Source organism: Silurus meridionalis, chromosome 23 (assembly GCF_014805685.1).
Source record: "Silurus meridionalis isolate SWU-2019-XX chromosome 23, ASM1480568v1, whole genome shotgun sequence".
NCBI classification, from domain to species: domain Eukaryota; kingdom Metazoa; phylum Chordata; class Actinopteri; order Siluriformes; family Siluridae; genus Silurus; species Silurus meridionalis.
In genome coordinates, this window is record NC_060906.1 from 17,083,972 (window position 1) to 17,370,796 (window position 286,825).

Sequence of the window (286,825 nt, forward strand, 5' to 3'; positions counted from 1 at the left end):
TCAAAAGAGTTGCATCCTAATGTCCTTTCTTTTATGGTATCAATTTATCCAAATTGATTTTTCCAATTAAGGAAATCATTATTTGAAAATGGCTTCAGGGCAAAAAAAGAAGATTGAATTTGCTTTGTTTAGTATGTACTGTTTCTACAAAGTCAATTCCATGTTATCTTTGCCTCCCGGTAATACTTTCATTACATTCTTGATAGATTGTTTTGTGAAACAGATTTTTGAGCCAGAAATGTTATTTATATAGACATTTGGTCAAGGACTTTCATATCTTGTAAAGGTTACTGTTTTTCTGAAATTGTACACCATTTCCCTGAAATACAGCAAATTTTTAGGTAGCGAAGGGGAGACACAGATAGCTACACATAAGCCAGTTGTTTCTGGATCCCTCTGCTGTGGAGTTAAGAATGATGAGGCTTTAATTCAATCCTAACTGCCGAGGGAGCTGACTTCATCTCAGTAGGGAGCGTCTGCTCTGCTAATGGAGTCAATGGCTATTGACAGAAACAGCTGACAGCAGCAAGGCACCCTGCAAGAAGTTGCTCTATGCTGCAATATGCATTTATATGGTCAAGGAGCCACTCATCAATTCACCAAGCTCCAACTCTAAATTACCACATACACACCCATGCACACATTCAGTCATTGGATTTAGCATAAAGTGAGCTAATGATATACTATGTTGTCTATAAGTTGAACTACATATATAATATGTACAAATATATACATCATTTGTTGTATAACCTGCAGAGGAAGCTATGTGTCCACTCAGGAAGTGTATATCCATGAAGTGTATATCCAAAAGTCTGTTCTGTGATCCAAACAGTGTGAGTGTGTCACTAGAACCTGGACACCTTTAGTATGCAGAGTTGATTATCAACTGCCGTTATAAAAATAAATCCCCCCCCCCACACACACACACCTCGCAGGACTCACTTCGACATCACAATCCTTGGAAAATCAAATTATAGGACCATTAATTTGTCTAGGTAATCCAGCCTGTCAGCTGCATTGGAGAAGCAATCTCTGAAGACTGCGTTCATCAAGTGCGTGATGCCAGTAGAAGTGAAGCATTATCTAATTAGCATGAGAGGAGTGGAGCTGGGACTTGCATGTGAATGTTATCACTCTCTGACATCCAAAATGAGAAGAAATATCAAGCTTTACATTTTCAGACTGACCATTAAGAAAATGCTTGTGCTTTATCACACAATTTCATGCAGAGCCTCTTTCCTCAGCAATCTCATCTCAATACTTATGGTGCCATGTGGTAAAGATACATTTTACTTTCATCTATCTATCTATCTATCTATCTATCTATCTATCTATCTATCTATCTATCTATCTATCTATCTATCTATCTATCTATCTATCTATCTATCTTTAGATTAAACCTTTAGCCATTTATTATGCACAAACTCAGTCAGATGTAAAATTTCATCTTCATCCATCCTTCCATCCATCCATCCATCCATCCATCCATCCATCCATCCATCTGTCTAGCTATCTATGATGATATCATGTAAATCTTTCAAATAATATTCTAATAATACATGTACAATAATTTCTTAACTAATAGCTTCTTATCATGTTTCTTTTAACCATTTGTAACATACCACATATAGTTCTGTGTCCCAAGTATCATAAATCAGCAGTAGAATTATATGTGATATGTTACAAATGGTAAAATTATTGTATATGTATTATTAGAATACCCAAGTCCCAAGTATCATAAATCGCAAGCAGTCGAACTAAAAATAACGAAAATACATATTTTATTTTTCCCTTAGAAACTGAATACACAGTGAAGACTGTAGATTTTAGCCTTGATTGCTGCTTCTAGATAAAGCTAAATATAAAATGTAATATTATTTTTCCTCCTGATTGGGTTTGTGCCTGACAAAGAGCTGAAAGCTTAATTAGCCATCAATAATGATAGCTTATTGGTTTGGCTAAAAAAAGACTGAACGACTGCAGAGTGCTTCTGCTCAGTCTCTGCTTTATAAAACTAAGTCTAATATTTTCCTGTATCAGCCACTAATCAGACTGTTGTCAACATACATATTTACTGCAAATAATTATTTTTTATTATTCTTCATTATCCTTTTGCATTCTCCATTTCTTTTGATATCTGGCTTAATGCTTTGACACCACATTCTCAAATAATATGTGACAGTTCTTTCACAGTGTGTGATGTCTTAAATCCACTAGGCTGTTTCTCTTTCAGTGCCATGACAGTTAGCTAAGATAAAACCTAAACATTGCAGAACACAATCAAATGAAAACATGGCATAACCTCCAATAATTCCATACTCACCTGTGTTATATAATTTATTGTTTTTATTTTCTCTTGCAGTTTTTTTTAATTCACAGCATATTTCTTTCACACAATAAGCCCATTCTTCCTCTTCTTGCCCAGGTGGTAAAGTGCTCACAAGTGCTCTTCCTGAGCCCTTTATTAAAGCCTACAGTGAAAAACTTGGCAGCACTCTCCTACCAAAAAATATTGTGAATGTGAGCCATCAGTCTCACATTTAGCATCAGTCTCAGTGAATGAGTTTTTCAAGAGCAGACAGCAAATGAAAATACAGATAACGATCTTCAAATAACATGAGACCTACAGTGTCTTCTGGTATTCATTTTGCTTATCGTTAAGTTGCACAAGTCTTGTAAATATGCTTTATTAAACTAAGTATGATAAATTATTGTCTATGATTTTTATGGAACTATTGTGTGTAGTATTTCACTATAGCCCGTAGGATATTGTGCAATTTATGTGACGGTGCAAAGATTAACAAACTGACGAATTTCATTCATCTGCAGATGGAAAATGAAGTCTAGGTTTGCACAGGTCATAACAATGAAGCCAATTCATTCTTATTATTCATTCATATTCCCTCCCTGTCAGTATCACTGAATAACAAAACTATTTATTTAATACAAGCAAACTCTCAAAAGCACACTTTTCTCGTGTCACCACAGTGAGGACCTAAGCTGGACCAAGTTCAATGTAAGAAAAAGCTTCCACTGTTTAATTAATGAGCTATACCCATCCTCAACTTTATCGTTTTCATTGTTTTTTGTAACATTGTTTTTTTTTAGAGAACAAACATTCTTTAAATCCAAGCTCTTTCTCAGTCTTGCAATATTGCTGGGTTAAGTAAAAGAGTTTTTCCAAGAGGCTGTATAACAGGATTGAGCAATTTAGATGGAATTTTTTGTATGCCATAACTCACCCTTTATACTTTAAAGACCTTTAGGGTTTATGGTGTCACCTCTACTAGGCCCTCATAACAATTAACATTATTACATAACACATGACATTAAAATATTAATTTTATTTATTTATTTATTTCAAAGCAAGCTAATGCCTGTTCTGATAGAACTCCTAAAGCTGATATAATGTCTACATCAGGTGACATACAGTATTGTTGTGTTCATTTCTGGGTTGGAACACCATGACTATTGTCTCTACAAGAATTTCTAAAAATGGCTTCTCTGCATGGCTCTTAGTGATAGCATCTGGTATCACTAAGAAACTGGTGAATAGCCCAATTACACCGTGACGATTTTGACAGTGACAATAATTTCACATTAACAGGACATTTTTGTCATGTCCTCATCGTACCTTGTGTCTAATCATAAAATGTTTCCTGTGTCTCATTGATTATTACAATGCACTAAGGTTTTAAAACTCCACCTAAGGCTTACTGCTTAAAGTAAGCTGAACTGTATTAAAAAGCTGTAACTTGTCCATTTGTGCATAAAATAAAAACATGAACAAAAACATACATTTAATACGAATTACAACACAATGTAATTTGTAAACATTCCCTTAATTTTGCATCTAAACCTGTTCATCCATTTTATTTAAATGGCATGTTGAACCACCACCATCACCACCAACAACAACAAGAACAACATCTGTCTGGTCACTTCCTTGTTTTTATTCCTGACTCAGCTTCATTCTTTCTTTCACTGGCAGTGAAAAAAAATTTTGATTCAATTCTAGTTCAGTGTTCTAAAATGTACATCAATTGCTTGATTCACATTATCGAAATATACATCATCCTTTTAGCTTCCTGTGCATGACCATCAGCCTTAATATATCCACCATAAAAAGAACATCGGTAATTTAAATCCTTTTCTACTTTTCATTGTTTCTGTATATTATCATCTGAGTTGAAACTATGTTGGTAAATTGTCTCTTGTTATAATGCTACATCTTATCATGAATAAATAGGGGAGAAACTTTGCCTGTTTGCAATTTTTATCCCCAACTTTTAATGGGGTTGCAACTAATGCAACTCCAATGCAATAATACTATGGAAAACCTGCAGGGATCTTAATTCAAGAAATATCAGGCATCCTCTTAGATATGAAATACATTCTAGTGCTAAACTGTTGCATAAACCAGCTCTGAATATGGAAAATTTCTCAATGCAAATACGTGCATAACCTTTGACTTTACGTTTCAACAATTCTGAATATATCACATAGTACTTTACTGTGCATTTTCTGTATAGTCTTAAATATTCAAATTAGCAATTGATTACCACCAGTTTTCCACCAGCAGTCTTCAACTGCATTTTTCACAAACATTGCCAATGGTTCAATAAAACATAAGCTCCACTTCTTTATCTCCTCAAAACACTAAATATTCAGTTTAAAAATCTTTGATACTTTTAAACTGATTTTACAATTAGAAAGCAGTATCTATGGAAAGGTTTATATTTTTGGGCATCTATTCTGTGGGCATTCATCTCTGGTAGTCCTGTGTAAGTCAGCAATGGAGAGGAAAGTGTGTGGGTACACAGAAACCTGAAAACGGCATGCGCCTTTCAGCAAACCTTATCATCAATCAGCTAAGTGAGCTCTGGTCTGCATCGGCATCCCATCACACCATGGGGAATTACAGGAGTGCAAGAGGTGCAATTAACCATTCTCTGGAGCATGTAGAGAATGACAGCCAATTGGCTACTAGGACCACACACGTCTCTCCTATCAGCTTCTTCAGGCTTTAATTGGCCAGGATCGGCTGTTTGCTTGGAAATGCTATTGAAGTTTTGATGGATTACTCGCTGGGGAATGGTGGTAAAGTTTACAGTACAGACAGAAGGTGAATTTGTAAGCAGGAGGTTGACTTGATAGTTTGAGTGCAGTGTGAGTGCAGAAAATCTCTGGTGTACTGTAAAGTAATTTTGGTATTCATTTTAGCTGATTGCTTTATCATTGATCATCAAGTGAAAAGGGTGCATTTGTTATACTGCCAACAACAGATACAACAATATGAAAACTTCAGGTGACTTCAGTTAATGTTATATATAAATTGATTTGTAGTGGCTAGGTACCTCATACAAGAATGTAATTGCTATTTATATTAGAATAATTACATTCATTAGAGGCCAAGCACAGAAGATGAGTAAACATGTCATAGTGATTGTATGATTTCTACTTCTATTACTGATCTCCTGCTTTTCTGTCTTAAACTGTCATCCTATAGATGGATTACTGTTGCAATCACCATTAACTGGTTGTTAGAATTTGACCGATAGAACCCACCAAAAGAGGTGGGTCTATTAATGTAAATCAGCACACTTTACATAGTAAGTTAGGGTTTGTATGCTATTCTTTTAACCTGGAACTTGGCCAGGTAAAAAAATGAATCAAAACAAATGTTGTCTGTTCTTAATAGATCCCAGTATTGTGATGTAAAACCAGACTGAAATCAACTTAAAAGTGCTACGGTGCCGAATAACAGGAATACTAAAAGAAGTGAAGTGTCTCTTCCATACCACACACTGATGGTTTTGGTGAAGTCTAGTCTTCCAGTGTCAGTACAGCTGGGGACAAAAAGTGCTTGCCCCCCTTAATTGTTGATTGTAGATATAAATACATTTAAATAAATGTGTTTACTGTTTTGAATAAGCACTATAAAAATCCAACATTTAATACTTGACTAAAATGTACTCACATAATCGGGGCCAGTTGAAGACATTTGGAGGCTTTAGGCAAAATTTATATCGCAGTCGCCCAGCCTCCTTCCCTTCAGAATAAAAAAAACCCTTGAATTTAAACAAAAATATAAAAATGTATTTACACAAAACCTGTTTTAATTTTTTTTTTCATCAGTACTTTCATATATAATAATGTCATAAAATGTCAGTAAAATGTGTTTTTCATCCGGCTGAATATGCACATAACTGCCCCCTCCTACTGAAGCAATGTAAACTACCATGCAGAATGAATAGTTCACTTTAATTGTATCTGTATTCTCTATTCTGTATTGGGCAATTGCCTTTTCTGTTTATAGCAGGGGTGTTCAGACCTTTTCAGTTTCCGAGCCACTTTCAAAATTCCAAAATGATCTAACTTTATTACTATGAGAGACAAAATGAGAAAGAAAAAATCCAGAAAATCACATTGTCTGATTTTTGAAGAATTTATTTACAAATTATGGTGGAAAATATTTGGTCAATAAAAAAAGTTCATCTCAATACTTTGTTATATACCCTTTGTTGGCAATGACAGAGATCAAACGTTTTCTGTAAGTCTCCACAAGGTTTTTACACACTGTTGCTGGTAGTTTGGCCCATTCCTTCATGCAGATCTCCTCTAGAGCAGTGATGTTATAGGCCTGTCGCTGGGCAACACGGATTTTCAACTCTCTCCAAAGATTTTCGATGGGGTTGAGATCTGGAGACTGGCTAGGCCACTCCAGGACCTTGAAATGCTTCTTATGAAGCCACTCAGCATTCTTTCTCCTCCAAACACAAGTTGAGTTTTTATCAAAAAGGTCTATTTTGGTTTCATCTGACAATATGACATTCTCCCAATCCTCCTCTGGATCATCCAAATGCTCTCTAGCAAACTTCAGACTGGCCCAGACATGTACTGTCTTAAGCTGGGGGACAGGTCTGGCACTGCAGGAATTGAGTCCATGGCGGCGTAGTGTGTTACTGATGGTAGCCTTTGTTACTTTGGGCCCAGCTCTCTGCAGGTCATTCACTAGGTCCCCCCCGTGTGGTTCTGGGATTTATGCTCACCGTTCTTGTGATCCTTTTGACCCCATGGGGTGAGATCTTGCCTGGAACCCCTGATCGAGGGAGATTATTAGTGGTCTTGTATGTCTTCCATTTTCTAATAATTGCTCCCACAGTTGATTTCTTCACACCAAGCTGCTTATCTATTGCAGATTCAGTCTTCCCAGCCTGGTGCAGGTCTACAATTTTGTTTCTGGATGTCCTTTGACAGCTCTTTGCTCTTGCCCATAGTGGAGTTTGGAGTCTGACTGTTAGAGGTTGTGGACAGGTGTCTTTTATACTGATAACGAGTTCAGAGGAGCCTCTTAAAGAAGAAGTTACAGGTCTGTAAGAGCCAGAAACCTGTTTTTTTTGTAGGTGACCAAATACTTATTTTCCACCATAATTTGCAAATAAATTCTTTAAAAATCAGACAATGGAATTTTCGGGATTTCTTTTCCTCATTTATATATATATATATATATATATATAGAGAGAGAGAGAGAGAGTAAACTTTATATATGTTAGTGTACCTTCCATAACTGAACCCTTATAGTACAATACAATTCAATGGCTGAATGTCAGGGTTGCCGGCACAGTAGCTGCTGGTAACCAGCCTCAATCTGCCCATTCAAATGATCATTAGCCATGGTGGAACAGTATTAGAATGTAGTAATGTTCATTATAATTTTCAGTGCATGCGTGGTGAACAGTATTCTAGAAGATATTAGATATCAGACTTTTTTTGTAATAGCACGTGATCTACCTATACTTCCTCTCCTATCTACAGGTCGATTGTGATCGATGTATTGAGCATCCTGGCCTACAGCTAGTGCTGGCCCTGCACATAGCTGAAAATTGTAAAATATATTCAAACTTAAATGTAAAATATTAGACATTTTTAGTTATTAAAGGAAAATTCTATTCCAGTATTAATCTAGTTAACCACATTGACAAAAAACACTTTTTTGCTGACTTAAAGCTAATGGGTACTACTGAATTCAAATTGTTCTAGAGAAATAACATGCTATGAATAATTACAAAATATAAACTTAGGTAGATGAGATCAAATAAGATGCTGTTCATAGCTTTGGGGACTGTTTAATTTCTCAACTTATATAAATAAACAAGACTCCATTGGGACTGTTTGTGAACTAAGCTGTATGGGATGCATGCTAATGCTGCATTCGACTTTCTTATTAGTGGTAAATTGCAGTTCAGAATGATGTTTTAGTAACAAGTTTGTCTGCTAACTGTAATGAGAGATGCATATATCCCTCCTGGAACGGTGAGCTGCATAGTCAATGTTATCGATTTAACTAGTGAATATAAGCATGTATATATATGTTGATTGATCTAAAACAAATATTTGCATAGACAGCTTAAATTATTCAAAGGTAAGAAGTGTTGATTATTCTACAATAGCGAGTAGGCATTTCATGATGAGGGCCTGAGTTCTTTGTCTTTTGGAATTACCACATTCCAAAGTCGCTACATTCTGATGCAGTAAAAATATTATGCTTTTTGCAAGTAATTCCACCAAAGACATGTAGTCACATCCACAAGTTAGACTTCCTTATCAGTATATTAAGTGAGATTAATGATATTCTAATGTCTGTCTATGAATCACTGTTTGCTGCTGCAGATGCAATTAGCATAATAACGCTGAGCTCTGATGGTTGAGCCTTCACAGAAACGATAGGTGATGTTTCAGGTCATTAAGAGCTGTTATTCTCAGCGCCAGGAACATCCTTTAGTCTTTTTCCTATTTACAGGTTCCTTGATGAGTCAGTGTTGAAACTTATAGATAGTTACAGCAGATAAAGTTGTATGTAGGTAACTGTAATATTGTATGACTGGGATAATGAGACTGGATCTTTAAGACTGACATTTCTTAATGTACTTGTGTACAGGAAACACATTGTCACTGTCACTTTCGGCACCTTCGCTTGGAACCTGCTGGTAATTGCCTATTGATGTTAATTATATCTATTTGCTGCTAGGTGAACTTACATCAGACACTCTTGTTCCATGCAAACTGCCTCTGGTCAATAATATTTGTTATGCTACTCATTATAAGAACTGGCAGACAGTAACCTCATTTGTGAAAAATATTGATCCTATGCATGTGCCTTTACCTAATCCTCCTTTAGAATGAATTGACTGAACATCCCCATTGTGGATATTGCCATACATCTCCAAAAAAATTAAATAATAAAATAACGTCGATTAGAGATAATATTTTACCTCATGCTGTAGCCACTGTACACACCCACTCCAGTAAACTGCATGGAAAGCAGAAGAAAACTAGCTGAAATCATATCTGGCTGTTTTTTGAAATGCATGGAGAATGGATTAATAAATTATAAACATTACTTGACAGCTGCACAGTCTGCATATTAAAGAAGAATAATCTTACAAAGCAGGAAAAATAGCATACTACATTTTTTTAAGTGGCAAGATTGGGAACAAATTAAGAAAAATGAAAGTGTTAAACGTTTTTTTATAAAATAGAAAGATTTGGCTCCAAATTCTGATGACGTTTTTTTAATTCTTAATATGCACACAATTGTGACTGCACCACAATGATTGAATTCTGTATAAATGTGCCAGGTCTTAAAATAAATTTACTTACAATTAAGGCATTGTTCTGTCCATTCTTGCCTAGTAAACAGGTGGTGGCCTTAGGGGGCCAGTGCCACCCCTGATGTAAGCTTGGTCATCCCTCTGGCCTCCCTTCTGGTTCATGGCACTCTGAGAACAATGACTCTTGACTTTTTTTAACTGTTCAAACTTATGATGCACTAGTATACACTGCTTAGCTATTTTTTTTATTATGTTACCACTTAAACATTAGCGCAGATGTTTACATTGAGTCTCGTGCAATTTTTGATGTATGTTTGCTTAAACTGTAGAGAGCATTAAAATTAAAATAGGAAGGTATATTTTACATATGGACTGCTCTATAGTGACATCATAGAATCTGAGATGAGCTCAAGTACTTATGTATTCAATCACTGCCCACCAGTTAAATTCTGTAGAATTTACACAATTTATGTCTGTAGAATTTGATTTTGGTAAATATGTCAGTTGTGATTATTATCATTATTTGTTTATTTATTTATTTGTTTGTTTTTTGGCCATCCAAATGAAATCAGTCGGTCTTACCTGGCCGCCTCTTAAAAAAGTATTTTATACGTTTTATTTATAAAACACATAGCTGGGTTCCCTGCTGGTCTAGTGGTTAGGATGCGGCGCACCCGCTCTCACCGCCGCAGCCCAGGTTTGAATTCCGGTCAGTGGAACCAACCCCCGCCATTAGGGTTGCACAAGCCAGTGCACTCTTAGTGCCGTTCCCAAGCTGGGATAAATAGGGAGGGTTGCGTTCGGAAGGGCGTCCAGCGTAAACCATGTGCCAAATCGAACATGTGGATCACGATTACAGGTGATCTACTGTGGTGACCCCTAATAGGAGAAGCCGAAAGAAAGTATTTATAAAATGTATAGCTTATTACTTATAGTATAACTTAATAATATAACATGAAAAAATTCTAAACTTCTAGATCAGTTAATCGCCTTCCTTTTTTTCAGGCTAAATATACAGATGTGAAATTCAGAATTGAGAATTTGATCCAACTAATAAAAGAGAAAGAAAAATTTGCTGTAGATTGACAGCCAAATCACAAGATCATGCCAGATCACAAATGTTAAATAAATTATTTAGGTACCCTCAAGATGTTCATTTCATTATTTGATTTGGGACACATTCTTTTTTATCTTGGGTACTTTTTAAGTTGGATTGTAGGCAATTTAAGATGCGGTATTGACTATAGCTTGGTGGCTGAATAGCAGTTCTGTGGGTTGAAATGTCTCGATGATGAGAATGGTCAGAGAAGAATAACTAGGCTGGAAATAGCTGACAGGAAATGTACAGTAACTCAAACATTCTTTACAATCACGGTAAGCATAAAAAGCTCTTGAAACAGAGTTTCTGGCATGAAGTCGTGATTTTATATGAAATTTTAAGAGCAAAGTTGCAAAGTCCAAGGCATTTTTACTGTTTTTAGTACAAGCTTCTATTTTATTCACAAATACTTATTTCGAATTATGCAAATGTTCAACAGAGTAAATAGTATTCATTTTAATTATTTAGGAATAGTTAGTTTTAAATGGTGTCCTTGATTTGGTTTTAAATAACTTGGAGTAAAAACTTGCTGGTGAAACACTTCCATCTTGTAATAATTATTGCATGCAGCTGTTTTTTTCAGAACAGTAGTGTTTGCTTGCTCTAACTAAAGTGGTTCCCTTTCAGGAACTCGAGCTGCGTCAGAACGCTTTGGGTCGCGTTCCAAAGCGTTCCGACGCAGCGTTTCGTTCCCTAAGGGAACTAGGTTTACATACGTAACCTAGACACGATATGCAAGAACTCTACATGCTCCATTGCTCAGGTGCTTTTTGAAAGGCAATTTGTATAAGTATGTGTAAGGGGTCAAAGGTAAATTATGAAGAGGGGCAGAAGTCACTTTACTAGTGGGCACTACAATAATATCATCCAATTTTACATTTAATTCATTTGAACACTTTAAATTGTCACTGCAAAAGAAGTGGAGATGATTGGCTGTGGTCAGCATGTAAATATGTAGCACACAGCTGCACAGTAATTACTGTAAAAGCAAACAAGTCTGTAAATGAGCCATTTTCCTTTCTAAGCTGTACCTGAGCAGTGACAGAGCTCAGCTACACTCTGAAAAGAACACAACATTAGATTTAATTTTGCCATCATCTTTTCTGCTTTTTACTTTAAAATATATGCCATTATAAAAGCCTTGTTATGTACCTAGTCTCATTGTGCATGGATATCTTTCCTTAATAGATTTATTTAGATGAATATAGAAATACAAAAATGTTTTTTTGAAATTTAGATTTACACATTTTTTTTTTATCTAATCTTTTTTTATCTACTTAGGAATGATCTCTAAGCCATATGCTCCTTCTCTAGCTCATTAAACTTTATACCACATAGACACTACTGTCCTTGGTTTTCAACAGTCATTCATTACCTAAAGGACATTGCTGTAGCCAAATGTCCTCTCTGTCCCTGTTCTTTTACTATATCATCACAATACTGGTAATATTAGAGAATATAAATTGGAGATAAGGGATTCAGATAAAGCATAGCAAGCAAAACTTGCTATGCCTCATATAACCTTGTTGTCATGACCACATTCTGCATATCCTCAAAAGGTACTGCTATCATTTGAAAAGAAAATATTCAACTGATGAATAGGCTTCATTCATTCACAGGGAAATTGAAAAGTCCTGTGTTAAGCAGTGTGCAATGCATATTTAAGCAGGCATCACTTGTTCGCTGCAAGGCCCGCCATCTCCATGCTGTGTTTGTTCACTTATTTACTTAAAAGCAGTTGTGTTCTTTGGGAAGATTAATGCATGAAAATAGTTGTTTTTTTTTGCACAGGGATCACCTAAATGCGCATATGTAATTGAAGGAAAAATATTTAGAATTAGTCATGTATAGAAAATGCTGTAGTTTAGAATTCAGAAAACATTTATTGTTCTTTGACTGTTGAGACTGTAGTACATTTCTAATTTCTAATCAAATTTTATTAATACAAAAGGCCTGTGTGTGTGTGTGTGTGTGTGTGTGTGTGTGTGTGTGTGTGTGTGTGTGTGTGTGTGTGTGTGTGTATTGAAGTAAATGGACAAACTAAATTGACACAAGTTCTCTAATATGTTAATTTATTTTTGTCTTGAATTATTTTAATGTAGGGTCAGATTTCTGGACAACTGTTGCTTGCTACAAAGTTTGAGTTAATTTGAATATTTAAACCTAATTAAATGTATATAAATGTTTAATACCTGAATATTATGATGTTATGAATATTATAATATTATGAATATTTCATAAACTTATTCTAGGTTCCTACATAAATGTAAGCAAATTTGTGACATCAGCTTCAGTGACATCAGAAACATAAGCTTTAAAATTAGTGGAGCTAATGGCAGCACAAAGCTGCTGTAATTACTGCTAAAAGGGGCAATGCAGATTAAGAAGCTTCTGAAATTTATAGAAAATATTTCAAACTTAGATTAATAATGATAATTATATTTTAACACTTTCTTGATAATTCTTTACAAATATAGTAGTCTCCATTGTGTACTAGCCAAGCGATATTTGTTTACCATTTTTTTTTTAAGATTTGTAATTTATTTCACCATAAAAAAAGAACACACATAATTTCACTCCAATTTCAGAAAATCTGAAATAAATGCCTCAATTATGGATGTAACTCTACATATATCTGTAGTGCTTCAAATATCTGCACCTGTACAGTAGCTGTATTTAGATTTAAGCCCAAAGTGGTCATGGGATTATCTTTTTTTTTTTTTTTCGTTTAAATGAATGCAAGGAAAAATAAATGAAAGTAGAAATGCCAGCACTGTCAGCAGTTCAGCTCTGACAGTTCATAATTGGTTTCAGCTAATGATGAATACTTTCCAGATCTTACTTCCAGTTATTTTTGTTTCTTCCTGTCTAAGATGTTCTATGATTTCAGTTGTGTTTCCCAAAATATCACCAAAATAGCAGACTAATTTAAAGGCAGTTACTAAAGATTAAGGACTGATTTAGATATATTGTGCATCCATGGGCTTTTTAAAGTTCTTTGAGCTCCATGTTCAAACAAGAACTTTTTCATGAAAGTAAAAATAGCCTTTTTTCTTATTTTATTTTATGGGCTATGTCCCAGATGCACATCTTCATCAGATGCCTTCTGAAACTTCAGTCAAACACTTTTATTCATATTTGATTACCAGACTAGACTTTATTTCTAATTGACAAAGGTACTTTTAAAAAAATAATTCCAGATATGATAAATTATGTTAATATTAACTGTCCCAGAGGTGGAAAGTAAAGGTATACAATTGCTGAATATAATTTATATATGGTTTGAGCATCAGATATGTTAAAGTTACATATGTCCACTTATCTAACCATGAGTCCTGACTCTACTTCTGTCTTTTCCTCTGAGAGAATAGTTAATAAACTATGTTTTGGAATTAGTTACTGTGCTTTTGTGTGTTTGTGTGTCTCGTTTTTTCAAGCGTTTCAAAGGGGATGCAATGGGGTTACAATTATTATTTCACCTGAAGATTGACAGTAATATAAAGAATAACTAACACTTCATATTATTGTTATAAAGAAAGAAAAATTGGTTAAACCACCTTTGTCCAAATGTACACCAAACTTTTAATTACAACAAATTGTAATTTTTTTAAGCCATTTTCTGTTCCAGGATCTTTAAGTGGCATCCACCATAGCACAGTTGCCCCTATATCCTGTGATTATTCTGTTAATTAATGCGTATGATTGCTAGTTTTTAACACATTGACTTTGTGTCTTGCTGTTGACTAAACATACAGAAAGTCCACATTGCCATTTAATATTTTAATTTCAATTTGATTACTTTGTAATATAAAGCATGCCATAATGGATGCATCATGTAACATAATGTAACAAAAAAATTGTTATGATCATCTTCCAGTGACATAATTATTTGTGTGTGTGTGTGTGTGTGTGTGTGTGTGTGTGTGTGTGTGTGTGTGTGCGGCTGTTTGAGTGTTTTTACACGATTTTGATTTAGTTTTTACACTTGTATTTCTTTTTAGCTATTTCTTTTTGATTGAGCTTGTTAGTAATAGTTTTGATAACGTTATAGTTTTCTTGTGGGAATCAGCCAAATGACCCCATAAGATATACATTTTTCCTATTTTACTTTTTCGTATTCATTTGGTCCCCACCAAGACATAAAAACACACACATACAAATGGCTGGCAAACAGTGTTGGTTGCAGTAAAGACGGAGCTATAATTATGACTCTCTTCGCTCAGAGCTTCAGCTTGTCTGCATTCCTCTGGGATTCACTTAAGATTTTCCACGTTAGATTCTGGTTAGGGTCTCCACTCTCAGCTTCAGAGGTTAGCACTGCAACACGTCTGGGTGAGGACAAAGAAAAAAGGAATTTTGCTTTAAACCAGGGCTCATTAGACACTACAAGCAAGCAGAATCATTTCAAATAAATAGATTTGTGTAGGCTTAGTAGTATGAGCATATCTGCCATGCACTTTGAGGTGTCAAAGCAAATGCTAGTGTTTTTGTATACCAGGATGTTGCCAAAAAGGCAATAACAATGAGCTCATATCCAGCAGAAAAAGATTAGTTTGAAGAATGCCAGTTAAATATTAGCTGACTTTCCATCTCTCTTAGTATTCTCAGAAGCAAGCCTGTATATTTCTTTAAAATCCTGAAGACGTTGCATTGCTGAAGTCCTGTTTTAAAGGCCAGGGTTATCTGTAGATTTGAAGAGACTCGAAACCAATACGATCAATAACAACACATCTCTGACTTTTCCTAAAACATGTATCTATTTGAGGCGATACAGCAGTGCGGCATTGATAATTCTACCACAAATAAACATATATCTGTCAAGCATTGCTTTCTAAATATGCTCAGAAACAACCATTTTAAAACAGTAGTATTTACATTTACTACACATTAGCATTATTGTTACAACAAGGCATTAATTTCAGCCATTAACAACACATTAGCCTCGGCACATTTCCTGGCTGCGAGCTTCTGAAATTAGAGAAGAGCTGACACATAAATACAAATACTCACACTCGTTACAAAAAAGAAAGCTTTCATGAAAGCCATTAGATTGCAATTGACTGGAATCGGCTGGAGGGATCCAGGAAATGGATTGTCTGAATATAATGTAGAAATTAACCAGAGACTCTGAATCATGCTACCTGAGTCATGCCACCTATTACTATGTTTTTTGTGCTCTTATTGTTCATCAGTAGCCAAAGGAATCATCAAGAGACTCCTAATAAAAGTCTAGATGGTGCTACATTAGTGCTCTTTTGGGCGCCAAGAATTTAAATGAATGGCAGCATAGTTACTCATGTTTTGCGCAATCCATATTTTTCCACCCAAAAAGCATGGAAATTGTTTGCCATGTCTGAAATTAAACTTGTTGTGCCAAACTTTAACACTAACACTGTGTAAGGACTCTTGCCTTAATGGATAATGTGACAAGAGCACAAGAGCATTGGAGAGTATCTAATGTTTGGTATCCAAATAGTAGGGGCATAACCCTCTCTTTTTCGATATCTGTCTAATGTTCCAAATATCTGTATTTATATCCAACATCTAACCCAAACTCTTCTTAACAAGCATTAATAAACCCAGAATAGGACATGTTTTTATCTGTATTTATATCTATTTATACCAGCTGTGTTTAAATATGTGATGCAAACTGGCTGGAAGGTATGTGTGGAATGAACTGTAGAATGCATAGGTATTTTCTAACCCAAGTTCATACACAATCTCGCTCTCTCTTATAATTATTAATTTATTAAAATTCATTCAGAATTTTTATTTATCTTAATGTGTATGATTTAGAGCAGGCAGAATTCTGACCGCTTTAACTGGTCAGTGCTGCATGATTATGATAAAAGAAAGGTGATTTACAGCTAGAGATGCTTTGCAAGTTAATAATGGATGTTGTGTAGGCATAGACCCACAACACGGGGCAGGCTGCATTAAAATCATATATGCCTAGCTGTTTATTACTGTGAAAGTGTTCCTTAGACTGTACGTTTAAACTAGTAATGTGGTTTCATCTTTATTGATTAGAAACTACGTTTACTTATCTAATTTCTGTTTTATAATGCCATATAATTATTAGAGAACTGGATCAAATTGTGAGAGGAAAAAAACATTTTATCCGCCAATATATAGACAAGCATTGGAACACCTGACCTTTCCTGCCATATGTGGTTCTTCTTCTGGTGGTACACAATTGAAAAGGATGTCATTGGATGTGGTAAAATAAAAAACTTCCTTCACCCAAACCTGTTCCAGCATGGCAATGCCCTTGTGCACAATGTAAGCTTGATGTAGATATAGTTTACATGGTTTGGAGAGGAAGATCTTTAGTGGCCTGCTATAGAGCTCTGATCTTAACCCTACTAAACACCTTTGCCATACTCATGACCAGGTGTCCAAACGTTTGGCAATATTGTGTATATAGACAGCCTAAATGTATGAAAATATGTATGCATTTAAAATATCAGCTTAATCTTAATAATCAGCTTATTGGCAATAATCAGTTATTGATATATGGTAAAAATATTTGCAGGACTGCTCTTACATTTTCAGGCATATTTCATAGCAGGCCTATTTATCATAACTACAAGTGAGCAAATAGAAACTAAATATATAATCCTGGGTCTAAAAATCACTGGCCCTAAAAACACTTCTGCCCCTAATATACTTCTGGCCCTAAAAAACCCAAAATGGCAAAATATAAAAATTTAAATAGGCTTAACAACAAATAATTTGTCAGAAATGTTGTGTGGAAGGACATGATTGCAGGACAATGAATGATGTATTAAAACACAGAATATCCAAACTTGAAAGCACAGAAAACAAACAGTGCGAAAACTTATGTGCACTTAGAAATCCTTGATGGTCCATGGTCCCTGATAGAGTAGTTCTGCTCAGCAGTGGAAAGATGACGTGAGAAGAAGGCACGTGGATGGAGATGGTTGTCCTTGACTCCTCTTTGTCCGAACGTCCTTTGTCCTTTGTCCGAAGCATGAACTTCTACAATGAATTGCCGGGACGGGTCGAGCAGATTAAGGTTTGGGGCAGAAGTGAATTGGGTCTTGAGTATTTAAAAGGCTAGTTCAGCCACTCAGTTTTAGGGAAACAGCTGAGTGGATGTGAGTTGGTGCAGGGGATTCGTGATGAAACCAAACTCCCGGATAAACTTCTGTTTAAATTAAGCAAAACCTAGTAATTTCTGCAGTTGTCTCTGGTCGCGGTCACTTCTTGACGGCATATACCCGGGCAGGATCTAACCGCATACTCCCAGCAGCCAAGATGAAGCCCAGAAAGGATGTGCTAGACCAGGGGTCGGCAACCCGCGGCTCCGGAGCCGCATGCGGCTCTTTCATTCCTCTTCTGCGGCTCCCTATTGCTTTGGAAAATAAATAATGAGTATTTAATTAAAATGTATTTTATTTTAGTTCGTTAGTTTTTAAAATGTAATTCTAAATTTGAAGATTTTGGTGATCTTGTAAAATCTAAATAAAACGTGTTAAAATTTTTGTCGCTCTTCATATGCGTCACAACCGCTAATGTGCGACACCCACCGGCACGCGACTTCTTAAACTTTGGTTGACGGCACACAGAAGAGGACGGCATTTTTGGTTTGCTGCCGTGGATAATTTATGTTCATGCTCTTTTCATAAATACAAGAAGGACTCAAATAGACATTGAGTATTTTACTTGAAAGTAACCTTCAACCCAATGTCTTTTTTTAAGGAGTTCAAAATTTTTTTGTTGCATGCAGAAATGTAATTTCATTCTCTCTGCTGTTCATTGATTTCATAAATGCAACACATTATGGTTTGATTATACATAGCATAAAGGCAAAAAACGTTACATGTAGTGTTATTTCAATTTAAATGTCAAAAGGGTTTTGTGGCTCCCAGTGTTTTCTTTTCTGTGGGAAACAGGTCCAAATGGCTCTTTGTGTGGTGAAGGTTGCCGACCCCTGTGCTAGACACATGAAATTCGCACTTCTCTTAATTAACATATAACTGGTTTTAAAGCAGATGAGTGAGAACCGCACACACGTGCAGACGGTGTTCCTGGAGAGATCAGGAAAAAATTAATATTTTACCAAGTTAGATAAACACAAAGCGCGGAGCATGTCCCAAAGGACGTCATTAACCAGGGCCTGGAATAACACTGGAGCATTAGTAAGTTCTGCAGGGGTGCCATCTTCCATTACTCCCCTTACCAGATACGAACAAAGTGGTATGCATTGCGAAGGTCCAGTTTGGTAAAACCAAAAAAAAAAAACCCTGAAGGAGCTCAAAAGCTGAGGACATCAGTGGCAGGTGGTATCGATTCTTGACAGTGATGGCATTAAAGCTACAATAGTCAATGCAGGGGCGGAGGCTCTTAACCTTTTTTTTTGACAAAAAAAAGAAACTTGCCTCAGCTGGGGGGGAGGAAGAGTGGATAATCTCAGAGGCTAGTTAATCCCGGATATAAATAGACCTTGCCTCTGCAACCATGAAAATCTAAACATGGACGGTTCTTGGGGTGATAGGATGAGGAGAAAGAATAGCCATTCCCGATGGTACTCAGCAGTGGAAACAAGGAGAGGCTTGGTGCGATGGGTGACTCTTTATCAAGAAATTCAGTATCCACCCCAGAGTCAACAAACACCGCCAGCTCATGGCTGTGACCCTGAACTTCAATCTGGCCTTAAACAGAGGTTGGGCTGGGAGCCCTTGGCCTGGCATTGGACCCTGTTCCGTGTTTAGTGCAGAGACCTCTCTTTTTCTGGGCAGGTAGCCGCCATGTGCCCCGCCTTGATACAATACAGGAAGAGTCCTAGAGAACAGCGTCTCTCCTTTTTCAAGTTAAGGAGAGGTGGCAGCGGGCTATCTCCATGGGTTGGGGTAGTGGGGTTGGTGGGGCTATAGAGGAATGGGGCAAGACCAGGGCTGGGCTGCCAGGGTCGCAGATGTCCTCCTTTCTTGAAAAACTTGACCATCCGCCGGTCGACCTGGGTAGCCATCTTGCACTTCCAATCTGCTGTAGCCCACCGTTTAGCCTTGCCTGAAAGCAGGGAAATTGCATATTCAACCCTGGTGCGTTCATCTGGGAAAGGCTACGGCTTTCTTGCAGCTCAACATAAATGACTGCCTCTCAACAGGTTGCCTCATGAAGCACTCTGGGGCCGGGAGATAGACCTCATACTAAGGCGTGGGTGCTGGGGTAAATGCCGGTAAAGGTGGTGTTGGGGCTTTAGCGAATGGTGTCAGGGCTTGGGTGGTGGGTGCCTGAGCGGCAGGGCCGAATCCTGTCACTGGCGCTCTTGGGAGGCGGCGATCTGGACCAGGGAGGTCAGATGAGCCTGGAGGTCGTACACTGGGTCCATGTCTGGCCAGATTGTAATGTCAGAAATGATGTGTGGAAGGACCCAATTGCAGGATGCCGAAGGATGTATTATAAAGGCAGGCAAAACACAGAATATCCAAACTTGAAAGCACAAAAACAAACAGTCCGAAAACTAAAAGGCACTTAACCAGAAAGTCCGAGGGTAAAAGAGAGAACCAAGTGAATGGCCAACCTAAATGCCGATAGAGAAGGCATTCCTGCGAATAGTCTAAGTTCTGAGATCCGACAAGAAAAAATGAGGGCTGGAAGCAGCAGCTGCTCAAATAAGCAGGAAGCCGATGAGGCAATCTGGCAGGGAATGCAAGGAATCTCTTTATACTGCAACAATGAGCAATAATTTAATAAATACATAAAATACGTTAGTATGGGGTAGCTTTTTCACTTTGATTTCTTTAAATGCCTAACTCTCATTACTTTTTACAGAAAGAAGAGTCAGCGTTTATTCCGTGTTGAAGGCTTCAAACAGTTGCTGAGTATTTGACATTTTCTGATCAATGATTTGTGGTTAAGACTATTAAAAATTCCATATTTGCAATTTTGTTTTGTTTTTTTTTCCCTTGAAAATTCATCATGTAGTATAAATAAGACAATTTCTCATATATTTTAACAGGTCTGCCATGTTTTAATATATAGATGCCCTTTTCTATATTTCTTATAAAAACAATACCTTTGTTTTAATTGCAGATTTCTTTGATTAATGAAAACAAGTGCCTTCTTCATTATTGTCTTTACAAAAGCACATTAACATTATTGCTTAATCTGTAAATAATTCCAGAATTTTTTACTTTACCCCATTTCAATATTTTGCAATAATATTCGCTGATGCTGATGTGAGTACACAGCTGCTCAGGATAAGATAGGGGGCTCTGGAAGACTATCTCTTTTTTCTCTCTCTCCTTTGAGGCGACCCTGCCTGCCATGATAGAGTAGCCAGAATGAAAGATTTCCAAACCTATCTGTTAAACTTAATTTACATTTCATTTGTAGACCTGAAAGAATCTTCACTGAATACTAATAACTTTGGTGTGCAATGTTAAACCATAACACTGAAAATTAAATTAGGTTTAATATAATTAGATTAAACTGAAAACTTTTGCTATACCTACAGGAGCTATATGGTTTAGATAGAATATTCCTTAAATGTAATATACAAAATAATATCTTCATTGAGCTCTTTTTTGTATTTACTGTATTTTAACTATATTCCAAACATTATGAACCATGCATTTCTGGGTAAAATTTATCTTTCAGTGAATCTAATTAACACCATACAATAATCTGTGGGCCAGCTATAATGTAGGCGGCTCATAAAAAAGAAGCACTGTTATGCAAATTTTGGCTAAAAGTACCATTTTTTATGCAGCTGCTGTGCAAACAGAACTTTTCTCCTTGATTATATTTCAGGAGCATTGCTTAAATTTAGAATACTTCATTGCATTCTGTTATTGTTTTTGACAGGTCTTTTTTTTTGGCTGAGCTCAGTTCAAAAAAATTACAGCATCTGCAGAAAGAGAATGAATTATTACAATGCAAATGAATTCGACTCATTCAGGCAGGTTTATACAGGTTCAGGTACAGTATTTATGAATATCATGTAAAACATTCAAAGAGGTATAAAATGTATATATCAGAGGGTTTGTGCACAGTAGAATACAAGCCGAGTAATTCCTACTGAACTACTGAGTACAATTTGTACTTGTACAAATTGCTTGTACTATTCTGAAATGTTTGTTAGCGACATGATCCTTCATGTACTACACAATTGCTCTAAAAAGGACAATTGTACATCTGCACATTCATGCAATTATCCAATCAGGAAATCATGTAGCATCATTGCAAAGCATACAAGCATGCAGGTGCAGGCCAAGCACTTCAAATCTTACCTCAGTGACTGACTCTGGCATGGTTATTGGTTTGAACAGTTCAGAAACTGGAATTGAAATTTTTAGGCGCAACAGTAACTACAATTTAGACAGAATAGTGACAGAACAACAACAAATCATCTCTATTGACTGGCACTGACTATGGTGAGCAGAAAAGCATCTTAGAATTGTTAGAAAGTCAAACACTGATTGATGGGCTATAACATGGGCTTAACCCCTGTCAGCCAAGGACAGTAAACTAAGGCTAGGTTTCCTTAAAACTATTAGGACTAGTCAAAATCTTTCCCATTACCTTACATGTTTGAATGTTCTGCATCTCAACCAGATATAAAGTTCTAGGATTAAAATTTTAACTAAAACAGATTGGAATACTTTTTTTTTAATGTGATTATATTTTACTGTTTCTAGAACTTTACATCTGGTTGAGATTTTATATATATATAAAATCTCCCTGTACAAATTTTCCACATGGGAAATGAGTTCTCACAGAGTATCAGTATCAGCCATATCAGTGGAAGTCATGTGAGGTAAAAGCCACTCATGGCATTTGAACATGAGCTTCATTGCTGTCTTTTCACTTGACTGATCTCTGTCTGCTCCTATATCATTGGGGAAATATTCATTGATCGCTTCAGTCACTTCTGTTTTCTTACCTAAATTTCTTGTTAATGAGTTTTATATTTTGACCTACCTTAAAAAAATGTATGTGTATGTACTATATGTATATAAATCTGTGTTCTCATATGCGCTATTGAGATATATAGATGGATAGATATATACATATACATCTGTATATGTTGTGTGTCTAAATAAATAAATTGTAAGCGCTATTTTGCAGAACCAGAATGTTGTAAAATATTAAACCCCAGGAGCTCTTCCAACTTTGTACTGCCTATAAACCTGAATTTTATTCCACCATATCACAACATATTCGGTCTCAAACTTAATCTACTGTTAATGTTGCAGGCTTAGAATTTTGTATTTTGGTGATGAAGGTATATACTACACAGTGATTATTTGGAAGTGTCACATGGCAAAGTTATGGGGCCTTTTGTCTTCTTTTTGCTTTACCCCACACGTTAAAAACAAATCTCTCAGGGATTGTTAACTTGATTAAAATCTATCACCTCATTCCACGGTTCACTGATTCATTTACAGTTTCTTCATGAAGCAGATTAGAACTTGGACAAGACACATTTTCCCAACCAGCTACTTTTCTCTAGCTGTCATAGTTACAGCCATGGGCCATATCCCTTCATTGTAATGCAGTGCTGTGCCTATTTTCACCTTAGTAACATTAGAATATTGCCAGTAAAGCCCTAGGCATGAATTTGGGATTTAGTTAAAATGTTAAAAGACCTCTATCTTGGAAATGAAAAATGTCTGATTGAACATTTCTGGGAAAAAAGACTGGACCTTTTCTACCTTTTTAGGATCTTCTATATTTTATAATGAGAGTACCTTAGCATGTACAAACCATTTGCCTACAAACCAGGCATGTGTGTGTGTGTGTGTGTGTGTGTGTGTGTGTGTGTGGTGTGTGTGTGTGTGTGTGTGTGTGTGTGTGTGTGTGTGTGTGTGGTGGGTGGGTGTGCGTGACACCAGTGTATATGACTTCTTATAAATTTGAGACCACTAGCACTCACTCCACCTGCACAATCTTAGTGGCTGCCCTACTTCTCTCTGGAATAAATTGTTTGGCCAGTGAACTCATTACAAATGATCTGTAATTGTTCGAAACAAGTAAAGCACTGACCCCTTTGTCGCCTTTTCCAGTGCATTTCTTTGTTGTGCCATCCATACAAAAAAAGGGGGGGGGGGGAGAGAAAAAACACAGGTATTCCTGAAGAGAAAAGGTAATTGCACAGAGTGCTTTGAGGCTGTGTTTCAGGGCTGTGTCATTCCAATTTGAACAACTCCCTGGTGAGAGTGAACAAAGACTCTCTTGTTGTACAGATAGAAGTTCAAAGTAATCATTCGCCCCAAATGCCACATTTGTGCAGTGATGTCGACAGTAGACATAGAGGAACAGGAAGCTTCGCACTAAAAACGAGGCAGGCTAATGTTCGTTATTTTAGCATTGGCAGCTCAAAAAACTCCCTCCTACACTTCGACACAGCGGGACTTCTTCTATGGGATTGCCTAAGAATTAAAGTGAGACTTTTTTTTAATTACAGTCCCTAATTAAAAATAATACATTGTAATATAAACACAACATATACCTCCTGTATGGAATTTTCAGTAAATAACCTAGCAATCCATATAATTGTAGTTCCCTATAGCTTCATGTGTCACTTTTACAGCTGTGACATACAGTATGAAAAAAAGCTTGAATAGATATAGGCCTGCTATGTATTTCTATGACTGTCTGAGAGCACAGAACAGGACTGAAGAAGTTAATCTGTGTTAGACAGATGGAGCTTTAACTCTGATCCTCCCTCATGCAGAGCTGCTTCTGTCTATATAGGATGGATTGCTGTAAAGGACAATACGAGAGTGAATGATCAGAGACAGACAGATGGGAGTTTTAATTCTTAAACTAGCTGAATGGTATTTACTCTAATACAGTGCATACACGCTCATTTAATAAGTGTCATGAGCATATCTTGGATGGGAGAGAGAGAGAGAGAGAGAGAGAGAGAGAGAGAGAGAGAGACAGAGAGAGAGAGAGAGACATTAACATAACGATTACTTAACAATACAAGGGACATAGGACAAGTGACTCTTTTTCTATCTCTGTGTTTGTATTAAATAACCATATGATGATCATTAGAATTAGAATTCAATATTTTTTATACAATTAGGTGTAAAACAAACACATAAGCACATTGAATTTATAATAATAATAATAATAATAATAATAATAATAATAATAATACAACTCATATGGTTATCATTTGTTAATTGAAAACAATACAGACAAAAATTAGGTGCATCTGTCCACATTAAACTGCACAACCGTCAAAAGGGGGCGCTGTTTTACCCATTAGGCAGAATTGGTTCTACAGTACTTATGATTTTTTATTTTTCTGAATGAGCACATTTTGATAATCAGATAAAAAAATACTTTTTTTTTATTAAAGTGTTTGTGTATTTATAAAGAGAAAAGTCGATGAGAAACTTCCATTTGCAGAAAATGTTTCCATTACCAGGAAATGTTTATATCATTATTATAACTATTTTAGGCTTTCATGGTATGGATGTGAAATTATATAAACGGTTTAGCCTGTTATGAAACAGTGATCTCATGTGTTTATATTTTTATATTTATTGTTTTTTCCCCTCTCAGTCGTGTTGTCTGTGTGTATCCTGTTCTCGTTGTGAATGCTGTAATAACTGTGCGACGTGTTCTGAATGCGTTTGATTGGTTTACGGCTGTCGGAGCTGATGCCAGGGTCACGAAGATCAAACCTTCAGTGATTTTGGTTGTTTCAGGTTTTACGCTCCAATTTCCACCCCCTTCGTGCCCAAGCTACGTTTCTTACGGTTCCTTCCGCGTGCACGCGCGTGCGTGTGTGTAGGGTAGTGTGTAGTCTAGCACGCGTGTAGTCTTCCATACTGATGAGAGGAGCCGCGGGTGTCGCGCGCGCGCGCTCCCGTTGACGTAGCGAAGAAAAGCGCGGCCGCGTGCATCGCACCGGCGCTCCGTTTCCATAGCGCGCGCGCGCGCTGTCTTGCGCAATGTGACGGAGAGATTCTTGTGACGGTCCGCACGGGGCCAGGAGTCGGTGTCGCGTCGCGGATTGCTGCTACTGTTGCTAGGAACCCTAACCGGGAAAGGGGGAAATATGACTTATTTCTGCTCCGCTCGTTTCGCGCGGTGTTGCACGCGCGCCGCTGAGAAATAAAGCGCGGTGCGCGCGCCCGTCGGTCCGTCGCGTCGCGTCACGAGCCGAGCCGTGTTCGTCATCCGCGCGTCGGGAGGAAAAAGCCGCTCTCCGGATTTGTGAGCGCGAGAAGGCACGAGCTACAGTGATCGGCGAAAGAGAGAGAGAGAGAGAGAGAGAAGGAGAGGGCGGGGGTCCGAGCTTCAGGTAGACAGAAGGACGGAGAGAGACAGGACAGACGGACAGACAGAGTCAAATCCGCGGCCAAAAGGAGTAAATACCGCTGGCGACTTACAGCCACAACTCCCGCGGTCGGCACGCTCGCGCCGTGGCGTGCGTGGGAATCGGACGCTTTCCGCCCTTTTACGACGCTGAACCGGGTACAGCTTGTGCATCAGCTGGCATCACGGAGGATCGATGCTATAGCCTCTCTCTACATCATCCCTCTTCTCCGTTATACCACATCCGCCGTTCATGTGAGGGCTGCTTTTGGGTCACATGTTCTAAACCTCCCCAAAAAAAATCGGACCGATTTAATTGTATTATTTTTTGAGACCGAGCCGGAAATCCGGGCGCCTTTGATCGCGGTTCGATAAGATCCGTTTCGGAGCGCGAGATCAATCGGCGCGTGCGGGGCTCGGTGCGGCTGCTTGTGTGAATGAACCCCTACCTTCCTCCTCTCTCCACCGGGAAACACTTTCTCTCCTGTTCACTTCAGATATGAGGAGAGGCGAGTGAAGATGGATGGGATTATCAGCATTTTGGGGCTTGTTACGCTGATCCTGGACGGCATTTCCGCTCAGGGGGTGTACGGTAAGTCAATCGGCTTGAACGTGACCTTGGACAAACAATCAACAACAATAATTAGGACATTACCGTCTCTTCCGCGTGCGGTACATCTATAGGTGATGACAGCTTTCTGTTTTGCGTGAGAAATGCTGATTCACGTGATATTTGGACACAGGTCATCGACGTGCATTGATTTACCATCCGAAAGGATCAATCAGATAATAATAAATGCAAACTATTGGCTGATTGACGCTCATTATGTGTGTTTTATTGACTGAACGTTTTGTCAATACAGGCCATAAATAAAGTATTGGCTCCCTCAGAATATGAACATTGGCCTGTTTTTCAGCATCACTCCATAGAAGTCATACTTTCGTTATTATTGTTACTCTTAATTTTTTTTATTAAGCCTGAAGATTAGCTCTGTAATATGTGCATTTAAGAGTAAAGTGAAATGTCAGAACTAGTGGCCTTCTGGAGTGCACTGATAATGCAACTAGTGTCATTCTGGTGGTACATGTGTGAGTCCTTGCACGGGGAGCTGAGTGAGTCTTGCATTCGTATGAATCATAATGGGCACTGTGCAAATGTCATAGGGGGGAAAAGCAGCGTTCGCTCAGAGCCAGTGTTGCTTGGGGCAGCTTGTGGCAGATCCGGTCAGACTATAGGTCATGCTCGCAGTGGCTACAGAACGATTCAACATCTCAACCACATCAGTTCACAGTATCAGTGTTGCAGCATGCTTCAATGAGGTTCTGTTGAACCATGAGCGAGGACTTTAACCCCAAGTGCAGGAACGGATATGTCCAAATGAGATGGACTTTGGTTCAGTATAAAATTCTATAAGAACAAAGGAGTCGGTGTGGAATTGAATTTGAGTGGGTATTATTATTATTGGAGTTATTACAGACCGGATTAGCCAGAGCTACTGTATAGTGGGTTTGGACTCTTAGGCTAACTATTATGTTATCAATCATATGTGATAACGCGCAAGAGGCCTACTAAGCAATGGTGGAGCCATTGTAATAGGAGATTGCATGAGAGCTGAGTGGCCAATTCATTATTGCCAAGGTGTACCACTTATGGAGCAGAAGCAATTCATTTAAATGAGACTGAGGTATGGGATCTGCTGATAAAATGTAATTGAACTCATTTCATTGGCCCAAAGACAGAGTGTTTTATAGGTGTTGTAATTATCGCCCATTGTTGGACAGAAAATGGTTAAGTTAGCTTTCTTAATAGACTGGAAATTGACTCCAAATTGGACCATTCAGTATTGAGTAAAGCTTATTATTTTGACCAAATAGATGTTTTTGTTATTCTGTTGCAGTTACTGATGGCTTATTCAAACAAGAGAGCATCAAAGAAATGGTTGGAGGCCATGAAAAGCACAACAGATCAACCCCTCTGGTTACATGTTTATGTTTGACACATTAAAATCAATTTAGGTGCAAAATTCCTGTTGTGTTTCCGTCTTTTGCTGTATACGTCGAATAAAATTCAGTCGTTGTTGCGGTTATGCAGTAACAGTTTCAGAATTTTAGCTCATATTAGGTTGCACCAATAACTTTAAGTGTGAAGTGTAGTTAATTTCCGTGCTCATTTTGTAGAAAAAAAATAAATAAATAAATCGACAAAGATTTCTCATTGCAAATTGAACACTACAAAGACACTGTAGTTTTGTAACTCGGCTTTAATGAAAAGCATAAATCAAGGCACTGTTGCATGTGAATGAAAAATAAAACTGCAGAAACACGATTGGTTCTCAACGTTTGTTTTTCACTTTTGGTACATGGCCCATTCTTATCTTAAACTTAGTTACAGATTTTTTTTCTTTTTTATTTTTTTTTGCCATTAGAATTAAACGTATGTCATTTCTGTGTTACTGCACTTTGATAAATCCAGTACAGTGCCAGGTGAATTTTCAGTAATATAAAGGTTCAGAGGGAAGGACACGTCCCCTGTTCTCCTGTTCATTCATGTAATCATCCAGTCAGCCCAACAATTTACAGCATCACAATGCATAAAATCACACAGATCCATGCCTTGAGGTGGATGAGCTTCAACAGCAGAAAACCACATCAGATTGTATTACTGTCAGGCAAGAACAGGAATCAGATGCCACGGTGAAATATGAGGAACTAAAACATTAAACACTGCCAGTTTTTTGTTGCTTTTTCTTTCATGCAGGTGAGTAAGTAGTCACTCCACAGGACAATAAAAAAAGACCACATTCATTACTTCGAGCACACAATGCTGAGTAAGGCATTTAGAGCAATAACTGCCTGGTCAGGGTCGATGTGGTTTCAATTATGTGTCTAATTTTTCATATTTTGGGATAAAGTACCAACTAAATTCATTAGAAACTATTGTGGGCAGGTGCAAATACAAAAAAAAACTGTTCAAGCTCAAACCATCCTGTGTATTTGAGGAATTCACAGGCAGTGTCTCTTCATTTATTATATGTATATGAAGGTATACGCATATGAATATTGGAAGACTGACTTATACACTGATCAGGCGTAACACTATCACATTATAACATTATGAGGGGTGAGTGAATAACACTGATTATCTCTTCATCATGGCACCTGTTTGTGAGTGGGATATAGTAGGCAGCAAGTAAACATTTGGTCCTCAAAGTTGATGTCGCCCTTGCAAGGTTTGACGAGGGCCAAATTGTGATGTTTAGACGACTGGGTCAGAGCATCTCCAAAACTGCAGCTCTGGTGGGATGTTCCCGGTCTGCAGTGGTCAGTATCTATCAAAAGTGCTCCAAGGAAGGAACAGTGGTGAATCAGCGACTGTGGTGGCCGAGGCTCATTGATGCACTTGTATGGTCCGATTCAACAGACAAGCTTCTGTAACTCATATTGCTGAAGAAGTTAAAGCTGTTAATGCTCGACGGGTCAAGACTGTTTTGGCAGCAAAAGTAGGTGGTCATAATGTTCCGTCTGATAGGTGTATAAACCTCAACTGATTTTAATGCTTATTAATTTAAATCACACAGAAATGTTCAGACCTGTAACATAGATTATAAGAAATAGAAAATCTGAAGTAAAAATTGACAAAATGGCGCTCAGAAGCTGAGGCAGTGCTAAAGGTAAAAATGGAATCACTTGAAGAGTTAGCACATGCTGAGCTTCTGTATGATTATTATAAAAAAAAAAAAGGGATGTAAGCTTTTTTTTAATAGGTTTTGTTTGCCTCTTCTTTTTAAATCCCGGGTAACACTTCAGAGCCAGCATTAATTCAACCAACAAATAGATACTGTGCTATTCCTGTGCATGTCCAAGTTTTGTCCATGCTTGGATTGCTTGCTACTGGCATGTTTCAATGAGTGGTAAGTGACCGATGCAGTGTGTCTCAACCTACAATGAGCCGTATCCTCCCTGCTGTGCTGCATGCCTGAATAAACCAGAGCACAATCCTCCTTCAAAGTCTGAGGATGTGGTTACTACGAGTAACCACACTCTGTGAAGCAAAAGTTTCTGGTGCAAATGGGAGAAATCGAGCCATCCATTTATTTTACACAGAAGGCTTCATTTTCCTTTTTTTCCCTGACATTTTTGTTTTAAACTTGGAACTAATTTCCCATATAGTAGCTGCAATGTCCTTCACCTCTCCAAGAAGATTGTCCTGCATTGCTGAAACAGTACAGAACATGAATTGTGGTTTCTCTCCATATTTTAGTGCCATGAGTGGTTTTGCTGCCAAATAATAATTTTTTTTATTCTCATTCCCGTCTCTGCCTCTGAGAAATGTCAGTTCACTATTCATTTTTTGCTTTCTGCTCTGTTAGTTTTACCTTCTATTACTTCTATTCACCCCCCCTTAAGCTGTCACTTAATGCAAATCAGCTGTGCTGTGCAGACGCCTGGTAATTTACCTGTGATTGGCATTCATCAACATACGTGTGCAAGTATGAAAAAAGAAATTTCCAGAATGCTTGTATTTCAAGAGGACAATTTTGGTTCAAATTTGGCTTGTGCAAACAAACACACACAACATATAACATTTGACCCATAAGACTACTAAAAAAATGATTAAAAGGGCGCAGTGTTGGCGTTTCTACCTCTGGCTTTTTCGATCCAGTGTTTCATGAACCATCGTGGTGTCGTGGAAAGAAGCCAAACCACAAAAAAAAAAAACAGCAATATTTCTGGATTAGACAAAACACAGGAAATATAAAAATGAATACAGATATGGATTGAGATATATAGACATTTATATATAAACAGATACTTCATGTTTTTAGCTCTTGATAAACATAAAAATGAGCTGTGCAAACCTGAGCATTACTCGCTAACCATTTAAATACTGTTTAGATATAAATAGTCTGTGGCACCTAAAAGAGCAATTTATACTCTTTTATAAACAACAATGTATTCCAGTGGACTGTCGTCTTCATTGGTGATGGCTGGTCATGGTCTTATTCGCAACTGTAGTCGCAAAATACGTGTATAATGAGAGTGTAAGGGTGTTTTCACACCTAGTTCGTTTGAGCCCTCCAAACGCTCTCGGAGCGGTTCAGTGTGTATATGTGAACAAACCAAGTGATCTCAGACCCCTTAAAAGGACCCAGAAGCGAACCGTACTCAAACCACCTCCGGAGGTGGTCTGAGTACGGTTCGTTTGTGGGTCCGTTTGTGGTTCGATTTGTTTGTGACATGTGAAAGCAATGTGGTCCCGGTCCGCTTTGCATTTCATTTCGCCAAATGTCCCTGGAGGCTTGCCATACCTGCAGCCGTGTTCCGTCACTGCTGAAACACAAAACTTTTTGACATGGCAGGTCGCGGAGTCGTGTGGTCTTATGAAGAGAGCTGTGTACTTATTGATATTTGTAAAGAGGATGGCAAACGCCAACTATTCACAATACATAAAAACATAAAAGTATTTCTTCTGTTTTCTCAAAAACTGAAGGAAAGGGGCTACAACAGAACAGCACCACAATGTCACGTACAAGTGAAAAAACTACGACAGAAGTACATAAACACACGTGATAAAATTTCACACAATTCTGGGTTCTGAGTTCTTATGAGGTTGAGGTGTGAACACGAAAGGGTCTGAGATCACTTCAATACTGAAGAGGACCAAAAAGAGAACTGGGTTCTCTTTTGAGTCTTTTTTATTGTGAACACGAAAGGGACTGAGTTCACATTCACTTTCTGGTTCACTTTAAGTGAACTGGGTTTGGTTCTTTTAAAACGAACTAGGTGTGAAAACACCCTAAGTATTAGGAGCACCCTTGTCAGACTGTAAATGTAGCATGAATTTACACAAGCTGACTACTATTGCAGCACTTTACAGTAAGACACAACTGGCTCGGAATCAAAACTCTTCTAAAGTATTGATAGTTAAAGCATTAATAGGAAAAGCAAATTTTATGCCGGTTTCATCCGATTCTTCTGTCATTAGGTTATGTCACTGCTCCTCTGCTCAGTCTCTTGCCTTCTCCTCATGGGTCACCGCACCAGATTATCACACACACATACAAGTGAATACAGCTAGATTGCAGCCCCTAGCTGATTTAATATGCCATTACATAAATGATTGTTGTTTCTGGTTACCCTCCTATCCGAAGCCTGACTACGCTTACAACATTCATTTGGTAATTTTCTGTGTTTTTATGTTACAATTTAGCCTGGCCTTTCTGTCCTACTTGAGGCCAGCTGCACAACATAAACACATTTTAGGCAGATTTTTCGATCACTAATGCTAATGAGTTTGGACAGGAATTGGCAAATAACACGATTTCGAGCCATAAAGATATTTCTTTTTTGCTCGAAACAGCCTTTGTTACCTGTGAATAGCTTGTGTGTAGAAGCATTTATGCAAGCATTATTTGAATTCAATTGAAAAAGCTGGAAAAGAAAAGAATTTTTGATTTCAGATAAGTCGTAGAAAAGCAGTTCCAATGAATAATCGTTTAGAAAAAGGCAGGACATTCACAATGTTCTTTACATAGCTCAATAAGCCTGCAAAATTGGGTGCTTATTTAATGTATTCTTTGTTTCACCTAAACAGTTATCAGCTCTTTACACTCACACAGTGTGGTTTTAGGCTATGAGCTTGCATTTTTATTTTGTACTGGATTGAGCTATTGCTAATACATCAGATCTAGCTCAAGAACAGCTTGCGATTTAGCTTTTCAAATGGATCAGAGGGTCTGCCGTACTGGAGCAGAGATCTGCAGTAATTAGAGCTTACAGTGAAGGCACTACCCTATAGTTTTAGCTTCAGATGATCCACCTACACTTTTCTGGCCTCATGCTTGAGGATCTTTAAGGTTGCTATTAGTTTGAAATGTTCATGTATATACACATGTATGTACTAATTTCTATAAGAAATTATGTCAAACTTTTAGGCACCACTATGTATTGAGCATGCTGAATGTATGTATAAATAGATTGCTTGTTAAGTAATAAACATAAATGTTGTAGGGCAATGTAGATCATTTGTATAAATTATGTAGATAAAAAAGCTTTGTCAGCTATAAGGTTTATACTGGAAGAAATAATGTAACACTGCCATACAATGAGCAAGATATAGTTACTAGCACCACCATGTGACTAGCATGCTAACTGAAAGTATAAATAAAATGCACAATCACAATCTTGGAAATGGAGATAATATAGCTTTGTCAGCTAGGGGTTTTCAATGTTGTCAGCTGGAACCATTATTTGTGCACTTTCCACCGTTTTTATTAGGCACTCTACATGGTTCGCATGCTTTTGCTAAGAATGCAGTTTAAAGTGCAGACTGAAGGAAATGTGTGTACTGTATAAAAGGAACCAGCTTTTGACTACAATCTGGACACTAATGGCCGTTTTACGCAAACTTCCTTCAGAGCAGGCTTTCTAAATTATTGGAACAATACACTGGAGGGAGGATAGAAATATCTGAAGGTTTAACTACCCCTGCAGCAAATGTCCAGCAGTGTTGAATAAGAATAGAGGGGTTAAGTATTAAAGGCAGCGTAATGCTGCTGCTATGACGAGATAAAGCTTTAGAGGAGCGGTTATCTAAGTATCATTGCTACAGGAGTGAAGTTATTAACAGAGTTTTTACATTTTAAAACAATTAGTTTAACCTATACAGTACTGAATATAGCATATTGTGGGGGTTTTTTTGAGACAAGGCTCTCATAGATCTTTATATTAAACACTACATTGAGGAAGCTGCATAATATAGTATGCTAGGGCTTGCATTTTAGCTTGAGAAAAACAGCAATAATTGCATCATCATATCTCCCAAAATTTAATGTGTATAACAATTTTTGGCTTCCGGGCAAATAAAATGCTAACAATGCGTGGTGAACAAAAAACGTCTAGAATGTGATGAATGAGAGCACAGTGTGAAGACCACAAACATATCTATACATTTGCTTCGACATCACCCCTTTTTTTCTTGCTTGGTTAGAATGAAGATGAAAGCATGAAGGAAGCCAGGCAAAGCAAAGTCTCTCTGCTGCATTCAGACAGCATTTCCTGGCTGAATCAGTCTGGGCGATTAGAAAGTACATAGCTGCAGAAATGAGACGCTACTTGATATTGCAAAATGCAGGATTGAAAAATCTAGTGCTACGTTGCATTACCTGACTGTCAAAACAACTACCTAACACCAGAACGGGGCTGCTGACAAGGCTCATTGATGCACGTGGGGAGCGAAGGCTGGCCCGTGTGGTCTGATCCAACAGACGAGCTCCTGTACCTCAAATTGCTGAAAAAGTTAATGCTGTTAATGCTCGATGGGTCAGGACTGTTTTGGCAGCAAAAGGGGACCAACACAATTTTAGGCAGCTTGGCACAATGTTATGCCTGATCGCTGGCCATAAAGTTGTGGAGGTGTGTACTGTATGTTATGGGCTTCTTCTGCTCATCTACCTCAATGATTGATGTATGCTGGGATGCTTTTCTTCTCAGCATGGTGGCATGTGTGGGTATTTGAGTAACCAGATGCTTCCTGGCAGTTAAATGAAAAAACAAACAAACAAAAAAAAATTCTTCTGACCTCACATGCCGTTTCCACTCACAGTGCCTCATTGCACATGATGTTTTTTGTTTATAGCACCATTCTGTGTGTACCACTTGCTATATTGCTGAGGGATTGCTGTGTGTAACAGTTCAAGCTGTACTTTCTTATATATATATAAATAATGATTTCAAAATAGCTTGAATTTTTAAGATATTTATTGTCGTTCTCAGATAACACAAAAATCTGCCACATCCTGCATCTCTGTTAAAGCATGAGGCTTTTTGTTTTCAAAACAAAAACAAAATTCATGCTATCACCTGTTTCTACTTGCCGTTCACCACCCTACCCTCTTGTTCAATGGGCCTCCTGCTGTTCCAGATACAGTATGTTGCTGGTTGCTGTGTTAGGATTTTCTTTTCAGAGAGACTTCTGACAAACTATGACCCAGCCTCGCAGACCGTGCATGCAAACACTGCAGCAGAAAGATAATAACGAACACCACAGTTTAAACGTGTTGGTCAAGAAAGAGAGAAGAGGTGGATTTATTTCTTCCTTTGTTTTTGTGTTTTCTTTCTTCGTTATTTTAAAGGTGACAGGAACTTTCTGTTCCTATTAGCACTGCAAATCCTTACCATTCCCTTTCCCTCCCTTCATCGGTTACTTCTAAACTCAACTCAGCTTCTTGGATATCTTTTCATGAGCTGCTTCAGATGCTGGACTTCTAAGCTATGCAAATGTATTCGACGGGTGAAACTAAAGCAGCCTTTGTTGCTTTCCAGAGCCTCCTCCAGAGTCCTTCATCAATTCCCTTGGATTGAGACCCTCACATTTCCTACAGTAATGAGAAGAAACGAAAGACTAAAATGATTTCGCCTGCTTGAACTTTACCGAGAAGTCTACGGAAGCACGTAGACCTATTCTAAAGACTGATCAGGGTTCTTTTGCTCATGGCTGAGTCAGATGGCTTTGTCTTGATTATGTGGACATTTCTGTGGAGGATTTATGTGGAAATTACTCGGTAATGAATATGAGCTTTATGTGGCTTGCTGCTACTTAATCGTGTAATGAGGATTTTATTCCAAAATATTTCTCATAAATATTTCAGAAAATAAAGTCTTTGTTTCAGCTTGATTGATGTTAGGGGCTTTCTGCAAGATGAGGGTGTGTGATGTGCTGGTTTATTTGAAGATTAGGGCCCACAGTGCACTGGATAGGATCAATGGACACATCTTGTCGCTAAGATCAATAAGGTGACAAAAGTCTTTGGTACTCTGTGTGTGCTGTCATCTACCAAAATCTGCCAGCATTGACCTTCTTTTGTTATTGAACTGAACAAGAGGAAAATTGGAAAAATCCTGCTGTGTCAAATCAGCACTAAAATAAACAATCAAGGTGTTCAGCACCACACTGGTGTTTCACTCGTCCTTTATTGCACATTTACAAAATGACACGTTGGCTCTTTGGTCGTTCGGGATTTTCATAACATATGACCATTAAGTACATTTCCAGGTTTTATTGAATGCATTGCTTTTGCTTATTAACACTCCCAAGGCTTTAGAAAAATGGTCCACGATCCACTGTGATGTTTGTAGGTGGCCTCCCGTTGATTAAGATTGTGCTGATGACACGGCTGAGCGAGCGTTTGGCATGAGACTCATTGGCAGTCTCACGCTACTCTTCCGTTGTGTGGCTCCCACACATCCTACACATCCATTCCATGTGCAGCTCCTGTCTGAAGTGATGTCTGTTGTCATGGAGACAAAATCCACAGCACCCTCCTACTCAGACCCCAACTTCCTTGTTTTTTCCTGCTCTTTACATGCCAGGGAATAAATCGCTGAAAAGAATGCGAAGTGATTGCAACCCGAGAGTCCTCATCACCCCACGCAAGCATTGCGCAAGAGAGTTAGAAGAGGCTTTGCAGGAAAAAGAACCAAAAAAACAATAATAATCTCCCAGGCAACTCGAAGGGGCTACTTATCTCGCTAGCAATCAGGCTTTTAAGCAGCTCTGACAAGCACAGAGCAAAACTGAGCCAAGCGTGTTGACGGTGATGCCTTGGAACGCCTCAAATGTCGATGATAAACAGCTGATGACTGGGGGGGCGCAAACATATCTCTCCTTTTACTCGCACTACTGTCTCTCATACTTCCGTTCTCCTCCTCGCTCTTCTGCACCGGGGAGTCAGACAGCAACCAGCATGGCATTGTTGCTTCCTGCCTTTCACTCTGGAGAAAAATCTGTGTTTCGGCTTGTATGTAGGCCAGGCGAGACGAACAGACACAATTTAATGGGTTTTGTGCAAGAATCCGTAGTCTGGTACATCAAATAAACGTACGCAGATTCATCAAGGCATGGAAGAGACTCCATTAGTGCATATGTGACAGCGTGATTATGCATGTGATTAAACTCCCAAGCACTTGCAAGCTCTTTAAGGCCATCAAACGTCAGATTCATTGGGTGGAAGAAGCACAGAGTAATTGGACTCAGTAGGCAAACAACAAGACGGAGTTACAACTCGCATTAGAAACTTTACTGATGAACAACTGTATCATGAGAGCAGTGATAGTACTGATTGCAGTTACAGTTTCCAAATAATGCTTTGGGTTTTTTTTATCTGGGGAAAATAAATGCCCAAATGTTTGCCCACCTGACAATCACACCCATGTATATTTGTTAAACATCCCGATTCATCTTTGGCCCCGTTTTGCTACTATAATGAGCTCCACTCTTCTGGGAAGGCTTTCCACTAGATGGAGAATGACTATGGAGATTTGTGCTCATTCAGCCACAAGAGCTTTAGTGAGGTCAGGTAAAGGGGCCTGGGGTGGATTTTAAGTCCTGCCCTGGTATACTATGTCTATTGTCATGCTGGCACTATTTTGGGCCTCTTAGCTTCAGTGAAATGCTAGAATGACACATCCTCTTAAATTGTTTAACTATGTAACACCAGTTTGGGGAAGAACCAACCATGGGTGTGATGTCAGGTGTCTACAAATGTTTGGTGTATGGTGGGCTCGTTTTATTTAACATCTATTTCTCTAGAATCTGGTATGCATTATACACAACCAAGACATTCATCCTCGATATTCAAGGATATTACTTACTGTCATGGATAATGCCTAATAAATTAATTATCACAAAGCAGGAATATAAGATTATAGACAGCTCATGTAGTATTAGCAGCAGAAATTATGAGAACCCCCATGATTAAATTTTGATAGATTAAAATGGATTGCTTATGCCTCTTGATGCATCTCATTTTTAAAATTTTTTCTACTTCTATCATCGGTATGAGCATACATTTCTTCCCCCAAGTAATGACGTGCGTAATGAATTTTTTCTTCTTCCATAAATATTTCTTATGCCTGTCAGAATGAGTTTTATTGCTCAAACCAGATTTCAATAATATTTAATCAGCCAACTAAAAAAAAGAAATGTTTGGATAGATTTCAAATAAATGCGTTTATTTTTTTCTTGTTTGTTTGTTTTTTTACTGCAGTTTTTTATATAATAGATAATTTTATATAACTAGTAACCAAGTATAGAAATGTAAGTTATTTAGATCATGTTCTTATAATAAAAAAATAATTTTAGATAATAAAAATTTTAGCCTCTCTCTCTCTCTCTCTCTCTCTCTCTCTCAATTACTCTCAAGGATTTCACATTTACCACAGGGTAGCCACAATAAGTAAACTCATCTACTCCAGTGTCCTCATTCTTGACATTCTCGGGACCTTTTGCTCCACATTTCCTTATACTTAGCTAGTAGGAGGGGAATGGCAGTGCTGGGTAATATTATGTGACCCTGCTGCTTAAAACCAATTATTCCCTACTAAATCGCCACAGTTAATCTACCATATCCACTTAGAAACTTCATTTAACATTATAGATTATTTAGTAACTACATGAAAGCATGCAGCTGTCACTATGGCGCAGCAGGTAGTGCTGATTCCTCACAGTCTGAGCTTCAGTTACTGTCTACTTAGTTATGCATATTGTGCCCTTCTCTACATAGAATTCCTCTTTTTACTCTTGTTCATCTTCCCCTACCATTTGCTTCAACCCTCCAGCAATATAAATTATATTACTAATTTCCCTATCGAAAATTGAATGGAAATTGGAAATTAATGACAATATTCAGCATATAGCCACCATCTCGAAATGCAAATACAAAAACTACAAATGTTTTGTGAAAACATATCAGTTATACATCTCAGTAATAAATAGTACAACACATTGGAATTTTATATTTGTATGGAAAGGAATATAATTTAATATACTGTAATATGATATTCAATTCCCAGGATACTTGACATTTGAAATTAGATTAATGAAATCTGCAAGGTATGGGGAAAATACTATTATCATTTTAACAAAAGAAAAGCAACTGCTGCATATTTTCTTCAGTACTTCCTGAATATAACTAGGTTTGTATAATTCAGATCAATCAGACTGTACATTCAGGCTTTCCCCTTAAACTTTTTTAATGATTGTATGAAATGAAGTATTTATTACAATGTATAGAACTGAAATATCTTTCATAGCAGGAATCTTTAAAAACATTTATTTCACAGTGCTCCACCAATAGCGTATTGCTCAAAAAGTGTTGATATGTTTTCTATATCTGCACAGCTGTGACATTAGTAATGGTGGAAAGTCAAGTCATACATTTATATTAATGCACTTGTTTTACTTGCCTACAAAAATCGTTTAATAGACTCAATCTAAATCTTTCAATTAACATTTGTGGATTTATTCTTCAAATCTATAGCCACAAATTTGAAAGCATAAACCATACATATATATATATATATATATATATATATATATATATATATATATATATATATATATATATATATATACAGTACAGACCAAAAGTTTGGACACACCTTCTCATTCAAAGAGTTTTCTTTATTTTCATGACTATGAAAATTGTAGATTCACACTGAAGGCATCAAAACTATGAATTAACACATGTGGAATTATATATGGAATTATATACATAACAAAAAAGTGTGAAACAACTGAAAAATGTCATATTCTAGGTTCTTCAAAGTAGCCACCTTTTGCTTTGATTACTGCTTTGCACACTCTTGGCATTCTCTTGATGAGCTTCAAGAGGTAGTCACCTGAAATGGTCTTCCCACAGTCTTGAAGGAGTTCCCCGAGAGATGCTTGGCACTTGTTGGCCCTTTTGCCTTCACTCTGCAGTCCAGCTCACCCCTAAACCATCTCTGGGTTCAGGTCCGGTGACTGTGGAGGCCAGGTCATCTGGCGCAGCACCCCATCACTCTCCTTCTTGGTCAAATAGCCCTTGATGCCTTCAGTGTGACCCTAAGTTTTAGGACACTTGACATTTCCAGCCATTTGTGGTTGTTCCCGTAACTGTTACTGACCTCACCTCAGTTGAACACCTTTAGGATGATTTGGAATGCTGACTGCACCGCATGCCTTCTCATATTACATCAGTACCTGACTTTAGTAATGCCCTTGTGGCTGAATGAGCACAAATCTCCACAAGCACACTCCAAAATCTAGTGGAACACCTAGGTGGTTAATTGTGGAATGAGATGTTTTTAAGAAGCACATACAGATCTTATGGTCAGGTGTTCACAAACGTTTGTTCATAGAGTGTATATATAGCAATTTCTCTTCATTGTTCCAGCATGACTCTACCCTGTGCGCAAAGTAAATTTAATGAAGATATCCTGACCTCAACACAACTGAGCATCAGCCTCCTTAGACAACAGCAGTTTCTTGACCTCACAGTGCTCTTGTGCCTGAATGACCGCAGATCTCCACCTCAAAATATAGTGGAAAGCCTTCCAAAAATTGTGGGGGATATAATTAAAAGTGAAAGGAGACTAAATCCAAAATAGGATGTATAGGTGTGTAGGTTAGGTGTCCACAAACCTTTGGCAAACTAGTATACTGTATAATTGTTATAATAATTAACGTTCTTGGAGGAAGACTTGGTACTTTATCATGTATGAGACATATGTATTCACAATGAAAGGTCTACCACTTAAACCTGCTTAAACATAATGCACAGAACAGGATTGTTCCACAGCATTAAATGTAAGATATTTTTCTGAGAATGTAAAATTGTAGTTAATAGCAAAATGCTCTATAACAGAAAAAAAATTCTGCTGTTATTGGAAAATAATCAACTGCACTATGGGCTCTAACACACCATGTTGCTTTGATTAGATTCTGTAAACCATAGATATAACTGTATACTCCAAATTTTTTACCTTTAATTTCACATACACAATGAAATTTCAGATACAAATATTCCCTAAATGGTCACAGTGTCAGTGAACTTAATGCTTTCTGCAATCTGTGAGAAAATCACAAAAGTGGGATGGTTAATAAAATTACTAAAATCTAGAAAAAGATTTTACTTTAAATGCAAAAGCAATTTGAGACAAAAGATGATTGTAATTTGGCTTTTTTTTCTTCTTCTTTCGGCTGCTTCCATTAGGGGACGCTACAGCGGATCATCCGTCTCCATACTACTCTGTCCTCTACATCTGCCTCTTTCAACCCAACTACTTGCATGTCTTCCCTCACCACATCCATAAACTTTATTTTTGGTCTTCCTCTTTTTTCCTTCCTGGTGGCTCCAACCTCAGCATTCTCCTACCAATATACCCCATGTCCCTACTCTAAACATGTCAAAACCATCTCAATCAATCTGGCCTCTCATGCGCTGTCCCTTTAATAAAATTGTTTCTAATCCTGTCCATCCTCGTCACTCCCAATAAAAATCTCAGCATCTCAGCATAGAACATAGTCCACCTGTGCACACCTTCCTCCACTCTTGCTCCTCCTTCTTTTTAAAATCCTAAAAAAGCCATACCTACCCATCACCTCCTCATCACCTCTGTGCCCTTAACCAACAAGGCCATTTAATACTGCCCCAATCATCAATCGTTTTTCCCCAGGTACACCATCTACCACTTCATCTAACCCACCCCAGAATTTGTCCACCTTTTCCATCTCACAACCCACTTGCAGAGCATACGCACTGATGACATTTATCATCACCCCTTTAAATTCCAGCTTCACGTTTATAACCCTTTTAAAAACTCTCTTCACCTCCACTAAACTCTTCCTTCAGGATCACCCCTACACCATTTCTCTTTCCATCCACACCATGAAAGAACAGTTTAAAGCCACCTCTAATGTTCCTGGCCTTACTCCCTTTTCCACTTGGTCTCCTGAACACACAACATTTCTACCTTTCTCCTCTCCATCATATCAGCTACCTCTCTCCCTTTACCAGTCATAGTACCAACATTTAAAGTAGCAACCCAAACCTCCACTCTCCTACACTTTTCCTTTTCTTGCCGTCTCCTCCTTCAGCCAACAGTAGCCCAATTCCCACCGGTACCCTGTTGGCTAACGATACCTGTGGCGGTCGTTGGTAACCCGGGCCTCGACCGATCCGGTATGAAATTCTATTTTGTGATTCGCATATTTGATTTGGCACATGTTTAACGCTGGATGCCCTTCTTAACGCAACCCTCAAAACCTTGTGCTTCGACTGGACTATTACCATTATTATCATTATCATATCAGAGGGAGATGCGGGAGGTGGGGGGTTTGCTTTGCCTTGAAATGTTCTTTCTTTCTTAATTTTTCTCTTCTTTTTCTTCTTCTTCTTCTTCTTCTTCTTATTATTATTATTAGCATTATTACCTACACTCTCTACAAGTGCATTTGGCTTGCACTACAGAATCAATGGAGCATGTTATTTGAGAAAATCTGCATCATTTTGATTTTAGTGATTTTTAACATAGCATAACTACATCATATATTTTTTAATATCTCATTCCTCATTTAGTTTATGTTATATTATGTTATGTTAGGGTATGTTGTTATGTTATGATACGATATGATAACCTCCACTTTTCTGAGAAGATGTTCCACTAGATTTTGGAGTGCGCTTGTGGAGATTTGGACTCATTCAGCAACAAGGGTGTTAGTAAAGTCAGGTACTCATGTAGGATTTAAAGGATTGGGGTTTTCTAATTCATCGTAATGGTGTACAGTAGGGTTGAGGTCAGAGATCTTTATCAGGTCACTCAAGATCTTACACTCCAAACCATATATACTATATCTTCAAAGAGCTCGCTTTGTGCACAGAGGCAGTGTAATGCTGGAAGTTTGGATCTCTTAGTTTAAGTGTAGGGAAAATGTAATGGACTGCATTTAAAGGCATCTTTTACAGTTGGGGGATTCAAGAAAAGGGAGTTGAGGCAGTGATCACAAAGCAATCTGGAATTGCTGATTAATCTTTCATTATCCATATCAATTTCATCTCTCTGTTCTTCCATGTGTTTAAAAAAGAATTAGCATAAAGTTGTACACGGCCCTATGTTTTCACTCATGCAATCATTATCTGATTATTTTCATTATATGCACAAGCGGCAATAGTTAAACTATTGTTTAGTGACTTATACGGATGGAAATCTTTCACTGTGTGCTTTTGATATGTTTGAATATTCATGCCAAGCTGTTGGTGCTCATGTAAATATGTAGTTTATCATTTCAGAGTCAGCTGGCATCCATCGGTGGTGATACAATAGTCTGTCAGTAATATACTGTGAATACTAAAATGCTCTTATTGTTTATGTTGCATGCCGCGGTAAGACAAATGCACATGTCCTCTGAACAGATGCAAAGTAATAACCAGGTCAAAACCTTGTGCTCTGAGTGGACTTAGTCCTATTAACATTATAATCAATATCATATCAGAGGGAAATGCCCGGGGTGGGGGTTTGCTTTGCTTTGCTTTTTCCTTATTATTATTATTATTATTATTATGATTATCACCTACACTGACACGCATACAGACTTATTCGAGCATGCGTGAGTAGAGGTGCATGATGTATCAATACCTTTTTAATAATTCGACATGATCATTCTACACCATTTCATACAGTTGGAGCTGCATGTAAATGGCTCAACACTGACACCTGATGTAATTTGCCTACAAACAACACATGCTAATTAGACTCTGACGGGCGAAACACACAAAGTGCAGGGATAAAGAAAGCAACAGTGTTTCTAATTACTCGCTGCTTGGGAGTGACACTATTTTTAGCTGAACATCGGTACAATGTAGGATCATACAGAACTGAGCAATACCCATAACCGCTTTTTATCATTTCAGTGCATGTTTCTGATGGGAAAGAAGTTTGTCACTGGTACTGATTTTTGAAATCGGTCAGCACTGTGTTTGGAATATCACCAGATTGTCAGGATATATAAAACAAGACTATGTTTAAATGCACAGATTTTCTGTAACTCTTTTATTCTGGAGATGCAGCATTTCCAACAAAAACTGAGTATTCGGTGTAGAGGTGCTCAGTTTCCCTTGTTTTGTTTTGTTTTTTACTGTATCTTATGGTTAATCCTGTTCTCTCACAAATAAAAAAAATTAGTAATTACAATAGGAATTATTGGTGTTCATTGACCATGTCTGTGTGTTTTCTCATTTTGATTTTCTTTTGGAATTGTAATAAAACACCAAGTATTGGTCTTTTAGTGAATAGTTTCAGTTCAAGCGGCTTTGTCATTTCAGCTATATCCAACTGTAACAGTATTTTCATCCAAGCACTAGATGTTTCCTAAAGCGCAGAATTATATATAGACCTACACAGGACTAAAGTAAATGTGTGCAAACTGTACTGCAGTCTAATTATTGCTAAAACGGGACAATAGGCACAGTAAAGGACAGTGCAGTTCTGACCAGGACAATTGGTAGCTACTGAACAACTGTCACGCATGAACATTTTAAATGAAGACTTTGCATTCATTGCAGAATGCGCCAGCTCTTTGTGGTGAGTAATTTTAAGATGCTTAAACCAAAAGTCTTTGTCTGAAAGCAGTTAGAGATTTATAAAGCCCTGTGTCTCGACTGGCTCTTCCTTATACCTGTACTGCAGTTAAATAAGAAAGCATTGTGTAAGAGGACAGAAAGTTCTTTTTAGCACCTGCCAAGTAGGGGATTACTGCAGAGGGAACATCGCATGTACAAGACTGACAGCTCAGCTATACTAAATTAAAACCAGTGGATATTTGGTATAAAATGTCTTCTATGATATTACATGTTTAGTTCTTATTACCGACCAACTAATTGTTCTTCTTTCCCAGGCTGTTTGACAATTCTGATTGAAATCAAAATGGGCCAGTGGCAAAAGCGAAAGACTATGCCAATATAGTAGTACAATATAAAAATCTCATAACAGGAATATGAAACTCAACTTAACTTATGGCCAGAGGGAAAATAATATGAAACATACTTTGCCTGGCACACTTGGTCACATAATTACAATTACCATTATGCCCCCATTATGCATTAGGACATTTAAGGAGTACATGCTACAAGACCAGTTGTAAGTAAATCTACTGAGAAAAGGTCATTCATTTATTTTAACATTCATTTATTCATTAGTAACTAATCCAGAATTTGCATAATATGTATCAGGTTTTTGGCACTTGACATGTTGACATAATATATATAGACACATATGTAAAACAAATATTTAGTGATTAACATTTTTTTTTATTATTTTTAAATCTGAGTAAAAAAGGAAATTGTGAATAAATGTGTTTTGTGTTAAAGGTTTTAATTTCTCTTTTAAAAATTTTATATATATATATATATATATATATATATATATATATATATATATATATATAAACCAAAAATATATATTATTTAGTGTTTTTAATTTGTGAGTGCCTATAAGTGTGTCATGTAGTCTTGTATATAAGAAATGTTAACACCCCAAATAAGATAAAGTACTATTCCTAAGAAATCCAGTTGTAGATCATCTTTCTTTGCACTATTGTTGCACCCCGTTTTTTATATTATGGTTCGAAATACATTGGACACGGTTAGAAATAGACTGGAGTGGTCACAAGATTGGCAGCATGTTTTGCTGCGAGTAGAGGCCTGCATATCATCATGGAGATCAGAGAGCTGGTGATGGTTGCCCTCAGCCAATCTCTCTCCTCCTCTCGCATGAGCAGGCAGGCACAGTGAGAGACAGCAGCTGACACACAGAGTCTTGATTTCCTCCTCTTATTGCCTTTTTACCACAAAGCAAAGGCTGAGCTCTTGACACTGCTCCTGTAAAGATCCCCGAGGCTCAGCACTTCAGCTCCACCATGCTGCTTAAACTTCTCTCAGCAAAGCCTGGTGGTGCGTCTTTTCTTCAGCCAGTCAGCTTCCAAATCCTGCTTCAAACCCATAATGGCAGTGATATGAGAATACGCCAATCCCTTTCTCTGCTAGGTAATTTTCATTCCATTCCAAGTTGGGGTATACTATATGTATGGAAAATTTTTCAGCAGTAAGAACTCCTTGGATAAACTCAGTTATTTCACATGGTGTAACGAGCATGTTATAAGTACATCTATAAAAATAATTGAATTAATACCATTTAAAATGAGCTGGTTGTTGAAGTCCCTCTAAATATTTACCATATTGTTGCCTATAGTATATATATATGTTAAGTCAAGTGTTCTAAAATCTCAATTTATTATGAGGTTGTCGATGTAAATTGTGGTTATGTGGTTATAAATGCCATATTAAAATCTACAGTCACGAGCTGCTGCTGAGCTTAGCATGGCGTTGCATTTATATGTGGTTTAAAATGTCGGAAAAAAAAACTAATTTAAATGTAATTGTAAATGAGAGGCGCCAAAGCAGTAATACCTCCATAATCCTCTGGCTCTTCTTTAACCCCTTTACTGACACATTTTTTGTAGACGTTTTTGAGATTCGTTCTCAAAAGCATGCTTATACCACCTACTGTATGCTGTATATGTCTCAATAACATACTCATGTATACTTATTAAAAAGGACGCTTCATCTCTACCAACAAACTTTGCTTTGCTACTTTTCCTTACTTTCCCTTTTTTTTTTGGCTGCTGTTGTAATAATTAGATGTGTTTGCTATCCCAAAATCCCCTGTAGCCCTAGGCAAACTCTGATTTTAATCCCCTCCTGTCTCCGTGGAGAGAACAGACTAACAGAAAGACACCTTCTTTTAACTCACAAATATGAAACTGCTCCTGCTGGTGAACGGATTGCACCTGAAGGTGCCTTGCCATTACCGCTGATGGAACACAAAAATGTTAGGGCAGCATAGGCAGGGAATAGCAGTAATAAAACAGGGCCTAGAAAATGAACATCTTCAGCGGGCCTTCGTCCAACGTAATCAAAAATCGAGTTTACTTCCAGCTTGGTTTGAAATGAATGCAGCCTTGCTATATTAAAGTTGTGCAGCAGTGGTACTTTATATTATCTACATATTTATAGTTTATCTTTAATGTACAGTGTGCCTTTTAGTTTGAAATAATGCAGAATAAAAGTGAGAAATCCAAATTTCATCCATGACCTCATGTGCAACCAGGCTTAACTCACGGCGCTTCCATTTGCCAGTATTACGCATGTGTAAATGGAAGGCTGTGCATCGCGCTTTGCACTAGCAGGCTTTAATCCTTAATTCTCTGTACCAGTGATGTGCACACTTCACTGCACTTTTCCCTCTTTAATATGAATTACTTTAATTATAAATGACAAACAAGCATGAGAAAAAGCTTGGAAACATCTGAGCTTGTCTCATTGGATATGCATGAGAGTGCCATTTCTTCCTGCGTGTATGTGTGCATACGTGAGAGTGTGTGTGTGTGTGTCTGTGTGTGTTCAAAGGGCCGCTTGCTTTAATCAGAACTTGGCATGATTTCTGTTTGCTTTTTATAGCTTTGTGCTCTAGAAAGACCCCCCATCCCTTCCACCTCCAGTCATACCCTAGGAAAGTGTTTCTTCTTATGTTCACTGTTTTAGTCTGTCTCAACCTTATTTTTCCCAGCATGCAGTGCAAGAGAATGGAACAGAGAGAAAGCACGGGCTCTCTGCCACATCTGGTGGATGGCTATCCAGCTGACACTTCAGCAGGATTTTTTTTTGCTTCTATTTCTTCACCCTCTACCTTTTCTCGTGCCTTTAGTCAGCGCACTCTTTTTCAATACACAACAGTGGAAATTTGGCAAAGCCTCATTTTTTTGGTAGGATTAGTCATGAACAAGGTCGAATGGTGGGTGGATTTGAAGGCTTTTTGATTTTTGAATTAACCTGAGACTGCAGCCTGTGTTCGTACTGTCACACGTCTCGCACAAAACATAAGCGCGTGGGTGAGAAAGCGCTGGGATTCTCGGCAGCACTCCTATCCCCTGCCGCTCTGACTCTGCTAGTTTCATATGTCTGAGGTTAACATGCAGGGTTGCTAACCTCATCCAAAATATCACCACCCCTAAAACACTCCTGCAGAGCAGCCAGAGCCCGAGAAAAGTAGACGGCACAGAGGACAGAAGTCACACGAACTTTACATAGTTGATAGTCAGCTATTAGTCCTCGGTGTTGTGACTCACGCTGGCTCATACCACCCGTTACTTTTTCTGCCAAAGCCCCTCAGGTTATAATTCTGTGGTGCTAGCAGATCTATGGCTGCTCCTTGGAGGACAGACCAAGCAATAAAATTACTTAAGTCTTATAGTGCAGTATAAAAAAAAAAAAGGTTTTTAACCTTCACTGCACTCCAAGGACTCATTACTTCCAAAAAGTATCAGAGATTTCCATACAACATGCACTCTGCATTTTACGAACCTTTTAAAATTGTACTGTATCAACATCTTTAACAGAACCCAAGGTGATTGTGACAAATGTTTCCGAGCTGAATTTGTCATCACATGCATTCTGCTAAGTTGCTTTTTATATTTTACTTGCACATTTTTGTATCCTAGAGTGTATAATGAGGTGTTAATAGCAAAAAAGTCAATTAAAATTGTATTCACTATTCAGCAGAATTCAGCAGAATTAACAATATTCAACAATTAGATATAATATAACTAATTTTTACTGACAAAGGCAATATTTTATTTACAAATTTGAATTTCACAATGAAACCCAGAGTCCCTGGTTAAATTCTGAGCTCAGCAAAATTGCATCTTTTCTGCAGGTCTGCATAGATTTTATTACATTCTAACTTCAAAAACATGCCTGTTTGTAAACTGGCTACACTAACTAATATGTGTAACAGTGATGGGAAGATCAGATCATTTTAGTGACTTGGTTCTTTAAATCTTGTTCATCAAAATGAACGATTTACATTTAGTTCATATCGTCCTTTTGATAGGAAATAAAATAAAATGTTACATTTTCAATAAGTCGATGTTCCAACATGTCCACATACACAAACGTTCACTATAGTTCTAATAATGAAAATATGACAATGCAGCTAAGGACAAATTTAGCTAAACGGAATGAGGAGCTCATCTCTCATATCTTCTGGTCCTTATCATTAGTTGTTATGTCACATATCTCCTGATAATTATTGTAACAATAATGTCAAAATTTCGACCAAAAACCTGATCTATTGCATTGCGAAGCGTCTATTGGAGTCGTGACAAAAGTGTGAACGACTCAGAGCAGGGGACTCATGACATGAACTGCTCAGTTTTGTTTTCTGTGTAATTCACTGCATAACATATATTGGAGTCACGTGATAAAAGAACAAACGACTCAGACCAGAGGACTCATGAGATGAACTACTCAATTGTGTCAATTGTCTTCTTCTTTTGAGTCGCATTTAAGATTCATTCAAAATGAACGAATTGCAGTAAAAGCAGTAATCGTGCAGTATCTACATGGAATACAGACAATTATACACTATGTACTCAGTTATTCCAGAAGGCCTGCTGTCTTGGTCTAAAAAGGTCTTGGTTTTTGACACTTGTCTTTTTTTTTAAATACCAAATGCGCTGAGTCACATCTATTACTAAATAGAGCATAATGATGTACAAAATGATGCTCCAGTTCATATTCGTCTCTGTCCATGAAATTACCATAAAGTTCATTCATTTGAACCTAAGGAGTAACAGTAACTGCTGACCTTAGTGGAACACCACAGCTTGCGTCTAACCACTGCATTTTCATCTACGCCTCTTTAAGCCTTTACCCTCTCCATTATCTCCATTATAGAGTAAAATACTTTATTAATATTTGATCATTTGATTGGATTATTTTACGAGATTAATACTTTCTGGGAGATCTGTGAATGTGCCATTTTGTTCTTCAAACACATGATATGCGGCTTTTGTTTGTTTTTGAAAAACAGCCGCTACTTAAGAGAAGAAGGTGTTCTAACAGCAAAGAGAGATGAAAGCTGAAATGAAATGTTTAAAAAAAAAGTATAATGGTCAGTCTTCTTTTGGTCTCCTAAATAGTGTATATTAATAGGCATTATACATCAGAAAAAAGCCTGAAAATGTGCAGTAATTTTTTTTAGACATTAGGCAATATTCTTTTTTAGACAGTCTTTATTCCCTATGTGAATAAATCATAATGTGAAAACATCAGAGATGAAACAACGAACAATATTGTATGTTTCAACCCACTAATGGCCATACGAGTATTAATTGCTGCACTTTAAAACTGAAAAAGTTTGAGAATGAAGAATGTGTGTGTGTGTATGTGTGTGTGTGTGTGTGTGTGAGAGAGAGAGAGAGAGAGAGAGAGAGAGAGAGAATCATGAGAATCATGAGAATCGTGAGGCATGGCCTCAACATCAGATCACCTCATCAACTTCTTGTAGCTGGATTAATTTGAAAGTGAGTGTCTGTAGCTGGCTAGGCTAATGAGGAACCTGACTTCTTTCCGGAGCGCTCCGGTGTTGCCATGTGCGACCTGGCTCTCCATAAAACAGGTGCTCTTCTAAAAATAATGCATTTTCAGCACCACGGACAGCAGTCCTGCTTAATTGGAGTGCTGCTGTGAGTAAGCGACAGGACACATATTAACATATTAGATAATAATCAGAATTAAACAAATCCACTCTGTTACGTTTCTGAATCTACAGTGAGGGAAATGTGTATCTGGACAATTATTTTGTTTTTTTGTTTTATAGCAAATATATCAGACATTCTTAGGCATAAACAATAAAACATTATTACTTGTTGCCAATTACAGTTAAGTCTTATATACAGTTGCGTTATTAGTTCAGTTTTAGCCCAATTCTCCTCCCAATCACCTTCATTTCCAAAAAGGTATGAAGGTCTCTCTGATGGACTCGCAATTTTGAAATAGTCCATAAATCTTTAATGGGATTCAAGTCAGGAGATTGGATAGGCCATGCAAGGCCTTCTTCAGTTATTTTGGCTATATGTGTGGGGTTATTGTCTTGTTGAAACCTCAATCTTTTTCACAGATTTATTTTCTTGGCCGATGAGATAAAATTCTCCTTTAATATGTCCCAGTACATCACTCCATTCATATTTCCTTCGATAGCATGTAATGTCCCAGTACCATTTGTACAGCAGCCCTATAGCTTGATAGTCCCACCTCCATACTTTAGTGCATATGGTGGTATCATACACTATATTGCCAAAAGTTTGAGAACACCAAAGTATGGTATGTGCTTTTTGAGCACCACATTCCACATTTAGCCCCATTTTTTGTTTTTATAATTCCCTTCACTTTACTGGGAAGTTGTTCCACTAGATTTTAGTGTGCTTGTGGACATTTGTGTTTATGAGCCCCAATTGTGTTGTAAAGTCAGGTACTGATGAAGGGTGAGGTGAGGAGGCCTGGTGCAGTCAGTGTTCCAATTTATCCCAAAGGTGTTCAGAAGGGTTTTAATTAGAGGTCTATAGCAGGTTATTCAAGATCTTCCTCTCAAAACCATGTAAACTATACCTGAATGGAGCTCACTTTGTGCACAGGGCCATGCTGGAATGGGTTTGGCTATCCAAGTTCAAGTGAACACAAAATTTTATTATACTGTGTCCAAAGATGTCCATTACAATTGTGTGCCACCAGCTTGGAGGTAACAGTTTGGAGAAGAACGACATATGACAGGAAATGTCAGGTGTCCCCGTTGAATTATTCATTCTAATGTTCTAATTTGTTAGAGTTCTAATTTGGTTTTACCTTTTGATGCCAAAATGCATGGGGTGTAGGAATAGAGATGATTACAGAGCAGTATGTTGCACACACACTCAGCCAGCCAGATGTGTGTATGACCAGGTCACTTTTTTCCATTTCTCCAGGGTTTAATTCTGATGCTTACATGCTCATTTTATGTGTAGATTTAAAGTAGATATGTGTGCAGGAAGTATAGGATAAATTTATATTCAGATATAGTGAGGAACAATATCACAGCATTAGGTTAAAGGTTCAAACCCAGTAACAATGAATTGTTTAAATGAATACCATTTTTTCCCCTCAATGTTTTAAAAAACAGTGGCTGCATTCACATTGTTTATTGCCACAGCTGCATTGTCTCGGACCTCCACAAGGTGAATGGGCTCCACCGTGCCATTCAGAGGCACTCTGTATTTAGTATTGGCAGACACTGCAGCAGAGGGAGCCCCAGCAGGGAGAAGATTAAATTATCTTCCCCGGTAGGAGTACTGGTGTCTTCATTGGACTGAGGCTATTGTTAATATGCAGTGACACATGCATACATCTGAAATGATCCTGGATGTCTTGTCATGGATCATAAAATTCCCCAGGGTGCCTTTTTGCACATCGCATATTGAGAACACTTCCTGCACCTCTGTTATAAATCAGTCTTTCCATTATTAGAAAAAAGTCTTTATTATATTGGCTAAGACAAAATTGTACTGATATTGAACAACTTCACTACCTGAATGGTGGTATGACTCTCTTTTGAGTTTGGGGAGAGCAAATGGACTGATTTTCTGGTTCATGTGGTTTGTAAATAGGTGTATGATTTCTCCAGGACATGGTGAAGAAAGCAGGGATGATTGATTCACAGCCCACCCTGATGGCGCATTTCCCACATTTATTACTAAAATGTGTCTGTCAGCTAATGACCCTCCTTAGAATTCATTCTCCACTTCTTTTGTAAATGACTGTGAAATGATCTAACAGGAAAATAAAATCTCTTTTCATCTCTGTTTTGATTACACTTTCTCCTAACATGTGTAGATCTTAAGTATACTTCTGCACTCGCTCTGCCAACTTGTCGAAATTTAATTCAAAAGAAAAATCTTATTTACACAGGAATGTTAAAATGAACACTGCTAAACAGTTTTCCTTCTTCCTTCCTTCCTTCTTTCCTTTCTTCCTTCCTTCCTTCTTTCCCTCTCTCACCTTCCTTTCTTCCTTCCTTCCTTCCTTCCTTCTTTCCCTCTCTCTCCTTCCTTCCTTCCTTCCTTCCTTCCTGTCATTTTTCCCCTTCCTGACCTGCCTTATTGTTCCCCATTGTAGGCTGCAGGGCTTGGGGCACCATTTGGGACATGAGTGCCCCAAGCCCTGCAAGTGACATCAGATCAGTATCTAATAAGCATCAATCATATGTGTGTGTGTGTGTGTGTGTGTGTGTGTGTGTGTGTGTGTGTGTGTGTGTGTTTGGTTGTCTTCCCTACATATCTTCCTCCTGGTCAACATGTTAAATCCCATCATGATTGCCACTAACATTTGTTTCCATAGCAATGCATACAAATCAACAATGGTGGTGGAAAAGAGAAATATTTCTTGCTTTTGTGTTCATGTTTAAAGCCACAAGGTCGTATTTTGTACATATGGTGCATGTTGCTCTCGGCAAGTGGCATAAACAAGGTAAAATCGTGTTATGTGCACAAATGATTGTTGTCCTTATCTGTACTTATCTCTTGCAAGTTATTTAATAGTCAATGATTGAAATAATTTTCAAAACCTGCACTGATTAGCAGAGAAGCACAGTGCAACACCACTGTACAAGCTCCTGGTGCAAAACTCTACTGAGCTACAGTAATTGAATTAAAAGATTGGAGATAGAAGTGGACCTAACCATATTTGTATGAATAATGCTTTGGTTTTCCTTCAAGGTGCCAGAATTAATTGAGATTTTGTACTGCTTACATTTGCATAGGCCCAATTACAGTATTATGAAACTTTTGCCACTACACTGAGCTCCTCAGACCTCTGTAATTATTTTTAATTATTACTTTTAGGGTTGCCTAATAGAGATGGGAACACTGGCAACGATACAAACAATATATTATATTTGATTTATATTATATCATAGAAAGAGTATTTATTTCGGTGATAGTTCTCTTATTACGCACAATAAAATATACCATATGATACATAGAATTCAATGGTTGCTAATAAAAATGACTGAAGATATCATTGCGGAAACTATTACGCTTTATGTTGTACCCTAATAGTTAGTTCTGCTTGACAGTGATGTGATGAATTTGTTATTTTTACCAGCAGTTTGCTAATGTTAAGCCAAGTAATATTTTGTATTAAAACATTTAAGAATGGTTTTGATAAAAATTCTGAAAATTGGATTATTATTGTTTTGTTTAACAGACTCTGTCCAGCAGATGCACAGTTTATAAAAAAAAATGAATCAGTGTCGAGTATGACTGTAGGGGTTAAATATATCTAAACAAGGCAATGGTTGTACTCAGTAGCGAGGCAATGGTTTACTCAGTAATTGAAATTTCAGCTTTCCCTCCCTTAGCTAATTAAATGAGCTGTCATCCATGATTGATTTTCACATTTTCACATTTCAAGGATGCCTGCCTTATTGGTGTATCATTAGCAGCCTCATATTGACTTGGCTATATTGCGTTTAAATCTGAGTAGCGCAAATCCGTGTGCTATAACACTCAGGTTGCACGGCGACGTTTCAGTGATGGTGTGACACAATACTGCTCTGGCTCATGTTTCAATGTTCTCCTTTGCATATGTGTATTGTATGATTTCAGTGGTAGCGATTTCTAAACTCTCCCGCTGATTAATTAATTTGGGACACATTCTCTGAATGAAGTATGATGAATGATTCATAAGATATTTGGGCTCATTTATTATTGTGTTTTATACTACAGGCTTTCATGGACAAAATGTTGGTAAGCTGGAATAGAGGGTTGAGAGAAATTCATCTTTGATTACAGCAAATCAGATGCACTGTTTTAGCTCAGCAGTTAAGGTACTGTGCAGTGATTAAGATGTTCAGTTCAAATCCCAAAACTACCAATGAGCTACGTTTGTGCATTTAAACAGAGCAGTTGACACTCATAGTTTGCTTCTATAGATCACTTCCTCAGCATCACTTAGGCTTGAAAGAATTTCCATGGCCCTACGAATGCTCTAATTTTCGATTAATCATAATAATTTGGATTACTCAACATTACTAATTAGTAAATAGAATAGCTTGAAATATTATTTTCTTTTGCAGAAATGTTGTAGAAGAGCCTTTTTTCAGTCCTGGAGTCCCACTGACCTCCACATTTAGCTGTTTTTATTTTCTGTGACTCACCCAGTTCAACCTAGTTCAGGAGTGTTAATTAGCTTATGAGTTGAAAGTTTGGAGCTGGGAAAAGATCAACATGTGCAGAGTGCTGGTTCTCCCAGAGCAGGCTTGAAAAACACTAAAAAGCTAATTTAGCATGAATGTGAGGCTACCTACAGATGTCAAAATCTATAACTCATTTCCATAAAACTAGATTTGTGTGCATATTTAGCTTGACAGTCTCTTTATATCATAACTGCCATCCATTACTTTACTTTCACTTAGTAATGAAACGGTCATATTTCTGTGTAAGTGCAGTGCGGATCTTCATGCTGTAGATCAGTGGTGCTGCTGTGCGACCTGTGCAGGCAGAGTCTGCTGGCTATTATCGAGCTAGCTCCTGCTGTGTGTCCTGGTTAAAAGGACTCATTGAAAAACACGCTGCAGCACTGATGGAATCTGCAAACAAAGAGCTTCTCAGTGGCCCACTTAATCACTCAGCTTCTTTGCTGTGGATTTGCTTGGCTCCTTTGGCCTTCATTTTTAAATGCCATGCATGTGTCAGATTAGGAGACCTGGACATAACACCACTTTATTGTTGCTTTTTAAAATGTGGAGGTTTGAGAAGATGTTCATGTATACCTGTTTTATTTTTAAGGACTACACATTTATATACACACTAGGAAAAACATTATGACCAGCGATTGATTAACACTGATTATCTATTCATCATGGCACCTGTTAGCGAGTAATATATATACTGTGTTAGGCAAGTGAAGATTTTGTCCTCAAAGTTGATGTGTTACAAGCAGGAAAAATGGGCAAGCGTTAGGATTGGAGTTTGACAAGGGCAAGATTGTGATGTCTAGATGACTGGGTCAGAGCATCTCTAAAACTGCAGCTCTTGTGGGCTGTTCCCGGTCTGCAGTGGTCAGTATTTTTTTAAAGGTGGCCAAGGAAAGAACAGTGGTAAACCGGCGACAGGGTCATAGGTGGCCAAGGCTCATTGATGCACAGCGAAGTCTTGCTCGTGTGGTCCGATTCAACAGACGAGCTCCTGTAGCTCAAAATTGCTGAAGAAGTTAATGCTGTTAATGCTCGATGGGTCAGAACTGCTTCAGCAGCAGAAGGGGACTAACACAATATTAGACAGGTGGTCAAAATGTTATGCCTGATTGGTGGCCATAAGGTTATACCAGATCTGTGAATAAATAATATAATATGTATACATGTAAAATATGTTCACAATACATCATGTTTTATACAATTAATAATTGTATCAAAGACAAAGAGTTACCTGAATGCTACACAGCTTTTTTTAAATATATTTAAAGGAACTTTTCCAGGTTCCCTGGTGGTCTAGTGGTTAGGCTGCAGCGCTCTCATTGCTGCGGCCCGGTTTCGATCCCCGGTCAGGAACCAACCCCAGCTGCTCTTAGTGCGGTCCCAAGCTTGGATAAATAGGGAGGTTGCGTTAGAAAGGGCATCCAGCGTAAATACATGTGCTAAATCAAACATGTGGAGGATCTGTTGTGGCGACCCCTAACGTGTCCCTAAATGTGTCTGTCAGCTAATGACCCTCCTAAGAATTCATTCTCCACTTCTTTTGTAAATGACTGTGAAATGATCTAACAGGAAAATAAAATCTCTTTTCATCTCTGTTTTGATTACACTTTCTCCTAACATGTGTAGATCTTAAGTATACTTCTGCACTCGCTCTGCCAACTTGTCAAAATTTAATTCAAAAGAAAAATCTTATTTACACAGGAATGTTAAAATGAACACTGCTAAACAGTTTTCCTTCCTTCCTTCCTTCCTTCCTTCCTTCCTTCCTTCCTTCCTTCCTTCCTTCCCTCTCTCTCCTTCCTTCCTTCCTTTTTTCCTTCCTTCCTTCCTTTCTTCCTTCCTTCTTTCCCTCTCTCTCCTTCCTTCCTTCCTTCCTTCCTTCCTTCCTTCCTTCCTTCCTTCCTTCCTTCCTTCCTGTCATTTTTCCCCTTCCTGACCTGCCTTATTGTTCCCCATTGTAGGCTGCAGGGAAAGAACAGTGGTAAACCGGCGACAGGGTCATAGGTGGCCAAGGCTCATTGATGCACAGCGAAGTCTTGCTCGTGTGGTCCGATTCAACAGACGAGCTCCTGTAGCTCAAAATTGCTGAAGAAGTTAATGCTGTTAATGCTCGATGGGTCAGAACTGCTTCAGCAGCAGAAGGGGACTAACACAATATTAGACAGGTGGTCAAAATGTTATGCCTGATTGGTGGCCATAAGGTTATACCAGATCTGTGAATAAATAATATAATATGTATACATGTAAAATATGTTCACAATACATCATGTTTTATACAATTAATAATTGTATCAAAGACAAAGAGTTACCTGAATGCTACACAGCTTTTTTTAAATATATTTAAAGGAACTTTTCCAGGTTCCCTGGTGGTCTAGTGGTTAGGCTGCAGTGCTCTCATTGCTGCGGCCCGGTTTCGATCCCCGGTCAGGGAACCAACCCCAGCTGCTCTTAGTGCCGGTCCCAAGCTTGGATAAATAGGGAGGGTTGCGTTAGAAAGGGCATCCAGCGTAAATACATGTGCTAAATCAAACATGTGGAGGATCTGTTGTGGCGACCCCTAACGGGAGAAGCCGAAAGAAATTTAAAGGAACTTTTCTATTTAACACCTTTATCAGATGATTTTACAAGGTTTTTTTTGTTTTTTTTTTACAGAAATTCTTTGTAGTCTCTATTAAAAACATCAACGGTTGTACAATGGTCAATACTTGTACAGCAAGAGTTTTTGCATCTGTTATGTTCTGCCTTATTTCTTATTTTCTCACTTTCACATTGCTCCTCAGCGGCTGAAGTTTAGTGGGCTTAGGAAGTGCTACATATCCTGGTCCAGGTGATAACCGATGGCAGAATTTGTATTAGTGAAGTACGAGTAAATATCTGTGGAATGCCAGAACATGCTTAAAAGCTTGAAAGCACAGGTTGCTCATGCTTAGGGGGAAAAATGGTTCACAATGATTCATCATGGCTCATTCTTCACTTTTGTGTTTCATCATTCCATTAGAAGCATCTTAGAATGAAAACTAGTGTATATCCGGATGCTGTTTCAGCCTGCGATATATCGTACATGTTGTGTAATGTTATTGTTAGCATAATTTAACAGTGTAGCACAAGAAGAAATCACAGATAAACCCAGGAAGTGTTGCATCAGCTCCTACTTTGCAGTTTTGCTTGATTAGTTGTTACTGAACGACCAAAAAGCTTACACAAACACAACTCTGCAGACTCTAGAGATATCTTGGTGCAACATGCGTTTGCATTATTAGCATTCAAGTCCACTGGGGATTGGTGTGTCCGTTTTGCTTGTGTCAGTGCTAATTAAGGTCTGTAATAGAAGGAAAGCGGAATCTCAAAGGTACCGTACCTTATCCAAGTTAGACTTATAATTCCCTTCCTGAACTCTTTCCACTCCCTGCTAACACCATCCCTAAACTCTAAAGACCTTGTCACTTTCTTTAAAGAGACGCTTAGCAATATTTCCCCTGTCTTCACTCTCGCACGAGTCACGCCGCTCCTCTCGGCCTCAGAACATATTTCTGTTTAATTGCTCCCGCTACAAATACTCGGTAATCCCGTCTAATGTCTGCGGGACCTCATCCCATTAACAATGCTTGAAGTCTCCCATAACCTCAGCCTCTTCATTACATGCATCATAAATGGTTCCATAAAATCAGCCGATGTACTAAACACCTCCAAAGCTTTCAGGGTGATACACAGAAAGCACAGACCAAACCTCGCCGGCAACAGTATTTACCCACTAGCTTCTCCTCTTCCTTTTCTTTCATGGTGCATGGGCATGCTGTTAACAACTAGCTATCTTTCTCCAAGTCTGGCATTCTTTAAATTATTCCATCAACCAAACTGTCCAACAAGGTATAGTATTTTCTCCTCTAATCTTTTCTGTCTGTACCTTTTCTTTGGTCATGTTATACTCGGATTTTCCAAACATATTTATACTGATGACAGCCAACTCGTTCTTTTCTTTTCGCGCAGAGATTCCCTTTAACTCGTATCTTGACATGTCTGGCAGGCATCTCATCATGGAGGTAATCATCTAAAGCTAAAACACTGAGCTAACAACTGCTAAAAACTGTGCTGCAATATTGTGGCAGCTTGGCATACTATGTAAGTTAGTACCCACCCTTGCTTTAAACTCGTCAATTTCTTGATCACGCTATCCAGAAATGCACAAAATATCAGTGTAACATTGGGTAATTTGGTATTGTTCTTGGTACACAATGCGAAACCTGACCTTCCATTCATCAAGAGACAAAACAGAGGCTTATTTTCTGTTCAACTGCACAGATGCTGGAATGAACTGCCCTTGGTTGTCTGGAAATCAGCGTCCCTGCTGTCATCAAATGCAGACTGAAGACCAAGTGTGCACTTGACATACAAAAAGGAAATATCTTTTTTTTTGTAGTTTCTTTAGAAGCGGGTGGATCACTAGGATGTGTTTTGGTAGAATGTTTTTAATATTTTTAACCAGAGTACTTTTGTTACGAATGGCAACATTTTGGAAATGCTGATAACACAAATGTTTAAGTAGCTGTTGTGCAATTCTATTCAGCAACTAAACACAGAAGCAATTCAAACTGGATTGCTTATTCATTACTTTTTACTAACTGGTTTATATTATGACTTACTTTGGATCCTAAGACCTGTTCTGGAAACACTGTATGAGGTGGAAACACACCCTGGATGGGAGGCAGTTCATTGCAGGGCACAATGTAGACACACATTCAAACATTTGCTCATACCTGTGGTAAATGTTAAGTAACCTATATTTGTGGCAGTAAACCAGGGGACACTAAGGAACTCATCATGGACATGGAGAACACTGCAAGGCTCTGCACTGGGATGACCCTGATCTCTTTATTTAAATATTCTGTTATGCTTATTTATTATATTTTTTACACTTTTTAGTAGTTCTGATGGTTGAATTTTAAGTTAGATTTAATTAAATTCGTCCTATTTTTTTACTTGCTCTTCTCTGAATAACACATGTAGTATGTGTCATAAAAAAAAAAAAAATACCTGTTTTCCTTTATAAGGTCTCCCTTCAATTATTCCATATGCTTAGGTTAAGCTGTAAACTATAAAATAAGTATCAACACCACAGGTTGTCATTGTGCCTCTTAAAAAATAAATAAACAAAAAGCATTAATTTGTGTCAACGTTTTTTGTGATATACATAATTCCCTGTTGAGAAGTCTTCAGTCTTAAAAACAATATATGTTTACAGTTTCTCTTTAAAGTAAAAAAGCTTGGTGTGGATTTTTACAGTTCTGATTTATCTTCAAAATAAATGATCCATGAATCCATAGCTGTTCTGTCATACTAGGCAGGAGGAAAAGCCTTTTGAAAGATTGCAGAAGTTCTTTTTCTTCCTTCCTTCTCCAGCCGGCCTGACGTTTAAGGAGTAAACCTAGTGTCAGAAAAAAGCTGCACTGGAGTTGAAATGCATTAGTAGCTCTCCAGTTGTGACAGGTATCTATAGATGGCATTGACTTTAAATTAAAGTGAGGTATGTGGTGATCAGTCATAAGTGAACACCCTAGACAGAGGCTCAGGCTTTTGATGCATTAGCCTGCTTCTTTCAGCTTCACAGCTATCATGCAGGGATCAGAGCTGAATTAGCCCAGTGACCCACAACAGTGTGTCCACACTCCCAGTGCTCCAACTGCACCCCGCAAAGAACAAAGGCTCTCTAGCAGGATCACAGTAGCCTTTCTCTAGACATATCGCCTTGTTCACCGCTGTGTTCTTTCACTATACAGTGTCCTTCCAGTGCCACCTTTTAATAGCACTGCTGTGTTCATTGCATCCTTTCATCAATTTGGCATTTCTGACGTGGAAAACAGGCAATTGCACGTTTTCTCTTTCCGCAGCTGATATGAGAGTGTTGCAGTAATAAATTGTGAATTAGGTGGAATTGAGGGACACAGATTAGACAAGGAGAACAAGTGACCTAGGTTCGAAATATGTTCCATAGTAACTGAGCTTAGAAGTAAAAAGATCAGCCAAGCACACTGTTTATATTTTGTTTGAAGAACACAAGGAGTTTGCGTAACTGAAAATTGGAAAAAAGGACATAAACAGAAGAACATCAGAGATTACACTCTTTTGGATGCTGCTCTGGCCTGAATCTTTATCCAGTCACAGACTATTACAGAACGACCTCCTTTGGATAGAGTGTTCATTCTATTTGTTAATAAGGCATTTATTTTATATAGATATCAGTTATGAGCAGAATATATCATCTAACATCTATTTCACTGACAATAGTGCATCTCTCTCTCTCTCTCTCTCTCTCTCTTTCTCTTTCTCTCTTACTCTTAGAGCTGCATAACTGTATATAGTCTCACTCATATAGTACTCAATTTCATGCTCTCATGCTCACCCATTGCTCGAGTGCATATTGACACACATTGCATGGCAGGTTGGTTATGATCGACCATGAAATGTATTTGTCACTCTTTTGTATACCTGAATTGGGTTTCCAATACATTTGAAATACAATGTATGTTTTTTTTTTCTTTCCGAAGTAAATATTGATTATTGTTTATTAATGTTCATAAATGATTTAAAAAAATGCAGAACATGACCCAAGCCAAAACTGTTTTTACCTTTGTGTTATGTATAGTGTTTCTAAGTTAGACTTGATATGGTTTAGGTCTGTGCCTGTAACTACTATGACTGTGGCTGATGGTTTTATCAAAATAAGAAAAACTGTTTATTTGTGCAGCTCGTTGGCTGCAGAAATGAAAAAGATGCTTGCAATAACAGATATTGCTTTATTTTATCCTTAGAGAGTAGCAGATAAGATGATTGAACTATAAAAAACAATCAACATAAAATGCTAATTTCTAAAAATATTTAGCTAGTTAACGCTAATAGGCAGCAATCTACAAAACATAAAATTAAAAAACTGTATTTTATTGTTTACTAAATGCAAATGATAGGTCTTTTGCAATATGCAAATGTTTACACACTGAAAGAAATATTTGATAGTGTTAATGTCCAGTCTATAAAAACACTTTCATTTACATTGATGCCATTCGCCAGATGTCCTTCGCCAACAACTGCATTATCAGATTTATTTTTTTGAGCAATTAAGAATTGACCTTTCTATCAGAATTCTAAAGTCTTAATCACTGAGTGACCACTACCCTGTAACCAGCCCTAAATTGGGGTATAGTGGTGGTAGCATCATGTTATATTTCCCACAGCTTATTGGTTTCTACTGTAGGAATAGCCTTTTGAAAGATTGCAGAAGTTCTTTTTCTTCCTTCCTTCTCCAGCTGGCCTGACGTTTAAGGAGTAAACCTAGTGTCAGAAAAAAGCTGCACTGGAGTTGAAATGCATTAGTAGCTCTCCAGTTGTGACAGGTATCTATAGATGGCATTGACTTTAAATTAAAGTGAGGTATGTGGTGATCAGTCATAAGTGAACACCCTAGACAGAGGCTCAGGCTTTTGATGCATTAGCCTGCTTCTTTCAGCTTCACAGCTATCATGCAGGGATCAGAGCTGAATTAGCCCAGTGACCCACAACAGTGTGTCCACACTCCCAGTGCTCCAACTGCACCCCGCAAAGAACAAAGGCTCTCTAGCAGGATCACAGTAGCCTTTCTCTAGACATATCGCCTTGTTCACCGCTGTGTTCTTTCACTATACAGTGTCCTTCCAGTGCCACCTTTTAATAGCACTGCTGTGTTCATTGCATCCTTTCATCAATTTGGCATTTCTGACATGGAAAACAGGCAATTGCACGTTTTCTCTTTCCGCAGCTGATATGAGAGTGTTGCAGTAATAAATTGTGAATTAGGTGGAACTGGGGAACACAGATTAGACAAGAAGAACAAGTGACCCAGGTTCGAAATATGTTCCATAGTAACTGAGCTTAGAAGTAAAAAGATCAGCCAAGCACACTGTTTATATTTTGTTTGAAGAACACAAGGAGTTTGCGTAACTGAAAATTGGAAAAAAGGACATAAACAGAAGAACATCAGAGATTACACTCTTTTGGATGCTGCTCTGGCCTGAATCTTTATCCAGTCACAGACTATTACAGAACGACCTCCTTTGGATAGAGTGTTCATTCTATTTGTTAATAAGGCATTTATTTTATATAGATATCAGTTATGAGCAGAATATATCATCTAACATCTATTTCACTGACAATAGTGCATCTCTCTCTCTCTCTCTCTCTCTTTCTCTTTCTCTCTTACTCTTAGAGCTGCATAACTGTATATAGTCTCACTCATATAGTACTCAATTTCATGCTCTCATGCTCACCCATTGCTCGAGTGCATATTGACACATTGCATGGCAGGTTGGTTATGATCGACCATGAAATGTATTTGTCACTCTTTTGTATACCTGAATTGGGTTTCCAATACATTTGAAATACAATGTATGTTTTTTTTTTCTTTCCGAAGTAAATATTGATTATTGTTTATTAATGTTCATAAATGATTTAAAAAAATGCAGAACATGACCCAAGCCAAAACTGTTTTTACCTTTGTGATATGTGTAGTGTATCTAAGTTAGACTTGATATGGTTTAGGTCTGTGCCTGTAACTACTATGACTGTGGCTGATGGTTTTATCAAAATAAGAAAAACTGTTTATTTGTGCAGCTCGTTGGCTGCAGAAATGAAAAAGATGCTTGCAATAACAGATATTGCTTTATTTTATCCTTAGAGAGTAGCAGATAAGATGATTGAACTATAAAAAACAATCAACATAAAATGCTAATTTCTAAAAATATTTAGCTAGTTAACGCTAATAGGCAGCAATCTACAAAACATAAAATTAAAAAACTGTATTTTATTGTTTACTAAATGCAAATGATAGGTCGTTTGCAATATGCAAATGTTTACACACTGAAAGAAATATTTGATAGTGTTAATGTCCAGTCTATAAAAACACTTTCATTTACATTGATGCCATTCGCCAGATGTCCTTCGCCAACAACTGCATTATCAGATTTATTTTTTTGAGCAATTAAGAATTGACCTTTCTATCAGAATTCTAAAGTCTTAATCACTGAGTGACCACTACCCTGTAACCAGCCCTAAATTGGGGTATAGTGGTGGTAGCATCATGTTATATTACCCACAGCTTATTGGTTTCTACTGTAGGGAATAGCTTCTTTATGCAGTCAGTGAAGTCGCCTCTAGTCTAGATTGGGTTTTAAAAAAATTATAAATGTCTAAAGGCTTTAATCGTACAATAATGCATTAAATAGCTTATTTTGGTTGTTTGCTGCATTATTAGGCTTTATTATAATATCACTGCTTGTTTTACCTTGGCTATAGCTAGTTATATATATTTATTAGTATTTCAACACAAATGACTCAATAAATAATTCTTTCACTTCTATTTACCTTCTTAAAAATCGGGTTAATAACTAGCAATAGCAAAAAAAACAAAAAAACAAATAAATTCACCATAAATATTGAGTGGAGTATTACAACGCCAATTTTTTGTTGAAAAAGCAGTTTGTAAATAAAAAAAGCACATTATAAGAATAGTAATGCTACTGCAATGCAGTAAATATGTATTCAAGCTAGGCATGTCACTTTTCAAGTACCTTCAACCACTGTATATACTATATTTACTGTGTGTGTGTGTGTGTGTGTGTGTGTGTGTGTGTGTGTGTGTGTGTTTTATAAAATGAAATACTGACTAATTTACAAATATGTGCACAGGTTTGCAATCTGTCTGTTACAGTCACAGCGCGACATAAACATTTAGCGTTTCCTGTGATTTGTTAGAGTGCTCCTTCATCATACACTGCTTTTAGTGGTGTTTTTCAGACCGTGTGTTTTGCAGTGAATGAGGCACTCTGAGATGTCAGACAGCACACTGTTGGAAAGGATGTGCCAGAGTAAACATGGCTTAAACACTGAAATTTGTGACACTGTTGATCGTAGAGTAGAAAAGCCCACAAGGCTGGAAAGTTGCTAACAAACCCATTAAAAGCAAAAGCCATATATTAATGGTGGAAAAAAACCATACCTGGAGAGACCAGAACTTTCCTCATTGTTAAGTCTTGTTAGCTTCAGCCACGTGGATGATTTAAGACTGCGCTCTGCATTTTTATGCTATAAGTCGTTCTACATTTTAAAAATGCATGTTAAATGCACCAAATAAGCCACTGATTAATTGTTCAGAGCTCCTCCTTTGCTAAAATGCTGTTTACTGCTAGTGTAAAGCTGAATTTGTTATGTCCTTAATTGGGCAATATTCTATGCTATGCCAAGTTAAAAATATCTTTAGGCATATCACATGTCCATGGGGACAGCATGTCCTCCTAGGAGTATTGCAGCTTTAACAAACAAAACCGAAACATTTAGAGTCAAAGAGGCAGGAGTTTTCTAAACTGATGTTCTAAAGCATGTAAAAAAAACCCTAAATGTTCACACAGGAATGAATACCACACCTTTAGGAGTTTCCAGTACCATTAATAAAGCAAATGCATTACTTTCCACTGTGAAGGACTGTGCTCAAATAAATCGAATTAAAATGGTCATTATTTTGACTGAAATTACCTTAAGTTCCTGTGCCAAATTGAGCTCAACATGATGAAAATTCATCCCCTTGCAGGACATTTGTAGCTCACGGGCCAAGATTTGAGTTTGCCACAATGGGATATTAGAAATATCCAGTATGAATGTTAAAGATAAATTTCAACAGCGTGCTGTCACAGTTAATGGTCAGTTCAGCTAAAATCCGGATTATTTTAAAAGCTGCTCGTGCACAGAGCGAACAGGAAACAGGAATCCTTTCAGAGCTCTCGCTCTTCCGCCACTTTGGAATAATCACCCGTATTCCATTCGACTGTTCTCGTCAACATCTCCTGTGATTATACCTGAGTAATTATGTTGGGTTTGTGAGGATGTAATTATTTCTCAAAAGATGTCATTATGCAATCACACCTTTGTTGCTCTGATACCGACGCACCGTGTGTTGAGGATAGCACCATTGCCGCATCCTTGTTTAGGCACGGAAAAAAAAAACAACAAACAGGAAGCAACCAGACTTGTTTATAAAATGCTAATGTATGTCATGGTAATTACAGCATTAATCTGTTTTTAATGGCATGTTGGCATGACGCGGTCTCCTTAATCTAAACTTCCTGTAAACTGCTTTTTTCGATCATCACCTTTCATTTTAATTGAACTCTTGTTGGAGGCCAGAGTGCTTTTATTAATCATGACTTTTCAGAGATTAATTAACATAGGAGTGAGCAAGACAACTTTAATGAGGTGTTCTGCTACTGCTGCATATTCAGGTGGTGGAAATACATACCAGTCTTTTTTACCTGGAAGGTTGTTTTCTCTATTTGCTCTATTTGCTGAATTGCAAATTTAAAAAAGGTAATGTTCTATCTTTTAAATGGTTTTTATTTTTCCCTACCAGCCAAATTTGTCTTCATTTTTTTTTGGCTTTATTGTTGTATTTTGCCATTATCTATTACAGCCTTGTTTTGTTCTGCTTTCCCGAACTGTCTTTCTCTACTGTCTTACTGTTCTTTGGTACATTCTCTTCCTCTTCCTTTTTCTCTCCAAGACCCCTGCTGAGAAAAAGCTGCAAACACCATTCCTCACCCTTCAAATAAGCACCTTGTTATCATTTTGTCCTGGCAGGTACTTTTTTACCCCTTCCCCCCACCCCCCCAGTGATGTTTGACTAATGGCCTCCCATCATTCTCCAAGGAGACGCTTTCTCAAAAGTGACACGCATTTGCTGAAAACGAACTGTGCGAGCCAGTGGCTAATGCCTTGTGTTTGATTTACACACGTTTGAAACCTCACGACAATTCTTTGTCATCGAAACATTTTGCACAGCTTTCCTTTTTCCCAGAGCACATTTATCATTGTTATAGAGGGGATTTTGGACAAAATGGATGATTTTGTTCCCACCGCTTTATTTCTTTATTTGCTCACATTGAAGCCTGTAATGGGGCATTTTAGTCACAGTCATATGGATTAACACATGGGACATGGTTATTATTGTGTTTGTCTTTGAACACTGGAATCAGTCCTGCTGTGTCAAATGAAGCTCTAACAACTTTATACCAGCCGCGTTGCTTGCTTTTGGTTTTCCTTACATACAATGTATCCATCAGAAGAGATTATTTATTAAACCTTAGTGACTAATGCAGTGCAAATTATTATTTAAACCGAAAATTGGTTATATATATTATTATATACACAGGTCAGACATACCACTGGACATCAAAAAATTCTCCTTTTTTTTAAAACAACATAGAACCCAAATGCAAAAAAAGAGAAAAATCCAACCTTTTATTTAAGTACATTACTTTGGTGGTAAAAAAATCACACATTTAGAAAAAAAAAAAAAACTTGAAATCATGTGTGCCACAATTATTGGCACCCCTGATGTTAATACTTTGTACAACCTCCTTTTGCCAACAAGACAGCACTTAATCTCCTCCTATAACATTTCACAAGATTGGAGAACACAGAGAGAGGATTTTGACCATTCTTCTTTGCACAATCTTTCTAGATCATCCAGTGTCCTGGGTCCTCTCTTATGCACTCTTCTCTTTAGCTCGCCCACAGGTTTTCGATTGGGTTGAGGTCTGGGGACTGAGATGGCCATGGGAGGACCTTGAGTTTGTGACTGCTGAACCACTTTTGTGTAGATTTTGCCACATGTTTTGGATCATTATCCTGCTGAAAGACCCAATGACGACCCATCTTCAGCTTTCTGGCAGAGGCCATCAGGTTTTTATTTAAAATATCCTGGTACTTCAAAGCGTTCATAATGCCATGCACCCTAACAAGGTTCCCAGGGCCTTTGGAAGAGAAACAGGCCCACAGCATCACAGATCCTCCACCATACTTCACGGTGGGCATGAGGTGCTTTTCGGCATACTCATCTTTTGTTTTACGCCAGACCCACTTAGAGTGTTTGTTGCCAAAAAGCTCAATCTTAGTCTCATCTGACCAAAGCACACGATCCCAGTTGAAGTCCCAGTACCGCTTAGCAAACTCCAGGCGTTTACGTTTGTGAGTGTTAGTGAGAAAAGGCTTTTTCCTTGCATGCCTCCCAAACAGCTTGTTGGCATGTAGAGAGCGTCTGATGGTTGTTTTGGAGACTCTGTGACCCCAAGATGCCACTCTTTGATGCAATTCTGTGACGGTGAGCTTGGGAAATTTTTTTACTTCTCTTACCATCCTCCTCACTGTGCGTTGTGGCAAGATAAACTTGGGACCTCTTCCAGCCTTGTTTGTCACTGTTCCAGTTGTTTTAAACTTCTTAATGATTCCTCTGACTGTAGATACCGGCAAGTTAAGGCGGTGGCTATTTTCTTGTAGCCATTGCCTGACTTATGAAGGTCGACACATCTGCCTTACTTGAATGGTGTGTTCTCTTGTCTTTGCCATGTTGACAAATGGGTAAGAGAATTAGGCCTCTGTGTCACGTCATATTTATACCCCAGGAAACAGGAAATCATGAATTACTAATTAAAAGTCCCTAGATACCCTGACCAACCTTAGCAACTACAGAAAAATATATTAAAAAAAATAATAATAATAATTTTTCAGAGGAATTGTTAGGGGTGCCAATAATTGTGGGACACATGATTTCAAGTTTTTTTTTTTTTCTAAATGTATGATTTTTTACCACCAAAGTTATGTACTTAAATGAAAGGTTGGATTTTCTCTTTTTGCATTTGGGTTCTATGTTGTTTTAAAAAAAAGGAGAATTTTTAGAAGTCCACGACCACATCTTAAACAGGGGTGCCAATAATTGTGGAGGACACTGTATATATATATATATATATATATATATATATATATATATATATATATATATATATATATATATATATATATATTTTTTTTTTTTTTCCTTTGGTATATGATGACTATATGATGGTATATGTTTTTCCATGAGACAGTAGATTTTCTTCAAGCATTCCAACCCTTGTTGCTTTTCATGTATTTATGAAGCTTCTATTCAGACAAATGTACAATTGAGGCAGAAGACAAAACACATATGTTGTAATTTCTGTCAGCCAGCCGCATGTTTCCATCTGTCACAGTCTCATCTTTCTCAACCCGTGCTTCCCATGGCGACAGTGTTTATTGTCTCAGTGAACATAACTCTCCCCTCTTCTGTCTGTATTTGTCCGACATTCACTCTTTTGAAAAGAAAAAATCATACCAAATTTTCTTTCTCATTTATACCTTTTAAATCTTTGTATTGAACCATTATTACTATTTTGACCCCTTTTCTTTTAGAGCTATGTGGACTTTGGTCTGCTTGCAAGGTTTGCACTAGTATACCAGTTGTGACACTATAACATGAACACAGTGACAGAAAACAGAAAATGCAGTGATGTGTGGGCTGGTTATTTCCACCACTGAAAAAGCAGTGTAAACTTGATTGCTAGCTGTTACCTGTGCTGTCTCGCTAACATGTAGGCTAATACCATATTGTTGTTGTAGTCATGGCGTTATTAGCTTATAAAACATGCAATAGACTTCACTGCAACGTTGCTGTAATCAAAACACAATATACTTCATCTAGTTTGTCTTTATTTTATACATTTTGAATAAACAGGCAGACTTTTCAAGTTTTATTTACCTAATCATGAGAGAAAACAGAAATGAAGTGCTATACTTCTTTGGTGCAGATTACTGATGTCTGCTGTACTTAAAAACGTGCTACACTATTAATTAGGATTTATGCTCTATTTTTGAACAGATTTACTTCAAAACCTTTTGTGTGGTACTGATTTTTAATTGATGGCTATTGTGTATTGAAAAAGATTACCAAAAAAGGGATTATAGATGTAGCTGTGTAGTGTAGTGCTTGTTTTTATCTATAACAAAAAAAAAAAATAATAATAATAAAAAAAAGGCAAATTAAAAACAGCGTTTCATCTCAACTTACTGTATGACTCAAGACTTGATATTAATGTGTCTTCAGTTTATTGTATCTTTTCGCTCTCTATTATGACAGAAATGGCATTTGGAAATTATTCCTCTTTGTCAGATTTCTTCAGATTATCTCATTTAGGCTCCCATTATTAACAGGTAATGTTAACCATGAACAAAGCATGCCTTTTATTCTTCCTTCATTACATATTATCAGACAGATGAACACAATAATACATTTTGACAGTTCATCGAGTTCATACGAGACACATGCATAATGTCAACTCATAACCTCTTTGGCATATATGCCGATAATGTGACATTATTTTTGTCTAAACTCAGACACGAGCGGAATTTCATATTAGATCATGTTTGGTTACGATTTTTATAGTTTAATCATTTGACTTCACTTTTACAGCCCATAATAGCCACCATCCAAAGTATTTAATTTGATATTTCAGCCCATAATGATGCCACACACCGAATTTGTACGACCTACCACTAGGATTGATTATTATCGAAGCATTAGGGTATGAATTTTTTTTATATAAACACTCGTTTTTGCAGGCTTGATTTGATATTCAGAAAAACAATGTTCCACCACATGATATTATGTTTGAAGCCTGAATGTGATTTATCTCACTGGCCCTGCTGCTGTTTGGGCTGTTTTTTTCTTTCTTCTCCACTTATTGCTAGTGACATGCAGACTCATCTTGCATATCCAGTAGTCTTGCTGAGTCTCATGAGAATAGGATGGGCTGTGGTGCTGGATATTAAATGCCCAACAGCATGAACTTAAATAAGTGAACTCAAGAAAAAAAAAACCTTGAGAGACACGTTACACAGTCTGATGCGTTGCTTGAGGAGCAATAATGCTGTTAATGCTATCAGTAAACACACACTTATCATTCTGTCATCACACTTGACAGAGCAGAATATCATTTCCGTATATTCCTTATTATTATTTTTTTTACGCTCATAGATGCAGTTTATGTTGATCTGAGAATATAAATTAAAGTTGCGATTTCGCTTCAAGAGTTAGACTTGGGTAGTTTTAGCATTTACAGAGAGTCATGCGTATGATTAAAAAAAATCCTTTTAAAGCCGCTTAATGCCGGCTGTGTCGCGTCAAATGTCACGTACAGCATGACATCACAAGTTGTGTCGAGACCTCATGCGGTTCCATTTTAAAGTGTTTCACCCCACACCTGCTGTATCAGAGATGAGTCAGTGAAGTGTCAAATTTGTTCCAGAGTGCCGCTTTGCCCTTGTTTGATGCTCTGAGTCTACGTTTTGTGCGCATGAGTGAAGAAATTTGTTGGGGAAAAAAAAAAACTTTCCATATGCTGTGCACTTCATATCATCTACAAAGCTGTAACCAGTAGCTGAAATAGTTTGCAGTGTATGATGAGTGTATCATAATCTTTTATGGCAACATGGAAACGAAGGCAAATGCACCAGGTGTTTAGCGTCACAATGTTTTATTTTGAATTTTGTTGGTGAACAATTTTATAAATAAAGAAGAGATTTTTTTCCAATAGTGCTCCAATAAGAGGCACCTTTTGTTATTCTGGTTGTGCTGGTCACTGCAGAAGCATTCAGGCACATTGTGTAGAAGCAAAATAACCGACATTTGAAAATGTCAGCATTATATGTTGTTGTTTTTTTTTAACTGTTTACTGCTTATTGAAAACCGACCTAATAATCCACCATTCAGCAGAGTTGTGATTGTGACTGCAGCAGCGATTGCAATACCCTGCTGCATCTACCATTCTCTCCTCAAACATGAAATGGTGGCAAGGCTTTCTTTCTTTCAGACTTTTTATAGGCTATCCGTTCTGCATGATTCAATAATAATAACAAATTGGATAAGCAGGGAAGGAAAATCTATACTGCTCAAGCTCAGTCCATACACACACACTAGACATTGAATATAAGCTACAGAAACCAGAGAACCTGAAAAGAACATTCACAGGATCTCTGCACTAGAAAATTTGTGTGGTTTCTAGTATTTCTGCATAGATTTCACCCGAATTGTGATCAAATCACCAGTAGTAAAACTAAGATGCAATATTAATCACCTGGTTATTTCTGCTCAATACACTTTTTCCAGTAACTGGTGATCAATTCTGCACAACATTTAGGAGAATTTTTTTCTTATTCGTTTTAACCAATCTGCTTTAACTTAGTGCATGAATTATTCTTTTTCTGGTTCATGCACAAAATTTATTTTGGGTTACAGCCTTGAAAATGTATTCTAATTTATTTTTTGCTGTCCCAAATTATTTTTTTCTTGCATGGCCTAATGAACAATGACATCATCCAATTTATAAGTGGTAGGTCCTTAGACTTGTAGTTCCTAAGACTGTTACTCTATGGTTGTTTGTAACTACCGTATTTTTCTGACTATAAGCCGCTACTTTTTTTTTCCCGGTTTCACAAACTTCAAACCAAAAAACTGAACCCCATAACATTAGACCAATTAAATTTCTGAACGGAAACGAAAAAACGCACCTCACCTGTGTTCTGAGCTGCACGGCATCGGGAGAAAAAACTTTTTTTAAACGCACGACGATGCCAAAAGATAAACTCCGAGAGAAATAGTTGTGAAAGGAAGGAGGAAGACAGTGAACAATGACTTTCTTGGTTGGCTACTGTTTAGATACAAGCCGTTGTAACGCGTTGAGTCTGGGTGAAGGAAAAGCTCGCTTCTGGCATGCTATTCCCAAAATACCGCTATGCTCCTAAAGGAAGCGCAACATATTTCACCCGTTACACAGTGTGTAACGTGTCTTTCGTTAAAGCCTGTGTAAAGTACATTAGTGTAGACATTACACTGCGGCTTATAGACAGGTGTGGCTTATTTATGTTAAAAATATTACATATATTACATAAAATATTTGTAAAATTTAGTGAAATTACGGTAATGTTATTTCCTTTGTAGTGAGTTTTGCTGGACGATCACTGCTTGGCAGAGTGGTGCTGAATTGCTTTGATCTGAATATCACATGCCTCACTGTGGACTGGAGGAGGCAACACTCTTTAGAAAGATATGTTTTCAAGTCTGCTGAGCATCAATAAATTTTATCTGAGCTCTTTTGGAATCTCATTTGTTGAGACATGACACAATTCCCATAAACCTGTTGGCTAAAGACCAAACTCCGCTCACCATCACCATCACCTAACTTCAATTACTCATTAAAATAAACTCACATTATAAATCTATAATACTCAAACTATAATACTATTTGGACAAAGAGATAAGATAAATTAGCTCAATAAATAAATAAAAAAAACTCTGTACAGTGACCCCGAGTTCAGGAGGTGCTACCATGTTGCCTGCAGCACCGCCATACTACCATATTACACCTTACTGGTATTTATTCATTAAAGATTATTTATAAGATGTTTTTAAGCATTGTTATAGTGAATTTGTAACCACACTTTGCAAACATACAGTGACAAAGCGGTGTGGTTATTTTAAATGAATTGGTTCCCATTTGTAGCAGACCCTTTTAATTATCCTGGACTGAAAAATAGTGTTTAATAATTTATCATGGTTAAATAACTCGCTAATCTCACAGCAGCACATCTCTGTGCAGCGGAAAAAAAGAGCATGACAAATGGTCTTTATAGGATGCAATTTTCTTCTTCAGCACTGTTTTGTGTAAGAATTGATTCACAATATTTGAAATGACAATACTTGAAACAAAAAGAGAGAAAAAAAGACAGCTAGAAAGAGCGAAAGAATCTAGTGGATGGATACTTATGTGTATATTCAGTATTCAGTTCAGGAGGGAGCAGTCGGGTGTAAAGCTCACGGGACAATGAAAGGCCAAGTGTAATATAATATTAGTATAAGAGTGTAAGTGTATATTATTAAGGGAACATGCATTATAGTTTACACAGTGCTTACAAAACGTTTACTGTGTTCATTCATTTGTTTTCAGTAAATGCGTTTTCCTGGCCATGGCCATGGTGGTTGAAATTAAATTTAGAAAACATAATAGGAATGGGATTTGTGTGCTCAGATTAATACTAATCGAACAACAGGTATTCAATTTGTGTAATGCTATTTCCACTATTTGATGTTAAACTGAAATTATTGTTATATATGTAATTTTAGGAGAACCAAACGTGTGCAGAACCAAACCCAAGGGCATGAAAATGCCCTTGTGCATAAAGCGAGCTCTGTGACGATATCGTTCATAGGGGTTGGAGTAAACAGCTCTGGGATAAATTGCCAACTGCACCCAAGGCCTCCCTTCATCAGTACCTGACTTAAATCTAATGTTACATCTTCCCAGAAGAGTAGTGGACAGATGGGGCAGATGAGGGCTAGTTGTGCAATGGGATATTGCATGAACATTATATACAACATATATAAATATATATTTAAACTTTGTCGATCCAATGTCCATTAAATTTGACAGTTAAAATTGCACACATTGCTTCAGTTTTTTATTCTTTGAGATCTTACAGTACCTCATTACAGCTATAAAGAACAAGAAGCTATTCTTCTATTCTATTCACAACACATTACAGTGTAATTGATTACAGGGTACATGCAAATGAGGTGAATGTCTTTAGGTTCCTAGTATATTAGGGTTTTTTATAATCAGTCAGGTGAACTGTTTATTTTAACCCGTGTGAAAATATTCAAAAAGTTATATGGATTAATTGTCTCATAGTTTTAATAGTATTTATTATTATTGTTGTTGTTCTTAATTTATTAACGAACTTAATCATTTATTTATTTATTTATTTTCACACACATTTGAATATTTATGATATATTTTGCATGTGTTCCCAATTATGTCTTTGTCTTATTTTAATCCATTAAATGTTTTTTTTTTCCAGTGACCTAAACCATTTCTTAATGTCTTTCTAGTTGAATTTAGGAAATGTACCAGGAAGAAGCTTCAGTTTGAATGAATGTGCTGTGTTGGTTTGACTGAAGCATTACCATTTGTCTCCGCCTTTTTCCAAGGAGGAGTAATGATGAGCCTGGGGTATTGGCAGTAATTGTGCCCCTTACTGTCCCCTGCCATGGTTATGGATAGCACAAGCTAAGCCAGTGGGCAAATCCAGCCCTCTGCATGCAGTACAGCCCACTGATGGGATGATCACTCAGCATCTGACATTTGCCAGATAGTCATTGGAGAGTTGCTTGGCACTCAGAAGTACATGCAAATCTCGGCGGGGAAACAGACGGCCTATTCCCAGTCTTAATTCGCATTTTTGGATCGCCGTTCAGCTAGTTGTCAAAGACCTGGCCTGTTTTAGCCTATCATTGGGGTAGTTAATACCTTAGCTGAGCAAAAAAAAAAAGAATCTTATCCGCATTCACAGATGTTCAATTAATTTTTTAAGGAAAAACAACCAGCACAACTGGGCACTAAATACATTCTGGAGTACATAATAGAAACACACCATAGCCAAATATAGATTTGTGTGGGTTTTGGAGGTGGGGGATGACGTCTATGTGTCTCCATAGATATCTGACAGTTCTGACCTTGTGGGAACATTAATTTTTTATTAATTTAAAAGATAAATTTTATGGTTTGATAAAAGCTGTTAAGATCTATACTGAAGTAAATATTATTGTAAACTGAACCTTAAATTGCTGCATAAATGCATTAATGTTAATGTCAAAGAAAAGTCCACGTAAGGATAGTAAGACAAACGTATGTGTGTGAGGGCCTTTATCATATTAATTGAATATGGTTGTGTATAGTCAAATGTACTACATAAGCCTGGTAATGGTTTGCCAAGTTGCCACGGTAACAGTCCCCAGTGATGGTAAAAACATATATTGTATGCTCAGTGAGTGTTAAATAAAAGTAAGCAAAAGGTGCCAGGAATTATAAACAGACAAAGGTATTCATAAGTACTGGAGCAATGAATTGTGCATGCTGAGAAATTCTGGGTTATGAGAGTACTTGAGTTCTGCAAGCACAGAGCACTGCGTGGGAAAATGCTTTGTTAAAATAAATAAAAAGTTAAAGAAAAGTAAAAAAAAAAAGCCTTCACCCCACTGAAGTACACTTAAATCTCCACCTAGTCGCAAATTTGAATTTATTGTTCTGGGGTTAAACCAGTAAAAATGATTCTGTTTATGGTACAGATAAATCTAGTGTCTTTTGAAATTGATACTTACAGTAGCATTGTGTTCTAGTGCATTTCTTTGACAAATTTAACCAATGCTAGCAGCTAATTGATTAAAAGCATTGCGTGTGTGTGTGTGTGTGTGTGTGTGTGTGTGTGTGTGTGTGTGTGTGAATGTATGTGAGAGAAAGAAACCAATTTAGGTGTATGTGAAATGTTCCAGTTGAAATAATTTACTCTTCAAACATTTTTGTTCCCTTTCTCATTAAAGCTCAATTAAGACTTCTATTGAACTACTCATATATTCTCCCAGCTATTAATAATGATTAAAAATAAGAAAACCGTTCATAATAAACAAGTAAACAATGGCAAAGTGCTATAATTGTTGAACATGAAGCAGCATAGTACATAAGAGGTGGTATCAAAAAGTTTGGAGACTTGCTCTGTTTACAAGAGACAACTATATTTATCTACATTTACACATTATAACCTTCAAAATAGTCCCCATACACCACAATACAGTGCTCCTAGCGTCCCTGCCACTTCTGGAATGTGTCCTGGAAGTCTTCTTTTCAAAGTGTGTCAAGCACCTTCTGCAATTCATGCTGGATCTCCACAATGGTATCAAAACAGCACCAGTTCGCACCATTAGTCTTTTTGATAACCCCTTGTATATGACCCCTGAGCATCCCAAGTTCAGCCACAAGGGCCTGATGTCTGGTGAGGTCTGGGAGGAGTCTGTTTTAGTTCATCAGCACTGAGGATTGAGTTGGGTCAAGGCTGATTGCAGGACATTGTGTGCAGATTCTATAATCCAACCTTGGAAAACTGTCTTTATGCTTTGTGTTCAGGAGCACTGTTAAGCTATTGCAGGTTTGAAATGCTTAGTTCCATTGAAGGGGAAATTGTAAACACATTTTATATATAATTGTGTGCCTCCAGGAAAATATTTTTATATATTACATTTCAAGGCTGTGTAGATTTTTTTGTTTTGGTTCTTCTCTGCTTGGTGTCATTGGATTAGATCAGATTTGAAAGTCTCGGCTACTATTAGCTCAGTGGTATGTTGAAAAATATTTGTTGAAGCTGTGTTACCAGTAGGGGTGTGCTTTTGCCTAATTTCACCATTCAAATATTTGTAAGAGGTACTGTTCAGTACTGTTTGGCATGTGTGCCCCATGTTTCCTGACAAAATATTCTCATACTGTACTTGGCTTTTCTTTTTCTTAGTATCACCTGAATGGTGATCTCAGAACTTTAAACTGGTTAATAGATTACCCATGCTCACCTATAGCTTCCAGTGGAAGACCTGCTTAATATTGCCTACAAACAGAATTGTTGATATTGATATTGATATTCTTTACTTTGGGGTAGGTGTCCAATCATGTATTGCAGCAGATTTTCATTCCAAACAAAACAGGAGTCACAACTAATTCCATTTTGTCTCATCAGATCTTTAACTGGGTTTTAACTAACCACATGTAGCTTTTGCTTCTGGTTGGAATCCAAACCAGCAGCCATGCCAGCATATACTCTAACATGGACTGTGCATTGTATGATTTCATGAGTGTATTTGCCTTGCATAATATAATTGTTTAATCATTTTTACATAATCTTATATACCTGCCAACTTGAACATATTTTGTGTAGGAACTCGTGACCAGCCTGAAATATTTCAGTTTATTATTGTAAAATTTCTCAATGCATGCCTGACTTAGCTCACAATAAACTAGTATACACTATGTTTCATCACATTACTTGAGATGGTAATTATAAAGCGATTAAATATTGTTTTTGCTCACCTGCACAAGGGAAAGGGGTTTGCAGCATGTGTGTATGGCAGGGGTTTTGTTGTGTTGGAATTTTTTCTGGTTTTTATATTTTTTTATTTAGAGTCCTAGGCACTTCATTGCAAATTGCTGATTAACAGAATGATAGAACTCATAGCGGGTTTGTTCTCCTTGGACTGTTAATACCCCCCCCCCAAAAAAAAGCTTTCCAGAGTGTAATAATCAAAAACTTTCACACAAATGCTTTGCTCTTTAGAATAAACATTGTTAGATTACCTGACCTTATAAAGAATGACAAAAACCACACTCTTCCACAATGTATCATACCACTGGATACTGAATCACCTGTACATAGATACTAGCCAGAAGGAAAACCTACAACTATATGTCGTATACACCTGCCACATTTAACTTTCTTTTATGTGTGTAATGTTTTAGATGTGATTACTTATTGAATCAGTTATATACCCTACCTGGTAAAAGTACCAAAACTAACTTTTCCATCTATATGCGGTTCTTCCCCAAACTTTTATCACAATGTTGGAGGCACAAAGATGTACAGGATGTGTTTGGATGTGGTAGCATCAAATTTTCTTCACTTGAACTAGGAAACCAAACCTGCTCCATCATGAGGGTGTCCTTGTGCACAAAGCCATCTCCATAAAAATGTGGTTTACATGGATTGGTATGTTTAAGTGGCCTGACCTACTAAACACTCTTGGGAAGAATTGGAATGCTCATAAAGTACATATGAATCTTGATAGATAGATAGATAGATAGATAGATAGATAGATAGATAGATAGATAGATAGATAGATAGAACTTTATTGTCATTGCATAGTACAGGTACACAGCAACGAAATGCAGTTTGGCATCTACCAGAAGTGCAAAATGTAGCAGTCGTGCAAAAGTGCAGATACATTTCTAGCATATGGTCAGGTGTCCTAAATATGTTTTTCCATATATAGTATGCACTAGGGAAAATACTTTATTTATTCACCAGAAACTAGACTATAAAGAATTTGGCAGAGAGATGAGAGCTTTTGAAATCTACAACACTTTATCATGCAGTCTGCAATCATAATGCAATAGAACCTGCTATTTATACACCATTAAATTAAGTAGCTTTTGGCCATCAGTATATTGATTAAGTACGACTAGTGTGTTGGCAATAACATCCTTCTTTCCCTGACCACTGCCAGACCGTGCCTTACAGCATGGAAAGTTATCAGTGTATCCCTGTTTAATCCCTTAAACATCCTCAAGCCAGCGGTAGGCACAGATTTAAAGTCCTCACTGTCGCAAGTACAGATTCCTATTAGTTTCTCTGTGGCTGCTGAATAATTCATAGCAGTTGCAGAATATGTTTTTCAGATAAATAACTATTTAAAATGTGCACTTCAGATGTTTCACCTCACAGCATTTTAAGCAAAGTGTCGTGTTTGTTTAAAGGAAAATGAGTGCAAAGATACTTTAACATCGTGAGAGACCTTATTAGATAAATTGCTTTGCCTAGACCTCAGTGAAAGGCAGCACCCTGTGGTAAACATTATATTTCTAAAACTTTTCATTGTGTTAACTTTTCTTTTCTCTTAGTCACATTCATTCATTTTCACTTAGCAACTCCTGAATCTTTAGAATGTTAATGAACTGCTCAAAATTTTATCATATTTAGAAAACTCTGTGCATTTGTATTGTTACTGATGACCCATTAAGCTTGCATGTATTTGAAACTTTACTGCATGTAATCTTATCCAAATAATAAGGCATTCATTAGCATATTAGATTTAAGCATATTAGATTTTATTATTTTGATTATCATATACAGCTATTCTTGCTCATTGTCAGAATAAAAAAAAGAAATAGGAGTAACAAAAGAGGTTATTAAAATTCAACAAGCTAGTAAACATCACAGTTCTTTTGTGTGGGTTTTTTTTTTTATTATTATTGTTGCAGCTTGTTGAGGACTCATTTGGTTTCTCGTTTATTTAATAACCATCCAATACCACAGTTTTACTCCAAAACATTAATTGAAATGCGTAAAAATCCGCCCCGTACTTCCTTTTCATGGTGGCGTGTAGTGCACTTGTGTTAGAGGTTCTGGTGTCAGCCTCAGTGTTACAGGTGTCTCTACAGTGAACATGTTGCAGTGTTGTTAAAAATAGCTGCACTAATCCTATAGCGGCGCCGACACGAATGTATGCCACCAAACGACTATATGGATAAACAGACTGACAGCTTTTACTTGAAATGTTAATTAGGAATTGAAACAAGAGCAAACATCAAGCTTCAATGAGGCTCTCAAGTGCGGAAGCGACACCACCTTTTTGTAATGGGGTCTTTTGCACTTTAAAGGATGGGATCTGCTATAGAACGGCTACACACTTCAACATGTGTTGTTGGTTATGAGTAAATTACACTGTAATGCTTTGAAAAGATGTTTCATTAGAAGTGACATTTCATATCACAGGTTAAAATTCACATTAGTTTAAAGACCACAAAACAAAAGTGAAATAATGGCAAAAAGCTCTTTGTATATTCCCTATGTGCAAGACTAATGTGCTGTTTTAACTGACAAATAGTGTATATTTGACAGTAATAAAACATTACTACCTGTAATTAGTTTTCATTTATTGCTTGACACACACAAAGTAGAATGTTTTAATAGAATAACTATTATTATTATTATTATTATTATTATTATTATTATAACTGATCTATAAGAAAACATTATTCCCTGCCATATTTGTTGAATGTAACTTTAAATAAAGAAGCAGTGATCCCTGAAACCAGTGCTGAGTGTACTGTATGTAGCTATTACACTTCGCTTGCTTTGCTAATCTGACAGAAATACTACTAGCCCATGACCTATAAGTATTTTTTTTCCACATTGGGTACAAACAGTGCATTATTGTCATATAATGCAGGACCAAGTGGCAGGTGCAAATGCAAACTTTTGTTTTGATGAAGGTGAGGAAAGAAAACCAAAAAACGAGGCAAACCCTGAAATATTGAAACTGTGAAACTAAATTAACATAACGCAAATCGAGAGACATCAACAACTATGAACGACAAATGCAAAAGTGGATAAGATGTTGGATTTCTAATCGGAAGATCATGGGTTCAAATCCCAGAACCTCTAAGCTGCTACTGCTGGGCTTTTGTAAGGCCCTTAACCCTCAGATGCTTAGCTGTACTGTATAACAGATCATTGTAAGTAGCTTTGGATAAGGGTGTCTGCCAAATGGCGTAATTGTAAGACAATAAGTGAAGAGCACGATTTGTAAATATTAGTGCTCATTAGCTGACATTTTGACTGATGCAAAAACAGTCACATGCCCAATTTGTCCACTGGTACAATTATACAGTATCTTTTCAATCGGTTATCTTTAAAAGCTATATATTGTTACTGCTGCTTCAACATCATCAACAACATCATCATCATCAGTAGCAGTGTTTGTCCACAAATGACAAAACTACAAGTGACATAAGTAAACATGGTTTTGCATGTATGATTATTAGTTAAACCTGTTTGTAACATACATAAAAGCCATAGATCATATTACATGTTGTAATTATTATGCATGTGATCATTCCAAATGATTAAGATACATTTTTATTAGAATCTTTATATTCTATAATAGACAAACATTAGTGCTTTACACTATAAAGAAATTAAAGCAGCTGCTTTATGTGTACAGGAGATCTTAGCTATGCAGTATAGTATACTTAACTTGAGTTACACACAGATTTTACAATTATTATTGCGATGTTATCTATACAAAGTATTTTACTGGAAGTTAATGATAACTGTAATGTAGCTTATTAATGTATAAAAAGACCAAACTGGCTATAATAGACTCTTATCTATGTAAACCATGTCTAGCAGATCCTCTGGTGCAGCTGAACACATCCTTTTAGGTAAATCATTCACCTAAAAGTAGTTCATTGAGAAAACGGAGTTTAGTAGATATTTAATTTATCTAATTTTTTCATTAGGAAAGTGGCAACATCTCCTGTTAAAATGTTTAATCTGTATTTCTAATTTAAAGCATTTGTTTCAGTGTGGCTGTAACCAGTCCATAATGTGTAGTCAGTAGTATAGTATAGTTTAGGCAATACAGGATCTGTGCTATAGGTAGAACTTATGTCAATGTGGTGCTATAATAGTAAATGAATACCGTATTTTTCGGACTATAAGCCGCTACTTTTTTCCCACCTTTTGAACTCTGTGGCTTAAACAACGGAGCGGTTTATTTATGAATTTTTCCTGGATTTTTCCCGGTTTCACAAACTTCAAGCCAAAAAACTGAACCCCATAACATTAGACCAATGAAATTTCCGAACGGAAACAAAAAACGCACCTCACCTGTGTTCTGAGCTGCACGGCATCGGGGGAAAAAACATTTTTTTTAAACGCAGGACGATGCCAAAAGATAAACTCCCGAGAGAAATAGTTGTGAAAGGAAGGAGGAAGACAGTGAACAATGACTTTCTTGGTCGGCTACTGTTTAGATACAAGCCGTTGTAACGCGTTGAGTCTGGGTGAAGGGAGAGCTCGCTAACTCCAGTTGCAACAGAAATCATATAAGCACAGACAGGTTTCCAAAACTCGCGCTTTTTTATTTTTCTTGGCAACAGCGTTACAGTTTAGTCAAAGAAACTTAAAAATCAGCATCAGAAAATAATAAGGACATATTCCTCGTCTTGCACACATGCAGTAATAGCGGAAAAATGCAGTGGCATGCTATTCCCAAAATACCGCTATGCTCCTAAATGAAGCGCAACATATTTCACCCGTTACACCGTGTGTAAAGTGTCTTCATTAAAGCCTGTGTAAAGTTCATTAGTTTCAGTGTAGACAGGTGCGGCTTATTTATGTTCAAAATAAAAATATTTGTAAAATTCAGCTTATATATGGGTGCGCTTTATAGTCCGGAAATTACGGTAAGCCCCTTTTTATTTGAAAGTTCAATCGTTCTGTGGTGAACATAATAAATGTTAATTTCAATCAACACTTATATGTACTGTTTGAATGTATTGTTATTTCCTGATCTGAGAGGGTAATTGTTCTCACTGGGACGACCACCAGTTTGCCAATCTGATTTCCCCAAAAACACTCGATTTAAAAGAGAAATCTGTTTTGCTGTTTGTTGGAAGTCAGGGCTGGTTGAATCATGGTCAACAAATTTAAACTAGAGTGCTGCATAAACCCAAGTTAATATAACAACGTATTCAAGCATGAAAAGTGATTATTTAGAATCCTCATAACTGAGCTGAGGGAGTAAATACAGAAATAATATTAATTCAATTCAATTTCATTTGAATAAGGCTTTTAACTATGGACATATTAGTCTTGTTACTTGTAATTCAGCGTAATTGAGTTAGCTAAGACAGTTATTACTTAGGTTTTGGCAAATGAGTGCTCTTATCCATGACGTGAAACAAGAGAGAACTAAATCCTGTATTGATTCATTTAAAGATTATTAATCAGAAGCAAATTTCCAATCTGCCCAGACAGATTTGTCCTTATCTAGGGACTAATAGCAAGAAGCTTAGCAGAGTAAAATGTGTCAGACTTTGCTTGTGTGAATCCCCAGAGACTCTTTTTTCCTGTCTTAAGTGTGAGCTTTGTGTGCAGCTCGCTACTCCACATTGCTTTCAAAATGCTGTATACTCTCTGGAATAGAAAAAAATGCTAATATGTGTGTGTGATACATGGAAAGCATGGCAGAACCTTATCCCTGGGGAACTGGTTAGTTTGAATCGGTTCATATATGATTTGTTTTTGGAAGCAGCGATAATGAAGTGAACCAACAAAGCAGCGTTCCCATTCAGTCAGTGGTGGAACAGAGACAGAAAAAAAAAAGTGTTAAAAAGTATGATATTCGCTTTGTACCAAGGGAAAAACGAAGCAGCCAGTTTCCTCAGACCTAAGGGTAAGAGCTTGCTACTCATATTAGCAACAATGGAAGGAATAGGGTGGTGTAGAGGAAGTGCACATGATCTCCCATCTCCTACCGCTTATCTCTCAACATTATACCAGTGCATGAAGGTGCCTGTTTCTCTCTCACACCTTAAGAAAGCCCTAATCATCTCCTGAACAATTCATGAATTAATGAGCTGGTAGACAGGAAAGTGAATGAGGAATAAATCACTCTTGTTCCACTTCTCTGTCTCTCCTTGCTGAATGATGTCCAAAATCCAGATCTTTTTTGATTGTCATCAAAATCACCCATCATACATCAGCATCTTCCCGATCAACATCATCTGTATAATCACTGTTGTCGTTGATCCACTTATAGTCATCTTTGGCGTTGTCATTTTCAAGTGCATCATTCAATTCTTCTACTGTCCATACTAAATAGGATCTGAGATTAGATTTTGTGTCCCCCAGATCATCACATGTTGATTCATGTGGCCTTTTTGAACATTTCATTCTACATTTAGTCTCCATTTGCTGTAATAATAACATAATTTTTTGCAAAGATGCTCAACTAGATTTTGGAGTGTGCTTATGGAGATTTCAATTGTATAGCACTTTTAACAATGAACATTGCCTCAAAGCAGCTTTACACAGATAATGTGGTGATAAAAATGAATAAGATGATCTTTATAAGTGTAAGTTTGTCCCTGGTGATCGAGCCGGTGGCGACTGTGGCAAGTAAAAACTCCCCGAGATGGCATAAGGACGAAACCTTCAGAGGAACCAGACTCAAGAGGAAACCCATCCTCATCTGGGTTGCACCGAATGTTAATTTACTGCAGCTAACCGATGTTGCGGGGTACAGTGTTGGTGATCAGAAGCGAACTGTAGTCCTGAGTCAGTGTAGCAGACTGTTGACATTAACCACAGTCCAAATACATCCTCAAAGCTCCCATTCTTCATGAAACTTCATGAAACCCCAGGGTGTTGATAAGAAACCATCTCCAGCTGCTCAGAGTGGCCTCCAATCGAAGAGAACACTATCCAGTTCACCGAACACTCTATATCCATGATCCCTCCAGATCTGCTCCTTTACCTATGAAAAATCTACTGATAAAAGGCTTGACTAAATAAATACAATTTCAGTCTCGACTTGAACACTAAGACTGTGTCTGAGTCCCAAACACTTCAGGAGATTGAAAGGCTGTTTCATAACTGTGGGGCTTTGTAAGAGAAAGATCTGCCCCCTGCTGTAGTCTTCATTATTTGAGGTACCAACAAATAGCCTGCACCTTTTGATCTAAGTAGGCATGGAGGATCATACTGGTACAGAAGTTCACTCAGATACTGCAGCGCGAGACCGTTAAGTGCTTTATACATCAGTAGTAGTATCTTATAATCAATGCGGGATGTAATTGGGAGCCAGTGTAGACTGATTAAAACAGGGGTGCTTTGGTCATATTTTCTAGATCTAGTATGGACCCTTGCTGCTGCATTCTGAACTAACTGAAGCTTTTTTACGCACTTACTCAAACACCCAGACAGTAAAGCGTTACAGAAGTCTAATCTAGATGCAACAAAAGCATTATCTAGTTTTTCTGCATCCTGTAACGACATCATATTACTAATTTTAGCAATATTTCTAAGGTGAAAGAAGGCGAACCTCAAAGGAAAGACTAGAGTCAATAATCACACCAAGGTCTTTGACTGCTATACACACTGAGAGAAAAAAAACACCCAAAGATGCTACGTAATCGGAAAGTTTATATTTGTGCTCATTCAGCTACAAAGGTGTTAGTGATGCTAGGTACTGATGTAGGGTGAGGAGGACTGGGGTGCAGTCAGTGTTCCAATTCATCCCAAAGGTGTACACAAGGGTCGAGGCCAGAGCTCTGCAGCATGCCACTCAAGATCTTCCTCTCCATACATGTAAACAATATCTTCTTGGATTGTGTTTAGTATACAGGGGCATTGTCATGCCGGAACACGTTTGGATCTCCTAGTTCAAGTGAAGGGAAAATGTTATGTGACCACATCTAAAAACTTACTATACATTTGTGTGCTTCCAACATTGTGCTAACAGTTCGAGGAAGAACCACATAAGGATAGAAAAGCCAGTTGTCCCAATACTTTCATTCATATACATTAATACCTTGGTACTTGTCATTCCGTATTATCTTTAACCACTTTATGACCTATGATTTAGACTTAAAATACACAAAAAGCACAAAAGAGAATGTTATGGCACTGTTCGCAAGCTAACATGAGACTCTTCATGCATCTGTTTTACCACGAGACTGAAGCGCTCATGAGTTTTATCGCAAATCTTTTATCAGCTTTTTTGGTCCTGGTGATTTTTTTTGTGAAATACTTGACTGAAATACATCAGCGAACCGCTGCTTTGAGAAATTCATTACTTTATAATTGAGTTCCATGTCATATCTCTTTATCTTAGAGAAGAATTCTTAAAATCTGCAATATGGCTTTATTGTGTGTATTTGATCTTTTGTATGTTGCTCTTCCAGTTAATTTTTTTTTGGTAGTGAGCATATGATTTGCTTAGGTTTGTTTTTGTTTGCATTCATTACTTTAAATTGTTCATTTTATGACATGGCATTATGAGACTGAAGCAAAGAAGTACAGTACAGTTACACTTTCTGTCTTTACTGTTTCCAGTAACATCTGAGGATAAGAATGTGTTCATATTATGTGGGAATTACAGAGTTTATAAACTACTAATTTGTAAGAATTGTACACATCTTTGTTAAACCCATAATTACCAGTTTGGGGTAATTGGGGGGGGACACTGAATGTTCTGAAAAGTCTCACCTGATAGTGAAAAATGGTACAAGGCTTCCACAGTAAAAGAAAACTAAGTGAATATTTAATTCTATGTTTGTTTGAACTATTTTTTTTTTTTATATTAACCCTGTGAAAAAAATAGCACAGTGTAGTTTAGCCTTTTATTCACAAAACAAGTCTGGTGTTGTTTGGGTTTCCATAGTAACTCAATTCTGTGTCCAAGGAGATTAACAGCTCCAAGTTGTCATCTTGTAATTACTGTAATTTTGGCAAGACGTGAAAGCATTGTTGGTATTAGCATATCGCTGTGAATTATTTATTTTTTTAAATCCATAAAATAGCTGTAAAAAAAACTTAGAATGAATGTAATCCTGCTTCTTCTCCTTCGACCTTGGTTTTAATAGAATAGTTATTTGAAGGCGTGCAGCAAATGTAAGGTTTCTTACTTTTCAGGCTTCTATTTGGACCAATTTATGAAAAATTACAAAGTATTTTAGGTCTTTTTAAGGTAGTTTAGAATCTCTAATTTGACAGAAAACCAATAAGCATACATTGTTTGAGTCAAACTGAATTTCTGCATGTAATTTGAAGTTAAAACCAACCGACCAACATTAAGAGTTATCAGAACAGGAAAGCTTTTACAAGATCCATTAGGATTGAACACATCCTTATTACTTTATGACATAGGTTAAGCACATAGTTTTAAATCTTTAGACTTCAGTAATCATTTTTATGGATTTCCTTTAGTGACATTATACCTTTTGCATGCGTTCTGTCCACAGCACCCCCTACTGTCCGGATTGTGCACTCGGGTCATGCATGTAATGTGGAGGAAGAGCGCTACACAGAGAGAGTATACACTATTCGGGAGGGTGAGACCCTGGAGCTCACGTGTCTGGTGACTGGACACCCGAGGCCACAGGTGAGCTTTCTTTCCTCAGCAGCCATATTTCAGTTTTCTTCACTAATGAAAGAATTGAGCGAGATACAATATACAGAATACATAGTAGACACTTCATCCAGAAAAAATTTAATGTGGATACAAACACACTGAACTTACAGTTTCACTTGTCTGTTATGTAACACATTTTAAACACACTAAACACTTATCTCACGTGCTCAAGGGCCTTTCTTTACCTTATTGCTCTGCAAAATCAATCTCTGTATGTTAAACCGCAGTCAATTTATTTGAGCTATCTCAACCCCCTCTCTTCCACATCTGCATTCACTGCCAAATCTGGCCAATTAAGACTTTAAGGTAAATGGAGGTGTCACTTTTATTTATGAATGCTTTAAACAAGCCAGGCGCAGTTTTAATGCTCATCATCTCCCAGGTTTCCCCAGGAGAGGCAGAGTGCTGCTGGGAGAAACGGCTCTGTGCTCTAATCCATTCTGGTGCACTGGGTTTGCTCCTCACATATTTCCCAGTTGACCGTGGCCACAAAACGAACCGGATAAACACCACTAACCCAGAATAAATCCATTTGCTGGAGCTAAGTCAAGCGGAAGAGTTTCTTCTGTTGCTTACTTGACAAGTACACATCACTGTTGAAGAAAATATTCTTCACGGATTACGTTGTTGCCATGTTTTAGTGTTTTTTTATTTGTGCAGAGGTGGCAAAGTGCACATACTCTGTAAAATGTGAATTACTGATTATACTTTTCCACTCAAGTAAAAGTAAAGAAATTTGGTCTTTGACATGTATTTAAGTACAAATTTGTACTACTAACTGCATTTTAAAATTTCAAATTTACAGTAGTTACCTAATGAATGCATCCAGGCTGAACAATCACCATATAGAACACAAGCAAAGATGGGAAAATAATTAGCCCCATACTTCTTGTTGCCTTCTGCTTTGCTCGTTGTTAGCGTTGTAAACTAGCCTACGTCTGTAGTGACAGGGAATGATGCACAAGGGGTAAATTGAAAAAGCTGTGCTTTCCTGGTAGGAAAATTTAAGTAGAATGTACAGATATTTGTATATATACATACATACATACATACATACATACATACATACATACATACACATAATGATCACAAAGTGTGCCCTCTCTTTTCTCCTTATAAAGATAGCTTAAGGTATTGGCATCTTAGTCATATTTTCCCTATGAGAAATTTGCTCTGCCGATGAAACACAGCCATAACGCAAGCTACTAGTTCTTTTTTTGCCCTCTACTGAACAGCGCTGCAGGCAACTAATCACACAGGCTGCAGAGTGCTGTCTTATGCTGAAGTGCCTGAATCATGCATGTGTGCTACTATTTTTATTACCAGCCCTCATTGCAATGAAGGACATGAGATACATTATGGCATGACGAAAAAAACTGAATATTATACATAATTATAGTCAAGTGTGGCTGAATGATCAAACCTGATTTGTCTAAAGGGTGTGGATACATTTAATTTACAGGCATGGCCCAGACAGTAGTTTCAGTTCTGGTGAATTCACTTTTTAATTTTTTCCATTTATAATATAGGTTTATATGTGTGTGTTCTTATATGTTTTTTTTTTTTGTATTCACAAGTCACAATGAGTTGCAACTGTGCATGATTAAGGCCCTGATTAATTAAAAAAAGGTTTATGGTTTTTACAAATAAAAAAATAATAAATAAATAAATAAATAAATGTTTTGGAAGAGATCCGTTCTGAAGTGGGAATCAGGTCTTTGGCTGAAAATATTCTTGCTCTTCCCGCGACACCAACATCCACCACAATTTCCTATTTTTACTATGCAGTCATGTTTTATCCTCTAAACATGCCAAATTTGATCTCATCTGACGAAAACAAAGTGTTGCTAGGTTGTATCTGATAGCTCATATTTGAGGAATCTTACATTAATTTAAAGTTTATAAAAAAAAAAAAAATCTTTCCCAACATACCAAGAGCATTTTTTTATATCGAGTGTATTTAGTTAGATTCAATAAATGAAATGAGACCTGTCAGTGTCATGGGAATTTAGTTTATTTACCTAAATTAATATTTAATATGCCTTTGATCAATAAACACCCCATTAATTTGTACACACTTGCCCTGGTTTCTCGTGCATCAAAGATATTGACTCTTTAATTCCCTTTAAAAAGGTGAAACCTCTTGAATTAGTTTCAATGCTACAATGTTTTAATATTTTGAGATTTTATTTCCTTGATGGTAGGTTAGATCTTTCCCTTCTCAATTAAAATTTCAAGGAGTGATGGAGAGTTCAAGAGTGTTTTCTATGAAATAAAATTATTAAGGTACTTAACAGCAAAATGAGGCTTCTGGCTGTTTACCACAATAACCTTAAATGCATTTGAGAAGTGACAGAAATCAACCAGTCGCATCTTGCTTTTTTACTTGGGAGGTATGATTTATTAGCAAAAAATAGTTACATTTTACATATTATCTAATTAGATAAATCAGATTTTATATTCATGTTATTTCATAACATGTTTAATTAACAGCTTACTAAGGAAACGCAAGCATTTATTCAGCTGCGTTATGCTTTTGGCCCAATGGCATTACAATTTTGAATTGTTGTTATTCCTATATTGTATTTCATTTTTGTAGTTTAAAACATATTCACGCTACGAAATATTCTATTCAGACTTATTTCTTGTGTAAGGAGGCTTCAGTTCCAAAAATGGCCTAAGTTGTTTCTGAGGAAAGCACTATTTTCTTATCTATATAAGGTACTTTCTCTAAAACAAAATGGCTTTGTGGGTCATATTTATGCATGTACTGTAGCTTACTTTTTCTGACAGCAGTAATGGAGAGCATGGCCATGTAATTACCCTCTAATTTCACAAGAGCTGTATGAGTTGTGTAGCATTTCTACCTCAAAGCTCCAGGACTCTCAATTCAGTGCTGAGCTCAGGTTACTGTCTATAGAAAGCTCACATGCATTATGTGGGTTTCCACAGGGGTTCTACAGTTTTCTCATTAAAGCATGGCAGTATGTGGATTGTGTGTGTGTGTGTGTGTGTGTGTGTGTGTGTGTGTGTGTGTGTGTGTACATCATGCCCTATATTGGACTACTGGAATCCTATCCAGCATGTATTGAATGAGGTTTTGTTTCCCGTTCACCAAGTATAAAAACCCAACAAATCATTTACGCACTCATATTACATTTATATCATCATTAAAATCCAATTTCTTGTTGAACATACAGAAAGAAAAGACTGTTTTCCTTTTCAGTGAACCACCACAAAATTGAACGAATACTCCCTCATTATGATGTGCAAGATAAGATAATATAAGTGCAAGGATTTATTTTAAAGAAATGAAAATAAAATATCATGTTTTACTTTGAGTTGTTTTTATTTTTTTTTATCAGCAAAGATCAATGCATACGGTCCAATACTTTCCCATTCATTTCTGAATAAGCATGAGCATCTTTGTGAATACACACTGCCTATACTAATATATTTATAATAATAGAGATTCAACAGAAAAGCATTTGTCCAATCAGGTGGAGATGTTCTCATTTTTTAGAAAAGATTTGTCTTTATAACACCATATCGTGTATGTTTGAATTCTGACTGACAGCACTTTGGAGGTAAAAATACAAAAGTGAGAAGTTACTGAATCAGAAGCAGAATGAGTAGTGAGTTTCAGCTGATAAACATCACCACATTGTTTAAATTTTTTTTCTCACATTTTCTGCCTTGTGAAATGTTACACTCATATCTCAGTCTATATTTAGATTATACGTAAACTGTTATCTCATATACAAGCATCTAATTCAAGTATAATGGTGTGGATGAAATGCATACCATAAGTATTAAAACTATTAATGGTGCACAGGGTCTTTCAAATGTTACCTGTAATAATTTTGTTATTAATTATAAAACAGTGGTGTGTAAAAACGCTAAATAATAGGCATACTAAAATATTTAAGAATGTAAAAAATGAAGAAAATCTGAACCTCCTTCTTCTATCAAGGGACCTGTTTCAGTTCAGTCTTGAATCTTATTATGGTAAGTAATCTGAGACTAGTAATCAGGACTGAACAAAGGACAGTATTTCTAGTATAGTAAAGACATTTATAAAACTCCAGTGAGGATTAAAATTCTGACCAAGGTGTAAAAAACTGTAGAATGAACTGCAATGGATTCCAAAAGGTATTTAAAGGTTAGCATGTCAACTGTGGTCATCACTTTCTTCAATGTCCTCTTCGGAACACCTACTGCAACAGCAAGTCAGTGCTTCTGCTAAGGCTTACTCAAGGACAGCTAGACTTAGAGCTAGTAGTGTTGTTTAGAACCACAGTAGGAGTTAGAGGAGCTAGTCTTGCTCACTTTTGCTGGCCACAATTCTTACAAAATGGTGACTGTGTTGATTATTGCAGCACAACAGTGGGCAGATAAAAGCCCTTTAAAAGCAGCTGGATGGCAAAGAAATGGCACACAACAGCATGCATTAGTGTTTATCAATAACTCTGAATTGTTTGTTACATTTGGGACCATAGTTGGTGGGGCACAGAAATAATTTAAACAAGAGAACCTAAATATGACATTTTGCCTAGGGTTCTACTGACTTCTTAATTTCTAACATTAATGGTCAACATAAATGTAGATATTATTCTAGCTAAGATGAAAAAACTATTTTAGTTTGTCTCCTCACTTTGTCACTTTAAGATATCCATGGGCCATTTAATGCCTGTCCAATAAACAGAGCCAAGCTTAAGATTTTTACCAAAGATTTAGAACTCCAGATTTAGTAATATGTGGGCCAATGACAATTAAGTGCAGAAAGAATCATCCATTATGTCCATCACAGCAATAGTTTTAAACACTAGCCTTTTATATTATCTTTTCAAACTATTATTCTCCCACTGTGTTATGAGGGAACAGACCCAGTTTTTCTGAATGAATGTGCATAAAATACTGTAGCATGAGCAGCACATGGGATGTTTGTGCTGTAAATAGAGCTGTGGTTGGCACTTTTGCTAGCATTCAATTCTTTTCATGTTTTTCAATATGCTGCCACAATTAGCCAGGCTCCCTTGGGTGGTCATTCTTAGATTGAGCTTCAGGAACCTGGCCAGTGTCTGTGGCAGCTTTCATTACAAGCTGTGGCCTTCCAAAGTGGAGGTTTACTAAAAAAAAAAATGTTTACCAAAAAGATAATATTGCGTTCTATTTTTCTCCACTTATAAGCTTATGTGAATGAATAATGCAATGCATATACTATCCTGTAATTCCATATGTATTTTGTAATCAGGTCATGTGTTATGTGCTTTTATGTTATTTTTGTGTTGCCTGGTTACACGGTCAGGGTCAGAACTGTTGTTAGATGTCCTCTATTGTGCCCAGCAGGACATCTGAAGACATGTTACTACTACAGCAGCAGGTTAGAGGAAGGAACTAAGGCTCTCCTGAGGACAGCTAGAGTCAGAGCTCAGGGTGTTGATGAGAATCACAGTAGGAGCTAGGCAAGATCATTTTTGTTGGCCTCAATTTTGACAAGACATGATCTTGGAAAGGTTTTGTTCTTTCTGCAAATAGTACATGGCTGAACCGAGATATACAGTATCAGTATCAATATCAATTTTTAATCTTCTCTTTCCTGGAAAACTGCTTTGTGGCTACATCTATCATTAAAAATACAATACAAAAAAAATATCCATATAGAATGCTCACTGCATGGTGAAGGGGGGTTTATTTTTCCTGCTTCCACATCATCGTAATAGATTAAGATAAATAACATGTACTAATGGCAACCCAAACAGCAGGAGTTTTTCTGTACAGTTGGTTTATTTTTTACCTGAACTTGATGTAATCAAAAGACATTCAGACAACAGACACCAGTGCAAACTATATAAACTCATCCACCATTTTATTAGGAAAGCCATCCTTATACACAGGGCAGTTTCAATGGTTCTGCTTATAATATTTGGTATCCCTTTAAGAACAGGCACATATATTCATGGCATGGATTCCAAATAGTGTTAAATAAATTCCTTTAAGTTTATTGTCCATGGTTTCATGGGAAGCTGCACTTTCATGTCTGCAAGTGGGTGATCTGCTTGATTCAGATTTGATAACTGGTAAGGACCAGTGTATTATCATGCTGGAAGTAGCCATTATAATATAAATTGTGGTCATAACGACATGCATGTGGTCAAAAATGATACACTTATAGTGTTGAGTTCAAGTGCTAGATTGGTATATGCCAAGAAAACATTCCCCACACTATTACACCAACCCCACCAGCCTGAACTGCTAACACAAGGCATGTTCGGTCAATGAAATCATGCTTTTGATGCCAAATTCTGACCCTAGCATCTGCGTTTCCGAACAGAAATCAAGATTCTTTAGACCAGGTAATGTTTTTCCACTCTAACTGCCCAGTTTATGGTGAGTCTGTTCCCACTGTGTAGTCAGAGCTTCCTGTTCTTGGCTGAGAGTAGTGGAACTCTGTGATCTTCAGCCTCTGTAGTGAGTGTAGGTTACAAGACTGAAAATTCTTACACCATTTAACTTAACATTACAATTCGTGGGATTATCTAAACATATTTTAATTAGGTTTAAACACGAATTTTTTTTTGACATGCAATATATTTCTTTTTATGGTTTTAATTATAATTGTTGGAACATTCTGAGAATTACTGCATGAATAACAATAGAAAGTAAGAACCTTTGTTCATTGCTTAATGAACAAACATTTAATTAACTACTTTGTTATTGGTACATTTTTACTATTTTCTTTACTCTGGTCAGTGTTACTTTGGATCCAGAGATTCTCTTTGGAATCTTATGTGTGAGGTAAGAAAAAGGCCTGCAGAGGATACCAGTCGACTGCAGGGGTCCCACAAATTCCCACAATTATTTATACAGTACCTTAGAACAATTCAGATTCTCCAGTCCACCTGTAGCAATGTTTAAACTATTTTGACTAACTGTGTGAACCATCTTCGCTTCAGATTATGTCTCCTGTCAGTCTGCATAGAACTTGTAACTTGTAGTAACATAATGGAGCAGCTTTATTTCATACTGAATGGTGATCCTGGTATTTACCACCCCTTGACAATGATCACCTAGACAACTGTTGCCTGCTTCCTGTACAGTGGTTCAATAACCAAAGGTTGAAAAACAATAATACAAGTTGGAGAATAAAAAGATATTGTGCAAAGACATTTTCACAATAATTTCATTTTCAATAAAAGTCATTCACAAGAAAAAATATGTCACTATATAGGTTTCTATAGGTTCTACCTCTGCTTAAAACCTTAGGTTACTGTATAGCACTCTGGAACAGTGTTCATTTGTACAGGTTTGGGGTAATATGGTGGTTATTTCATTCTATTATTTTCCTTTTCACAGATTTTGCAGTCGTATACATAACAGCTTACAATGTGTGCAGGGCCGTTTCTGTACCGGTGTTTATAATACTGTACTGGTGGACACTACACGATCTGTACCGGAAATAGTTCTTTAATACTGATCCTCTTGATATAAATACACATGGGCTGTACAGTACAAAATTGTGTTTCCCAAAACTGCTGTAAATTGTTTCGACAATACTTCAGACAGGATGTAGGCACGTTTGTGCATATGCACAGTACAAATAGTGTTTTTGATCGAGTAGCCACAGGCACCCTGGGCAAGATTCCTATTGTCACCCACCACAATGCTCCACTCCCACACCAGCCAAATCATTTGTAACCTTCCATAAAAAAAGGTTAAACACATGTAATAATTATTGCAAAATGACCTGAATTCAAGTATGTAAGCATTTATTGTATAATAAACTACAGCAAAAAAAAAAAAAAAAAAAAACGGTTAAAAAAATTTCATTGGGCGAGGGCGAGAGCAGTGGCGGTGAGGTAGGGGATGCTTTGAGCAATAACTTTCTCTGCAGCATCTTTGATTCGTTTTTTCTGCCAAACAGATAATTCCGTGAGGGACTTTGCTCATTAAACATCAACAGAGGCTTAATAAGAAAATAAAACCTTAAAAAATTTTGTGGTTTTTTTTTGCTGTAATGCTGTTACGTATGTTTGGCCCACGCGTCCTTTTTTTTCTCAGCATTGCTGCAGCAATGTACAGCTCACACGTATCCTACAGCCTTCAAAGCCGTGGGTTATACTATCATCAATCAGAGATGGGTATGCAGCATTATAGGTCAATGGCATATTGCACATAAGCCTACTTTTTGCTATTTTAAATTATTAATCATCTTTTCATAATCATCATTAATCATTATTAATCATTTTCTACGATTATACAACAATTTTGTGAGGCATGAAGAAAACAGTGCATATGTCATCCCTGGTATTCATACCTACTCTCACAAATTAAGAAATAAGGCACTCTGAATAAGGGACATCTGTTTGTTTTCTGACACTCTGAAAAAGGGACATCTGTTTGTTCTCTCCATCTCTTTTTTTTTCTATTCATCTACCCCACATGGAACGTTTGAGGGCATAGTGTAACTACACTGCAGCACTCTGGGTAAACACCCTGCATCCCTGTTTCAATTGTCAGCCAGGTTCAAGCAGTGGAGAGCAGCGGGTCAGCGGACAGCAATTAGTGGACACAGAGGGTAGAGCTTGCACAGCTCCGTGCTGCTGGCTCAAGAGCAAACAAGGCTACAAAGCCATCAAGTCAGTCTTTGCAGCTGCCTATGCAGCAAAACAACACTCCTTCCTTTCTCTCTTACTGTGGACCGTCACAGCCATTTTGGAATTTTTCAGCTGGTCTCTCTTTTTCAAACACTCATTATGAACACATTCAGCCAGCCAAAGTTACACGGAGGCTCTTGATGACAAGAATGTGTGAAATCCCATGCCATGTTCCCACTAAAAGCAGCCAATGGTGTGAGAGTCACTGTTTATTCTCTGATAATTGCAGCTTGGCCAGAATAAATTTTTTTTGGCCTTGTGTTTGTCTATTTTTAATTTGTCTCAGTTTTATTTAACAACTTTCAATTTGGCTTTCCTTTACTCTGTTAATTGCAGTTATTTTTTTTAGACAGTTGTGAAATAAAGACTTTTTATTGTAGGAAAAAACAACACAAACTATACACAATATTTTAATATCCCTATTTCTCTGATAAAAGGGAAGCGGTGTATCCTGTAGTGTCTGTGCCTTAAAGCTCCAGGGTTTGGGGTCCAGTCCTGAGCTTGCATTACTGCCTGTGTTGGTGTGTATTTTCTGTTGTATATTCTGATTCACAAATACAAGTATATTGCCACCTAATGGAAGACGTGGTTTTGGTGTCTCTTAATTTTCTATACAGGTTGTGCTCCTTCTTTGGACACAGTGTTCTAGGCAGGTGTGGCTGGTATAAAAGACAAAGTTATAAAAGACAGGAATATAGGTGTTTTTTTTATCTATCATTTATTTTTGCTATATAAAAACCCCACACCACCACCATTGGCTATAAGAAGAACGGGCTGCAAAAGCTGATATGAGGAATAGGGCTAGGGCTGATTTCTTTCTAGACTGACGCAGGCAATCAGTGTCAGTTGATCACACAGATCATAAAAACACCCCCAAATTAGTTCGGATGTCTGCTAATAGAGTATTTTTCAGCCCAATGACGTGTCTGTGAAATACCACCAACAGCAACTGTCCTTCTTTTCTCCTAAATGCCCTTACGAATCAGAATCTAAAAATAAACTAAGCACACACTGCACACATCTGTAATTGTTCTGTGTGCTGTTTGGAGGAAAACACATTAATGACACAGTGTGATATAATTTATTGCTCAATCTTAAAAGTCTGTTATCTATTAATAGGTTGTTGTTTTTTTTAACCCGCATCTAATATTACAGCCTGCTATCACTGTTTCTAGGAATAAACCAGGACCAACAACCCAGGATCGATAAAGCAGTTGCACATGACTGCCTATAAATGATCGATTTTTGTTTCATTAACTGTTTACTTATAACTCTTATTGGAGATTTTAACATACATTTTCGCTGTAGTATTCCCTTGCTTTACTTGTCACATTGTCTTTGTGAGGTGGTGGGAGCATTGTATTCAGAAAAGCAGTGGTGACCTTTGGTAAGGAGTCATCTCAGTGGGTAGTGGAAGAGATTTACTCACCGTTCGTGTCTTGGCATGTGTAGGCTGCAATACTGCAGCCACGCGCAGCATATCAATTAGCTGTCCTACTGACAATGTTTTCATCTTTGTTGTCAAACCCTTAGATTTCCCTGGTTGTGAACAATACAGGAACACTGGTTGATATGTCTTCTTAGCATTGCACTGTGTTTCACCTCTGCTGAGAGTTAAACCAGCTTGGATAGTGCAGTTCAGCTCAGTTCACTTTTATTTGTTGACAGTGCCACAGAGAAGCATTACAGAAATCTAGACGTAGATTTAGATCTCTAATGAGCAAGCCAGAGGCAACAGTGGCAAGAAAATTCTGAGATGATATGAGAAAAAAACCTTAAGAGAAATCAAACTCAAAAGGCAAACCAGACTTTTGAGTGACACCGTACATCAGGCAGTACTAACCGTGTTGACAGGCTGTTCAGTATACCTGTACTGGGGCTTTAAATAGAAAGGTCCATGAATATTTATGCAGGAGTCGTGTGAGATAGTCAGAGTCTGATTACACCCATGCATACACTAGGTTTCAATAATTTTTATTCAATTTATACAAATTATGTGTGTAGCTAACACCTCTTTTATTATTCCACATCCAGATATATATATATATATATATATATATATATATATATATATATATATATATATATATATATATATATATATATGACACCAACTCTCAGACAGTAGCGTTGGACGAAATAATAGATTTTTTTGATTGATAAAAAAATGTATTGATCCAAATTATTACAAACTTAAACATGCTTGTTTAACTCATGCAAATCCCGTATTTTTCGGACTATAAGACGCTACTTTTTTCCCACGTTCTGAACCCCGCTGCTTAAACAACGAAGCGGCGTATTTATGAATTTTTCCTGGGTTTTTCCCGGTTTTACAAACTTCAAGCCAATATAACTAAACCCCATAACATATAACATTAGACCAATGAAATTTCCGAACAGAAACGAAAAAACGTACCTCACCTGTGTTCTGAGCTGCACGGCATCGGGAGAAAAAACGTTTTTTTTAAACGCACGACGATGCCAAAAGAAAAACTCTCGAGAGAAATAGTTGTGAAAGGAAGGAGGAAGACAGTGAACAATGACTTTCTTGGTAGGCTACTGTTTAGATACAAGCCGTTGTAACGCGTTGAGTCTGGGTGAAGGGAGAGCTCGCTAACTCCAGTTGCAACAGAAATCATATAAGCACAGACAGGTTTCCAAAACTCGTGCTTTTTTATTTTTCTTGGCAACATCGTTACGGGTTAGAAATGAGCATCAGAAAATAATAAACACATAATCTTCGTCTTGCACACACGCAGTAATACCGGAAAAATGCAGTGCCAGGCTATTCCCAAAATACCGCTATGCTCCTAAAGGAAGCACAACATATTTCACCTGTTACACCGTGCGTAAGGTGTTTTTCGTTAAAGCCTGTGTGAAGTTCAATTGTGTAGACACCTGCAGCTTATAGACAGGTTTATTTATGTTAAAAATACAAATATTTGTAAAAAATCAGCGGCTTATATATGGGTGCGCTTTATAGTCCGGAAATTACGGTAGCAATAGTTATGTCTGAATTTCTGAATTAAATTCTCACCACGCACACTTAATTCTAAATACACTTTATAGTGAATATGAGTCCTGGAAAAAGCACACAGAAATATATGATTACAGTCTATCCAAGTGAGATCATACACTGAAGCAAGGGTGAAGCGAATGTAAATATAGTGTTCATGTGGAACCATCCACCACAGAAGAAAGTGAGTCACAGAAAAGTGCAGAACACTCCAAGAGCATCTGTAGGGTTATAAGAGCCATAGCAGTTTATAATGGGTTTTTGAATGACTCAAAAACTGAAGCTACAAAAGATGTCGAAAGTGTTTGTATGCACATGCTATTTTTAAGACACCTGTACACTGTGGTTCACAGGCGTTTCAGTGCATCAATCAGCTCTAACTGGTTTTAAGAAATCTTTACACACAACATTCCAAACCCAAGTGACATTGAATTTCCATAGTTAGCTGTGTGTAGGAAGTGTTATTTACAGGGGTGATGTGGTGAAGATTTAAAAAGATCTGATGAATTCATCTTACTGACTGTCTGTCTTGAAATCATCCACTGCTTGGGCCAAGACTTGAGAGTCTTAAGGCGCAATTTCTAACTTCTGCTTGGATCAATAAAGTGTTATCTAATGTGGGTACTTTATATATACACAGTGGAAAGACTACAAAAGACACTGACTTCAGTAAAAGTACTACTAATGTAGTAATAATTAACTTTGGTCAAATAAATAAGGTAAAAAATAAATACATAAATAAATAAATAAGGCATCGTGGAGGGACTGCTTTCCCTACCTAATTACTTTAAAATTACCTTTTTACATGTCTACAATTGACACAAATGCTCTGATATTCAGTGTCTCTATCATGTCACAACCCGCCAAGTTCTTGTTAAACCATTTTGGAGCGGAAAGTCAGTCAAAATAATATGAGAGCACATTAGCTAAATCCAGCTGATACAAATCTGTGTTAAAAACTTTCTATTCCGGAGTCTCAGTTCTTCAAACTTTGTTCTTCGATACACTCCTTATTTTTGATTAAATATCTAACAGCTGAACAGCAAAAGACACTCCAAAATACAGTTTGGCTAATTCCTCATAGAATTTGAATTTGCAATGTAAAACTGCAAAATTAAATTGAATGCCTGTTTAGCTGCTTACCTGGTTACCTAGCTTGGTTAGCATGTTACCCTGCCTTCTCCTCCACCCAGTGAACAATTTTAGATGGATGCTTCTGACTCAGTCAGAGGAAAAATACAGGAACTGAATGACTACTTTGCCATTTGTTCATGAACAATTATTTCTTTCTAAAGAATATAGGAACCGTTATTATAAGTGTTATCAGGGTTTGTGGGTAATAGAGCACACCTATACTCAATCAGTAGCTTGATGACTGATTGTTGCAGCGTGTTGGAATTATAGTACATGTTGGTGAATGCTGTATTGCAGCTGGACAAAGAGTCTCCAGCTGTGACCTGCCAGTCTCACACATGCATATTATAACTAAGCGAGCTATGCTGAGGTGGAAAAAAACGTCTCAAATTTAAAGAGCATGGTGTAAAGAAAGGGTTGAATAAGCTGGATGGATAGTTTAGTGATAGGCTTGTGGTTTTTTAGTTGCTTAGTAGGTTTGTAGGGTTCTGTTTCAGTGTCCAGTGACGCTGATAAAAAGAAAGAGAGACAAGGGCTAAAATTGGAATTTGAAACACCAAAAACACAGAAAAAATACACGATCTAACACCAAGAAAACTGAACTTTGTCGACTGCTGGCAAGAGTAAATGTCATGCGAAAATGTAAAAATAAAAAAAAATATTTCTGTATTACTATTGTCATTGTAAGGTAAAAAAAAGGGTGTGTAGTAGGTAGTGGCGGCGGCCACATGCACCACACAAAGGGCGTCGGCCCAATGTATGCCTTGTAGGAGAAGCTAATGAAAGAAGGGGTGAGAAGAAAGGAAAAAATTAAAAATAAGAATATAATGGATAGAGTGGAAAATGCATGATTAAGTATGCACAAATGATCATATAATATAATATGGGCATTGCAGCCAATGCACCGAGCAACTTACAGGCAACATGCTTTAACTATAATCAAACTGCATTCATGCACATATAATCCATCCATCCATCTATCTATCTATCTATCTATCTATCTATCTATCTATCTATCTATCTATCTATCTATCTATCTATCTATCTATCTATCTATCTATCTATCTATCTATATACAGGAAGTGCTAAGGAAGCTTGTAGTTAAAATATGGGCAAGATTTGATTTAGAAAAAGTTCAGGACAGGAAACTCGTTCATAAAGATGCAGTCAGAGAAAATAGGAATATTTTGCACGGATAAAATTGTAGACATAGCACAAACTAAGATGAATACTGGAAACATCAATTAAATTAATACAAAGCTAAGAATACAGAAAATCAAATCTAAGATTTCACTAAGGGAGAATTAAGGGATTAGGCAGTATATGAAATGACAAGGGAATTTTTGCAAGGAAGGAAAAAAAACAAAACAAGCAAACAATACAAAAAGGTGTGAAAATTGCGGGGGAGGATTAGTTGTTTTTCAAGTGGTAAAATGCATGATCAGGGGATTTTTTACAAGAAGGAAAGTTCACCATCAGATGTTTACGGTACATGTAAATTAGAAATGTAGGGAGGTAAATGAGGCCTCCTGGAAAGGGTGGCATTTCACCAAGAAAAGGTATAAACTTACCAGAAAACACGTAAGCAAAAGGTGGGATATGCAAAAACTCGCTAAATTATTGGCGTATGTAAAGTAGTAAGGGGGAGAAGTTAGAGAATAATATGTAAATTTTAATAAATTTGGGGTATAAAAAGTGAAAGATTTGCCACGTTAATTTGCACTTGTCCGTGATAACTGACGGGAGTCTTGCTGTTAAGAAAGCTCTCTCCTGGAAGACCTTCTAGGACCGGGTTGTATTGACTGCAATAAAGTAATTTGCTCCTTCTCATCTCATGACTGGAAGATTCTTCATTTGGTCTGGCTGTTTAATATTTGGTATTTTGAGAATTATTGGTAACTGATTAGTAATTGCTCAAAACTGATTCGAACGTAGAGCCACTTAATTGATGTGTCCGCTCAGGCACAGGGTCTGAGTCCCGACAATATATTGGGGCTGGCAAAATTAACGTGTTATTAAGGCGATAACACATTCATTTTAACGGCACCAATTTTATTAACGCGCAATTAATGCAGTGATTAATGCATTTTTATTCCAAATATAAATAAATTCAATATAAAAGATGTGAAATTAAATCCTTGAATGCAACACACATTAATTCACGACGTCTTTTCTTTACTGAGATATAAAAAAAAAATTTAAACTCCACCAAAAAATTATTTTAAATACTAAACATGTTAAACTGAGGTGCCAATACATCCGCCAATAATTGCTGTGCAAACAGCAAAAGTTCAGTTTAGTGTCCTGATGATTTATGTCATTCAAAACATCATTATTTCTCTAAAATATTTACAAGAATATTTTTATGAGCTGCTCTGTCATCTGAAAATCTAAACCGTAATGTAAAACTTGTTGTTTTGAGCAACTGGTTCAGTGCAAAGAAAGTGAAGTAATGAGAACCTGTGGTGTTTAATAGGCATGAACAAGTACTTTGAAAAACATGTCTACTGTCTTTGAAACATGTCTGTGTTCTTTATCCTCTATGTTTAGGGTAGTTTTAGTCATAATAATCATCTGTCCTGTGATTAAAAAATGTAAACGAGTGACAGCCCTAATATAGATAGCGAGACATGATCGCAATCATTAAGTAACATCTTATGTTTATGATAATGGCTTCCCTGTAGGTTTCTCTGTATCCGACTGGATGTTGAGCTGTGGAATGCCAATAGCAGCACAGATTTTGTGTTTGCAGATTATTATTATGCTGCTTTCTTTAAAGCATTTTAAACTAAAAATGGCTGATAAACTGTGATGGGGCTGCTAATGAGTCTGCAATGTCTAAGTTATTGCTGCTGCTACATAATGCATTTGGCACCTGTTGTCTGTCCTTTGGCAGGAAGCTGCTTCATGATTGGGCTTCAAAATTGAATTATTAAAATTTGCACATACTATACTTTAATTCACTTACAGTCTTTCTGATATATCTTTTACCCAAAAAAAAAAATTCAGAATGAACCACATATTCCAGCACTGTAACAGAAGTACCTAGAGTTTGGTTACTTTCCATTAGATGTATGTAATTGACATTATTTAAAAAAAATAGCTTGATACCTAATTGGCTGTGTGTATACACTGTATTAAAATATGCTTAAAGCCAGACCAAAAGTATTTTTCCATAATATCTTCTCACTTTTCTCAAAGGAAGAGTGAAAATAAAAGGAAATTAATGGAACATATAAATCACTATAGCAGTCTTTTTTCGTGCGTGTTTGGAAGAGAGATGGGTTACAGTTCAGTCAAACAGCAAAACTGAGTCAATAAACTTTCCATCTCATAATTTATTTAGGCTGCACCTTCACAGAAATAGTATTCTCCATAGTGGATGTTATAAGGCTCAAATGTACAGTAATCGACTCTTGTATTGCTGGAAATCGATCACTTGCTGAGCCGAGTCTTAGTGTATTCTGGAAATAAAATTAAAAAAGTCAAGTCTACCCACAACACTGTGTTGGTAAACACAAGTCAAATGTAACGGGTGTTCAGCAATTTGCAGCAGAGGCAATCCATCATTTCTGAGTTTGAGATTAGAATATGAACAAAAAAACAAGCAGCGATAGGAGCGTTTCAGTACCGTCTATTGCTTATTATATATATATATATATATATATATATATATATATATATATATATATATATATATATATATATATATATATATATTATATATCTAATATCTATATAATAATAATAATAATAATGATGATAATAATAATAATAATAATAATAATAATAATAATAAGGTTAATCTATTAAGAAAATTTGTAATTTAGCATTGCCCCTGCCTATTGTCTTTACACTCAGGCATGAATGTGTTGCTTTAAAATTATAATTCAAACATTTTTAGCAGAGTATTCCCTATTTGAAGTAAAAAAAAAAAAAAAAAGAATCTGCAGTCTCCTCCTGCACTTTCATCCAAAGTGATATTTCTATCTAATTTGCTACGATTGGATATATGAGAATGTAATAATCACATCAAACATTATGCAATTTCCATTTCATGGGCTGCTAACCTCATCTCAAGATATACTACAATTCCAGGCAATCGTAGTGGCGGGACAGACTACAGCACCAAAATGCTATCACAGCCTCACTCTTTGATGGTAGGTGAGCAGATTTCACAAGAATGTCATTTCCCTGTAGCGAATCAGATGCACAAGTGTGACTGGAAGCAGATGGATAGAAACACATGCATGCATGCTGCCACTGAGACCAGCTGGACAGAAGTCTGATTTTGACTCAACTTGCTTATTTGTGATTACTACGCTGGCTCTTTTCTTTTCTTTTTTTTTTTTTTTGCAGATTGCCTTATGATGCTACAAGGCATAAAAAAAACAGTGCACATGCTCAGCAGTTGAGTAGTGCATGAGTTTGTTAAGTGGAGAGAGATGGGACTAATGACTTGGGTGGACTCCAAACTGCCTGTAAATGTGAAAGCTGCTATAGGCTTGGGAGCATGCAGGCCCTCCCTCCACGTGTTTAGTCTTTTCCGTAGACACTTTCTTTTAGCCGTTTTCTTCCCGCCCATCCTCCTCTCTGTTCATGAAGGGCAGCTGCAGTCATCCGGAAATCCTAGGTAGAGTCATGGATGAAGGCGAAACATCAGCATGGTAAGCAAAAACTGTATAGTTTAATGAAGTGCTATTGGGTAAAATGTTTGTTTACCAACTTCAGGACATTTCATCTGTTTTCCAACTACAACAGTAACTTATCTGTTTTCAAACCTGATTTACTACTGTATGTTTAAATGCTTATTTTCAATGTTTGTATATTTAATTTATGCATATATAATTTAATTATTATACTAAATTTAATTTAATATGTTCTAGTTGCTTATATCTTTACAAATGAACGAAATGTCTGTGTATTTATTTAAATCAATTTTAAAAACAATAAAAATGTTGATTTACACAAATTGCTTCACTTGACTTAAAACTTAAATGCTGTGTTTTTTGTTTGTTTTGTTTTTACAGAAAGAAACAACCCAGCATGAATTTGTTCTGCACTCCTCAACAAGCAGCCCCTATATGCTTTATAAAATGTCAAAATTAAAGATAGTTCAACTCAATATGTGGCATTTGCATTTTTTAAGTACACTTCTATACAAAAATACCCTAACGTAGGCTTTTATAAAGTTATACTAAGCAAAATGTTTAATTTGTTTGAAATAATGTTTAAAATGTTCAATTAATTGAAAAGAATTGAATATAAAAAAAAGTAATCATCCGATTAATCGATTGTCAAAATAATTGTTAGTTACATCCGTAATTTTTGAAATGTTTTACAAATCTAGAAATTCTGTTTATTCCACATCCTTTAGACAGAGCAGCCTAAAACAGAAAACCTCGAGAATTTAGACTTCTTTATTTATAATTAATTAGATTAAAGCTGCAGCTTTACTTATCTGAAAATTTCGGCTTCTTGTTTAAAAAAGAAGCAATTGCAAGCTATTTTTCATATTGTGGGTTATTCTGCATCCATTTTCACTGCACAGATTAATATCACAATTGTGAGCACCATTTACAGAGAATTCAGGACTTCACTCGACTTCACACAATATGCACTAATTAGTGACAAGATTAGTGTACTGACAAGCGATTTGGTACATGCATCATCATGTTAGACTCTGTATTCACATAGTTTTCTTCTGATTAAGCTTGTACTGTATCTGTATATTTGATGAATAGATATGAACTAGCTTGCTAACTCTAACTAGCTAGCTAAGCTTCTGATGTTTTCTGTTTTGTTTTTGTTTTGTTTTCTTGTCAAGATTGTCAAAGTTTGTATTTTTCAAGTTGTGTTCTGTGTCAGTGCATTTTGTTTTCCAGTCTGTGGTAATACACTAGTCAACACACAGAAGAGTATGACTCACTGTTGTTCGATAAAATTCAGTTCAAAATACAGCAATACAGAGAAACCCAGCAACTCCTCGTGGTACTCGCCACCTGCCGAGTGGGTTCTCCAGCTAAACAACCTCACAAGGTTACTGTTTCACCACAACAACAAAGTGGATGACTATCATTCTCTAGCGTCACACCAATTTAGAACCGACACATGCTTTACCACTTGAACAAATAAACAGAGCTGAATGAATGTTTTTTTTCCGATCCTATAACATACCATTTACTTTTAATCCTAGATGGTTCATTCTAGTTCTTTTCGTTTGGCATATAGAAGCTGGTATGATGTGCAGAGTATCGAATTGCAGAATGGAATACATTTCTTGTGGTGGGTGAAGTTGGTTTTATGAACTGAAAAAGGATGCGATATGCATAACTCAGCATGACTGAATAGTTTAAGGTTAAGGTTATGGTTTGGGGTTGATGCCCTTTGCAAATCATTGACCTAAGCAAGAAAGAACAAGAAGAAAAAAGCTGGCTATAAGACAGAAGAAAGGAAGTGGCAGAGAAACACAAGACAGCATTTTATGACTATTTATACATAAGCAATGCTCAACAACTCAAAGTTGAAACAGATTGAGAGGATTTTATATGCAGACTGTTTTTCTTTATCTGTTTAAAATGAACCTTTTGACATTGTCAAAATCTTTTAGTTGCACAGACGTTGGTTAGATGTATGAGTAGGGCTTCTGGGTTGTTACTAGGTACCAACTTTTAATTAGCTTCTAATTACTTGGCACCTGACTTCTGTGTTTAACCAATAAGCCAGTAATATATTGTAACGATAAAACAAGATACATGGAAACGATGCAAAATGGTATGTAAACAAAATGTAAGCAAATCACGTTATGAAAAAGTGAAAACCCGAGCAGCACTATTCATGCTTTAAAGAATGCCTGCACAAAGGCAAATAAAGGGGATTTGTGACACTCCTAGAAATATGTGGCACCCCTAGAAAGTTGCAGATGCACAAAAAAAAAAAAAAAACAGAATCATGCTAAACAAACTAACCTCACTGAAATAAAACAGAATATGTTGCTCAACAGAAATGAGCTGGTCTCTACACCTGTACATTATACTTTGCACTTCTGTAATACACTATATTGCCAAACGTATTGGGTCACCTGACTTTCCCAACCGTATGTGGTTCTTTCCCAAACCGTTATCACAAAGCTGAAGGCATAAAGTTGTATAGAACGTCTTTGGGATGCAGTAGCATGAAAATTTCCCTTCACTTTAACTAGAAAACCCAAACCTGTTTCAGCACGGCAATACCCCAGTGCGCAAAGCCTACTCCATAAAGATATGCGCGGCATGGGTTGGAGTGAAAGATCTCCTGCTTTAGGACTTTGTTCTAATCTCTATTGAACACCTTTCTGGTATAAACTAGAACGCTAACTAACACTCCTGTGTCTGAATGAGCAGAAATCTCCACAAGCACTCTCCAAAATCTAGTGGAACATCTTTCAAGAAGAGTGGAGGAAATTATAATAGCAAATTGGGAATAATGTAGGATGTGATGCTAAAAGGACATACGATATTTATGACTAGGTGACCCAATACTTTTGGTATATCTATATTTTCTTTGTATAATAAACACTTAAAATGGATAAGTAATTGGGATAATGTTACACATTGTCATTAATGCCCAAAGCATATTAATGCCATAATGTATGTGAAGAAGAGCATAATTCATCCGGGTTGCAATCTTAACAAATCGAGAAAACGTCTCCGTGCATTGAAATGGTGGAAATTAGTGGCTGCTGTTTTAAAAAAAAATAATCTTGCATAACTGGGTAAATGTATCCGCAGACATTCATCGTTTGAGCTGGTGTATGATCTCATAGCTGTCATAATGCATTCAATTCAAGCTCTGCTTATTAAGACATGAATGTGAAGAAACACCAGCAGTGTCCTCACAGTGACCTGTACAATGAGTATGTTTATATAAAGGTTATATAAATGGATTATTTTGCTGTAACATCACAGGCCATTGTGCATTATTCCTTGCAAAATGACAGATAATGCCTCATAAGCATTTACCTCAAAAAAAGATTTGTAATTCATAAAATATCGTAGATATGTTTAAATGTATTTGTTATCCTTAGGAAAATGCCCTAATAAGAACATATATTGTTTTTATGAACATAATTATTTTTTTACTAAGGATTTCTCAGGAAAAAAAGGAATTGTCTTTTTTATGGTTCCCATAGCAATAAGTAGTCTTCTTATAGCTTTGGGATCCATAATATATCCAGTAAAATTAACATTTAACTACTTCTTATTAAAATGATTGAGTAAAGGACATTTTACCCCAAGGTGCACTTTACTGAACGTGACCCTACCTACATTTTTTTACAGTTTGAAGAATATTTTACAGTACTTGCTAAATGTCGCTCACAAACATTTTCAGGTATTTTTATATCCATTTATTAGATTTAAATTCTCTTGGAACTTAGGTTTGCACAGTTAAATACAAGATGCTTTCTGATGTGATTGTTTACAAACTGTCCTAAAAAAGCGCAGAAAAAAGCACTTTCACTGTTTCTTGCCTTATTATATTTCTGTTTTTCTTTTTTTTTTTTGTTCATGTAGATTCGATGGACTAAGACAGCAGGAAGTGTGTCAGACCGTTTCCAGGATTCAAGTGTCTTTAATGAGACACTTCACATCGCTAAGATCCAGCGGCACCAAGGAGGACGCTATTACTGCAAGGCAGAAAATGGACTCGGCTCGCCAGCAATCAAATCCATCAGAGTGGATGTCTACTGTAAGTATTTCTTATATTATATACATACTGTACATATACATGTACATATATGCGTGTCTGTATGTATATATATATATATATATATATATATATATATATATATATATATATATATATATATATATATATATATATATATACAGTACAGACCAAAAGTTTGGACACACCTTCTCATTCAAAGAGTTTTCTTTATTTTAATGACTATGAAAATTGTAGAGTCACACTGAAGGCATCAAAACTATGAATTAACACATGTGGAATTATATACATAACAAAAAAGTGTGAAACAACTGAAAATATGTCATATTGTAGGTTCTTCAAAGTAGCCACCTTTTGCTTAGATTACTGCTTTGCACACTCTTGGCATTCTCTTGATGCCTACTTTGAAGAACCTACAATATGACATTTTCAGTTCACTTTTTTGTTATGTATATAATTCCACATGTGTTAATTCATAGTTTTGATGCCTTCAGTGTGACTCTACAATTTTCATAGTCATAAAAATAAAGAAAACTCTTTGGATGAGCAGGTGTGTCTATATATATATATACACACACATGAATATACAGTACATATACAGTGTGTTAAGTAGGCACTTAACAGGCTTTGTTGTATTGACAGAAGCAGTTATACTGAATATTTACTAGCAATGCATTATTTCTGTCATTGATTACCGATTGACTAGAGGTTACACTTTTCAGTGACTCAATGGCTTTGCCGTTAATTACTGGATTCTCTAAATCTGCTGCTGGATTACATATTGATTAATTTTTATGCAACATCAATGCCATCAGTAAGAGGGTTGATCATATTTGTCAAAGAAAATTGTTTGAACAACTTATTAATTCAGAAGCTGAGTTCAGAACAGTGTTTCAAAACCCGTGCGATTTTACGCTTTAGTTTATTGTATTATTTAATATATTTCATGTTTAGCGTAATGGTGTTAGTGTAACAAAAGTAAGTAGAAATGTACCATCTTGGAAAGTCTCTGCAAATGTTTTTGCACATGTATAATGAAGCTAAAATGGTAAAGGGTATTTTAAGTGTGTTGAGTGGGATTTATAAATATTATATGTACAGCTTATGAGAAATATAAAGTTGTGATTGATTGCCTTTATCTCATGTTGAAACATTTCTATACTGATCGAAGTCATCCTGCTTCTTGACCCTGACCCCATCTATAAAGCATGATGGCTCACTGAATGGTGTAATATGTAGGAAAATTATCTAAATCATATACATTTGCCATCAGGGTTTTATTAATCTGGTTATACAGTACCTAGTATAATGTTCTGGTGATATGCAGATGCTTTTTCTTCTAATGCTTCCAGTCAGCTCTGATATGCTTATATTTTTTAATGGTTCATAAAAAGAGTCATTTTATCTTTTCCAGATATTGCCTTCGTAGTTTTGTCACTGAATAGACTAATGCAAGCTTCATACTAGTGTGACAAGATTGCTTGTGAAAAATACTATGTTTCACTTCTTGGAAGTGGTCAATACATTTATTATTGTTAAGTGCTCCTCAAAACCTTCATGCTGTGTGACACTTTCTTGCCTTAATGAATATGTCACAGTTACTGTAAAGAAATCTTCATGAAAATGTACTCTGGATTTCAGCTCTGGTGGATGTTTGAACTACTGTATAGACACATAATAACACTTCAAAAGCCAAAAATCAAAAATCATTAAAGTAGCTTTTCTGTGGATGAATATCAGGATCTTAAATACATCACCTCTGATTAAGTGGTTGAAAACTGAGTGCAATCAAACTATCATGTTTCTTGGTACTGTTGCAATTCAACAATCTCTTTATTTCCATTGCACTCAATTTTCCAATGCACTTAGGCTTGTTTTTTGTTCTGTTTTTGTTCATGTGACTTCAGAAGAAGCACATCACTCACAATGCAAGATAATAGATTCAAAGATTTACATTTTACAATTAATATAAGCTTAATTTGTACTATTTTCGCCTTGCTTACTCCTAGCTGGCTCATATTTGTAAAAAAAAGTAACTGAAAATTAAATTCACTGTAAAAAGTTGATGCTTAGATGCACCTTAAAGAGAAAGCATTAAAACATGCCTTAAAGCTACTGTATACATCCAATGTAGTGCAATACTACAGGTTCCACTTTTATGCTGTTTAAAAATGGCCTATTATTTCAATATCGCAGTTATCTTGCAAGTTACAGCATGAAGATGCAGTTTAAATACATTAAATGCCTACAACAGCATTAGTAAGGTCATGCAGTGTGGTCAGATGAGAAGGTGCAGTTGATATTCCATTTCCTAAAGGTGCTTAGTGAGGTTGAGGTTCAGGGCTTTGTGCAGGCCAGTGAAGTTTTTTCATCTGGCAACCTATGTCTTCAAAAATGTGGCCTCAGGAACAGGGGCATTAGCATGCTGAAGCAGGTTTGTTGGAAATTGGAAAGCATTCAAACATACTGTACTGTATGTGATTCCAACTTTCCATATATGTTTCATGTCCAGGTCACCACAAACTGTTGGCTATATATGTATGTATGTAATCTGTATGTATTTTAATATGTATCTTTCAGGGTGAGTAACCTAAACTACTAGTTTTGAAAATAAAATTACAGGCCCAATTTAAACAGCATCACTGTAGAGCTTGAAAATCTTTAAAGATGTGTCCGAAATTATGCAAAAAGAAGAAAAAATAAATACTTTGAGCCTGCAGGATTAAACAAGCATACCACACCAAGTGTCAAATTTCACACTTTAAAAATAATTCGAATAGTAATTATCTTTAGAAAGCTATAATCAATGCTACTGTGCAACTGTAGCTTGCATATCCTGTATACAGGGTTTTATGGAAAACACAATTCACATGGAAGAAAACTGCCTCCTGTTTGTTTTAGTTAAGATGTAGACTCTAGAAGCATTAAGTGCACACTTTCTTTTTAACTGCTGTATTAAACATCCTTTTCTTAGAATAGGAAGAAACAAAGTGCGCATTTAAATTATCAGAAGACTGGCTGCTTTATTCTCCAAGAGACTGGTGCTTACCATGATACCCTTTATACACACTCTAGTTCCTATCTCAGTAAATCATTCATATATATATACATATATATACATTTTATTTAATTTTATAATTAATATTTCATTAAAACAATTCTCTATAAGATTATTGGTCTATTATTTCAAAATCAGCTAAATAAATAAGTTATGTGGCAAATGCAATTCTGCGATAAACCTGGGGCCCGAGATTTAATCAACATGGTCGGGGACGAATATGGATGCTTTATGCAAATGTATGTTTATTATAAGTGAAACTATACAACATAAAGCAGAAAAGCTAAATATTCTTGTAACTGTTTTAAAAGTAACTATGGTGTTTTAAATTATGTAAATCATCAGGACACCAAATGAAAGTTTTGCTATGTTTTCACACGGACGGTTGATGAGGTGATGCCGGATAAACTGTACCTCTTCTAACTTTCATACGGATTACAGAGAATAAAACAACCTGAATGTCAGTGAATACTTGCCTCACAGACATAATAATAATATATGTATAAAAAGCTTGAAATGTGAATCGGTTCATCTAAAAGTAGTCTATACATATATACATATATATTTTATTATGTCTGTGAGGGAAGTATTCACTGAGATTAAGGTTGTTTTATTTGTGTTTGTGAAAAGAGATGTCAGAAACGGCAGAGAGCGCCCCCTGTCTGTTTTCTTAATTTTAATAAAGCCCAGTGTTTTGTTCTTATTTTGAGTGTATACAAATAAAAGTAGACCATTGACACATTCGAAATTATGTGTTTCTGTTGTCTGCACGATCAAGAAAAGAAAAAAGTAATTTTAGTTTGTTTCAGTTTCTCAAACCCAGAAGGTTAATTGCCGGATGTGTGTATCATGGCAGATTTCTTTTGTGTTGCTTGATTTGGCTCCTCACTAAAACAAATGTTTAGTGATTGAAAATTATTTTTCTGTGGAGTTTTTTTTTTTTCATCTGAGTAAAGAAAGGACGTCGTCAATAAATGTGTGTTGAACTAAAGGTTTTAATTTTGCATCTTTTATATTAATTTATTTATATTTTCAATGAAAACGGTCAAACAGAAATGCGTGCGTTAATAAAATCAGTGCCATTAAAATGAATTTATATACATATTTATAAATAATATGCTGGCCAGAAGGTTGGAATAAACTTGCTGGAAATAAAAAATCCCTTCAATCCACATTGTTGTTATTTTTTGCTACTATTTGCCCCCTTTTTCCTCGGAGTGATTTCTAAGCAACAATGCGGCTCTCTCCAGAAGTCAGTTATTGAGCAAAAATGGTCTCTTCTACCAAAATAACAGTTTTAAGAAAGCAGAATTTCAATCACATGTTGATCCAACTCCAAGTATTGGTTATTTTCTATGCCCGGAAAGCAGCATTAGTGAAGTTTGAATCGTGATAGCAATTGTTGTTTAAAACATACGGTATATCCTTGCCTTTGGCCTCGGCTTTTTTATACCATGTATTTTTCATTAGTTATGGGTTATGTTGAACATCTTGCAGAAATGTAGCTTTACCCCCCAGAGAACTATTGAAGCCGTCGACCAGCAGTGAAGATAATTGATGGGCTTTTGCTAGTTCCCAGTATTTTTAGTGCTTTAGTACTGCAAGGCCTTGATTGCTAATTAGAATTGTAATTGCTACTTTGGACACTGGAACACGTAACATTTACAGCTTGGTAACATTAATGTTGCTGAATCTACTGTTTGGTGCAATTGCACTTTCAATGTCTTTGTTAACATGCATGAAATATGATTGAACCTGCCAGTTCTAGGATGGACAGTTTCATTAAATTAAAGTTGTTCTAGAACGCTGGATCGTGAGAGACCAGATTAGCTGCAGATGTGCAATATTAGGCAGCAGTCAGGAGGAAAAAATAACCAGTGAGGGAAACCTGAAAGATTTCATCCAGCATTTACTGATCTTATATTGTTCAAATTGCATGATTGGTTAACTTTCTCTGTTCCAATGGATTTATTTGTGTGATTTCTATCGAATCGGAGGACAAAGAAAGTCATCCTAAGTAGAATTCATACCCCCAACTGAAACCAGCCCTTGGGCCTTTTCTCACAGATCTGAGAGAACAAGATAAGCATGTGCATTATGACTGAAGCTCCTTGAAGCCAGTCAGGCAAAGCCGGCGGGAGTAATCGGCACGCTGCTGATCCAGCTCTACCTGATCTGCTGTAGCGGCTTGGTGGTGGGATATGGATTGGGCAATAGAGTGAATTTTTGAGGTAATTTCCCTGGACATTTTGCCCAGGTGGCCTTTGAGCCCAGAGCTGCCCTGGTGAGCACAAAAAAATCTCTGAATCTTCAGTAATTAATGAGAATTGCTCTTCTCAGCGGCTCGGGAGTGCGGAAATTGCCCACTCTCTCACTGATTCACTTTCAGACCATCTTGAGCATTTTTTTTTTTTTTTTTTTTTTTTTTTTATGTTTTATAGTCCAATGCCTTAAGTGTCTTTAAGTCTTTTATAAGATTTAAGATAAACAGCTTCTGTCTGTGTGCAGATAAGCAGTGTGCTATTGCACTGTAGGACATTTTCACAGAATGGTTATTTACGTAAACAACATTAATCTAGGTAATTTCTCCTCTGCAACCTTCACTGAATTCATTGAGCTGGTTTCACTAGTGTAAGCAACGTCTTTTAAACTTAATGGTTTTCCTGCTATATGCTCCATCATTAAACTTGCACAACAAAGAGCAAATAAAAGACGCCCTATTTACAGCTTACTCCGACTAAACACTGTATTATTTCTACATGATGTACATCCCTCACAGCAACAATTCAATTCTGTTCTGTTAAAAAAAGCTTTGAGAGCCATTTTTTACAGTATTAGCATGTTTGTTGTGCATAGACTTTGAAAAGTGAAGTAGTAGAGCAAGAAATAAAGAAATATATACATATATATACACACACATATATATATATATATATATATATATATATATATATATATATATATATATATATATATATATATATATATATATGTGTGTATAATGGCCTTGTGGAGGTGAGACATCGTGAGGTATCGTGAGACATGTAGAACACATCGTGAATTAAAAAACATTATAATTGTAAATGTTTGAATTTAAATCCTTCCTGAAGACATCAATAATGGTAATAATATAAATATTGCAGTTAATAAAACAATAATTTTAAAGTCAGTCAGATTTGTTTCACCAGAACCACAAAATGCTGTTGTGGACACTTGGTTTTGTTAAATAGCATTTTTATTAATAATTTTTTGAAGAATAACTTATGTAACAGTAGACCATACAAGTCCTTTTGAGGTAGTTGTTGCTATAGAAACTGTGTTTGAGTGAGTACATTAATATCTGTCTGTTATATGTTTTTGGTCTCAGGTACCCTACTTTCCTGGATATGCATGTATGTCTGGATGGACGAGAGAACACATAACATTAAATACCAAGTCTTTAGCTAGAAACAAGGGTGTATGTTAAACCTGGCTAAAATTGCAAAAAAATGTTTTATTAAATTAAACAAAATGAAATTGAATACAGAACTGGAATATTAGGAAAATATGTAGGGGGTGCTTGCCTCATTAATAAAATGCCTCACTAATTCTACCCATGCTGGAAACCATGATGCATGCACAGAGGGGAAATTTGTGACAATCCCTCATCCAAAAAAACAAAACAAAACAAAAATATATGTTTTTAAAATAAGCAAAAATGAAATCAAATTTTGAATTGTCTTCCTGCAACTGGATTATTATTTTTATTCAGACATTTGTATTAGCTTTCATAAATCAGGGTGGTTTACTAGAAATATATATGAGGAAGCCTAAAACCACTAAGCTGGAAATAGTAATAACAGTGCATCTTCACACACTGATTAAATGAGCTGGTGGCTAGAGGTGGCTAGAGGTGCTTCTCGATTTGCAGCCATGGAAGTAAAGAGGCATTATTGCTCAAATGTTCTTCAAATGGGTAACTACCGTTCTCTCCTCTGTTACTTCCTTCAGCAGGTTAGCACTCAGTCTGGGGATGTTACAGGATTTCCTCACTGGTTTATTGTGGAGCATGCCCCAGGGCTGCTGGGGAACAAACAATTTAGTTTCCTCACAAAATGTGGCTTGTTGGTAAGATAGTCTATAATCCAGAAGACTCTTGGGGCATCAACCATCATTGCACAGAACCTGTTTACCAAACAGAGAGGCTTAAAATCATAAAAGATGATTTGCACATTGATTTCTTGCATATCTAAATGTAAGAAAGCTCTATAGCGCATGTAGACCAGATCATCTTCTATCTCTATGTTCTAAGTAGAGATGCTTGAGGTCTTCGTAATGTAAATGTAACTGGTCCATAGCCCTTAAGTGCACTGGGATGTTCTGCAACAATACAAGAGGCATATTCAAGCTGAGGCACTTTCTGCATTTCTGCTTGTCTTCACAAAGTTGCCTTTTAACCTGTTTATTCTCTACCTATTTAATCTCCTTGTTGTCTGACCCGAAGACTAGTTTCTATTGGTTCAACCGGTCTTTCAAATCCTTTGTTAAAAAATGAAACAACACGCTTTGTGGGAGATGTGTTTTCCACACAAAGGTTGTTATAGTCTATAAAGTAGTGGCTGTGTTCTTCAATAAATCCTCTCCATGTGACAAACAAAGCATATATCCCAGCCTGTATACTTCAGAATATTCTCCTTAGTCTGCTTCGTTTACTTCCTCCCAATCCAATCAGCTCGAAGCTATTTTTCTTACAAACGATTCAATATCAGAGATTTTATTTCAATATCAGTGTAATGTAGGACAGTGATCAGTGTAGTTTAGAGTGACAGACACATGACTGGCACCTTTTTATTGTGCATTGGTATGGATTCATCTTTTCAGGTCAGGAACAGAGGCAAATTCATCCATTGACTTTCCCTATTGTCATTTTAATTGACCAGACAGAGAACTGACATGAATCTCTGGAAATAGATATTAGAATTAGAACAGACTAGAAAGACTGATGAGGATGATGCTTGTTTTTCATTTGAACATGATATTCTTTGATTAGGAATCACTAATGGTGTTTATCCTTAAATGACAGGTGATAGCTTGCCAACTAAGTATTATAATAAATTATATTAATACAATTTTCAATGCAATAATGTAGACTCTACATCGAGTTTATGATGTAAACATTGTGAATTCTGAAGATCAATAAAGATTAGTTGGTCTTTTAAAAAACAAACAAAGAAAATTGTAATTTATAGTTAACTTGCTGACAGAATGACAGCTAGTTTAGAATACACTGATCAGACATAACTTTGTGTCTACCGAGGCATAACAAATTTGAACTAGATACTGATAATTTCAGACCAAAAACAGCTTTGGAGATGCTCTGACCCAGTTGTCTAGCCATCACAATTTGGTCCTTAGGTTTGCCCATTTTTCCTGCTTCTAACACGTCAACTTTGAGGACAAAATGTTCACTTGCTGCCTAATAATATCCCACCCACTAACAGGTGCCATGATTAAGAGATAATCATTGTTGTTTAATGTTCAATCATTGGTGTAGCTGCAATGTTTTCAACCTTCAAATGTGATTATATATATATATATATATATATATATATATATATATATATATATATATATATATATATATATATAGTTCATTTCTGTGGCAAACCACACTGTAAGATGCTAGAACTTGTTATTGAGAGACAACAGTTTCATCTCAGAAAGTGTTTCAAACTCCTTTAAAGCTATGAAAGAAAATATTAAATTGTCATCATGTAATGGGATTACCAAGATTGCCACACATATATAAAGAATAATCCACTCCTCAGTCTTTTTTCTCCGTTACATTGGTACTGTGTAGCAATTTTTCTCACTATAATCTTTTTTGAATATAATGCTAAAGGTAGTGCAGATACAGCATTGGACTACAGCACCCATACCCACGTACACCTGAACCACATTGTTGTCTAATTATAATAAGTGGTTAGTCATGTATTGTATAGCACTCAAGCTTTAGTCATTATCACCTGTAGGCATATCATGTTCTTGCTGTTGTCTACCTTTGTTTAATGTTTTTCTTGCACTTGCATCAATCTAATAAGACCAATCTAGGGCAGTGTGTTGCCCCAACATTCAAACATAAATGTGTGGATTATTCATAGTTTGTGGAAAAGAAATATAATCTAAAAACCTGTAGTTTGTAGATACACTGGTTTATTCTACTATTTAGTATAACAGTTTTTATTTAAATACTCACTTTGGTTTTGTGTCAGTCTCATCCTTCTGAGGTTCCAGAAGAATTTATTTAGGTTGAGCTCATGCGGAATGAGTCAGAGCTGGCTTTATGCATAAGCACACCCCAACTCAGCCAGGACCCTAGCAGCCATTCTGGGACAGTGAACAGTAACACACGTAACAGAGGCACAGTGTGCCTGGAGCACTGTGCGTTCATGAGTCTTTAATTGTTTTTGTAATGTGTAATGTTCCAGTGTTTGAGCAACTCATTTTGGCTTTTCTTGCTCATGGTGGCTTTCATGGGTGCTGTGGGCCAGAATCTGTCTCTATTTATGGGTTTAGTTTGAATAATGGTATAAGAATGCAATCTTTAATCTAGCCGTGTACTTAAAACAAACAAAAATATGATTAGTTTTTATTACTTAACTAATGGGTCCATTTTTCATTATTATAAGGATCTTGATCCTGTATTTATTTGTTTACTTGTGATTTTTGCTGCCCCCCCCTAATAGTTTAGATAGTCAATTTTCAAAAACTCCACTGTCAACTGTAGGTGAAGTGAGAAATTTATTTTGTGTGGCTTTAATGGACGGTGGGCACTGTTTTCCTCAGAGATAAATTGTATGGGAGATGAGGCCAGGCAGACGCCACTGTCTCAGGAAGAAGAAGAGATTCATTACTCCCCTGACTTGCCTTGCCTATTGGGCCTCATTATTTCCTCATCTCCATCACTATGAGGAAGAGTGGAGATGGCTGGCATTGGCACTGTCTATCCATCAACACCCCTTGCACCACTGAACCTTTGCAGATGGCCCAATCAAAAATGAGCGGCACCTGTTACCAAAGAAGATAGGAGCTAAGCCACTAGAGAATAAGTGCCACACGGAGTCACAGGGCAACAGCTCAACAGAAAGCGGATGGTGTGTTTATACTTTGACAGTGGTTTCTTTGCTGCCTAATTGACAGAGCAGATTTCGATCGTCTAATTCTCTGTTCTTTTAAGCTCTGTTATCTCCAGCCCAGAGTGAAATTTCCTTAGTAGTGATTCCTCTTTGAATGTAATGCTAGTAATGCTGTTTAAAATCTGTAATCTTAGCAGTTTTTGCTAACTTATTTGACCAGACTCAGACACCAATGAAGTCCTTTCACTTTAAACTCTATCTATTTATAACTTTATTTTTATCTGTGTTGAACACATTGTTATGCCTTACACATTTCTGAAGCTGCCATCTTTGGGCTATACATGTTTTAAAAATGACAAAACTCTGACATTCATTGAGAACACAATCCCCTAACCAAATTGGCTGTGAAGATCACTTGTAATTGGTGGAAATACCTATTTTAAGCAAAGAAGTATGTATTAATTTTGAAAAGAAGGAAGACGTAAAGGTACTAAGGTGATAATGTTATAAAGCAGGATAATAATAATAAATGATAATAACAATAATAATGTAATAAAAAAAGCTCTTACTATATTAAGAATGGATTTGATACGATATGTACAGTATGCAGTGAATGAATAACATGTCATTGCATATTCTTACCCATGTACACAGGTTGTACAGTACTTTGTGACAGTGTGTAATTGCACGAGAATGATGCACATCATGCAAAAACCAGCATAACATTGCATCATTGTCGTGGAATCAGGTTTCTGATTTGAGATGATATCAATGTTTTGACAGTAAGGTCATATGCGAAATGAAGCACATCTGGCAACCCTGACACAAGCTCATATGCCATCAAATATTATGAAAACAAATATGACACCGATAATGACAATGGTGACGTTACACTGTGATGTTACTAAATCAAATCAAATATTATTTGTCACATACACATTCATAGAATAAAACAAATTTAATGGATAAAAATATAGTGTGTGTGTGTGTGTGTGTGTGTGTGTGTATATATATATATATATATTTTTTTTTTAGATATCTTTTTTTTTTCAGTTAGAGTGATAAAAAAATTTGCAAATGCTTTAAAAATGCCCTGAAACAACAGCACAATAATCAAACCATACCTTATCCCAGATGCAAACATGCAACACATTTGAGTGTTCTTTTGCATAACATTAGCAACTCTTCTTGCTGTTCCTCAAAGGATGGATTAACTTACACTAAATTTCAAAGATTTTACTTATAACCTTCTTTATGCTATGATTTGGGAAGGATTTTGTATTATCAATTAATCCAGGCTTACTGAACCCACCGTTAGGTGAATGGTAATTTTTGTCTGCGACTCAGAATTAACGAGTACGTTTATTTTGTGAGAACCAGTTTTATCATTTGGACGATGCCATAGAAAAGCACAAGCACTAGGGATTGTTTGACCTTGTTTTCGACACATGCAATTGAATCATTTGCACAAATGTTTCTTAAAATGTAAAATATTTAGTCCTCAGAAGTATTTTTATTGCATCGAGTTCCATATCATCAGTTATGATTCAAGCAGAGAAATATGTTATTTACATTTATTGTGATAAAAAAAGAAAGAAAAGAGAAAGAGAAAGAGAAAAATGGCAACCAAAATCTTGCATGCGAGCATTGTGAAAGGACATATTTTCTTTAAATAAATAAATAAATAAGCCCTTTATTAAACATTATAATTGGACTATGTCTGAGATTTGATGTAAACATAAATAATAGATTGCTTTTAGATTTCATCAGAAAATGAGATAATTTCTATATAATACTCCTGATGCTCTTTGTGTGAATAGAGAAGTACAAGTTCACCCGATATAAATGTACTTTCTTTTAATCTGTATTGTTTACAAATACACAATATGACCTAAAGTTTGTGGACACTTGACTCTAAAAACACTTATACCAGATTAATCTGTCTTTGCTGTTATAATAACCTCCGCTCTTTAGCGATGGTTTTGCACTAGTTTTCCTACTAGAATGGCTGTAGGGATTTGTGTTCATTTAGCCATAGGAACATTAATGAGGTCACGCACTGATGTCTGTTAAGGAAGTCAGTGTTTCAGTGTATTCTAAATGGCGTTTAGTGGAGTTGAAGTCAAGGCTCAGTGGAGGACACGTAAGTTCTTTCACGAACAAACTATAACTTTATTAGCATTTCTTTGAGCACAGAGGAACTGTTGTTATAGTCTATAAAGACGTATGCAGTTGTATGTTTCCAGCTTTGTTGCAATACTTTCGGGATGTTTGGTTGTGATGGTCAGGTGTCTTCTTACTTTAAGGACACATTGTGTGCTGTATGTACTTAGAACTACAGACCACGGTTAATGTAGTGAAGCCACTCTAGTTTTTTTTTCATAGGCCAGAATAGAGTTACTGTTGCTATCCTTGGACATTGTGTACAAGCAGTATCACCATGAGAAATAAAAAACAGCTGAATGCTTTCTTGGCTGCTGGCTTGAAGGAAATTAGTGCAGTTATGTAAACATCTTGTGAACATGTATAATTAAGGACTAAAAATCATCTTGAAAATTAGGGCTGCACCATTAACTGTATGTTTATCATTATAGCGATGTTGGTTACAGCACTAAATATGTGGTAAAAGGCTGTGATACCAGAACAGCACAGGTCAAAGCCTATTACTCACAGCAGAGTGGTTTGCACCGAAGCACACGAAGACAAAAACACAGCTAGCAGCAAGAATATATGTGAGGAAGAATTGGTACCACTGTAATGCAAAATGTGTCAGGTAATAGTGGCCCTGTGTCATTTGACTGGAACATTAATAATTACTAGCTTTTACCCTTATTCCAGCCAGTAATTTATCTTTGTTCTTCTCTATTTCTGTTGCTCCTTTTTGAATAGTGAATATCCAATATATATTATATACATATACATGTACCGTAATTTCCGGACTATAAAGCGCGCCCATATATAAGCCGCACCCACAGAATTTTACAAATATTTTTATTTTTAACATAAATAAGCCGCACCTGTCTATAAGCCATCTACACTAATGTACTTTACACAGGCTTACACAGCCGTGCAGCTCAGAACACAGGTGAGGTGTGTTTATTTGTTTCCGTTCGGAAATTTCATTGGTCTAATGTTATGGGGTTCAGTTTTTTGGCTTGAAGTTTGTGAAACCGGGAAAAACCCAGGAAAAATTCATAAATTAGCCGCTTTCGTTGTTCAAGTTGTTCATAATTTTTTATTTATTTATATTCTGTAGCCATTAGATTCTGATCAGGTTTGCAGTAGATCTAGTGACTATCTCCTAAAAAACTAGGGCAAGGTGGGAAAAATTGGAACACCTCTCGATCACAGGACAGCATACAAACATATAAAATAAATATTTCAACCTTGCCTCAGGTTAGTGACAGTTTGGGCAGTGGAAGAATGTATAAGGGCACTGATAGGGCACAGTGAGGGGGGAAACAAAACAAAGAATTCATTATGAAGATCTGTATGAAATATTTTGAATTCATTTTTTTTTGTGTCCATAAAATGCAGCCCAATCAGAAATCCTGAAAAGTTTGCTTGTGGTAAGCTAGTTAGAAGTAAAAAAAAATTATGTACCCACAGTGTAGCATGCAAAAATAATCTGAATATTTTATCTATTTCGCTTTCAAAAGAAACGACATGAACATTTTTTTCTTCATTTATACATAAATAGTAAATTTTATCTATAAATGCATAAAATATAAAGGATTGTTAATTCAGTTCTATTGTTAAATAATAAAGGTTAGTTGAATGGGATGATTTATATTGCAGCTACTGCGCTTTGACTTTAAGGTTATATGAAGACAAAGTGCAGCATCTGCAGGTTTTAGAGTCTAAAAGGTCAGTTCGCTATCATAGCATTTAGGTTTAAACGAAGACATTATAAATACCTATTGAAAAGGTGTCTATTATCAACCTATGACACTGTGGCTGGACACTTATCAACACAAACAGCAGCCATTATCATCATCAACTCTGCTGAAATGATCACTCAGAGGTTTAGGCTTCTCAGCTGCTCACTTATTTCCTTCTGTGTTATATGTCATTGGTTGTACTTTATCATTATTCAAAGCAAGCATGTCTATTTATCTTTATACCTCCTAATCATAGACCTGACAGATATAAACTCGAGCACAGGTAAGTAATGAAAAAGAGGGAAAACTTTAAAATGGCTTCTCATTCATCAAAAAGCAGGACACTACAAAAGCCTGGCAAATGAATTATGGAACAAAATGTCTGTATGCAAAAGCATCTACAATTAAGGGCAGAGGTTCTGTTTTCTCTCTCTCTCTCTCTCTCTCTCTCTCTCTCTCTCTCTCTCTCTCTCTATATATATATATATATATATATATATATATATATATATATATATATATATATATATATATATATATATATGTTTGTGTGTGTGTGTGTGTGACAAGAATGTTGAAGTATTGTTGCACACATCAAGGTTTTACGTTATGTGCCGTGGTGACCATTGATATTGATATGCCGCCTCTGTTCTTGCTGTTTGCTAGTTTCATAATTACAAAGGGAATTATAGAATTTCTGCCTGCCAAGTTGCCTTATAAAACTTTCTATTTCCGTGATGATAAGTCTCTTTGCAGTGGCAGCTTTAATTTGCAAACTGATAGGTGTGCAGTATCAGAACGTTAGAAAAGTCGCTCTGCTCGACGAAACCTTGCTGTGAACAGACACTTAATCTTGCCTTTGCCTGAATCACAATTTCAGCAGCCAGTCTTAATATGTGAAATCATCCATCTAACTCTGAGAGAAAGGCATGTTTGCGGCTGGGCTCCACACTTGGAACACAGACGATGCTGCGGGCTGTTTTTACATCTCCAAGCTGAGGGGGTGATGACAGTTTTGCCTATCATAGCTCTGTGACTGGTAATAGCCGTTCCTTCTAACACCTTTACCTCCATATCTCAATGTAAATAGCTCCTGGGGAATTAGGCCAGTCTGCTTCTCGCAAGTCTATGATCGTAGCAAACAACCTTATCTGCTGCCTCATTAACTGTACATCTGGAAGTTGACAATTTGTACATTTCAGGGTTTGGGACAAATTGCTTATCTTGGGCCTAATAGGCCTATTTTTACACGGAAAGCTGCAACGCGGATGTCACCCGGGTCACTGGTGTCTCGTGTAATCAAGCTGGGACAGTGATTAGTGCCACCCAGTCAGGGTGAATTTAATTCCAGTCCTGTGACACCTAGCAATGACAGCTTGATGGGGGTTATCTCCATAATGACTGTTGTAGATTGCTCTGGACTGCATTTGATTAAGACCCCAGCCTGCTCTGTGTGGTGCTCTGGATTATTTTATGTGTGAAAGATGGTGGAAAAATGAAAAATCTTTCAGCACCGTAATGAATATTTATTCACTGTTGTGAATGAGAATTAAAAAAATCACAATGTTCTTTTTTATTTATTGTATGTACTTACTAATAGCCACCCATAGCCAGAAAGCATAGGAAATATCATTGTTGTGCTCTGTGGGTGGGAGTAAGAGCTATTTCCCTGTGTCCTGTTGATCAGAGTGACACTATCCAACAGTGCAGTCATGCATATTAAAAAAAAAACAACAAGTATTAAGTGCTCTCCTTAAGAGCATGTTTGACTGCCCTGTGATGTTGAAGTAATGCTGTGCCTGGCTTCAAGTACCTCATCAGGATCATGTGTTAGTCTCCACCCTCAAAGGTTTGTTGTTGTGCCTCAGGGGAGAGTTAGCTAGTGGGCAGAAATTAAATGTGCATATATTAAATGTGTTAAATATTAAATTGCTATAATCTAATCTATCTTTTCAAACATTATTCAGTAATAATTATTATGATACCAAAGCAACTGTTTACTTTCAAAAAGTATTTTTTTTTATTTAAAATTATTAAATAGTGCTGTCACCTGATAAGCTTTTATTGTAATTGTAACTATATATAGCTAAAGCAGTACACAGTGAAATGAGACAACGTTCCTCCAGAACCCCACACAACATAGAGCTACAACACACAACATAGAGAGACATACAGAACACAGATCTAAGCACTAAAGTAAGTGTCCTCACCACATATAGTGCATCGTGTGCAACCTAGTGCAAACAGTGCAGACAAAAGACTGCGCAAACAGACAGCACAAGACAGTGTAGGACAAATACACCCAAAAAACACAAAAGAGCGCTGACCAGTAAACCTACTCTCTTATACTCTGTGCCTTAATCATTGTTCACGTAAGTTCCTTCTAGTGATGGGCCGTTCGCGAAAGATTTTTTCATTTTGAACAAGTAGTAGTCTCAAAAAGTGATTTGTTCACTTCTACTGGTCGTGCTCGAGCAAAGCATCACAAATCTTTGTAGGTTATGTAAAGGAAAGAAGTATTAAGTAGTCCATCTCATCAGTCCTCTGGTCTGGGTTGTTCATTCTTTTATCACGAGACGCCCATAGACGATACACAATGCAATAGATCGATTTTCGGTCTGAATCTTGACATTGTTACAATAATTATGGGAGTCATGTGACACGGCAGATATGGGAGGTAAGCAATTCATTCTGTTTAGCATAATTTATGCTTAGCATATTTTCAAAGTTTGTGTATGTAGTCATGTTTCTGGGATCTACTTATTGAAACTGTAAAATTGTATTTTATTTCTGATCAAAGAACTCAAATGAACTAAATGACTCAAAAAAGATTTGTTCATTCTGATGAACGAGATTTCAAGAACCAAAGCACTAAAATGATCTGATCCAATCCGTTCTCATGAACAGTTACCTTCCTGTTTTTCCTACTGATTTTTCACAAAAGCATGACAGTAGGGGGCAGTAGGTAGTCTCCAGATAAATCACAATTTCGACCATGATAAAGCAATGATGAATTCTTGAAGAAATGAGTGAAAGAAAAAAAAAAACATTAGGTATGGTCTGTATATATAAACTTTTTAGCAGTCACAGCTCGAATTGCTATGTGCACATTGTCTGACCCTTAGACTAGGATGCCTAAGGCTACAATGTTTCAGCTGCTGGATCAAGCCAGTGGTGGAGTCTGCTTTAACCATTCTTGACACGTCTACTTATCTGTGATTCTCTGTTTGGTATTATTTGCTGCAGGTGTGCTGTCTGATCATGTCAGAAATTGCAGTTCCAGAATATCAAATTTCAGTTATGTTTATAGAAAAGGGATTACAATCGCAGTGACGTTAGATCCCTTGTATCCGTGTAGGGAGAAGTTAAAATCCTCCCAGCAGATAACAAACACTATATACTGTACGTATTGTACATAGCTATGATAAAATTACATTTTTACATCACTACTCTTATACTTTATGTATCGATACTCTCATGCTTTTGGGCAACTACTAATAAAACAGGGGGTTACTTAAACATAACACAAGTGTTGGTCTAATGATAGATATGACAAAGTAAAACAGCGGATTACGAGGTTTAACTGTACAGAAAAAGGATTTAACAATTGCTGTCTCTGAGATATAGTGAGTAATGAGTAGTATATTGCATAGTTTGTTTTCTGAATGCTTATATAGTATTTGGTGTGATCATGTGTGTCCTGTCTGTGTTCAATGTGACTGTGAACATTAGACTTCTAATAAATGCCAGAAATCAATGGTGTCCATGTTTGTATTCTGAAAGGCAATCTGGGAACTTGAGTTAATCACCAAGTTTGGCACTGATATGTCTTGTAATCGAAATTGGCGGCATCTGTGGTCACCAGTTATTCCGGTGTCCCAGAAGTCTTTATACATAGTTTATATTAACATTGAAATATCTTCCAATATTTTTTTTTACGGATGGAACACAAAGCTGTCATGAGGGTATAATAGACCTGCAATTGCTCACATAAGAACAGGCATGTTGACACGGTTTAATAATGTATTGAAGAAGAAAAACTCTCAAATAGCAATCTTAAAGTAGATATATTATAAATAAAATTAAATTTTACCAAAAAAAAAAAAAAAGTTACTTGTCCCAATACGCAGAGGATTTTTATACATTTACATATTTAGTATTTAGCACAAACTGTCCGAAATCCTAAAGAGCATTTGTGGGCTGCGTGTGTACTGTAGTGTGGGTATTATGAGAAAACTAGCATGCTTTTTTGCTTACAGCCTCAGAGTTTAAGCAAATCTTTCAAGCGTGACTGCTATTTTGCATGATAGATAATTGCACTACAGTATTGTGGCCAACTACATCAGCAAAACTGATGTATTACTGAAGTTGGGTTTTGTTGAAATTCATAGCGTTTTGTCAGTCAGTCTGCACATTTGCATATTTATCATTCATAGCTACCGGGGCCTATTTCCGTCTTTTTTTAAACACATATTGTGACCTAGAAATAACCATCTGACAAACTGCATACTGCCTCACAGCGGCTCACGGTAACATTTAAAGGTTATGCTTAAAGGGCAGACAAATTCCTACAAACCTGCAAATACAGTGACTACATACAAAATTCTACATATACTCCACTCTTCCAATTCAACATGTGATGTATGATCCCATCTCTGGCAGCCTTGTTCTTATCACGGCTGTGTAATCAAACACAGTAGGTCAGATTTAAATGGTACAAAATGTGCCAATAAGCTTTGCAGCTCCTCTATTCTTTGTAACGAATCAGTGTATTTATTTAAAAGCAGTCGTCTCTGCCCAAATGGCACCACTTCACTGCTCAGTCCTATGTGTTGCCTTCGTCTTAAAGGTAATTGCTCCAACCTGCGTGGCTGTAATGGATCCTGGATGAAGTATTGACCGTCTCTAGATTCTGATTAAGGGGCTGTTGGGCAGAACGTGTCTTAATGAAAGTGAGGAATCAGCATTCTGGTGGGCGCCCTGCGTACTTTGATTAGGCTGGGATCTTCATTCACCCTGAGGAGGATTGAAAGAGGATGCTAAATTAAAGGGTGCGTTTACTGATTAACATTTTCAACGTGTTCTGTATTTCCTCTCGAAATTGTAATGGCATGATTGGCGAACGTTTATTAAGATGGTTATGGACTCCATGGCTGAGGAAAAAGGTCAACACTAATCATTTCTGATTCTGACTCAGAACATTGCATATTCTCTGCTTTTCTGACTTGTTAATGCAGGATTGCAATGCCGGGGGAATCGATTGTGCCTTGCACACAGTTGGAATTAAGGAGGATCTTGCTGAGTGCACAAATGAGCATGTGTTAAAAAAACATGTATACACACAGTGTATATATAGTGTAAAGTGTATATATATATAGTATGTATTGCATGCCTTATTGCCTATGTTTGTGGATACTGCTGGAGGCTGTACATTTCCCATTGGATGAATAAAGATCTATCTATCTATCTATCTATCTATCTATCTATCTATCTATCTATCTATCTATCTATCTATCTATCTATCTATCTATCTATCTATCTATCTATCTATCTATCTATCTATCTATCTATCTATCATATTGCCCAGTAAAAAAAAAAAAAAAAAAAGGCTTTAAAAATAATTTCTGTAGTCTCTTAAATCTTTAACTTACTATATAGTCCATATATTTCATATTTATCATTGGCACATCATACAAAAGAAATCTGACATTTACACTTTTGACTTGGATTACATATATACAACATACTGTATATACAATTCTTTTTAAAGATTTGAATCAGACATAAGCTGCTTCATCACTTACATGTAATTTTCAAGTGCATCCATCTTGTATACCAACTTATGTTACAGAGTTTTAGCATTGGTAAAACAATCAATTATGAACTTTGTCACAATCCAGCTGCATCTTTGATAATATGTGCATCCAGCACATCAAGCTGAAGATGTGGGCAGGTGTGGGATGCAGGTGATATTAAAAAAAAAAATGTTTTAAAACATGAACAATAAAACCGTGTCTGAGCAGTAAATAAATCAGAATGGAGTATTTAAGTTTGCCGTCGGAATGTAGCCTAAAGGCAGACTAAATGTTATATCAAGTTGCGCTGAGAAGCAGACTGATTGTGGAAGATGTAATATACTATAGTTGGTCTGATGTCTGATGTAGTGCTCAGCCAATGTCCTAGCTGGAGGCATCAGCAGCGCAGGTCACTGATTAAGAAAGGCGGTGTGTGTCCTTGTGCGGTGGTGGAGTAAGTGAAATGGAATTGCAATCTGGCAGGCTCTATAATGTTTTTTTTCCCCTTACGTGGGAAAAACCTATGAAAGTGCTGAGTAGCCTGCTCTTTTACAACATTTCACATTTTATTATTTCACCATGTCTCCTGGTGCATATGTATTGTAGATATCTGTATGTCTTTGGGCACTTTCTTCTCTAATTTATTTTCAGATCAAAACAATGGCCAGTGACTATTCTTGCATTTCTTAGGTAGGATGCTAGCATATTTAAAGCAATTGGTTAAATATCGATTGAATATCGAAACGATGTTTTATGACCAAGTCTTCTTAACTGGAAAGGGAAGAAACTTCTCTTGAATGTATTGTTTAATTTTGCTACACAGCCAATAAAATAGTTTAACAAGTTGGAGTCTTTTTTCTCATGGACTTACGTAGAATACGTTTTATTCTGTTGCCCATTCAAGTTTCAATTTTAAGTGGGAACAAGTTGGAGAAGAGCCAAGAATTCTGTTTTAATCAAGCTCTGAGTACATTTTAAAAGGCTTGAATCATGCTTTCAAAAAATGCTTCCCATTAGATACTGCAACTCTTTAAACTTCTGCAGATGAGACTGTAGAAAAAAACAACAGCACCATTTTAGTCATAGAGTATCCATGAGCGAAAAACACAAGAAAGAAATCATTCTCATATCTTTCTCTCCCTCCCCTCCCCCACCCCACAACTCTATTGACAGATGAAATACTGCTACTCTTTTGAAAGTGTAAAATATGAACAATATTTATTTCAGTTGGGTAACAAAGTGTCATAAGCCTTAATTATGTGTTTATTTGACTTGCTATCATTTTGTTGCACAAACAAAATTCTCAGTCAGACAAAAAGTAAATGGTGTTGCACAACTATTATCAATTAAATATTTTGGAGAACTATTTAAGGATCTTTTAGAAACATTTTCAGGACCAAAAGAACATCCTGCCACTTTCTTTAATGCTAATTTTTTTTAAGAAATAGCCTTTATTTGGAGTGAAATTCGGTTCATTGCATATCCCAGCTTGTTAGGATGTTGGGGTCAGTGCACAGTGTCAGTCAGAACATGGCACCCCTGGATCAGAGAGGGTTAAGGGTCCTGCTCAAGAGCACAACAGAGGCATCTTGGCAGTGCTGGGGCTTGAACCCAACCTTCTGACCAGTAACCCAGAGCTATAACTATTGAGCTACCACTGCAACAGTTAGACACATTCTAATATGCGAAAATGTTATTTTTTTTTCAGTCTGTTTTACTGCTGTATATAATATGTTAGTTTTCACATGTGTATTTTAAAAAGATGACATTAAAAAGCCTTTAAATGAAGCTTTTGTTTAAATACTGTTAGTCTAGGAAGCCCTCGTAATTATCGGTTTTATGTTGTGTAATTGTACAATTTGATTAACCCCTTTGTTTAAATCACAATAAAAAATTTTATGTAGCTGATAATAGTTTATGCAAATGGAGTATTTTTTACATGCTGTTTTTCCTAATGTGTCCTCAGACCTGGATGACCCAGTCGTGACGGTTCATCAGAGTATAGGCGAAGCCAAAGAGCAGTTCTACTACGAGAGGACAGTTTTCCTTCGCTGTGTGGCAAACTCCAACCCTCCAGTGCGCTACAGCTGGCACAGGGGCCGAGATGTACTGTCTCAGGGCTCAGATAAGGGTGTGGAGATCTATGAGCCTTTCTTCACACAGGTAAGAGGCCTTTTTTTGACATGATAGTAGTACATATGACTATTGCGATTTAAAAACGAAAAAAAAAAAAGGATTGATGAACTGTTCAACACACAGAGTAAAGGTTTATTGACTTTGTTGTTGCACAGCACTGAAATCTATACAAATTGGCAAAGATCAGCAGATCTGATAGACCCGGAAAACACTGTTTTTTTCGTACATTGTTCATCATTGGTGTCATTGAGTGTATTAAGTGTCTTCACCAGACACTATTAAAGAACAACTATAATAAGGTAGAGATGGTGGGGGGCATGAGCTTCTTTTGCTATTGCTTTCTAACAGACCTGCAGAAACACAGAGGTGGCATATTAAACCCAGCATGGGAATAGCACTGGTAATTAGTAAAAAGGAGTGTACCTATTATGTTTGTGCCTCTCGTCTCTATCGCCAATATCTCTGTCCGCTTTCCTACTGAGAGATTTTTAAAAACAGCAAAAAAAAGATTAGCTGAGCACATTTTTGCAAGTGTTTTTTTTTTTTTGTATCGTTAAATGCCAGCTTACCATTACACCCATGGAGATAGCCAAAGGGGAGGGAGACTAGCGACGACATTTAGCGGTGAAGCCCTCGGTGCTGCATCCAGGGCAGAGCTAAAAGCTTTATTGGTGCTGCTTGTAAAGTCAAACAACTGGATATTGTAATAGCTAGAGTCATGCCTGTGATTTATCTTTCTGTCTAATATACGTATCCACATTTAAAGTACATTTTCTATCTATCAATTGGAATTTTATACCTGCTTTTGATCTGTTTGCATCTGCCCATTTCTCACCCCCTTTCTATCATGTCCTTAACTTTTAACAAACAGATTTTCTTTTCTAGTCAGGTTCCTGTAAAAGGGCTTGTTGTCTGCATGCCAAGACGCTATACTCGGATATCAGGCACAAGCAGCGTACTGAAAGTGAGCTGCTACTCCTTTGACAGAATTACACTAAAGGATTGTATGATGTCTGAAAAATAAAAGTGATGAATCATTTTATTTCTGAAGCCGTCCACAATATAATCTGTCTAATATTCTAATCTATGCTGATGAGTTGGACGGTGGATGAAATGACGCCTCCCCCAAACTTTAAAATCGAACTTGTTTGATTTTTCAGATGCTCATGAGGCATTCACAGTCAACCGAGCTAAAGACGCGGCCATTCATCAAACATGAAATGGTAGAAGTGTAATGGAGTGTGAAAACACTGCACATACTGTACAATAGATTTTCCAAATGGCTTAAAAAAACAAGGAGCAGTATTTGCTTAAACTCTGCTAAACCCTTTCAGCAGTGAACTGTGTGCAGGCTTAATTAGTTTGCTGCTTTTATGGGTTTAAGTCTAAAAAAAAAGAGCATATCCTTGTTGGGCATAACAGCACAGATTCATAAGAAGCAACATTCACATGGAATCTCTTCATTTTATTTGCTTTATAGCGGTATTCTTAAATAGATAGGTAGATCATTTTGCTTGTCCGCGATGTTCTAGTGTATTGAGAAAAGTAATTTAGCACCTGTCCAAATGTTATTCTTTTTTTAAAACCTTTAAAAGAAGCTTTAAAGATTTTTTGGGTAAGTTTTAAGTAAGTAAACATTAAATGTGCATAAAGAAGAGTATATAAGTAGTAAATGCCATGTTTTTAAACTCCCAAATCAATAGCTGTTTCAGTTGTATTGATAATGTAACTTGTATTTCCTTTCAAAATAAGAAGTAAGCACAGGCAGATAGATAAGGATAAAGATAAAAGATTTCAGCATTGGCAGTCTCAAGTTAGTCTGCCAATCACAAAACCATGTTTTACAAATGTAGTGTAAATCTTGCTTCTGGAGGCGGGGCATGAAGTACTGTGCTAAAGTGTTGCATGTGTCCCGTATGTAAGAAATGCTGCGATGTAATGATGGCTACAATGTTTGTACATTCAAAGATTGCAATAAAGAGCAGAAAACAGTAAGAAACAAAAAGAAATCAATCAATATTTGGAGTGACTAAAAAACAAACACCAGTAGCGTCAAGGACGATTTGTACAGTTTTAAAAGGAATTATAATTTGGCTAATAAGGTTTACCTCAATATCTTCAAGAATCTGTTACAGGTCTTGCTTCTGAACACTGTTTTCTCGCTTTCTTCCTTATTTGCATTCAAAAACTTCCAGCCTACAGTGTGTTATAGTATTTGACTTCTTTCCTAGCAGAAATATTTATAGGTTAGTAATGTTTATAATAACTTTGTATTGATTCGATAATGCAAAAGTCATAAAATAATATACTGTATATATATTGGGGACCTAAGGCCTTTTTTTCCCCAGTACTGAGTTTAGTTTTAGGGAAAGATCTTTGCATAGATGAATCATCCATCTATGGTTTTGTGATCATTTTTCCAATAGAGAGGAACTGTAAGATTAAAACAAGAACATGCCATAAAAGAATATTGCATTGTGTCCATAACAATAAGTGAGAGGAACAAAAGCTAAAATATATATATATATATATATATAATTCACAGGCACTTTTCAAGATAATTACATTATTAGCCTGTCCAAAAATATGGAAGTCCTGTAATTTAGTTAATGACGGTAAAATATTTGCAAGTGACTCACTTTGCAAATGGAGAGTTGAGGCATTTAAAATCTAAAAATGTTCAGTCATGTATGTGTCATGGATGATGCAGTGAGTAAGAAGATAAAGATGAATCTGTGTTGAATTTATTGTGAGTCCTTGCCATCGATGGTGCAGTAAATCTGTTTTTATTTTCATATAAAACTACATTACTGTATGATTCAGTTTAAAATATCACTTATTCCATGCGGTGTTCTTTTTTGATACATTCATTTTTGCCTTGTTGTTCTGGGAGTGCATTCGATCGGTCCCCATGTTGTACGTAGGAAGTAAAGGTAACCAAAAGCCATTCAATATGGGGAATATATTGGTAAAAATAGCAGCAGAATAGATGGGTTGTGTTTCATTTGCCGAGGCTCACCATGCTGCAGCATTCAGTTATAAAGCCCTGAAAGGCTGTATTACTTGCGCCGATGGACAGCACTGGAACACACATTTGCACACTGTTCTCTGCCTCTCACTCTGAGCTGCAGGGGGAAACAAAGATCCTGAAGCTGAAGAACTTGAGGCCCAAAGATTACGCCAACTATAGCTGCATCGCCTCGGTCCGGAATGTGTGCGGCATACCTGACCGCAGGGTCATCTTCAAACTCACCAATAAAACAGGTCATATACATTAAAACACATATTTAAAGATATTACTACTGCATTGAGTTACGTCCGATAGATTTTTATATATCACTTTGCAACAGTACATACCGTAGATTAAAGCAAAAGCTTTTTTATTTATTTATTTATTTTTAAACAAATTTCTTTGACACTAGACAACATCCACTACTAATATAACATTTTGCTGAGGTGGAATATATCGTAAAGATCACTTAACTTATAAAAAAAAAAAAAATGGTTAAAATGGAAATATGCAGATCAAGGTTATTTAGGAACAGCTTCTGTACTAGCCTGTGCTTTTTATTTACATATTTTATATAGTAAAACAAATTCATCAGTTTCGGGGCAGACAGTTGTGACCTTTTCATTCATTAGCCATAATGAAAAGGCCTTATGAAAACATAGCCTGTTATAACCCCACTGAGACCCCACATTGCATCTAAAGAGCACATTTACAATAAAACTTATAATACATGCAGGTGCCACAACTGGATTATATTGTTTCACTATGAAAAATAAAGATATAAAATAGACTCAATTGGGATTATGAATGGAGTACATTTTTATTTGAATTTGGATATACTAGACCTATAAGAATTTTTTGTTCTGGACATTATAGAGCTAAATGAGGTTTTGGACTTAATGTTACCTTTGTAAAAAACATCTCTTTTTAAAAATGTGATCTAAACTGCTTATTTCGTTTTGGCCTCTGCAGCCTCGCCATCCATCAAGCTTCTGGTGGAAGATCCGATTGTGGTGAATCCTGGACAGACAGTGTCTCTGGTGTGTATCGCCACGGGTGGTGAACCTCCCCCTACATTGACATGGACCAGTGTCTCGGAGCACCTTCCGGAGAAAAGTGTTTTGAAAGATGGCACGCTCACGCTACCGGCTATCTCTTCTGAAGATGCTGGCGTCTACAGCTGCATCGCCAGCAACAATGTAGGAAACCCAGCCAAAAAGTCTACCACAATTATTGTTCGAGGTAAGTGACACAAATGCATGTATATTGACAAACTACTTTTTAACTGTCCTTTTTTTTTTCTTGTTGAGAATGAAAAATATTCAGTTGATTCACAACCTTTAAACAGTCCACACTCAGTAGTTCCTTACAGTAGTGACAGTATGAATTTCTCACATACTTTATGTCTTCAAAGGCTTTTAGCAGGACATAAGACACTGTTCACTACACTGAGTAATGTGACATTAAATACTCACATTTTATATGCACTCACTGATGACATGAGGTGGCTGAAATCTATATATTTTATCAATCATACAGCACTGAAATCCTATTCACCTACTTAGTGAGCTGGTTATTTAACGCATGCTGTTTTGTTGCATGTCTTTTTGTACAGGTTAAAAGCAGAACATTAGGAAGGATCATAAACAATATGTCAGAATGTCTTTATATATCAGGGTTCCAATCGAAGTTCAAAATGTTATACATGTAATTTCATGCAAAACAGTATTAAACTTTTTGCTATTTTTTGTGATTTTGCTCCTGAGTTGGGTCTTAGAATCAAAAACTGAAACCTTCCTGGTATGCGAGACAGCCATTTCTGTAGGCTATATGTTATTAAATTTTTTAAATTCAAACATTAACCATAATCGGAAAAACGTCAGTTAGTGATAGTTAATAACAGTCTAGAACAGTGAATAAGTATTTAATTTGAGACACAACGCTAGTTTGTTTAGTCAGTTGTAAACATTGTGACATGGTGTTATACTGTCTCCATTATTTGCTCATTTATTATTATCTTGCATTCCGAGGACATTTCGAAAGGCAGCAGCAGATATGCAGCAGCCGTCGTGAGTACTGATGTGCAGTACCTGTCAAAAGTGCGGAAACACTTTTATCGTTTTAGAGACATAGCCCTGTACCTTTTGTTTATATGCAACAAACTATGTAAAAGGCAAAAACACAAGTATTGGGCGGTGAATGATTAGAAGAAGGTTTTGTGGACAGATGAGTCCAAATGTGACCTTTTTGGCTCTAACAGAAGAACTTATGTAAGACAAAGAGAGAAGATGTTAGCACACTGCCTCACACCCACAGTCAAACTTAGAGTGCAGCTTAATGGATTGTAATAGTTCTGGAGAAAGGGTGGTTGGAGACTTACTACAGGTGAAGGAATACTGTACCAACATGTCTACCATTCCATAATTTAACACCATGTTATTCCCTCTGGTCTGCAACTAATTCAAACTAACTTCACACTACAAGAGGACAATGACCTGCAGTGTACGTCAACGCTTTGTATTTAGAAAGCAAGCAGTTGCCTGTTGTGTTATCTATCATTGAATGGCCTGCCCAGTCAGAGGTCAGTCGAACTTGTGAAGGACAACTTTGGGGCAAGTTTTATATGAGGCATAGCAAAGTATTTCAGCTAAATGCTTGGAAAAACGAACTGTCCAGACACCTAGAGTGTGTAAAGCTGTTTTATTATGCTAAGGGAAATTGAGGATTTTATTGAAAATAAAGTTTAACATCTGTACGTTTGGTCAGAGTAAATCTCCATACAGGTAGTCGTCAACTTACGACCATTCGACTTTATGACCACAATCGCTAGCCACGGCGTACGACAGTGCGTACCAGCTTCCGGCAAAATTTCACAGTACTGTACATATAGCCTACTCTACTTACGACCAAATCGTGTTATGACCGGTCTGTCGGTCCCAATCGTGGCCGTAAGTTGACGCCTACCTGTACTATGAAATGACCTGGTTTGTTGGATGAAAACATAGAAAACTATAATTGATTTACTTTATGTATCTCCGAACTTTTGACAGGGAATGTAAGTATGATCCAGCATTAAGCAAATCGATTAACTACCCATTTTGCTTTAATTAATTACATTTTATCACACAGTATAAGAAGCTTTGGCAAGTCTTCCACTTATAGCCTTTTCTTTGACTTGACACTTTACCTATTCTTTATCTCAGCCAGTCAAGGCAAATTAACAAGTCTGCTATGATTGTAAGTAAAAATCTTGTGACAATCGAATCTGCCATCGAAAATGAAAAGCAGGAATTCATGTATAGCACCAGGAAGTACATTGTGTCTCAGTGCACGTGTTCTGAGTATATCACAGCTCTTTCCATAGCTCACATATTTCTGGGAAAGGCAAGCCCTGTGGCATATTACTGTGTAAGTACTTATTAAATGGCCAATTACAGCAATTAAGTAAAGTCAGTCAGGCTAATCACTGAACTGGGGACCTGTGTTCTAGTAAAAAAAAGAGTATTTAAAGAGTTGCTATGGCTGCAAAGCAGGAGAGAAAAAAAAACTCTTTAATTCTCCTATATGTCAACTCACATTAAACTCAGCAGATGCACCACATGCTTTCTCTTTCTCATTTGTTGATCATAGATTTATTCTTTTTGGAATATTCTAAAGCCTAATGAAACTGATGACAAGTCAACCTTAAAAAAACTTTATCTGGCTTCAGAATAATCTGCTGGTGTTTACAGGCATCTCTAATTTGCATAAACCTAGTTGGTCAGCGATAATGACTCATACAATAATGGTTAAAGATGAAACAATGCTTTTTGTTTTTTCTCTATGTATATGCACAGATAAAAATGTAGAAAAACAAACAGTTTTTTTTTTAATCTGAGAGATCATATGGTTTGGAAATGAAGAAGCGGAAACAAAGAAGCAAAGGCAAAGAAACAGAGCACAGAATATTGCGAAAGCTTAAGAAAACCATAGCCTGAACATAAACACGAAGAACATGAAAGACATCAATCATGGACAGACAATGGAAGACAAGACGAGTGCAGAGAACCCTATGGTATATATTCAAGTGCTAATTATCGGAAAATGTTAATCAGGTACAAAAACAAACATGTGATTGGCATGTGACAGTGCAGTGACTTGTAGAAAACATATTCCCATCGAAACATCCCCAAAAAAATTAGGTGTATGTCTGCTATCATAAACATCCTTTTTTTCATGGTTAAAAACACTCTAAAATACTAATCACAAATGAAGTAGGTGTGCGGTGGTTATTTTCTGGTGTTTTACTAGAAGAGGAAAAGAACACTGGCAGGAATAATTTAGTATCAGAGAAATGCTGAATTTCTGCAGTGACTGGTTTTCAGGAATATTTCTGTTTCTCAGTTCAGCAATTTGAATCATTGCTGGAATTCCAGCGCCCCGCATGTTTTCAACGATGCATGAACTACAAAGAAACGTTGTACCTGTTCAACTGAAAATGGTGTTATTTTGAAAAAGTCTATCCAGTTTTAAAAATCGACCAATATAAACTTAGGCAGCTGCAAATAATCAGCCTTAATGTTCATAAACGTTTGTAACCTGTGCATAGTGGTCATTAAGGAGGACTGTGTGGCTCAGAGAGAAGGACCTATGTCACATGTGTTCTGTTTATTGCATGTGTGTGTATGTGTGTGTGTTTGCACCCATATGTGTATATGATATGTGTGCATGTCTATTTCTCTTGTTGTTTATCACACCAGTCCTTGAAAAGCCCTCTTGGTGCATCGTTGCCAAAAGGAGCGTGTGTGTTTGGGCAGATCTCGCCTCAGCAGATGGTGGCTTTTCTGTGCACACTTCCCCACAGCCTGGGATGACTTTCAGCTTGGCCCTCTCCTCCAGTGTCTCAGCATGCTTCTGGCTTGCAAAAAGGCCCTCCATCATGATCCATCATGGATGAGGGGAAGCAGTCTCCCTTCCATGAGCAGGTTAATTTTGGTGCAATTTTAGGCTAGTTGAGGGCACCTCAGACAGCCATATTTGGCTTCTTCTTTACTTCTCTCTCTCTCTCTCTCTCTCTCTCTCTCTCTCTCTCTCTCTCTCTGTTTCTCAATTTTTTTTTTTTGCTGCACAAATAAAATTAGCTCGAGTAGAAAAAAAATCGCAGTCAGAGCCAGCAGTCTTTTGAGGAAATCATTTTCTGTGGCATGCACCATTTTCATGCTCAGAAAATCACAAGTTCTGGAGATGCATGTCTCTGTAACACAAAATTCATTCGTTTGATTTATCGATATTGCTGGCTTCACGTAACACTTATAAAGGTACCATTTTTTTTATTTCCCTTCTTTTTAATATTGGGAAATGAACCACATAGTCAGAATCAAAGGTGCAGTATCAAAGTCACATTCTGCTCCCGTCTCATGTAACGATTCCTCGAGGAGACTCGACAAGATGTAAGGTGCGCTTTTTAAGTGAATATCAGTCCTTTGAGTTAGATTGAATGCACTGATTGTCTGTCGCTCAGCAGGCTGTCTCAATGAAGAAACTCAATGCTATTTATGAGCGCGAACCGAGCCGACGACTCCTGCTGCTTATATTTGGGTTCTGAGTAAATGGAGAGAACAAAGTACAACCCCCAAATTTTCTTAGTGAAAGCAATTTGTTAAAACTCTGTGTCCAGCTTGTGAATCAGTATGTGACCAGGTAACATTTCATTTATATTTGGAGTAGGTTTAGACCCTGATGAGAAAGAGCCTGCTTTTTCTGGTGAGCGATATGGACATCATTTACAGTGTAGATGACACTTAAGCATTTTAGTCACTACACTCCAGGGGATAAAGAATGAGTGAGGTCACATGAAGCAGCTGAGCAGCAGCCAGGAGAACAGTGTCATGGGTATTTCTTCTCTTTCTCATCCGAGTACCCTTGACTAATGTCACGCGTAAGGTAGAGACAGCCATCTGTCCCTGTGGAGTGTGCTAAGCATACTGATTATACAAGGGGGAGCCCAGGGGTCAACACAGAAACACTCCTGCTAAAAAAAAATGCAAGGTCAGGTAAGGAGAATGTCTTTGCCTTTACCTAAGGTTATCAAATAAGAGTAAGGAAGAGATAGTGGGTGAAAATGTGGGGTGTGGGGAAGAGAACATTTGCGGTTATTGATAACACACTGTCTTGCCTTCAAACAAATCTGATTAGTGTTATTGGATTGGCAGCCTATTCAGAATGTAATTCTAAATGAGTCTAGTATTTCCGGGAGAGGGTTCGGATTCATAGCAACCCTGACCAAGATAAAGCTGTTAATGAAAACAAGTGAATGAATAAATGAATGTAGAAAAACAGATCTGTCCTTGAATTTGTATAGTTTAATGCTAAACAAGAATGTAAGAAATAACATAGTTTTATTGCTTCACTGACTAATCAAAAAACCTTTTCTAATAACACATTTGGATTTTATTTTGCAACCGATTTTTGCAAATATTCTGCTAATGTCACACAAATTAACGGTCTTAAGTTCTCTTTTAAAATAACCGAAGAATTGTGCATAACTGTGACACAGAGTTATGTTCTGAATACCTCAAGAACTGTGGTCTGAATACCAATGTGTTCAATTTCTGTATTAAATCCCCACTAGATGTGCATAACTCCACTCCTAACGAGGCCCTAAATCACTTTTAGGCACAGCCTTGAGTTGCTTGTTTTTTTGTATTATATATTAGTGGTGGTTGTACTGATTTGTATAGAATACATTACAAATAAAATCCATTGACCATTCTGTCAATTCTACACCAATCACTACAGTGTATTATCTTACATTGTTAAAGTGATTCGTATAACAGCATGGTACAGTAAATTCCTTGTAGAAATATGAACGGTTTTGGATGACGGTCATTAAATAAAGTTATAGAAAAGCCTCCATGCAGGGTCGTGCACAGAGGGGCGGCCCGGTGGTTAGAGCCACTTCCCCTCTACCCTCAGTGGCTGAGGTGCCCCTCTCGCCTTTTGTATTTCTGTCGGTAATGATTTGCCCTCGTTCTTCTGAAAGTGCTAACAACTTTTACAAAATATCCATGTTTTTAGAAATAATATGTAATTGCAAATCATAAATGATGAGGTTGTCAAGATATTTCAGAACATAGTACCCGAATAAAAAGGTTTTGCTGTATATTGTCGGTTATAATCAGAATTGTATGTGTGATTGTGATGTTCTAAAACAAAAACAACAGAAATTATTACGCAGTGTGCTGTCTTCTCTTTTAATTGTATATTTGTAATTGTAATTGGATAAACACCCACCCCCTTACTGACTCTTTTTTGTTTGGTGCACTGCCCTTAAAACGTCTGTGCACGGCCCTGTCACCATGTAAGAAAAGTAGCACACACCTGTCATTTTCGACCAGTATAACAATGCCTTATCTCTTTAATTTGTTCTTTAAAAGGAAATTAAAATTGAATAAATAAAACGGTAACTGTACCATTTGAAGTTTATTTGATACACTAAAGCTAAGCTGTATATATTGTTTTCACTTGATCAAGTATGGGCTAGTTTGCATTCTCACATTTTTTATGTACATAACACATTAATGCGTAACCAAACTCTGGTAGGATGAGATTCCATTATCGAGAGGAGGAGATGGTAGCTATTGACTTGAATTCAGGAGATTGAGATGACTGGTGGATGGGGCATGAGGGAAGTTCTATCGATGTAACTTAATGCACTCTAATGTATTAGCTACTGATGATCAGACAGACATGAAATGCAGTGCTATCAGATTTTACTGTATTCTATATTTGCTGCCGTTATTTAATACCTTTTTTTATTGATTTACAATTATATCAGGTACCTGATAATATCATAACTTTGATCTGTCAATAAAAAAAAAAAAGAAGTACTCACTAATTTACAGACAGGATCTCTGAGATGAGATAATTGGCATGTTTCAATGATGCATGTATTCTCTCTTTAATGGATATTCAATAAAGGCGGTTCTACCTGAAAGTGCAAAATACATGGACGTGCCTATGCAAATACATCAACTTTGGGATGTATCTAGCCTGTAAGTCACTCTGGAAATGACAATTCCAAGTGCACATTAACATGACTAAAATGAAATTACGTTTACTGCATATCTTTTTTTATCCCTTGAAAATGGCTTTTATATATTTTTATATTTTATATATAGTTTATATTATTGGGTTTAAAAAATGGTTTCATAGTCAACACCAGTTTACGCTCCAAATTTTCGCTTTATAAATGAAAAACACATCTGGGTCAACATCTTTTACTTGGTCTTCATATTGTTTTCTGAGCAATTTAATTAGCAATTATTGTTGAGTGTTTAATGTTGGCTTGAAAAAAAAAAATAGTGTGCCCCCTCACAGATTCTTCCGTGATATACCTTACAAGTATCTGTTTGGACCTCAGACTCGTGCCATTTTTGCCATTGGGAAACAAAAATGTGTATTCCTCTGTTTATGTTTTTTTTAAACATGAATGATGTACAGCAAACTGTATAGTCAGTACTGTAGGTTTAACAATGGTGTTAAAGCAAATACTTGTGTACACAGTACAACTTATTTAAAAGTAAGAAGTGCTCCTTTTGTTTACTGCTGGTGCTGTGAGCAGCCATATTGATTTTTATGTCACTTGCTGAACTTTGGGGTTGAAAAGACAATCCCATGTTTATGAGCAGAATTTCTTAGCTGTAGCAGTGCTTCAAAGATAGAGAGTGGAAATCTAGATCAACAGTTTTATTCAAATGCAGCATGCTTTATGCAGTTATGCTTTGTACAGCACCTGCACCAAAATTCTTCAGGTTCCATGCTGTTTCTTTGAGAAAAAGAAACAGCATGCGTTCAGAGAACTTGATCTTAATCACATGCTTTTTTATGTGTTTATATGAGGTCCATTTTAACTATTCAATTTTAGGTTCTTTTTAGGTAACCAATTTATCCAAAGCGACTTACATTTAAGACAGGATACAACTAAAGAAAGTTAAATAGTCCTGTTCAAGAACCCAACAGTGACAGTTCGGTGATGCTGGAATTTGAACTCACAACCTTTCAGGCAATTGCCTAATGCATTATCTCAATAATCACTGGCTATTTGTTTAATGATGTATGATTTAAATTGCTCTTCAACCAGAAAAAACACTGCCATGAAAATATGCACAGAATGCAAATATAGTGCTATGTACAGAATATTCATACACCTCCCTGAATGCAGGTAAATAGTTTCTGCGTTTCCTATAGGCTACTTCTAAGCTGCAAACCACTGGACTGTGGTAATGAGAATCATTTATCAGACACAAAGCACTTAAATCTCTGCTACATAAACTGAACTACATCATGCACATCAGCAGATAACCAGCGCATTTGCATGCGTTCAGAGAACGTGATTTACCCTCTTAATCACATGCTTTGTTATGTTTTTATATATATATATATATATATATATATATATATATATATATATATATATATATATATATATATATATATATATATATATATATATAAGTGGCTCTATCCAGCAGTTTGGATTCAAGGGTGTTTTTTTCCTGCAAAATCAGCACCAGTGTGTACTGTATATTTTGGTTAAGATCAAAGCTTCTGAGAAAGTTTACAGCCAGCGCATTAAAAGAAAGTCTACACAGCAAAACCTGTGCCATTAATAATATATAGCCGACATGTTTTCATGCTTTAGTGCATACTGTATGTTGATTCTTTTACAAATTGTACTTTTGTAGGTGGAATAAGAGTCAATAGGATACTAAAACAATCTTTTACACTTTGATTTTCTTCTACCTAATAACCTAGTTATAATAAGCTAGCCTCTTTTTTGTGACTGGCATTTACAATATTACCTGGAACATGATGCAGAAATATAATTGAGTTGTGTAGTAATCTTTTTAAATAACATGCTCAATGGCATCTAATATTTATTGTAATTAAATTTTCAATTGATTTCTTTTCTTTTCTCTTTTTTCTTTTTTTGCCATTTTTGTCTAGTGGATTTTAACCCTTACTATGCAGTACTTTAGTCCATGATAATACTGCTTTCTGTGTAGCTGCATTGTAATAAGGAACTTTTTCTGTCACAGCTTCTTCTAAAAACCTTCTTTCAGCTTCTCCCATTAGGAGTCGCCACAGCGGATCATCCACATGTTTGATTTGGCACATGTTTTTACACTGGATGCCCTTCCTAACGCAACCCTCCCCATTTATCCTTGGGACCGGCACTAAGGCTTGTGCAACCCTAAAGGCTGGGGTTGGTTCCCTGACCAGGGATTGAACCCGGTCCGCAGCGTTGAGAGCACCGCATCCTAACCACTAGACCACCAGGGAACCCCTGTCACAGCTTCTTCTACATTAGATTATATCATTATTTATACATTTACATTATGTTAATAGAAATTTTCTCAAATTGCCATTGAGTAACATTCCTTTGCAATATCAACATGGCAGACAAATTCACCAACAACCAAATTAGCAGCACTAACATTACAGATATTTTACTGTAAACATATTTATATTAAATCATGTTTCCAAGTGGTGGTTTCCCTCCAGCATAATGTAGAACTAATGTATCATCTTGGCAGCAAAAGCATACACTTTGAATGGCAATAGCAAAGAGCTGTTTTTCACTGTAATATTAATGAGGATTTTGCACGGATGGATGGACTAACAATTCTCTGACAGCTAATAGATTCATGTCTATCCTTCCCTCTTTGCTCTCTTTGCTTTTTGAGGTTTGTCACTACTTGTGCAAAAATAAATTCCCTAGTCAAGATAAACCTGGGTGTGTGTGTTGCCACTACAGACTATGGAAACATCAATCCTATGCTGAATATCTGGATTAGAGTCAATACTGCCTCTCTACCTGCACTGGAAACAAATCAGGAAGTATTTCAATGTCCTGTCCGTGGTGTTGACTGAAGATCCTGCAGAACACGAAAACATCATACCTTATCATTGTTTCAGCTAATTTAGCAAAAGTAGCATGCAGATCAAGTAGTTGACTTACTTATTAACACCCAAAGTACAAGGTGAGTCATTTGTGGTTTAATAGTTTAAGGAGAAATGTAAGTGCGCTCTCGCTTTCGAAAATGGTGTGTTTAAACAAAAAAACCTTAAAACACAAGGTCTGTTTAAATGCACTCGGGATCAGAGGTGCAGGCAAGTGAAGAATTTTTAATGTGAATCAAATTTTCCAGAATTAATCTTAAAACAGAATTGGAAAGAAAAAATGTTGTGCTAGTCATAATTGTGTGTCTTCTCTGTGCTTGAAAAAAAATGTCCCTCATCCCCAAGGTGACTTTAATGCTATGGTCAGTCACACTACAGGTGCTAAATGAATCTATTTCTGTACACTGAACTATTCATTAAGGCTAATGCAGATTACAGACTAGCTTCTTCATTTTGGAGCGTAATGAAGTCATACACACATCTGTTGTGTCTCCAAGCCCAAATGTTTTGTCATTTCCAAATATGAGTTTAGAGGAATTTTGTTTAAGATGGCCCTACACATCTAAATCATAGCACTCCCAGATTACTTATTGATATTAGATGATCTGCAGTGCTTTGTACTTTGAAAATACAGTATTAACGATAGTACATATCATCCCCAGGCTCTCTTTTTTTCTCAAGTTTTTTTTGTGGTTTTAGATAAAGGTAAGGCTTAAATTAGTCATAATAGTTGCACAGAGATGAATGGCATTTCATTTTTTCCTCCGTGTGCTGTCAGCAGATGTTCAGTTGCAGATGGTAAATGAATGCCAAATTTGGTGCAGGCTTGACAATCATCCAGTGTTCTGCTGTGTTCAGAGTCACTAGCTATACATATGCTAAACTGGTAAAAAGGGACTACTAGCATACTGAGTTCTGGAGACAAAATATTTCAGGAATGTAAACAAGCACACAAAAATGACTGTGGCAGAATATCCATTGTATGGAACCCATTAGCTATACTGCAAAGGAGTGTTGCTAGTGTAGCAGATCTTCTGCAGGCACTAGTCCATATAAGATTATGTACATTCAGCACAAATTTGCATAGATATTTTATATTTAAAATTGTAAATACCCTTTTTAACAACATTTACAGCATTTAGCAGATGCCCTAAGCCAGAGTGATGTACAAAAATGCATGTAAGTCACTATAAATGAATAAATCAACACTGGTTCACTACGTGGAAAGCTTAGCATACCTTTTTTTTTCATTATGTAAAGACATAAAACAAACAAGGAAAATGCAAGTGTTTCAGGAAGGTAGGTTTTCACCCATCGTTTGAAGAAAGGCTTTTCGGACATGTAGGGGAAGTTCATTTCACCACCTAGGCGCTAAAACAGAGTAGAGTTTTGATGTATACCTACCTCTTACCTTGATAGATGGTGGGATCATCTCTGAGTCGAGCAGTGCTAGAAGATTTGAGGGCGTGTGGTGCAAAGCGAGGAGACAACTTTTGTAAATTGGTGACCAAAAAATTGAAAGCAGAGTGTTTGAACATGATTAAACCACAAAGGATCTGTTTCTCCATGTCTCACCTGTTCAGAGTTTATAGCGCTGAAAAATGATTTAATTTAATTTAAAACTGATGAGACTTAATGCTTTACTTATCTTCTAGTTTCTTCTCAAACATGCCCCATAGTAACCATTTGAAATAAAGACATTAATGGTGGCATACATGATCTCTTCTCTGTTCAATTCTGGAAGACAATGGATTTATTCTTAAAAAAACTCAAACCATAGGTGATCCAATAGAAACTACTTCACAGGATTAGCACAAACAAATGCCCAAGCTCAGAAACACACTTAGGATTCTGAAAATTGGCTTTGCCACACTGAGTGTAAATTCTTCATTGCAAATATCATCACCACCAAATTGAATATAAGGCCAGCAAAATCATGAAAATCATATATATCATATATATAAAAATAATAATAATAATAATAAAATATATATATATATATATATATATATATATATATATATATATATATATATATATTTTATTATTATTATTATTATAATTTTCATGCTTTTATTCACGCATGTATATATATCATCTTATTACCTACTGCACCTTCTGTACATTAATCACTCTTACCCCTGTACATATGGACCCGTACCCTCATTTAACATATTGCTATTTATTGCAAATAGGCCAATTAAACATTTCTGGTTAGATGCTAATGCATTTCGTTGGCTCTGTGCATGCACTTTGCACAATGACAGTAAAGTTGAATCTAATCTAAATGCAATATAATTGGACAGGATATCTGGCAGGGTTTTTAATTTTTAAATGTTTTTTATTTATATTTTTTTATTTTTATACTGCAATCCTGATCAGTTCCATGAAATGCAATAGTTGTTGTTGATATCGATTTCCCTATTGTGCCGAATCATTTTTTATTTGAATAGAATTTAATCCTATAGCCTCAGTGGCCGAGACTGTTCTCCACGGCACAGCCAGTAACACATGATTAACTGACAAGAGTCTCAAATTCCTTTTATTCAATTTGAAAAAGGTCATTGTCAGCCCATTGTATTAAGGTTTATTGACACTATTTTCTATCATTGGACCAGGGTGGAAATTAATCACTTATATAAATTGAAGTCTTCTGTAGGGACATGTCAACATTATTACAACAATGAATTAGAGAGCGGATCTATTTTCAGGATGGGATCAATTTTAAACAAAGGCGCAAGGTCTTGTTTTGCATCCGAGCTGCCATTTGCTTACGTTTTGCTATGCATTTTCAATTTTCTTTTCGAATTGATGGGCAGTTTCCTCGATACTCTTGTTTTTATTTTAAACTGATAATGTCTTAGGAATGTTGATGAAATGCTTGAATGACTTTGCATACGAAATTAATTTAGATTTGTATCTGAAGGTATCTGTAACTTGATTAATATCTGCAGATTAGGATGAATTTCAAACAAACTCAACTAAACCACAGATCCAGACTTAACAATTATTCGGTCTATTCATTGCAGTCTATTATTCATATTCATGTGCTGATTAGCACATGTTGTCCTGGAATAGTCATATAGGTTGGCAGTAAACAAAGAAAATCATCACTCTGAAGAATCTTGACACCATCAGGGTTCAATAACATTGCGGTGTTGATAGAAGTAGTTTCTAAAGCATTAAAGCTCATAGTGAAAAGAAAACAGATATTACTTAGGCATTTACGAGACTCATTCACATGCTAATTCTTGTTTACCTATTTTCTTTTCCAGCGCTGAAAAAGGGACGCTTTTGGATCACTCCTGACCCATACCACAACGATGACAACATCCAGATCGGCCGCGAAGTGAAGATCTCGTGCCAGGTGGAGGCGACACCCCCTGAGGAACTGCAGTTCAGCTGGCTGAAGAACGGCCGAGCTCTGCGCAGCTCTGAACGCATGGTCATTACACAGACTGACCCTGAAATCTCCCCAGGAACCACCAACTTGGACATCATCGATCTGAAGTTCACTGATTTTGGCACTTACACCTGTGTGGCATCACTCAGAGGCGGGGGCATCCCCGAGATTAGCATTGACGTTAACATCTCTTCCACCACTGGTGAGCCTTACACACACTTGCTGGCCTGAGCTGCTGGATCACCACCCACACGTTTAGTATTGCACTTCACATGTCAAAGTAATTAAAGTCTACATGCTGTCAGGGAAAATGGCTATGCCAATATGTGCAGGTTTCATAACAGCACTTCAGTTAGGGGTTTACTGTGCTGTTTTTTCCACTTTGCCGTGACACCAATTTTTTTCCTTAATAGTGAGACCTTTTTTTTTTTCCCTCAACATGTAACCAGACCTGCAGTTCTATATACTGTACACTGTAAAATATGTGTGCATTTTAAAGATCCTAACATTTAAAGCTACATTATATGTGTAGGTTTTTATGTAAGATGTCTCCATTCATGCAAACAGATCCATTAAGGATGTGTTTGGAGATGGAGGAAGTGGAAGGAAAAAAGAGGCAGAAGAAAAAAAGCTTACCTTTCTAATTAGCACTCATTGAGTTAATCAATAAGCTTCCATCTATCCGTACTGTATCACCATGCTCATCTTGGACTAGTAGGAGGAGAACCACATCAATGCGCGTGCTAAGGAAACATTGCGTGACCTATAGGAATCCTACCAGAATGCAAGGCTTTCATCTTCCATCTGGCTGGTCGTCTGCTGCCTTTCAGTGATTTTCTTAGTCAGTTTGTAAAATCACACTTTATTTTTGAAATTTTTAAAGCAAGAAATGAATGGATGTCTCAAGTACTCAAATACATGTTTTTAAAAAGGGCCTTGCTTTGGATGCTATATAGCTGTCTAAATGGCACTGAAACTAACGTTTATGATTGTAAAAAAATATGTGGTCTGATCAAAGCATTGAATACTAACTTTGAATACTATACCTATACATTCCAACTTTATAACCTCTTTATCTCTGTGAAGCTGCACTGGGACAATGTTCATTTGTAAAGTGCTATACAAATTAAGCTTAATTGAATTTAATTAAATAGCTAACAGGGGGCGCATTACTAAAGCCACTTTTCAAGCAGTGCATGTTCCATTACAGTTTAAACATAAAATGATTTTTATTGATTTAAAAGGGTTTAGCTGATCGTAATAAATATTTAGTTGAAAGTGATTTTTTGGGGGTAGACTTGGGAGGTGGAAGCTCAGTGGTTCAGGCTTTTGGTTATTGATTGGAAGGTTGGGGGTTCAAGACCCAGTATTGCCAAGCTGCCACTCTTGGGCGCCTTAGAATGGCCCTTAATGCTCTGTATTCTTGGGGCTCTGTATCATGGCTGACTCTGTGCTCCTAACATCGCTAGAATATGCAGAGAAAGAATTTCACTGTTCTGTAAAGTACATGTGGCAAATATAAAGCACCACCTTTGTTGTTAATCTGAAATAATCACTTACTTGCCTTCACAGCACTTAACATTTATAGAGGAATCTACCTAGTTGCTGTTGACTCTACATTCCCAGAAAGTAACATTTCCAGAATGTTCAGGATGGACCTGCCAGGAAGGAGGAAAAGAGGAAGGCCAAGAAGGAGGTTTATGGGCCAAGAAGGAGGTTTATGGACGTGGTGAGGGAAGACATGCAGGTCGTTGTTTTAAATGAGGCAGACAGTATAGGACAGAGTAATATGGAGACGAATGATCCCCTATGGTGACCCCTAATGGGAGCAGCAAAAAAAAAAAAAGACAACTTGAGTGCTATGAAAAAATCCAACTGGCCAATTGAAGGCAAATATGTGAAAACACTGCATGTTTGTTTTTGGGTTTTTTTTTACACGTGCATTCTGAGATGCTATTCTGCTCATCACAGTTGTAAAGCGGGGTTATTTGAGTTGCAGTAGTCTCCCTGTCAGCTCAAATCAGTTATTATTCTTATGTGGCCTGTCTAATCAGCAGGGCCTTTCCTCCTCTATGCTTATCTTCATAGTTTGTTGTACATGAAAATCCCACAAGATCAGCAGCTTTTGAAACACTCAAATCGGCTTGTCTGGGACTAACAGTCATGCTATGGTCAAAGCCAATGAGATGACTTTTTTCCTCAATCGGATTTTAGTGTAAGCATTGCCTGAAACTCTGCATCTAATCTAGTGCGTTGCTGACAGGTGATTTTCTGAATGATTGCAAGAAAGCCACGTAATCAGATTAAGTTTTAGGTAAGCGATGTAGTATTAAATGAGATATATTCTCACATAAACATATGCACATGGTTTAGATATTTTACAAAATGCACTAGGTTTTGGATTTTAAAGCAGGCTTCTGTTCATCAGCTCTCTGCCATATTTGCACCAGCATTTTCTTGACATTCCAATATAATTTCAAAACAGGGAGAATGTAATCTTTTAATAATCCCACATTCACTTGATCTGCAAAATGAAGCGTGCCTGCCATGTTTGTTTTCTTGTTGTCATTTAAATAGTAAAAACCTGTGTTTTGGATGCATCAGTAAATAAAAAAAATGGTTTTGAGCACACCTTAGGAAAATCAATAAAAGTCAAAGATGTATGTATGTGAGATGGGCTTGAAAGGAGCAATTGAAAGGGAATTTCATGGAGTAAAACAAAATTAAACAATATTTTTAAACTGGGAGAACTACAAGAAATTAATTATGTATTATCATATACTCTTTATTTATTTATTCATTCTATTCTTTTCATTTATGTTTAAGGTTGTGGCACAATCACATAACATCAAAAACAACAGTTATTGCTGGTATTAAAGCAGCTATAAACAGCTTTTCCCTATCAGCATCTCTTGTGACAAAATAATAAAATTATAGACAAAATAAAAACGAGCTGACTGTTGCAATCCACTGACACTGAAGTCTTCTTCGAAAAAATAATAAATGAAGGTAAATTAACCATAGTTCACCATACAAATCCCTACTGTATGTATGATTTCACAGGAAAAATATTAGCAATGATTGCTGCGAGAGCAATGATGTAAGCGCTGTGCTTAATAATTATTATAATAATAATAGAAATAATGTATTTTGTTATATAGTAATATATTTATATAATACAACAGTAATCCCCTTTTTAATCGCGGTGGTTACGTTCCAAAACCGCCCGCGATAAACGAAAAACCGCGATAAACGGACGCCACCCCAAAAATGCTACTTTATGTATACGGTACTGTACTGTTTTCACATTTTACTGCATTTTATAATTAATAATTATATTTTTATTGATAATTTCAACATAAAACTTTTCAAAAACAATTTGTGCTATCTGCGAGAGACCGGGAAAATCTGAAATATATATATATATATATATATATATATATATATATATATATATATATATATATATATATATATATATATATATATGTATATATATATATATATATATATATATATATATATATATATATATATATATATATATATATATACACACACACACACACACACACACACACACACACACACACACACACACGCACATATTTGCTTGCGCTTAGCTTATTTTAGTGAGACTAAGGCCGTTATAAGCATAAGTCAATGTGTTTACATCCTGGATGCTGTTAAGAATAAAAGGTTTTATGTTAAATGTATGTTTTGTATATCTGAAAGGGGTAAAATGCAAGGCCATTTAAAACCAATGCAAGTCTTAATAAAAGCATTCATCAGCGATTAAGAGGCAGGCCTTCCTGGGTTTTATGCTGTGAAAATGTTTGCAATGAGATTGAGCCCAGAATAATCAATGTTTGAACACATTTCTTTTTATGCTCCTACACACCCTAGACTGCAATGAAAATGCTGAGAGTGAGGTGATGGAGGAAATTGGTTATAAATTGTCTAAAGCATATTCGTTTTTGTCTACATGTATTTAAATTAAAATATATATGTAAATATATTTAAATTTCTATCAGCACATGTTTTGAAAATAAATGCAAATATATTTCCTTTGCAAATGGGAATGAATCCAATTTCAATTTGAGCAGTATGATTTATTCATGAAAAGTATCCAAACAAGTACTGAGGATTTTCCCCCTTGAGTGGTAGAATGGTAAAAAAGAGTGATGAAACCCATGGAAAGGGAGAGTTGGCTCAATTTTGTGGAATGGGGTAAAATGTAATCAATCTTCATTTTGCTCTCTGGCTTTAATGAAGCTGTAGTGAGCAGGCTGGACGCTACTTTCGGCCACCAGGCAATTAATCTTTGCGTAAGTCTGTACATTTAAGCATGAGGCCCTTAGGAAGACTCGGAAAGGACAACGAGGCTGTACAAGACAGTTTTTTCTTTTCTATGTTCAATCAACATGACTGTTCCTTCAACCTTTAGAGTGAATGCAGAATCCATCAGACTTGTAATCAAAGCCATTAAGTTGAAGGTCTGCAGGTTTTGCTTCCACTTATCTACAAATAGAAAGCATTAACAAAAGGACTTGTCACAGGTGAAAGGTATCAAGGCTGATTAACCTGAGAGCTTTGTTTCATTTAATATAAAATAATTTAAATAAATGGCAAGGGTTATTTAGAGCATTTCACAGGGTTTTTTTTATGCCCCGTTTTTATATTTATATCTTTAAATCATGGTCTTCATAGTGGAAAAAACTTTTGTGTTTAAATATGTTTCTAATAACTACTGAGTGTAATAAGGCTATTTAATCATACAAGCTAAGTAAGTAGCGTTTTTATTTACCAGTAATTAATAAAGTTAGGATTATTTATTATAGATGATGTCATGCTAAACTTAAAAAAGAAATGTGTCAAAAATGGATAGTAATAAACAGTTTATCCACCATTTGTACTGTTCACATTGGTCTTATTATTTGTTTCTTCTTTTCATGTTAATATGAGGAAGAAATTCCACAACAAATTCCACAACAAACACCTTAAACAGAGACTTGAAACTTGAGAATCACTAGATTGATTACATTTTATCCCTCTTTAGCTTTATTTATTTATTCTTTGATGAAAAGAAAAGTTACTACAAATATAGTTCTGTTTTGACCAGATGTTAGCATCTGTTCTATTCTCTGTGTAGTTCTTCAGCTTCTGCTGTTTCTCCCCGCTGAGAGAGCAGGTATTCTCGACTTGACCATGAGTGTGTAAAGCCTGAGTTGTACTTCCACGAGGTTCTATACCCAAAAGACCAATCACTAATCACTCTCTAATTACTAATCAGTATTGTTCCCACTAACTGATCACCAATCAACATGGTTCCTAGTGACCAATTATTGATCACCATGTGTAGAAACATCTAATCATTGAACACCAGTTCAATGTCCAATCATCCAGTTCAATGATCTTTTGTTCTCTATTTTTTAAACTCTTTACTTATGATATTTAAAATGAATAAACCTTGTTTTATAAAATCCGTTTCCCACATTTTTTTTTTCTATCTACGTTATTATTTTAAATATTGTCAATCTAGCCCTTATCAACCTTTAGCCCTTCTTGTGTCAAAAAGGCTAGAAGGAATGGAATGTGAAACTACTGAAGGAAAATTCCTGCAAACCTTGTAAAAGACTGTCTGGAACATTGTGCTATTCAGCAACATGACAGAGCTGTGATTTTTACTCATTACACACTTTCTCAATGCATTGGTCAGTAAGTTCAGGGAACTGCATCGCTAGGTTTTCTTTGAATAAAGTGCTGTAGGGTGAAGCCTAGTTCTGCTTAAGCAATCCAATTAGCTGGGGAATGGAGCTACTGCTGTGGTCTTTTTCTCCTTTTTTTGTGCAGTTCAGCTAGGACGATATCCTAGTTATGAAGATATCAGTATTTTTCTTCAATGCTTCTGGAATAAAGTCTTGTACATGTTTTAGAATGCTGTTTTATCAGTTCCTCTAGTTGGCTTTCTGCTTTGTAGATTTTACTCACCACCTCCTGTTTTTCCTGAAATGCAGTGTGTTTTTCTGCTTCTTAACGATTGCTTTGAATCCTGTGTTCATGTTTGGAACAAGCGCTGAAACAAGAGATAAATTAGCAGTGAAGTTATAAGCAGAGAGTAAGTGATTTGTAAAAATGCAGCTAAACTTTCTGTGACACTGTTTTTTGGCTCGCATGTTCCAAACTTCTGGATTGCCCAAATAGTTTTGAGAGGAGGAAAATGTTGTCCTACAGCTACCTTAAGGTCTCAAATTCATGATATATCTATAATTGAACTATACGCTGTTCTGTTCTTGTGTCCTAATGCACCCCATTTATTTAGAATTTCTGGCTGGCTGGCAGGCAGGCAAGCCAGATACAATCGGAAAAAAAAGTACAGTCTGTTTCAACACAAACAGGCGGGTAAGTGATAACAAAGCTGTTCAAGGTTTTGCTGAGTTCATGAAATTCTGAAGGCACAATATTAGAAAATCAATACGAATATGAGATTTATCAATTTTTCTATTGCTTTATACATTTTCATCTAGGCATTTTATTGCTCTCTCTCTCTCTCTCTCTCTCTCTCTCTCTCTCTCTCTCTCTCTCTCTCTCTCTCCCTTCTTCTCAAGCTTTTCTTTCCTAATATTTGCCAATTGCAGCTTTTTGTAGACAGGTATATTCCTCAAATATTTCTCATGCCCTTTACAGTTCACACCTGAGATTACGCTCATTCAGTAGATTTCAGAAATTTGATTAAAACTTGGGAAACGGGAGGTGTGCATATTTTATCCCAAATGGTTACACTTCGAATTAATGTCATGCCTGGCAGTTTTTTATTTACTGACATAATTCTAATGCTTCCACTTTCCACTCCACCGCTAGTCTTTCAACTGTAAAAGCTCTCTCTGAAGCCCTGTTTAGAAAAAAGGATTGTCGCTCATCGAATACATGCACATGTACAATACATACAAGCTTGGCATTTTAGTGGCTTTTATCAGGTAAACTCGCAGGATGCACGGCTTATAGTTTAGGCACATGTACACATACAATATGTGCATATAGAGGAAAAAACTGACAAGCTGTGTTGCTATGGCAATAAGGGATGATGCCATTTCACTTGTTTCAAAGCTCTGTGTCAGGTTTATTTATTTAATTGTCTTGTTGCAGCGTTTCTTAGCTGGACTGACTCCAAAACTCTCGGCTCTGCTTGGCTAGAGAAGCTGAATGCTGTTTGATGCTTTTTAAACAATTCATTTCTTGTAAAATGCTAACCGTTGGAGGAACTTTTAAAATGTGGTGGAGTTCCAGTCACATCCAAGGAAAATAAGCAGTTGTGAGGTTTAAAACTGTTTGACTTTGTAAGAAATGCTTGTCTCTAAGCTGCAGTTTGTAGCCTTAGCCAAGGACAAAACATGCACGAATCATTTGAGCAAAACTTATACCCAGGGCATAAATGATAAACAGATGAAAGCAGAAACATGTCTGAAATTCAAGTAATAAGAAGCTTGAAAATCATGTCATAAGTGAGCATGAATCGCACCAGTGGCATAGGGTTTATGCTGGCTAAAAAAAGAAATGCGGTTATATATCTCAGCTACTTTTCTCTCAGGTACTATTTCAGCAGGCTTCTCTACAGTGATGATAGATCCTTTGGGCTTTCTGTAATAGCTGTTATGGAGCAGGATTTCATTACTGTGGGCCAGTAAGAGCAGCCGCTAGCCCAAACATCCCTAATTGCTAGCCAGTGTTGGTGCATTTACAGCCTTTTGGTAGAAAAGGTGGCCGGTGCTTAATGGCCTGGTGCTGAGCTTAGGTCAGGCCGTTCTCCATTAGTCTAACGGCTGTTCATTACAGCTTGTTTTCAGGACATTGCTAATAAACTAGAATAGCTTCCATCATTAAGCAGCGCTGTGCTGTTCTACTCCAGTGTTTAATACCTAGTATGTAAAGGAACAAAGAATAATTATACTCACCAAAAAGCAGCTTATATGACAGTACCTTGTGCAAATTTTCTATAATTTCATCGATTTTCACATTTCTTTTTTGTTTTGCCTGTCTTGTGAGATAATAGAGAAGTACAGAAAGTCCAGTCCTTGAGCTTCGAGTGAGGGGTATTTTTGAAATGTCTGAACAATACAAAAGGAACGGAAGAAAAGATCATAAAATGCTATTATTCTTTATTCCATTAGGTTACTGTTCAGCATACGTTTATTAGCAATGCGCCTTATCCAATTCATCAGACAGCTAATTCATTTGATTGCTCTTAAATGTTATCTCACCTGGTTGTCCATATAGATTCATTTCGTTGCTGTGCTTTTTCTGATGCAGCACAGCAATGCAGCTATAAACAGGCCTGTTTTTTTCTAAAATCATTCAACGTTCAAACATTATTTAAATGCATATCAATCATGCATTAGTATTTCTTTGGATTATCTTGTGGCTTTGATTTTGAGAAACTTGTATAAGCTTTTGTAAAACGGTTAAAGATTTAGTTTATGCACTTTTAATATTAATATATTTCATATACGTTTATCAGTATTCTGACTGTTGTGTTAATGTCATTTTTGCATTCATCTGCTCCAGGTTTAAAATCAAACATTCATTTGTAATTAAAATTTCATGTTTGGTGCATTGCTGAAAGTTTTACACACACAAAAAAAAACACCCACACACTATACAGGTGAGCACAGCCTGTTGCTACAGAACATTATACACAACCAAGTTTGTTAGTGTTCCAGAGCCCTTTATCAGTCCCTCCTCTGCTTTTCTCTTTGTTAGTTCCCCCTAATCTGACCGTGCCACGGGGCAAGTCCCCACTGGTAGTGCGGGAAGGAGAGACGGTGGAGCTGGAGTGCCTTGTTTCAGGAAAGCCCAAGCCCATCATCTTGTGGTCACGGGTTGATAAAGAGGTGCCGATGCCAGATGGAAGCATGCAGATGGAAAGCTATGACGGTGTTCTGCGCATCATCAACGTGTCTCGGGAGATGAGTGGATCCTACCGCTGCCAGACCAGCCAGTACAATGGCTTCAACGTCAAACCTCGGGAAGCCCTGGTGGAGCTCATAGTGCAGTGTAAGTGTCCCATATTTGTTGAATTTTATTGAAGGGATATTTATTATGATACAAAAGCACTTCTGTACTCAGTAATCTAATTGGTTAGGTGGCAATTTCTTTTCTGTAATAGTTCGGTTCCTGGGAGTAGTGCTGGTATCTATTTAAATAACATGTTTATATTTACTGCATGTGCTTGCTCTAGTATGTTAACTCTTTTGTATGAACTTGAGCAGCGGATATTGTATGTAATCTAAGGCTAATATCAAGCAGTGTTGTATCAAGTACACAAATCTTGTAGTTAAAGTGGAGGTACACTACTTAAAATTGTACTCCAGTAAGAGTAAAAGTGCTCCCTTTAAACTTTCATTTGACTAAACTTTATTTGCCTTCAAATGTACTTAAGTATCCAATGAACTATGATTTATTATGGCTTTAATGTTCCTATTATTATTTTTGTTACAAGACTCTTTGCTTAATCAACACAGTTTATGTAAAATTACTCAAATTTTACTCTTAGCATCTATTATTTGAATGATATTAATTAATCAATTCTGATTGAGATCTATTACAATTATCATGAGTCCAAAACCTTTGAAAGAATCGTGCAAATAAGGCCACAGGCAAGTTAGAATCAGTTAGAATTTATTCCTCTTAAAATGTTCTGCTTGCTGTTGAACTGATACTAAACTGTATGTTGATAAGTAGATAAAAACACGTTCAAAACAGAGCGCATGCTCGACCCTGATTAGTGGTGGCCTGCTGCGTGTTTGACCAGTCAAGTTTTTATCCACTCATAAATGAATACAAAAATGTTCCCAAATGTAGTTGAGCAAAAAGATATTTGACTTTGAAATGTGGTGCAGTTAAAGTAAATATCTCCCCAAATGCAAATACTTCAGTATAGTGTAGCTACGTGAAAAACCTACTTTATGAAATACATTTACTCTGTTACTGTCCACCACTGATAACAAGTGCATAAAAATATTTTATTCAAGAAAGAAAAAAATCATTGAGGGTGCATTGATATCATTACCGGTGGTGGTCCACTACATATCTTATTTACTTGTACTAATATTTATAAAAGAGGGGCTACCAATATCTGATATCAGATGATACTCTGCGAAATAATATAAGGCGAATGTACAGTGTGTTCCCATGCTAATGAACAGTCAACAGGCATGACAGCGATCTGGAAGCATTTTATAATTAATGGTCAAAACAAAGCAATGTTCATTACCTCTGGCACACAGCAATAGTGATGCAAGCTAGGCATGAAAATAAAGCAACAACTGCTTAGCCGGCAAGTGAAACTAATAGCCCTTGCCCAGTGCACAATTCTTGATGATTAGTTGCTATCAGACAGTGCTAACTGAAATCCTGTTGCAATAAAAACAACAGATTTTATTCACATTTAAACCAAACCATTTTGTAAAACAAAATCCATTCGCCACGGCAACACTACTCTATCCAAGATAACTAATGCAGCTAGCTAATGCACTTCCTTTAAAACAGGTCTTAGCATAAGGAACAAGCTGAGTGCGTGCACTTTTGAAAGCAAAGGGCTTGCATGCTATGGTTCTCATTTTAATCAATACGAGGAAGGAAATAAACAGTATACTGGTCTTTTACCTACTGTCTCATGTTACATTTTTAGCTGAACAGTTATATCATCATAGCTGGCAGACAGCAAAGTGACCTGCTTTTGCTTCTTTTGGTTGTTGGCTGCTGTGCATTCAGTTTGTGCTATAAGTGCACTTTTCATAACAGTTTCCCAGTAAGTTTGGGTGATTAGTAAACATGAAGTGATTTAGATCAGCTTGGCTAAGACGGGACATGGGTTTCACTCAGGGATTTGGTAGATCTCAAATGAGGCTAATTTCATTAATTATTAAACAGTAATCTGTTAATATCTCTCTAAAGTAAATTTGTCTCCTCCTAACTGATAATTGAATGCTGGATTTGCCAAAACAGATGAAAGTGCCAGTAGCACATATGGAAATGTAGCAGAGACACAGCTGGTTTCAGAATCAGCATCAGCAAACACCAAAAAAATGTGTACTCATCCTCAGTTTGTTGAATCTCTACATATTATAGTTCTGTGTGGAAAAATGTTCTTTACATTTTGCCTCAGCACAGAAGGCCAGACATTAATTTATTTATTCATTATCGACTACAGAAGAATGAAAAAGAAAAAATCTGGTGACAGAATGACTGTTTGTTTGTCATAACATGAGTGTACAATAATATTAAATTTTACCATAAAATGGTTAAAATGCATGTTGTGTAATAATTTATCATGAATTACTAAGGTTTCAGAAGAATTAAACACATTGGACTGGGGAAAAATGATCTATTTTGGAATGGGAGAATCACATTATTAAACGTATTTGTAATGACATTTAGGTTTAAGTTTCATTTTATTGCATGCAATAAACATCCTTTTGTAACTTTTTGTATTCAATTGCATTAGTTATAATGTTATGGCTTGTTCAGTAAATGTTTTAGAAATGGAATGTTACATTTGTAAATGTGATTCTGTGACAGAACAGATGATTGCCAGGATGGGTTTGTTCAGATCTAGTGTTCTAGTTTCCGAACCATGTACCAGTCACCATGACTGTGACTCAACACACAGGAAAGCATTTAGGTAAACATTTTAGATAATTTAAGATATTTTTCCCTAAAAAGGAAAAGCCCTGATAAACTACTCTGGACTGAGAAACAATCAAATTTACTACGGAACATATTGATCTGCAATACTTAATATTAAATCTGTGAAATCTGCTGAAGGTCAAAGGTAAAATGCATGTTATCAGTCCACAAATAATTTGGGTTTGAGAGCTCTTCGAAGCAATTGGTACATTTTAGTAAAGTCCAGTAACTCTCCTGGGCAATTGTGCTTCTGAAGGAAACCAAACTGGTGGTCTACAAAGTAGACCATAGCACATATGGAAATGTAGCAGAGACACAGCTGCTTTCAGAATCAGCATCAGCAAACACCAAAAACATTTTAACTCATCCTCAGTTTGTTAAATCTCTACACATAATAGAGTTTTGTGTGGAAAAATGTTCTTTACATTTTGCCTCAGCACAGAAGAAAAATATTAAATCTGTAAAATCTGCTGAAGGTCAAAGGTAAAATGCATGTTATCAGTCCACAAATAATTTGGTTTTGAGAGCTCTTCAAAGAAATTGGTACATTGTAGTAAAGTCCAGTAACTCTCCTGGGCAATTGCAATTTGGAGTGGATTAGGCATTTACTGAGATGTGTGCAGTAGAAAATCCAGCTTTAGTTTTGCTAAGGTGGCTTTAATATAAAGCTTTAATGTATTCACTGCCACTACCCTGCACTCCTGCATTACGGCCAAAATCCGCTACGATATCTATGCAGATGCATACACTTCGAGCTATGAACAGAATTAAGAACACACTGCTAGATGATTACTGATTAATTCAGCAAATGACTCTACAGTTAACTGAAGGTAGAGACTAGGTTCTTCTCATCAACTGTCACGGCCGACAAGCAGTGAATCTCTTTAATTAATCTCTTACTAAGCAGGTTCTTTTTTCTAAACATACAGTACAGTATATCAAGTGCCATCAGCTTTGCACTCTGATCATATTGTAATCGAAAATTCTTGGCAATAAAAACGTTATATTAGTTGTAACAAACAGGACATCAGGACAACCCTGTCGGAACCAAGAGAAAGAAAATAAACCTTTTGCAAAGACACTCAAATTAATGTGAGTATTTACAGAAGAAATGTATGTTACCAAAGTTTTGGATATGAGTTTTTTATCTGTATTCACATACATATGTAGGTTATATTGTATGTACTTTTGTCCTGATATTCACAATGCTTTACTGGCAGGCTAAGAGCACTTTTCTAGCAAGGTGGGCCTCAAGCTTAGAGAATGACATGTAGCTGCTGAAAGTACATCAGGATCTCTCTCTTCACTGCACTTCATTATGCTGATGCATTGTCACTTTTAGCACTGCCAGAGCTTTCCTTCTTCTACCTGGGTGGCTCGGCAGCTTGTCTGCTGCTCATTTCACTCCCTGCTGCGTCAGCAGGGTGTAGGCATTATGCTGCTGGTAGGGCAGGCTCAACAAGTGGTTTCTCAAGATTCCCTGGTTCCTAACAATTTGAACATGTCCATCAACTCCTCTGGTGTGTCTGAGCAATACTGTGTATCCACATGTACGAGATACTGTGCAGCTACATCTATCACAATGCTGCAAAAATTAAAAAGTCTTTTAATCCACTTCTTCAACTATTTGACAAGCTAAAACTGAAAATGAGGATGCGTTTGTGTAGCAGGACTTTTAATTGGCCACCCACATGGTGTTACAATTAAGGTGCCACATGGTGATGACTAAAAAGATAAGCCAACAATGTCTAAAGATTACAGTATGTTTGATTATTTCTATTATTTTTGAAGGAAACTAAACTCTTGGTCCAGAAAGTAGACTATTACTAGACTGTAGTTATAAAATGTACTAAATTACCATGAAAGGAAAACACAAAGTTTGTTTTATTATATTGTATTTCTCTCTCAACCATTTCTACCACAAAGAAGGGTTTGGACACTTCTCAGTGAACTATAAGTACATATTTTAAAAACAATAAAATGCTCAAGAAAGAACTGCCCTGCTAGGCACAGGGAGCTCCACTTGAATTCCTCTGTATAAACTCGAAGCAAGAATATCCTACACATCCTGCCGTGAGTTACATTGGCACTAATGAACAATCCCTTCAAGCCCGCACTACAGCAAAGGCACATGCTTAGAATGGAGAAAGAGGGGGTCTTTGTTCTGTTTTGCACATGAGACCCCTTGGCCACCTCTTTCATTCCCCCACTCCCCTCTATTAAGATGTCTTAACACCTAATTACCAGCCAGCTAATTTATTCTAAGCCGTGCTTATTCTATATTCATTAATGGGGATTTGACCTAAAAAGAAAGAAAAAAGTCAAAGCAATAAGACAATTATTTGTTTATGGGGGATTAAAGAGCTGAATGAAACGTGATATTTGTGAGATAACGATAGCCATAATGGCAGTGAATACCTCTTTGTCATTGAAGAAACTGAAAAAAGTTGTAGAGAGTGCTTTTTGTAATTCATTCCTATGTATTATGCCTTTAAGGCCTTTCTGTCATCATGATCTTGTCATATTCTTTGACTTTTAGATAATTGCTTATTACATCAGTGCTATCTTTTATCTGGATAAAGACACATGAAAAGTGCCTTTTAAAACTATGCACTGTTTATGACCCTCGCTATGAAGTTTCAGTACCTTTTACGTCTACCTAATAAATCTGTCAATATCCTGCTCCAATTTGCAGCACATCTAAACTTCACATCTAAACTAGAACTGAGCTTAAGTGATTGTTTAAGAAAGAGTGGATGGAGTGTCTATTTCTGTCTGACATTGAGAGATTGTGATTCTGATTGGATTTCTCCTTTTCTCCTTCTTCCCAATCCTAAATATGTTTAGCATTATGCTCACATCTTTACTAAGCCACTAATGACTGCGCTCTAAGCAAAATTAATGGCATTTAGATTGGCACTCAAGAGCGATTCCGATGCATTTTCTCTCAATTGAATGTGATTATGTTCGGTTGACAACACAGATCAAAGGTTAGCAGTTTTGTTTTACACTGATGCAGTTCCTGGATTGGTAACAAATAATTAAATTGTCAAGCTGATCATACTCCTACAACAGCCTTGTTTTTACTGGTTGAATCTAAAAATACTCAGTTTAGGGAGTTTTCTTAATGCTTAATAAAATTTCTTTATTTTCTTATCATTAACATGATGCACATGATGCTCTAATGTCGATTGGCACACGTTTTAAATGACTTTTCAATAGTTTATTAATGACTCCTTCACCTTTCCTAACTTTCTGCAGTCTCAATAGAAAGAAATCACTTTGAGCCGTCCATCCTCTGATCTGGCATTAAATATAGATTTAGAATATATATAAAAAATATACAGTATATAAACAACAAGAATGATATCATACTCACATCAGTCATCATGCAGTCACTGCAGTCACTTAGCCTGGCTTCACACTCATGTATTTGAGCATAGTGATGTTTTGATAGGCTAAATTAAAAGACAAAAGATCTCTTTTTGACAGATTCCTTTGCAAGTTCAATTACCAGTTACCCTAAACCACACACCAAATGAGTGCCTGGGAACTAAAGAGAGCAATAAAATAAAGCATGGGAGTTTTTTACAAGACCCAGTCGCTCTATAAAACAACTGCTTAATTAACAGCATTGCAGTATGAGCCCCAGTACTCATCCAGGTAAACTCGATGCAGTTTTTTTTGTATAGCACTTTCAGCAATAGACATTGCCACAAAGCAGCTTTAAACAAATATACTGAATAGATTCATTTACTGTATGTTTTTTTTTTACATTCACAAATGTGTCACTATAAGTTTACCCTTAATGAGCAAGGTAGAAGTGACCATGTAAAGGGAAAACTCGCTTAAATAGCCCTGTGACTATAAATACTGTCTTTCTAACACTGTGTGCTACAGTATATGTTAAAACAGTGCAGTTGTGTAACCAAGAAAATATAATTTTTGCACACACTTTTGTTATTTTTGTCAGGCTGCTTTGTGACAATGTCCACTGTTAAAATCGCTATACAAGTAAAATAAAATAAAATTGGTTCAGTGCAGGTTATTGAGCAAATTTACATCTAAGCATTTGTATCATTATGGTGAAATGGTTTTTATCTGTTTAGAATGGTAACATTACTACATTAGTATGCTTTAAATATAAAACAACAACCAAAAATAAGAAAGTTATATATTTAACATAAATAAGCCGCACCTGTCTATAAGTCTACACTAATGTACTTTACACAGGTTTAATGAAAGACACGTTACACACGGTGTAACAGGTGAAATATGTTGCGCTTCCTTTAGGAGCATAGCGGTATTTTGGGAATAGCATGCCAGAAGCGAGCTCTCCCTTCACCCCGTCTTAACGCGTTAAAATGGCTAGTATCTAAACAGTAGCCTACCAAGAAAGTCATTGTTCACTGTCTTCCTCCTTCCTTTCACAATTATTTCTCACGGGAGTTTATCTTTTGGCATCGTCGTGCGTTTAAAAATCACCCGATGGAAGTTTTTTCCCCCGATGCCGTGCAGCTTAGAACACAGGTGAAGTGCGTTTTTTTGTTTCCGTTCGGAAATTTCATTGGTCTAATGTTATGGGGTTCAGTTTTTTTGGCTTGAAGTTTGTGAAACTGGGAAAAACCCAGGAAAAATCCATAAATTAGCTGCTTCGTTGTTTAAGCCGCGGGGTTCAAAACATGGGAAAAAAGTAGCAGCTTATAGTCCAAAAAATACGGTATACATTTTAGGATAAAGTGGAGTAACCTGCTGCCATAATTTTGCATTCCTTTTTTTTAGTAGCATGTGTGACTGTGCACTGAAGTCACTCTGATTATCCCTAAATAAAGATCATCTGTCTCCGATGGATTTTTTTTATAACTGCTTATGATATCGACAAGACATTTACAGGCTCTCATTGTTGAAAGATATCGATTAAAATCCTGGGTAGAAAGATAACTACAGAAGCATTTGTGCACCATTAGATGTACCATGGTATACTGTGAAGGCCATCATCAACAAGTAAACAAATGTGCTGAGAACAGGATGTCCATACAAAATAGATGAAAGGAAAGGTTGAAAAAGAAGAAGAAAAAGAAATGGTAACAAGGAGGCTGCTAAGAGACCTATAGCAACATTACAATGAGCTACAGAAACATCTACTAAGTGCTGGCCACTCTTTGCAATGATCTCTATATCTGTATCACATTGCAAGTGGAAAATGATCTGACAATATTTACCTGTGTAGGCTTTTTAAATCCATTCAATTTTATCATTCATGCTTTCGTTTTCAGTGAGCATTTAGCAATCTAAAGTGCATAAGTGACCTGAGAAAGCAGTTCCAGGTAGAACAGCAAACCTTACTGGCTAGCCTTGTGAAATGAGTGTAGGATGTGAGCTACACCTGCAACATCCTTCTGAGGTTTCAATTTTCAGGTTTTGTTTAGTGTGCAATGGGATTGAGTCATGGCCAGAGACATGTGAGCAGCTCCCTTGTTTCTACACATCACCCAGAGCTTCCCACTGAATAAGAGAGGACTTTCTTAGCTGGCTGAGGTCTCCAGTCCGTGAATCTCTCTGTGCCGGTCTCAGCGAGGCTGCTTTCCCTGGCGGAGGTTGCTTTCTCTGGCTGTGTCGTGTGAGCCCAGCGGGGGGAGCAGACACTCACCACGCCACAAAGCCGCCTTTAGTAACTCGATCAAGGGCCAAAACGCAGCTTTCTGAAGCAAAGAACATTACAGGCATGTAGAAATGGCTTCAGCAAGTCAGCAGCTTTGATGTAAAAAAAAAAACCTTCTGTGCAGACAGAGAGGTGTAGTGCATCTTGTTGAGAGAAAAAAGTAAGCTTCATAAAACATAGCCACAGTTCAGGTGAGAACATTCATTCCGATGTATTTCTTTTGCCTGCCTGGATCCAATTTGAGGATCTTCGGGGCAATGCAGTTCACTTGTTTGCAGTACTTCATCCTGACGTCTTCTTGCTAGCATGCTGTGAATCAGTTCTGTGATGTTTAAAGTAAACCTCTCGCACAAATTATCTTATATGCGCATTTTGGACTGAAAACAAAGTGAAACAAGGTTTAATGAATCAAGGAGATTTGTTTCCTGCAACTAACTTAGCCAATTGTGCTTTGTATTTCAGACAATTTCCATGATCCACACACACACTGATACACAGCATTTTTTACAGAGGGCAATTATAGCTTTGTAGAGAATTAGCCAATTAACAAAATGAGGCCAATGGATTTAATAAAAAAAAATAAAAAAAACCTTAACCAGCAATTGAACAACATATTTTATCTCCAACTCTTTGATTAGTCAATACTTATTAAAACAAAACAAAACAAAAAGACTTGGCTCAGACCATCCCTTAATTACTCACAGAAAAAAAAAATCTGATTTTGTTACCAAATAATGAATTGAATTAAAGATTATTGTTTTTAATCATCATTTAAAGAAAGAAAGAAAGAAAGAAAGAAAGAAAGAAAGAAAGAAAGAAAGAAAGAAAGAAAGAAAGAACAGACTTCTGGCTTGTTCTGAAACTTGCATAATGTCCTTGGATTTGTATAAAATAATCTATTAGTGCCAGTGTAGTAAATTCCAGATGAAATTTTAATGACTTAATTTTCATAAAACAATATTGAAAAAAATCAACTATGTTGGACGGTGGAAAAGGTCAGCGTATGTCTGCTGTAAACAAAGTCATTCACAGAATACTTTATAGCCTGGACAGATAAAGGCCAATTTTAGACTGGAATCATTTTTATTTATTTTTTGTTTTATTTGTTTTATTTTTTGTTTCTATCTATATTAAAATGTGAGGTTGACTTTGGTGCAGTTCCAGTGTGCATTTATTAGTTTGTGGACATCTGCCCAACAGGCATATACAGTATTTGCTTATTGAACATCCCATTCCAGATTTAGACCCTCTTCGCTGTTATAATAACCTCCACTGTTCTGGGAAGGCTTTGTGTAAGATTTTGGATCATGACTGTGGGGATTTGCTCTTTGGCCACAGGAGGATTATTGAGATCAGGAACTGATGTTTGGTGAAGAGGCCTGGGGCGAATTTTGTGTTTCATTTAATCCCAAAGGTGTTTGCTTTGGTTGTGGCTAGGGCTCTGTACAGGACACAAATTCTTCCACTCCAAACATGGCATACCATGTCTTCATGAAGTTTACTTTGGGCCTTTTTATTTCAGTAAGTGAAGGTTGTATTGCTTCACCATACAAAGCCATTCTATGCAATTGTATGTTACACAATTTGTGGCAATATTTTTAGGAGAAACCACATATGGATATGGTGGTCAGGTGCCCACACACCTTTGGCCAAGTGTGGGCCAAGTGTGGGCACCTTTACAAATCAATTTAATTTATTTTTATTTCAGTAGCACTTTTAGCAAGAGACAGTGTCTCAAAACAGCTTTACCGAGATAAAGCGGTTATAAAGTTGTATAAAATAATGTTTAAGTTTAGTGCCTATAAGTTTGTTCCTTATTATTTTAAGAAATTGATGAACAAGTGACTATGGCAATGAAAATCTCCCAGAGAGAGGAAACCTTAAAAGGAATCAGACTCAAAAGGGAACCCATTTTCATCTGGGTCCATCATTGATGAGGTGTGCTGTTCAGTGATAGGTGCTTAAATGATTAACTGTAAATGCATTCTTTGGTTCTGATATTGTAACAGACTTTGATATTATTTACAGTCCATATCCATCCTCCTATTTCTAGAATTGCTCAGTTACTTCAGGATCTTTAAGCTGTTGATGTGGAACCATTCCCACCTAGTCCACCCTTTTGTTTACAATTGAATACTTGGTGGCAAGCAACAATTCAATTATATAATACATTATTTTCCTGGTCTGTCAAACAGCCATCTAAATATTTACTAATCTGGTACTGTTTTTACTGATGAAGACCCATGCATGGTTTTCTGTTAAATACATTTTTCCCATTATTACTGTTTATTTATTGTTCATACATCACACAAAGGTCTCCCACAGTAAACACATTAGCACAATCTTTTTCACAGATTGGTGACAGAACACGATTTCTGCCTCCAAGCATCTCTGGGAATGTTGTTTGAAACATTTTTTCTCCCAGGGTCAATATTTCAGCATTATCATAATTAGAACAGATGGCTTGCATGTTCTCTTGTTAAAATATATCCATATTTGTTCTCACTATTTCCATGGTTTCATTGTGACATCAGGTATTAATATGACATCTACTTGGGTTTTCAGGCCTCCAGATCATTACTATTTTTAATTACTGTTCTCAGTTAGATGTGATCACTGGGGCATTACAGCTTGATTTTATTCAGGAGAATGAGAAAATGACTTTGTATATGTACTGTATGTGTCCTTTTTCATATGCATTCTTAACTTAAAGCATTGAAAATAAAATAGAAATAAATAAGGTCAGTAAAGCTTTTCAGGAAAGACAACACACAGTCTTTGCATCCTCTAAAAAAAAGTGTATTTTAGTATTTTAAGCAGAGGGGGCAGAATAATAACAGTCCCTTTAGATGCATTTAGTCCGGTGCTCATCAGGTTAACGCTCTCCTCCAGCAGTGTTTAAGTGACTCTCTTGGTCTCGCCTTTTGATGATGTGAAGCAATTAACTTCAGAAAATTGAAGGCTCGGTTGTTTGTTGCAACTTGCCCTCACTGTTGCTGCATTATTTCCCCTACTGCGACTTCTGTCCAAGCCCGTCAAACTGGCACATGAAAGTTAATTAACCAAAGCTGTTTGACTTTATCTATTCCCTATATTAGTCTGGTGCTGCTTGGAGACAAAAAAAATCACAAACATCATCATTCAATTTATAATACGCAGTATATGATGTGTGCTACCACATACTGATCCTCTTCCTCTGACTGTATGCAGATGCTCCGCTGTGGAGCCTGTGTTGTTGGAAGTTCGTCAGGGTCTGAGCCGGCCAGTACCGATGACCTGTCGTGTGCTGCGTGCTCACCCTTCACGTGTGTTGCGGTACGAATGGCGTCTGGGCTCCCGGCTGCTCCATGCAGGCCACTTCGATAACAGTGACGAGACCGAGTACTCAGTGCGTAGCCTCAGCCGCGATGGCTACGGGGAGTACACGTGTGACATCATCAACGAGGCTGGAGCTGGCCGCTGCACCTTCCTGGTCACTGGTAAGAGCATTTCTTATAGTATGTGCATGCACTTTATGCAATACTTATAGACTGTAACTGCATCATGTGTTTCATGGTCTTTGTTAGTGCGTGGGTGAACATCTGAATGTGTATTTGAGGAATATAGTGATTTCTGAAGTGCACCCCTGATCCAGTGAAAAAAACTAGAAATTATAATATAACCGATAAACAAAAAGTAAAAGATGTCAAAGTTTATTAGGAAAGAATAGTGTTTGAAAAGTTGTGTTTGCCTCTACATCTTGCAAAATAATATATGAATAAATGAATATTAATCATTTTGAGTCAGCAGCAGGAAATCATTTAGATTTGAGAAATCATGATGAGTAACAGCACAACAGTCATCGTGTCCTCCCACCGTTTATTCATTGATCATCAGTAAGTGATTTATTCTAATGAATGTCGCAGTAAATCAGGTGTTTTTTCAGGAACACTGGACATAAGATGAGAATGCACTTTGAATAGAACAGTGTACGCTGTTATTATATATGCAGTGAATAATTTATCATGGTGATATCTGTAGGGGTACATTTCCCTTACAAAAGACTATTTTTAAAACGGGGTGGCCTATTTATTTATTTTTTAGTAAAATCTGATGCTTTGATGAAATACAATAGTGACATTGATTTTCTTTAATAACTTTGTGTATTTTCACTGAAGTATTTTTTTATAGTATATAAACAAAAGTTTTATATGTGCTTTTTGAACACCCCATTTTGCATTTAGTCCCCATTTTGCTGTAACAAACTCCTGGAAAGATGTCTCACCAAATTTTGGAGTGTGATTGTAACATTTTGTGCTCATTCATTCATTAAAGGTATTGGTAAAGTCAGGTACTTAAGTAGGGTGAGGAGGCCTGGGGTGCAGTCAGTCCTCCAATTCATCCCAAATGTGTTCATAAGGGTTGAGGTCTGAGTTCTAGAGAAGGCCACTCAAGATCTTCCACTCCAACCCATGTAAAGCATACTGTATCTTCATGGAGCATTGTAATGCTAGAACATGTTTGAGTCTCCTAGTTCAAGTGAAGGGAATATTTTATCATATTACATCCAAATACATCTTATACAATTATGTCCCTCCCAATTTTGCATTAACAGGGGAAAAATGGGCAGGAAAAATTCCAATAATAAAGTCCCAATAATTTTGCCCACATAGTGTGTATTGTTTAATGGGGTTTTTTTTTGTGTTTATTTGTGTTAATAACACTGTTAAACTGAAAGATATAAATAAGGCTATAGTATGAAAAAGTACCCTTATGAGATTTTAAAACACTTTGCATTTAAACTCCTGTGTATAAGCCACTTATTATTTTACACTCTTTTTTAGCTCAAATGCACACTTCTGCAGTTACATATATAGCACAACACAGCCGTTTGAAATCTGCTGTGCAGGGAGTTTTATTTTACCAACCAATTATGTTTCGAAATTGTTCAAACTGCTGTATAATTCCTGTCAATGTGCAATGCTTAAAAGTCGTGTCTCATTTCTTACATCCTTGTTTTTTGTATGTACTCTATTAATTTCAGCCCACTTTATTATAAATCAGCAATTTTGTAGGTCCACCAACTGCTAAAATACAATTTTAAAACATTTTGCTGTGCAGCTCTCTATTGCTCTTGCAGATATATACTAAAATCCTGCAAAAATATCGAATTATACATGATATGATGAGCTATTACAGCCCCCTATAATCTATTTGGATCCGTAAACTGTTATTTTGTATGTGACTATGTCTGGAAAGAGTGCGCATCAAAGGTTACCTAATAAAGTAGCGTACTGTCTGATAACCGGTTACAAGAAAACGAAATGGCTAAAAATATCATAGCGTGATGTGAATAGATACAAGTGCAATTTTGAATTACAGTTTATTTGCCTTAACTGCCAAGTTGCATAGAATCAGTACAAATCAATTTAGCAACCTGCAACTGGTCACAACAAGCTTTTAAATAAAAAGCCAAACAATTAAATAATTTGATGTATATTGGCTCTCATGCAGGATTGGACTGTTTGTAGCTGGTGTTGGATCTATGATGATCGCAAATGTTGAGCTATTTTATGAGTTGCTTAGTAGCTCCTGGTTCCATAATCTCAAATGACTGTTTAAGAGAGGAAAGGACATTACTCATAATCTTACATTCTAGTGCTCATGTTAGTTCTCACTCTCCAGTGTTCTGTATTGTTTAAAGACTATAACCACACTCTTGATATCACCAAAATGAGAATAGGTTCCACTTTTGAGTCTGGTTCCTCTAAAGGTTTCTTTCTCATAACATCTAAGGGAGTTTGTTCTTGCCACAGTCACCATTACTGCTCATCAGTGATAAATACACAACTGTTAAATTCTGTAAAGCTGCTTTGAGACAATGTCTGTTGTAAAAAGCGCTATAGAAATAAACTTCACTTGACCTGACTTTGTAACCAGTATGCGATACATAATTATGGATGAGAGATTGTTGTCTCCAACTATTCCTGTAAATACTGCCATTTTTATTATTTTGCTTTAACATGGTGATGATCATCTCCTGTGAACAACAAAGGATGTGTAATGCATCAAAACAAGTTTATTGTCATATGTACTAAGTTATATTAGTGCAAATGCAAGAAGTGTGTGCATGTATGTGCAGTGTGCAGCATGGAGCGTACCATTATAGAATGGCATGTGCAAAGTCCTGCAGGGGTTGATTTGGTTCATTATTAACATTGTAATTGGTGTAGTTTGCATGTGAATAATATGCAAAGTCAATCTGTTGTCAGTGTGGATATAAAGCTTGTGCCCTAACTTAGCTTTCAAGAAGCTGTATCGTCTATCATGTAGCGTTGAATGCTAACAATGCTGACATGATAATGCTTATGATAATTCTCACTAGACCATAGATCCTATGAGGATGTGGGGTGGGGTTGTTTATACCTTAGCTTGACTCATATTAACAGATTTTGCCTAATACATTATTAATCCTGTTAAATTAGATTGATAAGATTTACAAATAAGATAATAATCTCAGATTGTCTCAGGTTATCTCACACTGTTAGACAATTATCATTTTTTGGAACTGGACAGATGGATCTACGTTATTGCAAACTATTTTTCGATGTTAGACAAAATTTCTAAACAAAAGCTAACTAACATTTGTGAACATCCTCAAACAAAGCTGGTTAACTGGCAGTAGAGAATCTGAGCTAGCTGAGCCAGCCTGCTGTCTCCCTGTGTGTTGTTCCAGGGTTGGATATTTATATAACCAAATATTAAGACTCTGATTTTGATTTGTAAATATAGCACTCTGGCTGGATTTGTGGTTTGTCTCTTAAGGGAGAACCTATAAAGTACAATGTACAACCTAAAATTTTACTTTCAGATAAGTAAAATCCAACTAGAACCTATCAAGATAACTAGAGGAGTGGTAGCCCAGTGGTTAAGGTGCTGGGTTACTGATTAGAAAGTTGGGAGTTCAAGCTCTGGTATCGCCCATTTGCCACTCTTGGGCCCTTGAGAAAGGCCCTTAACCCCTTTGTGCTCCAGGGATGCTGTACCATGGCTGACCCTGCTCTTGTAATAAAGATTTTTACTGTGCTGTGATGTATATGCGATGATTTGCAGTTGCAGGGGCAACTGCAATACTTATTAAGGATTCTCAAAATCTTTCCAAAGCATGATGTTTTTGTCCTTTAATAAAAATACTTAGTTATATGTAGGGAAGTGTTTTAAATGGAAGGAATAAATATAACGAACAGCACTTTATAGGCTTTCCCTCTGGACTCTTTGCTTTCTCAAACTTACTAATTTGTCCTCAAGCAAAGTTATTCAATTTTCCATTTTATTCAGACTCACAAATGAGTTTTGTCAGTGTGCGTGCCTTATATCAAGGACCAGGTAATTGATAGAAAGAACTGGAAGGAATTGCACATCTAGACACTAAGAAACAACTGATTGGCAAATATTTTCAATAAGATTCACATCAGCTGCGTATGCATTGCTTAATGCCAAATGACACGTGATGGCTAGGAAGAAGAAATGGCTGGAGGCATGGGAAAATTAATTCATTTAAAAAAAAACCTTGGCCATAGGTCCTGAAATGAAGTGTGTTGAGCTGAAAGAAGGAGTGAAATCAGGGCCATTTAGAGTCCATCACGTCTTCCACACCAGCGCCACATGACAGAAAGAGATATGGATTGATGGCCGCAGCAGTCATCAGAGAGCTCAAAGGAGCCATGAGGACGCTGACTGTCAGGGCTGGCCTGCATTTGTTACCTGATCCTGGCGCCACTGAAGCCTCTTCTTCTCCAGTAGTGTTTGGGTTTAAGGGCGGAATACATGGACCTTCTACACTGTTTGGCATAAATCAGAGCTGCCTCCCTGCGAGCTGTAGGTAAAGCCTGAAGCACATCTCAGCAGTCTGCATCTATTTTTTTGCCATGGAAAGGTGGAGAGCTGACTTGCCATCGTTCAGCAGCTCTCTCCTCTCCCCATGCCTGACTTTCCTGCCATCTGGACACAAAGGCAGATGCCAGAGTTAGCAGAGCCTGCAAACTCCGGGGAAGGTAGTCTACTCCAGCTACTGATTAGCCCTAAAATCTGGCCCAGTTTGTAGGCAATGCTTCCCAAGAGGAGCTCTGCTCCTGTTCACTGTAGGTATAATGGCTCCTGTTTTGTACTCACAGTATGTCAGCTGAGGGGAAGGAGTTTTAAAACAATGCAATTTTTTTGCTGCACGTAGACATTTAAAAGGGAGAGGGATATATCATATCATTAGTTTGCTTTAAAAGGGCTTGAAGATCACAAGAAAAAAGCAAGATGTTTAACAGTATTATCTTGATTGTTTTATAAAATGAGACACCCAAAGGTCTGAGAGCAATAGTGAAAATTTTATTAGTTTTGAATAGTTTTGAGATTATATTATTGGCATCAACTTGAGTTTCTTAGTGTTTGGTACACTCCTTTTTTGCTTCCATTCAAACTGGCAAAACATAATCAATTTTAATCAAAAACATGCTTCTATAGAACAGACCAGACATAAGGAAAATCTATCTTTTTTTTACAAAGTAGTTTACATGGTCAGTATTACCAATTTGCCCACCAACATGTAAATAGCAACCCAGACATTATGTGGTTATAGAATTGTCTTAGCAGGGCACTGACTTCCTGAGCTGTAAATCTAATAATTCTAATTTCTTCCTACCCTGTCCTCTTCTGACGTCAGGGACAGTCAGGCAGCCAAGATGCATGAAATGTGCCACAGTCAGTTTTTTAAACCGAGATCAAAAAGCACTCAGTAAATCTGATTACTGGACCATGTGAGAGGCCAGACTCTGTATACACAGGCCTGAGTTCAAAAATACTATAACAGAGGCTTAATCAGAAATGCTGAGATGCCAGGCTGTGGCATCTGCAGAGCTGAGTTAAAGAAGCTATTCATTTGTTCTGCCAGGTTAACACCACGCTTCTTACTCCAGTCTTACATCTTACTCTAGTCTTTTGTTGTTGTTGTTTCCATGTTAAAATTAAATGCAATTCACATTTAAATCTATTGTAGATGAACATTGAGAAAAAGGTTGTTTCTTATTTTATCCTACCAAAAACCACATAATACACTTTGACATACATTTACTGCTTGACTCTTGGCTGTACAGATGCTCACTTGCATGGTTTAAGGTAACATATGTGGTAGCACACAGCTCAATTACCTTCACTCATCCAGGGTTGCATCATAAATAATAGAAAATGAACCTGAATCATAAGCGAGACTGTTCTAAATCTGGAAAGGTTTTTATATTACAGATAATGTTAACATTCAAAGCAAAAGAAAAATGTGAAATTTGAAAATTATTCAGTCTGCTCTGAAAGATAAACATTCTATTTCATTCACAAGCATAAGAAATGATTGAACATTTGATAAATTAATTTTTTTCTTACAAATGTTTACTAATGTTTACTGTTTTGACTAAAAAAGCATTTACACAAAAAATACAAATAATAATAATCTTAAGAAATATCCCATTAATTTAAATGCTTTATGAATTATATAGTCCACTTAAAAAAAAGGCTTTGAACCCTCAAACTTTTATTTTTCAAACTCTTTTCTTCTAATTAATCTACACTCAGTAACCTATAATGACAAAGTGAAAACATTATTCTAGCAATCTATGTGAATTTAAAAAAGAAACAAAACCCTGAAATATGTTCAAAAGTATTCATGAAATTTAGCTCAGGTGCCTCCAATTCCTCTTTGTTGAGATGTTTCTACTGAAGTCCACCTGAGGTAAATTGAATTTAGAAGTATTTTAAACCATTCTATAGAGGGCCTCAAAGCTGACAATGCATATCAGAGCAAAAAACAAGCTATGAGGTTAAAGGAAATGCCTGCAGAGCTCAGAGACAAGATTGTCGCAAGGCACAGATCTCGACTCCCAAGATTCCCACAGCGGCCTCCATAATTCTCAAATGGAAGAACTGTGGCACAACCATGACTCTTCCAATAGTTGATAGTCAGGCCAAAGTGAGCAATCAGTGGAGAAGGGTCTTAGTAAAAGAGGTGACCAAGAAACCGATGGTCACTCTGACTGAGGTCAGGAGATCCTGTGTGGAGATGGGACAAAGATCCAGAAGGACAACCATCACTGCATCCCTCCATCAATCTGGGTATTTGCCATGAAGAATAGCACAAAATCCCCCAATCCAAGTTTGCAAAGCTTGTTGCGTCATACCCAAAAACACTTGAGGCTGTAATTTCTGCCAAATGTGCTTCAACTAAGTACTGAGTAAAGGGTCTGAATACTAATGTAATGGGCTATATCATTTTTTTACTTTTTAATACATTTACAAACATTTTTTGAATGATTTTCTTTTTTACTTTGTCACTGAGTGTAGATTAATGAAAAAAAAAGAATATGAATGATTGTAGTGTCAGCCTGCAACATAAAAATAAAAAGGGAAGGGGGTTTGAATACTTATGTGTATAACATACATACATATTTTTCAGAACCTTAGGTAGAAAAACAGAAGAAGCAGCTTTTATATGCTAAAGTGGCAAACATTTAATGTGACCTCCCCTCAAACTTACAATAGCAGGAAAAGGGGGGTTCCCTTTCAGGAACTCGAGCTGCATCAAAAACGCTTCACCGTGTCCATGCTCTGATTTACATGTACAATCTATCTAACAGAAAGGGGCAACATCACTGGCAGGATGACGTCACAAAAAGGACGCTATAAAAGCACATGCGGTGGAGACGACGCTAGCTTCTAGGAGGGGAAGGTTATTGATGTCAGAGATCTCGTTGACACTCTGCTCCGCTTGGAGGTTCCGCTTGGCCTCCTGCACATGAAACCCCTCCAGTGGTGGCTCAGGGACAGAGGGTTCTCCCTGAAGGGCAACTTACTCTGCACTATAATATATACTATATACTATATATCCATATTTACAACACATCAGTGGTCTCCTACATAACACCCTTTGACTCAGGGTGCCTAAACCAGGGAGTAGACACCCTCTCAAGGCACGGGGAATGAAGGCTCCACCCAGACGTGGAGGAAGTTTTACAGAGCACAAGCAGACTTGTTTGCGACTCAAGAGACATCGCACTGTCCCCTCTGGTTTTCCCTCACACACCCGCTTGGTCTGGATGCCATGGAACATTTGTGGTTGAAGTTGCGCCTATACGCCTTTCCCACATCACACTGCTCCCGGAGTTCTGGAGAGAGTTTGCCGGGATGGAGACCATTTAGTTCTTGCGTCCCTGCGATGGATAGGCAGACCATGGTTTGCGAATCTGATAGCCCTTCTCGAGCAACCCCCTTTTGTTCACCCCTGCCCAGAATTAGAAGGCTGTGGCTGTAGCCCCAGAGGGGTCACAGCTCTTAGCTGCTGGTCTCTCTGCCGAGGTAGTGAAAACCATTCTCCAATCCAGAGCTCCCGGCATGAGGAGATTGTATGCCGCAAAATGGTGCCTGTTCACTTTGTGATGCGAGCACCACCAGTTGGATTCAGTTAACTGCCTGGTCAGTTGAGAGTTGGAGATCCTACAGGGACAGTTTGCCACAGGTTTGTCTCGCTTCACCCTGAAATGTTACGTGTTAGCTATTGCTGCTTATCAGGCTCCGCTTGCTCAGCAGTCACTGGGCAAGCACCCATTAGTGACACATTTCCTCCACGGCACCCAGATGCTGAGGCCTCGGGTGCAACCTAGAGTGCCTGTGTGGGACTCTTCATTCTGGCGTTTACTCCAGGCATGGCCAGTGCCTTCCTCTACCCCAAACTGGGGTATGTTCCTAAGGTGCCCTCGGTTCCCCCACGACCCATCGTGCTGCAGGCATTCTATCCTCCTTTTTTTATGCCTTTCTACCAGGAGAAGCTTAACCGGAACTGTGGAGAAAGTTGAAGCAGCTGTTTGTCTGCTACAGTCTCTATAAATAGGGTCTCCCTGCAAACAAGCAGACCACAGCTGGTGGATTTTGAATGCTATCTCGACTGGTACCACCTTTTCTCAGGGTAAAAGGTAAGTATACTTTAAGGCTCTTCTCTATTTTGGCACCAATGTGGTGGAATGAACTTCACCTAGATGTCCGAACAGCGGAGTCCCTGGCTATCTTCAAGTGACGGTTGAAGACTTACCTCTTCCTGAAACACTTAAACTAACACTTTCCAAGTTTGTGTTGTTGAAAAAATAAAATAAAATCTCAACTTGTAGTAACTTGAGTTGTAGGCTGATTTACCTTAAGTTTTTAATCTAATCTACCATTGTAGATTTATTCATTGCTAGTGAAATGCCACAAATGTAAATGTAAAAACTCTTATAAATCCTCTGGTCTCCCCACACCTTTCAGGGTGTGTGTGTGTGTGTGTGTGTGTTTGTGTGTGAGTGTGTGTGTGTGTGTGTGTGTGTGTGTGTGTGTGTGTGTGTGTGTGTGCTGATCCACTTTGATCTAGTTTTTGGAGTTTGCTGTGATTATCAGTTGTGGAATTTAATAGTGTGAATTTTTATGTTTAATTCAGTTGTTAGTCATAAGAAAAGAAAAACAATCCAGCTGAATGCATTTAGAATGTCCATAATCTTACATTTCGAGAAAATTGCAAATCAGTCTGCAGTGCTGCAAGTATCTCTAAATTGATTACACAGACATGAACAAATCTGTTTACTGAGGTCATTGTTATGTTTATGGAGCCAGTTGTCTTGTGTATTGAGAAAGGCACATTAACATTGTGGATTTACCCATTAAGAGATGAATAAACTGTGGTCATAAGAAGACACTTGTGGTCAGTAACGAAGCTGTCTCATACAAACCTTGCTTAATTGGTATTAAGGGGCCCAATTTGTGTCAACCAACAAAAACAAAAACATTCGACACACCATTACACTACCAGCAGCATCCTGAATTGTTGACACAAGTGTTGACACCATTGTTGATTCATGCTGTTAATGTCAAATTCGAGCCTTTTGTTTGTATGCTGCAGCAGAAATACATTCTTCAACTGTCCAGCTTCAGTCAGCCTGTGCCCAATGTAGCTTCAGATTTCTGTTCTTGGCTGACAGGAGTGGAATGCCATGTGATCCTTTGCAGCTATAGGTCTGTTGTTTTGTTTACAATCTGGGTTGATTTTTTGCTCATCATTATTATTAATATACAGCCATTTTTGTCAGAATGTTGCCAACAAAAGTGAGTACAGCCTAAGTGAGCTTGTCCAAAGTGTCAATATTTTGTGTGAGCTTTATTCCTGGGCATGGAATTCACCACAGCTGTTTGTTGCTGGGATCTTTTTCCACTCCTCCATAATGACATCACAGAGCTGCTGGATGTTAGACACATGGTGCTTTTCCACCTTCTGCTTGATGCGCCACAGGTGCTCAATAGGGTTCAGGTCTGGAAACATACTTGGCCACTCCATCACCTTCACCTTTAGCTTCCCCTGCAAGGCAGTTGGCATCTTGGCGCTGTGTTTGGGGTTGTTTTCCTGCTGGAAAACAGTGGGAGAGGAGAGCATCATGAGAGGAAAGCATCATATTCTGCTTCAGAATTTCACAGTTCATATTGGAATCCATGTTTCTTCCATGTTGTTACGTGCGGCGTATTCAGAAGAGGCTTCCCTCGGGAATGACGGCCATGCAAACCAACTTGTTGCAGTGTGCGGCGTATGCTCTGAGCACTGACATGCGGACCTTCCGCTTCTGCAACCTCTAAAGCAATAGCAGTATCACCCATGCGTCTGTTTTTTTAAAGCTAGCTTCTGCACCTGACCAACTTCTTTGATTGACCCTTGCGCTGCCTGTTCTGAGTGGAAGCCGTCTTGGAAAACCTCTGTATGACCCTGGCCACAGTGCTGTAACTATAACTTTGCCATGAGGTGCCATGTTGAGCAGCCAGTGGTCACAAAGAGAATTGGACTCCAAGTACCAAATTTTAACTGCTCTAATACAAGATATAAAAATGTTATGGTCCTGTCAAGCGGAAAAAAAACACGAACATGATGAATAGGACATGTGGCCATGCATGGATAAATGACTTACAGCTGTTATCACTTAGGGAATACTCACTTTTGTTGCCAGTTATTTATACAATAATGGCTGTACATTATGTTGAGTTATTTTTAAGGACAGTAAATCTATATTGCTATACAAGCTGCACGTTGACTACTCTAAAGTATATCTACGTTTCATTTCTATAGTAATGTCGCTTGAGAAGATAATAAATTATTGCTGAAATATGAGGGGTACACTCACTGTTGTAATATACTTTATTTGTAGAGTAGGTCTGATAAACTCAAAAATCTGCTGTTTTTCTTTAGTTAGGGAGCCACAATTCTTGTGTTAGCTTAATAAATCTGTTCTCATTTGGTGCTCTCCTTTCCCCTTGTCTTGTTCCTTACCTTTCTTCACTCCCTCTGTCTCTCTCTCACTCACTCATGGTTTTGTTGTGCCATTTGGGATGTGCTTAGGCAGCTTCCTGATGGGATTGCAATGGCCCTCCTCCCAGCCTGCAGGGCTAAATCTGCAGATCATTAAAAAGTGTCTGGGCCACCACAGCCTCTTAATAAGTCATGGCTGACATAAACACCACTGGCAGGTTTATGAGGCTGCTTGCAGAGATCAGCAACTTCACATTCCTCCACGTCAATGGCCACGCTCGCCTCCCTCACAGTTCTGTCTGTGTGTTCGTCAGCACCTGTCATGAACACAATAACTCTTTGAACACTTTGACCAAGTCATCAACTGTCAGGTTCTGGATATAAACAGATAAGCCTGAGACTCTTGATGATCCTAAGTCCATCCAAAACCAATCGTTTCTCAATCGAGATATTAAGTTATCTGGCGAGCAGCTGCTCTTTCATGTTGGTTCATAAAATTTCAAAACTCAGCAAACAAGACCTGCTTCAGACGCTTAGCTTGATTTCTGTACTCATTTGAAAATTATTTGTGTGCTGTTTTTTTGTTTGTTTGTTTCTTTTTTGCCTATACAGTATGTTCATGACATAGTGCTTTCTAAATAGTGAAACTTTGATTACCATTTTAGCCGGCGGGCATTCACACCATTAGCTTTACTACCACACCATTAACCATACTAGCTTGCATATAGCGTTTGTAAATAAAAAATAAAGGTAACATAATGTTGAATTTGGTTGCGGTTTTCATTTAATTCCATGGTACAATATAAATTCAGATCCAGTAAATAGACATTTCAAAGGGTTAGATATCATTTTGGACACACTTGGTGTTAGATACTTTTCCTATTTTATTAATGAGCTACATTAATGTCCAATTTAAATACATATAAATAGATAAAGATAACTGTTCTTTATCTACACCCACATTGGGTTAACATAATACTTATAAACATTGCATTAATTAAGTTTTAACATAAGACTCTAATCCCAGATTTTCTCTATGTAAACTGTAAGCAATGTTTATGAATGTGTTATAAAGGTTATTTTTATTTTATCTTTGGATATGTATGCATGCAGGTTATTTACATTGCCTGTATGATAAATGGTGCATACTATTACATATAAGATAAGTCAGATTTTGTCTGTTTTCCCTCTACAGGAAAAGCTTATGCTCCAGAGTTCTACTATGATACCTATAGTCCTCTGTGGCAGAACCGTCCCCGGGTTTATGGCTATAAGCTGCAGTGGACACAGATGAACCCTGATACAGTGGACCGTATCATGGCTTATCGTCTTGGCATACGACAAGTAAGCACTTATATACTGTATTTATAGCAATTTTTTAAATGGAGTTTGTCATTTATGCTCAAAAGTTTCTCTCAAACTTGTTCATCTTTATAACCTTTTACATGCAATTTATGAACCAGTATACCATTACTGAACATGTGCAGTAAGAATGTCTCCAGGTTACGTTGTTACCATGGTTCCCAGAGGGAACGAGACGCTGTGTCAACAACATAGCTGTGGACAATGTGGAAGCATTCCCAAAGCATTGTTGACATAGCTCGAGTTCCTAAAGGGGGTACCAATGAGAACTAAGGAAATTTACGTCTACACAGAAGTAACACAAGTAAATTTACTAAAACATTGAAATAATAGAACTCTTTAAAAAAAAGGCTGCTGCATGAGCAAATAAAATTCAAACGTGACACAAAAGTTGCAAAGAGAATTCAGACCAATTTCTTGAGCCCTGTAAGTCTGATCATGTATTGAGAAAAACAAACATGAAGTGGGCTACAATTAATGTTCTCTATTTATCAAGCTGTCTACCGGTAGAAGCATGGAGATGTTTAGATGAGATGGCAGTGGAGTTTCTAACCTGATTGTTGGGAGAGGATGCCTGAAGAATGGAGAAGGAGTGTGCTGGTACTGGGTTTTTAAGAATAAGGGAGATGGGCAGACCTGCAGTAACTACAGGGGAATAAAGTTGATCAGTCACACCATGAAGTTATGGGAAAGAGTAGTGGAAGCCAGGCTGAGGGAAGAGGTGACCATCTGTGAGCAACAGTATGGTTTCATGCCGAGCAAGAGCACCACAGATGCATTATTTGCTTTAAAAATGTTGATGGAGATGTATGTAGAAGGTCAGAAGGAGTTGCATTGTGTGTTTGTGGATTTATAGAAAGCATACTACAGGGTGCCAAGAGAGGAGTTGTGGTATTGTATGAGGAAGTCAGGTGTGTCAGAGAAGTATGTGAGGGTGGTGCAGGACATGTATGAGTGTGACAGCAGTGAAGTGTGCAGTAGGAACGACAGACTGGTTCAAGGTGGAGGTTGGACTGCATTAAGGATTGGCTCTAAGCCCTTTCCGGTTTGCAGTGTTGAAGGATAGGTTGACAGACGAGATCAGACAGGAGTCTCTGTGGACTTTGATGTTTGCGGATGATATTGTGATTTGTGGTGAGAGTAGGGAGCAGGTGGAGAAGAGCCTGGAGAGGTGGAGGTACGTGCTGGAGAGAAGGAAAAGGAAAGTCAGTAGGAGTAAGACAGAGTACATGTGTGTGAATGAGAGGGAGGCAGTGGAGTGGTACAGTTGAAGGGAGAAGAGGTGAAGAAAGGTGGAGGAGTTCAGGTACCTGGGGTCAATAGTGCAAAGTAATGGAGAGTGTGTTAGAGAAGTGAAGAAAAGTTTCAGGCAGAGTGGAGTGGGTGGAGAAGAGTGGCAGGAGTGATTTGTGATAGAAGAGTATCTGCAAGAGTGAAAGGGAAAGTTTATAGGACTGTGGTGAGACCTGTGGCATTGACTAAAAGACAGGAGGTGGAGCTGGAGGTAGCAGAGTTGAAAATGTTGAGATTTTCATTAGGAGGTATGAGGATGGACAGGATTAGAAACAAGTTTGTTAGAGGGAAAGCGCATGTAGGACGTTTTGGAGACAAGGTGAGGGAGGCGCGATTAAGTTGGTTTGGACATGTGCAGAGGAGGGACATGGGGTATATTGGTTGAAGAATGCTGAGGATGGAGCCACCAGGAAGAAGGAAAAGAGAAAGACCAAGGAGGAGGTTTATGGATGTGGTGAGGGAAGACATGCAGGTAGTTGGTTTAAAAGAGGCAGATGTAGAGGACAGACTATTATGTAGACAGATGATTCTCTGTGGCGACCCCTAACAAGAGCAGCCGAAATAAGGATAAATCTGTCTACGATCATTTTTATAAGCATTTACTCAAGAAAGTTTGTATTTATGAAAATCCCGTAAATGTAGGGGAAAAAACATTCCTTTCCTACTCAATCTCATGAGTATGTGAACATTCATGCATAAGAACACTAATATAAACCTCAATTTCATCAACTACAGATCATATAATCTGCATAGATTGCACTTTTATGATGCAATATATTTTATATGGATTATACTGTCAAATTTAAATTGCTTGTGTTTATTATATTTATAGCATTTAGCAGATTAATTTATCCAGAGTCTTTTGGAGTCTCTATTGGAAATTCCACTAATTCAAATTTTCCATTAAGCCAGTATAGGAAGAATAGCATTAAGTAATGTTTGTAACAATCAGCTGTTATTATACTGCCATTAAATATAGAATATTCAAATAAAGCGAGCCAACACAAACCCATTAATCAACTAATATGTGTTTTCATTTATGACAAATAAATGGAGAATGGGCAGATCTGTCTTTGCATAGCTGTTAACTATAAACCTGTAAAACTATAAATATCTCAGTGCATGGAAGATTTATTGTTATTATTATTATTATTATTATTATTATTACTATTATTAGGTATTTTATTGGCATAGAAGTAAGTCAAAATAACATTTCTCGTGTCTGCCCTGATTGACAACTAAAATAATGGAAATAATGTGTGCTTTACTTTTTGCCTGATGCGATGCTTCCTTTGACCCTGTGCAGGCACATTTCAAATTGTAAGTCAGAAAAAAAAAGCATGAAAGATTTCTCAGAAACAGTAGTGCTCTGAAATGCATCTTCAAACCCATGATTCTCTTCTTTTTTTATATTCACTCTATCTGCATCAGTGAGAAGACAGTGAATGTAGCTAAAATTACTAGTTCAAGTTCCGTAGTTTATATCTCAATATATATGTTCCTTTCTCTGACTTGCTCTGTCTTTCTTTCGTTATGATATGCTCATGACAGTGATTGAAGTCCTGGTTTAAGAGTACTGTCTCTCTAGCTATATTTGTCATCCCTCAATGACACTTGGGGGAGAAAAAGATGGTGGACATTTGTTATAAAGGGTAAAGGACTGCATTGAAATACTCTCTTTTATTATTGTATACATAGAAAATAATCTATTATATTGAACAATTTAAAACAGATGTATTTGTACCATATATATACACATGCATGTGAAATGTAAAGGTGAATATTGTTGTAATCATTTAGGCTGGAGACTGGTGCTGAATGTTCAAAAGGCAAAACAAAGTGACATTATTAATCATTCATCCTAATGCAGTAAATGCAAGTCATTAAACATTGAAAGCTTTAAGTAATAAGCATTGATTCTACATTAGGAGAGAGGATTCATTGGGATTTGTATCTCAGAGCAACAAGAAAATATGAATCTAATTTTGTCCTTTAGAAATAATAACTTTATCTAATATTATTACTTTACATGAGTGATCTTTTAAATTGGCTTTTTTATTATTTATTCATAATGCTGAATACCCAAGATATTTTGTAAGTATTTTCATGAGGAAAAAAAAATGTCTTGTAGTTCTCACTTATTCGTTTTCTCAGGGGTGGCAATAATCAAGAGGTAAATATTTGTGTTCATTAAGCTGCAATATTACAAATATAGTTGGTATGAAATCTTTGCCAGGATTGTGAGCAAGAACGAATTGCGAAGTGGATAAAAGGAAGTTGTGCTGCACCTCAGGGGCACACACAGTATGTATCACAATGAGTTACATTTGAGTTACGGCTGAGGTCAAAGGGCCTGCTCAGGGTTAGGAAAAACACATTTTGGCAGTTTCTTCCCCCTGTGTGGAGAGCATCGTGAAGGGGATGGATGTCGACGAATCCGCTGACAGCCATTCTCAGCCAGTCCTTTTTTGAGGAGCTCATGGAGGTAGTTACTTATTGTAGTAAGCTAAATATTGCTTGGCCAGACAAGAAGCAGGAACAACGTCTGCTTATCACGCTGGATGAGTGGTTTTTCTGACCTACGTCACTGCCTTCATGCCCTTTTTTCTGACCTGCACATTGTGGTGTTCAGGTCCTGGAGCAGGCCATATTCGGCCCACCTCTTCAGTCCCAATGTCTCTCTACACTAACGTAGTGGGTCTGAAAGAGTGCGGTTATGGGACGATGCCCCGGGTTGAAGAGAAGCTGGCTGGCTATTTCTCCCTGGGTGCTGCATCATCCCTTAAGGCCCCTGTACTGTCCACCAAGCCCCTTCAGACTTCCTTGTCCTTGGTGAGCAAGGCTTAGCCCATGGCAGTGCTGCATGCTTATCAGGCTGACCTGCTACGGGAGCTGGATGAGAAAGCTATTGCAGGGGCTGACAATGTCCAAGGGCTATGTCTAAGGACTGGTTTGTCACTATAGATCTAAAAGATGATTATTTTCACATATCCATGCTTTCTTTACCCAGGAAGTTCCTAAGGTTTGCTTTCAGGCCTGAATCTCACCAATATCGGGTCTATCCTTCGGCCTTGCGCTTTTACCCCACACCTTTACAAAGTGTGTGGATGTGGCTCTGGCTCCACTGAGACTCCAGGGCATCCGCATACTGAACTATATCGACAACTGGTTGATATTAGCGAGATCGGAGCACCTGATGACCCGGCATCAAGATGGCATTCTCGCTCATATAAAGATAAAGGGGATAAGACTGAATGCCAAGAAATGTGTGCTTTCTCCGGTACAGAGCATCACCTATCTGGGTATAGTGTGGGATTTGACCATTATGTGGGTGCAGCTGTCTCCTGCATGAGTCAAGTCTATCCTTACTGCCATCAAGAGAGTGAGAGAAGGACAGCTACTCACTGTGAAGCAGTAAAGTATGATGAATCTGATGGCAGCTGCATCCAATGTGGTGCCTCCCTTTACATGTGACCCCTAATGTGGTGGCTCAGGGACAGAGGGTCTTCACGTAATGTTAACGACAAATGCCTCCCTCACATGTTGGGGTGGTCATGAGTGGCCGCTCCACCCAAGGTCTATGTAAAGGCCCCATCTCTCATTGCATCTGCCTTGAATTGCTGGAGGTGCTTTTATCGTTTAAGCATTTTCTCTTAGACCTAAGGGACCATAATGTGCTGGTCTGTACGGACCTACATGAACCTGCGCTCTCACCTCCTTTACAAGCTGGCATGACAGATCCTCCTGTGGGCTCAAGGGTAAACCTGGTAAACCTTCCTCGAACACCCTCCCTGGGAGATTCCTCCCAGGAGGGACCTTCTTTCTCTGAGCTGTGGCCCCTTAGGGGGCACAGTTCTTAGCTGCTGGTCTTTTGGCCTATGTCATAGTGACCATTCCCCAATTTAGAGCTCCCTCCACAAGGGGTTGTATGCTACGAAGTGACACCTGTTCACTACATGGTGCGTAGGTCACCACTTAGACCCAGTTAACCGCCTGGTTGGCCCAGTGCTGGAATTTCTTCAAGAATGGTTTGCCAAAGGGTTGTCTCCTTACACCCTAAATCTTTACGTGTCCACTATTGTGGCTTATCATGCTCCGCTTGCAGAGGAGTCACTAGAGAAAAACCTCAAAAGGCCATGTACTCTGGGGTACCTCTCCAAGACATTTGCAACGCTGTGTGCTGGTCAACCTGACTGACCTTCATGCCACTCCTGGCCCCTCTGTTCTTTCACCTAGCTGTGCCCATCCACATTAGGCAGAGATTGGTCAGTCTGGTGATATTGGACACTCGTTCCCAAGGCGTTGTTGACACAGCTCAAGTTCCTGAAAGGGAACGTCTCAAGGTTACATGTGTAACCCTGGTTCCCTGAGGGAACGAGATGCTGCGTCTCCATGCCACACTGCCATTAAGCACACGCTTATAAGAGAGCGGTTCCTTTACCACATGTTATTTAGCTTTCTTCCTGTAGAGCTTGGTCATGCAGAAGCATTTCCATAGCATTCTTGACGCAGCGTTTTGTTCCCTCAGGGAACCAGGTTTACATACGTAACCTTGAGACAGTGTATGAGATTACAGACTTATCTGCATGCCATCAGTTTCCCCTGGGGTTCGAGCACAGGGCAATTAAGGCCAGGCTGTTGCAACAGTGTCTAGGTCAGTAGTAGTTAAAAGGCAGTGCAGGATTTATTTATTTATTTGTTTGCTTGTTTAAGTATTATGCATTTTTTTTTTTTTTTTTTAATTCTTGATGTCTTCAACTCTTTTCATATGGCCTTTTTTTTTTTTTGGCAAAAATCTAACTACATCCTTTCTAACAGGCTGAAATGATTAAACATGAATGAAAATGCAAGGTTGGTGCGCTACAAGGAGATTCTTCGTAAATAAATAACTGTCTCCAACTCCCTGATGCTCAACACTGTGCTGTAGCACAGCAACCAGAAGCCTTGCACGTGGAGGGATATGCTGCTATTTATAGCCCAGTGCAGCCTGTTCCTCACCGTTTCCCCAGCATTATTAGCATTTTGCCCTCACTACAGCCGTTGAAATTATAGTAAAAGCTGCTGGGCTTTGCAGCTCTATAATGGATGATTTTTCTCTTATCTACGACTGTCGTTCGTCAGGCAGGCATGAATGGAAAAATCACTTAAAAGACTTGGACGCAGTTCTCATAAAGTGAAAATCACCTTGACTATCTGATGCGCTGGCCTGATTTGCTTTTGCATCTTGCTTTCCTTATCATCCTGACTGCATTAGCCACGCCCCCTCAGTGTTTTTATTCTTCTTATCAGCATGCAGGGCTCGGAGAGCGCGATCGATACATGCCACGGTAATTACATACGGGTTGTTTGGTTCAGGCACTGCTATTTCCACGACGGCACTTTGATTAGTGTTCCGTGTTTTTTTTTTTTCCAACTCCTCTGGCACTCTCTTTGATCAGATTCTTCTGTTCTGAGTTCTTATAAAGTTCTTATGAACCAGCTCATCACGAAAACAGGATGACAGTCTGGGGAAAAAACGATTCGCATCGTCATTAGGACAGTTAAAGAGATGCTATCTGAAGACAGAAACCGAGCCAAATAATAAGCTCTTATAAATCTCACTAAGACTAATTACTGCTAAACATTGCACTGTTTGTGCATGATTAACATTCCTAGGATAACTAATAGAATGTATTAGAAAGCCATTGCAATCACATGGAATAGAAAATTTTGCTTAATTTAAATTTGATGGCGTGTTGCTCTTGCACCAAGCTTGGCGTTTAACACAACCATCTGCTCTCAACTGCTGTGCGCGCACTTAAACACGCTGATCCAATTAATTCTCATTCCAGGCAGGAAGGCACGATTGGATGTGAGTGGCAAGTGAAGGTAAGGGCAGCCACCAAATTATTGGGGCGATTACCAATAACAAAACAACGCTTTTTCTATTTTACCTAGGCCCAGTCTAACAAAAGCTATCTCCTCTTGCCTTGGCATCTTCAATTAAAGGTTTATTTCAGTGTGCTTTCACTGTATCAGCACAGATTATGGCAAGATTGACCAGCTTTCTGCTTTAGAATGTCTGTTTATTCGGGGTCAAGTGTACTAAAAATGGAGGAAAAGACTTTAAAAAAAAAAAACCCAATGACATAATTTCAGTTTTTGAATGTCTTTATCAAAAAGGTCAGAATGTCCAGTTTAATCTAAGGATTCATATAATGCTGATGCACTGAGCTAATGAGCAAAAGGCTTCAGCTGTCTTACATCATGTGCTACACTGCAGGAATAACTCAAGCAGACCGACACCATCATACCTTATCAAATTAGAAATAGTGAGGAAACTATTGTGGTTTGACCAGGCCATCCATAACTCTGCAATCATTTTAAGCTCTAATTTAGATTGTCCCCATTAAGGCTAACTGAATTCAATGCATTCATTATACTTTTTGTGTAAATGTCAGCAAACTACACTTCAGAGAGAACAAAAAAATCTATTGCTTGGGAAAACTCATACAAGTTTAATAAAGACTTGGGGAAGTAAAGGCAGGCTGGCAAAGTAAGTTTTATTCTGTTTATTTTGCTTCTTGTTGCTTCTCTTTATCTTGACCTCAGCTCAGAGCTATTGTTCCTAATATTCGGTATTGCATGTGAATTTCAGTAAGATCAATTTTTTTGCAGTGGGATTTGTGATTGAGTACCACAATCTTTGTCTGCAAGGCTGTTTATCATGATGCAACAAAGCTATCTTGAGGCGTCTGTCATGTTCAGAAGAATACATTGAGGATGATTTATGATAAATCCCTTGTTCTATAGGTATTCATCAGCAAGGCTTATGTTTTGTGATTTCATTCCATTATGGTTGGTTGTTATAATTATAAAGTAATCTTGGATCTCTAGTCTGATTTATTATTAAAAGAGCAGATAAGGATACTGCATCAGTCTCAAGAGGAAATTAGAGGGTCTTATATTATGTAGTGGTAATATGTTAGTACCTGTTGTATATAACCTGTATATACTGAAAACAATTCATATATATATATATATATATATATATATATATATATATATATATATATATATATATATATACAGTACAGACCAAAAGTTTGGACACACCTTCTCATTCAAAGAGTTTTCTTTATTTTCATGACTAGGAAAATTGTAGATTCACACTGAAGGCATCAAAACTATGAATTAACACATGTGGAATTATATATGGAATTATATACATAACAAAAAAGTGTGAAACAACTGAAAAATGTCATATTCTAGGTTCTTCAAAGTAGCCACCTTTTGCTTTGATTACTGCTTTGCACACTCTTGGCATTCTCTTGATGAGCTTCAAGAGGTAGTCACCTGAAATGGTCTTCCAACAGTCTTGAAGGAGTTCCCAGAGAGATGCTTGGCACTTGTTGGCCCTTTTGCCTTTACTCTGCGGTCCAGCTCACCCCTAAACCATCGATTGGGTTCAGGTCCGGTGACTGTGGAGGCCAGGACCTGGCTATATATATATACAGTGAGGAAAATAAGTATTTGAACACCCTGCTATTTTGCAAGTTCTCCCACTTAGAAATCATGGAGGGTCTGAAATTGTCATCGAGGTGCATGTCCACTGTGAGAGACATAATCTAAAAAAAATCCAGAAATCACAATATATGATTTTTAAACTATTTATTTGTATGATACAGCTGCAAATAAGTATTTGAACACCTGTCTATCAGCTAGAATTCTGACCCTCAAAGACCTGTTAGTCTGCCTTTAAAATGTCCACCTCCACTACATTTATTATCCTAAATTAGATGCACCTGTTTGAGGTCGTTAGCTGCATAAAGTGAAAACCCCATACAATCAGTAAGAATCCAACTACTAACATGGCCAAGACCAAAGAGCTGTCCAAAGACACTAGAGACAAAATTGTACACCTCCACAAGGCTGGAAAGGGCTACGGGAAATTGCCAAGCAGCTTGGTGAAAAAGGTCCACTGTTGGAGCAATCATTAGAAAATGGAAGAAGCTAAACATGACTGTCAATCTCCTCGGACTGGGGCTCCATGCAAGATCTCACCGTGGGGTCTCAATGATCCTAAGGAAGGTGAGAAATCAGCCCAGAACTACACGGGAGGAGCTGGTCAATGACCTGAAAAGAGCTGGGACCACCGTTTCCAAGGTTACTGTTGGTAATACACTAAGACGTCATGGTTTGAAATCATGCATGGCACGGAAGGTTCCCCTGCTTAAACCAGCACATGTCCAGGCACGTCTTAAGTTTGCCAATGACCATTTGGATGATCCAGAGGAGTCATGGGAGAAAGTCATGTGGTCAGATGAGACCAAAATAGAACTTTTGGGTCATAATTCCACTAAACGTGTTTGGAGGAAGAAGAATGATGAGTACCATCCCAAGAACACCATCCCTACTGTGAAGCATGGGGGTGGTAGCATCATGCTTTGGGGTGTTTTTCTGCACATGGGACAGGGCGACTGCACTGTATTAAGGAGAGGATGACCGGGGCCACGTATTGCGAGATTTTGGGGAACAACCTCCTTCCCTCAGTTAGAGCATTGAAGATGGGTCGAGGCTGGGTCTTCCAACATGACAATGACCAAGCACACAGCCAGGATAACCAAGGAGTGGCTCTGTAAGAAGCATATCAAGGTTCTGGCATGGCCTAGCCAGTCTCCAGACCTAAACCCAATAGAGAATCTTTGAGGAGCTCAAACCCGTGTTTCTCAGTGACAGGCCAGAAACCTGACTGATCTAGAGAAGATCTGTGTGGAGGAGTGGGCCAAAATCCCTCCTGCAGTGTGTGCAAACCTGGTGAAAACTACAGGAAACGTTTGACCTCTGTAATTGCAAACAAAGGCTACTGTACCAAATATTAACATTGACTTTCTCAGGTGTTCAAATACTTATTTGCAGCTGTATCATACAAATAAATAGTTTAAAAATCATATATTGTGATTTCTGGATTTTTTTTTTTAGATTATGTCTCTCACAGTGGACATGCACCTACGATGACAATTTCAGACCCCTCCATGATTTCTAAGTGGGAGAACTTGCAAAATAGCAGGGTGTTCAAATACTTATTTTCCTCACTGTATACATATAAATGTAAAATCTGTGAAAACACTGGATGTTCAACATGGCACTTCATGGCAAATAACTCTCTGGGGATTTGAGATTAAGAATTGTTGCTCTTCACAAAGTTGGCCTAGGCTATAAGAAGATCAGTAACATCCTGATTCTGAGTTACAGTGCGGTCATACAAAGGTTTTCCAAGACGTGTTCCACTGAGAAAAGGCATCGCAAGGGTCCATCAAAGATGTTGAGTCCTTATGCTGTGCATCAGGTGCAGAAGCTGGCTTCAAAAAGCATTGTTTTAGAGGTTGCACAAGTGGAAGGTCCACTTGTCAGTGCTCTGTCCAAATATATATATATATATATATATATATATATATATATATATATATATATATATATATATATATATATATATAGTATAATCACCAATATTTTTACACATCCTGATTCCCATGTAATAAAATCATGACTGAATAATCCTGAGTACTCATTTTACATAGTCTACTTGTACTTAATTTCATACATATTTAATATTTACAAGCAAATTAATATATACCCTGATTTCAAAACAAACCAATTAATTAACTGTTTACTGAACTTTGCTGTAAATATTTTCATTTACTGCACTATTCAGAACCATGTAATTAAGAAGAACCCAAATTTGAGCTTGACCACGTTTCTCTTTGTAACTGAATTCTGGAACGGTATATTACAGCGAACACTGGTTATTCCAGCGGTCACATTCAGAATTGCATGCTGTTGCATAATGAAAACAGTTTTCTCCACAGGATCAGGGCTCTGGTAGGATTTGTGATGAACCATTGTCTGCCATGTCTGATTAGAAGAATAGATATTGTAGTGATGCATATTTCTATGTCCTCTAGCTAGAGACAAGCCTCATGCTGTGTCTCTTCCTTGCCACAAGGCCTTCAACTTTATGCTGTCATGACAGTCCTGTTGTTTCCACATCACACGTTTTGGAGGCCATGGAATAAATCCTTAGAGAGCTGGTGCGCATGTAAAAAAAAAAAGAAAATCACAATTGTCTGTCCTATTCACAGGAGAAAGTCAGACATGCATAAATCTGTAACTATGATTCGTCTGGGTTTTTCTCACCCTAATGTTACGCAGCTGTTTAAACAGCAGGAAATAGCTTCCTATAGTACACTACAAAGGCTTTGAAAGAAAGTATTGATACTCTCATGTATTTCTCTCTTGAACCGAGTGCTACATGCAGATGCTGTCAGAGCACACAGCAGGATGGAATGCGCTTGTCTGTTGTTTTTTTCTGTTACCATATGTATTTAGTTTATTTAAACCTTTGTATTTTGTGTTGGGGTAAAGTATTTGCACCAGTCATTACCAAGTCTATGATTTGATCTTGTCATTATAGTTTTTGACGTGTTTCTATGTAGTTTTTGCCCTACCTGGTAATGCAAATTGCTGTTCACCTGACCCTCGCTAGCATACTGATTTTGACTTGCATCTTGTTTGCCAGGATCAGTCAAGACCTGTATACTTGCACCTGCATTACTTACACACAAAAAAATAACATACATGAAGTGTAAGTAGACATATTTGTGGCTTTGTTGATCTGTAGATTAATTGTTCAATTATTTTGAGAAATGTTTCTTGGATGTTATTAATAAAGTTTCTTTTACCTGTAAATGTGGCAACATTTTTATCTCATTATAAAAAAAAAATAATAATAATTACTGTAACAGAAAGAGATGGTGACCCAAAATGCATGTGAGAAAGGAAAACATGGGTGGGGCTCCACATAGTGTTGGTAAAATTACCATTTTAAATATACTTATGCAAATCATTTCAGATTCATTTTAGACCATCTAACATAGAAACTCTGTTTGCAAATTGTGCAATTAGCAAGTCTTTTAATACAAGGAATCTAAATGTAATAGAAGATGCAGTAAAAAGAATCACGGAATATTGTGGTAATAGAGTATAATATAATGTACAGATGCGAAAATAGCTGTATTGTATGAAACTAGTGCCAGTATAAAATACTTGACTCATTCGAAATAAGATACACAAACAGTCTTACTGCACAACATAGCTTGGGGAAGTGAAATTAAACTATTAAATGCTTATTTTTTTATTATTTTTGGGTGAATGGCCCTTTTTTTTACTTGTTTTTTTATTTTTAAAACAAGCTATATATAAAACAAGCTACATATATGTTAAAAAACTTGTATTACCTGAATAGTGCAATGATTATAATAATTATATAAACTTGGAGTTGTGCTCTGTTCTGCCTACACAACTGCACTCTTCACGAGTCACTGTGAGTTACAGATCCAGATTTTATATAGATTGATAGATTTTTTTGGTCTGTTTGTGTGTTCTGTCTAGTGAATTGTTGGTCCAAGTGGTAAAATCCATTAAGTCGGAGTAGATGTAATGGTAAAAGGAGCCCTGGCTACATGAAGTTTATTATCATAGAATCAGACTGAATATAAGTATATCCCGAGCTGAGTCAGCATGTCTAAGTTATATATCTAGGCAGCTACCTATGTTGATGTTTGGCTAGGACCATCCCTACGAATACTTTATATTGGTTGCGCTAGAGTCTATTAATGTATTCTCCTTCTTGTTGTAGAACATTTAATTATATAGATCACAAAGTTTCATTACAAGTTGCTGTAATAGTGGTACACTGGATTCTACGGTTCTTTCTGGCACAAACCTGCTTTTCTTTTAGCAAGCTTAATCGCTTTTTAGAGTTGAGTCTTTCTCTCTATCTCAATTCTCATACACACATAAAAGTGAGAGAAGATGCATTAGATAATGTTAAAAATCATTAGAAATCTTGAGCGTGTATAAAAGGTTATTTGGGCTACTCTTTCCCAGACTGGGCAGCAAAGATGGTGGGAGCAGGAGATCCCTGTAGAAGGCCCGATTCAGAAAGGGGAGCTCATCACCTATAACCTGACTGAGCTCATCAGACCTGAGGCCTACGAAGTGCGCCTGACCCCCATCACCCGCTTTGGTGAGGGAGACTCCGCCATCAGGATGGTGACCTACAGTGGTGAGTGTAAAGCAAACAACACCTGCAAACAGCTAACACCTTTTATTACAACAACAACAATCAATGCCAATACAAGTGTACAAAATGTTATTTTTCTATCTATCTATCTATCTATCTATCTATCTATCTATCTATCTATCTATCTATCTATCTATCTATCTATCTATCTATCTATCTATCCATCCATCCATCCATCCATCCATCCATCCATCCATCCATCCATCCATCCATCCATCCATCCATTCATCCATCCATCCATCTCATACACACTCTTTACAGGGGTTAGAATTAAAAGATGATTGTTTTAGTGGACAGTTTCTTCAAACATTTACAACAAATCACTGAACAGAAATGAAACTATTAAATGCTTATTTTTTTATTATTTTTGGGTGAATGGCCCTTTTTTTTACTTGTTTTTTATTTTTATTTTGTTTATTAATACTGACTGTGAAATGAGAAAAGAAATACATAAATATGGCAAAATAAAAAATATATTTACATATTATAAATAAATAATTAGGTTGAGGTCACATAACAGTTATCTTGTGAATCTATTTGTGCAAATTTTCTCAAATATTTGGGAACCCCTGCACTTAGTGCTATTGTCAGGTGCTGCTAATATGGGGTTCATTTTGTTTTTTAGGGCCCAAAATCTTTTACATGATGACGACACTGCAGTATTGCTTCCTCTGCTACAATGTAGTAATGGTTTATTCATTTTCAGTATGGCTGAACTTACAGCTGCACACCAGGCATTCTTGAAATATTACATATGGAGTTAGAATCACAATAAAGGGCCTTTGAGACTTCATAGTTAAAAAAATAATCTGAGATTTTCCATTTAACCTCTTATTTGTTGTATTAGGTAGACTTCAGGGTGTTAGAAATGCATGTTGGTCAAGCTCCAGCGCTTTTTATAAATTAACTACAAAATATGAACAAACCACAAAAGATGTCAACCCTGTCATGACAAATTTAAAGTACTATAAATACATTTTCATTGCATGGTATAATATGTAGATTTGCAGAAAGTGTCCCTTTACTAACAAAACATTTTAGATAATGGGAAAAGTCTTTTGATAATAATGAAATGATGGCGAAAGTATTTATTGGCCATTAAAATATGCGCTGGTTGCATATATATTTTTTTTTAAATAAAATCTAACAACAAAGATATTTAGGCTAATTTCAAACAATACTATGTTTATTAAAAAATCACACGAGATTTTGATGACCTGTTAAAATAATTTGCTTATTTTCATAAAAGTAGAAGATGACACTGTGGACAACAAGATGACAGGGTGGCCCTTGGCATGACAGCGTGGACAAAGGCTTGAATGGGTGAACTAATAGAGCAAGAACATCAGAGAAACAACAGGATCAACAAGAAACTCTTAAGCAATATAAAAAAGATTTCAGGAATTCATTTTCTGCATCACTTTAATTGATTTTAAACATAATTCCAAACAGACTTAGCAATCTGTAGAGAGCGCCTCTTAAGAGCTTGTGGTTCTGGCATTAGGCAAAGTGTCTGCCAATCATGGTACCAACTGATGTTCTTCCAGGGACCTGGCCAAAAAAAATGTGCCTTTGTGGTGCAAACATTTGACTTTAACACTGTGCCACTCCACATCCATGATGACACCAAGGGCAGCCTTGTTTGTCATAATTTTTAGTAATTTCTGAATTGTAATTTTAGTAGATAATTGTATCTAAACTTCCATATTCTAACCTGGAAGGATCTGGCTCAGGCTTATTTTCAGGAGTTTCAGGAATACTATGATAGTTGGGTGCTGTCTCTGTCTGTACCAATGCACTAGCTCTGGCTCATTAATGCATTAATATCCTTCTTCGTTCCAGTCTACCATTACATTTTAGTGATTCCCTGATTTAATGACTGTGTGCACTTTTTAACATTATCTAATAATATTTTCTTGCAGCTCCCAAATACACTAATAACAAAATTTACTTGTAGCATAAAAAGCTATGTTTCATTCCTGAATGAAGAGACACAGTGCAAACTCTTTCTACACAATGCATGTTAAAGGGATAACACTCACATATCCTGCTCAGCCATTCTTACAGGTTACTAGAGTAACAGAAGCTTTTTGAGCTGCTTGCTGTTTACAGGCTTGGATTAGTGGAGACAACATAGTGGTTGCAATTAGTTGCAGTTGACTGTACTGGCAGTGACACTGATCTCATGCTGGTTTGCATGAATTAGCGTTTTCTTTTTTTTTTTTCCAAAGTAGTTGCTCGGGGTATTTAAATTTTTTTTTTACTTGAGCACTGGTTTGGTTCAGGTGTTTTTACTTAAGGAAGATTTTACTTACAAAAGCACAATTATTTTTCAGGGTTATCATGAACACATTTTTTTCTTGCCCTTCAAATGATACGACAGTTTTCAAGGAATTGTGCTTGAATCACACATTAACAGACTCGGGCCTGATCTGTTGACTTTATTCTAGACTCTATTCTTGCATTCTTAATTGTGTTTGTTGTCATGCACAATCATTGATTGCAGTGAGAATTAAGCAATTAAACACTTCTCGCTAAAAGGGAATCTGCTCTGTAGTATCCTTAGTCCCTGACCCATTTTTTGCTAGCAGGAGGATTTTTTTTTTGCTAGAGACTCTGCAGCACTCTAGATAAAGGCATCTGCCAAATGCTGCAAATTTCAAATGTTCATTTAAACATCCCCGATGTTTACATGAACATTTGAAATTTGAAGCATTAGGAAATGCGAGGACCAGTGCTGGGAGCAGAGCTGATTTCATTACACGGTTGAAATGCCCATGAGGCATGCCAGGAAAAAACAAGTATTGTTAGTCACAGAAGATTGGAAAAGGCAACTAAAATGCCCCATTTCTAAAACTACATCCAAAATGTGCTACATACAGGAGAGTTCTGTTTATCCTAGCATTGTAAACATGGTGATTGCATACTGTATGTGAAAATCGCTCCTGGTTATTATCCCTTGTTCACTTTTTGATACGGACATTCTTGTTCACTGTTTCTCAAGCTACAAAAATAACAAAAGAACCCAATCATTAATGTTATACCTCTTTTCAAGGCAGTGTGGAAAGCATGAAGGTGTGTATTGATGAAAATGATTAGCACTACAGATTTGTATCTTGAGCCATGATGAAACCTGACCAGTGCACGAGTCTTGTTTGAGTCCGCTGCAGAATTTTGCTTCTGTGTCAGTTTCTGTTTGAGATATTTCCTGCCATTGCAGGGGAGATTGTCCCCAAACCAAGGGGTTTGTGAGTTTAAATCTTTACAATCCATGGCCAGTAGTCCAATAGAGCAGTGTTTCTCTTGATCTTTGGTTCTTTGGGTAGTCTCTCTGTCTCTTTCACTTTCCTGTCATTCACAGCAACATGCCAAACATGGGTGTCCATCAGTTAATGTATGTGGAGGAGAGAAAAGAAAGAGTGTTGCACAGCCTTGTGACACTTGCATTAGAAACAAGTTTAAAAAGATGCCACCACACATTTTGCAGGAAGCACATGTTAGCCTTCAACCGCTCCGGTTTGTGCTGACTTATTTTATTATGGAGCTGTGCTTTAATCACCTGCACCGTGCAGCTGCGCACCTTGGATGCTCTATCGTTTTATTACTTTGACTATTTTTTTTTTCTTGTACATTTAGAAACATTTGAGCCCATTGCCCATGCATAGAATTAACATACAAGTCAGTACTTAACTGTGCGTCCTCAGACACCAGCTTGTCACCAGCAATGAAAGCTAATGCATGCTGAGCTCATGTCATTTGCAGATGTCAGAGTCGTAGTGTAGTTACACTTTATTTTCCGAAGGCTTTATGGGATGGGTTGGGCTGTTTGCATTTATCTTATCTTCTATCTTAATGGTTTTTGCTGCTATCATGTTTCTGCTAATAATAGCACCTTTTCCACTAATCTGACTCCAAGGTTAATTATTCAGATTATTCACATTACAGCTGAAGTAAACAAAAATGAAAATGGCAGCTTTTTAGGATGTAGACAAAAATCATTCCAGAGAGTTGATTGGAAATCACATCACACAAAAACACACTACAGACACACAGAGAAAGTTATGAGGAAATAATTAATTTGTGCTCTAGAAAAATTAAGAAATGGGTGTGACCACTAGACAATACATTCAAATAAGTAAATTAATCTATATTTACATATAATTACATATATTTTACATATAGTACAGTAATTTAGTAATAAATAAAGTAATGTTATTTAAATTGTATAATGAGTTTTGTTTGCTATATGTACAGCAGGTTGCCACTTAACATGCTTTTTTTCTTCTTTTTATAAAATGAATGAACATGTAAATATAATGTTCTTTGGTTCAGCTTTATAAGATCAATATGAACACTCTTTAAGGATTTGCTCACCAAAGAAGATTCTGTTCCTTCGTTTTCTACCTGCTGAAAAAAGTCCAGGTCTACATAACTGAGATGGTACAATCTTTGCACAGTCTCACACTCCTGCCTGAATCGCCTGTTTAGCTGCTGCCAACAAGCCAAAGATAGCTTTCTTTTCTGGTGTGAATGCTGTGTAGTGGGAAAAAGATAAGTGCAAAACCATTTCAAGTGTTTGATGGAAAAAAGTTTTCAGAAGATTAATCATGCACATGATTACTGGCACAGTCAACACTGCCACATAGGTTCCTGTCTGCTTTTTTGCTCTTATTATCTAAAACTTATGGTTGCTTGAATGAGTTTGTTTGAGGATCTTATTTCTTCCATAACATAAAATTCATGATATTCTTTGTCTTCATAGGAAGGTTATGCATGGCTTTACCACATGTCTCTGTGAAGAACTATGTTTTGCACGTGCTCTTCTTTAAAAGACTGCATACCTCACACTTACAATAATTCACACTATCAATGTGTGACTTTGCTTATCTAAGCTTTTAGATGCTGACATTAAACAATAGCCTTTGCATAATTACAGACCCAACTCCGCATTCCATATTCAGTAGTTACATCATATTTTTGTTATCCTCAGAAAATTAAATAGTATTTCAGAGCCAACATGAAACAGGCCATTATATTCAGCACACTACTACAAGATATTGACAGTGAGGAAAATAATTCCTCTATGGTGAAACATTTTAAGCCTTTTGTTAGGAATTAAACCAATAATAAAATGGCGAGGGGGAAAAAACGCTTAATGACTGACTTTTCCGAAAACATGCCTTTTTGTAGCTCACAAATAACACTGAAAAATGCTACAGCTGTGTTCCCACTCCTATCCTTGTTCATAAAAAAAATACTGTTAAAAAAAATTGTGCTAATGCTTTGTGTGTTTACAGTTGTGACAAATGTGTCCTTAGTGTTGGAAAAGGTGTGTGTTGGATAAATGTGTGGAGTAAAGTCTGTGTGGGTGGCTCTACATATGCTCTACCTTGTCTTTCAGAGGAAATAATTTCATATTGTGTGCCTATGTATATTTTTTCTAACAAATGGACTATGGTATGTTATATGAAGATTTTTTTTTTTTACTATTTTTACTATATTTGAAATCTTTTATAGTGTTTTCTATTTGCATTGCCCTTTAGTGCATGTAAGGACATTACAGATCAGTTATTCATTCTCTTGCCATTTCTAAATGCAAATGTTTAGGATATGGAAATAACATTCATTTTATAGACATCATTTTTTTTTATCATTTAAAATCTTGGCACTATAATATTAATCTCTCTCTCTCTCTCTCTCTCTCTCTCTCTCTGTTGTGCTTTCTCTCTCACTGTTTTGTTGCTCTGCAAGACTGACTCAAAGATCTTAACCAATATTCCTTAACACATGTTTGCTTTGCAGGAATGATTTCTTATTAGCTAGTTTAATCGAGTGAATTAAAATCAATTTCTTTCCATGACCCAAAGCATTTCATAAATCATGCCGCGGTAACAAAGTTTCGGGGTTAAGCTGATGCTCCGCATTTATTCAGCATGGCAGAAATCGATCATGAAAAAGCCCATGCATCTTCTTGACAGCTTAGATTGTATTTACTCTGTAAAAGAAATTACAGTGACTTATTGAAACAAACCGCGTTTTTGTACTCTTGACCTTTCGCTTGTTTTCTATGGATGTATCCTTCTTATGTAAGTAGCAAGGACTGCATATTGAGAAGTAGCTGCTTTGAAATGCATGAGAATGGCCCTGTAAATACAAAATGTGGAAATGCTTCACTCTGTGATGTATGGATACTTGTGTGTTGCACTGAAAAGCAAATGGGTGTCTAAAATTAGGAGATTATTTAAAATGATTGGTTTTTGTTATGATGAATAATCAATCGCGCTCTCCAAGGACCAGTAATCAAACCAATATAAATTTTAACGGAGAATGTTTTCTGACTGAGTAGTCAACAAACTGAAAAGCAAAAACTCGATGCGTGCCAAAATATTTGGATTTTCCACAGTTACCATATGCGTTTGTAAAATGTCTGAGGAGATATATATTTTTTTCTTCTAAAATGGTTCTTTTAACTTGGATCGTTCATTATAATGAATATGTTGGATGCTACTAACGTGAATTAAGCTGAGATGAATTCTATACCATGTTGTTTTGATGGAGTTGGAAAGGACTTTGGCAGAACATCTAATGTGGAGCTAACCTGTTAATGTCTGTACTGTATGCAAAACAGGTGGCTTATTAAATGTTAAGTGTAAAACGCATTATCCTTACTGTTAAATCTATGACAAAAGGGTATTCATTTATTTAAAACTTTTTCTGGTCCAGTGCATAATTCCATATAGCTTACATCATTTTTTTATATATTAATCATTTTAATATATTAATAATTATATAACTATTTTATAATTATTTAAAATACTACCAAGCAGTGAAAAAGGAAATATCTGAGCAGTTTTTAACTAGTAGTATATATAAATATATTATGACTTTTTTTTATTTTTTTCATTTTGTAGTTCCGTATGTCCTTTTAATGGCTGTTTTTCCTATTTTTTCCCCTTCTCAGCTCCCATTAACCCACATCTAAGTAAGTATCCCTCTTCCCTGTCTTTTTATTATTTTTTTATTATTATTATTTTTATATTTATTTATTTGTTTGTATTATAATCAAGCTTCAATTTTTTTTTTTTTTTTTTTTATAAATCCCATGTTTAAGTATTGAAAGTAAGGAAGCCAGTGATCTGTGCTGAGAGATACCTTTGTTTAAAAAGAAAAAATGGAGCCTCTCTGAAGGTCATTACTCCACATTGCTCCCAGCTATGTTTGAATAAAATCAATGAATATTTATCATAAACCACTCAAGCGGAATATCAATAGCACCACAGCGTTGCCACAAAAAAAGAGAAGACAGGCCTTTAAATGTTTCCTCTGTGACTCTGGCATTTTTATCGATTGATTTTGTTGTAAGGGTTTGACAGTGTGTTAAGGATGTTATACGTGATTAACTAAGCTCCTGGTCATCAATGCGGAGGTCCTTTGAAGCTTCTTAACTGTGTCTGGTCAGGTGTGTATTTTCTTTTATTATTATTATAAAATTTTGTGAAACTGATCAGTTCTCTCCTTATCCAGGGGAATTCCACTGCAGCTTTGAGGAGGAGCCTATTTGCATGTTTACTCAGGACAAGAATGACAACTTTGATTGGACGAGACATAGCGCTGCCACACGCGACACTAAATACACTCCCAATACAGGACCCAATGGAGATCGCAGCGGATCAAAACAAGGTATGTATGACCAGCGAGCATGGAACAATTCACGTCTCAGTACATAGACAGCTATAATCAGCTTGGCAATCATTAAGGCTTCATCTTTCATTTTGCTGGTAAGGTGGGATGCATTTAAATGAAGTAATCAGTCGCTTTCTGTTAAGTACTAAATGCCAGATTCAGCGGTTTAATTTGGACATAATTCAGCCGTACAGATTAGACTGTGTAATTTCCAAGTTGAAATGAAATTTTTCCCTAACACGCAATAATGGTTTTGAAAGTGACTTCAAAGAGAGAAAGGCTTGCCAGTTACAACAGAGATTCAGTCTGACCTCCCTTTATTGACACTTCCACAAAGAGGCTTTTGATAGAAAGAGGAAGAGGAGGGAGGAGGAGGTCTGGAGGGAGGCACGCTGCTGATTGTGGCTTTTATGGGAATGCAGTAGCAGCTGATGTTATAAATAATACATTTGCTTTAATCATCCTGATGGCAGACAGAAAACTGTATAAAATTGCATTACCCCCAAGAGTCTTCCTGGCCTTTTAATTATCCTATATTAATATACAAATAAAAAATCCCACCCTCAATTCTTCTGTTTCCTTCAGACTGGAGGGAATGTAAAATATATATAATATACTGTTTATTAAATAGGGGTTGGTTAATGGTGTAGCTGGTCATTTTAAAGTGACAGGGTTATTTGCTGTATTTTCTGTTGAATAGTTCGCTGTAATTCTTTGTCATCGGCAGGTTTCTACATGTATATCGAGACCTCTAGACCGCGTAAAGAAGGGGACAAGGCTCGTTTGCTGAGCCCAACCTTCAATGTGGCACCTAAAAATCCGTATGGCATCACCAACCCTCCAGCATACTGCTTCGGCTTTTATTACCACATGTACGGGAAACACATCGGTAAGTCAAATCTGAGCTCTCATTTTTATAACATGACCGTGTCTGCTTTAGGAAGCGTCTGCTTAAGCACAGAAAAGAGTGTTGAATTGAATAACGTTAAAGACACTCATTTTGTGACAGGCATTTGAAGTGTCCCTATGTGACTGCACCAATAATGTGACAAGTTGCTGGACTGGACACTTTCTGTCAGCTTCTGGTATGCCATGTAATGGGGAGAGTTGCAGCACATTCTTTAGCCAGTGCGTTTGACCTAAATCACTCCTGATAACATCACTGAGTGCAATCCTGTCTCATGTGTAGAAGCACAGCAGACGCATGCTTTTCCTAATAGAGCTGTAATGCTATTGTGTCAAAGCACATAGTCTGAAGCTGTAACAAGGCAAATGTAGCTTGTCTTTCCCATTCATGGCAAAACTGTTGCTGTCGTACTGTGGCTTGTTATTGTCCTTTATCACTGGGCTGTTTTAAGTGCTGAGTGCACTTTCACAAGACAGCCTAGCTGCTATTCTTCCCTCAGTCTAAAAAGGAAAGATGTGTTTCCTTGGAGGAAACACATCACATATCAAACAGGTAAAACTGGATTTTGACCTGCTGTGATCACTGTTATGTTGTCCAGTTTAAAGGGAATCTTCAGCACTGCCAGCTGATGGACACGCTGCTGTTTATCTTGCCGTGGCCTTTATTTCTGACCTGGCACTTTAGCACTAACAGTTCTCCTAAAACACTACTTTGATAAAGACCATCATCAGACATGAATAACAGAGGTGGTGGCAAAACACAGAGTGGTCTCAGGATATGGACAGTATAATGAGCAGTAATAGGTTGGCAATACAGAATTGGAATCGGCAGAGTGATAAGAAAAGTAGACAGGGGTACAAGGAGATGCGGCAGCAGGTAAAGAGGGATGGCGAAAGCCAAGGAAAAGGCATATGCCAAGGAAAGCCAAGGAAAAGAACTGTATAAGAAGTTGGACACTAAAGAAGTAGAAAACGATTTGTACCGATTGGCCAGGCAGAGGGACTGAGCTGGGAAGAATGTGCTGCAAGTTAGGGCAATAAAGGATGTAAATGGAAATGTGTTGACTGGTGAGGAGAGTGTGTTGAGAAGATGAAGGGAGTATTTTGAGAAGCTGATGAATGAGGAAAATGAGAGAGAGAGAAGGATGTATAATGTGGAGTTGGAGAAGCAGGAAGTGGATGGGTTTAGTAAAAAGAAAGTGAGAGCAGCGGTTAAGAGGATGAAGATTGAAAAGTCAGTTGAACTAGATGACATACCAATAGAAGCATGGAGATGTTTAGGAGAGAGTGAAGATTGTGGATGGTGAGAGGATGCCTGAGGAATGGAGAAGGAGTGTGCTGGTGCCGATCTTAAAGAATAAGTGAGATGTGCACACCTGCAGTAACTACAGGGGAATAAAGTTAATCAGTCACACCATAAAGTTATGGGAAAGAGTAGTGGAAGCCAGGCTGGGAGAAGAGGTGACCATCTGTGAGCAACAGAATAGTTTCATGCAGAGAAAGAGCACCACAGATGCATTATTTGCTGTGAGAATGTTGATGGAGAAGTATAGAAAATGTTTGTATGTTTGTGAGAAAGCGTTCAACATTGTGCCGAGAGAGTAATTGTGGTACTGTATGAGGAAGTCAGGTGTGTCAGAAAAGTATGTGAGGGTGGTGCAGGACATGTATGAGGACATTGTGACAGCAGTGAATTGTGCAGTAAGAACGGCAGACTGGTTTAAGGTGGAGGTCGGACTGCTTAAAGGATCGGATCTGAGCCTTTCTTGTTTGCAGTGGTGATGGACGGGTTGATAGACAAGGTCAGACAGGAGTCTCTGTGGACTATGATGTTTGTGGATAATATTGTGATTTGTGGTGAGAGTAGTGAGCAGGTTGAGAAGAGCCTAGAGAGGTGGAGATATGTGCTGGAGAGAAGGGGAATAAAAGTCAGTAGGAGTAAGACAGAGTACATGTGTGTGAATAAGATAAAGGGCAGTGGAGTGGTACAGTTGCAGGGAGAAGGGGTGGAGAATGTAGAGGAGTTCAGGTACCTGGGGTCAACAGTGTAAAGTAATGGAGAGTGTGTTAGAAAAGTGAAGAAAAGAGTGCAGGCAGGGTGGAGTCAGTGGAGACGAATGGCAGGAGTGATCTATGATAGAAGAGTATCTGCAAAAGTGAAAGGAAAAGTTTATAGTACTGTCGACAGACTTGCAATGTTGTATGGATTAGAGACAGTGGCATTGAGTAAAAGACAGGAGGTGGAGCTGGAGGCAGCAGAGCTGAAGATGTTGAGGTTTTCATTGGAAGTGACGATGATGTACAGGATTAGAAATGAGTTAATTAGAGAGACAGTGCATGTAGGACGTTTTTGGGGACAAAGTGAGAGAATCCCGACTGAGATGGTTTGGACATGTGCAGAGGAGGGACATCAGGTACATTGGTAGGAGAAGGCTGGAGATGGAGCTGCCAGGAAGAAGGAAAAATAGAAGTTCAAGGAGGAGGTTTATAGATGTGGTGAGGGAAGACATTCAAGTAGTTGGTTTGAAAAATGGCAGATGTAGAGGACATAGCAGTATGGAGACGGATGATCCGCTGTGGCGACCCCTAATGGGAGCAGCCGAAAGATGAAAAAGAAGAAGAGGAATAAGCAGTAATAGGCTTTGCAATTGCCTGTGTACAAATTATATATACATTTACATCTCTGAAAGTAACCTGGGAATAGTGTTGTTTAGTGTTTATTTGCTAACTGTGGCTGTTATCCACTTCACCGGCCATACGTTATAATGTTATAATGCTATGCCTGATCAATGTAGGTCTAAGAATACTATTAATATGGCATAAATAAAAGTAGAAATGTAGAACCTGAGGGTTTTTTAGTGTTAACTTCAATGATTAGTGAAGAGCCAGTGTTCAAATGTAAATATCTGTGCTTTGTCAGGGAGATTGGATATAAATGAAAATGGTTGCAGGTACTTACAGGTACTTACAGTACATTTGATTGTTGCATTGTTGCATGAAATTGTGGTGTGGAAAAAACAGGGGGGGTGGGGGTCATATTGAGCAACAAACTGAAACTGCTACAAAAGTGAAAGCCTTTGTAAGCATCAGTAGTAAGTCTGAAGTACTGCCCCAGTGTGGAGGTGTGTGGAATGTTAGGACCTTCATGAATTTTTAATAGACACTAACCTTGTACAGTTAAACATTTAAACAGTTAACATTCACCTTTTTAATACACAAGCACAGCACTCCAGCCTCGCTAAAGTGAAAGTTCTGTCTATTTGGGAGACATTTGTCCTGCTGGACTGAAAGGAAAATCTATCAATTGCTTTGCCCATTCTGTTTTTTGCATTCAGAAGAATTTCCCTTTGGGAAGGCATAATTTGCCATGAGGTATTTCACCACTAGGCCCTAAACTATTCTCTTTTCATGTTTCCTGACCTGGTTTAGAAATTTCCCAATGCAGTACTGCCTGATTCCTGAGCTCCTGCCCTTCTGTAATCTGTTTTATTGTTGTTTGTTATTACTAACCTATAATCCCCAAAGCATTTTCGAAATGAAGTCCTTGAAAAGAATTATTAGTGTGAACTAGAATCATCCAGACATATATATATACATACACACAAAGAGTGTGCAGTAAACTCTACGAGACGAGTGCTGTATTTATAATGAGACGAACCGACAGTTATGTTTTAATGTTTTAATGTGTTGACCGTGGTACCTGCGAAGAGGTTGAAGCTAATTAATGAGATACTTCAAAGTTTGCTGTAGGAGCCCTTTTTCTCTGAGTATGTTTATGCGATTAAATCACCAAAGCAAACACTCACTCCTGAATGGCTGTCCCTACGTGGCAAAGGGATCACACCACTTCCATTAGAGGGTACAGTTAATGCTATTCATCTTCTAGAGTGCATTTTCTATGGTGCTACTATGGGTCACATCCAAGTGAGCGCACACCTAAAGTTTACCATATTTATCTGTAAATGAAACTGCTTATCCCTGTAGGTTTCCTCACATACTTTGTATCTCTCTCTCAGTCTCTTTCTTCCTCTTGCGCTCTCTCTCCCACGCCCTGCAAATGCAAAATAATGAGAATGGGGGTGTTTGCAGAATAAAAAGGATGCACTTTGTGGAAAGTGAGATGTATAGAAATTCTATAGTGTACCATTCTGTATTCCAAAGTGCATAGTTTTGTAAAGTGCAAAGATGAATATTTCATGAGGTATGGGATTTTTTTTTCAAAAGTACATTTCTGGCAAAAGAAATAGTCCAGAATGGAAAATTATTAAGCTTATAATGGCCCTAACAACTAATTGTTGGTTGAAGAAAATTAGCAAGACACATGCCTCCCTGAGACTCTCCTGTGCCATCATTTGCTTGTTTACTTTCGCAGCAATGACTTGCATATCAGTATGTTTGCACTTTCAAGGAATTTGTTTTGGTAACAGAAGCTTCCAGCTGCAGATTTTTTTTAAGAAAATAATAAAATTTATTGCACATTTTTTATAAAGAAAAAAATATATAAAGAGTATTAGTGCACAAAAAGTAAAGTTTAGATTAGTAAAAGTGGTATTGCACATATATTTAATTTTAATGCACAGTGGGGAAAGCATTTAAGTGTTTATAAGGTAGATTGCCTGTAAACAAAACTTTTCTTGTACCTGGCTGTCTTGGTCCTTGGTGCTCTGTAGCACCATATATATATATATATATATATATATATATATATATATATATATATATATATATATATATATATATATGACTTGGATATGAGGGATACATGGTGATTTTTTGAGCCCTTTTCTCACTCTTGATGGATTTAATCCCTGTAAAGTGGACAGAGAAGCACCAATAATCCTTCCAGCCTTTCGAACCTTCCTCTGTAGTCTTCTGATGTCTGATTTTATAGCTGAACTAAACCAGACAATTATCAAAGTACACAGGACAGACTTGATGATTGCCAAGTAGAATTCTTTTAGCAGCTCTTGTGGCAGGTTGAACTTCGAAGTTTGAGTTGCCGAAGGAAGTACATCCTCTGTTGGGCCTTTTTAACAATGGAGTCGATGAAATTGTCCCACTTCAGGCCTGAAAGATGGTGGTACCCAAAAACCTGAATGACTCCACTGCTGACACTGCTGCTAAGGGGGTAGTGCAGGGGAGGTTTCTCCTGAAATCCACAATCATCTCCACTGTTTTGAGTGTATTAATCTCCAGGTTGTTGTGATTTCACCAGACAGCCAGCTGCTAAACCTCTCTTCAGTGTGCAGACTCATCATCGACATCAATAAGGCCAAAGACTGTAGTGTCATCTGCAAACTTCAAGAGCTTGACAGAGGGGTCTGTAGAGGTACAGGTGCTGGTGTACAGGGAAAAGAGCAGTGGGGAGAAAACACACAGTACGTCTGTTTGACATGAATTTCCCCAGCCTCACTATCTGTCAGAAAGCTGGTGATGTACTGACAGGTAAAGCTAGGAACAGAGAGCTAGGTTATTTTTGTCTGGAGGAGTTTAGGAATGACGGTGTTAAAGGTCGAACTGAAGTTCATGAACAGGATCTTCACATAAGTCCTGATTTGTTCAGATGTTGCAGAATTAAGTGCAGTCCCATGTTCACCTCATCGTTCACAGACCTGTAGGCGGCAGCTGGTCTGCGCAGGTTCTTAGACAGGCTGGTGAAACTCCGTTTGGTCCTAGTGCTTTCTGTCTTCGTTGTTTCTTAAGACTTGATGCACATCATCTTACTGATCTAAAGTTCAGGAGGTGGGGAGAGGGGGGCTGCTGAAGGTGTTGATGGTCAAGAGGTGAGATGGGACGGGTGTGAGAAGACCGAGAGTTTCAAATCTACAGTAAAACTCATTTAGGTCATTAACCAAATGTTGATTTCATTACAGAGATGGGGGATGGTGTATTGTAGCTTGTGATGTCTCTCAGGCCTTTCCACACTTGCAGGGTCATTGGCTAAAAACTAATTTTCCAGCTTTTTAGAGTAGCTCCTCTCTAATCAGTGTGTCGCTGGCCTGATTGTATAAGATTGTATCTAGTGAAAGGTCTCTAGGTTACGTATGTAACCCTGTTTTCCAGAGGGAACGAGACACTGCCTCAACAACGCTTTTGGAATGCCTCTGTGTGACCACGCTCTGAAACCACGTGTGTAATCAGTCCAATGGAAAAGTGTGGCATCACCGGCGGGGTGACGTCACAATCAGGAAGCTATAGAAGCACATGCCGTGAAGACGGTGCTAGCTGAAGAAAGCACTCACAGGGATGCAGGAACCGAGATGCAAGGGTTCCCTGCTTAACCTAGAGACGTTCCCCTTCAGGAATTCCAGCTGCGTCAACACCGCTTTGGGAACCGCCAGACTGACCAGTCCCTGTCTTGTGTGGATGGGCACAGCTAGGTCGAAGGACAGAGGTCGAAGGTCGAAGGACAGAGGGGCCATGAGTGGCACTAATGTCAAGGCTATAGGAACCTGCAAAGGTCAGTGGGGTGGACCAGCCCAGTTGTAAATGTCTTGGAGAGACCCTCCAGAGGAGACTTAGAGGCCGCCACACTTCAGATTTAGTGAGCTTTGACCCCGAAAGGGGTTGGGAGACCAGAGGACTCATAAGAGGAGTAAATAGCATCCACAATCCACCTGCTGAGGGTCTGCTTTTCTGGGGGACCTTTCTCATACAAACTGTAGCAGACAAACAGCTGGTCCGGCTTTCTCCACAAAGCAGATCTGTGGATGTAGTTAGTATGTGGACCTGGTTAAGCTTCTCCTAATGAGGGGCCATGAAAAGGAGGAGGATAGAATGCCAGGAGCACGACTGCTCTTGGGGCAGCCGAGGGCACCTTGGAGACATTCCCTGGCCTGGGGTAGAGGAAGGCAGTGGCCATGCCTGGGGTGAACTCTGGACAAGAGGGGCTCACAGAAAGGACATAAAGGTCCATAACTCTTTTTAGAGACAAGATGGCTAGTAGAAAAAGTCTTGACTGTTTTAGACAGGGTTTCCAGAACTATGGGCAAGTCCCACAAAGGCACTCTAGGCCGCACATGAGGCCTCAGCCTCAGGGTACAGTGAAGCAAATGTGTCACCAGCGATTGATTAGCAAGAGGAGCATGATAAGCCACAATAGCAGACATGTAAACCTTTAGGGTGGAAAGAGACAACCCTTTGGTTCTTGAAGAAATTCCAACACTGGGCCAACCAGGCAGTTTACGCTTCTTTTCTTGAAAAAACGCTCTGGTCACGCTCTGGTCATGCTCTGGTCACGCTTTTCATTGGACTGATTACACACATGATTCAGATTGTGGTTACAAAAAGGTATTCCCGAAGCATTGTTGACTTTTTTCTGTTTGCAAGTTTACCCACAAATCTTTAATATTTAAAAGAAAACAAAGTAAAATGCTTTCAAAATTATTTTTGTTTGGTATTGTTTTATTCCTGCTAACTTCCTGACCAATGATTTGTTGTACAGAATATTTTTATGGCTTGTCCCATTTATTTTGTTCTGGTATGTATGATTTCTAGCTTTTAATACTAAACTAATTTGTGAATTTTAGTTATGATGTGGACTTATGCAAGTAGATTGTGTGGATTTCTTTTTTCTAAAAGTGTATATCTCTTCAGGCACACTGAATGCATTTATGAAGCAGAAAGGTCAGGCTACTTCAGATGCTGGTCCAGTCTGGTCACTCAGTGGGAATCAGGGTGATCGGTGGAAACAGGCCAAAATCAGCATCCACCCCACTGCCTCCTTTCAGGTAACACACTGACTGATTAGCAGCATGGCATCTCGTTTGATTTATATTACCTCTAATACATTTCTTGGGGTACTTGTGTAGCATATTTCTTTTTATAGATCTGATTAAGTGTACCAGTAGCCATGAACAGATATTTAAAAATTCATTAAGAGATGCACATGTTTAGAACATTCACATTAGCACGTTTAACATGCTCATATTGGAACATTTTATTCTGTGTGACTATTGTCAGACTGTCATTCTGTTCATCTTGCTTTTTACATTTATGATTACTACACCAGACCAGTAACTAAAATATTCTGTGATTTGGGCCTTATTACAGGAAACTTTGGACTATCAAACAGTGAATTCCTATGTTATATTTACATATCTATTAAAAATGACCATTATAGTTAGGATCTCATTTGGAATGATGATTTTTATGGAATAGCAATTCTTAATTTTTATTTTAACTCTGCATAGTAAATGAGGATTGAAGAAGCATACTAAGCTAAAAAGCCTCTAACCACCTAAGTGTCCAAAAGTTTTAATTTATGTATGTTCTCTTTCTCCTGTTAGCTGTTCATGTTAGGTTTTGCGAATTGGGATTGCATTGGAGCAATGTTGCCATCAGCCTTTAAAACTAAAACTTGTCTGGTCTTATAACATTTTTACAGTACAGTATGTCTGCCATCTTGCTATTGTGAAGTTCTTCATAATTGTGGGGAAAAACACAAAGTGATTGGTACATATTTGATTTTATTTATTTTTTGACAGGATTTTTTCAGCCCTCAGGCTGTAGTTACTTCAGCAGTGTTCACATTTGCCAAATAAAGACCAAGATCGCTTTGATTCAGATGAGATATAATGAATAGTTTTATTTATGACCAACTAACTGCAGTCATAATTTTTTAATAATTATTATTTGTTTGCCTTTATGGCCTCATAAGCACTCTGTAGCTGTCAGTTCTTTTGATGTAATGCTTACATTGAAATTCAACAATCATCATTTTAATGCAAACATCGTTCTATCAGAGTCTGTGGAAACATATTTGTGCACGTAGATTGCATAGTAATGTCTGGATTTATTCATTTTATAGATAACATATTTCAAGCCAATGGTTCGATTTCATTACCATTCACACCTCTCATTATAGCATAATGTTTACATGCCGTTTGTTGCTGATCTCCGGGACTTGCTCTATTTGCACAATATTCTGTTAATCCCTTGGTCACTGATCACTTTATCTTGATTGCTGCTACCATATTTTTTACACTATTATAGAATTGCAAAATTCTGTTTATATTTGTTTACATTTCTGCTACTGTGCACCTTATCCTGTCACGACAGGTTTTACTGGCGGAGCTACTGCTGCTTTTATTTTTATATTTTGTGTATTGTGTATTGTCCTGCACTGTCCTGTGTTGTCTTGCACTGTCTTGTGTTGTCTCTTGCACTGTTTGCACCAGTTGCACACATGCACTTTATGTGGCGAGGATCTTAGTTCCTGGCCCTGTGTTCTTCTGTTCTGTGACTGTTGTTTTATGTTGTTTTATGTAGCACCTGGGTTCAGGAGAAACGTTGTTTCATTTCACTGTATACTGCATCACCTATATATGGTTGAAATGACAATAAAAGCTTCTTGACTTGACTTGACTTGACTTGACTTAATGAGGATATATTCATAACCAGTAGACAAAGGACTACTGGCTAATTTTAGAAGTTCTATAATATTCTGCTTAGCTGCTAGCTTTCATTAATAGTGCTAACTGCCATGTTAATATAAATAGTGACTAACATATAAAGGGTTAAAAACAACCATAAATGTTGCTGCATATTACTGGATAAATGTATCTGCAAAGATCCATGCATTTTCCCACAGACAAAAAAAAAAACTTAAATACATTGTAAGTCACAGTGCACTGATACTTGTGTGTGGTCATGCCTTGCACTTCTGATTTCTGGTATCCAGGTAACTTGTATTGTAGAAAGAATCTGTATTTCCTTCTTTTCAGTTGGTACCTGACTTTTTACTTCATCTTATTTTCTCCTTCACACAGGTGATCTTTGAAGGCATCAGAGGTCCAGGGATCGAGGGAGACATTGCAATCGATGACGTCACTCTCGAAGAGGGGGAGTGTCCAGACCCTCCATCCAATCGTATGTATTAAAGAGGCATTGCTTTAGCAAAATCTCCTAATTATGCTTGTGTGTGACTGCTAGAATTAGTTGTACATGTTGGAGGACTGTAATTGCACTTGCAAAAAAGAGAGCAAAAAAATTAAAAACAGAAGACAAAGGAATAGTTTGGAATTGATTAAGCTATTAAAAGAAGAATAAAGATTTTGTTCCTCTTAGTTTGAACTTTTCTGAAAGCCACGAGCAGACCGGCTAAATGACAAAATGGCTTTTCTGGGAATCTTTATTTGATTGATGTCCTTTAGCTGGAGGTGTTTTCATAAGAAATGTGTCATGAAGTTGTCTAAACATGTCAAGCTGTAAACCTCTGTCTGTGTTGGATTCTTCTCTCTACCCCTTTCTTTCTTTTGTCATCAGATATCAGATCAAAGGCTTCGTTCCGGATGACACATATATGGCCGTTATTCCCCGCCCTGGCTTTCACACTGTTTCAAGGTCTTAGGTGACCACCTTGCTGGGCGGAGACTGGTGGCGCTGTCTGAGGCCGCGACCCCGTACCCTCAATATAATCACCAAAGATTCACATTTTCAGATGACTAAGAGGGAAACAGCAATGTCTCAATATGGATTATCAGACACAAAATCATGAAAAATGGAAAAAAAAATCAACAGACACAAAAAGTAATAAGGATTTGATGTATCTACTGAAAACAGTCTGCAAACTTTTTTGCCGTAAGATGCTCCCAAGGACTTGGATGATAGCAACTTACTGATGGAGTAGCATGAGGCAGGGCTCATTTGAAGGGCTCCCATGCAGATCTGGGGACAGTTTGTAAAGCACAAGGACAAATTTGCCAGCTGGCAGTAACAAAAAAAAAGAAAAAAGAAAAAAAAAAGACCTTTTATTAAAAAGGTGGGGAAATGACAGGTGATGACAGTCTCCACCAGCTCTTTAATATAAACACCTTTCAGTGTATCATCTTTCCTGTCCTTCATTGTATATTCAGATATTAGCTTTTTTCCCTCCACATCCTGCCCTGACACACATGTGATTTAACCTTCTTTTGGCTTGGTGCTTTAGAACACATGACAAACCGTGGCAAAAAAAAAAAAAGAAAAAAAATATTATCATATCTGCTTTACATCCCAACCTGGGAAGCGGCCTGTTATGATTTCCAACACTGTGCTCACATCCCCTAGTGGCAGGCCAGGGGTAGGAGACCAGGCTAAAGGAGCTAATGAGCACCTGATGAAGGAGGGCAGAAGAGAGAGAGAAGAGAAGATGTGCAGAACCCTGAGGCGGAAGGCCATGAAGAAATAGAAGAACAGGTTAAGAAAATGCTCCTCTTTTCTCTTCGGCAAGAACACTAACAACTTTGGAGCCACTTTCTGCCATGAAATACAAAGTGCCTTCAGATAATGAGCAGAGTTGCGAGCCTGGCCAATAACACCAAACGCGTAATGTCAATATTTCTAACGTCTGCGTTGGGCTATTTTGTATGATTATTTTGCTCCTTCAAGTGCTGAATTGAAAGGTGGCGGAGGTGGAAGATGGTTGCAGAAGTCAGCACGAAGACCTGCCTGTAATTTGCAGATTTAGCAAAAGTTTCAATCTAAACACAGGTAACTTTGTTCTCTACTATAAGAGCAGACGCGTCTTTGACTGCGTTCAGTGTCAAATAGCCGTTGTGCTGTCTCTAGACCTGGCAGGTTACTACGCTATTGGTTGGAAAGGTACATGGAGACATAGTCAGCCTGTCATGTCATTGCTTTACACGAACTCTCATTGAGTGGGCCTTAGAACAGTCAGAGATAAACACAGCACCATGGAGGTGAAAGCAGGTGGCAGAGCCTGCATTGGATAAGGCCTACTATCCCTAGACACACCTCTGCCATTTCTATCGAACAGTGTGCATTCTGAAAGAAAAAAAAAAGATGATATTAATAATAAAATATTTTATTACAATAGCGAGAATGTTTCTCTGATTTTACACAAACTGTGAAAATAAACTGTGGAAGAAATTTACCTGAAAGTAAGCATAACCAGCTGGTTTTTAAAAACATTCTAAAAAAAAAAAAAAGAAAGAAAGAATGAAAGAAAGAAAGATGAGAGCATTTCAGTATATTGTTGGTTATGAATAATGTTTTGAGGAGCTGTGTCTTGTTTCTTATTTTTATGTTAAAGCTGTTATGACTTTTAGCTTTCTTTAATTCTTGTTGTCTCCCTTGCATTGCTGAAATATCAAAATGGTTGGAAACATATTGATTAAGTTGGTTTGGTAAATGTAAACAAAGCTGTATATGTAAAGAAGCTCTGTTATTCAAGGTTTATATGAAATGTTTATGTATGAATACAGGAAGCACAATATTTAAGGTTCCACATTAAAAAGGCAGTTTGAATTCATGTATGTGACTTTCTATCTGCAAAGCCAAGATTATGAAAAATGAGGATGTGATTTTTCTATTCAAATTTTGCGTCTTACCAGAAGAACACTTTTATTAAAACGCTTATAATATGAGTAGTATTTGATCATCATTATGTCTTGAGAAAGATGCCTGGTCTAAACTTAACCTACATGGCTTACATCCTTCATCAGAACTGAGGGGGAACCTGATTGCTGGAACAAAGTACTGGGTAGAGGGTGTCATGATCATTTGAGACCTTTATAGTCTTGGTTTTGTCTGTGTAGGTCACATATATGTTTTGGTATATGCAGTGTAAAATAGGTGTGCTAGGAACCAGATACAATACATGTCGATGATGTGACCAAACCAGAGCACAATGACTGATGGTCATTACAGGACTTGTGAATACTACTTACAATATGTTTGCAGGATTTAGCAGATGTCCCTATGCAGAGTAACTTATGAGAGTGATCTGTTGGAAAACAAATCTTTATGCTAATACAAATAGGTCAGGATCTAAGAATATTTTAATCTAAAACCTTCAGCTGATGTCCAATGCCGGCCATTTTAGAGCTCAGGATCATTTGCACTGCTAGTCCAAGCTCTTTTCTTGAACGTCAGGTAAGAACAATTAAAATGTAAAAGCTCCAATCTAACAAAGCTACAACCCAATATACACCGTTAAAGGCAATAACTTGTACTTGGCTTGTTATAGCAGGACAAAAAGCAAAATTGCCAACACATATCACAAATACACATAATAAACAGTTAACTTAAGTATTAAGTGAATGTATTCATTGGTTTGAATTCATTATTGTTAAAGAATAGTTGTTGTTTTTTTCAGCAGTATTTCAACATGTGACTCCACTGCTCATTTTAATTGTATTATTTGCATCAATAGCATTCCTCCATTGCTCTTTCCTTAATACAATTCACACACATTTAACAATGCCAGAGTTTAATAATGTCTGCTACCTATTGTGTTTCATGTATATATGTGTACAAGTAAATGTAAAAAAAAAAGTTTTGTGTAATGGGTAAAAGTAAATGTGTTATCAATTTCTAAATTCACAGGTAAAAAAAAACTGTTAAGGACCATTTCAGCCTTGTCATGTAAAAGCCAGAGCATATGGAAGAAGGAGCTAGCCAAGATATGGATTAGATATCTTTTATAGAACCCCAGTCCCAACTCTGAGCCAAGATAGCAGTCCAGAAACCTGTTACCTCAATGTTGCTTGAACAATCCCTTTTAAAAACACTTTGAAATCTTTGCCAAATCCGCAAATAATCTTCTTAATTATGTACATAGCAAATACATCAGCTCTTTGGCATTGCATCAAAGTTTAAATGTTTTTTAAAGTTCTTAAGGTTTGCTCCTCTCATATTTAAATAAGCTTTTTAGCTAAAAAGAAAAAAGTTTTATTTACCTTTCACTGATTTTTTTTCTCAGATTAAAAAAGCAAAATAATGACACCACTTATAGTAGCCTGTTTTCCCCCTAAACACTTGGATATAAAGCACTTAGTGTATCTCATTACTTCACCTAAGGATACAAAGGTGTTTTAATAGGTCACAACCTCTGTCATTAATGGAAGGGCTTTTAAATTAATATTATTTTAAATTCTGTGGCTCAATTCTAGACTAATGATGCAAATTCACAGATATTAATATTGATAAAGTGACCTGGTCCTCCATTTGTGTACTCTCCCTGAACGTAAAGGACTAAATGATAAGTTAGAGGGTACTGACTCTCATCCAACTTCCTGTACTGACAGCATCATTGTTCTCTGCTTTGTGCTCTGTTTAGGCTTCCTTTTCACTGTATTTCTTTGGATTTATCACTGATTCTTTGTGCCATCCCTAAAACTAATAATAAAACAATAATAAAAAAGCAGGTATTTTACATCAGTGTTTGATAAATATTCTTTCGCAGAAAATGCATTTGTTTGTGCTGAAGACATGTGTGGATGCGCTTCACAAGTTTATATGTTGCTGTTTGTTAAAGTTTAACTTCAGGAGAGTGGGTCACAATCAGATATGAATTCATGACTATTCAGTGTGCCTTCAGAAAGCAGTGCATTCAGCAGTTATTGGCAATAGCTTATTAGTGTTTTGTGAATAAATTTATTCCCCCTCTATTAAGTTGCAGCATTTAGTGTCTGTCCTTAGTAAACATTGTTTCTGGAAATGTGGAGCCTCATTCACTAAATGAAACACAAAAAAAGTTTAAGTAATAAAACGATCCCGAATGTGCGAAGATTGTTTTCCTATAACTGCACATAAAGGTTTGTATTATTACTTACACAGGTAATGACACTGTGGGTGTGTTGTAATAGCAAACGGCTGTTATCACCCTGAGCTTGAACATTTTTCAGTAACAACACATCTGCTGTGTTTTATTTTTCTTATATAAGCAATTTGCTTTATATAAACAATTTGCTTTTGCTGCTGTATAAAGAAAGATAAATACTTTATAAATGACTAATCCATATTTAAATTGCTTTGTTATTTAATGTACATGCATGTCAGGGCAAGTTCCACACTAAATCCCAGTTTAACTAAATTCAGCTATAATAATAATAATAATAATAATAATAATAATAATAATAATAATAATACACATTCTCAAATATGTTTTGTTTAATGAACAAGACATTACTGAAAACAATGAAAATATGAGTAATGCTTTGCATTATAGTCCATATGCCTTCCCAGAATTGAGGATAACCCGATAAAAATATAATGTAAGAATACTTACTGCATGTACAAAGTACTAAGTCATGTCTAATATATCCTTATACTATAAGTCTGTTTTTACCTGCTTAACACCAGAGATCAGATCATATTCTCCTCAGGTTACCGAACCATTTTTCAGTTATGTTTAGTGAGTGTTTTTCAGAAGCAGCTACATTGCAACAGACTATTTTATTCTCCCCTGTGTGGTGATGAACTGCAAGTCTCTGTGGCTCAGTGGTATTTGTTCCATAGCTCCATCTTTTCACAGATATGCACCATGACAGTTCAGGTGAGAAACAGCCCATATATTGGGTTCTCCTGGTGTTATATGGACTCATGCAGGTAAGACACTGAAGTGCTAATGGTTTATGGCAAATATCGGGTCTCATTGGAAAAAGAAACGTAAGCATCTTGGGGTTTCTTAAGAGTGTTGCATTCTGTTTGCTTAATAGCTGAGATTTTTAATGCTAACTGTGTGAAGAGATTTCAAAAATAATCAAAATACTTATATAAACAGTGTTTTATATATATATATATATATATATATATATATATATATATATATATATATATATATATATATATATATATCATCTATATACACACACACTAAGTATTCGATTATTTTTGCAATCTCTTGGAATGCAATAATTTACAAATCTCATAAACCTATATTTTATTCACAATAGAATATAGATAAAATATCAAATGATAAAAGTGAGACATTTTGAAATGTCATGCCAAATATTGGCTCATTTTGGATTTCATGAGAGCTACACATTCCAAAAATGTTGGGACATAAGAGGCCGGAAAAACTAAATGTACATATAAGGAACAGCCCTAGGACCAATTTGCAACTTTTTAGGTCAAGTGGCAACATGATTGGGTATAAAAAGATCCTCGCAGAATGGCAGTGTCTCTCAGAAGTCAAGATAAGCAGAGGATCATCAATTCCCCCAATGCTGCGGTGAAAAATAGTGGAGCAATATCAGAAAGGAGTTTCTCAGAGAAATATATATAAGTTATCATCATCTACAATGCATAATATCATCCAAAGATTTAGAGAAACTGAATCAATCTCTGTGCGTAAGGGTCAAGGCCGGAAAACCATACTGGATGCCCATCTTCGGGCCCTTAGACGGCACTGCATCACATACAGGAATGCTACTGTAATGGAAATCACAACATGGGCTCACAGAGCTTTCACCCTTAGAAAACCTTTGGCGCATTATAAAGAGGAAGATGCGACAAAGAAGACCTAAGACAGATGAGCAAATAGAAGCCTGTATTAGACAAGAATGGGACAACATTCCTATTCCTAAACTTGAGGAATATGTCTCCTCAGTCCCCAGACGCTTCCAGACTGTTATAAAAAGAAAAATGGGGATGCCACACAGTGGTAAACATGGCCTTGTCCCAACTTTTTTGAGATGTGTTGATGCCATGAAAATTAAAATCAACTAATTTTTCCTTTAAAATGATACATTTTCTCAGGTTAAACATTTGATATGTCATCTATGTTGTATATATATATATAAACACACAAATCAAAATTAGAGAGCAACTTATAACCAATTGAACAATTCTGAAATAATGTCATCTTCACTGCTCAGCAGTTGAAGGAGTTTTTGTCCTGTCTATACCATGCTACCAGAACACCTTTTCCACAAAATAACTAAGGCATTTAAAAAAAAAAACACATTATTTTGCAGAAAACACACTGATCAAAATTAGAGAACAACAATGACTGTAGCATGGAAAAAGTTTACAACAAAATTTTCTGAAGGTTACAACAGTCAGCAATTAGTAGGAAGTATACAGGCATCTGCTCTGAATGACTTCAGCACATCTGCGGCCACAGGACAGCACTAGTCTCTCACACTGCTCTGGTGTGATTTTGGTCCACTCTTCTTCCAGTCTCCTCCACAGTTCGGTGACTGTAGTGGGTTTCTTGGCCATAATTTTGTCACCAAGGATTTTCCAGAGGTTTTCTATTGGGTTGAGATCAGCACTCTGGGCAGACCATGTCATTATTTCAATGTTTTCAGTTTCAAGGAACTGCTTTACCCGTTTTGCTGTGTGACATGGAGCGTTGTCCTGCATTAACACTGCGGGCTGGTTGGGTGATGAACGCAGAGAAGGAACCATATGTTGTTAAAGAAGGTTCTGTTAAACATTTGCATTCACTCTGCCATGTAGCTGTATAAGAGGCCCAACTCCTGCTGCAGAAAACATGCCCCAAACCATGACACTTCCTCCTCCACTTTTCACTGACATCTTTACACACTTTGGGTTCAGTCTTTCTCCAGTTTGTCGCCGAACGTAATGTTTCCCATAGGACCCAAATAAATTAAACTTGCTTTCATCACTGAAGTGAACTTTGGACCAGTTCTCCTTTGTCCACACAACATGCTCCTCAGCAAAGCTTAGTCTAGCCTTTTGATTCTTTCTGCTAATGAGAGGTTTGGTCACTGCAGAGTGGGCTTTCAGTCCAAATGCTCTTAAACGTCGAGACACTGTATGACTGGACAGATCCTTACCCTGTTCAGCACTGAACTGGTGAGAAATTCCAGCTGCAGTGTGGAAACGATTGCCCATTGAGATCTTGTATTTGTCTTCCGTGGACGACCAGCCTTCTTGGCGGACTTGAATGAGTTTGTGATGTTGTAAAGAGTCAATATTCTTGAAATCACACATTTGGAACAACCAACTTGTCTTGCTATGGCTGATAGGGTCATCCCTTTGGCCTTCATCTGGACAACCTGCTGCCGGAGGCTTTCAGTCACTTTAGAACGGCCCACCATCTTGCAGAGTCGGTGAAACTGGAAGTTAGGCTGCCAGTTAAATAGGGGTTGACAGATAATCAAGGAAATTAGCACCAGGTACCAGATTAACACCAATAACTGGGAGGTATCTGAAGGTGTTCTCTAATTTTGATCAGTGTGTTTTTTGCAAAATAATGTTATTTTTTTAAATGCCTTAGTTATTTTGTGGAAAAGGTGTTCTGGTAGCATGGTATAGACAGGACAAAAACTCCTTCAACTGTTGAGCAGTGAAGATGACATTATTTCAGAATTGTTCAATTGTTTATAAATTGTTCTCTAATTTTGATCTCCAGTGTGTATAAATATATATATATATATATATATATATATATATATATATATATATATATATATATATATATATACATTTATATACATATAAATATAGACATCCTACACAAAAAATATCTAAATATGCATATATATATATATATATATATATATATATATATATATATATATATATATATTTATATGCATATTTAGATATTTTTTGTGTAGGATGTCTCTGGACCGGGTACCATTAAATTTGCCCTTCACCTGAACTAGCCCAAACCTGTTTCAGCATGACAGCTCCATGAGGATACGTTTTAATAAGTCAAAGTGGACGATCTTAAGTGGCTCTGAGATTATATAGTGGAGATACTTTTAATAGCAAATAGGGAATAATTGTGTAATGGGATGTTTAAAAAGCACATAAGAATCAAATTGTCAGGTAAACACAAACTTATGTTGATGTATATGTATGTTAAATTGTTTATAGTTCATAGAGCCTCCTTCTGCCTCCAGACACCTAGAGATTCCTGTGTATCCATGTGCCACTTTTAACTTCATTTGCATCTTAATGAATTATATTATTCAACATGAGGCACTAAAATTTGTGCAGGTAAGCATGATAGTAGAGGCTACTACTTTTCTTCTATTTTAGAACACTGCTATAAAATGTTATAGGCAATATTGTGTATTTTATTGTGCAAGATTGTGTATATCTATGCACTTTTTGTGCAAGAGATAAAATCTGATAGAGATCATTTAAAGTTTGTTTTCATGTTCAAGGACTACAGCATAATCATATTCTTTTGCCTTTGATGTGAAGTTTGTATACAGTGTTATTAGTTATCAGTTATCCCACAGATTGCTCTCCTCAAACATTACTTTAAAGTCTCTGTCTCTCTCAGTCACTTTTTCTCACTCTCTTATCTCTCTTAGTTCTCAAGCTGATCTAACACTGACCTCTAGTTCTCTATTAAAATGCACTTCTGGTAGCCCATCCAGGTTACAATGTCATTTTGTCTTGCATTTTGTCCCTCTTTTTTCCCTGCCATGGATGTTGATACTGTTCTGTTTACATGGCAGCTCCTGTTTCCTAAGCACATGGGAAAATGTCACAGAATGCTAATGCATTGCAATGCCCCTCTGAACAGTGTGCACTGTCAATCAAGACTAATCCATATACCATGCAAAATGTCTGTCAAAGGCCCATAGACGATTGTCACAAATAATGGATCTGGAATCATTTTGTGCCCAGAACCCACCAAGCAATTTTCAAGATAATATGTATGCATAGCTGCACATTAGGATTGATCCTACATGCTACAGCCAAAGCAGATTCAATGTCAAAATAAAGAAGGGCAAAATTTTTTGTCCTCCTTCAATCATAAGTAAGCAATTTCCTAGGCAGATATGTGCAAATTACAGTTCATAAAATTTGAACCCTCAACTCATGAGGATCATGCAACAGCAGCTCATCAGATGAACATCAAATGAGTGCTTAGGTGGCAGTCTATTGCTATGCAAGTGCCATTACATCTGTTCGGTAGCAGATCAGAGAATTTGCCTAATGATAGGCCTCTGGCTGGTGAGCACACTGATGATCATGTTATCTGCATTCATTTAGATTAAACGTAAGAGGATTTTCTTTTAGTGTTTCAGGAGATTTCATGATTGTATATTGATGAATTGTTGTAAAGTCAGGTTGAATGGGATGTTTCAACAAAGGAATCTTTGTTCAGATTTTAAAATCTGCTGTTTTACTTCATCTCATGGGGCAGAATGTGGTTTAATGATAGTAAATGTGCAAAAAAACAAATAAAACTTATGAGAGCACATTGGTTTATTCCAGGGCTGATTTGTTATAAAACTTAGGGGATGATGCCGAGGATAACCAAGGGCCTGGGGTTGATGCTGAGTATAATACAGGGCCTATGGATGATGCTGAGGATAACCAAGGGCCTGGGGTTGATGCCGAGTATAACACAGGGCCTATGGATGATGCTGAGGATAACCAAGGGCCTGGGTTTGATGCCGAGTATAACACAGGGCCTATGGATGATGCTGAGGATAACCAAGGGCCTGGGTTTGATGCTGAGTATAATGCAGAGCTTGGGGATGATGCTGAGGATAAGCAGGGCCTGGGGTTGATGCTGAGGATAACCCCGGTCCTGGGGTTGATGCTGAGTATAATATGGGGCCTGGGGATGATGCTGAGGATAACACAGGGCCTGGGGACGATGCTGAGTATAACACAGGGCCTATGGATGGTGCTGAGGATAACACAGGGCCTGGGGTTGATGCTGAGTATAATCCAGGGCCTGGGGATGGAGCTGAGGATGATGCTGAAAATAACCCAAACCCTGAGGCTTATACTTGTTCAAATTCACCAGCTGGGGCTAATGCCAGGGAAAACATGTAGACTGGAGCTGGTGTTGGGGACACAATGATGCAAAAAAAATCCTAGATGCTAGGGGTTACTGCTGGTGGAAGTTCACAGGCTGATGCTGATAATTGAGATTAGTGTTGATACTGGAGAAAACTCAGGGACTGATGCAGATGCTTGGAATTTTGGACCGGGGTTGACACACTGGTGAAAATTCCAGGGTTGATGCTCAGGGATTGAAATCTGGGAGATGTCCTGGCACTGATGATGGCGCAGGTCTACCATATCAAGGTAACCAAATTGATTGAAAGCTGCCTTGGCTATGGACAATAATGACATAATGAAGGATTAAAGACAATATATGAGACAAAGACATAATCAGACATTGTTTTGGGTTACAAGGTAACGAAGAATTTAAGCAAATCCAGTATCAGTGTTTCAAGATGAAACAAGAATTAAGATGCAAAGCTAAAAGAATAAAGAGAGCCTGTGCTATATACATATATAATTACTGCATTTAGGGGCTGTATCAGAAAGGCCTTAAGCAGTCAAAAAGCTAAAATATGTGATTAAGAAGCATTGAGAAATGATGTAGAATTAACCCACTAAATAAAAATGAAAATTTAAAGTTGGCTGTAACAGAGTTAAACTAGAAGCATCAGCAAAGACATGGACAGAAGTACCTCAAGGCTTCCACAATGGAACAAACTCTTAAGGGGACTTCAAAAAACTAGTTTACATTAAAAGAGGTGGAATGAAGAGTGCACATTATTTGTTTATACTGGACCTGGAAAGTCTATAGCTAGGGCCACAATTAGAGCTTTGTAGCAACACATTTAAGTGTGTAAAGGCTATCAGGAGGCTCAGCTGGATCCTGTTTCTAGCGTGAACCAATCTAAGATATGTGCTCTTAAATTACATGGTTCTGAGAGTCATGAAGCTCCATGGTGTGCTTTAAAGAGTTTAGATATTGGCACGGGTCCAGCATCAGAGATACTAGATTTAGGGACAGTTACCAGGGGAGCCTGTGACCCAGCAAGTGTTTGGACTCTGGGTTTGTGGGATTACCCTCTTCTTGGCCTCTACTTGCTGGGATAATTTGAGCACACAGAAGGGACACTAATACAGCCAAAGTCTGCTCCACAGTTTTTATTTTTTTGCTTTTATGTTTTGACATTTAGAATTCCGCTCACTCACAATATCTCCCAGATGGCCGTGACATCGGGATGAAGGCTTTTTCTAAAAAGGGTTCTCTTACCAGATGTATTAGTACAGTGACCACTAGAGAAAATGAAATATTTGAATTGAATAATCCTGCCATTTTTGTAGTTTATATCTCTTACTTAAATAAACACACACACACACACACACACACACACACACACACACACACACACACAATATATATATATATTATACACACTATATATTTACACAAAAGTATACGTACACAGTCAGTGCACAAATGATCAACATTAGTACTTTGTTTCATAAGTGCCTTGGCAATTAAAGATTTAAGCCATCTATTGTACACATTATGGTATATTATATTTAATCATTGTAGTACAATTTACCTGTTCCTTCTGGCAAATACTAGGATTATAAAAGTACCCTGATCCACATGCAATCCTAAAATTCTCCAATATATTGACCTTTATTTAAGAAACCAATTTTGGTTATTCTGTCTCTTTCTTTGGGCTTGTCTTTTTGCTGAAATGTCCATCATCTCCCCAGATTTTCTAAGATATTTCCATTAGCTCACTCCATTCATGTTTCCTATACTAAAATGTAATACTCCAGTATCATCAACCAAGAGGCAGGACTATACCCAGATCCACTCACCACTATATTTCACCATTGGTATGGTGGTGTTCTTTCTACAAATGATGAGTTGAGATATAGAATAATTATATAGATGCTTAAATGAATACATAATGTACATGTGTACATAGGTCATATGTGTGAATACCGATTTCCTCTCTCTGTAGTTATTCCAGTGATGGACTTGCATTTGGTACCTGGGCCTTCAGTGGGGACTTACCTGACTCAATCCACCTCTTAATACCACAACTATCATGTCGCAATTATAGAAACCATCAATAATATACAAAAACGCAATATTACAGCACGTGGCATTACAGAGAGAGGCATTTCACATATTTAGGGTGAATACCATTTTACTAAAGCAAGCTCCAAACCTCTACACTACAACTGCAACTGTGCCAAAGTTACTCAAAGGCTGTAATCCAGTGGTACCGCTCATATTCACTGTTCTGTAAGGTGAGAACTAACCCTTTCCCAGGCTGAGACACGCTAGCTAGCTTCGGGGTTGGCCGACCTCCTCAGGATGTCTAGCTTTTCTTGAAAAAGTATTTTTAAGTATGTCTGAGACCAAATCAATTTCTCTTCCTCCGTAGGTGTGAAAAAGTGTAACTCGGCTGTATCATGTGTGTAGGGCTACAGACGTGTTTTGCCAGTCGAACTTGGCTGTAACCTCTGACCAACCAATCAGAAGACGGAAAAATGCTGACGCTATTCTGGGCCATCCAACTCGCCCTGTGAGGCCAAATTCAAATCTATTGGTTAATGAAACAGAGCTATTTCTTAAGGAGACTATGATAAAAAGGCCAGCACTACAGACTTTGAAGGCCCCGGGCAGATGAGATTGATATGGTAGCACATCTGCTGAAATCTGATTGGACAAAAAATTTAACATCCACATACACATACCGGAAGCAGAGCAGCCAAGAAAAACGCTACGGAATGAAGAGAATAAACTGTTGGGAATAAATTAATACAATTTCATGAAACAAATATTAGAATTCAGGTTGTAAATGTAGGTCAGTGCTTCTGATAGTGTTTAGGCCAGCAGAGAAGGCTTTGCTGGCCCTGACCGCCCACCACTGAGTTATTCAGGATCTCTTCATAAATAATAACGCAGAATGGAAATTGAATGTTACAGTGGCTTTACTGCTAAGGGGGAAAAAAATCCAAAATTGCTAAATTTATTGTATGAGATAAAGTTTTATGTAGCAGCTACTTAGGATGCACAAGAGTACTGTAAATATATTTTCTTTTTTTTGTTTTTGTTGTTATAAATGTTTCCAAGCTGTATTCAGTATTCAAAGTCAGTATTCATTTAATACGAACATGTAAACCTTGAAGAAAAGAGGCTCTCCACATTCTTTTCATATTGTCAATGCTGTCTTTGTAAACTAGAGATAAGTGTTTTTACATTTATATTTATGGAATTTGGCAGATGCCCTTATCCAGAGCGATTTACAACTGAGGGTTAAGGGCCTTGATCAAGATCCCAGCAGTGGCAGCTCGGTGGTGGTGGGATTTGAAATATATTTGATCTATATAAAACATAAAAATAACAACGTGGATGTGGGTGTAAATCAGTCACTCTGTGTTGTGTATTTTGTATATATACAATTGTGTAGCAAGCCTTTTGCAAAATTGTGGCTTTAACACACAATTGTATCACTGGCACTCACGGTTTCATTTCTATTTTAGCACTGCATTGAGTTTCTCAGCCCCTATACTCTTCTTCTGATCTACATTGCCATAATGAACACGCCTGACACTGCAATCCTTACATCATGCCTACTGTATGCTATACTTTACTCAGTGCATAGCATTCTCCCAATTTTGACTTTCTTATGCAGTCAAACTAAAAACTTCATTCAGCAGATGTTCCTGTACCGCTTAGGCGCTGGCTACTCGTTAGTATCCATTGTTGGAGGTTAATTTTTTGTGTACAATACATTTTAACTAGATGAATTTAACAAAAATAACAGGCTATACTGGGTGCAACTAAAAAGCACACTGAAACCAGAGTTGTGAGAGGGCACTGCTGAGAGGGCACTCTGTAGAGGGCACTGTAAAAATTTGAGTTTTCTGAATATAAGATGAAAAGTTTTTGAATGTTTATGACTTGTAACATAAGTTGTAAAAAGTCATCCCAACCCATTATACAAAAAAATAGACCAAGACAATAATTAGAAAATATTATACTTAACAATAGATTATTAGTCAATGTTACTAGCAATAACTAAATGAATAAAGGCACTACCTTAGCATGGGATAGCTTTTTACAGAAATAAGTGTCTAAATTGTTCAATTTAATGGTGATGGCTTGGAATTTTGAAATCATTATAATAATTTTTTACTCTTTTATGAAAAAAGACCAAAACAATCCCTGTTTCTAGCAGTTTGCAAAACAGTTTGCTTTGACCTAATGGTGGAAGGGGTCTCAGGAGTGCATTGGTTTACAGTTTTTCTCAAATGCTAAAACACAAAAGCCAATCCTCTAAACCAAATGACCAGTTGTCTAAACACATTTACTAAATCTAGCCATCATTTTCCAATATCATAAACACATGAAGACACAATTCACAAAACACAATCCTCCGTTCTCATAAATCTTAACACATTTTTTTTTGCTAAAACACAAGTTGCAAAAGAACAATGCTCATATTCTCAAATGAAAGCTCATGTGATGCAAAATGCTTGCCACAGTCAGCAATATTTGAACACAATGAACACACCTGGCGTCATTCATTACACACAACGACTCAAAATTGAAGACACTTGTTGCTAATGCTGTACAAAAGCAAGTTCAGAGTGCACAGTTTGCTGAAGATTCCAAACAAACACAATGGATGAAGGCAGAGTCAGGGGAAGAGGAATTCGAGTCAGAGGAGGGAGAAGAGCTGGCCATGGAAGGAGAGGAGCAGGCCAACGAGGAAGAGGAGTTCAAATCAGATGAGGAAGAGGAGCAGGCCAACGAGGAAGAGGAGTTCAAATAAGAGGAGGAAGAGGAGCAGGCCAACGAGGAAGAGGAGTTTAAATCAGAGGAGGAAGAGGAGCAGGCCAACGAGGGAGAGGAGTTCAAATAAGAGGAGGAAGAGGAGCAGGCCAACAAGGGAGAGGAGAAGGTCCAGGAGGGAGAGCAAGACAACCTCGCACCATCATTACGGACGAGATGCGAGCAACAGTCATTGACCATGTCATTGTCCATGGCATGACAATGGCTGAAGCAGGACTACGAGTCCGTCCAAACCTGAGTAGGTTCACCGTGGCCACCATTATCAGGGCATTCAGACAACACAACAGGTATTGTACTCTATTGCTTTCTTTGTCACAATACAATTTTACAAGCCTGTGAAAGTAGTCTATTGGTTTCAAATCAGTTGTTACTGTATTGTAAAACTGACAACACATGTTTCTTTCTTTAGAGTTGAAAGAATGCCACATAGAGGTGGGAGGGTTGCCATATTTACAGTGGCACAAGAAACCCTCATTGTGGATATGGTTCATGAGCGACACAAAGACCTACGTTACGAGTATGTGCAAGTAAGTATACATCCATGTTCACAGTACAGTTAGTGGACATACTGTGTTGCTCAGTGGCCTACATTACTTCATGTTTAACCATTTTGTGCTAAAAATGAGTGTAAATGTTTATTTAGGTAGATGCCCATTTTTATGCTTATGCTTATTTTGTGCTTATGTAAATTTGTAAAAGGGGCTCATAAACATCAACCTTAACTAATCTTACCTAAACCTTACCTAGTTAGGGAACAGATGAGTTCAAGTCCATAGCAACCATATACTCCACTTTCTCCACAAACATGGCCACCCTGGAACATAAATGTGCACTTATTAACTCATAGTTCCACTCGACAGACTTCGGATTATACATACAACTTTCCTCAATTTCATACACTTACATAAGCACTCTAAAAAAAGATGTACACTCAGACTGCCTATGCAATAAAAACTCTGGGTTTTTTATTTTTTACCTTTATTAAGCCATTTGCATGGTTTTCCTGGATTTTGTTAGCATTATGGTTTTAAGTTTTGTCTTTTGCCAAGTGTGTGCAGTTTGCTGGTCGCTTTTACAATATCTGCATTGCACTAATCTAACCTTTTGGATTTTGCCTGTTTCATTAAAATAGCTCCTTATTGCATTTGTATCTGCCTCAGGCCTCAATTCCCTGACAGTAAGAGACATCAGTAACACAATGAGTGGACTGAAATGATAGTATTAAATAAAAAGTGTGTGTGGGCTGTCAAAATAAACATGTTAACGCAAATTAATATTAATGCACGATTAATGCAGCGCGAATTTCTGCATTTCTGTTGAAATTTTTTATAAGAAATCTAAAAAAATGTATATAAAAGAGGTGAAATAAAAACCCAACACAACACATTTATTCACAATGTCCTTTCTTTACTCAGATATTTAAAAATATTAAATAAATTATTAACTTATTTATTAATTATTAACTCCTCAAAAAAATGTTTTATCACTAAACATTTGTTTTATTGATGTGCCGAATCTCGAACAAAGCACCAAAAATCTGCCATGATGCACACATCTGGCAATTAAAACTGTCCGTGTGGAAACATAGCAAATGTTCTGTTTGGTGTCCTGATGATTTACATAAATCAAAACATTTACTTTAAAACACAAATATTTTGTGTTCATGCTCTATGTCTCTAAATTGTGGAACACTTTCAGAATAATATTCCTCAACATAAAATTGCAAAACAGTTGAATATCTCATCATTTACAACACATAATATCATCAAGTTTAAATCTGGAGAAATCTATGTGCACAAGGGACAAGGGCAATAATCTATACTGGATGCCAGTGATATTTGGGCCTTCAGTCAGCACGGCCTTTAAACATTCATGATTCTGTAATGGAAATCAAGACATAAGATCATCAACACCTCCAGAAATCATTGTCTGTGAAAAAAATGTCTTCCAAAAAGATTACGGTTAAATCTCTATAATACAAAGAAGAAGCAATACATGAACATGATCCAGAAATCCTCTCTGGACCAAAGCTAATGGAAAATTGTCTGGGGCAAAATAAAAAACAGTTTTGTGGTCGGACAAATCAAAATTTCACTTTTTTTTGGCAACCATTGGCAGCACAACTTCTGCACTAAAGAGGAGAAGGACCTTCTGGCTTGTTATCAGCACTCAGTTCAAAAGCCTGCATCTCTGATGGCATGGGAGTGCATTCATGCTGCATATGCACCCCTTCCAGTTGACGTCTTTTTCAAGGAAGGCTTTGCATATTTCAAAAGGACAACGCTAAACCACATACTGCATCTATGACAACAACAGCATTGCTTCATAGTAGAAGAGTCCAGGTACTGAACTGGTCTGCCTGCAGTCCAGACCTTTTACCATTTAAAAACATTTGGCAGATCTTGAAATAAAAAGTATGACAAAGAAGACCCAGGACTGTTGAGCAGTAAGAATCCTATAACAGGCATAAATGGCACAACATTCCTCTCTCAAAACTCATTAATTTCATAAATGTTTTCCATCAATTTCAAAATAACCTTATTGTTTTCTTTTAATGTTACTAATGTTATTTTCTCAGATTAAACATTTGTTCCCAATCGGGAACTCGAGCTGCATCGTAATGCTTTGGGTGTTCCCAAAGCGTTACTACGCAGCGTCTATGGGTTTATGAGATTTGCAAATCATTGCATTCTGTACATTTTATACTGTCCCAAATTTTTTAAAGTTGGGGTTGTAGTAATTATGTTATTCAGCTTTCTCTTATGGTATTTGTATGTGGTTTAAGATTTATGTTCAGTAGAACCACATAGTGCTACATACCAGGTAATGGCATGACACAAAATTACAATGTAGGGACAAGCTGAACTAAAACCTTTTACTGCTTTACTGCTGCTTAATAATTATTGTGATTTTTGCAGCCAGCAGCCAGCTGGTGATTCATCCCCAAAGATTCATCCCCAAATTTAAAGAGGAAGTCAATTTGTTTCAACCAAAACTTGATAATAACAAACAGCAAAAAAAGGCTATATCACTTTGTGATATTTCTTGTCCAATTACGCTGACAAGAAAAAAAGCAGTGACTGCATTGTGGATTATAAAAACGGTTTCCTGCTGTGCTTGACATATCCATTTACATGAGCCATCATAATACATTATGTTGCACATACAAATTGCTTATTTGTTTATAAGCTTTATAGAGAAATATTTGTGATAGTTTAATGTTTGTGATGAAAGGTTAATTAACCTGACCTAATGGAAAATTTGCTCATATGAATGTTATGATTAAGAAAATAATTAAAAGATATAGCTAAGATAAGCTATAACTTCTAAAAGGACATTTTACCTGCATATGACTATTGAGAATTTGCCTCAAAATACATGTTGTCTTGTTATTGTTTTTAAAAAATTTAATGTATAATTTTACAAGTTTGACAAGTTTGACAAGTTGCCAAATGACCTCCAGTTCTCTGGTCTCATTTTGAGAATGAACAGTACAAAAAGTATACTAATAACACATAAAAAAAATAATTCAGCCTTTACTGTGTAATTTCTGCCTGCTAAAAATGACAATTAGGGAAAATACACAGTAGGTAAAATCACTTTAAAACACACTGCAAAAATTGTTACCCACCATGTAAATCCTGTAATAATGATTCTGAGTCAATGTTGTCAGGTTGGATTCAAAGTAAAAATCACAGTTTGTAAATTATACAGTAATATGCATACAGATATATCACTATGCCAAAACATTAGACAGAGAAGTTTTTAAAACCAATGTCAAACCAAAGGCTTTATCAATGGAGGTTAACATGTGGGATGGCTGCAAATAGTAATTTTTTTTACTCACTGCCAAAAAAACTGAACCCCTTTAAAATTAGACCAATGAAATTGCCGAACGGTTTAAAGTGAACCAATGAAAGTCTTTATATTAAATCAGATGCGCTCCCACTGAATCGGACCGCACCACATCATAAATATGGATGTGGTTCCTCTGGCGTTTGACCTGCCGCTCACTCGGACTGTCAAGAGGAAATGCGAATCATTCGTCACGCTGAAAACAACCGGGCATGAAAAAACACACTTCACCTGTGTTCTGAGCTGCACGGCATCGGGAGAAAAACTTCACCGATGGTGATTTTTAAACGAACGACGATGCCAAAAGAAAAACTCAAGAGGAATTGTTGTGAAAGGAAGATGGAAGACAGTGAACAATGACTTTCTTGGTAGGCTTCTGTTTAGATACAAGCCGTGTAACAGACACTGTCTTTAGTTAAAGCCTGTGTAAAGTTCATTAGATTCAATGTAGACACCTACGGCTTATAGACAGGTGGGGCGTATTTATGTTCAAAATAAAAATCTTTCTAAAATTCAGTGGGTGCGGCTTATATCTGGGTGCGCGTAATAGTCCGGAAATTGCGGTACTTGTTTGAAATAATTCTTATTTCTACAAATATTTTGCAAAAACAGATGTATGGCTGCTTTAAAAAAACATTTCTGAAACCTTTACTTCTATTTTTCACTGTCATCCAGCATCTGTTGGATCACAACCAAAAGACTTTGTTTAATGTGAACAATAGATTATTTCATTTTTTAAGCATTAGTTTGCTATTAGCAGATCTCCTGAAGGCTATGAGCACTGGCTCATCAATATAAACATGTTCCCTTCTTTCAAAGATATCAGAATAAAAACGGGAAAAAGACAACAGAGACAACTTTTCCCCCCCTATGGACATCAATGTCAAACTAGATTAAAAACCTAGCATGCACGTTGTAATGTGAAAAACCCCTCAAGCATTGAATATTTTCTTTTTTTTCCATGGACTCTGTATTATTCCTGAGGCCACAGAGCTTTATCAGTGTGAGTTTGATGGCAGTCATATGAAGAATATTCCTTTGTCAGTTGTGACAAATGATGCTGGTCTTCTGTTCTGCTTCATGGCTCCTGGCTTTTCCAATAATTTCAACAGTCCTGAGTGTTGCTCTCTGTAGCCACAAGCAGATCACCAGGTGCATCCCAAATGGAATACGCATGCAGTATTCTATGCCAATTTTGTAGTATTAGTGTAAGTAGTGTGTTTACACCATAAAAGCACTTATTCAACCGAAAAAGATACCTCATGCGATTTCCACTGTTTAGGTAGTGAAAAAGCTGCTGACACTGGCCAACAACACTCCAATGAACAGGACTTACATCTTACAAAGATGACTTAAAGTTGTTTAAATTAGCCCATGTTGTGTGATTAAAAAGTTTTGGTTAAATCTTTTTTACCGTGTTTTGCTTTTGCTCCCACTGTTGCGTAACTTCCATTTGAGGTCATGAGTTCATAGTATAAATGTATCTTTTTGTCAAGTAACTGTAACTGATCCCCATAATATTGCTATACATATTTGAAACTAATATTTGATTAGTCATATTCAAGCTATAAAATAAATTATTAAATGCACCCTGGACTAGAAGTTTGAGAAGTTCTCCTTTACATTATCATTAGCACATTGTTTCCACCTGCGTAGAAGTCTGCACTTAAGCCATGTTATTCATTTCTTTCCATTCAGGCTCTTCTGTCAATGAGTTTCAACATTGCTATATATTATATGCATTCTTACTTTTCCCCCTTGTGTTGGACTGTTCCAGTATGTCCTGCAATTGTTGAAGTATGCAGCAAAACTTAAAATATTTCACTTCTGAGTGATGACGATTGTGGATCATCTAGAGGTAAGGCAAGGTATGCTTCTGTCTGAGCCATTTGTATTCTTACCATAAGGTTGTTTTCACTCTCATGTGAGAGCCGATGTATAATTCACGAAGCAACTTCGTGGGCGTGAGAGGAATACGTCTCAAAATACAACCAAAAATGGGTCTGAACATGGAGAAATAGTACTATGAAGTCAAATTGCACATTTCAGTATATATTTCTCTCAAATGCTGTGCAATGATATTATGTGTGATGCATAGCTTTCATAAAGGTTTGACAGTATCACTCCCATAGAAACAAAATAATACAAAATAATACAATAATGCATTAAAACAATGATTAAATTGATGAATGAAGATGAAACATTTGGTGATCATTCTGAATGCATGCTGAATTAAATATGCTCTGTAAAACCAGTACACTCTCTAGAATCTAAAATAAAAAAAATACATATAACTACATAACAAAATGCCCACTAAAATTAATGCATATAATAAGTGATTAACACAGAATGGGAATATCTATGATTGAAGTATTAAACTGCCACTAACAATGTATCTGCTTCTTCTTATATACTTCTTATAATATATATATATATATAATATAATACCTTCTTTGAGTCTTATGAGATTTGATAATAAATGAATCTTTTTACATTATTTAAATGTAAATATTTAATTGCATGCAAACCCTTATTGTGATTCAGGGCTGTTATGCAAAGCCTTTATGGATATACTGAGGTTAAGAGTTCCCACAACTAATCGATTAAAGGCGAGTATAATTACAGAATCACTATCCGATCCTGTCATCACAGGCAAAACAACACACAAGAAGCTTTTTTACTGTTTTTAAACATCCATTCAGTGTGTTTACTCCTAAAATAAGCATATATTTACCTATAATTATCTGTGTTTGCATTTGTTTTAGCTTTTGAATGATATTACAGCAATGATCCATGCATTTATGTTTCTTCCCCATTGCAATGGATGCTTAAAAAAATATACTGGAATGTAAACACTAAAACTTTGGAACTGTAATGAATAGACTTTTGGTGCCACCCAACCAGGATGGGTTCCCTGGTTCCTCTGAAGACTTTCACTTTTAAAATTGGTTTGGACGATTTATTTTCATGTTGGACAATAGCACCAGAATTTTGCATAATTCTTGTTGAATGGTCATTATCAGAAGGTTGTCTGTATGTATGATAGATAATCTGAGCTATAATCTAAAGTGATGCAACTTAACATAAATAAATGTATAATCACTGATAGGCTGAAGTATTCTGTAAAGAGAAATTAAATAATCTCTTATAAAAGAAAGATTGTAGCAGTCAATAAATTGTGCACCATGAGAGAGACGTCAGAATAGATAATGAGAAGCCTTATTAATATTGTTGCTTTTGTCTTCGTGTCTTTAACAGAGAAAAAGGAATAACAGAGAAGCAGGTGAGATCAGCAACAGTCACCCATCCATGTGTCATTTAGTAATATTTTTTTTTTTGAGTGGGCGGCAGAGGTGGGAAGAAATGAAATACAATTTCTTCGTAACTGTACTCGAGTAGATTTTTATGGCATCAGTACTTTACGTCACTATTTATTTTTTAGACAACTTTTGACTTATTACATTTTTACACAAATATCTGTATTTTCTACTTCTTACATTTTCAAAACAGGATCGTTACTTTAACGATTTTTTAGTTTTAAACTATTTGGTAAAATGTCAATTTTTTTCCTTTTCATTGCATGCCATATTTAAACCTTCAGCCTATTTCCTGTCATTGCATGGCTTTTTGAATCTACCACTGATGTATCATTTCCCAGCTCTGACACACCACAGATGTTGCTAGTTTATAAAGTTTACAATGAGCAGGACAGAAGGCAACAAGAAGTCTGGGGCTAACGTGGATGGGACAGAGGGAGTCAGCAATGTTAACATGACTGAGAACAGAGACATTCCTGATCATCATCATCATCGTTTCTCTGCATCTTTTCTCTTCATTCTACATGGTAAATATTCAGCCTGGATACATTCATTTGGTAACAACATTTTTAATTTGTTTGGTACTAATATATCAATTAAGGCTGTCAAAATGCAAATATAAATAAATAAATATAAAAGGTGAAATTAAAACATTCAGTGCAACACATTCATTCACAATGTCTTTTTTGCTCAGATAATAAAAAATAAATAAATAATGTCCACCGAAAAAATGTTTTAATCAGAAAACATTCTTCATAGACACACAATAAAACACCCTGAATCTCAGGGAATTGTATCAGTGAATATCTATTTGCCACACAGACATAATAAATATATGTAGAAAACTTGAAAAGCCTACTTTTAAATAAACCGTATGAAAATTTTACGGTGTAGTTTCTCCGGTATCACCTCATTAACCGTCCGTGTGGAAACAGCAAAGGTCTGTTTGGTGTAAAAAACACAAGATATTTTTCCCCCAAAACTCACAATGTGTTTAAGATAGCATGCCCTAGCTAGTTTAGGTGCTCTTCCTCAATGCAGGCATCCAATTAAATTTCACACTTTGTGAAGAGGTGAACAGGGCCAATGTGGATGATTTCATTGCTCTTGGCATTGCATGAGTACTTGTCCTATATGATAGAGATAGAGACTCCCTAGTTCCCGGTTGCCCTTGACCACTGGGCAGTGTGGAAGTTGTAAGAGGGCTTTATGAAGGAACATTATGTCCTCCAAACTTCCCTACAGCTCTCTCTCTCTAATTTCTCTTCTCCAACTCCAGAGGAACGGACATGGTAATCAGGTGCTCATTAGAACCCCATTCCTCACCCAATTTTCACATGCTTTAGGAATGCAAAGTTGCTTTTTTTCTTCAAAAAATTTATCAGAAAAGGATATCTTTGGAGAATGGCTGCAACTAGCAGTGGCAGATGTGGTAGTGAAAATAATAATAATTATAAAAGAAATCATGTTAAAAAAAAATCTGTATTATGTAAATAATAGAGATTTATTTTGTGGGTATTTTTCTACACAGCTCACTAATAATTTCACTACATACTGGAATTTAAAGCTGGATATCCTCATTCCTCCATGACTAAGAGAAACATTTATTATTTCTGCCATTTTTCAGGTTTCACCACTTATTTCTTAGGTTGCTGTTTTAGCAGTTATCACAGTCATTTTTTATCTATTGAAATGTATCGCATCCCGCTATAGTTTTAAAAGTAAGCAACTCTCCTTGGTATTGAGATAAAAACCTACATCAAGGTGTACTGTTAATATATCCATGATGTATGGCAAAGCCCTTCATAGGCACTTGCTTACTTAGTGAGATGTTTTAAGGGAACATAGGTATTACACGATGCACAACACTAGAACATGGTCTTAGAAATTAGTAAGAGCAAATCAATTTGCAGTTGTGTGAAAACATTACTAGGGCTCCAAAAAGTAATGTGAAATTATATTTATAATAGCCTACAATGATTTTCTGTGCTTACAGTCCAACCAACATTAGTTATTGATTTTCTTAAATTAAGTAATTTTGTTGTCTTGTTGTCTGGATTAGGTGTGACTTGCGCTAATAATAAGAGAAGAAAAAAGTATACAATCACTATAAAATTGCTTGCAAGTGTTACATGCATAATTCAATTCAATTCAATTCATTTTTATTTGTATAGCGCTTTTAACAATGAACATTGTCTCAAAGCAGCTTTACACAGATAATGTGGTGATTAAAGTATATATATATGTTCTTTGTAAGTACGTTTGTCCCTGATGAGCAACTGTGGCAAGGAAAAACTCTCCGAGATGGCATAAGGAAGAAACCTTGAGAGGAACCAGACTCAAGAGGGAACCCATCCTCATCTGGGTTGCACCGAATGTCCATTTGAAGCAGATAAACGATGTTGCAGGGTTCAGTGATGATGATCAGAAGCGAACTGTATTCCTGAGTCAATGTAGCAGACTGTTGACATTAACTACAGTCCAATTCATCCTCAAAGCGCTCGTTCTTACTCCAGAATTTCATGGAACCACCCAAAGCGTTGATGAGAAACCGTCCCAAGCTGCACAGAGTGACCAGTCGAAGAGAACACTATCCAGAGGCAGGCCTGGACGAAGTGGGAAGATCCACGGACTGGAGAGGGGCAGGAACAGTGGTCACTGGAGCCTCAGGAGCATGTTTAACTCATAATGAATGAAAAGGTCTGTACAGCAAAAATAAAAGCTTTATACAATTTTTATTTCTGCTCATCCACACAACCATTACATTCATTTCTAAATGTTACAAAGATATTTGTACTTCTACAAATACATATCTGAACAAAGTTTCGACACCTAAACCTTTGTTTGTTCTTTTTTCAAACATCTCATTCAATATTTAGTCCCCATTTACACTTATAATAACCTCCACAGATCTAAGAAGAAGTTCCACTACATTTTATGAGTGGTTGTGGACATTTTTACTCATTCAGCCAAAAGGGCATTAGTAAAGGCACTGGTGTAGGTGAGGTGAGGTGGCCTGGGTGCAGTCAGTGTTTCAATTCAGCCCAAAGATGTGAATGTACTATAAAGTTGAGATCAGAGCTCTATAGCAGGTTACTCAAGTTCTTCCACTCCAACCCATGTAAATCATATCTTAATGAAGCTGGATTTGTGCACAGGGGCAATGCCATGCTGGAACAGGTTTGGGTCTCCTAGTTCAAGTAAAGAAGAAATTTGTGTATGTTGGAAGATACAGATTACAGACTAATGTTAATCTGTGTTCAACAAATTTATGTAACAGGAAATATTGTAAACTTTAGATTTTGTTAAACCTAGACCTCTAACTGCCAATGTAACACATGTATGTATGTGTTGTAATGCAGTTATAAAACTACAGATGCCTGGATAGTTTAGTTATTAGACATTTGATATATCTTTTTACCATCTATCATCTATTATCTTTTTTATTATCCATTTACCTTCCATTCAATTCTTATTGATATGATGGAAATGTGTTAAACATGAGAAATATTGCTAATTCTATAATTAGCTATTGGACATGGATTTAATTGTTATGCTTACTCTTCATTATCATTACAAATGCAGTTATAAATTACCATGTTAACATTAATTTATTTGCTTGTTTTTGTTTGTTAAATACTCAGGAGTATTTTGTCTAATAGTAGCTTATTCTGGTTATTCTGCAAGTTGTTCCGCTTTACTTAAAAAAAACATTACATCAACTTTTCCAAAAACCTTCCATGTGAAAATAAATACAAGACAATGACGGGAAGCTACCCGCAATGTTTTTCTGTTGTTGTTTTTAAGCAAAGATGACGAATACAAATGTGACAAATGTGAATGTGCTATTTTGTGCCTAGGTTAAATGCGCTTGAGATTTTATTAGATCAGGCAGAAAAATCTGAACCATTGGATACAGGGGTATTGCCATTGTCCTCATTAAAAAAAGTTTGTTAGTAATTAATATTCCACAACCCAGCCATTAGGGAGGCACAAGCCAGTGCACTCTTAGTGCCGGTCCCAAGCCCGGATAAATGGGGAGGGTTGCGTTAGGAAGGGCATCCAGCGTAAAACATGTGCCAAATTGAATATGCGGGTCACAAATAAGAATTTCATACCGGATCGGTCGAGGCCCGGGTTAACAACGACCGCCACAGGTATTGTTAGCCAACAGGGTGCCGGTGGAAATTGGGCTACTGTTGGCCAAAGGAGGAGAAGGAGAGGAGAAAGATGACTACAGAGACGGCAGGAAAAGGAGAAGTGTAGGAGGGTGGAGGTTCGGGTTGGTACTTTAAATGTTGGTACTATGACTGGTAAAGGGAGAGATAGCTGATATGATGGCGAGGAGAAAGTTACATATGTTGTGTGTTCAGGAGACCAAGTGACATGGGAGTAAGGCCAGGAATATTAGAGGTGGATTTAAACTGTTCTATCATGGTGTGGATGGAAAGAGAAATGGTGTAGGGGTGATCCTGAAGGAAAAATACAGTAAGAGTGTAGTGAAGGTGAAGAGAGTTTCTGATAGGGTGATGAATGTGAAGCTGGAAGTTGAAGGGATGATGATAAATGTCATCAGTGCCTTTGCTCTACAAATCGGCTGTGAGATGGAGGAGAAGGAGAGATTCTGGAGTAAATTAGATGAAGTGGTAGATGGTGTACCTAGGAAAGAATGATTGGTGATTGGGGCAGACTTTAATGGGCATGTAGGTGAAGGGAACAGGGGTGATGAGGAGGTGATGGGTAGGTATAGTTTTAAGGAGTGTAGAAGGGCAGATGGTGGTAGATTTTGCTAAAAGGATGGAAATGACAGTGGTGAACACGTATTTTAAGAAGAAGGATGATCATAGGGTGACCTATAAGAGTGGAGGAAGGTGCACACAGGTGGGCTATGTTCTATGTAGGAGATGCAACCTGAAGATTAGAAACGAGTTTATTAGAGGGACAGCCCATGTAGGACGTTTTGGTGACAAGGTGAGGGAGGCGAGAATGAGATGGTTTGGACATGTGCAGAGGAAAGACATGAGTTATAATTATTATAATTATAGTGTATGTTCTTTATTAAAATTGTGAGTCATTTTCGTTCAAGTTTGTTTAACTTCATTTTGAAGAAGGAAGAATCCCCTCATAAGCATACTGTAGCAGCAAGCAACAGCTAAGATGGGGTGCCATATTTATAAATGGATTAGTTTGATCAACACAAAGTAAATTAACCTAATCAGTTTCACAATATGCCCCGGTTCAAATCCAAAACCAATCCCTTAAGGCAAGCACAATGCTGCCTGCATGTTTTCTGTAATTGTGCTCAGTTGGATGCAAATGAAAAATCAGTCATCTTTGACAATTATTCTGTTGCAGGAGATTTGTTCAGAGTCATCTTCATTATCTTTAGTTATGGTCTGGTTGAATTTAGCGATTAGAATATAATTACAACTTTGGCTGGCCCATAATTTAAAGTGGCAGTTTAGTCTCTCAATCTGTGCAATGCCGAGTGCGCCATTGATCATAGATGTAACGTGAGGGGAATATCTCTGCCCTGGAGAAAGTTGCTCACTGTGAAGATTGAGCGTTGGTAGACTATTTATCAGTGTCATTGATGTTTTTCCCTAAAAACACACAGCATAGTAATTCATCAAACTAACTGTGATGTTTTAAACTTAGAGCGTAGTAAATAAACTAGTGATAAGGCATTCAAATTATTAGTCTGGTTGTTTTGATTATAGTCTTAATTAGGAATTCATTTAGGTAACTAAAGTTTAAAGAACAAGCCCAGGATACAAATCTACAGTATACACTTTTATATTCACAAAGGCTTCTAACTACAAAGAGAAAAACTACACATTTTTTAAAGCACTGAGTTGTATTTAAAATGATGTTTCAGGGAAACCATACTGACTTAGCATTTTTATTGGTTGCTTCAATAAGAAGCCATTTCCTCCACCCTCAGCATCAGCACTAGAACCTTTTCTCAACACGAGACACCTAAAACCATAAATATATATAGATTATGCAAAAACTTCACATGCATGCTAATATGTCATTTCTTTACATTGTCTCATGTTTATGCAGTCAAAAATATTTTGTACATAAGAAGATTTCAAGAAGAAAGAATGCACATCTCAGAACTATTCCATTCCATATTCTTCTGATGCATGCATGCCCATTTAGTTCACTCCAAGACAGCAGGTCGCACAACTTTAAGTGCATCGTGCAGTAATATGGATGGATGAGAGGAGGTGAGTTGCTGTATTAGCACACACTCATGCCAAAGCTCCAGGGACTGTATGTGTGGAAATAGGACTGGGACTTAAAGTCACAATTCATACACACAAGATGATCAGGGGAATCCATTTCATTGAACATACATATCAGTAAAATGTGCAGAAAGATGGATACTGATATGGACCATGTGGAAACACATACTGGGTGTTAAAAAAGGAAATATTTAGCTTTTATGTTTCATATATTTTGCTTTTTTGTTTTATATTTATGCTAATATTTTATGTTTCCGTATGTATGTCATGGAGATGTGCAGCATAAATACCATAAAGATGGCTGTATTCCAGAAAGATCTATTTTTGTACTGTATTTCATATGAAAACATCCTCATAGCATAAACATGCTTTTAAAAACTGGATTTATATTATGTTTATGGTGGTCTCTTTTGTAATAATGCTATCATGTAATTGTATGTAATTTATTAAGAGACAGGACACCACAGATAGCTAACCAAATGTGCTAATAAAACTGTTATTTTGAGTTAATTATGTTGGTGCAATTCTATTTTAGATGTTTAAGTAGTGTTAGTTCTAATAAATAAAAATGTTTGGACTTCATTCATTAATTAAATTATTTTTTTTCTTTATGCGTCTACCGATTTCTTTTTTCAAGATGTCAGTTGTTAATTACCCAACTCTTTAGAGAGTCTTTGCCATTAGGTGCCATGTTAAACATCCAGTGGTCAGTATGAGAGAATTGTACTCAAAACACCACTGCTCTAATACAAGATACACAAATTTGTATGGTCAAGCAGAAAAAAACATGAACACGATGAATAGGACACATTGTACAGCTGTTATCACTTAAGGTGGACTCACTTTTGTTGCCAGCTCTTTTGACAATAACTACTGTATGTTGAGTTATTTTAAGAGGACAGTAAATCTGTACTGCTATACAAACTGCACACTGAATACTTTAAAATATATCCAAGTTTCATTTCTAAAGTATTGTCCCTTAGGAAGATGTACTAAAATGGTTGCTGAAATGTGAGAGGTGTACTCACTTTTGTGAGATACTGTACGTGTCCAGGGGGAGATGAAGCAACAGATACACTTGAAGGTTGTACTATTATTAGTTTAAGAGTCAAATTTTCCTCCTCTTAAGCCTAGTGAGTATACAGACAGAAAGACAGACAGAAAGCATATCCATGAAAGAGAATGCAGCATGTGCCTTTCTTTATTTCTCTCTCTTGTCTCACTATCCATCCATATCTCCTCTATAGCACTAAGGACTCTTATCAGGAGAATCATCAGTCACATGGGGAGAGAGGATATAAAAGGGAAGCACTATCATGTCAGATATGAAAGCTTGACAATCCTGTCTTTTTTCCCTTTCATATCAAGAGGGAAAGTATCACAAGAATTGTTGTCTTGGTTACACTGGAGACAGTCTTTTTGTGGTAGCAAGATCAATTAAAAGTTGTCTGTTTGGCCTGTTTGACCAGGAGTCAGGGACAGATCTGTGGTCTTAGTTTGTGATAAAGGCAGCACTGCATCGCTTCACTATGCGACTCCTGCTGCAGCACACGCACGGAAGCATATTCCCAAAGACAAGAAAAAAAAGCCAGATCTGCAGTGGCTTAAGTTTGCCAAGAAAAACATTATAGTAGATAGAAACCTCAGTAAATTTTATGTGCTTGAATCATTTTTAATAATTTTAGAGAGAACCTTAAAATAACGAGGCCACTGTAAAGTATATGATTGATAGTTTAATGCACAAATATAGCATCCCTATACCACATATTTCTTCACTATGTATTTAACATGCTCAAATTATGCAAATGCAGCACTCATTGGGTTATTAGTTAAGAGTTATGCACTAGTAAGTGCAATGTATTACAAAGTACACATCTATTATTTTTGAAAAGAATTGGCATCAAATATCAATCAGACATGCAAAGAACAATCCAGACAGCACTTGCAGCTAATTGTTCGAGATTTACCTTATAAGTTCTACTAAAAAGGTAAACTGCTACAAACAACATGTAACACCCTGTTTGACATTCTAACTCTGCATAATATTTATGTTCTTTTACAAAATTTATGAAGGAAATTCTTGCCTTAGTCTTTGTATAAAATGTAATCAAGGTGAATATAACTTTTTTATATTTTTGTAAGAAAATGTTTGTACAGAATGCAAGAATGTTCCTTTAGGGAGAGATCACAGAAGAGGTGATAATCTTCACCCCAAATGTGAAGATAACTGAAAGAGGCCATATGCTGTTTAGCACTAGGGGAGCTGTTTTTTCATCATCACTGCAGATGACCGTGTTTGTCCCCTGGGAATGCAGCACTGGCATCCAGATGTGTTATGTATTCATACTTATTTACAATACCACAGCTCAGTGGATGCCAACAGGTATACCTATATAAATGTACAAACAGATCATGAACTGAATTAATCTTAAGTCCATGATGTTGGAGCTATAAAGCTCTGAAAAACTTAGAAGGTATATATATATTATATATTCATATATATTAGTATAGTAAGTATAGTGTATGGATTTGACAATTCTTACTTACATCATTATTTTTATCTGGGAAAAAAAATACATCCTACATTCTCTCAATTAAAAAAAAAGGTATCAAAACCAATATACTGTTGGTCAGTGTATATACCATGTGATCAGGTTGTTTGCTACCATTGGGTAGATTTGAGTAGCAGAAATTTAAAATTAATTAGCTATTCTTTACCAGTCAAAAGTTTGGACACCTTCTCCTTCAGTGGGTTTTCTTTATTTTTATTATTTTAAAAAACCAAACTATAAAAAAACATGCATTGAATTATGTAGTAAACAAAGACGTCAAATAACCCAGAATATTTTTTATATTTCTGATTCTTCAAAGTAGTTACCTTTTGCTTTAATGACAGCTTTGCACACTCTTACCATTTTCTCAGTCAGCCTCATGAGATAGTAACCTGGAATGAAATTCCAACAATCTTGAGAAGTTCCCAAAGGTGTTAAGTGCTGGTTGGCTGCTTTTCTTTCACGTTATGTTCCATTTTATCCCTTAACCGGATTTAGATTGGGTGATTGTGGAGGCCAGGTCATCTGATGCAGAACTCCATCACTTTCTTTTCTTGAATGTATAGTTCTTACATAACCTAGAGGTGTGTTTGTGGTCATTGTCTAGTTGAAGAACAAATTATGGTCCCACTAAGTGCAAACCAGATAGGATGGCATGACACCGAACAATGCCTTTGTAGTTACCAACAGTGTCACCAGCAAAGCACCTCTACACCATCGCACCTCCTCCTCCATCTGTTCACTCTCTGTATGTCTAACAATGACACTATGGTAAGAACCCAAAATCCCAAATTTGTACTCATCAGACCAAAGGACAGTTTTCCACTAATCTAATCTTCATTCCTTGTGTTTCTTGGCCCAATCAAGTCTCTTCTGCTTGTTGTTCTTCAGAAATAATTGTTTCTTTGCCACAATTCTACCTTGAATGCTTAAAATTCTCCTCCGAGGGTAGCTATGTTGAACAATCTATAATATAATTCAAATTCGGGGTTGTTTAACACTTTGTAATATTCTACATAATTCAATTGTTTTTTTTCAAGCTTGGATGCCTTTAGTATTAAAGTACAATATTGAAAATAATTAAAATAAATAAAAAAAAACACCTCTGAAAAAAGGTGTGCAAACTTTTGACCGGTACTGTACAAGAAAACCTCTAGCATGTATTTGTCAATAGGCATGATGTTTATTATTATTATTATTATTATTATTATTATTATTATTATTAATATGATGCTCAGGTGTAACAAAAGGCTGCAAATAACTCAATCAACATACATTGTACTACAGATAATACAGTTCAATTTGACATGATTTATCATTTATTCTATTAATATAAAGTAATCTTATCCACTGGCTCTGGCTTTGGGGGTAAAGTTGTTTTTTTATTTATTTTTTTCTCTTTACTTTGTCTGCTAGGAATTTCTTGTAAGTGATGTTGGCAGCTTACTATTGCTCTTCAGAAGGAACTGAAGAGGGCATGAACACAGATTTCTACCACTGACAACATTCAGCTTGCCACAGTAATCAGAGTTAGGACAAAAGAAAGTCTAAAGAAAGGATCACATTGTATTTAATAAGTCATTTTTGCCCTTGAAGTCTTTCCACACAGTCTTTTTTCTTGCCAATATATTAAAAATACATTCTAAAGAATGACTGAGCTTTAAGGATTTGATGGCCAGGCAAATTGGAGTCATTACAACCATAAAGAGTAAAATGAAGCTCCATCACTTTTTTCCTCACATATGCATGATCCTAGACTATCATTTCTTCTCTGCCATGTAATGAGGCCTGTGTATACATTACCATAGTACTTGGTGAGATGTGTTTTGCATATAGTCCTGCAGTTTTTTGCTTGAGCACTGTGTCTTTATCTACGCTGCGTGTTGTCAAGTTCTCTGTGGCTCTCTGCAGACCCTGCGGTAATTACATGCCTGTTGGAGCACTGGATTGAATAATGGGCATCTACATTTACCTGCAGAATGACTGAAGAGAGATGAGACCATCTGTGGATGTGACATTGTGCTACTGTACATATATTGGAAAAATGGGCCAGCAGCTGTTTTGCTTGTCCTCAATCACATGCTTCCAGCTGGTTCCCTTCACTCCTGCTTGAACCTGGAGGACAGTACAATGTAATGTCAAACATACTGTTTTCTAAAAGCTGGTCCGATTTTATGAACATGAATAATAACTGGTATAAAGATTTTATTTTTGTGTGTGTGTGTGCAGATTGATATTTTGAAGTCACCCTGATCCCATTCTCTGGATTTCTTTCCTGCAATATTGTGTTGGGTAAGCACTTCATCCACGTCTAATATCTTTCTTATGGCAGCCATTGTATGTGTAGCGGGTCCCGACTAGGTCCCCACTGGCAGATGTATATATATAATCCTCTGATCGGAGTGCCCTGAAAATATTACAAATAATATAAAGAAATCAGTGAAGCAGGACAACTGTTGCTCATACTCCATTCACTCGGATTATCTTTATTATTAACTTTGTATCTGCAATCATGAATTATCTTCTGTTCTTTGTCTGTTCCACATTGAAACACAGGTTTTATCCACATTTAGATAACATGACATTTAAATAGTCATCGAAGTTCTGTTTCCACATAAATGTATCTTCACACATTTTACAGACATCAATGTGTTAACATTAGTATGAAACCGAAAATAAACATATTCCATTTAAGTCCTAATTTTAGCCTATTATCAATCATATTTACCCATTCACTTAGACATCTTTCCTCTTTACCCTCTTACCAAAAGAGTAATTTTGTAATTACTTTACATTTTAAGTGTTCACTTTATGCAACAGAATAACCCTCATGTGCAGTATTACATTTACACTATAAGAACATAAACCTGAAAATTAAACTGTATATTTGTAGTATTAACCTTTTACCTTTTTACAACATTGTATCACAAACAGAACTGTTTTCAACACACACTAGAATAATGCACAAATGCCTCAGAGCCATAAGAAACATATAGAACAAGCAACATGTGGCCGCCGGCCGCCATTTTCTCAACCACGTGCTATTAAACTTAACTGTTTCACATTTAACATACTTTTTTACTCATGGAACACACATCACTGGGGATTCATATTAGTTTGGAAACATTTGTAATCACAAAAAAAACTGTGTAACTGACCTGAAAATATTACAAATAATATAAAGAAATCAGTGAAGCAGGACAACTGTTGCTCATACTCCATTCACTCGGATTATGAGCTCGTCTTGCTCTGTGCATCGCTAATTGTGACGCGGCACTCGTTGTTACTGCCCCCCTGTGTCCGTTTAATGAAATATATGTCTCCATGTGTTTTTTTCATAGTCTCTGATTAGCATTAAATTATATGCATCAGAATAAAATAAAATAGCACAAAAGTAATCATCTCAACAAAACTTATTTTGAGTGTCACATCCACCCGACAAACAAAAATGGCTCCCGACATTTGTCACAACAACAACAAAAAAATCTTTTTTTTTTTTTAATAAACTTGTGTGGTGACCGGCATGTAATATGTGTAAGGCCTGTACATCTGTGGTATGTAAGGCATAGGCAGAATAAACTGTCTGGCTATGTGTGGCATGAATGTTAGGGAAGTGAGTTAATCTGTGAGGAAATAGAATCTACATGTGTCTGTGTTGAAGGTTGGCCCAATGATTCATAAGTGAACACTGGCTTTGGCCTTCTCTCTCTGGCAGACCTCCTAACCTCTCTGTGTGTACCTTCTGTAGGCCAAGTCATCATAGAGGGGTAACTTAGTCTTTCTGCTGTACTTGTTCATCATGTTCATTTTGCTCATCCTCTCCTGACGGAGGGAATAAGTGACATTATGTTGTTCCTTTGCCTGTGATTCCTCTCCTACTAATTCCACTTCTCTATCCATCAAACTTTGCCTATCCTCTTTTTCAGTGGTGTTTCGTTTGTGCTCACTTTCAGGTAGGTTTGTTTCACCCGTGTGTGTATAGTCTCTTTCTGGTGTCTCTTGTCCATCTGGTAAGTATGTGTCCATCGGTTCTCTTTCCTCAGTCAGTAATGTATCTGGACATTCTTTCTGGGTCATGGTTGGTTTCTTTGGGGTCAGAGCAGGCACTGTTGTAGGAGATGACTTTGACACTGGACTTTGCTCTCTCCCTGAGGTCGCGGATCTAGTATGTCCAACTTGATCATTTTCCATTCTCACTACCGGTGTTCTCAGCCAATAACCTCCTGTCCATTCATCCTCATCATCAGTGTCCGATGTTTCATCCTTATCAGCAGAGTTTACTCTCCGTTTAGGCTGTTTTTGCCCCTGATGGGGGGTTATAACAGGGTCAGCTGGCTGTGCTGGATTCTCAACAGGCAAGTCATTCACTAACAGCAGCAAGTTCCTGTGTATAGTTCTGTTCCTTGCATTTGGGTCTCCCTCAGCATGAATGACATATACCGGATTATCTGAGATTTGCTCCTTCACCACATAGATCCTCTTCTCCCAGTATGAGCGTAGCTTACCGGGCCCACCTCGCTCACCCATGTTTCGAACCAGTACTCGATCTCCTGGTTTGAGGACCACGCCCCTCACCTTTTGGTCATAGTAGGACTTGTTCTTCGCACTTGATGACAGGCTAGATTTGTTTGCAATCTTGTACGCTTCTGCCATCCTTTTGACCATTTATCCACATATCCTTTGTGTCACTGATTCAGTGTTATCCAGTAATCCAAACAAGAGATCCACTGGAGACGGGGTTTTGCCCATACATCAGATAATGAGGGGAGTATCCGGTGGACTCGTGGCGAGTACAGTTATAAGCGTGTATCATTTGTGGCAAATGTTCTTTCCATCTCTCCTTTTCTCTGTCTGTCAGTGTCCGTAACATTTGCAACAGTGTGCGGTTAAACCGCTCAGCAGGATTACATTGTGGGTGATACGGAGAAGTTCGTGAGTGTCCAACCCCTGACAGGCGCCCAAGGGTGCGAAAAGGCTGTTCTCAAACTCACGTCCTTGATCATGGTGGAGACGGTTTGGATAACCCAGACGAGGTATGTAATCGTTGTATATCCGTTCAGCTGCCGTTTGTCCTGATTTATTTTTGGTTGGGTAAGCCTGAGCAAACCTGGTAAAATGGTCTATTACTACCAGAATATATTCATAGCCCCCTTTGCTTTTCTCCAGATGTAAGTAGTCTATGCAAACCAGATCAAGAGGGGAAGCAGAAGTCAGACCACCCATTGGCGGATGTGGGTAGTGGGTTTCTTCTGTTTTATGCAACTGCATTTTCTTGTGACATACTCCTCTATGCATCTCTTCATCTGCGGCCAATAGAAACGTTCTCTGGCGAGATGGAGCACACGTTCTGTGCCAACATGTCCCATGTTGTCATGGAGATGTTTTAGAGCAACTGACCGGTACTTGGTGGGTAGGACTAACTGTTTTCTTTCTGGTGTTTGGCGGTACAGAACTCCATTTTCCAAATGTAGTTGATTCCACTCATGAAGGAGCTTGCGAGTGAGCCCACTCACTGACCTTCTGACTTCATCTGTGAGAACATCATTTACCTCTTTCAATGTCATTATTTTCCCTATCCCAGGGTCCTCACGTTGGGCTTTTGCCAACTCTTCGCGGCTTATTTCGGGCAAGAGTGAATGAGGCTGAGATAGCACATCAGCCGAGGAGGTGTAAAGTGCAGCTATCCATGCTACATCCTTCTTCTGGGCTGCTCTACTCCCTTCCCAAGTCGCATGCAGCACATCCTGAGACAGTTCCTCCGTGCATTTTGCCACATAGTTGTCAATATCGAGAGGGATACGTGAGAGCGTGTCGGCATCTATATTGTTTTTCCCAGGCCTGTATTTGATACTGAAGCGGAACTCTGACAATTCTCCAACCCAGCGATGTCCAACTGCATTGAGTTTTGCAGTGCTCATGACATAAGTCAGCGGATTGTTATCAGTGTAGATGGTGAAATGCGGAGCATAGAAGAGGTAGTCTCTAAATTTCTCGCACACTGCCCACTTGAGAGCAAGGAACTCGAGTTTTCCGCTGTGGAGCCGGTAGTTTCTCTCGGCCGGTGTCAGAGTTCGTGATCCATACCCAATGACACGCATTTTTCCACACTGTCGCTGATAAAGGATTGCTCCGAGCCCTTTCTCCGATGCATCCGTGTGTAGAACGAATGGCTCCTCGAAGTTGGGGTATGCAAGGACTGGGGGGTTGGTAAGCATATTGACAAGCCTTTCCAAGGTGCTTTGGTGATCAGCCTTCCATATGATGGGTGTTTTGGACGGGAGCTGTGGACCCTTGGACTTGCATGGGCGTGGAAGGGGCTGAGTTATGGACTTAACTTGGAGCAACTCATACAATGGCTTTGCTATTTTAGCGAAATCCTGTATGTAGGAACGGTAATAGCTCAGGAAGCCAAGAATCCTCCGAGGTCGCCAACTGTTTGGGGCGTTTTGGTTTTAGAGCCATCACTGCTTCTAGGTCTTTGGGGTCAATTCGAACTCCCTCTGCCGACACCAAGCGTCCGACATAGCGAACCTCCTTCTGAAACATCTCACATTTTTCTGCCCGTAGCTTTACTCCATGATGTTGTAGTGCTTGAGGACCTTGCGAATCACCTCACGTGGTCACTGAAAGATCTGGAGTAGCACAGTAGGTCATCCAGGTACGGGATGCAGTACTCATCTCTTAGGGAACCTAACATCTCTTCCATGCTCCTCTGAAAAGCTGCAGGTGCATTAGAAAGTCCGAAGGAATTCGTACCCATTCGTACAGACCCCAGGGAGTGATGAAGGCGGTGAGATGGCGTGACCCTTCTGCCACAAACCCCTGGTGGTAAGCTTTACCTTGGTCCAGTATGCTGAACATTGAGTACCCGCCTAGCGTGTCTAGCAAATCCTGTATTCGCGGCAGTGGATGTCTGTCAGGTACGGTTTTTTGATTTAGCAGACGATAGTCTATGCAAAGACGAAGAGTGCCATCCTTCTTTCGCACACATACAACTGGGGCAGAATAGGCGGACTTGATTTCACTATCCAACCTTTATAAGAAGATCTTGAATGTAATCTTTCACTTCCTTAAACAGTGGTCTGGGAATGGATGTGTATGTTCTCTGCACAGGAACATCGTCGCTGAGGTTAATCACCATTTGTAGATTGGGAATACAGCCAAGGTCATTTCCATCCTTTGCAAAGGCGTTTGACTCCTCATGAAGCATCTTTCTAGCAGCCTCTTGCTGTTCTTTCTCCAGGTGGTCAAGGTTTACAGGTGGGTCCCACAGAGGTGGGTCTGAGTTGCTGTCCTGAGTGGTGGTTACCTGACTGACAGTCGCTGAAGGCTGTGTTTTGTCCAGGATATCTGCTTCCACAACATTTTCAACACGCTGCAGAATCCCTAGAGCCGTTTTCGTGGTATTGTGATGTCATGATTGGTGTTATTACCAACTGGAATGGTGACATAGGGCTTTGTTGGGTTCTGTATTTCAAACAAGCCTGGCCCTGCATCCCACTGTCCACACGGTAGGCTGTCTTCATCTGTCTCGAATAACACTAATTGGGTAGAAGTATCCATGTTCGATGGAACCCGACACCTCACCCACAACACTTGACCAGCTGGGAGCACGATATCCTTGGCACCTGTTCTTAAGCGTCCCTGCTGCATAACTGGCTTGGCTGTCTGAATAAAGTTGACGAGAGCATCAGCTGCTTCTTTGGGAACAGATATGGCATTGCTAAGAAGGCTAGCAAGTATTGGCACTAGTCTCTCTGGTTTTCCACAAACCAACATTTCCAAGACGTTAAAGCCAATCAATGGTTTATCCATGGGGTAGCTGCTGATGAGAAATGGAACACTAATGGACAGGTTGGGATCCAAATTCCCTGGCAAGTTCACTGTAATAGCTACCCACCCATCATAGGGAATGAGACTACCGTTTGCAGCGATAACTTTCAGTTCCTGCTCTCTAAGATCTCAGAAACTGAGTGAATGCTGAGGTCAGGTAGGTACTCTTGTTTCCAGGCACGACTGACTATGCTGACTTGGGACCCAGAGTCGAGCAGAGAAGTGACTGCTAAGCCATTTAAATAACTGTGAACTAGAGCCTTTTTCCCGATCAGGTTAGCAACTGCTCTAGCTTTAGCTGCACGTGGTGACTGGGGAGGGACTTGAGCTACTTGGTTACAGTGGCTTAGTGTGCTTGTCGTTGAGGGTGAGGGTAAGTGTGCTGTGTCCTTATTGACCTCACCTTCTGGTTGGGACTTATTTTTAGACCCGGCCACTAGATGTCCCTCTCCAGTGCCCGGTTGGAGTTTCCCTGTCTCTTTGGACGCTGTAGACAGCCTGCTGCACGGTGTCCTTCTTCCCCACATGTGAAACAGTGTTTACAGTCTTGTCTGTCTTGTTCCACGCAACTTGGACAACCATAGGGCCTTCCACGTTTAGAGTGCGTCCTATTTTGACTGTACTGACGCCCATTGTGTGTTAACTGTTGTTGGTTTTGCATAGTCTGTACTAGTCTGGTAAGCTCCTCTACTTTGGCCGTGAGGTCGCTCAGAGGATCGGGTTTTGTCTGCTTTGACTTGGGCCCTAAACTCTCTGCCTTTATGCTAGGTGTCTTTACCACATCTGACTCGAGCTGTGCGCTGTGTGCATTTGTTACCATCTGTCTGCGTCCACCAAGTCTTTTCATTCTCTCATTTTCTTCACTGGTGATTTTCATCACATGGCGTAGAATCATCTCATCAGTGACCCCACTGGTTGTCAACAGAGGTTTGAGCTCTCTGCGTATGTCATTGTGTTTGTGTCCAAAGCCTTGGTACACTGTATGTAGAAAAACATCTTGTACTGTAGCTGGAGAGTATTTAATGTTGGTGTCAGCCAGTTTTGATGTCAGTAGGATGCGTTGTTTTAAGCCAATCAAACGATAGAGAAATTGTTGTGGTGTCTCATTTTCATCTTGTTTCGTACACATCAACTCTTGGAATAGCTCTGTGCTGTTTTTTTCTCTTAGATGAGTTTGGAGAAATCCCTTGAGTTCAATCACTGCCATGTCGTCTTTGTTTATCAACATCTCTTTAAATATACCTGGTCTTATTATCTTAAGCACACCACGAACAATCTCTGAGTCGGAGAATCCTTCTTTGACTCCATCATCAATTTGTCTACAGACATTATTGTAGCTAATATCTGAGGATTGATCACCGATCTGCCCGCCTTGCACTTTGAACTCTCTCCGTGGAAGGTAACTGAGTTCCTTAAGGACACCATCCTCGCGAGCTGACTGAGGGGCATGCTCACCCAGGGGGTTCCTGTCTGGCTGCCTCAACAGGACTGAGGATGAGGGCGTCTGCGTCTGTGAAGAGGGCATATGCATCTGCAACGGTATAGCATGTGCTGGCATACACTTTATGAGCTTCTTGCTAAGCTCCTCGTAGCTAGCGAGCACCCTAAGCAAGTCAGCGTTCGATGTGTCAGGTACATTTAACATTGTAACCTTAGCCAAGCCTAAATCTGGTTCGACAATACCACTAGGGGATGTAGTAGTGACTAAAGTGGATGTGTGTCGACTTTGCGGGTGTGTGTCTGTGGTGTGTTCAGGGGGTGTTTGGATAGTAACAGAACCTTCAGCAAAATCAACTAAATTGTCAAACTTATCACCACCCTGCCCAGTATGTAACTCAGAATCACCCTTTGCATTTTGAAATGACATAACATCACGACATTTTACTATATCATCAATAGCATCTTTTAACATGAACAACTGAACCATTCCCTCGTCCTCTGCTTCAAGTAACTGCTTACTGTACATGAACGAGTTGATGTGATCGTAGCATTCCTCCTGATCTTTCTCCACAAGCTCTGACTGGTCCACGTCCAACACTGGGTTTACCGCTCTGGCGACCCGAAGAAGCTCTTCAGCTGTCAGGGTGAGTAGGCTCTTCCTAATGTCCCACACTAGGCTCTTCCTTCCCCCGCTCGACATGATGGCTCCTCGTCTCCCCCACGGCTGGCAACACGGCTCGGTGATGGTGCAGTCGGCTTTAGATCACAGGCCTCCACTCGTCCACGATCGCAGTCCCCACTGCTGGACAGGGCTAATTGCAGGTCAGCGTTGTCATCATTCGGCTCCCGATCCACTAGGTGGTGCCGAAGTATCCCGGACGAGCCCCCAAGAATCTGTAGCGGGTCCCGACTAGGTCCCCACTGGCAGATGTATATATATAATCCTCTGATCGGAGTGCCCTGAAAATATTACAAATAATATAAAGAAATCAGTGAAGCAGGACAACTGTTGCTCATACTCCATTCACTCGGATTATCTTTATTATTAACTTTGTATCTGCAATCATGAATTATCTTCTGTTCTTTGTCTGTTCCACATTGAAACACAGGTTTTATCCACATTTAGATAACATGACATTTAAATAGTCATCGAAGTTCTGTTTCCACATAAATGTATCTTCACACATTTTACAGACATCAATGTGTTAACATTAGTATGAAACCGAAAATAAACATATTCCATTTAAGTCCTAATTTTAGCCTATTATCAATCATATTTACCCATTCACTTAGACATCTTTCCTCTTTACCCTCTTACCAAAAGAGTAATTTTGTAATTACTTTACATTTTAAGTGTTCACTTTATACAACAGAATAACCCTCATGTGCAGTATTACATTTACACTATAAGAACATAAACCTGAAAATTAAACTGTATATTTGTAGTATTAACCTTTACCTTTTACAACATTGTATCACAAACAGAACTGTTTTCAACACACACTAGAATAATGCACAAATGCCTCAGAGCCATAAGAAACATATAGAACAAGCAACATGTGGCCGCCATTTTCTCAACCACGTGCTATTAAACTTAACTGTTTCACATTTAACATACTTTTTTACTCATGGAACACACATCACTGGGGATTCATATTAGTTTGGAAACATTTGTAATCACAAAAAACTGTGTAACTGACCTGAAAATATTACAAATAATATAAAGAAATCAGTGAAGCAGGACAACTGTTGCTCATACTCCATTCACTCGGATTATGAGCTCGTCTTGCTCTGTGCATCGCTAATTGTGACGCGGCACTCGTTGTTACTGCCCCCCTGTGTCCGTTTAATGAAATATATGTCTCCATGTGTTTTTTTCATAGTCTCTGATTAGCATTAAATTATATGCATCAGAATAAAATAAAATAGCACAAAAGTAATCATCTCAACAAAACTTATTTTGAGAGTGTCACATATGGTGCAACAATAATTAGCCACACTTTGTTTGTGGGTCACATTTATTCCTGACATTTTCAATTACAACAAATTACATGCCAAAAATACATAATTAGAGGAGGAAGACTGAGTAAGCGTGGCGAGCACTGTCACCTGCCTCTAATTGGTGTAATTTGGTTTGAATTGCATCATGTAGCTTAGGGGTGTCACAGGTAGCATTTAGATTAATTGCACAATTGTTCAGTTAGTTGTATCTGAATGAGATAATTGCAGATCCTAGTTTGGAGATCCTGTTTCGAACGAGACAATGACTAGGCAGACAGACTTGAAGGGTTTGTTGTAGTGAGTCATTGGGAATAACTGTCTTAATAACTGTCTGTATATGTTGAATGAGCTTTTTAAAAAAAGGTTCTTGGATGTATTTAGAAATATGACTCATTATGGTGTGAGCAATATTGTTGATTTGCAATAGCCTTAAATCATGACTGTGCAGAAATAAGCACAGGATTAATATACTTCTATAAATTATATACAATTGTAACAGACAGAAGACCACCAAGATCAAATGATAAATAAACATTTAGTTCTGTGTTACTATATTATTACCACACTACATTATTACTTAGATACATCTAATGCCTTTTTAGAAAATCACTATTTATGGTAGTGCTACTCTGGTCTCACCTTTTTCTTCAGCAATTTTACTAAGGGCATTCTGAAAGACCTTGGGAAAAGGATATCCAATTTAAATCCAAATTGGCTCAGCAGTGGAGGGATATCTTGTAGCCTGGGCTAAACCACGTGGAATATACAATGTGTAGGCTGCCTAGATGAGTATGTGTATATCCAGAGTGTAAGATAAAGAAAAAAAGAGAATTTAATGTCAGAAAAGGCAGAATGAGAGAAAAGAGAAAGATATGAGGATAGAGAGCTAAAGGCAAAAACAAAAAAGCAACAAGCCTGAAGATAGAGAGAAAGAAAGAGAGAGGGGGTGCAAAAGTAAAGATATTACTAATGGAGTTCCTCCTGGAAACAAAGCCACTAATGAGGGAGCAAACCAAGAAAGGGTCATGAGTGGGGACACAGCAGCATAATTACTATTCAGTCCACAGGTAAGAGAGGTCTAAGGTCACAGCAGACTATTTGATAATGCAAACGCCTTGTTCCACACCATCCATTTTAGGAGTTATCTTTACTTTAGTTTTTAGCAGTTATCTAGTCCTAGACACAAATTTATGAGGCTAACATTAGCAGTGCTAGACAAAAACAATTCCAACTCAAAACATTCCCATATGTCCATGGTTTGGAATGTCAAGCATGTGACATGAGTTTTAATGAATGTTTCTTTTTTTTTTTTTTCTTTTTTTTTTGAAAGTTTAGAAGATACACAAGCTTAGAAGATAAAGAGCTAAGCTTAAGGGTTTAGCCAGGAGACATTGTTAGCTTCTTCTTTGACTGATGAGGACTAACAAATTCTCAACAGTGGCTTCAGTTTCCTCAGCAGGTGTCACTGGAGTGTCTGTGAGCCAGGAGCATGTGCCAATACAAAATGGCTCCTAATGGAAAGACTGCAGTAACGTGAGTGATTCAGTGAATCTGGAAAGAAAGAACAGAATACCATTTGTTAGACCTATAGACAAGACAATTAAAAATAAAGCAAATTTTTTATTTTTTAAAATTTTCACTGAACAATTTTCTCACATTAACATTACATTTTCAAATAAACAGGTAGAAATGTATATAAAATAGAACTATAATAAGCACATGTACATGAGTACATGTAGAACATGTACATTAATGTCTATATCTATACAGGTAAGTACATAAGAATTTACTCTTTAAGTTACTCTTGTAATTAATTAATAATTGCATAACATTTTGCATTTAGCTATACTGATAATGGCAAGATTTTCTATCTATCTATCTCTCTCTCTCTTTCTCTCTCTCTCTCTCTCTCTCTCTCTCTCTCTCTCTCTCTCTCTCTATCGGATATTATTACCTTAGCAATCCAGAGTCATTTATTAATTTCTGTTACTCTCCTTCCTAAGTTTCACATGTTCTTCTCATGTCTGTATAAGTTTCATTTGGTAGGTAAATTGCCACTGCTAAATTGCTCTTAGATGTGAATGTGTCTGCCTGGTGGTCTGAGACAGGCATCCCCTCCAGGTGCCCATTTCACATCTAATATTCCCAAAATAAGCTCCGGATCCTGACCACTGCAATCATGACCGGTATAAAACGGTTACTAGAGATGAGCATAGTATGCACCTATTACTACAAAGTATGTAACAGAAATGGATGATTCTTGTTGTGGACTACTGGCTCCCTATCATGTGCTTCAGTAAACCAAATCATTCTAAAAACCAATCACTTGTGTACACAGAACAGTGTCAACATATTTTCCTGATTCAATATGTGCTATTACAAAGTCATTTAAAGAATAAAGAATGTCTATTAACTCACAGTAATGACCTTGTTACAAGTATTACAATTTTTTGTATTTTACTTATTGCCAGACATTTATAATTATAATTAAATTGTTAACTGGGCTTTTCATTTGTTTTATGCATAAATGATTAACTTTTTTGTGTTTCTTTCACCTTGCGCTTTAACAGGTAGAACCTCTCTGGCATTTAAGTACAGTTAATTACAGTGCCTTGAACTTTTAACACAAAATTAACCAAAGGACAGATCTGTGAATATGAAGACCTTTGGGTGAACAAGTGTTACAACTTATTTATTCATTCATTCATTCATTCATTCATTCATTCATTCATTCATTCATTCATTCATTTGATAATTTATTTATTTATGGTAATAGCACTACAGGTCTGTGAAATGTAAATTATCTATGTTGTCTTAAAGGAGAAATTGGTTATTTCTGCATTTTTATTGTATTCAACAGCTCACTGGTCCACAATAACCCACAGTTATTGGCCTGGAAAAAAAAATAACTGGGACCTTTGGCCAGTGAAATGTCAGCTTTAGCATCAGGAATCTCAGTCACATGAAAACTTGGCACTTAACATGCTCCACCTAATGAGTCCTGCCAGTTCCCTAACTAGATGAGAATTTGAGTGTAGTGGACAAGGTTAAGACACTCGAGGTCTCAGCAAAAGCAAACCCAATAGCAATCACAAGCAGCACTCCTAAAGTCAAAGCTACTCGGGTTAATTAGATAGCTTCCTTGCCACTTACATTATGCCCTGTATTTCATGTGTAATTAAATTCTTTTATTAGCCCCGCTTCCTGTATAATTAACTTGGTGTAATCTAAAATGTAGAAAATGTAATGCATTCCATTGAGCTGCGGTACCTACAGTAGTTTTAAAGCAAAACACACCACTTCTAACACTTTTGTCAATCTGATATTGACAGATTGGCTGAAAATACTTCTAATGGCACAAAACGCTTGAATTCAAAAATTATTTGATGCATTTTTTATCAAAGATGTGATTCTGATGAACCACAGATAAAAATAAAGATTATTATCTACTTTTTTTTTTTTTTTTCAAAAGACTGCTGAAGCCATGGTTTACAAAGAGCTTACAAAGCATGTAGGAGATCTCACTGTCAAAAGTTTATCAATCAGAAGAGAGTTACAAACGAATTTTTAAAACATCAGCTGTACCATGAAACACCACGCTGGCTATTAATAAAAAGTAAATGAAGTAAATGGACAACCAAGAACAGTATATCCCTCTAAAATTATCAAAAGGATAGGACAAAAACTTACCAGGCTTCCAAATGACCCAAATCAACATCAAAGTAGCTTAGGAATATCTGGTTGGTATTGCTCATGGCCCACTTTTCACATATCCTGACCATAAGGTAGCTACATTTTCCAAAACCTATTATACAATCACCACAAAATGGTATTTCCGTTTGACACAAGATGTAAAGCTTGGAGCAGACTTCATAAAGTTACTTAATTCTCAAAACTTACAAACTAAAGAACTCCATATTTAGAGCAAAGCATGGTGCTGTTAGCATCATGCTATGGGGCTGCACCTCTTTAGTTGGGACTGCAGCTCTAGTCAAGGTAGAAGAAACAAATGCATGTCAATGGAGTTAAAATATGTAATGCTATCTGGTTATGCTAATTTTATTTAAAACATTATTTATGTAGAGAAAGTTTTAGTAGATAATTATTTATCTTCATGTATCTAGTTCAAATAAAACACTTATTTTTTTGTTTGTTTTGTTTCAGCCATTATTGAGGATAAATTTGGTAATTTAAAGTCAAATATAATTGATAAGACCTTGAGCAATTGTTAATTCGAAAGTTCAACATCTTGTGTGTTGGAAATATGTCATCAATATATAATTGATTCATTTATTAATTATATATTTCACTCAACAAGCGCATATGCACCAAATCATACACTTTCTATTCAGGTTTGACACCGATAAAAAAAAGTAATTTCACTAATGGCAATTCATCTCCTACTTCCATAAAGAAAATTCTATTAAGCAAAATGTACATTAATCATCGGTGGGGTGATTAAGCAACTGTATTCGGCTTATATGTAATCATCTACTCTATGAGTACTTATGGAATCTTTTTGTATAATTTTATTGTTACACTGATTATCAGTATTATTCGAATAAACGTATCTGACCATTAAGGTTGATATACTATTTATAAAACACAATACAAAACATTGTACAATAACAGATTTTTAGTCTCAGTGTGCCTGCTCAATGGTTGATAATCCATTCAGGTTGTGTGATTAAATGTGTATTTCCAAACATATACTTTCAAAATTGGCTTGACTAGACTGTAAACTCTTATGTGTGAAAGTAGCAGATTGTCCACTTTTCCCAAATTTCAAATAACCTTTCAAAGATGTGTTAAAATGGTGATTGGTACGCTAATAAAATACATGAATGATTAGTTAATTGTTCTTAAATACTCTATATGGAGAAAGGTATTGGGACACCACACTTTTCCTGCCATATGTGGTTCTTCCACAAAATGTTACCACAATGATGGTACCCAATTGTATAGGATATCTATGAATGTGGTAACATAACATTTTCTACTCACTTAAACTAGGAGACCCAATCCTGTTCCAGTATGACAAGTGGATGATCTTTAGTGGCCTGCTACAGATCTTTGGCTTTAACCCTACTGAATACCTTTGGAATTAATTGGAACACTGACTGCACCCCAGGCCCCCTCACCCTACATCAGTACCCTTTTAGCTATATTAGCACAAATCTCCACAAGCGCACACTAAAATCTAGTGGGAGTTATTATAACAGAAAATGTGGACTAAATGTGAAATGGGATGTTCAAAAAGTACATAAGTACATATGCATCTTCAGGTCAGGTGTCCACAAACTTTATAGGTGTCAATAAAGTGTATGTCTGAATAGAAAAAAGGAATACAGCTGCTTGACCCAGGTTACATATTAACAAGAAGGGGCAACTGTTATGTGTAGTTTTGTATGTTCCCCTCCATCCAAAAATTACATGAAATGAAGAGCATCTGAAGTTCCAGCACACTGCATTCAGGATGAGGCTATTGGGCAATCATTGCCCATCTTGGCCCACAAAATGAGCTCCAAATTGTTAGGGAAAAAAGGCGAGTTTTTGACAGCCGATGTGCAAATATGAAGCAATAGAATCTCAATGAAGCCTGAAAAATGGAATGCATAAATAGATTAGATTGAATGTGCCTAAGCTGCATGGAAAGCAAATCTAATTATGAAGCTACTGTGTCTCCTGATTTAGGAAAGGGAGCTCATCTTTGCCCAGCAGAATCAGCAGATCCACAGAGTGGTATGAGCCACCGCTGATGAGACACATATTTGAGCTTGTTATGAAATGAAATCCATGCGTGGTAGCAAGGGATCCAGGGTTTCTCTGGCACATCGCACATTTCTGATAAAAAACAAAACAGTACAAATCTACCCAAATGTCTTCAAGGCAGAACGCATAACTCACTTCATGGTGCAGGGCCATCCTGAGAGAAAAGGAGAGGTAGCTTGCAGCTTGAAGGTTTGTTTGAATCATTTAAGTTGCTAAAGGTATTTTTATTCATCCTGCATTAATCTCCTGCATCCGCACTGCTTGACAGGATATGAATTTACTATGAAAAGTCAATTACTGCATGCTAAGTGAACCATGCTTTAGACCAGTCAAGATAAGCAGAACATTTCTCATCAGTGTGTTGTTAAATTACATGTTATCTTTGGGTTTTTAGGTGAAAGTATGATGAAAAACAAGAATACAAATTTAGTTCAGGAAGACATTCAGTCATCATAACTCAAACCGTACAGCTGCAAGACATTTTCTCTTCATCAACACTCTACATGAATCATTTCTCTGTGGACATTTATTCTTTTTGTTTTTCTATACTGCATATTTAATGTTTCTATGGGTTTTTAATGCAGTTTCATTTCTACACAGTGCTATAAATCTATCCTTTAAAGATTTATATATATATATATATATATATATATATATATATATATATATATATATATATATTACTGGGCCAATGAATCATGGGCAGTTCTGAGACGCATGTTAATTTATTTTGTAGGGGCAATGTCATAACTAAAGTTCATTTACATGAATTACATATCATCAAATAAACTTATATTTCTCCTAGGGCTGTGGATGGAACGCTAGTGCATGTTATTAATTGAAATCTTCCAGCATGTTAATAGGTCATGCAATTAAAATTATATTGGTAAGATTTGCATCACAATTATTAAGCATATTATAAAGTAACACAGGGATTTCATACTGACAGACTGACTGACTGACCGACTAGGAGTGATTAAAAGAGTACCGTGTGTTTAAAATATTCTGATGGAGAAAAAAGATCTTTCCCCTTCAAGCACAAAATAAAGATTGGACTTTTTCTTTCATCACATTATTTTTGCTCATCTGCTTAATCAAATTAAGATCTGGGAAAGGCCAAACCAACACCCAGAAGTCTTGTTTCTTAAATAGTTTCTGAACAATATTTGCAGTGTGGAAGAGCATATAATATTATTAGAAGAGTCCAATACCATTAGCATATACTTTTTGCCATGAAGGGTTGTACTTGGTTTGTGGCAATGTTTAGGTAGGCATTCGATGCCACCCAAATAATGATGGTTCCCTTTCGAGACTGGTTCTTCTCAAGGTTTCTTCTTTATACTATCTCAGGGAATTTTCTCCTTGTCACACTCACCACTGGCTCGCTCATTAAGGACAAACTTATTGGCATTTAACTTTCATTCAAAACAGGCAGCAAGCATCAAATATTCCAAAATCATAACCTCTTTATCTCTGAAAGGTGAAATATTACATGGTTTTCTCTTCACATACAAATTTGTGTGAAGTGAAGCCCCATTAGCTGTGTGCAAAGAACCAACAAAAATGACTAGCTATTGTCCATGTTTTTTAAATGTGTTTGAAAGCTGCTCAAAAATCCAACAATCAAGCGTATACACATGGTATCTGTATATATCTGTAGAAATAGTATCATGATATTAAATCATCAATTACTTTTTCTTTAAGTAGCATACTCTTTTTTCATTCTAATGTAATCATTTTAAAAGAGTTGTCCTAAAATGTTTACAGCACCTGTCAAAAAGCACAAAATTCATATTGATTCTAAATTGTGTGATGCAATTTATTTTAATATACAAGGTTTCTACAGTGCACTGCTGGAGAACCCATCCTAAATTGAAATAGAATTGTTCAAAGCGAGTCATGGCGTTACCTTTGAAGGATGTACCTTTCATTAATTTATATTTGCAGGCTGTTCATCACAGTGCAGATAAGGCACTGCTTAGTGTCCCTCCAGGCAAAAAGAAAATCATGTCAATTATAGAGAACTGCATAGAGGAATAATCACACTGCCGCCACAACTTGCACATTAGCTTCAGCTTGTCTCTTCAAGGACAAAATCTATAATTTAGTGGAGTGCAATGTGAGGTGAGGGGAAATGAAAAAATAATTTTGGAAGGATTTTCTTTCTGCTCTTAAAAACACAACTTTGCTTGGTCTCAAGGACAATTATTAGCAAGGTTTATAATGACTATGGATCATTTTATCCATTCGTACAAGCTCGTCTGTTCTGTCTCTGTTTCTTTGATTGGTAAAAAGCAAAAGCAACTGGGAATTCTTAAGCATTTCGATAATTCTTTCTGGTTGCACAATGACATAAGGAGCTACTGTAACACTATATTAAAGCTACTCCTATTTGTGGGAATTGTCCCCTTTTCAAAGATATTTATTTGCACCAGTATGAATTCAGAGGTCAGCAGTGATTTCTCTGCTTCTCTTTTATGCCAGAACACCTGCCATTGCACACCAAAAGTGTTCTCCAGGTGCAGATGCTTACCTCAAGTGAGTAATTAAGCTCATATCCAAACATCGAAGTAGGAGATGTAATCAACATTAAAGGCAAAGCATCTTTCATAGCCAAAATTTATGCTTGTCTAAGAGGCAATAAAAGTCACCCTGAAGTACCTCCAACGTGTCTTCACACTATGATACTGATTCACTATTGTCGTCACAGACAATGAGCTGATTATCTGAAATGATCCTGCATTATGAATCAAGCCTTTCATTTTCTAAAAGTCACATATTTAGTTCTCAAAAGTCAAAGCGTAGGCAGAAGTAGGATTTCTTCATTCAATAAATAAATAAATAAATAAATAAATAAATAATGAAGAGGGCATGACAAACTTGTTCAAAACATGACATAAGAGTCATTGACTAACATCAATAAACATTACTGTAACACTCTCAACCTGAGCTCATCTTTTGCCATATATGAGGACGAGAGGGGAAATAGAGCAAACAACCAAACTGTTATTATTCTAATGTGACATTTGGGAAATGTTCCTAACTCCTACATCTATAAACACTAATTAAATTTACACATTAATGCCACAGAGAAAATCTCCAATTTTGTTCACTATTAATGATCTAATTCTTAACAAATGTCAGGACATTAAAGTGCATAAATCTCAATAAAATTTCCACCCATTAAATAACAAGCTGAAATGCTTTATAACACACATCCTGTTTCCCAACAATCACTAGCCCTGTTCATGATGAATTAGTGTTCATATTGAATTACAGTATAGAATGATTTAGATCTCAAGAATTACAGTTGTTCTTAAAATGGCTGGGTATTCAGTTTCTGATTTGCATCTGCTCTTGCTCTGCCTGTCATGCTTTCTCCTATGTCTACTTTCTTGTAGGTCTTATTGTGTGCTTACAGCCTTTCAGCTGGGTTGGGATTGTTGAGAATCGTACATGATCTCAGATTTTTTAATTGTTCAAAGTTGTCAAATTTGCTTCCACCAAAAAAGCCCATAGGATTTTAATCAGGAATAGCTTCAATTGTGCATAAACAAAATAAGATCACTTATTGAGGAATGTTGTTTGTAAAGAAAAAATGTACCTCTTGATTCCTTCAGAAAAAAACTCCATTTTGAGAAAAGAAAATAACTAGATGGATTAGATCTTAGTATGTCTTTTGGAATTTGCCAAAGGCTTTTGGCAATTTGCAATAGTTTCTTTTGTTTAGCAACTCACAAGTAATACAACTTGCTGTAGTTGTGCCGGAGCCACAAAATTGCTTTGCTGCCTTCTTTCTAGTAATAAACCAAAGGAACAGACACAACCATTAAAAGAAATGTTTTATATGTATTAATACAAAACCATTCGGAAAATGTGCTTATGCTACAGTATATTTTCACTTGTTCCCTATTCACCTGTTCACTCATATAAAATGCCTGGTGATTAGTTGATTCAGTGGTAATAAATCAAATATAACAATAAAATAGGCATTGAAGCTTTTATGGTTGTACAGAAGTTTTTTATAACCTTCGGACAGTATTATCTCTTGGTATAAGCTCTGCCAGTAAAATTTGTGAAAATGTATTTTTATTATTTACTAGTACTGCTAATTTCATTGAATGTGCTGACAGAGACATAAATAGCCTAAAATGGACAATACAAATAGACCTGCATACTCACTATTAGACCCTATAAGACACTATTATGTCAGTATTAGAACATCTAAAATAAGTATTAATACAATCATTGCTCTTTCACTGCAGTGACCTGTCCCGTTAAAAGCTAGAGACAGTGAAATTCAATTATTTATTATTCTTGTATACAAAAGTAAAACTTTATGCAAAAATATTTTGTTATTTGGTCCTTTGTTGCCCAGGAAAAAAGGTTATTTTCTCCAAATACTGAAACTCGTGTGGTATCTTTTAGTTTAGAAATCTTGCGTGTATGAATGTGGCATTACAATCTATGTTTTATTAGTTTCCTCAAGTTCTCTAGTCTGCATTTTCTTTATATTCTGACCTTGCTACCTGGTTGATGATGGATTTGTATTATTTGTCTGCTGATTTTATGATACTGCCTGGTGATAACAGGGATCCCTCATTCAAATGCTTTAATAAATCCAACCCATTTATCCAAATATGTTCCTCCTCAAATATATTTGTCTATAAAGATTTTACTTTTCTTAGGAAGCCATGCCCTTGAGCCCAAACTCTGTCCTATCATCATGAACAGAACCAGGGTGTGTAAACAGCTGTGAGTTTGAACAGATGGCAAACAGCAACAGCCTGAGAAAGTCTGCTAAGCAGATGATTGATGACTGCTACATGTTGTCTTGCAGCACTGAGAGTTACTGCCCCGCGTCTCGGGTTATTCTCTGTTATAGAGCACAATCCTCTCTACCGAGTCTTCTAGACCTTAACTCCAGATCAGGCACACATATTTTCCTCTCCTCTATTCCTTTGTTTTCTATTTTTCCCCCTTTGCACGCGTTCGAGGCAGCAGTCGCCTCAGATAAGGCATGATGAATGCAGATTGTTCGCAACCCGACAGTTCTCATTAATTTAGCTGGGGGTTAGACCTCAGCATGATAGGCCATGTTCAGTCTCCTTCCACCTAATACCAAAGGTTCACAGGAGGAGCGAATAATAGCTGCACCAAAGGCTATTGGAGCGACAAGGGGAGGGAAAAAATTGAATAAACCTGCACAATTCCATTTCTTGAATGGGTTCACATTAATACTTGAGTGAGTAGTGCAGGAGCTGATGACTCAGGTGCATGATGGAGACTAGCTGATGTCTTTGTTACTCATTTTTTAGTAAGGTAAGGTGGTTCAAGGAGTGTTTTCCATTCTGTGCTACTGTTCATGAAGGTTACAGCAATCTGCATGAGCAGATAAAGGCAGTTGTCTGCCAAATGGTAGACTTAACACTGAGTGAAATAACATTATGCACCTTGTGAGGCAAAAAAAATGCTGTTTCAACCTGCCATTTTTTTCGATACATGTAATGTAATGTTAATGGAGGCTGTATATACAAGAAAAAGCATTTGTAAAAGCTGAAACCTTACAGGAGAGAGGATTTTACACATTTGTCTGCTGAAATAATTTCAGTTTCAGTTTAAAAAAAATGCTTTTTTCATATAATCATGGATATTTTTTGGAGCATATTTGTGATCAAGTCAGTAATCATATATACATTAGTAAAAACGTTCTTCTGGGCCATTAAGTTGCTTTTACATTCATTTTACTTTCTTGAGCATTACCAATACCATTTCTGGCATCACCCACTTTAAACAGTTTGAAAGAGGCTGTGTGCTCACCCGCCACTTTTCCCAGGTGTGATCTTATACAATAAGTGACAGACGTACATTAAACTGTATTCCACTGCGAGGAATGCTTGTGTCATACTGTTGCCTAATTAAGTCCTTTAGCTGATGCCAAGCTAACCTCATGTGTGATCCGTGCGCCTCAGAGAGGATAATGATGCTTGAGACTCAAGTGGTTTGTTGTCAGAGGTTACACTGGTTTATCTTCCCCTAAAGAGCTTTCCTCCTCTATCCATGCACATGCCAAAGGGACTTGCCGTACTACTGGACAAAGATCAACCGGAGGGTCAAGAATAGTGAAGAAGATTTGGCAAGCCACTGAAAATTTAATAAGGTCCATGAATTAATCAATAACAGGGCAGGATAAATGAAGCGGGTGGCGGGAGTCAAGCACTGGTAAAGGGAAGAGTCTAGTGACCCACAAAGCTGCCTGTGCTGAATTAATCATATCCCATGAAACTCTGTGCTGCTTACTGAGGGGCTGTTGATGTCACCATTTCAACTTCACCACCTATGCAGTGCACCGAGTGCAAAGTCATGCACATGAATAGGTAACATGGGTTCTGCATCTCTTATGTAATAGAGAGAACCTAAAGTGCACAATTAACCAGCATTTGAACGTTTTTAGGGCCAGCTGCTCGCATGCAATCAAATATTACACCACCCTTATGTTATAGTACAGTTTTTTCTAATCTGCTGAATGATGCAAGGTATCAAAGGGTGTCCTGGTAGCAGTATAAACATCACAGAAAGATATATGCTATATGTTTTGGAATGCTATTGTAATTAAAACAATTTGAAGGACATTAAACAGTATTCATATTTTCCCTTTGCTGGTTTTTATATATTAGCACATTTTTCTTTTATATACCTGTACTTAAACCTTAAGTGTTGGTTGATACCAATACCCAGACAATATTTTTTTCTTTGAAAACCATACTTAGTGGCAATTTATCTTAGCCAATCCGTCAATTGGCTTGGTTTAAGGAAATGTGAGTAAACACTCATGCAAAAGAACATAAACATATCCCAAGCTTTGGATAAAATCCAGGACCCTGAAATCTTGCAGTGGTCATGCCACCCGCTTCACCACAACACTGCCTTTGCTCCAAGAAATTCTCAGATATTTCAGGATGTTCAGAATTGGCTTTAACTGAGTATTGGGCCACTGACTTCTATAATTGTAAAAAGCTCTGTAGAAAAAACATCTTGGCGCATTCTAAGAATGTCAGAAAGGATCTCTGTCCAGATTTTTTTTTCAAAGATGTCCTGGGGATATCTCATTGTAGCTTTGTTGCAAAAGCATCTATATTTGACATAACATCATTTAATGAAGCATTCTTTGGAATAGTTTGTAGAGTTTGATGAACATTTAGTAAGTAGTCTTTTGGGAGTTCAGTCTGTTTATGATTTATACAAACATAAAAAACAAAGTAGCATATAATGTAAATAAATGAATAAAAAGCAGTTGAGAAAATCTCGCTCATTGATTCCTGATTTTCCGATAGCTTGTACAGTATATTTAATTTCTCTTCAGTGTCTAATAAATTTAACGATTAAGGGTGCAGATAATTTCAGTAATATCATTACAAAAATGTGAATATAGTGCACATTTCATAAGGCTTGTTAATTCCTCTGAACATGTCCAAAAGTTAAATCTGAAGTACTTTTTAAGTGTGTTCATTAAGTCTTTGTGTCATTTGTATTACAAAATAAGTGTGAAGACACATCTTTCTGTAATTGACATCCTCAGTTTCATGAAGCTTACAGGAAATAATACTGTGGGGGAAAAAAAGCAAAGAAAAAACGGCAAAAAAAAAAAAAAAGGGTGACACTGGCTGGAACACACTGCTTTGCATTAGAGACGTAGCAGAGCGCTACAAGACATCCATCGTGAGCTGTGTATTCACTCTCCTGGGTGTCGTATCCCCTACTATCTCATATCATGCACACACACATGCACAGACATGCAAACACTCTCATACACACATGCACACACACAATCTTATACACACAAACGAACACAGTGGAGGGTAAAAATCTAACATTACTACCCTGCTGCTGATGTTGGTATGATAAGAAACTTAGAGAATAAGAAGTGTGAGGCACAAGAGGGCTGGAGAGAAATGGAGGCATGGATCCTTTCCTAAGCCATAATGAAAGCGAGTACTGTGTGCTAGTATGTTTGCCTCACTTGAACATATCAGTAATGGCGATGGATTGAAAATTGAGCAAAACCTATCTGGGGCCTTGAAATGAACAAAGGACTTCTGCACACTTCAGCAGATCTCATCAAAATGGCTTACAAAAAATATTTATATTTAATTATATTATATTTAATATATAAATATAATATGTAGATTCTGCTGAGCAAGCCCAAGCAACTTAAAGTACATGTGACAAACATATACAAAAATTAACTTAACAAAACTCATAGCATCATGTGTCAAAGTATTTTAAGCCGTGTGGGATGGGAGCTGGCGGGGCAATTTTTAAACCACAAACCTGCAAATGCATCACTTCACTTGTAAAACACTAAAGAATCTAGATAAAAAATTTTGAAGTGCTGTTCAGTTTCCAATGTGCCCATTTTGTAACATTTTGATACTAACTAGATAGAACAGGCTTGAAAAAACGTCACTCCTCTAAGGTTTCAAAAGCCATCGACTGTTTAATGACATGATGTGAATATGCATGACTATCTTATTCAGACCTGTGTCATAATTCTGTCGGATATAATATTCTGTTACTCTCTGTGTGTATCATGACATCCCGACTGTTCAGTCTGTCATTGATCTACATTGGAAATAACAGCCAAAAATGACCAAAACGTTTTTTCCAACAAAATACTTAAATATTTTAAATATTACATGGGAATATTAATATTTTGTCAACATTCTTACCTTACCTTGGCTGTCTGCTTCAGGTAAACCATCAGGTAAAGAGATTTAACAAATTAAATAGTAAATGTTGCCACTATGCCTATAGATGTTGTCACCAAGTGTGCAGTTTTTTCATTATGTTTTTAGATGGATATGCACATATATGTGTCATGTCATTAAGAACATCATTAACATCATTTTGTGATCAGATACCAGCTGCCATACTGCCAGCAGAAGAGCACATAGGTCAGTTTCACACCTGGTGTTAACATGCATCAACCAGGGTGATCTTTTTGTGGATTACTGGACAGCACTAAGTACAGGGTCCAGTGTGCCTTGTAGATGTGTTGTGGACTGATCACTTAAACCACCTCTTATGCATACTGTATGTAGTGCAAATCCAGTGTGAGGCCACATGATCAAAACATTTGAAACTATCCATACAGGTGCAGGAGATCAGAATTCACTGTCCGTCTCTGCCTGAAAACAAATGCGGAGAAGGACTGATGTAATAAATGAATGTGACACCTTTCTTTCAGTGGAAACGATGCATGAAATCTTATCAATGGAGAGAGTGGCTAGTGGAGACACTTTTAAAATGCCAACTGTGTTTCGGCTGTCCACTTGTGATCGGATCACTGAAGACAGATGTTAATACCAGGTAAGAACAGCACCTTTCCACTAACACAAACCATGAAATGGCATAATAAAAAAATAACTTAATAAGAAGATATCTGTTTGACATAACAGAAAAAACAATACACCAGGGTAAAAAAAAGGGTCTTAACAACAAATGATTGGTCAGAAAATTAGCAAGAATTAAACTAGTGCATTCCTAAGGGTGATTTTAAAATCAACACATGTCTGGGTTAAAACCTTTTTTAACTACTTATGACCTGAAGCCATCACCATTGAATAATACAACACTGACTTAAAAGCTGTCCACAGGTTTACCCACAAGGCTTAAACATTTAATAGAATCAAAGGAACATCTATCCCACACTGTTACAATATTTACTTTTATTTGCTTATACTATATTTACTTTTTTTGTTCAATTTCCTGACCAATAATTTGTTGTTAAGATCATTAAAAGCTCAATATTGTGCTATGTTTGTCATTTATAAGGTAAATAAGCATATGAGGCATAAAAGAATGAGTTTCATGCTGATAACCAAAGTGAAAACTCATTTCCTGTTGTAACCATAATATAAAAGTAGAATGGCAACTTTTAGCGAACTGTAGTGGAATTTAAAAAGTAAAAGATTCTTTCATTTTTTTTTTTTTTACTTTGCCGGTAACTACACATTAAAGTGCTCCCAACCACTCTAATCGTAATTGTGATGCACACAAAGGAGAAAACTTGCTCAGAAAAGTGTGTAGGTATGTAATTAAATACTACGTAGTGTAAAACACCAAAAGTTCTCAAGTAAAATGCTTTCCCAGGTTGCCACATATTTTGGAAAAGATTAGTCATTGTGCATATGTTAGCATGGATTCCAAGGTATGGAATATCACTGCATATTTTTAGATCAAGGTTTCATTTTGGTAGAAGAACATCAGTAAAATACTGTGCCAGAAATAATAAGCCAGATCATTTTTCTTGTTCCTTTTCTCGTTATTTAATAATTAGAGCTGTCCACATGATTCAGGAATATCTTTGCCTTTCATAATTCTTTTATTTTGTGTAAGCACAACTGATATCTACCAGCAGGGTCTGAGATTAGGGGAGAAGCAGCAAGCAGCTTTTTCATTCAGAGCCCATAAAGCATTGAAGGAGTTACTGTAATACATACCCCTCTGCCTAACCTAGCCACCTCCAATCTGCCTTACACACCACTCAGATTGTCTACTCTGGAAGTCTTCGAGACTGTTTCACTTGATGGATTAGGCCATCAGTAAGAAATAATTAAGAATGTGCCGCAGGCTTGTCGGACCGAATACAGCATCAGTTGGGGAGCAAAGGTCAACTCCTCAAAGCTACATCTTTCTGTTACACTCTCTTAAAGTGTAAAAGAACTATATCCATTTGCCAAACTCTAAACACAAGGTCAAGGGGTAATGGGCTTTGGGTGGAGTGCAGTAAGCAGTCACAGCTAGCATTGTACACTCTCTAAAGCCTTTACTCCCTCTAGCTGTACTTGAGCAATAACAGTGTCACTGTTAATTAAATTCCTATTGTATACATTTCACAAATCAGCTGGAAATTTAGGAAGGGTCTTTGCTTATCTTGGAGTGTTCTGGTTCATGCTGTCCATACAACACAAGTCTAGGCTGTCTCACAAAGTGTAACATATTGAGTGCAGCATCCTGTACATTTTTGTGTACAATGGGGGAGGGGGTAACCTTTCAATAAGGAATAAAATGAAGCCTTAGACGGATCACCAATCTGAAGATATTTAACACTAGATTACTTTAAGGCTCCTTGCAGCTACAAGATCAGTTTTTTTTTCACTAGAGTGTATTCTTTTTCTGCAAATGCCTGACAAAAATCACACTGCAGGTATTATAGACATTTTGGTATAACAGCAGGCCAATGATGATTTTTCTGCTTCATCGCATGGAAAATAAATGAACTATGGTCCGTTCACAATGTGCAAGTAAAAAAAAAAAATAAATAAATAAATAATTTAAAAAAAAAAAAAAATATATATATATATATATATATATATATATATATATATATATATATATATATATATATATATATATACATAAGAAATATTTATGTAAATTTGAGTTTTCTGAGTTTGGTAATTCTATCAAACTTGTTCTTAGGTACCTCTTGGTCTTCCTTTCCTGGGACAGTCCTCCTTACTTAAGAGTGTTACTCTTAATTGACTCTGCACACACAATTCCTCTGCACAAGACAACTGATGGAAACGCATTAAAATGGCAAAAAATGTCCAAAATCTCCTCTTGAAAAGGCACAACTGTAAATTAAAAAGCATTCCAGGTGGCTATGTTATGAATCTGTTGAGAGAATGCCATGAGTTTGCCAGTTATTTTTTATATAGTTTGATTGTCTTCAGTATTAATGTACAATGTCAAAAACAATAAAAAATAAAGAAAAAATACTGAAGAAGGGGTGTATATATACTGTATACACACACACACACACACACACACACACACACACACACACACACTTACTCATGATTAATCACAAACTTTATCGCACATTTTTTGCTGTTCTAATTGTACCTTAAATTAATACTTTTCAACTTTTTAATACTCTAACATGGGGATGAAGAAATATGGATGCTTTATGCAAATGAACATTTATAATTAGTGAAGCCATACTCAACACTGTGCATGAAGACAAAATATTATTGTAAATGTTTTAAAGTAATTATTGTGTTTTACTTAAATCATCAGGACACCAAATTCAACTTTTGTTATGTTTCCACACAGACTTGGCGCATCAGTAAAACAAATGTTTTCAAAATTCTGTAAATTTTTATAGATTTTTTATATCTGAGTATAGAAAGGACACCGTGATTTGTGTTGCATTCTATTGCAGGTATTAATTTTACTTCTTACCTCTTTTATATTTGTTTCTTTATATTTTTTATAAAAACAATTGTCAAACAGAAATGGTCGCTGCATTCATTTTGCAATGAATTTGCGTTTATACTTTATTAACGTTAAGTTTGACAGTCCTCTCTCTCTCTCTCTCTCTCTCTCTCTCTCTCTCTCTCTCTCTCTCTCTATATATATATATATATATATATATATATATATATATATATATATACAGACAGACAGAAATAATAAGAAATGGATACAGTGTACGGGTGCGATGTGGTTGTGCTGTGGTTTTTAAACACTGTTGATACAAGCAGTTGACTTGACTGAATTAAAGTAACAGTGCAAACACTGTCAAAAATGTAAACATTGTAAACACTGTAAAAACAGAAAACTGAAGGAAAGTCAAGTGGCAGCACATATAGATATGAATAGTAGATGATGGTATCATCAAGTTTTGTTTACAGACTGACCACAATGATGAGCAATGATGATTGTACAGTGTCATTGCTTTTGGTATATACAACCTCCTTTACCACTCCTGTTTACAGTGAAGCTTGAATGATTCTTTTACTAACGATTCTTCTCTCTTTATCAGTTTGTTGAGGGAGTTGTGATGCTACCTCCCCAGCATACTTCCACAAAAAACCTGCATGCCATGAAATGCTGATGCTATTCTTACACAGGGCATCAAATTTTTTATTCACTCTAATATAAGAAAACTTGTTGGAGTAAGGCTTTAAAATAGATGATAATAACAATAATCAAAAAAGATAATGATCTATAGTTTAACAATAAGTAAATGGCAGCCATAATTGCTACTAACCTTAACAGTCACCAGATGTCCTGCAAATCAGATCTATAATAAACTTGACTACAGTGTTAACCAAAAACAAACTGAAAAGCCAACTGACACTCTAGTAAAAACTTTGTTTCGGCTACTCCCATTAGGGGTCGCCACAGCGGATCATCCGTATTCGTGATCCGCATATTTGATTTGTCACGTTTTTACGCTGGATGCCCTTCCTAACGCAACCCTCCCCATTTATCCGGGCTTGGGACCGGCACTAAGAGTGCACTGGCTTGTGCAACCCTAATGGCTGGGTTGGTTACCTGACCGGGAATCGAACACGGGCCGCAGCAAATACTGTATGAGTCAGAGTCAGCAAAGCTAAAGATGTAATTTTACGTAGATTAATGTTTTATCTGAACAAAAACACAAATCTACTTTGATCAGTGTACAAGTTTGGCATTGTTTAGAAAGAAAATATAGAAAAATCCCAGCAGAGTGTAAGACTTCAGTTTCCATTTTACATTTAGTATTTTATGCTATCCTTACAACATACTAATTTCCCCATTGTTCTTTATAAAGTTGCCAGTTTTTTAAAGATTTGGTTACATTTTTACATCTGAGAATACTTCCACTGTGGAGAAGTTTTCCCACTACGCTTCATCAAGACAAAGAATTTGAGAAGTTGCATCACCTTGATTATATTCTGCCTTTCAGACTAGATAATAAACACTTCTGTATTGTACTGCTCTATATTGCTTTGTAGAGATGTGCAATAAGTAGTAATAAACAGGAGTAAAATAACTCAAGCTTTGAAGTAGATAGACACAGTATGTGCCCACTCGAGGCTCTCCTTACTTATTTTTAGCCTTCTATCAGCAAGCAACAGTGCTTCATTTCTGCCCTACGATGACAACCGGGAGTGAGACACATCACCGACCTCGAAAAACATGCCTGTTCTTTTGGAAATATCTTCCACTGTCAAGCAAGGCTATCATATCTCTCCCTGCTCTTCCCATGTGGCACTGTGTACCTGCTGATAACACTCAAACTGGCCTTCCCTCGTTTCTTATGTGGTCAGAGGAATAAAAAGTGAAAACTACAACTAAATAAACAAACAAACAAATAAATAAGAGCATTGTAGAGTCATACATACATATCTGCCATGAACACTGATATGGATTTCTGGACACCAGATGTCTGCAAATATTGCTGAAAACTGGCTTTTAAACTAGGGAGGTGGAGACAGATGGTAATGGATGTGAGCTTTGGGATAGAGAAGTGTTAGTATGGATGATGGAGCAGAGCACAACCCCCGCCTACTGTATGTTTCACACGTACTGCAAAGGGACCTTCTCTGAAGCTCTGGAGATTAAACCTCACTTCTGCCTTATGCAGCTCAACAAAAGTAGGGACAGACACACACACACACACACACACACACACACACTCTTAAAGAAACAGAGACTTAAAGAAAGACAGACAGATTGCAGCAGTTCATCATAAATTCCAGTTTTAATGATCAGATTCAATACATATTATAGAATGCCATTTTAAACACATTTTAAAATTCGCTCAGTTTGAAACCACACAGCTATGACGAACCACGTCAGTCATCTTTTGTGATCTCTGAAGTGGAACCAATGTGCCAGAGCAATGAAATGAAATCCCGTTTGAACACAAGCCTATTTTCAGTTACATAAAGCAATGTTAGACTTTTGATAGAAAACATTTCCATTTACAATTCCTCTAAATCCAAAAGGATTTCTTATTACAGTTTGACAAATATTTGTGGACAAGCATCATGCCAGTGCAGACAGATTCAATTTAGTATGTATGAAATTTTTTTTTTTACTTGATTTATTTATTGAAAATAATGTGCATATTTTTATTGTTCTAAAATACACATGCAATGCAGTTTTAGATATTTGTTGATTCTAAAAAAAAAACAACAACAAAAAAAAAAACACAGGTAACCAAGAAAAGTGGGACTGTTTTCCCAGTACGATTTTTCCTGTCAATCAGCATGGCTGTGCTAAATCAGCAGCAGACCAGCTCGAACAGGAGCACAGCAGTCCTTCATTACTTTTTCCTCAGAGGGATCCTACAGTTTGCTGTAGTCACATCAACACTTTGCTAAATGATTAATGATTTGTTTAAGTCACCTGCATCTTGGGAAATTGCATAAGACTAAAGTAAGTCTGCTTTTCCCCACATTACACTCATATTAACATTTGTTTGGTATGATGCTTGTTATGATTTTCCCCTCACAAATATCTCAGAAAATGTCTAGATCCTTGATCTTAATAGATACATTACAGATACAGTATCTGTAGGTGTAATTGATTTGTCCTTCTTTTTCAAATGCTTAAGTACTTATAGATTCCTAAAAAAAAAATCTATCAGCATTTCATTATTGCAAATTGTTTGGATTTATAACTGTGTACCAAGTATAGTTCGGTATGTACAATACACTTACAGCAAGTGTGACATATAGTTTATTTTATATTAATAATATTTAATGGAATGAAATGTTCTGATATTTTTTCAATTAAAATACAGCCAAAAGTGAACACAATTCTCAGAATTTATTTATAATGTTTAAAAAAAAAATATGAATACAAATTAAAAAAACTGTAGGCGCACAATTGATTTTTATGAATAATATTTTTGCACAGCATCTGTTTGAGACTCAAAAGTGCATTGAGATTGGATCGAGAATATAACGTGTTTTTGCAGATATTAAGCTCATGGGACAATAAAAGACCATATGTTCATTAACATGCAATACATTCACCGCATCCTTAGTGACTGCCTGGTCAGGGTCACTCTGGTAAACAGAACCGAATACATTAATTAGAAAAATATCGTGGGCAGAAGCAAACATAATGATCTCAAAAAACAAAATAATCCCTATTTGAGAATTATTATTACTCATGAACTTGACTGATGTAGCTCATAAAGAGGAACTGTAAGAGGCAGAATTCACATATCATGTCAATGCAGCTATTTGTACCTATTTGTCTATAAAGGTTCTGATTTAATTTAGAAACACACCAGCTTTGGTTTAGGAGCCTTTCTGGGAAGCTCAGCTGGTTGAATAATGTTTAATATTTTAGCAGTGGTGGGCGGTCAGGGCCAGCAAAGCCTTTTCTGCTGGCCTAAACACTATCAAAAGCACTGACCTACATTTACAACTTAAATTCTAATATTTGTTCCATGAAATTGTATTAATTTATTCTCAACAGTCTATTCTCTGCATTTCGTAGCGTTTCTCTTGGCTGCACTGCTTCCAGTACGTGTATGGGGATGTTAGATTTTTTTTGTCCAATCAGATTTCAGCCTCTATGTGCTGCCATGTCAATCGAATCTGCCCAGGGCCTGCAAAGTCTATTCTGTTGGACTTTTAACCTTAGTCTCTATTATCAATTGGTCTGTTTCTTTAACCAATCAGATTTCAAATTTGCTAGCTAGCTGGCCCAGAATAGCGTCAGCATTTTTTAGTCCTCTGATTGGTTGGTCAGATGGAAACTGTTACAGCCGAGTTTGACTGGCAAAACAATAAATCTGGGTTAGACTTTTTTACAACCACAATGGCTGATGGAGGAATATAAATTAATTTGGTCTCGGACATTCTTAAAAATCCATTTTGAAGAAAAGCTAGACATTGGGGGAGAGGTCGTCCATGTGTTGTTATATTGTGTTTTTGTATAGTATTGATGGTTTCTATAATTGCGATGTGATAGTGGTGGTATCAAGAGGTGGATTAAGTCAGGTAAGTCCTCACTGAAGGCCCAGGTACCAAATGCACGGCCTGCCACAGGATTTCACACTATATGATGTCCTTTAAAATGTCCATTCTTCTACACATTTGTAATAACATTTCTAATACGTACATAGTTGTGCATAGCTGAATGAATATTTTTTTATATTTTTAAGTATATACGTAATAAGTAAAAATGTATCTATAGTCAGGTCTCATGCACAGTCAGGAAATGGGAGTGATATTTTCTTTACTACAAACATGTTTAGCACTGAACACAGATACATCTACTACATTGTGTTACACCTTGACTGTTTAGAATGTGTAAGTTTTATAATGTCAATTTTAGGATTTAATGTGTTTCATCATTTAAAAAAGTAATGTGAGTCAAGTACCCAAATCTCTAAATTCTGATCATCCATGGGATTAAAACTAAATAAATGTATAAAATACAGGCTACTAAAACAAGCACTAAGAGCCATATAAACTCTTCTTTTAGAGGCGTTTTTCTGTCCTCAGTAAGATCTTATCATAACAGTATGCATGTATTTGTTCCATTGAAATCATTTACACATTTTAGTAATAGCAATACACTGCACAAAAGCAAACATGACAGTTTTAGTACCTTGATGAAATAACTATTCAGGGAAAAATACCGTTTTTATTACTGCTTCATTAAGAAACAGCCTATTGTATGAAATTGCACTTAATTATTACATTTGTGTGATGGTCCTGAAGGTTGACTTTAATGTTTCAAAAGGGACATACAGTATTATAATTTGGCCATGTGTATTCAGATGCTGCAAATGTTGTTATGGTATTGAATATAAATGCTAGAGGAAGCTAAACCATAATTAAAGTTGCAAGCAGCATTTCCAGGGGCCAAGCAACACGACTCACTGAGCCACACATTCACAGACACGCTACAATTGCTGTCTAATCAATCACAGAAAAGCTGGGGCATAACTTTAGGCTAATGGATTCATAAATGATTTGTATTTTCACTCATGATGTATATATTTTGGCCACAAACAGTGGTGGAATTCTCTGACTAAAGGAGGAAAGGTCTAGAGGAACAAATGGGCAGCTGGGAATCATTGCTGCTACAGCTGCCATTACTGTTGTGGGCTGTGGGGTTGTCTGTTGCTACTTTGACCTGTGGTTGTGATTGCTACTGCTCTTGCATAGCCTCACTACATGGTCCTGAAGATGCCTACCAAGATTTGTGTCAGTGTGCAAGGTCATTGCTGGGATACAGCCTCACTTATTGTTTGGTGGCTTTGCCATTAGATCTCACGGGGCACATTACAGGCAATCTTTTGGAATAAGCCTTTGTCCAGGTTGGTCATTTATAGAAAGAGCACAGATTGACTAAATCCAAAATGGATGTACAACTGAATTTTAGGTGCTGGTGTGTGTTCATTTCACCATAATCAATAGGAAAAAATGACTTTAAATTTAGCACAAATTCTTCAAATGGAAAAAAGTTTTGAATGCAAACAGTCACAAAAACCTCTCAGGTAAATAATTGTGAAAACACATTTTAGGTTTTTTGATTATATACTCTACACAGAGAGAACAATCAAGATAACACTTAATAGTGAGAGCAAAAAATAAAGATCAACTCTTAACATACAAATGAAAGCCAGCCGGAACAAAACTGAACACTAGTTTATGTAATGCCTCTGCCATAGTTTTCTGTCTTTGCTTTTTAAAACTTAAAAATAGTCACACATTCACCCTACTGTCTGAAAGCACTGATAATGCCCCTACCTAAACCTGACAGAGACTATAATAGCCCCAGCAATTACCACCCTGTAGAACTAACTAGTTGTCTAGTTGTAAAATCAGGAAAGGATGTTTAATAATAATCTTGCCTGGAAATGGACAATCAAGTTAGTACAATTTATAAACTTTTATTAATGTAGTATTTCTGGCCTTGCTTCGGCTTTACTCAGGGGAGCGTGTGTTAAAATTTAAACACTTAACCTAACAACTTTCTTGCTAACGTCTGTCTGTAACTTGACAATTTTGTCAAGGTCTAAAATGTCAAATATTTACAGTTTATAAAAAAGATTAGTAGTTATTGCAAAGACAAAGCATGACTTGTAGTAACAAGCTGACTCATCTCAAAACACAATCATCAAACACAAATACGTTTACTAACACACTGCACAAACCATAGGAGAGCCTCAGGTCAAAGCTGTAACATGGACTGAATGAAAGCAGAGCTGCAGGGTGTTGTACCATTACTATTCATGAAAATTGTTGAAAAAGAGCTATGTAATTGATGTGGTTCAGTAGTAAAACTGTCTTATCCTATCCCTGCTCTCTGGTGCAAGCATGGGATGCTAAAAATTTCACAGATTGCTAATGATCAGGGCTAATAATACAAATGTATAGAAAACAATGAAAATTCATAGCTCTCAAGTAGGTATTTTAGTGGTGTGATTACATTGTGGTGCTGATGTTCACATAACCCACAATATGTATATAGTCACAATATACTCAGTCAGAATAATTATATAGTTAGAATAGCATAACGCCTCCTATCTTCTTTCCTGGAGTCCCAGGTCATACTTTCTTTTTCATTCCTTCTGCCAGAATTTACAGTCGCATCCGCATCCAGAACCTACTGTTCTTGAACCGAGGTTCATACCAAAGACAGATATAGGTGTTCCCATCCAAGCTGACTTTTTATACTTTTTTATGGAGTTTATCTTTTATTTGAAACCACTACTGGCAGTAAAAGAAATGATTGATAAAAAAAAGATATAGTTACAGACGCACTTAGGTCACCTGAGCCAGGACTCAACCATGATTAACACCCTAGAAACAAGGCACTGGTCTTAACCCATTGAGCCACCAGCTACAACAAGCTGTGAGTTTCTGCGAGGGGTTTATCTTTCATTTTACACCACTTGCTGCTGGATTCAACATAAAGCATGTACATGATGAGACATGAAACTGAACACAGCAACAGAACACACCAGCCCACAGAGCCACCTTGGCCTTCGGAAGTATGACCTTTTTTCTGGGATTTAACATATATTTGGAAGTTGTCACTTCCTCTGGGCCAAGAAGTATTTTCTACATGTGGATTTAAGGAAAACTTACTCCTACTTGTGCACATGTTATTCAGTGGGATACAGTACATCTGGAAAGTATTCACAGCGTGTCACTGTTTTTCACGTTTTATGTTACAACCTTATTCCAAAACGGATTAAATTCATTATTTTCCTTAAATTTTACAAGCACTACCCCATAATGACAATATGAAAGAAGTTTTGTTTAAAAAAAAAATTACATGTACATAAGTATTCACAGCTTTTGCCATGACACTCAAAATTGAGCTCAGGTGCATCCTGTTTTCACTGATCATCCTTGAGATGTTTCTACAATTCGATTGGAGTCCACCTGTGTAAATTCAGTTGATTGGACATGATTTGGAAAGGCACACATCTGTCTATATAAAGGTCCCACAGTTAACAGTGCATGTCAGAGCCATAAATGCATATCAGTCATCCATAAATGGGAGAAGTTTGAAATCACTAAGACTCTACCTATAGCAGGCCGCACAGCTAAACTAAAAGATCGGCTGAGAAGGACCTTAGTCAGGGAGGTAAACAAAAATCCGATGGTCACTCTAAAAGAACTCTGTGGAGAGAGAGAAGAACCTTCCAGAAGAACAACCATCTTTGCAGCACTCCAACAATCAGGCCCGTATGGTATAGTGGCGAGACGGAAGCCACTCCTCAGTGAAAACAAATACAGCCTGTCTAGAGTTTTCCAATCTTTTTTCTCAGTCCATGAGAAAAAAGATTGAACTCTTTGTCCTGCCTGCCAAGCATCATCACCTGGCCAATACCATCCCTACAGTGAAGCATGGTGGTGACTAAATCGTGGTGTGGGATGTTTTTTAGCAGCAGGAACTGGGAGACTAGTCATGGTCGAGGAGAAGATAAATGCAGCAATGTACAGACACATCCTTGACGAAAACCTGCTCCAGCGTGCTCTGGACCTCAGACTGGGGTGACGGTTCATCTTCCAACAGGACAACATCCCTAAGCACACATCCAAGATAACAAAGAAGTGGCTATGGGTCCACTCTGTGAATGTCCTTAAGTGGCCCAGACTTGAACCCGATTGAACATCTCTGGAGAGATCTGAAAATGGCTGTACACCGATGCTCCCAATCCAACCTGATGGAGTTTGAGAGGTTTTGCAAAGAATGGGAGAAACTGCCAAAAAATAGATGCCAAGCTTGTAGAACCATACTTTAAAATGACCTGAGGCTGTAATTGGTGCCAAAAGGTGCTTCAACAAAGTGTTAAGCAAAAGCTGTGTGTACTTATGTACATTTGATGTTTTTTTTTTTTTTTTTTATGAAATTTGCAAAGATTCAAACACACCTTTTATGTTGTCATTATAGGGTTTTGTTTGTAGAATTTAGAGGAAAATAATGAATTTTTTCTATTTGGGAATAAGGCTGTAACATAAAATGTGGAAAAGTGAAGCACTTTCTGAATTCTGCACTGTACCTGTATTTTAAGTATTTTGTTTTATTTCAGTGATTTATCTTTTCCTATTACAATCAAAGAATTGTGCACCGTACATTCACAGATGACTGCTTTCATTGCCTGAGCAATCACAGGAAAGCAGAGCTGTATTGTCAGCAAAGAATTTCAAGAGTGAATTGTTGTTTTAAGTAAGATGTTTATGTTTTGAACAGAACAGTCGTGGAATTCTTATACTCTAAAAGAAGGGTCTAAACAATTGAGCAATAGGATGCCATGATCATGTAATCCAAATCTGTTCTTTTTATTTTTTAATCAAATTTATAGGAGGAGTAGCAATAATGGCAATTAGATGTAAGTATTAGAGCATGATAGTGTAATGTTTAATGATCAGGCAGTACTGGCAAAAAAAAACATGTAACATGGCCTAAGGTAATGGTCCTGAAGATGCTTATCAAGCTTTGCATCTACACAAATTTGGTGCTAAGATAAAGTCTTTCATTTTGCAGTCTTGGTTTTGACATAATACAATATCACAGAAAATCAGCTGACATTTACTTTATTTGGAGTATTGCATTGAACTTGTCTGGATCCAAAGAAGCCATATGGCTGGCTTTTTCATTTTGGGCACATCCTATGTTTTACAGCCATAAATGCATTTCAGAGAGAGCCTTGGCAGCACTTGGCCCAAATTTTAGGCTGCCATAGGCAACCTATCAATAATAATAAGAAAAAGTAGCATAACAAAAAGCAAACAACAATTAATTGACTTAAAATGAGTTTTAAACTGCTGTCTGTTGGACATGTTCCAAAGAATATAAACCATATAGGCTTAATGAGGCATGTTTCTGCAATAATGGGAGAGATTTGTACTAATTAAATGCGTTAAAAACAAAACAAACATTAAGAGTGCTAAATGCTCCATACAATGGTAACATGTACTGTGGCCAAGTTCATTAGACGGCATATGTGTTGAAGTTCTTCTGTGTGTGTGTAAGAGAAATGCTCAAACTGTAGGAGCACATGCCACACTCCCGCAACGCAGACTGTTACTAAAAATAAATAAATAAATATTTCCCTCCCTTATTTCCGTTGCCAAGCTCATTTCCTTCTGCGTGACTGATGACTTGTGTTCAGCTGAGCAAATGGTTGCAGTCTGTCATTGATAGGACCCTATATGTAGAGCCTTCAGACAGCTTATACAGCATGTTTATGTTTTCCTAAAGTAAAGATTTGGTTTAAACCTAATTTTTGTTAATATTGGCTGATTGGTCAGACTTAAACCACTGTGACATCAGCCAGGTTTTCTAAACAACCACACATTCAATTATTCTTATGACCCTTTATATGAACAGTGCAGTTAGTAAATATGCATTTGAAATACATTAACAGGCCACATGTGAATGGCTGTCCATCGTAGCTGACCGATCGTGATCCAGTTGTGGTACAAATACAGTATAAATCTTTAAACATAGCTCATGATGATTTCAGTGCACAGTAAAGTCAATAACCACCTAAGGCATGCTTTACATGGATGCTATTCAGTATACTGTGTATGAGTTGGTGAACATGTTCAGTAGTGCTGAATGTTCCCTTAAGAATGTCTGCAATTACTTAGTTTAGTGCAAATGCCTTTGATAAAAATATCACCTTCAGCCCCTGCAGTGCTTTGTATGAAGCTTCACAATTGACCTCCTCATGGTGTGGTAATTAATGGAAGTACATTTATTTTTAAAGCTAATTTTCCCATTGCATTTTCTCAAGCCTTACACAGAGCACAGCTTCAGTAGCACATCACTGGCAACCAAAAAGAGTTGTGGTGATCTATGATCATGTGCTCCAGTTCTCTTTTACCTAAAACTATGTCCCTGATCAGGATAAAAGCTGAAGATCAATAAGTAAATGAATAAAGTTCATGGAACTTGTTTTTCACCTTTCATTCATTCATTCATTCATTCATTCATTCATTCATTCATCTATCTTTGGTAACCATTTTATCTTGGAGTATTCCCAGAAGACTGCAGTACACAATGAACAGTCCCTTGGGAGCTACTTGGCATAGTCAGACCACCTACCTGCATGTTTTTGGATTGCGCTAGAAAACCTGAAGGTTCTGGAGAACCTGGAGGAAACCCACACGACATAAGAAGAACATGTGTACAGACAGTGAACTGAGCTCAGGATTGGTTAAAGGATCATATAAGGTTTCTGGCTGTGACATCAAATATGCATGATCAGTTAGAAAACTGGAATGCACTATAAACCAGTGTGTGTCTACTGACCCCCTGTGCCTTAGCAAAGAAAAAGCAAGAAAAGGAGTCAGTAACCAACATTTCTAACATGCCGCATAGAAAGTCGTAATTGTAATTTTAATGTCTAATTAAATTAGACATTACAATTATTTAATTTAATGTTAACTATCCAGTGTTACTACTTAAAGACTGAAACAATCCGCAGACATATTTCTATTAATTCTTTCTGGCCAGAACTGCTTTTGTGATAAACGTACCATATCCAGTTTTCTGATTGAATTTAGAGTCGCACAAATAATAAAAATAATCGAATAATCGAATAAATAAATAAAAGCACCTTTAACAACTATACTAATTCATATACAACTATATCAAAAAAAACAACAAAAAAAAACAAGTGACAATTCAGGAAGTACCCCAATAAACAAGACTTATTTGACACAGCTAATGGGCAAAACTTCAGCAAGATTATTAATTTCAGTTGTTCAAATTCTCTTGAAATAAACTTGGCAGAGGAAGCACTAGTGATCAGAACCTCTGCTGGCAGACACAGGAAGCCAGATCAGGTGCTACAAATTAACCCTGATTAACATGGTGTGAACTCATGTATTGTCTAAACTTTTGTGCAATTAGTAATGACCAAAAACACTAAAAACTTTATAAATAAATAAAAAATAAATAAATAAAGTTACAATAAGTCTATGCCTAAATCCAAGTTATTTGAGTGAACGTGACCTTTATATCAACTTAAACACTTTGTAGACATGATTTTATGTATTGTGATGCTACCACACAATTGACCGATTCGAATATTGTAAAAGTGTATACCCAGATTCTTGCATTAGGGTTGATAAAAACAATGGCACATGCGCTCTACTAATAACAGAAACTAATAAAACACGTCTCATACAGCGTTTTAAATTTTTACCATTTGTTTTCCTAATGCCATCTAATGTTTCTGAAGTCACATTAAACCAGAACCATACTTAACTGCTTGAGTTTTGTGAGGAAAAGCACAAAGGTTAAGTCAAGCTTGGCTGCTGCTTTATTTTCTTTTTGTAAACTGTCTAGCAGAATCGAGATCCCCAAAGACACAAACATTTACTATACCCAACAACAAAGTCATTCATGTGAATCAACACTGGAATTAATAAACTGCAAGTACCGTAATTTCCTGACTATAAAGCGCACCCATATAAGCCGCACCCACTGAATTTTACAAAGATTTTTATTTTAAACATAAAAAGCCGCAGCTGTCTATAAGCCGCAGGTGTCTACATTGAAACAGTGTCTGTTACACAGTGTAACGGGTGAAATATGTTGTGGCTCCTTTAAGAGCAGAGCGGCATTTTGGGAATAGCCTGCCGCCGAATTTTTCCGGTATTACTGCATGTGTGCGAGACCGAGGAATATGTCCTTATTATTTTCTAAAGCTCATTTCTAAGTTTCTTTGACTAAACCATAACGCTGTTGCTAAGAAAAATAAAAAAGCACGCGTTTTGTAAACCTGTCTGTGCTTATATGATTTCTGCTGCAACTGGATTTAGCGAGCTCTCCCTTAACCCAGACTCAACGCGTTA

At 37.1% G+C, this 286,825-nt stretch overlaps 2 protein-coding genes and 1 long non-coding RNA gene across 4 annotated transcripts; 1 reads left to right on the forward strand and 2 right to left on the reverse strand.

Annotated features, from left to right (window-relative positions):
* Positions 1-24,901: 24,901 nt before the first annotated feature.
* LOC124377073 (MAM domain-containing glycosylphosphatidylinositol anchor protein 2-like) lies at positions 24,902-217,520 on the forward strand. Its single transcript, XM_046836373.1, has 17 exons — positions 24,902-26,614; positions 87,294-87,433; positions 108,823-108,997; positions 130,792-130,988; positions 134,093-134,225; positions 134,944-135,213; positions 148,191-148,520; positions 157,076-157,367; positions 168,876-169,144; positions 181,190-181,338; positions 194,578-194,755; positions 201,735-201,755; positions 202,298-202,453; positions 203,184-203,345; positions 210,959-211,092; positions 213,133-213,232; positions 213,629-217,520. The coding sequence occupies exons 1-17, from the start codon at positions 26,542-26,544 to the stop codon at positions 213,715-213,717; spliced, it is 2,868 nt and encodes a 955-aa protein (XP_046692329.1). The 5' UTR covers positions 24,902-26,541; the 3' UTR covers positions 213,718-217,520.
* A 28,866-nt stretch (positions 217,521-246,386) lies between these two features.
* LOC124377303 lies at positions 246,387-248,060 on the reverse strand. The gene is made up of 3 exons (XR_006924090.1): positions 247,802-248,060; positions 246,892-247,050; positions 246,387-246,758 (listed from the first exon to the last, which is right to left on the reverse strand). It is a non-coding gene; the product is annotated as an uncharacterized LOC124377303 (long non-coding RNA).
* Positions 248,061-252,607: 4,547 nt separating this feature from the next.
* Positions 252,608-255,884, reverse strand: LOC124377300. Of its 2 annotated transcripts, XM_046836718.1 has the most exons (3): positions 255,617-255,884; positions 254,080-254,876; positions 252,608-253,731 (listed from the first exon to the last, which is right to left on the reverse strand). In XM_046836718.1, exons 2-3 carry the CDS (start codon positions 254,614-254,616, stop codon positions 252,913-252,915), a joined length of 1,356 nt encoding a protein of 451 aa, XP_046692674.1. In that variant the 5' UTR covers positions 254,617-254,876; positions 255,617-255,884; the 3' UTR covers positions 252,608-252,912. The 2 variants fall into 2 exon arrangements, with proteins under 2 accessions (XP_046692674.1, XP_046692675.1); XM_046836719.1 differs by lacking the exon at positions 255,617-255,884 and having other exon boundaries at positions 254,080-255,301.
* Positions 255,885-286,825: the final 30,941 nt, after the last annotated feature.

Coding starts and splice junctions, on each gene's coding strand:
- LOC124377073 (XM_046836373.1), top strand. CDS start 26,542: ATGGATGGGATTATCAGCATTTTGGGGCTTGTTACGCTGATCCTGGAC. Junction 135,214..148,190: donor TACCACAATTATTGTTCGAG/GTAAGTGACACA, acceptor TTTCTTTTCCAG/CGCTGAAAAAGGGACGCTTT. Junction 201,756..202,297: donor TCCCATTAACCCACATCTAA/GTAAGTATCCCT, acceptor CTCCTTATCCAG/GGGAATTCCACTGCAGCTTT.
- LOC124377300 (XM_046836718.1), bottom strand. CDS start 254,616: ATGTCGAGCGGGGGAAGGAAGAGCCTAGTGTGGGACATTAGGAAGAGC. Junction 253,732..254,079: donor CGAACGCTGACTTGCTTAGG/GTGCTCGCTAGC, acceptor GGTGTGCTTAAG/ATAATAAGACCAGGTATATT.